At 43.8% G+C, this 237,178-nt stretch overlaps 2 protein-coding genes across 8 annotated transcripts; both read left to right on the top strand.

The window, feature by feature from the left end:
- Positions 1-24,181: 24,181 nt before the first annotated feature.
- Positions 24,182-213,812, top strand: PHF20 (PHD finger protein 20). 7 transcript variants are annotated; one of them, XM_084646317.1, is made up of 19 exons: positions 24,182-24,299; positions 53,704-53,818; positions 68,958-69,129; positions 69,569-69,653; positions 71,568-71,647; positions 85,310-85,697; positions 92,206-92,313; positions 105,206-105,385; positions 106,669-106,797; positions 117,048-117,323; positions 129,644-129,832; positions 154,868-154,957; positions 169,786-169,950; positions 177,377-177,552; positions 187,214-187,313; positions 190,455-190,650; positions 200,399-200,798; positions 207,101-207,284; positions 211,011-213,812. In XM_084646317.1, the coding sequence occupies exons 2-19, from the start codon at positions 53,736-53,738 to the stop codon at positions 211,151-211,153; spliced, it is 3,144 nt and encodes a 1,047-aa protein (XP_084502443.1). In that variant the 5' UTR covers positions 24,182-24,299; positions 53,704-53,735; the 3' UTR covers positions 211,154-213,812. The 7 variants fall into 7 exon arrangements, with proteins under 7 accessions (XP_084502443.1, XP_084502442.1, XP_084502446.1 ...); XM_084646316.1 differs by having other exon boundaries at positions 106,669-106,845; XM_084646320.1 differs by lacking the exon at positions 117,048-117,323 and having other exon boundaries at positions 106,669-106,845.
- On the top strand, positions 93,379-95,160 carry LOC311529394 (uncharacterized protein; the record flags this gene model as incomplete). The annotated part of the gene is made up of 2 exons (XM_084645382.1): positions 93,379-94,053; positions 94,640-95,160. Exons 1-2 carry the CDS (start codon positions 93,471-93,473, stop codon positions 95,158-95,160), a joined length of 1,104 nt encoding a protein of 367 aa, XP_084501508.1. The 5' UTR covers positions 93,379-93,470.
- Positions 213,813-237,178: the final 23,366 nt, after the last annotated feature.

Genomic DNA, 237,178 nt, shown 5'->3' with positions numbered 1-237,178 from the left:
AATCTGGTGTAGTCTTTCAAGAATGTTATGCATGAGCTGGTTGTGAAGAGCTGCGTCTTCAGAGAAAATTATATTGTCAAGGTATATAATGACAAAGTGGTCTAGCATATCTCAGAATATATTGTTCATAAAGAGTTGAAAACTTGCTGGAGCATTGCATAGGCCAAATAGCATGACTAGACATCCATAGTGGCTGTATTGAGCGTGAAAGGTGGTCTTCCACTTGTCTCCCTCTTGCACGTGCACCAAGTTATAGGCCCACACAGATCTAACTTCATGAAAATGTCAGACCTGTGTAGCTGGTCTAGGAGCTTGTTGTTAAGGGGGAGTGGTTTCATATGGTCAGCTTGCCTGGGGCCTGATAGTCAATACATACTTACAAAGAGACATCCTTCTTCTTGACAAAACTGATCAGAACACCCCCTGAGCACATAGATGGGTGGATGAAACTCTTCTGAAGTTTCTCCTACAAGTACATGCGAGAACCCAAAGTTCAGGTTCAGAGAGTGCATATACCTGATCAAATGGGACCTCTGCTTCGGATTGGAGAGTGATCTGGCAATCATAAGTCCAAAGTGGGCCAAGATGTCTGCCTTCTCCTTTTCAAAAACATCAGCAAAGTCACAGGATTTGTGGGGGATCTTGGCCATGGCAGGTGCAGCTCCAGGGGACACTGAGGGCACTGGTGGTCTTGCTGCCTGAGGGTTGGGGTCTTCCAGAAGGTAATGTGAACCTCAGGGCATATCAGTCTGGTTCTTGAATGCTGGGAACTACAGTGTAGAGTACTGTGATGGGGTGTACCAATGCTGCACTGGTGAGGAGAGGGTTAAAGAGCTGCTTGGGCCCAACAGGACACACCCCCTCGCCTCTGTTGGGCATGCTGCTAGGGGGAGAGAGCATTTAAAAGGGAGTGACTAAACTCAGTCTGGGCTGACAGTGGAGGAGAGCAGTTGGGTGCTGCAGCCTGCTGCTGGGAAGTCACCAGGGATCCACACTGCCAGGACCAAGCCTCATAGCCAAGCTGCTGGAAGCCCGTCAATCATGGGAGCTGAAGCTGATGACTCCCCATTGACAGCGGAGGAGACTCAAGAGACAGATCAGCAGGAAACATAGGAGAGACCCCAAGATGCCGCCAGAGGAACTGGAACAATGGTAGGAAGTGACCCAGGGGGTGTGTTCAGGGGTATCAGGCCCTAGGCCCTGTATATGGGCTACTGGCTCGAAGGGCCCTGGATCAGAACCCAATGGAGTAGGGTGGGCCTGGGTTCCCCTAACTCGCCAGTGAGCAACACTACCCTGAGTTGTCACTGCTAGGCAAGGAAGTCTTTGGTTTCTCGCCAGTGGGCAACACTACCCTGAGCTATTCTTGCTAGGCAAGGTGGCCTCTGGACTCTCACCAGTGAGTGACACTACCCTGAGCCATAACTGCCGGGGAAACTGACATTTGGACACTCATCAATAGGTGATGCTGGCCTGGAGCACACAGCCAACCCCTCCCCCCCACCCTGCATCAGTTCCCCTTCTGCCAACAAATGTGGGGGTCATGAGTGTAAGAAAGGGCATTCCTTGGATTAATCTGGGGCTTCCATCATCCTAATTAGAGGGTTTCCTGATTCCCCCAGGGGGTGATAACCATTACTGGCAAGGTCCTGTAGGTTACTGGTCCTGAAGAGAGAGGACCAATCAGTAGTCTTGACTACAACTGGAGAGTCCTTGCATATGGTGGGAACCACATGGACCTTAGCTAAGTTCAAGACAATAAAGTTACCTGAGGCCACCACGTTGATTAGAGCCTCTATGTGAATTTCAGAGCTTCCTGGTAGTTGAATCAATAGAAGTATTTGGAGTTACAATAGAAACTGAAATGAGGGTCCTGCTGTGCTGATTGTGGCCTGTGGGTGCTAGGAAATACAGGAAGGGGTAGAAGACCAGCTCTGCCCAGACCTGCTCCTTAGCACTGGGGACATGGTGTTTCCCAGCCCCAGTTCCACCCAAGTCTTTGCTGGATATGTCAAGGCAAGATGGCTGGGTTCCCCACGACACAAGCACAAGCCTAACATAAAGTGTCAGTTCTTCTCCAAGTCGGAGAGATGTGAGTGAACCTGGCTGGCTTGCAAGAGCTCTTCTGCCAGGGAAGACCTGTGTGTTTGGTGTGTCATGGGCAGGGTGGCTAGTGACCTTCAGAGAATTCTGGTACTCTCGCGATGAAGCTTCATGAAACAATCGTTGATTCTAATGTACAAGTCAATCAGAATGTTCCGACTGGGTGAAGGCTCCATCTTGTCCTTTTTAGCCTTGTTTAACGCCAGGGGGAAATGGTAGCACTGTCTTGCCTTATTCCATCCAGTGTCAGAAGCCAAACAACAAAATTCATCAGCATATGTGGCAATGGGCTGGTGTCCCTGCTGTAAGGCCTGAAGGGTTGTCTCAGTGGTTCACATATGGTTGGGGTTGGGACGACGGATTCTTCCTAAACATGCGGGGGCCACGAGGTCCTTTCCCCTACATGGCCCTGCCCCTGCCTGTCCTATTCCCCCTAAGGCCCTGCACCCCAGCCAAGCCAGAAGCTGTAGCAAAGCCAGGGAACCTGGACCCCCCATTTGCTTGGGGTCGGGAGACCGCTGAGAGCAGCCCCCAGCCTGTGTCCCCACCTTCCCAGACCCTCTGCCCAGGGCAGGGGGAGGGTCTGTGGCTCCCCATAGCTGCCCACACGTCGCTTACCCCAACCCGGCTCCAGCTTCCTGCCTGGCTGGAGGGGGGCCTCGGGGGCTGAAGAGCCACAACTGGGCAGCTCTGGGAAGCTGCAGACCCTTCATCTGCCCTGGGCGGGGCTGACATGGGCTGGGGGCTGCTCTCAGGCCTTCACACACTCAGGGTAGGTGGAGGGTCTCTGGCTTTCCACAGCTGCCTGGGTGGCTCTTACCTGGGCTGGGCTCCAGCTTTCAGCCTGGCCGGGGTGGCGGGGCCTTGGGGGAAGAGGAGGGGCAGAGAACTGGGCCTATGGTGAAAAGTGGGAGGGCCGTTTGGTTCCCCCTGTTCTGGTGTCCCTGGTTGGGGTCATCAAAGATAATGAACATAGCTTGAATGAATTCCTCTAACACAGGAGCAATCATTGTGGTGGACATGAGCACTGAGCAGTCAGTGAGCTGCTGCTGCTGGCTTAAGAGCTGGCCTGCTGGTCCCTTCAGGCAATCAACTGGTGTGGCCAACCAGGCAGCACGCTGCAGGCCAGCTGTAGTGATGAGGCTGCCTGGAGACTGGGTCTGCTGTAAACCCTGATTGCTGACAATCTTGGAGCTTTGATCAGTGCCTTGCTCAAGGCCATGAGGCTCTAACCCTGGGAGCTTTAATCACCCCAGGTGTTTGATGTCTGAGTGGTTAATCGCTCCCTGGTGGTGAGGGGCTGAGATGAGCTAAGTATGGCAGACTTGGTTAAAAAAAGAAAAAAAAGTTCCTTGCAAGGTGAATTCGAGAGCTGTAAACAGAGGCAGCTAAACAGGAGAGTTTCAGAGGGAGTTGAGAGAGAGAGGGAGTGAGTGAGAGTGGCTTTCCTTCCAGGTTCAATACTATGTATGATATCCAGATGCCCAGCAATAGAACAGTAGTGGTGACCTGCAACAGATGTGCCATGTTCTCTTTCCTGCCTGAAGCCAGAAACATTTCCTGTGCATGAAGTGCAAATTGGTGGCTGTGCTGAAAGAAGATTCTTGGACTGGAAAGGCATGTAGAGATGCTACTGAGAATCACAGAAGCTGAAGAGTTCCTAGACAGCCAGGTTTGGGAAACACCAGTACCCCAGGTTCAAAGAAGAATTAGGAGAAGCAGGCAACTGCCACCAGATGGAAGAGGACAGGGAAGAATTCCACACAGCTAGAAGTTTCAAATCGATACCATGTCCTCAGTGTGGAAACCATGGAAGATACCTCTCCAGAACCAGCAGGTCCAAGAAAATGGAGGGATATACACAGAGGTGAAAGTAAGCCGGTACGCCCTGGTATGGCATACCGGCAAGAGCCAGTGCATCATACTGGGGCAGCCCAGCTTCCCCAGGGGGCAATTTAAAGGGTCTGGGACTCCCAGCAGTGGCTGAAGCCCCAAGCCCTTTAAATTGTCTCCAGAGCCCTGCTGCTGTAGCCCTGGGGTAGTGGCTGCAGGGCTCCGGCTGCTGTTTAAAGGGCCCGGGACTCCCCTGCTTCTACCGCTCCGGCCCTTTAAATAGCCGCCGGAGCCCCACCGCTGCTGCTCCAGGGGCTATTTAAAGGACCAGGGAGGTAGAAGCAGGGCAGCTGCAGGCCCTTTAAATAGCCCCCAGAGGCCTGGGGTAGAGGGGCCTCCGGGGGCTATTTAAAGGGCTGGGGCTCCAGGTGCCTCTGATGCCCTGGTCCTTTAAATAGCCACTGGAACCCAGCTGTTTCCCCAGGGCTCCAGCAGCTAATTAAAGGACCGGGGCAGTAGAAGCAAGGAAGCCCTGGGCCCTTTAAAAAGCCCCCAGAGCCCCAGGCTGCTGCTGCTACCCCAGTTGGGAGGGGGGGAGGACGAGAAGGGGGGCACTTACCTTACAGGGTGGGCTGGGGCTGGCTCTGACCCCCCTCAGCCCCGCCCCTTCCACCCTAGGCCCTGCCCCTTCCGGGGGCTAGAGCTGGCCCCAGCGTACTGGTAAGTCACTCGACTTACTATCACCCCTGGATATACAGGACACACACATGGATGGAAGCTCAGCCCAACCTGTAAGAAAAAATCAGCAAAGAGTTGTCCTACCATCCAAGGAATTCTTGTTGGAGATTCAATACTCAGAAGAGTTGAAAGAACATTCTGCAAGGGGCAGGCAGACAACAGAACATAAGAATGGTCATACTGGGTGTGACATTCTGTACATCGTGGGAACACCCTACACCCCCATGTTCATCCTTATAATATGATTGTGTGGTATCCAATGCAAAGTTATCATGTCAGGTGTCTTCGGAAGGCTCATGATGCACTGAGCATTGTTGTTATAGTGATGCTATTGTAATTGTTGTTATAGTAATGTTGTAGATTGTAATTTCATGTATATAGTTATGAGGCTGAAAATGTGTCTTCATGGCTTCAAATAAGCCCAGGCAAAAACTCTCCAAGAACAGAGGGACAGTTCACACCTCATCAGGGCATGTATGGGACAAACTCAGCCCAGCCTCACAGGAACAAAGGACGCTGGCCTAGGCAGCAACAAAAGTATCTGTTGGATTCTCGAGTTACTCACCCCCCTTCCTTTGCTCAGTTTGGGACTGCGATGAGGTAATGATCACCTGACTTTGAAGGGGGAAGGGGACGAACCCAAGAGGGAAGAAAGAACATGATAAAAGGGAGAGACGTTTGCCATGCTCCCTCTCTCTTCCACCTACATCTACAGACACCACACCAAGCGACTGAAGCACTGATCAAAGGGGAGAGCCTGGCTGAAAAGCAACCAGCCAGCCTGTGGTGAGACGCATCGAAGTTTGTAACAGCATTGAAAGTGTTAAGATCACCTTAGAATGCGTTTTGCTTTTATTTTATTTTATTTGACCAAATCTGACTTGTTATGCTTTGACTTATGATCACTTAAAATTTATCTTTGTAGTTAATAAATCTGTTTATTCTACCTGAAGCAGTGTGTTTGGTTTGAAGCATGTCAGAGACTCCCCTTGGGATAACAAGCCTGGTACATATAAATTTATTTGTTAAATTGACGAACTCATATAAGCTTGGAGCATCTAGCGGGCATAACTGGACATTGCAAGAAGGAGGTTCCTAGTATTGCATCTGGGACTGGAAATATTGGGTAGTGTTATTCGGTTGCACAATCCAAGGAGCAGCTTACATGCTAAAGGCTGTGCATGAATAGCCCAGGAGTGAGGGTTCTCACAGCAGAGCAGGTAAGGCTGACTCCCATAGTCAAGGATTGGAGTGACCTAGCAGATCACCGGTCCAGATAACACCAGGGGAACATCACACTGGGTCAGACCAAAGGTCCATCTATCCCAGTATCCTGTCTCCCAACAGTGGCCGATGCCAGGTGCCCCAGAAGGAATGAACAGAACAGGTAATCATCAAGTGAGCCACCCCCTGTCACCTATTCCCAGCTTCTGGCAAACAGAGGCTAGGGACACTGTCCCTGCCCATCCTGGCTAATAGCCATTGATGGACCTATCCTCCAGGAACTAGTCTAGTTCTTTTTTAAACCTTGTTATAGTCTTGGCCTTCACAACATCCTCTGACAAAGAGTTCCACAGACTGACTGTGCATTGTGTGAATAAATAATTCCTTTTGTTTGTTTTAAACCTGATGCCTATTAATTTCATTTGGTGACCCCTAGTTTGTGTGTTATGAGAAGAAGTAAATAACACTTCCTTATTTACTTTCTCCACACCAGTCATGATTTTATAGACCTCAATCATATTCCCCCTTAGTTGTCTCTTTTCCAAGCTGAAAAGTCCCAGTCTCATTAATCTCTCCTCATATGGCAGCCATTCCATACCCCTAATAATTTTTGTTGCTTTTTTCTGAACCTTTTCCAATATATCTTTTTTGAGATGGGGCAATCATATCTACATGGAGTATTCAAAATGTGGGCATGCCATGGTTTTATATAGAGGCAATATGATATTTTCTGTCTTATTATCTATCCCTTTCTTAATTATTCCCAACATTCTGTTCCCTTTTTTGACTGCCACTGCACACTGAGTGGATGTTTTCAGAGAACTAGCCACAATGACTCCAAGATCTTTCTTGAGTGGTAACAGCTAATTTAGACCCAGGACAAGTATACTGACTTCCCAGAGGCAAGACACAAGATGTTACTCTAAGACTGGATGGGCTTCTGAAAAAGATCCACGGGTGATGTTTCATATTGGCACTAATGGCACTGCATCACCGCATGTCTTGCAGATCGTAGATGAGGTCAGGGAACTTTGAAAGACAGAAGATTCTGGAATTGAACCATTGGCTAGGTAAAAAAAAACCAAGGAGGACTTGTGGCACCTTAGAGACTAACACATTTATTTGGGCATAAGCTTTCGTGGGCTAAAACCCACTTCATCGGATGCATACAATGGAAAATACAGTAGGAAAATATATATACACAGAGAACATGAAAAAATGGGTGTCACCATACCAACTGTAACGAGACTAAATAGCCCACCTTAATTGATTAGTCTCATTACAGTTGGTATGGCAACACCCATTTTTTCATGTTCTCTGTGTATATATATCTTCCTCCCTTATTTTCCACCGCATGCATCCGATGAAGTGGGTTTTAGCCCATGGAAGCTTATGCCCAAATAAATGTTAGTCTCTAAGGTGCCACAAGTATTCCTGGGTTTTTTTTTTGCTGATACAGACTAACAGGGCTACCACTCTGAAACCTGTCACCTGGCTAGATAAGTGGAGTATGGTTGAGTATGGTTGAGTGTTTGGGTTCTCCAACCTTCAATGGAGAAAGAGGGCTGTGTAGTTTGGATGGCCTCCACCTCAGTAGAATAGGGACCAATCTTCTCAGGGACAGGATGGCAAAAGTAGTCAGGAGGGGGTTAAACTAATAACAAACGAGGGAAGATATGAGCACAAAATCAACATGTGGAGAACACAATCAAGGAACCAAAGGACATGAAGAGAAGAAATTCTTGAATTGCGGCTGCACCAATATTAGGAGCCTGAGTAATGAACAAGAGGAACTGGATTTGCTCATTTATGAGCATAAATATGATCTAGTTGATATTACTGAAAACTAGTTTGATGATTTGCACTATCGGAATGTTAAAATCAATGGTTATAAGCTATTTAGGAAGGATTGAGTGAGCAAAAGGGTAGGGGAGTGGTGGCCCCCCATGTTAAAAATGGCATTACCTATTTCCAAGTCATTGATAATTTTCTTCCAATTTATCTTGAATGCTTATGGATCAAAGTCCTAACAGATAAAGCACAAGATGGGGTATTAGTTGGTGTCTGCTACAGACCTGAAGTCACACTGGGGAACAGAATGATTGGTCCTTATATACCTGTCTGCAATGTGTAGGGAAAAAAGCTGTGTGATCATGGGGAACTTCAATCTGAGTGATGTATGCTGGAGGTCTCAGGCTATCAGTACTAAAACATCCTTGGAATATCTTAACATTAGAGATGACAATTTCCTAATTCAAAAAGTATTGCAGCAAACAAGGGGGAATTTTTTATTACACCTTGTCCTAATAGACAGAGGAACTGCTTGCAGATCTAAAAATCAATTGTAGCTTACGCATAAGTGCTTATTACTTGATAACATTTATAAAGTGCAAGCAGAATAAAGTCCAGACCTGTGATATATATATACTTGGTGCTTTAATAGGACCAATTTCACAAAGCTGAAAAGAATTACAAGACAAATCAACTGGGGGAAATAATTTGATCAGAAATGTATGATAATAGGGAACCATTTAAGAACACCTTACTAGAAGTCCAAAAAGCCACAATTGAGGAAGAAGGCTGTGACGGTTTAAAAAAAAAAAAAAAAAAAAAAAAGACTTGGTTTAGAAAAGTGAAGGCAGCTATAAAAAAAAGGAAGAAAAAAAATCTAACACAAATGGAAGAAAGGGGAAGTTGATAGTAATGGATATAAATCAGTGTGACAAGGAGAAAACAGGGGGTCTGAATCCCCAAAGAATAAACAATCAACTGCTTGTATATAATGTTACTGTGTATGAAAATATGTCAGGCAAGGTCTTTTATGAAAGCTTGTAATATTCTAAGCTTGATGGTCATTCTGAGATATTTATACAGACTGTGGTTATGAATTTATGTATTTGTGTCGATACAAAAATGTGCTCATCCTTTGTGCTGAAACAATCAGGAATTTTTGACAGAATGCCACTGCTCCTCCATTTTTGCCCACTCAATCCTTCCCAAATAGGTTATAACTATTGATTTTAACATTCCAATCACAGGAATCATCTCTTCAAGACCAGGGTGTGGATGATCATGCCTAGTGGTCACAGTACTGGGCAGTCCATCCTCGTGGTCAGAGCCAGCATCAGAGGCCAGGACCAGCTCTGAGTGTCAGAGCTAGAAACCAGGAGTCAGAGTCAGGAACCAGGAGTCAGAGCCAAGGGTCAGCCCTGGGTCCTGGGTGGCCTTTGGCCATGGAGTGCTCAGTATTGGGGCCAAAGGTCAGAGATCAATCTGGGGCCAGGCCAGGTCAAAATCTCAAAATCAGAGTCCATTACCAAATAGAGCTTGAGGTGAGAATTGGTGTCAGTCTAGGCCAGAGTCTTTCATCTGGGTCAGCAATAGTCTTACACCAAAGCCAGTAAACCAGAATCAGGGTTGGGAGCTGAGCATAAGTCAAAAGTTGGGAGTCTGGGATCAAGGTGAGTTGCAGTGAGCAGGGTTTAAGGCAGAAGGACACCAAAGGCCTGTATTGCTCAGAGAACTCCCAGAAATGGCATCCTAGTTTATATGAGGAGTGCCAGGTAATCAATCACAAAAGGCTATCCTTTATGCCCCTGTCAAAGTTTGACTCAGACTCACAATTTATCAGACCACTCTGTTTTATTAGCAAAGCTGCTCTGCTAATACATTTAGAAGTGAGCCGCCCGAGTGGGGCTTGTGTCTCTTAATTTATACAGTTTTTGGAGAACAAGTTACAGAGAAGTTACAGACAAAAGAAAAAAAAAGATTTTAGTCACCACCCTTCGAGATCCCTGAGACCAGTCACGTATCTTCAAGTACCTGCCACCCTTAACAATCTCCTTTAACAGCTTCCAGTTAACTTAACTAATTGCCCTTCACACCTTCCATTCTGATGCCTGCTTCTTAGACGTGCTGGCTCTATCTTAATTGCTTCTCCATTCAAAAGCTAACTGTCCCTACGTGTGCTCCCTCAGATACTTTGTAACATGTTTTGGCATGCCCTCTCATATACAATGTACCCAGCATGTCCCCTTATACAACGCTATACTTAGACAATGTTATACTTCCAAACCCCTTAGAGAGGGATTTCCTTCAGAGCTTAGCCTTTCATTTGCTCTTGGTGGCAATGAGGAAGCAGCACCTCCCTCACATCCTGGTTCTAGGCCCCTGGGTTCTTACACCAAGGGCCAGGGCCAAGGGCAGGAGCAAGGAGGGGAACAAGGCAGGTACAGGAGCAATCGCAGCTGTGGGTGTAAGTGTTCGGCAGCTGGCAACCTGCTAATGCTGCTGGGCTTAAGAGCACATCTGCGGGCTCCCTTCAACCAACCAGGCAGGTCAGCCAGTCAGGCAGTTTTGCTATAGCCCATTTGGGCTCATTAGTCTGCTTGGAGACTAAACCAGCTAGTCCAGGTGCTCATCCCTGACAATTTCCACCAGGTTTCAGCAACACCAACTAAAACAAATTTATGTTAATACAGGAGCAATTCAGTTCCTCTTGTTTGTTATCCAAGCTCCTAGCACTGGTGTACAAGCAATTCAGGAATTTCTTCTGTTCATGTCCTCTGGTTCCTCTTCCCCCAGAGGCCGTGGCCCTGGCCAAGCAGGCACAGGGCTGGGGAACCTGCCCTCCCCCCCCCCCCCCGCCCAGGGGCCAAAAGCAGTCCACTGCCAGTGTCCCAGGTGGAGGGACCCAGGCTCCCCACAGCTGCTCACACAGCACCGCTCTCACCCCTACCTGGCTCCGTCCAGGGGACAGTGCCTCAGAGCTGCAGCTCAGCCATGGTAAGAGCCGCGCAGGCAGTTGTAGGGAGTTGTGGCAGGGACCCTCCATCTGCCCTGGGTGAGGAGTCCAGGAGGCTGGCTGGGGTCATGGGGGGGAAAGAGGAGGGGAGGGGGTGGGGTTGCCATGGCAAAAAATGGATGGGCCATGGCCCTCCGGCTTCCCTGTTTGGGTGCCACTGCACTAGACAGTCCCCACTCAAGTCCAGCTCCTGGTTTTCAGGGCTGGCGTCCTTGCTTTTCCCCAGGTGTGACAAAAAGTCCATGTTAGTGTAACCCACATGCTTTCTGGGTGTGGTGGTCTGTCCCATCTAGTGGCACCGAGACCACTTAGAGAGAGATTAATGAGTCTTCTGTACAGACTTAGCTAATAGCCATATGGCTTTTAGCTCATATAGTAGAGGCTCATGCATTTAGCTCCAGAGGTCCCAGGTTCGATCACACCCAACGCCGACTGGGGTCTGTTGGTGTGACATTAGCATTGGCCTTACCCGGTCGGTGTCTGAGGGTGAATGTGGGTGGTTGGAGACTGAGGTACCACCGCATCAACTTGGGATTGGTGTTCTTCATAGTGTTCAGCTATTTTAAGAGGGCATGGGGGCACCGAGGAGATAGTACCTGAGGCATCCACCGCCCATTTGACAGTGAGGGCGTCTTTCTCAATGACGGAATAGTTCCACTCTCTCCGGAACAGCTTCCTACTGATGTATACGACAGGTGCTCGTCCCTTTCTACCACCTGTGAAAGGATGGCCACGAGTCCCACCTCTGAAGCATCCATCTAGACAATAAATTCCTGGTTGAAGTCAGGGCTGAAGAGTACCGGTTCCCAGCACAGGTGCTCCTTCTGGGTCTGGAAGGTGTTTTCACATTCTGCTGACCAGCATACTCAGTGGGGACTGTCCTTAGGAGCTTGGTCAAGGGGGTAGAAATCACCTATAACATCTGGCCAGCCCCAGGAACTGTCGCACCTGCTGCTTTGTGGTCGGGGCCTTCCCTATGAGAAGGCATATCTGAGCTTGCCCCAGGGTGTATCCCAGGTATGTGGTTTCTTGCCACCCAATCAGGCATTTCTTCGGGTTTGCTGTCAACCCAGTGACTCACAGTGCCCGAAGGACAGTTGCTTCCTCCCAGCTCCGGCTATACACCACCATATCATCTAAGTAGCGTGCGACATACATAGTGTGGGGCTGCAGGAGGTGGTCCATTAACCACAAGCAGGTTGCCAGAGCTCCATGTAGGCTGAAGGGCATTTGTGTAAAATGATAGAGCCCAATCAGGATGGCAAATGCCATCTTCTCCCTCGAGCTCAGGTCCAGGTGGATTTGCCAATATCCCTTCATGAGGTCAAGGGTCATAAAGTATTGGGCCTCCCCGAGCCAGTCAAGGAGTTTGTTAATCCAGGGCATTGGGTAGACATTGAACTTAGAGATTGCATTCACCTTTCGGAAGTCATAGAATCATAGAATATCAGCGTTAGAAGGGACCTCAGGAGGTCATCTAGTCCAACCCCCTGCTCAAAGCAGGACCAATCCCCAATTTTTTGCCGCAGATCCCTAAATGGCCCCCTTGAGGATTGAACTCACAACCCTGGGTTTAGCAGGCCAATGCTCAAACCACTGAGCTATCCCTCCCCCCGTCGATGGTGGCCTTCACCTGTCCATAGACCTGGGCTTCGTAGTCTGGTAGCCCTTGGTAAGCAGTTTGCCCTGACTCATAAGATATGCGGCCAGGAAGGTGGCCCACTGTCCAGGTGGCCACTCAGCTGCTGAGGCGACCGCTCAAAGATCATGAGGAAGGCATCTTTGACTGCCGTACTGGTACTGTGGGGATAGAGGTGGTCATAGTCTCTGCCTGGTGGGGCCCACCAGAACTGGACAGCAGGGCTTCCAGCTGCTGCAGGCACGACTGCTGCTCTTCAGGATGTTGGGCTTCCAACTCCCAGAGGAGCTGCTGCTTATAGGTCCCTAGCTGTTGCACCAGCTGCTGCTGGTGGCTCTTAGCCAAGTACTTGATGAGCTTTGTGGCAAGGCACCTCCTTTGTCTTGTCAGACCAAGCACCTCCCCCTCTGATGGTGGTGGGCCTGGGGTAAATCAGCCCATGCTGGGCAGCGTTTGTCCTACCCCCTTCTGTGCTCCTTTGGCCGTATTTCCTGGGTAGGCCTACGGGGTGATCCTCCACCAAATAAAAGGGGAATAGTCTCATAAACACAAAAACAAAGGGTGATACCTTCCCCTGCCTTCTCCCTGGCGCTGGGTGTCACCCTGTAGTCTGCCCCTGGATGTCTGTCCTTCCCCTAGCAGGCACTCAGGCTTGTCTGCTTCCCGTATGGGGAAGCTTACTTCCCTGCTGCCACTAGCTTTGTAGCGGCTTGTCTCTCTCTCTCTCCCTCTCCCTCTCCCTCCTGGTTTTAAAAGGTCTTAGGCAGCCCTTAACTGGATCCAGGTATTCCTAATTGACCTGAGGTAACCCCTTCTCAGCTTATAGGGAAGAGGACCTTTAACATTCTAGGGCTAACATATTTGCCTTTCCACACCCTCTTGTAGCCATCCGGCCTGACTTTGTCACATATCCCCCCTCCCTGCTCAACACCATGGGGTTGGTCTACTTGGGTCAAAAAATAGTGTACCCATGATAGGCCATCAGCATTGCCATGCCTGACCCCTGACCTGTGCTGCACCCTGAAGTGGAAGGGTTGTAACGACAGGAACCATCTTGTTACCCTTGCATTTCTTCCTTTGTTCCGATGCATCCATTTCAGGGGGAACATGGTCAGTGACAAGGGTAAACCTCCATCTGAGTAAGTAATATCGGAGGGTTTCCATGGCCCATTTTACAGCAAGGCATTCCTTCTCCACTACAGCATACTTTTGTTCTCTGGGCAGGAGGTTCCTACTAAGGAATGTGATTGGGTGTCCTTCCTCTCCTACCATTTGCGAAAGTACAGTTCCCAACCCAACCTTGGAGGCATCTATTTGCAGCAAGAACTCCTTCTCAAAGTCCAGGGCTACTAGCAATGGGTTACTACAGGGGGAGGTTCTCAGATTTGCAAAAGCTTCTTCAGCTGCGCTGGTCCATTTCCCTATGTCTGGGCCTCTGGCTTTTATCAAATACGTCAATGGGTATGCTCTGGTAGCAAAGTGGGGAATGAATCATCTGTAGTACCCAACTATCCCCAGGAATGCTCAGACCTGTTTCTTCCAGATTGGTCGAGGCCAACATTGTATTGCCTCTAATTTGTTCAGTTGGGCTTGACAACGCCCCTTCCCATGATGTACCCAAAGTACTTGGCTTCTGCTGGCCCTAATGCACATTTGCAGGGATTTGCAGTGAGACCCGCCTTCCTTAGGGTGTCCAATACCACTTCCACCTTTCCTAGGTGCGTCTCCCAGTCTGGGCTATGTGAGCTGTAGCTCACGAAAGCTTATGCTCAAATAAATTGGTTAGTCTCTAAGGTGCCACAAGTACTCCTTTTCTTATCGTCAAGGTAAGCGGCTGTATAATTGCCATGTGGATGTAACAGCTTATCTGTGAGCAGCTCGAAGGTTGCAGGAGCACCATATAGCCCAAAAGGGAGGACAGTGTACTGGTACAATCCCTCCAGTGTCAAAAAGGCAGTCTTCTCTTTGGCCTCCTTGGCCAGAGAGATTTGCCAATAACCTTTGGTTAAGTCAAGGGTGGACAAGAATTGTGCTTTTCCCAGTTGGTCGATTAGCTCATCTATCTGTGGCATGGGGTAGGCATCAAACTGGGACACCTCGTTTAATTTCAGAAGTCATTGCAGAATCTCCTGCTGCCATCTGGCTTAGGTACCAGGACAATTGGACTGGACCATTGACTATGGGACTCCTCAATGACTCCTAGCTCCAACATTTTCCTAACTTGGGTCTTAATCTCCTCTCTTTTTGTCTCGGGGATCAGATATGGCTTAACATTCACCTTTATTCCAGGATCCATGATGATCTGATGGTGAACTTCTGTGGTCCTGCCTGGCCTTTCTGAGAACACATTGTGGTTTCGTTCAATCATACTGATGACTTTGGCTTGTTCAGGGGTTTGGGGGGTGGTCATCCCGCCATGCCTCGAAGGGCTTAAAACAGCCCTAAGAGAGGGCTGTAGCTGGAGGAAAGCTAGGCTGATTGGGGAAAGTAGCCACAGGTGGGGTCACACCCCAATTAGGCCACAGCTGGTCCTATAAGAGGGCTGGTAGCTAGGAGCTAAGAGAGACACTCTCTCTAGCTACATGGAGAGAGGAGGACCTGGCTGCCTGGGAAGCTGAGGAGGGTACCTAGGGCAGAGCAGTGCTGAGGAAGGGCAGAGGGAGCTGGGGAGCTCCAGCCTAGCAGAGCTGCAGGCCGAGGTAAAGGCCCACAGAGGGGTACTAAGGCTGCAGAAGAGCAGCCCAGACCTAGACAGAGGCAGCTGGTCCGACCACCCCTTGTCGATGATGAGTGGTACAGACTGCAGTCTGCCCCAGGGAGCGGGGACTAGACAATGACTGACGGTAGCCACAGAGGCAAGGGAGGGATAGGGGGTTGGGGGTTCCACTGGGAGGGGAGACCCAGACTGATGGGGTACTGCCAGGGGGCAGAACCCTAATCTAGAAGGGCACCAGTGTCCGAGAAGGGCATGGGGCCAGTGACAGTCGAGACACCAACTGGCAGAGGGCACTCCTGGCTGAAAAGAGCTAATTCTCTGGACAACTAGCAGGAGGCACTGCGGCTGTGAGACATTACCCCACGACAAGGTGTCAATTCAGGGGATATTCTCACCTGCCCCTGAGGTTTGCTTCCTTGGGGTGGTGTCTCTAGAGTGACCAGATTAACCTCTGTTTTGCCATGGTTTCAACAGGTTGATATGGTAGATCTGTTCCGGTTTCTGATGATCAGGCTGTCGAACTTTATAGTCGACCTCCCCAATGGCTTCTATCACTTCATATAGCCCCTGCCATCTGGTCAGGAGTTTGTTCTCTGCTGTGGGCACCAGCACCATTATCCGATCTCCCACTTGGAATTTCCGGGCCATCACTTGGGGAGGGATAGCTTAGTGGTTTGAGCATTGGCCTGCTAAACCCAGGGTTGTGAGTTCTTGAGGGGGCCATTTAGGGATCTGGGGCAAAAATTGGGGATTGGTCCTGCTTTGAGAAGGGGGTTAGACTAGATGATCTCCTGAGTTCCCTTCCAACCCTGATATTCGATGATTCTATGATTGTAATAGATCTGTTTGGCCTCTTGTGCCTTCTCCATGTGTTCCCGCACTATGGGGGTGACTTGGGCTATCCTGTATCAGAGGGGTAGCTGTGTTAGTCTGGATCTGTAAAAGCAGCAAAGAGTCCTGTGGCACTTTATAGACTAACAGATGTATTGGAGCATAAGCTTTCTTGGGTGAATACCCACTTTGTCAGATGCATGTAAATGGACACAAATCAGATATTAGGAATGGCAATATACAAAAACCAGTAGGAGAAGGCTTCAACCTCCCTGGACGCACAATAGCAGATTTAAAGGTAGCCATCCTGCAGCAAGAAAACTTCAGGACCAGACTTCAAAGAGAAACTGCTGAGCTTCAGTTCATTTTCAAATTTGACACCATCAGCTCAGGATTAAACAAAGACTGTGACTGGCTCGCCAACTACAAAAGCAGTTTCTCCTCCCTTAGTGTTCACACCTCTACTGCTAGAAGAGGGCCTCATCCTCCCTGATTGAACTAACTTCATTATCCATAGCCTGATTCTTGCTTGCAGATTTATACCTGCCTCTGGAAATTTCTACTACATGCATCCGACAAAGTGGGTATTCACCCACGAAAGCTTATAGACTAACAGATGTATTGGAGTATAAGGTGCCACAGGACTTTTTGGGCTATCCTGTCCTTCATTTGCAGCACATGCCCAATGATGCTTTTTTCCTGGTTAGGCTGTTCTTCCCAGCCTTCCTTGGAAATGTCCAGTATGCCGCGGGGGTGACAACCGTATAATAGTTCAAAAGGGGAAAACCCAGTTGACGTTTGGGGGACCTCCCTTATAGCAAACATCAGGTAAGGTAGTAAGATATCCCAATTTTTCTCATCCTGACTCACCACTTTCCGTATCATGGTCTTCAGTGTCCTATTAAAGCGTTTGACGAGGCCATCAGTCTGTGGATGGTAGACTGACGTTCTTAGGGCCTGTATGTGGAGCATTGCACACAAGCCTTTCATCAGCTTGGACACGAAGGGGGTCCCTTGCTCTGTCAAGATTTCCTTGGGTTTCCCCACCCTAGAGAAAATTTGGATTAAAATTCCTTAGCTATCGTCTTGGTCATTGTGTTTCGTAAGGGTATAGCTTCTGGGTATCAGGTGGCATAATCCAGTATATCGAGCACACTGTGATGGTCCTGGGGTGACTTCTCCAGTGGACCTATCAGGTACATGGCTATCTTCTCGAATGGGACTTCTATAATTCACAGAGGCACTAAAAGGGCCCTTAAGTGTGGTCAGGGGCCATGTAATTGGCATTCTGGACAGGAAGTGTAATATTGTCGGACCTCCATATAAACTTCTGGTCAAAAGAACCTCCGACGGATTCGGCTGAGGATTTCATCCACTCCTAAATGTCCTCCGAACAAATGACTGTGAGGTCCAAAACTGCCCTCTGGTGTCTTCGAGCTACCAAGAACTGCTCTACTTCTCACTCTTGCATTTGGACTACCCTGTATAGTCCCTTTTTATCATGAAGTATGGCTCTGGGCCTTTGGTTTTCCCCTCCACCGGGACCCCACTCACCTCAACTACCTCTTTCCTAACGTTATCATATAGCGGATCATTGGCCTGATCCTGTCCAAAATTCTCAAAGGAGGGTCCAATATACCCAAACTCAAGGAGACCTATTTTTGTTTCCTTCCTGGGGGGAGCCTCCATGGAATTGGGTCCAGCTTCCGACTCGTCAGTCATTTGCGTTGCCCCCACTGTCAGCTGGACCAGACTTCTTCCCTACAAGCGCAGCCTTTTGGTTCTGGGTCAAGATTCTGGTTCCCAACCTTTTATCTGCCCTCCTTTCTCGCCTAATCTTCCGGGGCTTCCCACCTGTAGAGAATAGATCCTGGGCAAATTCACGGAAGACTGGGGGAGGGTTAGCTACTGGGGCCATCGTATTGATCCCAGGGTCACTACCCTCCTCTGACTCATCAATAAGGAGTAGGCCTCCAAACCCTGGGAAGTCTAGTCCTATGAGGACCATGTATGGGAGCTTCAGGACCACCCCTGCCATCATTCTTGTGGTATTCCCCTGGACCTCAATTTGTACAGGGATGGTCGGATAATGCATAGTGTGCATAGGTTATTCCTGTGCGCTTAGCCCAAGACAGCTGGTCCTGGTCCAATAATTTCCCTGAGAAAAGTGTGACAGCACTCCCAGAGTCCACTAAGGCAATGGTCTCTATGCCATTCATCTTAACTGGCTGCATGTACCTATGGGGGGCCATCACAACTCCCATGAGGTTTATCAAGCCACATGGATCTTCAGGATCCCTCAGATTACATTGCATGGTCTCTTCCACATTAGGACACTGGCTGCTATATGTCCTACTTCCCCACATGCATAACACCTATATCCTGCTTGGGGTATTCCCCTATTCTTTGGGTTATTGGGCCTTACCCCATGACCCTCTCTCCCCAGTTCCCCAAGTCTCTTTGCGGCCTCTGGCCGCTCTTTAGCATCCTTCCTTCCCATCATAGTTCTGCCTGGTGCTTTGGAAGCCAGGGCCCTTAGGGCGGGGACTGGCCTCTTGACCTGGCGCATCTCTTCCCTGATAGTCAAAGAAAGTTCTTTGGCCATTAAGCGTCTCTCTACATGGGCGACTAACCCATTATAGGAGGAGGAGTCATTTTGGCTCACCCATCCCCTTAGGTCAGGCGGTAGTCCCCTCATGAACTTGTCCAACACTATGATTTCCATAATTTTCTCTGGACCGTGGGTCTCAGGGCACAGCCACTTCCACATTAGATGGATCAGGTCGAATAACTGGGACCTCGGTGCTTTGCCGTCCCAGTACTGCCACTCTTGGAATTTCTGGGCCCTTATAGCTATTGTCACCCTGGATCTCCCCAGGACCTCCGCCTTCAACTGGGGGTTATCTGTAGCTGCTTCCACTGCCATGTTGTAATAGGCCTTCTGGGCCTCCCCACACAAAAAGGGGGTGAGGATGCTGACCGACTGGTCTTGGGGCCAAGCCTCACATAGGCTGTTCTCTCGAAGGTAAGGAGGTATGCCTCGACATCATCTTTCTTTTGTAGGTGACTACTGGCCCGAAGGGACCAGGTCCCATCGTGGCCATGCATCAGAGCGGTCAGGGCCTTCAGCTGGTTCATGACCTCCTGCAGAGTGGCTCGGTCCTGGGCTGCCTGGGTCATCAGCAGTTGATTCGTTTTACTGCTGTAGCCGCACCAATTCCTGTTGTGCAGACATCTGGACCATGGTAGCCTCTTGTAGGGCTGTCATGGCCTATACCAGAGCCCTTATTACATCATCCATTGGGTGTGTGTGTGTGATTTACCTTCCCCTGGGACGGTTCCATCAAAGTCAGATCCTACCTCCTGTGTGACAAGGCACCTCCTTCGTCTCAGTGGACCAAGCACTTCCCCCTCTAGTGATGGCAGGCCTGGATTAAATTAGCCCCACCTCCCTCTGGGCAGTGTTCGTCCTATCCCCTTCTGTGCTCCTTCGGCCGTATTTCCAGGGTAGGCCTATAGGATGATTCCCTACCAAACAAAAGGGGAATAAGTCCCATAAACACAAAAACAAAGGGTGATATCTTCCCCTGCCTCCTTGCTGGGGCTGGGTGTTGCCCTGTAGTCTGCCCCCGGGTGTCTGTCCTTCCCCTAGCAGGCACTCAGGCTAGTCTGCTTCCCCTATGGAGAAGCTTACTTCCCTGCTGCCACTAGCCTGGTAGCGGCTTGTCTCTCTCTCCCTCTCCTTTTCCCTCTCCCTCCTGGTTTTAAAAGGTCTCAGGCAGCCCTTAACTGGATCCAGAGGTTCCTAATTGACCTGAGGTAACTCCTCCTCATCTTATAGGGAAGAGGACCTTTAACATTCTAGGGTTAACGTATCTGCCTTCCCACATTCTCTTGCAGCAGTCTGGCTTGACTTTGTCACAGTTTGTCCAGCTCTATGGTAACAGCAAGGATGTGTGGGGTGTGACTTGCTCTGGACCCCTTATTACAGGGGCCGGGCCAATGCCCGCATTCTTCACCAAGTGTAGTGGGTTAGCAATGGTCCCTCCCCGTCCAGCTCAGTGGGAGGCCACTGTGCCTGACTATGTCTCTGGGGTGAGCCCCTTCTCAGGAATTAGAGCTCCAGCTCTTAGGCAAGGCAGGGCCATGAAACAGTGTGGTTCTCACATTTTTTTTTTCCCAGACCACTTGAAAATTGCTGAGGGTCTTGACGGACCACTCAATGATCTTTCCAAATGATGTTTGTACAGTTAGCTAACTAGTGTAAAGCGCTTTGGATAAAAGCACTATACTAAAAAAAACCCCTTAATAATAATTAACATTTTTTGTTCTACAAATAAAAGCACACAACTCATATTTTAATATCAGTAGTCTCACCTTTCTAATGCAATGGATGTACCCTTTCTCCCCCAGCACAGCAGCCCCTGAGCTGAGGCTGGGAAGGAGGGCTGTCTCTCCCCAGCAGCTGCAGCCCTGGAGCTGGGGAAAGTCACCTCTTTCTCTCGCCGCCGCAGCCCTGCACATCCCAAATTCCCCCTACCCCTCTTCTCACCACATTGCCCCCTCCCACTAACCCCTTATTCCCTGCAAGGCCACCACCTCATCTTGTATATGTGTTTTCTCCAGGGTCCAGGCATCTAATTAATGGAGCCATGCCTGTGCAGCTTCACTGATTAGGTAGGTGGCCCTTCATACTCTTGTGTGCAGCCACTCAGGCACGCACCATAGAGGGAACTATCCGCGGACCACCTGAATGGAGCTCGCAGACCACTGGTGGTCCACAGACCACAGTTTGAGAACCTCTGCTCTAAGCGCTTCAACCAAAACCAGAGTGTTTTAGGTAAAATATAAAACAGATTTATTAACTACAGAAAGATAGATTTTAAATGATTATAAGTAGCAGGCATAGAGATCAAAGTTGGTTACACAAGAAATAAAAAATAAACTTTCAGTCTGAATTCTACAGACTAAGTAAGGTTTGAATCAGTCTCTCACCCCAATGAATGTTTCAGGCAGTTTACAGTTTTTATTACACAGACTGAATTCCCTTTCAGCATGGGACTAATCTCCCCAGTTCAAAGTCTTTGTCTTCCACAAGTTGAGATGGGAGAGTAGAGAGGCCATCTGGTGATGTCGCTGTCCCTTTTTTAAACTTTCCTCCAGCTGCTAGAAAGATCCTTGCTATGTCACATGAGTTAGATCACCTCCACAGTATACGTGCCCTCTGAGATGGGCATTGGGAGTCTCTGGGATGGACCATCAACATATATCTGGGTGGTCCTGATGTAAATCTGTTTCATTAGGTGCTCCTTTGTTGCCACTGAAAGACTGGCTGTGGGCGCCTCTCAACCTCATGACATATTTCAATAACACACACAGCAATAGTTCACAACTTCAGATACAATGGTAACAATACAATTCAACAGGGTAGTAATGTTCAATAGATCATGACTTCTCAAATGATACCTCACAGGCATACTTTGTACAAAACATATCATAATCATATCAAAGTGGTGAATATGAGGGTTTCAGGGTGCTATTTTGAGGTACAGAATGTCACAGTAGCCCCTCAGAAGTTCCAACTAGTGCCAGGGCTCAGTGATGCAGAATCAAGGACCCTCACCCGACTCCCTGATGGCACCCTGCACCATATCCAAGCAAGGGAGAAGCAAATCTTGAAAGTCTCTGGAAGAAGTCCTGCAATGATGCTGGACTCCACTAGATTTATTTTGTTCTCCTTCACTTCTGTCATTTTTTTAACCAAGGAAGTCCACCTCTTCACTATAATTGAACCCCACACCTACAATCCCAGTCAGCAATTTGACACCTTTGTCTCCCTCCTTAAACCATCTCCCTCCCCTCTCCCACTTCTCTCACTGCTTAGGAATTTGATGACTTTTGCACAAGATCTGACATGAGCTCTCCACAGGAGTGTTGGAACAATTTGTCTAGTGGGGGTACTGAGAGCCATTGAACCAAACTGTAAACCCTATATATACTGGAAACCAGTTCAAGCTGGGGGGTGCAGCAGCACCCCTAGTTCCCTCACCCATGACTCTCCATTCCCTTACCTCTTAACACACTCTCCTCCTCCTTCCCAAGCACTGACACCATTTCTCATTTTTTCTCCTCCTCTAAGCCCTCCATCTACTCCTGTGTGACCCTATCCCAAGCGTACCTTCCCAGCCCCCATTCTCACACCTTTTTCTTCAGCACCTTGGATCCTTCCCTTTGTAATAGAAGCATGCTTCAGTCTTCCTCATCATGGAATAATTCACCTCTGACCACATCTGCCTCTGCAGCTATCACACCATCTCCCTTACACCTTCAATCTTATTGAACATGCTTCTACAACCACTACCTTGAGTTCCTCTTCTCACACCTTTTCCCTCTCAATCCAGTTTCTGCCCCCTGAACTCCACTGAAATGGATCCCAATATAATCTCAACTGACCTCTTCTTGGCCAAACCCCAGGGTTTCTGCTCCATTCTCATTCTCTTTGACTGCTCAGTGACCAGTGACACCATCAACGACTCCCTACTTTAAAAGTTCTATCTGTTGCCATTTGAGGCATTGTTCTCTGATTGTTCTCTTCTTTCTTCTCTGATCAGATCTTCAGTATCTTGTTTGGTAGGTTCTCCTCCTGCCGCCTTATTTTAGCACTGGACATCCCCAAGGCTCTTTCTTTAGTCCCCTGCCTTCTTTCTCCACACCCTATCTCTAGGTGCTTTCATCTACAACCATGGGTTTTGAATGCCATCTTCATGCTGAAAACTCATAAATCTACCTTTCCACTAAAAAAACCTGTCTTCAACCATCTGATTCTGCATCTTAGCTTATCTTTCAGATGTTTCCTTGTGGATGTCCAGCTTAAACTCAACATGGCCCAAACTGAGCTTCTGATCTTCTCCCACCCAAATGTTCTCTGTCATCATGAGTAACACCACTATTCTCCTAATCACTGAAGCCTGCAATATGAGCATTATATTAAACTTGACCCTTTCTCTTGATGCACACATCTAGGCCATGTCCAGTTCTTGTTGTTTCTTTCTACATAACATTTCTAAAATTCTGCCTTTTCTGTCTGTTCAGCCAACCAAAGCTCTTATTCAGGCCTCATTATCTAATGTCTTGATTATTGTAATCTCTTCCTGGCTGAAGACTATTCAAAAAACTGCTGATGGGATTATGTTCCTTGCTCCATGAGCCGACCATATCATCCCCCTCTTAATGTGTTCCACTGGCTTTGCCTCCTCCACTACTTCAAACTTAAGCACCTTGTCTTTACCTTTAAGGCCTTTCACCATTTAGTGTGGCCCTATCTCACAGATCAACTAACTTATTGAGCCGTTGCCCCTTTGCTCTGCTAATTAGAGCCTTAGCAATATTTCTTGCTCATTTTCCCCTCAAGTACCTTTGTCTCTAATGCCGCAACCTTAATACATGGGGGAAACGCCCTGTCAACCTCTATAAAATGAACACCTTTAAATCCTCCTCAAACCTACCTGTGCTGTGATTCCTACACATCATCACCATCTGGCATTAGCTAGACAAGTGGCAAGCTGTGACTTCTGCTTTTCTGCTAAACCTTGTTTGTTGTAGCTGTCTTCGTCCAACCTACCCTCACTTTGTCTTTTTTTGTCCATTTGCTGTGCCCTAACACCTAGATTGTGAAATAATAAGTGTATGAGTGGGAATTTATCTACAACAGGAAAAGCCCAAAGGACGGTGGATGGAAGCAGTCTTTTGGGTCAGTGCCTTTATGGTGCAGGTGGGGACGCTGGGGCCTGTGTCTCATGCAGTTAGAAGTCCCAGGGGCTGTGGGGCTTGTGTCTTCAGGGAAGGTGGGGTGCTGGTGTGTTGGGCCCATGTGTTTGGGGTACAAGGTAGCTCTTGGGCCAATCTCTTTGGGGTGACAAGCAAGGGAAACAGGATTTTCAGGCTTGAGGCATCAGCAGGTGGGAGTGTTTTGGGCTGCTGATGCTGGTACTGGCTTGGACCAGGCCAGCTGCCTCTCTGGCTGCACCAGTACCTCTGGGAGCAGCAGGAACCCCACAGAAGGGCAGGACCCTGCCTGACACGTGCCCGAAAGGGAGGGAAAGGGAGAGGGCGTGAGAGTTCGGCCCCGCCCCTTCCGGCCCGCAACGCAGGCCCCGCCCCTTCACCTGCTCCTCCCCAAGTCCCCGCCCCTTTCTCGGGACCACTCTCTCTACCCCGCCCCATCCCTTTGCCTACTGGCTCCTCCCCCTCCCCTGAGATCCCGCGCCGGCCCCCTCCTCCCTCGCGGCGGCGCGTCAGCCGCGGCGGCCATTTTGTGGCGCTGCTCGGTCGGTGGCGCTGGGCTCGCGCGGGGAGCGGGGCCCGGGCGGCGATTAGCTCCTTTCTAACCCTTTTTCCGTACAGATTCCTCGGTAAGAAACCGGCAGCGTCGGGGCCAGCTCCGCCCCTCAGCCGCCCCCTCCCCGCGCGGCAGGGCCCTGTCTCGGCGGGAGGCCGGGTCCGGCCCGGAACGTGTCCTCCCAGCCGCACAAAGGGGGGAGGGGCAGGGACTGGGCGGGGGAGGCCCCGAGGTCTGGGCGGCTCCTGCCCCTGCCCGGGGCGCGGGCCCCAGCGTGCCCGTGTCTCTGCCCGCGCTCGCAGGGCTCCGTTGTCGCCCGGGGCCCTAGGGGCAGAGCCTGGCCCCTGCGCCGCTGAGCTGCGCGGCTCGGAGCGGCCCATGCGGGTTGCGCGGCCCCTGCGCGGCGTAGGTGAGTATTGGCGGCGCCCGCAGCGCAGGCGCTGGCCGGGCCCGGGCGGGTCTCCGGGGCGCCCCCGGCTTAGCCTGCGGAGACGCCCAGCGCCGCTGGTGGGGCAGCCGCAATCCGCCAGACCTTGTGGCCGCCGCGGGCCCAGGCGCCGCGCTCGGGCGGGCGTGGAGTGCCCTGGCCGCGGAGCCGTGTTTTCTTCTCGCAGACAGCCAGGCGGCTTCCGCCCGTCTGTGCGCTGGGCTGTTGAGCGTGAGCCCCGTCCCGGCGCGGGGCTTTGGCTCCAGGGGCCTCGGAGCGGAGGATGGGAAACAGGAGTGAGCTGGATACTGACTCGCCTTTAGCGTGCCCGCGTCTCGGGGCGCTCGTGGGTGATGGCTCCCTCAGTGCGTGCAAGGAGTGCTCTGCCGTGACCGTGACAACAAATTGACGTGAAGCTTGTATGCCTTTGGGAAGGGGCAGAAATAAAAGCAATGGCACTATTAGGTTGTGATGGTGATGTTTGTTTCCTCATAGGCCAGCTGGATACAAGGTGTAAGCACAACACTTCTTATTTGTTAGGTTTCAGAGTAACAGCCGTGTTAGTCTGTATTTGCAAAAAGAAAAGGAGTACTTGTGGCACCTTAGAGACTAACCAATTTATTTGAGCATGAGCTTTCCTGAGCTAAAGCTCACTTCAAATAAATTGGTTAGTCTCTAAGGTGCCACAAGTACTCTTTTTTTTTTACACTTCTTGGTGAGCTGACTATGCATTTGTGGCAATCGAATTCTGCTTTTTTGTGGTTCACATTGTTTTACTGGTTGGTGTGTGTCAGAGGATCCTGGCATGCCTTAGCTCTAATTCATTCTGTTTTGAATAGACCCACTTCTCAATAATAGCAAATACAGCGAACAGTCTCTTTTAGACTGGGAGTACTTCTAACACCTTAGAGACTAACCAATTTATTTGAGCATAAGCTTTCGTGAGCTACAGCTCACTTCAGCTGTAGCTCACGAAAGCTTATGCTCAAATAAATTGGTTAGTCTCAAGGTGCCACAAATACTCCTTTTCTTTTTGCGAATACAGACTAACACGGTTGTTACTCTGAAACCTGTCTTTTAGACTGGTTACCCGAGATTGTTAGTGGATATGGAACAGTTGTGGGTATATTTCAGTGAGGGTGCCTGTAGGCTGTCTCTCTCTACTGTACTTTTCTTAGCGTTGTTAGCTTTACATGAAACCTTTTGCTCTGTTCCTCTTTGAGGTGAGACATCAAAGTGAGTGTGTGGTCTTGGTGAAACAGGAAGCTGTTCTGGAAAGGTTTATAAAATGCCTATCTGTTCTTAAGGAGAAGGTGGCAAAAAAAGACTAATAGGAAATTTATTGTTTATCACAAAAATCAGGAATATGACTTTTTGAAAGATTTTTATAAAAATAAAAAAATAAAAATAAAGAAAATAGGCTTCAACATGAGTCCACAGAAAAATGCATTTAGTTATGTTTAAAGGGAGGAAAGCTCAGACATTTTTGTTGCACAGTATTATTTACTGTTCCTGTAATTGAGTATTCTTCCACCTCCTACTTCAGACAAATAGGTAAAGTGCATCTGTACAGAGTTCTCAGTGCTACAGAACCTGGGTTCAAATCATTGCTTATATCTCCACCAAAAAGAAGTTGGATTACAAACTTACTGGGACATCTGGCAGAACTGAATCTGTTCAAGGAAGACTAGAAACACAGGTTGTTAGGTCAGAATTGAAGTTTATTGGTAATTCTGTATGGGAAAGCAGTATGTTTGTTTTTTCTTCATTTCACTATGGGCAGTTAATTCCCTCACTTTTGAGAACCAGCTTGACCATGGAAAAATAGCTCTATGCCCCCAAATTAGAAGGTGCAGCATTAAATGTTATGCAGACCCTAAAATTTGTATATAGAAATCACAACACTGATCCAAAGTAAAGGGATACATGAGACTGGGTAGATTCAAACAGGATCTTTGAAAAATCCGTATTCTAGATGGTTTGGGATGATATGTGAAGTTTTTCAGTCTCTGTCACGCCAGAGGTATTACCTCAAATATTTTTATTAGTCTGTTAGTTTCTAGATAATTGTATAGAAGTTCACAACTAGAAAGTTTTTGAGAAATGCTTTGGGTGACATGGGATTCTTTTAGTGAAATGTTGTGTGCGCACAAAAGATCTGTTCTAAATCTGCACTTAAATAGCTGTGTGTTGGTGCAAAAGTGGTAAAGTTGTTGCATCTTTGTGTGTGTGTTGTACATAGCTGTTTGAAACTGGCTAGTTTGGAAGCACAGAACAAAGTCCTCCTGATTTGGGGTTGTCGGGTGTTAAAAGAACTTTCATTTAAAAAAAAAAAACACCCAAGTGTTTCTGTTCTGGAGATGGGTGTATTGGTCAATTTAATCCAAAATCTAATTTTTGGGAGTTCAGTTTACATTCCCTCTACCCTACCGTCTTCTAAATTCTGTTGTTCATCATGCCCTGTTTCCTGAAGGGCCTTTTGACTGTCTTTATCTTAATCTTAGTATGACAGTGTATTGTTCTGGATTATAAGCAATTGGTTTTCTTTATAAACCAGTTTGTGGATGAATGTAGACAGTATTTGTTCATAATAGGCACAGCCTGTGTTGAAACATCATAAGAAATTAACAAACTCTTGTCACATGTTCACTTTTTTTCTTAACAAACCTTCTCCGAGAGAGACCATTTCTCACACTATACAGTACTTCGGGCTAGCAAATAAATAGTTGCTGATGAATAGTTACTTGGAGATCTTTAAGCCTAGATATTGACAAAAGTTCTGTCAAATCTTCCAGTTTTCTTGGTCACTTGTGATTCCTCCAGAATAGAACTTCAATAATCTTGAGTTTAAAGCAATATGACATGGACCTGAATTTTATATTGGATTGTAATTAGATTTGTAGGGCTGTAGCCTTCATTCTAGGAAATATGGGTTCACAAGAGATTGTTCCAGTTTTGTGTTCCAGCAAGCGTGTTGCAAAGTGATGAGTCTCTAGTGTGTGGGTTTATTTTTAATGTCAACTGTTCTTCGTGGCCCTTCTAAGGATGTTGATATATGTAATTTTTGAAGGGAATGCTCAGCAAAAGGTACTGTTTGCACTCAAGGTCATCACAAGAACTGTATACTATAAGCGAAAGGGTAATATTTTACAAGTAGAATTTGAGGAATTGAAACTTCCATTGAGAAAGTAATACCCGGCAAAGTAAAAGCAAATTGGATATGTTAAAGTCTGTGTAACATTAATTCTGCCCGTTAATCTGTATTCTTAGGGCATAATTATGACTTGAAGACTTAGTTGTTGATTGCTCTTGAAGGGATCACATTTTGCACACTTATGGATACTGTATGCTTCAGTGTAGTATATGGTCTCAGAATTGAGCTTTAATACATAGTTCATTGTAGACTGCTGCTGTTTGTATGGCATCTATTTATTTTTACCTCCTTTATTCCTCGTAATCTAAAAGTTTGTTTTGCTTGGTTGCCTATAGGACTTCCGCTGCCTACTTGCAAAAAAAGATGTTTTTCTTTAAGAGATTTTGATTTGAAGATTTCATTGTATCTGTCTACACATCAGTAGTTGTATTGCACACCTGTAAAATCATTTGAATGGTGTTGATAACTGCTCCACAAATAAAGGTTGCTTCAGGATTTTCCTTTTAATGGGAAACATGCAGTTTTCTAGTTCTGTTCTGATCCAAGACATTTTTAGGAACAATAAGTATGAATAATAAGACCAACACATGTCTTATAATACAAATGTGTAGGAACAAAATCAGAAGGACTAAGGCACAAAATGAGTTACACTTAGCAAGGGACATAAAAGGTAATAAGAAGAGGTTCTTTAAATACATTTGGAGCAAGAGGAAGAAGACAAAGTAGATAAAGGAAGGAATGAGAGCTAATAATGGATGACGTCAAGGAAGTTCTGAGGTGTTTAATGCCTATTTTGCTTAAGTTTTCGCTAAAAAGGTTAATAGTGACCAGATACTCAACATAATTAATAACAAGGGGGAAGGAACACAAGGCAAAATAGGGACATAACAGGTTAAAGAATATTTAGAAGTTAGATATATTCAAGTCAGCAGGGCCTGATGAAATTCATCCTAGGGTACTCAAGGAACTAGCTAAAGGAATCTTGGAGCTGTTAGTAATTTTCTTTGCGAACTCCTGAAGGACAGGTGAGGTCCCAGAAGACTAAAGAAGGGCAGATATAGTACCAATCTTTAAAAGGAACAAAGAAGACCTGTGGAATTATAGACAAGTCAGCCTAACTTTGATATCTGGAAAGATACTGGAACAAATTATTAAACAGCCAGTTTGTAAGCACCTGCAGGTTTGTAAGGAATAGCCAGCATGGATTTGTCAAGAAAAAAATCATGGCAAACCAAACTAGTTTCCATCTTTGATGGGTTACTGGCCTAGTGGATAAAGGAGAAAGCTGTAGATATGAGATCTTGATTTTAGTAAGGTATTTAACAGTCCTGCATGATATTCTCATTAGCAAACTAGGGAAATGTGGTCTAGATGAAATTACTATAAGGTGGATGCATAACTGATTGAAAGACTATTCAAAGAGTAGTTATCAATGATTTGCTGTCAAACTGGGAGGGCTTATCTAGTGGGGTCCTGCAGTGGTCAGTACTAGGTTTGGTACTATTCAGTATTTACATTAATGACTTGGATAATGGATTAGAGAATATGCTTTAAAAGCTTGTAGGTGACACCAAAGTGGGAAGGGTTGCAAGCACTTTGGAGGGCAGGATCAGAATTCAAAATGTCCTTGACAAATTTGAGAATGTGTAAAATCAAGATGAAATTCAATAAAGACAAGTGCAGAGTTCTTCACTTAAGAAAATGCAAATACACAGCTACAAAATGGGGAATAACTTGCTAAGTGGCAGCACTGTAGAAAGGGATCTAGGAGTTATAGTGGATCACAAATTGAATGAGACAACGACGTGATGCAGTTGTGAAAAAGGCTAATTTAATTCTGAAGTATATTAATAGGAGTGTCATATGTTAGACACAGGTGGTAATTGTCCCACTCTACTCGGTGCTGGTGAAGCCTTAGCTGTAGTACTGTGTCCAGTTGTGGGTGTCACATTTTAGGAAAGATATGGACAAATTGGAGGGAGTTTTGAGGAGAGCAAAAAAATTATAAAAGGTTTAGAAAACCTAACCTATGAGGAAAGGTGAAAAAACTGGCCATGTTTAGTCTTGAAAAAAGACTGAGGGGAGACCTGATAAATCTTCAGATATGTTAAAGGCTATTACAAAGAGGATGGGGATCAGTTGTTCTCCATGTCTGCAGAAGGTAGGACAAGCAGTAATAGGCTTAATCTGCAATAAGAGAAACTTAGTTTTTCCTAATATCTAACCTTTCTAACAATAAGGATAGTTAAGCTCTGGAATAGGCTTCCAAGGGAGGTTATGGAGTCCCCATCGTTGGATAAATATCTGTCAGGGATGAACTAGGTTTATTTGGTCCTGCCACAATGTGGGGGGCTGGACTTGATGGCTTTTCAAGGTCCCCTTCCAGCCCTCATTTCTATTATTTTTATCAGATATTTATAATCAATAAAAATAGCATCCGTGTGCAGTTTGTCTTGGTAAATCTAATTCCTATTGGTGATGGTGGTTTCTGTGCCAATGTTATCTTAGTGTGTAGTAATTTAGGATACTAAGTGTAAGTGACAGTGGCAGCTAATAGTCCTGCACGTCCTTAACAGCTACAGCTCTGAGTGTAATACGGCTGCTCCTGTGTGCATCCCTGTGTTCACAGGTTTGAAACATTTTGCTGGTGTTGTCTGATGAGTCTGTACATGCACCATATATGCCTTTGCATCCCTCCCCACCTGAGGGCATATAGGGGTGTGCAGCCTCCCTACTACTGCTCTGTTTCTTTACCACTCATGGCAGTGAATTGGAATTCAGCAGCGTCTTTCCCTTCTCCTTGTAGCAAATTTACCTCACAGATTTCCCGCCCCCCCTTTTTAAAACACAAAACAAAACACTATCTCACTTTGTATTCCTTTAGCTAGTTTTTCTGTATATTTAAAAGAAAAAATATCTACCCTGTAGGTAGTTTTTACTCTGTTGGTCATTTGATTGCTTGGTGAGCACCACAACTTGTTTTCTCACTTTGTGGCTGGTGTTAAAACCTTGGGTTGCAAACCCTGTTGCTCCTGCAATTGCAACAGTCAGTTCTTGTTCCGCAAGAGAAGGGAATGTGCCTAATTGATATTCGCTCTGGTGGTCCTTCTGTAATAGGATCCTCTGGGCCAGGGACAGACTTATCAATGGTCAGCAAAGATGGCATCAAATTCCGAGCATCAGACCACTTCCCCTAAGGGGTCTTGCTTCTTTAGTGCTCCCGCAAGCCAGAACTCTACATATTTGGTCCTGTGTCACTGGGATGGGTGTGGTGGGGTTAGTTCCATTTCTGATCTGCCCATGGTCCCTGAAGCCAAGCACATTAGTATCTGTGGACTCTGAACTGGCTCTCAGTGCCACATTGACCTTGGCACTGAGCTCTTTAGGCAGAACAGAAAGTTGCTTGGAAGGTGACTCAGTGCCAGTCATCTTCCTCTTTTCCAGGGAAGAAGAAAAAGGAGTTATGACTGTCCTTGGGCAGCACATCTCTGGACTGGATATAGAATTGGCTTATGGAGGCACGGGCCATAATTGGCTTATGGAGGCATGTCCATGGAGGCACGGGCTTCCCAGGCACCATTTGCCTCAGTGCCATCATCTCTTGCATTGGAGACATCACCAGGCTTTTACCAGTGTCATCTGTCTAGGTGCTGATACCCTTTATACCAGTACTGACCACATTGTTGCCTTTGGTGCTGAGAAGCTCTGCTCGTGCCACCCGAATGTTCCCTAATCCGGGGAGATCTGCATCACATTTGACTTCATTTATACTTCCTCTGTGGCATTCTTGGAACCCCTGTACGTACAACCCCACTCAAGGGGTTGCGGTCATTCTTGCTGCCATCCAGAATTGACATTTGAAGCCCACTGTACAGTTCCCCCTTTTAGATAATCTGATGGTCCTCTTGACTCTTCCCAGGTCCTACAACCACACCAGGGGCATCCCCAGAGGGTGGCATCGTGGCAATACCAGGCAATTTGTGCTCCACCTACCTTTCCTGAAAGGGTGCCTCACTATTAGGTCTCCTCAGAGATTACTTAGAGCTTCCTCCTGCGTCAGATCTACTAGTGGACTGGCCAGAGTTTTCATTAGGAAGAGTGGAAGGACCTTAACCCAGATTCAAGGCCATCTTGCCTATCATTGTTTCCTTATGAAACATTACTCCTAACTGGTGTCCTTGAAGTGATTACAGGGCATTCCAAGACTACACAGAATTACTGAACACCAGTTATTGAGCAGTCAGTGGAAGAAAAGATACAAACTACTTGAAATATTGCAGTTAAAGTAGCTAGGTAGGGTAGCTATGCTGATTGATGAGGATGTCCTTGAGCGCTTGCTAGGCTTCATCTGCACCCTTTCCAACATTCGCTGAAGTCAGTATTCCAGTCCTCAGTCCCATATGGACAAGGATCTCTTTGTTCTTTCCACCATCCTTTCCTCTATAAGGTGATGGATAAACCTGGAGACAGTCTGCAAAGGGGTGCCCTTTCACTTTCCTTTTTTTTTCAGCGATACAGGTAACAGATGTTACCACATAAGGATGGGGATTACACTTTGATCATTTTGCGCACACAAGGTTCGGGGTCTCGAGTCAGCTCTTCACATAAATATATTAAAGCACAGGGCAGTCTTGCCTACAAATTTTTCTTTCCTTTACTGAAGTGTCAGTCTTCAGATACAATACATAGATCTTGATCTTCCCTCCCCTCTGTGTCAGAAACCAATCAAATTTTGAAGCTGATGGCATTATTTGATGCTAAACATGACAGCTCTTCACAGATGTAGGAGTGAGCAATAGCCTAGCACCGTGCTTCTCAAGCTTTCTGATGTGGGGGACCAGCAATCTTTTTTTTTTTTCCAATGTGCATGCAGACCAGCAGCCGATGGCTCGCGGACCAGTGCTCCACTTTGAATAGCACTGGCCTAGCAGATTACTGCATCAGGCAGTACAGCGCTCATCATGTGTGGTCCCTGGAGGATTCTCTGAATTCCTTTTCTGTGGATGAGGTTCTCTTTAGGTAGTCTTATTCTGATTGGTGGCAAAATTCTGCCTCAGAGGAAGGGGGAAGAAACCTAGGTTCTCTCCCAAATGCCTTTCTTGGTCAGGTCTTGTGTGACTTCCCCACTGGCTCCTCTCATCCTTGGTTATCAGAAAGATGAGACAAATTGCAGCCACAGTGACTTTCACGGCTGCTTCTTCGGTGAGACAGTTCTGGGTCACTACATCTAGCTTGCTGTATGACCTGTCCCACTCATGTTCAGGTCTCAAAATCAGGGGAGGCTCCATCACCCCAGGTCCCTGTATCTGACCAATAGAAGTTGACTGGCTGAGCATAATACTGAGAAAAGGTGCTCTGCAGAAGTACAGAACGTTCTCCTACAAGTAGGAAACCACTTACTAGATCTCTCTCTAGGATGATGTGGAAAGATCTTCTATCTTGGCCAATTAACAAGGGCTTGATTCACTGAATTCTGGACTCTCAGATTTTCAGAAGTGACTAAGTGACTTATGCTCCTGAATATCTGTCACTTTTGAACATGGAACTTGGTGTAAAATTTTCAGAAGTGCCTATCTCCTACCCCTCAAACAAATGCACCTTTATTGTCAGGTCAGTGAGTCTGTCTAGCTGCCATATCTGTCTGTCATCAATTTATAGAAGCCCAAACAGCGACACTGCAGATGTAATCTTTAATTGGTGATCGCTTTAGCAGATGAGATCTATGAGGCAGTGGGAGTGAAGTATGTGGGGACAAGGACTGAAATAGGGAGTTGCTGTAGGAAGGGAAAAGTAGAATTGCTTTAGGAAGAATTAACAGCTGTTGAACAAGTTCTCTTTACATGAACTGTAACACTAGAAGATTTAAACACCTATTTAGAATCCAGAGTATGTTAGAACAAATTAGATTAAAGGGGTATCAAACTCATTGTGGGGAAAGAGCCAAATTCCATACTTTTAAAATTGATTAGGGTATAAGTTTAAGACCCTACACTCCTGTTTAGTGCACAGCAGAATTTTAACTAGCAACAATGGGAGGGTTGCACAAAGATCAAGCAAGGGTGGAAGATAGGTATTCTGTAGTAATTAAGCTTTTAGTTAACTCTTCCCAAAGCTCTTCTGAGGTGGTTGGCTCACCAACTGAGAGGCCGTGTGGACAAAACTTCTGTTTAGGAAAGGATAAAGTAATTAGTGTAAGATTTCTGATATTTAAAGGCATACAAATAAAAAATAAATGTCTATACATAAGAATGGCCATACTGGGTCAGACTAAAGGTCCATCCAGCCCAATATCCTGTCTGCTGACAGTGGCCAATGCCAGGTGCCCCAGAGTGAACCTAACAGGTAATGATCAAGTGATCTCTCTCCTGCCATCCATCTCCACCCTCTTGACAAACAGAGGCTAGGGACACCCTTCCTTACGCGTCCTGGCTAATAGCCATTAATGGACTTAACCTCCATGAATTTATCTAGTTCTCTTTTAAACCCTGTTATAGTCATAGCCTTCACAACCTCCTCAGGCAAGGAGTTCCATGAGTTGACTGTGCATGGTATGCCTTTTAACAAGGATCGCACTAAACAGTTACTAAGCCTCAATATTTATAGTGCTTTAACGTTTAAAAGTTGGGAGTTTCTGAAGGTGTTAGCTGTATTATTTGGGGACCGAAAGTTACTCCTTTAGGTAACTGTTCTTCAGAACTTTAAAATAACTTTGTAGTACTGACATGACTTCCCCCCCCCCCCCTTCCTGTAGTCATAGGTTAAACATTTGGAATGTTTTCAACTATATAAGCAGGTCTTTTCTAGGTGAGCAGTATAATCATATAAGTTCAGCTCTTTTATAACAATTCAGTAGTACTGCTCTTCTTAAATTTCAGAATTATTATAAATACCTAGTTTGACTCTTTTTATAGTCTTCCCATAAAAGATCCATCAGTTAATATTTCTCCCAAATCAAACAAATAATGTTGGTATGCTTAAAACAAAGTATACATATGTTTCAGATGCAGATTTGCTTTTGTAGACATCATGGCAGTTTGAATAATACAGAAGTAGCAGTTAACTTATTCATAGCATGTTCTAATGCTTCTATTTAGAAAAAAAAATTCACCTAGCTCATATTATTCTGGTAAAATTGAACAAGCAAGCTTGACTTTAAGGATTTTTGCTTTGCATTTTTAATTCACATTCACATTCACATTGTGGGACTTCTAGAAAGTACTGACATAAAATTAGAGCAAGTATCTTTTAATTTAATCAATCATTTTTAATATATCTCTGACTGAAGAGATTTTAAAACAAAATTCCATAAATGGTGATGAGTACACCTTCCTTTTAAATCACTCTTCGCAATTCAAGGAGAGGAGGATTTCTTTTATTTTTGAATTCCTGTTGTTTGATGGATTATACCTCCTGTTGCTTAGTCTTCACTTCCAGATTGGTCCCAGTCCCTGCATTCATAGTTCACAAGTGTCCTTCCCTCCCCCATCAGGGTAAGAGGCAGAGAGGGGAAGGAAGAGGCTGACTTCCCCACAAATATCCTGTAGTTTAGGGAAGGTGCACTGACCTGGGAGCCAGGGGACCATGAATTCTAGTCTCACCTGGTTTCTGTACATATTTCTGGAAACTGGAGTCCTTTATTGAGCAGGTGTTCATACTTTGTTCTAGAAGGACTGGCCAGATACACAATCATTTTTCCTCATTACACAAGTAGGTTAACTGAGAGAGTTCACATTGTCTGTGTTAAACAGGATAGTAAGCGGATTTCAAATACAGTAGATCCAAATCTTACTAACTGAGACTCACTGCGTCTCAGAATGAATGTGCCGAATCTATGGATTTAGCTATCCTGTCTATAACCACTAGATAACCTCTTCCTTCCAGATCCTGGAATAGATGCCCAGGATTAATGATATCAACATCCTACTGCTGTTTAGCGAATAATTGTGCAACTCCCAGGCAAAGTATGTGGCATCCTGTTCTAGTGGCTAGTTCACATAGCGGATAACAGTAGATTAATGGTTTTTTAAAGCCGTTAGCGACTATTGTGATCATCTAGTCTGACTTCTTGCATAGGACAGGTGAGAAAATTTCACCAAGCTATTACTGCGTCAAGCCAATACTTGTGTTTGGACAGAGTTCATCTTTTTGAGATGAACTGATGGGGAGTCCATTGTATGCTTGGTAGTTTATTCGGATAGTTAATTATCCTTATTACTGATTTTGAGTTTTTCTTGTTACTGCTTTAGCTCAAGTGGTAGAGGTCTTGACTGTGGATCTGAAGATACAGGGTTCAAACCTCACTGATAACCGTATTCATTTTCTTCAAAAACAAAAACCCACTGGTTTAATAAATTGCATGGTGACAAAACATCCTTCAGTTTATGGCACAGCGTGCATTAAGAGGTGTGCTTCATGCCGGCAGGGACAAGGTATACAGTTGGCAAAATCTCGCTGCTGGAGCACAGGCACGCATCCAGCTGTTGCAGATACCCCTGGGGGTAGTGACAGGTTTCAGAGTAACAGCCAATTTAGTCTGTATTCGGTTAGTCTCTAAGGTGCCACAAGTACTCCCTTTCTTCATGGGTGTAGTGCATTTCAAGAAGATCGCAAGAAGCTGTGGAGTATTTTGGGATGCGAGTGACATTGCAGACTTCCCTTACTGTGATTACCTACCACAATTCCTTCCATGGTGCCTTTCTTGAAGATTATTTCCATCTCTAAGCCTGATGTGACCAAAGTACATAAGTGTGTGCCTATTCATTTCTGACAAGTGTCAGCTTCTCTCCAGTAATACTTCAACACAATTGTTTGTCTTTTCCGTCCAGAAGATAAGATACTCAAGTCTTTGCTAGCACCACAACTCAGATGTCAGTTTTTCTCTTGTCAGCAGCATTAGTTTCCCAGGATTCACATCCATAAGTTGCTATGGAAAAAATTAAGATTTTCACCAGTCAAATGTTCATATGTTTTGAAATGCCACACTTTTGCAAGGGAGGCAATGGCTGAGTGAGCCATCCCTCGACATCTTCTGATGCAACCTTAACTGTCACTAAATAAAGGTTTGGTTTTGTTAATAAACTGCTCTAGAGTTGCCAAGTGCATTTGGAGGCATAATATTAGATATACTTTAACGTAACATTTTCACAAGCACCAATGTGATTTAGGAGCTTAAGTTCAGTTGGCTTTCAACAAGTGTCTAAATCACTCTTGATAATGGAACTAGGGAGCCTGTGTTGCTTAGACCCATGTGAAAATTTGACACTTAATTGTCACGAGATCGTTAGGATTGTAAATATTAGGTGGTGTCGGTAAATACATTGTCATAAATCGTTGTCTGATATAGACATTGCCTTTTCTTATCTGCAGGTGTGTATTTCAGCACAGCGTGGCTGTGGTTATCCATTTGCACAGTCTTCTTATTGTGGTGGGGGACCATGGACATTCACCACTTCTCTGGATTGACCATTCCTGATGGGGGCTTGCATATTGTAGGGGGTGAATTGGGTGAGGCTTTCTTCATTTTTTGCCACTGAAGAAGGTGCAAGATGTGTTTATGATGGGTGCAGGGGGTACCATTAAAGAGTCAAAAGTAACTCTTGCTGAGCACTATGGAAAATGCAAAACATGATAGAACTGCCAGTTCAGATATGCCTCCAGCAGGTCTGACCACCACCTAGTTCTGTGTTCAGTGCTAGGGTAAACTTACCTACTGTAGTATCAAATTCTAACAGTCCTTGGTGTAGCAACTACAGCTACTTTTGTACATGAAGGCAACCAAAACATAACTTGCGTTCTCTATGGCCAGTATGGGAAATGCATTCCAAATCCTGGTGCTGCCTTTGCTAGCCCAGAATTTAACTCAACTATACTTAGTACAGTATCCTCAGTGAACACAGTACCACCTTCACCAGTGCTTGGTATGCCATCTTAGCCACTAATGCCTTCTATTCCCCATAACCTGTCCCATGGCCTGTACTTTCCCTGCTTCCTGTTCCTCCATTTCCCCTGGTGCCTTCTGTACCATCAGTAATACCAGGAATGTCTCCTGTGAAACCTCCAGCCATAGCACCTTTTACGTACTTGAATAAATGGGCCTGGAATATCAGTGAATATGAACAACCATTTGAATCCAGTGATTGTGTCTCAGTAATCCTATAAATCCTCAGATGAATTCTCAAAAGTAGTGTAAAAAGAAAAGGAGTACTTGTGGCACCTTAGAGACTAACCAGTTTATTTGAGCATAAGCTTTCGTGAGCTACAGCTCACTTCATTGGATGCAAGTAGTGTGAAACCCTTTCCTATTACCCCCTTTTTTTATGTCAGTGTCCATGGAATGCTCCTTTTCTGCAATGAAATCTGATATGAAAAGATTCTTTTCATGGGCTCTGAGATGATGAGGTACATATGCAGATGCAGTACATAGACTGAAATAGTGGAAATGGATCAGATGAAGGGCTTCTTAACACAAATCTTTAGTTTGTGGCAAACTGGGGTCTGACTACTCCGCACTAGCCTGCCCGCAGACTAACTGTACATGTGAACCCTACTCATGCACATTAGCAGCTAGTTCTGAGTACTTATTTGCAGACCAAATTGGAAGTAGTAGTTATCCTCATTCAGGTATTGGTCTTCCAGGGTTAGGAAGTGGTCCTAGTAGTCGGAGTGGAATGTGAAGTGTTGGAGGTGGATCTCAGAACTCTGGGAATGGCCTAGTTAAGTGACCTCCTTGCTTTGATAGTGGTCTTGAGCATTTAAGTGGGCCTCTGGGCATTTACTGTGTCAGCAGATGAAATTCTTGATTTCTTTTATGATTGCAAAATGACCCCGAGCTTGGTCTTTTTAAAATACCATGAAAAAAGCATGCCTGTGGGAATAGCAGTAGTTGCATTTGAGGCTTATAGTGAAGTAATGACAGCTGTTGTAAGTGAAGGGCCTATAGGCTTAAAAGTAAATCTTATTTTAGAGACGCTGTCCACGTAAAGTGTCATGTTGCTATTCATAGTGATGTGATTAATGCATTCAGATTGGTTTTTATTGTATTTCCAGGTTAGAATCTGTGAATTTTTTAAATCATAAATGTTTGTTTTGATAACTGAGGCCACTGGTTGGGCTTAGGACAGAGCGATGCTTTTAGTGATAACCAAGAAGTAACCTGGATTGGGCCTTGCAAGTGAAGCAGGTCAAACCTTGGTTTTGCACACTCACTGGCTGGATCTTTGTGCTGCCTTGGGGCCTTTGTGTGAGGAGATAGTACCATGATTGCTCCCAGACTCAGTATGCACAAGGGAGCTGGAGCCATATCAGAGTACCACTTCCACCATCCCACCAGGTGTGTCCATGTTTGTCCTCCACATACGTTCCGCAGGGCCATGCACCAGAATATGGATTCCCCCAGTGGGCAGATTGGGGATGCTGCTCACCACCAAGAGCAGTCCAGAGATCTACTCAGTCTTCTGTTTGCTTAGTGCAGCTGAGGACAGTGACCAGCTTGGGGAATACTCTGTAGGCATTGACAGTGACCAGCAAGAGACATGGGGCTTCCTCCACGCTGAGGATGGGGGCAGTGAGTGGTTGGTGGCATGTTGCAAACGGGGCTTCTGCCTATATCATTGCACTGCATGTTGGGGGGCTGGGTGGGAGTGGTTCTCTTTTATATTAGTATAAAACTTTTCTTGAAATGCCCAAACCTGTTAAAGGGCAAAGAGTCCAGTGGCACCTTGTAGACTAACAGACGTATTGGAGCATAAGCTTTCGTGGGTGAATACACACTTCGTCAGATGCACCAAACCTGGTTGTGCGCCTGATGACTCCCTCATCTGAGGGACTCCAGGGAACACCACTCTTGTTAATTGCAGCCCTGTAAATTGCTGTAAATGTGTGTAGTTGTAATACGCATACATGGTTATTCAGATGTGCGGCTGCTCTGACACAGTAATTCCGAGCAACTGAAATGTAAACATGAAGTTAGGAATTTATAATAAAAGCATTTGAGGTTATTAAACCTTACAGACTCTGCATGCTAAATGTGTGCAGGTCTAAAATTCTAATGCAGGGCATTAAAGAGCTTTGGCTGCTTATAAGCACACTCACCTGAGTTTTAAAATAGAGCAGTGTTTAGCTATACCAGATATTCTCATTGTAGATGTGTCTTTTACTGTTAACCCTCATAGCATAGTATAGCCTTTTGTGCATGGAGGAAAACGTCTGGCAATTGTTTGCTTAGTATTGCTTGACATAATAACAAATCCAGCAGTATTGGGGTAGTCTCCAAAAGGAAGTGATGAAACAACCATAGATAAGTTAATGCTGTATGTGGTATGTACTTATTAGGTTAGGTGGAATGGGAAATAGTACAGAAGGAAGATCATACAGGAACTCCTCACTTAACATTGTAGTTATATTCCTGAAAAATGCGACTTTAAGTGAAACGATGTTAAGCGAATCCAATTTCCCCATAAGAATTAATGTAAATAAGGGGGATTAGGTTCCAGGGAAATTTTTTTTGCCAGACAAAAGGCATTATACACTTTTTAAACAAGCAGTTTAATACTGCTGTCCTTGTCGAGTATGAAGCTTGGTTGAAGTGGAGGAGTCCGAGTGGAAGAGAGTGGATTGTCCGGTTGCTCCTCTTTCTGAACTTTCTGAACTCGAAAAAACACATCTAGAGATTGTTGTTTTGCTTTCCTTTTTTTTCCTTAGTAAATTTCTTTATAGCAAGTCATTAGATGATCAACTCCCCTAATCACTTTGGAGTGGCATTCCCTGTCAGGATCGTCATGACTCAGGGTTTGCAAGCCAGCTTCAATCATTTGGAACGCTTCAGAAAGACGTTTGGTAGTTAATTTCGATGGGTTGGTGGTTCTTCTACTTCTTGGCCCTCTTCTTCAATTGCTCTCGTCACCTGTAGTTGCATCAGATCTTCATTGGTTCGCTCTTCTCCGTGTGATTGCAGAAGTTGTGTAATGTTGGCTTCTTCCACCTCATCAAAACTTGCTGAGGCCGCCCACTCCACTCCTTCCCCCAAGCTCCCACCCGTGACTCGCCTCTTCTTCCCCCCCCACCTCATCCCCTTTTACTGTACTTCGCAGGCTGCTTACTCCCTCCTAGGAGGCAGGAGAGGGAGGAGGAGCCTGCGCGCTGAGTCCTCGTTCTTGCCTCCTAAACGCAGCAAGCCAGCTGATTGCCGCAGGCAGGAAGTTGTGGGTGGGAAACGCTCGGGGGAGCTCAGGGAGGCTGCCTGCTGTGGAGAAAGCAGGCAGCTAAGCAATGTAAGAGTAGAGCATTGCTCAAGTTTAAACGATCATGTTCCCTAATTGATCATCAAGGTAACAACAAAACAATGTTAACCAGGGTGACTTTAAGCGAGGAGCTCCTGTACTTTGGGCCTATCTATGAAATCTTGATATTTGCATTTGTTACTGTTACAAAGTGTAGGTTATAATCTAAACCAGGGGTCGGCAACCTTTCAGAAGTGGTGTGCTGAGTCTTCATTTATTCTCTCTATTTAAGGTTTTGTGTGCTAGTAATACATTTTAATGTTTTTAGAAGGTCTCTTTGTATAAGTCTATAATATATAACTAAACTATTGTTGTATGTAAAGTAAATGAGGTTTTTTAAATGTTTCAGAAGCTTAATTTAAAATTAAAATGCAGAGCCCCCCTAGACCAGTGGCCAGGACCCAGGCAGTGTGAGTGCCACTGGAAATCGGCTTGTGTGCTCTCTTTGGCATGCGTGTCATAGGTTGCGTACCCCGATCTAAACCCATGTAAACTACTCTGTGATGTTTCTTGCACATATATCTCTCTTGGGAATGCTTTGTCCTATTTGATGGTGTTGGACTTTTTCTGGTGTGCTACTCTTTTTTTCTCCTGAGTAGAATCATAGGGTTAGAAGGGACCGCAAGGTTCGTCTAGTCTAACCCCCTGCCAAGGTGCAGGATGTGTTGCATCTAAAGACAGATCGCTATCCAGCCTCCTTTTGAAAACTTTCAATGAAAGAGCTTCTACAGCCTCCCTATGAAGTCCGTTGCATTGTCCTACTGTTCTTCTAGTTAGGAGATTTAATCTAACAAAATGGAAGTAAACGTTTTACAAGTTATTGAATTATACCTGAATATAAAAAAAATTAATCTCTTTCTGTAGGAGAGAGTTTAATCTCATTTGTATGTAATTTTTTTCCCCTCTGTCCTCCAACACTGTAATAGCTACATGAAACTTTATAGACTTAAAGCCCTAATTGCTGAGCCACCTACCCACTATCAAGCCACTTTAAGTTGTCTGAAGTTAGGAACACAAAATCACCACTTTTGAATATGTAGACCCACACAGTAAAATTTCTTCTTTCTCTAGCCTTTATTCCTAATAGTTGCCTATAGAGCACTGCCAATCACTATTTACATAGGCAATATGCAGCTCAGCATCTTGATTGCTTTTTCTTCACAAGTTCGGCCAAGTCCTCTTTGAGGAATGATTGGCTAAGATGGCTGTCCATTATAAACCTCAGTCTACCAGCTCATCCTAATTCCAGGATCAGTTCCAGTGTTCTTAAGAGTGATAGGTGTGGCAAATATCACCTCACAGAATGACAGGTGGCCTGGTTGCCCATTTCCTGCCTTGGACCTAGGAGGGGATAGGACTTTCTGCTGCCTCCACCTCACTTCTGGAGCTCTTTAGTGCTATCACCACCATATTCCTATGCGAGTACCTACCTGGAAAGTAGGACAGAGGCAGGTAGCTATTAAGTTATTTGTATTCTGGTAGTGCTAGGGTCTGTTAGACTAGGCAGTGTGTAGAATACAGCTCCTGGCTCAAAGAGCTTACAACCTAAAAGATAAAATGGACAAACCTATAGATATAGGTGTTACTAGGAGCTACTTACTTATTGTTATGGGACATTTAATCTGTGGAATTTTTTTTTTATTCTGTGGAATGTATTTTTATTTCTAGTCTTGTGCCTCTCTGGGCCTGGTGCTGTTGTCCTAGGTCAGGGTGGATTTGATTTAAATTATGATTTAAATCACTAGTCAGGAAGTCTTGATTTAATCAGGGATTTCTACGTAAAAGTGCATTCTTGTTGGTTGTTATAACCTTAATACGTATTCTTCACAACTCAGAGAGAGATGTAGGTTTCATTTTTAGACATACACACTATACATTTTTAAAGTTATTTATTTTGAAAACTTTTCAGATTAGTTTGACAGATATATCCGAAAATGAATGATTGGTTATTTCATTTAACTAAGATAATTGAAGCCAGTATTTATGAAGTCATTGGGAGGTGAACTATCTCCAGTTCAACAGGTTAATCATTAATATTTGGAGGATTTTCTTGCCATGCTGTATTAGGAGGAGAACATCACCAGACAGACCAGAACATCATCAAAACAAACCAAATTGTTTGTTTTTAACTAGAACAACAACATTATGTATTCTGGATTTTTTTCTTCAACAGCAACCATATAATATTTTAACAAAACAAGGATATGAATTTTTGAATTTAAACATTCACGTTTTTAAAAATCAGGTTTGTTTTTGTTAAAATTGTTTTTAACTGAAATATTTAAATAGTCGATTAAAATAGTTTTATTATGATGTCAGCCAGCTCAACACGAGAAACTTAAAATATTGGCTTCTGCAGCTAACTCAGTCATCTTCACCTTCATTTTCCTGTTTGTTCATAATCTGGAAAAGAAAAACAAGCTTTCCTGCTTTTTCAGGTCCCAAATGATTTCTCAGTTTGGAATTAATTAGTCCAAAGGAAGAAAATATTCTTTCTATACTGGCAGAAGAAGCTACTGCTGTTAAGTGAGATGAGCACTTCAACAGTCTCTGAATCCAAGTGCTTAAGCGACTTCCACCAGTTCATTGGTGTGACTTTCTTTAAAACATCAGCAAACATATATTTCTTGAGCGGTTCACCCTTCGCTCTGAAGTTGGTGTTATGGAGGGGTGATTGCTGGATGTCCATGTCATAACCAACTTGTCGTCTTCAGCAGTTAAGGTTTGACCCTGGTACCGAGTATTGAGAATATTTGCAAGAAAATGAGCTGGAGATAGTGCTTGTCCCATTTGTTTTTTTAATGCTTGTAATTGAACTCTGTCATTGCATATTTCTCTTTTTAAGATCTCACTCAGTTCCTTCCTAATTTCAACAGTGTCAGCAATAAAACAGCTATTTCCCTGCATTTTGTTCAAGGCTACGGAAATAGGCTTCAGGGTACTCAGCATGTGTTCAACATTTCTCTTAAGCCCAATGTTGAGAACTTTGGCTGTGACAGTGCCATCTATTTTTTCACGATTTTGTTCAAAAACTGTCATCCGATTAGGCCAGTTCTTGATACAGGGCTCAGAACAGTCCACTACTGAGTTCCATCGCACGCCTTGTGGGAGTGTTAGCTTTGTTCCTCCCACTTTTTTCAGAGCAGCTGCTGCAAAGTGGTGGTTACGGAAGTATTTTGCAATTTCAACAGCATTAGCCTTTTATTTCTGGAACACTGAAGTCTTTGACTAGGAGGTGCATCAGATGAGAACTGCAGTCGTATGTTGTTAGCTTGGGACTGTCTGCACTCTCTTCTAAATTTCTTCTCATTTTGGATACATTTGCAGCATAGCATTGTCTGTGACCAAGCTGCGTACAAGACATTTGAATTTTTTTTCAGTTTGTTATAGCTTTTACTGCTGCTACTTGTAAGTATTCTGCAGTGTGTGCATTTCCTGATGTATCAGTAGTTTCTGTAAGGAAGACATTCCCTTCTGTTGTCACACAAGCACATACAAGAGGATCATTGTGGACATTGCTCCACCCATCAAGACTCAGGTTAACAATTTTACCCTCTAGACCTTTTGCACGCTGCTCAGTTTCTCTTTCATACACTTGATCCAGCAATTTGCCTGCGACAGCTGCTCTGTTGGGTGGACTCTATCCTGGTCTTAATGACTGAACCATGTTAATGAAGTGTGGGTTCTCAGTCATACGGAAAGGAGAGTTTGTTGCGTAAACAAACTGGGTAATTTTTTCATCAGTTACCTCTTTTTGTAATCTGCTGGTTCTTATCACAAATTTATCTCTGGTTGTTTCTGGAAGAGGGAGTTTTTTTTTCTTTTTGTTACAGGTGGTATACTGTGGCTATGTGACATACATGATGTGACTGAAATGCTGTCATTGGCCGATAACTCTGAAACTATTCAAAATGATGGTGATCTTGAAGGTGGATAGTCTTCAGAATCCTGTATGTTGAGGATGGATTCTCCTAAACAAAATAAGTCAATGCAGTTATTTAATTATTATTACCATACTGCTCATTTAATATTAGTCATTGCAGTCACTGACACTCCATGCTGCTTTAAAGTGAAATTGTGAAAGGAAGAGCTGCCTATTTCAGCTATTTATTTTTCATCACAACTGCATCTAAAATGATAGTACCATAAAGTAACTATATTTTTGGCTCAAACATGAGAATTCAAGAATAGTTCAGAAGGAAGACAGGCAGTCCTTAAGAAAGAAGTATGAAATAAAAAAGTTTACCAACCTGAAGATCCTGTATCTTCAGACACATTCCTTTCATCATCTTCAACGTAGCTTCCTCCTGAGAAGGGATACTTCTCATGATGTTGTTTCATTTGGGCAACCAGGCCTTGTATTTTTTTGTTGCACTGTTTGCATTTTGCGCACATGCCTGTCTTACCCCCAAGTAGAGCAACTTCGTTAAAATATTTCCAAACTGGGTCTCTTCTACGGCCTGCTTCCATTATAGGTTTTCCCTTCTAATGAGAGAATGGTATGGTAGATCTCAAATCAATGAAGGCTACACTCAGAAAGACCTCAAGACTTCTGGAATATGCTGCTCAAGCAGTTTCACTGTTGTTTCTACTGCCTGTCCCACTCGTCTCACATTTATTTCCAGACTCCTCCTTGTCCAGATTTATTCCACACCCAACAATCTTCTATTCATTGAACTTTTTGAGACTTTGCACTTTTAGAGAGAGGTAAGGGATATTGACTCTGTGTACGCAAATTTGCAGTGGGACAATAGAGTTGAGGTCTGTTATTTTTCCCCTTTATATATTTATTTTAAAACATTTTTGCTGTTAACAAACATGTTATCTCTGGAGACGCAAATCTGCAGTTTGGGAACTGCAAAACTAAGCATCTCTGATGGTATCTTCTAGACTGATCATTGAGTCCCATTGGGTAGATAGGAAGATTAATCTAAATAATCTATACAGAAGCCCCTGGGACTCCATAAGAATGGGTCCCTAATCCATGAACTATTGGAACTCATTTACAAAATTTTTCTTAAACATTACATAAATATATTGTCTCATACTATAGAATGAGATATCTTTGAGCTATAATGTATCTTAGTTTTAACTATCTTTAGATAGGTTTTTTCCCTCGAAAAGCATTTTATAAAAAAAAAAAAAAACTATTTAACAAATTTTTGTTTTTGTTTAAAAAAATCAATCATTTATTTTTATCCACCCTGGTTTTCCTCTAGAGCTTGGCAAAACAATGCAGATCAGGCGTTCGGTATGAAAGCACTATACAGATTCATAGCACAACATTATATATTTGGTTACATTCATAACTATAGGGTACTGGAAACCTTTTCATTTTTAGAGAAAGCTTAAAAATATTCCTGGCATTGAACTTAGACCTCTGGTCTCTCCATAGAAAGCCTCTTATTTGCTGCTGGCATTTGAATTGATCAAGTCTTGATGTAGAATTAAAAACTGAAAATAAAAATACTTGAATCTCAATCACCTCTTTACTTGTTAAATTCCAGGTTCTTTGTTACCTTAGTATGATTGATGACCTCAGACATCTAAAGCAGACGGATGGATTATATCTTTTGCCTGAATGTAGTGGGCTTAGGGGAGAGAAATCTGAGCTTTTAATTGTGGTCTTTGTGAATGAAGCTGGACACATCTGACATATTAGAATCCAAAAGATGAAGTATTAGTGATTATGAAACAAGCTTGAGGCTTCTGAATCAAAAATCATTATGTAGTTTGGATTCCTAATAATGGAAATTAGAGAGAGACCCTATTATCTAGTCCAGCCCTTTGTCAGTGCAGGATTGTTCCTTGCAGTATGTTCTTTATTTTTTTGTGTACATCACTAGGTTGCATGGCAAAATTTCCGTTCTGATACATTTTATTTAAGTAGCAGTGGATGAAGAAGAATAAAATATAATCTTTTTTAAGTTCCAGTGGAATCATTTCATTGAAAAGGTGCCAAATGTAGAGAGACTGAGGTCTGTTACAATTAATGGCCACCTTGCATTTTTATTGAACAGACTTTTTGAAGATTTAAATTAAGAATCCTTGGACTGATATTTGTCATTGAATGTTAACTTTTCTCAGTCAGATTTTAGGAGATACTTTTATTGTCAGTCTTTAGTTAAATGCTATTCTTTATTTTTTAGTCCTTTAAAAATTGTATACAGTAAACTTTTATACACTTCATGTATTAAAAACTCCCTCTTCATAGTCTGTCAAGCTTGTCTGGAAGGAGTAGTTGTAAGGCAGATGGCATTGCTTGCCCACACTGAGAGGAAATAAACTATTTAGAGGTCGGAGAGGTTAAAAACACAAGAGTTTAGGACAGCAGTTCGCAGACTTCCTCCATCCAGCACACCTACAGATTTTGTGTGTGTGTAAAAAACGATTCCATACATCTTTGGGATCATGACAAGAAAAAACTGTGGCTCCTTTTGTTAGTGCATGCTGTCTGCTGGGTGTACTTTCTCTTCCGGTTTGCACTGAGCTCCGCTTCAAGGAATTGCTTATCAGTTGAGTCCTACAATTCAAGGTCCATTTTGGTCAATTTCACGGTCATAGGGTTTTAACAACATAAATTTCATGATTTCAGCTATTTAAATCTGAAATTTCACGGTGTTGTAATTGTAGGGATCCTGACCCAAAAAGGAGTTGTGGTAGGGTCGCAAGGTTATTATGGGGGGTGTGTGTGTTGCGGTACTGCTACCCTCACATCTGTGCTGTTGGCTGTGCTGCCTTCAGAGCTTGACAGCTAGAGAGCAGTGGCTGCTGGCTGGGAACCTGGCTCTGAAGGCAGAGCAGTGCAAAAGTAAGGATGGCATGGTGTGGTATTGCCACCTTTACTTCTGTGCTGCTGCCTGCAGAGCTGGGCCCTCAGTCAGCAGCTGCCACTCTCCTGGGTCTCTTCCAATCTGCCCTGGAGGAAAATTCCTTCACAACCCCAAATATGGTGATAAGCTAAACCCTGAGCAAATGGGCAAGATTCACCAGCCACATAACCAGGAAAGAATTCTCTGTAGTAACTCAGATCCCACCCCATCTAACATAAAGAGCTTCTGCTACAGAGTTAACTACTGAGGACAGCAAGGGGAGGCGGGAAAAGAAAACACCAATCCTTAGGAGAAAGGGGACCCAGCTCTGCCTTCAAGAAATCACCTTTCTCTGGATGAGTTGGGCCCTTTTTCTACTGCACCTTTGTCTTTTCTCTTTGCTCCTGTTGATCTCAGTGGGCTAGACTGCAGATTGAGCATGAAAGAGCCCCCAAACAGATCACCTCTCTTCTGCACTGTCATCCTTATCTCAGCAAAATTGATAGGTCCCTAGATCATATGCATGTCCCTCAGATTTTCTCTGGGCATCACCCCCCCCAATCTCCCCCACCCCCCCCAAACCAAACCAACCACCACCAATCCAGAAACAAAAACCCCCCACGCTTTGGTGGAACATTTATATTTTACTTTTTTAGTAGTGATTTTTCTGCAAAGTTTTTTTTGGTATCAGGATTTTTATAGGCACTTTCTCTTTGTGCACAGCTCTTTCATAGACTTCTTGAAGGACACTTCATTAATATGAATAACTGTTAGCTGCAGTGTGCACATTTTCAGTCTTTTAATAATTTGACTACATTAGGAAAATACTATTGAATGTGGTATAGTTAATACATTTTAATAGGAGCAAAAGGTTCACATTTTTGAAGAAAATCATTTCAGCTCATTGTCATCTCCATGTATTTGTGCTGTTCTGGGAATCCTGGTCTTATGATAGTCCTTGTCGTCTGCTTAGATGTGTTGAAATTTTATCTTGCTGAGATTCTGGCATATTTAATGTGTTACTGGTAGCATTGCTACCTACTAGTTTTGAGAGAGAGAATTAAATATATGACCTTGGGTTTTGCGGGATGGAAAGTGTTTAATTTTTCTGCCCCAACATAGTCTAGAACTGGGACAGTGAAAACATTTCTCTATCTATGATGGGGTGAATGCTTTTGAGATCAACCAGTTGCAGACTCAGAAGAGGGAGGAGGGAAAAGAAAACATCAGTGAAGAGAACAAATAGATCCTGTCTGAACTATTGATAATAGCAAGCCAGTGGCTTCAGATAAGTAACAGAGAATGTTCATCAGAATAGCGAAGTCAGTCCCCCAGCTCTAGCTCAGAACATATCTATTTTAAAAATAAAATAAAATCTATTCTTAAAAGCTTTTGACTTTAGCTTAAGTCAAAAGAGCTTGTAATCAGCACAATGGCCCTCATTCTGCACTGTCTCCTAGCATACTAGTTCCTGCTCCTGGTGTCCTGTTGTGCTAGCAGTAGGCGTATGATGTAGAAGTATGATGCTTCCCATGATTGTGTGTTGGGAAGGGACGGGCACCGCTCAGTGTTAATTAGCCAATTTTAAAGAGTTGTGTTAATGGGATTGGAAAGGAGCCCCAATTAACTTTTTTTGATTAGAAGGAGCAGTGGCCACAATATACCTGTAGTGCAGGACTTCTCAAACTGGGGGTTAGGACCCCTTAGGGGATAGTGAGGTTATTACATGGGGGGGGGGTCACAAGCTGTGAGCCTCCACCCTGAACCCTGCTTTGCCTCCAGCATTTATAATGTTAAATATACAAAAAAGTGTTTTTAATTTATAAGGGGGTCACACTCAGAGGCTTTCTGTGTGAAAGGGGTCACCAGTACAAAAGTTTGAGAACCACTGCTATAGTGGGATAAAATTAAGGGTTTATAGGGCTCAGACAGGGACACAGAAGAAGCCTGGGAGAGTAGGGAAAGCAGGGATACCAAAAGTCTTTCATAGAAGATCACACCAGTGTTGGCTGAGCCAATGAAGTATTAAAAATATATTCATCATTGGTCCCATAGCCGCATTGATCGTTGGGGCACCATCATTGATGAACAATCAACCAATTGTCTCCACCCTGATGATTGTGCGTCAATACTTGAATCTCCCCGAAGTCCATTCCTGTACACTCTTTATGTGGTCAGTCCATCTCTTCTCTTCCCCTGTACTGTCCCTGGGATAGGCCAGATGATCTTGTTACATGGCTGTACCATTCGTCAAGAGGTCTTCATATGACCCAGCGTATTGGGTGACGATGTTGTGGACCTCTTCGTTAGTGACGTGGTTGAAGTCTGAGATGCCCAGGATTTTACGGAAGTATCTCATCTCTACTACCTGTGTTTTCTGTTCAAGTTCTGCCATAAGGGTCCATGTCTTGCACTCATACAGAAAAATGGAGGTGACCAGTGTGTGTAGCAGTTTGTCTGGATTCCAGAAAGATGTTCTTGGTCCTCCAAATTGGCTTTAGCTTTGCCACTGTTGCTGTTGTTTGCGCAATTCTTGACAGAATGTCTGTCTTTGATCCTTAATCAGTGATTGCCCCAAATATATTAGTTGATGTGTTATGGAGAAAGCAGGCTTTCCACTGAGTCTTTGGCATAAGGAGTCATTGACTAAAAAAGGACAAATGTTACATGGGGTGATAGAGTTGTAAATAGAATAAAACCATATGAACAGAAAATCAATAAAAAACAAAGCAAAAACCTAGGACAAATGCAGGTTGAATAGAGCTTAGATTATCACAAATTTATCTTATTAGGAACTTTGCAAATATAGTTGGAATGTTTCTAATTTTTTAACCCTTTGTTATACTTTTCAGGCTGAAACTAAGTATTCTGCTCTGCATGGACAGAGTTGATATGGTGTCATTGGGAGGGAGTTTCATTTGTTTTCATTGGCAATCACCTTGTACGGGAGTGCCTCCAAAACAGGGAAAAGACACCTTTGCTATGCCATTTGTTCACGAGTACTGGCATTTTGCCAGTATTTTTATTAGCTCCATTATGAAAAAAACTGAATGGAAATAATGAATGGCAAAAACAGCAGCTGTAACTATACTGTGGCTCCTTTTAAAAACTGGCATTTCAAAGAACAAATATTGAAAGATTGTGCAGGTTCATTGAATCTATACCACATCCAGAAGAGGGGCCTTTACTAGTCCTTGGATCTCAATTGTTCTTCTTTCCCTCTTGGTTCCTGATCCTACCCTCACCTGCTGGTTGACTTTCTTGTGCCATCTGGGCCCAGCACCAACTCTTGCCACTTATTTGACTCTTCTGCCCCTCTACTTCATTAAGATTCTCATTCACTATGGGTCTGACCCAGTGGAAATCTTTCTGTTGGCTTCACTACGAATTGGATCAAATACTACTTGCTGAGATTTGAGTCTGTCTATTGTTGTCATGCATGTTCCAAAGGATGCAAGCAATGTTGCAGTGCATTTGGGAGGCTTTTTACTGTCATGTCTCAACAGACTCTAGTAAAGACAGCCAGGATGGCTGCTTGTACAGGTCTTTTCCTGGCGCTCTCTTCTGAATGAGGAGCCTGGCCACCATAGAAGTACCTGGAACTGAGGAAGAAAGCTAGCCAACACAAGGTGACATGCCGGCTCTGTATAGAACACCAGCAAGTGTTTCATGGACCACAGTTTAAGAGCCACTGATCCAGTCCATTCCGTATGGAGGCCCTTGCTTGGGGCTTTCCCTGCAGTATATTTTCTAGTGTTTTCTTCTGGTTTGTTTTAAATATCACAAACAGGGTGGCTTCCATCACTTCCCTAGGAGACTATTCAACAGTTTAACAGATTTCACAGTTAGGAAGAGTTTCCTAAACTGTTTTATTCCAGGCTACATTTTTTTCTTTTCGTAATTTCATTCTGTTAGTTCTAGTTAGGGCTTGCAGTGAGCCACCCCAGAAAAGGGGCAGGTTGGGGAGGCGGGCAGAGAACCACGAGGGTCAATGGGAGGTATGGAGGCACAGCTGCCACCAAAGACAGGGCAATAGGGAGTGTGGTGGGGGGGTATTAATAGACTTATACTCTTTTGTTCCCACTTTAACTTCTGGTTAAATACTTTTTTATTTTTGTCTAGTTTTAACTAGCTTTGCAGGTCTGGGACCTGATTAGCCTCACTTAATGTTACTTAGGAATAAATCCAGTAAATGGGGGAACATTGGTGTAAAACTGATGCAAGTGAGGAGAATAATTGGTATTTGCATAGTTAAGAACCTATTGGTGTTTCCATCATACATGTTTTTGAGATTTAAATGGGTTTTGCTATGAAAACTAACTTTGAGATTAAGTACTTGCTATATGGATTAGAGAAAATATGGGTGAGGTGATATCTTTTATTGGACCAACTTCTGTTGGTGAGAGGATGGTGGCGTGTCTCACCAACGGAAGTTGGTCCATTAAAGATATTACCTCGCCTGCCTTGTGTCTCTAATATCCTGGGACCAATACAACTATGACAACACTGGATGCTATATGTATTGTCAGATGACAATTTTTCTGATTACTACTTTCCATGCGTTGGAGGACCGTGGTTTCTGTTTTTTGTGTTCTGGTAAAAACAGTCTTTTACTTTTTAAAATACCTTTTCCTCAAACTGTTAATTTGGGACTAGACTTTCAGAAGGGCTCAACTCTCGTTTAGGAACATAGCAGTTGCCGGAGTCGATCACACCACTTGTTCATCTCATCCAGCATCCTGTCTCGGACAGTGGCCAGAACCATATGTTTCAGAGGAAGAATCCCTATAGTAGGCAGTTATGGGATAATCTTCCCCCCCCAGAGAAAGCTTCTTTGTAAGCCTCTGTAGTCTGTATCGAATTCTTAGGTTAAAATTCTGAGGTACAGATTTTGGGAAAAGTTGCTGTTGAACAGGACTTTGCAATTAAGTGGACCCTGAAATTAATGAGCTACTAAGGCAAGACTTCCTTAGTGTGTTTTAAGTAGTACTGAAGGCATTCACAACAATTGGCTATTTTTAAAAATAGTTTCCAATAAAATACAGAAGACTAAAAGAATAAATAGATAACACAGGAAAGGGAAATATCATACTAGGTGATATCGTAGCTCTGAAGTGACAAATATAAATCATAACTGTAGTAATTCTTAAATTCAGTCTTTATTGTATCAGTGATGATGTCATAGTAAAGTACACTGCAGTGTGCAGAGAAAGGATGAGCTAATTCAGTGTTTTCAGGAAGCTCATTAAAATGGCAGTTTAGTTCTGTACATAATTAACTCTTGAAAAGATTCCTCACTAGTTTTACTGTTTGTTAGATCCTTTGGTCCTTTTTTGTTTTGTTTTTCGGGTTCTGAAATTTAACATCGGAAGACTCAACACTCAGGCAATAGGGAAAGGCCATGTTTCACTACATTAAGTGTTCCATATTCTTTCATTCCTTTGTATATTCTTGAAAACTGTTCCTTTTCTGAAACTGATTTTTGTTTTACACCATATTTTCCATGAACACAGTAAAAGTGCACCATGGATAGATAACTTTTTAGCATTAAACTCCCCCGCCCCCCTCCACTCTAAAAGATATTAGCAGTCCACCGAGAATACCTCAAAAATTTGGTTGTAAAGAATTTAATATTGATTTGAATCTCAGAAAATCACTTTCACTAGATTATTCCTTGTAAATAGGAAACATTGAGCAATGAATTATTTAAGAATACTTTTAACATTTAGATGTTTTGGATTTACAGTGCATAGATTTATTTTTGTATGTGTCTTTATTAGTGATTGATATTCAATTGCATTTTTCAGGGGAATAAAAACAGCGGTGTTGATATTACAAAATGACAAAACATCCACCGAATAGAAGAGGGATCAACTTTGAGGTGGGAGCCCAGTTGGAAGCCCGTGACAGATTAAAAAACTGGTATTTTTTTTAAAACTTAATATTATATTAACTATCACAAAAAGTTTTAGAATGTTACAAAGATTTGGTGATATTACAGTTTTATTCTTATCACAAATGTTCATGGAACCTGTTCACTGGTTTGTGGAAAATTAGTTTATTTGTTTTTAACAGGCTTATCTGTGTACAATATACAAATTATAAAGTGGAGAGTCTTTTTCAGCCCAAAATATCCAACACAGAACCTCACCTTGCTCCCATCCAGCAGTATTTAATCTTCAGATAGATTATAAGACCTGCTATCTTGTACTGATTTCTAAAGGTGGCCAAATACTGGATTGAAGGGCTGTCCGCCCTTTGGCGTTGAACTTTGAGGAAGAATATTTGTTGACTATAAATTCTATGATGGTGCAGAGAGAGAGAGAGAGAGAGAGTATATTCTGGAGTATTTTTAGGCTTTATAGATACTTCTCAGCATCTTGAATTGTACTTAAATCAAGCTAGTTTAGAGCCCAGGTGTTCTCTACTGGGCCTGCTCATTAAGCAGGAGGCTGCATTCTGTTTGCACTATCTGAAGGTTCTGAGTGATCTTCAAGAGTAGTTCCAGATACCTGTGGTGCCCTATGCTAGCGAAATTTGTAGGTGATAAGCATGGAGAGATCCATGTCAGAGAAGAGCCATCTGAAGATAGCATGAAATGCCTTTTACCATCACTGTCATATAGGAATCTAAGAATAGCAATAAGGGGTCAAATATTGCCCCTGAAATTGAAAATCACTGGAACCAGAGATTTACCTTCTGAATGCAAAGATCAGTCAGTATTCACTAGTGACTGTATTTTTTCCTTCTGGCTGCCTGCATCAACTCCATGTTATATGGATTGAGCCTTGCTTTCCTCCAAGAAGCAATCTTGGTTTGGCACAGGCAATTAAGGTTACTGTTTTAATTACAGAGATAGTACTCAGCTCTTTGCCTGTGTCAGCCTACAGATAGTACTGCAACCCAAATGTCTGTCCATCTCCCTCATCAGTCTTGCTTCTTCTGATTTGTCAGCAGGACGAAAACAAATTAGATTTTTCCCCTGAGGCCCCTCTAGGAGGATGAAGTGCTTATTGACACTCTTTACAGCACTTGTCCAAAAACAGGCTGTTGCATCTGAAATGTAACATTGTTAGTTAAAAGATAGAGGAAATTAAAGACATCAGATCTTAAATCCTGCTTGGCTGAGTTTGAGGTATGAAAGAATGTAGGTTGCCATGATAGTTTTACAGCTACAAATATTTAAGAGAATTTACGTCCTATCTTAACATGTTAGCTTTTGCTCAGATTAGGACGACTGTTTTGATTATGGTTCTGTCCTGAATCTTTGTGCATCTGTGGTTTTCTTCCCTCTCTGGTTTTTTCTTCACTAGAGAAATTTGGCATCCTGACACTATGTAATTCCCAAGACTGCCTGTAACACACCTTGTGTATGTGAAGTACTCCCCAGATGTATACTCCATTACAGCTACTATAGGGTTTATATTTTATGTGGTCCTCCACCATGCCAGTCTTCAACATTCCAAAAATACTCTTGAGAACATAAGAAAGGCATAATAGGCCAAACCAACGGTGCATCTAGCCAAGTAACCTGTCGTCTGACAGTGCCAGTGCCAGATGCTTCAGAGGGAATGAACAGAACAGTACAATTATCACGTGATCCAGTCCCGGCTTCTGGCAGTCAGGTTTAGGGACACTCAGAGAACGGGGTCGCATCCCTAACCATCTTGGCTGATAGCCCCTGATATACCCATCCTCCATGAACTTCTCATTCTTTTTTGAACCCAGTTATACTTCTGACCTTCACAACATCCCCTGGCAATGAAGTCCACAGACTAACTGTGCATTGTGTGAGGAAGTGCTTCCTTAGGTTAGTTTTAAACTTGCTGCCTATTAATTTCATTGAGTGAACCCTAGTTATTGTTCTTCGTATGCTTGCTCATGTCGATTCCATTCTAGGTGTTCATGCGCCCATGTGCGCAGATGGAGATTTTTGCCTTAGTGGTATCTTTAGGGTCGATTGTGGTGCCCGTTAGTGCTGTGCTCATGTGTCAGTATATCAGGCACCGTCGGCCCTATGCCTGATGGGATCCTGAAAATTGCCAAGGCCCTCTGGTAAACCCTGTTTTCCATCCCTCCTACCACCAAAAGGGCTGAAAAGTAGTACTTTTGTCCCAGCCAAAGGGTTTGAGTACCTATATACCCAGCCATCTCTGGGATTGCTGGTCATCTCTGTGGCCAACTAGAGGGACAAGCAGGGGCACACCACTTCCAACTCTCAAAAACAAAGAGGCCAAATAATGGGACCTTTTCGGGAGGAAAACTTATTCGACAGCCAGCCTGCAGTTCTGGGTGGTGAACCACCAGGCTCTCTTGGGTAGGTACAGTTTTAACTTCCTCTCTAAGTTCAAGGAGCCTCTGCCCCAAGATTTGGCCTAGGAATTCGGCACCCTGGTAGAGGAGGGTACCACGATGGCCAGGTGCTCTCTCCAAATGGTGTGGGATGTGGTGGACTTGGCGGCTAGGGTGGTCACATCGGTGGTGGTCATGAGGTGCAGCTGCTGGCCTGTCCCAAGAAATGCAGACCTCCATTCAGGACCTCCCATTCAATGGGAATGGACTCTTAGGCTGCATGGGTTGAAGGACGCTCAGTGGGTATTCATACGCCGCAGTCTGCAAGGAAGCAGTTCTGGCCACCCCCACCACCAAGACCATGGCAGACTTGACGGGTCTGCAAGGAGAAGGTATTAGAGACATGAGCTTTAGTAGTCGTCGCCCCTCCTCCTCCTGCTCACCCATGCAGCCTGGCCTGGCAAAGTATCCTGGGGGCCAGAAGTACCTCATTTTGAAGGTGCGCTCGAGAGTGATGCCCCAGTCAACTCCCCGGATCCACCTTGTTCTTTCCTCGACAGTCTTCATCCCCACCGTTTGGCCTGGTTGCGGGTCACCTTGGACCGCTTGGTGCTAGAAATAACATCTTGGGGCTATACCCTGCAATTCTCAGCTGCCGCCCCTTTTTCCAACCCCCATTCTTCCCCATCCCTCTTCAGGGACCCTTCTCACAAGGAACTCCTTGTTCAAGAGGTCAAGAACTTCCTGCACCTGGGGGCAATAGAGGAGGTCCCTCGGGACATGAAAGGAAAGGGGTTCTATTCCTGCTCCTTCCTAATCCTGAAAACAGAAGGGGGCCTCAGACCTATTCTGGACCTGCGTTGCCTCAACAAGTCTCTCAGAAAGTTGAAGTTTCTCATGGTCTCCCTGGCCTCCATCACTCCCTTCCTGGATCTGGGAGACTGGTATACTGCCCTTGACTTGAAGGACGCGTATTTCCATATTCCAAGGTCACAGACATTTCCTCAGTTTCATAGTGGGCCAATGCCATTTTCAATTCACGGCGCTGCCCTTTGGCCTCTCATCAGCCTCAAGGGTGTTCACAAAATGTATGGCGTCAGTGGCTGCTTACCTGAGACGTTGAGGGGGTCCAGGTTTTCCCATATCTTGACGACTGGCTCATCAAGGGCAGGTCTGTGGAACAAGTGCAGAGGAGCCTCGAAATGGTGTGTTCCACCTGCCGTGATCTGGGCCTGTTAATAAACGAGAAAAAATCTACCTTTAGGCCAGTCCAGCGAATAGAGTTCATTGGGATGTTTTTCGACCTGGAAGTGTGTTTTTTAGGCCATGTCAGACCTGATCTCCCATGTGAAGAACGACCCACTCACCACAGCTCACACATGCCTGTGGTTCTTGGGCCACATGTACATTTGTGGTCAGTCATGCCCGGCTCCATCTCCGGCTTCTGTAAGCATGGCTGGCGTTGATCTACATCACCAAAAGGAACGACCCTAGGTTAGGTAGTCAGGGTACTGGATCGCATCTGTTCATCCCTGGATTGGTTGTTGGACCCTGGGTGGTTGTTGGAGGAAGTTCTTTCGCGGCCCTGTCACTGACCCTGGTCTTTGATGCTTCGGACCTGGGCGGGGGAGCCCATCTGGTTGCGGGATGATCTGGCCCTCCATTTCAATGTCAGGGAGCTCAGAGAAGTGTGCGTGGCCTGCCAGGCTTTCTTGCCCCACCTGAAGGGCAAGGTGGTGCAAGTCCTGACAGACGATACCGCTGCAATGTATTACATCAATAGGCAGGGCGGAGCCAGGTCATCGGTCCTCTGCCAAGAAGCTCTCTGCCTTTGGGGCTTTTGTGTGCGGCACACCATTCATATGGTAGCTGCCTGCCTGCCTGGGACCAGGAACATATTAGCAGATCACCTCAGCAGGACCTTCTCGTTTCACCATGAGTGGTCACTCCATCCAGAGGTGGTTAGTATAATCTTCCAGAGGTGGGGGGCCTCTCCGGTTGTTCGTGTCCAGGCAGAACAGGAAGTGCCACGCGTTCTGTTTGATATGGGGGAGGACAGGGACTCTCTGTCAGACGTATTTCTCATCCCGCGGTCAGGGGCTTGGATGTATGCCTTTCCACCAGTGCCATTGAGTCACAGCGTCCTTGTGAAAATCAAGCAGGACAGCTTGAAGATTATCCTAATAGCCCATGCATGGCCTTGCCAGCACTGGTTCGGCATGCTGCTGAACCTTTCAGTACCCGCCCCGCTGCAACTGCTTCTCCTGGTTGGATCTTCTGTCCCAGAACCAAGGCAGCCTTCCGCACCTGAAGCGTGGCAGCACTACACTTGACAGTATGGCTACTGCATGGCTAAACATAGACAAACGGGAACGCTCAGCCCCGGTTCAGCAGGTCTCGTCGGGTAGCAGGAAACTCCACCAGAGCTGCTTACCTGGCCAATGGAAAAAGTTCACGTGCTGGTCCTTGGAACGGCCTATTCAGTCTTCGCTGCAGGAGATCCTGATTATCTTCTGCACCTCAAACTTCAAGGTTTGTCCCTGTCATCAGTCAGGGTCCACGTGGCTGCTATTTTGGCTCCACTCTCCATTCCAAGACAGGTCTGTCTTCGCTCACGATATGACGACCCGATTTTTGGAAGGTCTGGAGCATCTCTACCCCCATGTCTGGGATCCTGTCCCTTCCTAGGACCTGAACCTTGTGCTGTTGAGACTCATGGACACCCCCCCCCCCTTTGTGCCCCTGGCTTCCTGCTTCTCTCCTGGAAGGTATCTTTCCTGGTTGTGATAATGTCAGCCCGCAGGGTGTCTGAGATCAGGGCACTTACTTCAGAACCAGCCTATACAGTATCCTTCAAGGATAAGGTTCAGCTGCGACCACACCCTGTGTTTCTGCCCAAGGTCGTTTCCCAGTTTCATACTGGCCAGGACACATACTTACCTGTCTTCATTCCAAAGCCTCATACATCAGATGAAGAACACAGGCTGTACGCTCTGGACGTCAGGAGGGCGCTGGCCTTCCACATAGACAGGACAAAGCCGTTCCGTAAGTCGACACAGCTGTTCGTTGTGGTGGCAGACAGAATGAAGGGTCGCCCAGTGTCTGCTCAAAGGACTTTGTCCTGGATCACTGCCTGCATCTGCTACTGCTATGAGCTGGCAAATGTGCCTCCGCCGGCAATCATCAGGGCACAGGTGTCATTAGTGGCCTTCCTGGTGCAGGTTCCAATCCAAGAGACGTGTAGAGCCGCCTCCTGGTCTTCTGTGCACACATTCGTGTCTCATTATGCACTTAGTCAGCAAGCTCGAGACGATGCTAGTTGTGGCAGAGCAGTGCTGCAAGCTGCACAACTGTGAACTCCGAGCATACCTTCATGGACACTGCTTGTGAGCCACCTAGAAAGGAATTGACGTGAGTAAGCACTTGAAGAGGGAAAAGCGGTTACCCACCTTTTTGTAACTGTTGTTCTTTGAGCTGTGTTGCTCATGTCCATTCCATTACCCACCCTCCTGCCCCTCTGTCTGGAGTTGCCGGCAAGAAGGAACTGAGAGGGCGTAGCACTGGAGGTGCCTGATATAGTGACGCATGAGCGTGGCACTCAAGGGGGCACCACAGCTGACCCTACAGATACTGCTAAGGCAATAATCTCTGACGACCATGCTAGTGGGTGCGCACACGCCTAGAATGGAATGGACATGAGCACCACATCTCAAACAGTTACAAATAGGTGGATAACTGTTTTTTATGTGAACAGGTAAATATTTCCTTATTCACTTTCTCCACACGATTCATGATTTTATAGACATCTATCGTATCTCCCCTTAGTTGTCTCTTTTCCAAGATAAACAGTCTGTTTCCTCATGTGGAAACTGTACCATACCCCTAATTTTTTTCTCTCTCCCTTTTCTGTACCTTTTCCAGTTCTAATATATCTGTTTTGAGATAGGGCAACCAGAACTGCATGCAGTTTTCAAGATGTGGGCATACCATTGATTTATATTTTCATATTTTTGTTTTATCTATCCTTTTCCTATTGGTTCCTAATATTCTGTTAGCTTTTTTGACTGCTGTTGCACATTGAGCAGATGTTTGCAGAGAACTATAAGAACGGCCATACTGAGTCAGACCAAAGGTTCATCTAGCTCAGTATCCTGTCTTCTGACAGTGGCCAATGTCATGTGCCCCAGAGGGAATGAACAGAACAGGTAATCATCAAGTGATCCATTCCCCTGCCGCCCATTCCCAGCTTCTGGCAAAGACTTTCTGAAAGTCCAAGGACAATATATGGACTGGATCACCCTCGTCTATGTGCTTGTTGACTCCATCAAAGAATTCTAATAGATTGGTGAGGCACAATTTCCCTTTACAAAGGCCACATAGACTCTTCCCCACCGTATTGTGTTAATCTGTGTGTCTGATAATTCTCTTTATTATAGTTTCATCCGGTTTGCCTGGTACTGAAGTTAGGCTTACCAGCCTGTAATTGCCAGGATTTGCCTCTGGAGCCTTTTTTTTTTTTAAATAGGCATTACATTAGCTACCCTCCACTCATCTGGTACAGAGGCTGGCTTAAGCAATAGGTTACATACCGCAGTTAGTAGTCCTGCAATTTCATATGAGTGCCTAGAGAACCCTTACGTGAATACCATCTGGTCCTAGTGACTTTCTACTGTTTAATTTATAGATTTGTTCCAAAAGCTACTCTATTGACACCTCAATCTGGGATAGTTCCTGAGATTTGTTACCTAAAATGAATGGTTTAGGTGTGGGAGTCTCCCTCACATCATGTGCAGGGGAGACCAATGCAAAGAATTCATGTAGCTTCTCTGCAATGGACTTGTATTCCCTGCATGCTCCTTTAGCACCAATGTCATCCAGTGATCCCACTGACTGGCAAGCTTCCTGCTTCTGATGGACCAAAAAAAAAAAAAAAATGCTGTTAGGTTTTGTCTTTTGCTGGTTGCTCTTCAAATTATTTTTGGCCTGCCTAATTATACTTGACTTGCCAAAATTTATGCTCCTTTCTTTTTTCTTCAGTAACTGCTGTAACTGCTTCTGTTTGCTGCATGCCTCTTGGCTCAATTTTGCAATTCCACGTGGCATATTCTCTGCTCAATACAGGTAGCTCTGGAATGTAATTCTGGAAGCTGAGATTCTTTCCCCCCTTTGGAATGAACCTCTGAAATGGAGCATGCAAGGTCTGTCTTCCATCATTTTGGGAGAGCAAAATATTTGTTTTATGTTGTATTTGAGTTTTGCTGTTGGTCTAGCTGGAGCTGCTCTACTCTGCTTCCTGTTCAGCTGACTCCAGGGTTCATCCCATCATGATGTTGTGTGTTGAACAAAGTTGCCATTGCGTGGCTGGTGCATTGTGAACTGGACCTTTATGTTCCTCATTCTACTTTAAAAATACTTTCAAAGTGTAATTATTAGATCATATATTCAATAAAAAATATTGGACTTCGGAGGGTTTGTGCTCAGGAATGCCGTGGGGCCTAAAGTCTGCATAATTTAAATGAGTGACTGGGGAACACTTTCCTCTTGGCTGCAGGATTGTCCAGGCATCCCTTTTGGGTGATATTCATTCTGGTTAGAGGAGTTCATGAAGCCAGTCCCAGGTCCTCTTTATTCCAGTGGGGAGTAGGTTACCAGTCTATTCCTAACTGATTTTATAGAGGCAGTTATAGAGAGATGCCTCCCTCAATTGCTCATTCCTGGAATTGGACAAAATTAATGATGCACTTGAAAGAATATGTATTTAATAGAGGTCCCATGTGATAATTAGAAAGAAATGTACTAATGCCTCTTGGATTTGTATATTGATTGTTACCCCCACCCTGCACATCAACCCATTCGTCTCGTATTTCTTTAAAAATCCTAGGATGCAATATTAAAAGTGCACATTAAAAGTTAAAATAGTCAGGAAATGTAAGTGCATTTCCAACAGCAATGTTAACATACATCCACCACAAAATATATTAAACGTGTCAACTTTATTGTCAGCTTTTCTGTGCAGATCATAACTGTCTTCTGCAAGAGTTGCAGATGCTTAGCACCAGTAAAGATTTGGCTTTGAGATTTTTTTTGTATATAATTACTCTTTCCTTCTAAGCTGTGTATTTTTAACAAAATTATCAGCATTCAATTGAAGGATTTACGAGGTTGTTTTTTTTTCTATTGCACGTAGATACAGTAACTTTGTTAGTGTTTCACAAGCTTTTGCATTGTACATGTATGATTGACTGTTTTAAGTAGAAGTGTAACTGTTTTGTAATTCGTATTCATTTGAGCTATCCTCTAGGACCTTAAGAATCTTAAAATATTAGGTTTGCTGAGAACTGGATGTACTTGTGATTAGATTCGAATAAAATATCCCTAGAGTACATGCTTCGTGTTTATGTTTAGTAGTACCTTGTAGTCAGTTATGGCAGATTCATAATACTGTTAAATTTAATAAATGAGAATTTGTGTAGACACTTTTCACTTCTGTGCAACTGATTAGAAAGTTTTCAACATAGTTCTGATTGGACAAGTACAGGTAAGTTGAACACTTTTTTTTGCATAAAACAAAAATCTGATTCAGAGGCAAAAGTCTTCGTATTAAGCTGTAAGTGTATTTAAAGTAAGAGATGTATTAATGAAACACCCACTTATAGTACTATAGCTATTGAAAGAGTTAATGTACAATTTCACTTAAGTGCTTATATATGCTACTGTATATGTTCATTGTGTAGCGTGTTTTATTGCATTTTTATTTCAATTGACTTTCATGATTCTAGATTGTCCGCTTATATAGAATAGTACACCTTACCGCAGGATGCTGTGTATCCATCTAAAGTTGTAGTGGAAAAATTGTTTGACATTATAATGTAGTATTTGAGAAGTATGTGGTCATGTAATTTAGACTGTTATAATGCTTGTGCACAAGGAGCAGAGTAAAGGTTGTGTTAACTTGAAATTTGTGGTGATTATAGCTTTGCTTGCCTAATCATGCAACCATAATAAAGGTAAGTAATAAAGGTAGCTCAGTAGACTAAATTTTTTTGTTTAAACACCTTAACTTTTGTTGTTTTTAATGTGCAATTCATTTATCTGTGTGTCTGTCTTCAGCCAGCCTTTACTAGGCGGCCCTCTGATCCTGCTGCCTTGTGCAGGAAATACATGAGCTTATGTTTAATGGATGATACTGGTATGCCTGCCTCCTCAAAATGTCTGAGCTTTGTTGCTACGAGTACTAGTGCCAAATGGAAGAGAGTGGCAGAAAGAGCACCAAACAAGGCCACCCCTTTCTCCAAGCAAAGGCAGATGACTTAAGTATGTTGTAGTTATAGACACAGGTTTATTATACATTGTCGCCAACTATTTGATAGAAAAATTTGGTACAGAGTTAATTTTAAGAGCTATTCAACCTTACTGAAACGCTTTTGGCATTCTCAGCTAGTAGGAAGGTCTCTTGTGTATATCTGGACACGACCGATGAAGGGATTGATTTTCAAATTCTTGTCAGAGGTCGTTCCACCTTTCATGAGTCCTGCTTGATTGAGATGGAGGATGATAGGTAAAATATGATTGTTTGATAATGTGTGTTGACTTTGAAGTCTGTCTTTTAAGAGTCTTCAGGCAGAGCAAGATAGGACATCTTTATTCTTTTTGGGGGGGTAGGAGTAATTGTGTATCTCTAGAGTACACACCTTTTATGAATGTCTGTTGTGGTCTACTGCCAAATAGATCATAGTGATTGAGATCTTATAGAATTTAGAGGGAGCCATGCAGGCGGTATGATCGAGCTGTTGGCAGTGTTTTTAGATTGGGTTTCAGTACATCTTTCATGGATGCTCCCTGTAGGTGAGAGATCCTGGAGCACTGGGCCTGGCACATGACCTGAGGCCTGAACCAGAGGCTATGAACCAAAGTTAGGCCATGTATTAAAGTAGATGTTTGCAAGTTCACTGTTCAACATATGAGTTTGGCAAAAGTATTGCTAGTGTTGCTAAAACATAGGCATTCCTAAGATGTAACACTTACTGGGTGTATGTGAGAACACACTCCAAAAGATAGCCCAAGAACATCCTGACCTAACACCAAATAAGAGGATGTTTTGCCCGAGACACCTGGAGCATGATACAAGGGGAGTAACAAGCAGATGTCATGAAATGCATAAGGTGATAGGTAAGTTGTTTGTTCTATAAATGTTGGGGTACCTTGCTGTAACCTTTTGTGTGGCCAATGGGACAGCAGAGACTCCTGCTGTGGACTGAGCTCCTCCTTGCCTCAAGGCACTCATATTGTGTACCTATAACCATGGAGCCAGGGTGCTAGGACTGTGTCTTGAGGGAAATAAACCTGGCTGAGTGCCTTCGTTGCCAAACTTGAGTCTGTGGTCTTTCTGGGTAGTACTGTCGAGGTCTGCTGAACCAACTATCTGGGCTGGGGTGGGACAGCACACGGAGAAAGCGCACTTGCACCTAACTGACCACACTTCCTAATCTAACATCTCTCTCTATTTGAGAAAATTGTAGAAGGTGAATGTCCTAAAGTGTTAGGTAGCATTGTGACTTCCATCTCTTTCTGCAGCGTATAATGACTTGTAAAAAGTTTCCAATAATTTGAAGATATCTTCTGGTTCTTCTTTGAGTAGATGCAGATGTGTATTCCACTTAAGTGTATGCACGTGCCGGAGCCTTTTCCCTAGCAGTACCCGTAGGGGGTCAGCTCTTGCACCTCATGGCTGTGCCCCCTCCCCGGCTATATGAGGGTGCCACCCTGACCCCCCTCAGTTCCTTATCACCCATGGCGATGAGAGTCAGAGTTCTTTGTGGCTGTAGTCTCTCAAACTCTCATTTGGTCTTAGCCTAGTTTATTGTTGTATATCACTAACTTAGTGTTAGTGGGTAGTTAGTGTTCCCTGGTGCTGCCCTTACCAGGGTTCAGACATGCCTTTTTGTGCAGGGAAGATCTCCAAGAGTGACTCGCACACATGGTGCTTGCTTTATCTAAGTAAGGCCCACCTTAAGAAATGCTGTTTAATTTTAAAATTGTTTAAAAAGTGGAATCGGGTGGCGCAGGACCTTCGCCTCAAGCAGCACCTGCTTGAACAAGCCATGGGGCCTTATCTGGTACAGAGGCCCCCCTTGGGCTGAAGATCGCCCTTGGGCTCGGAGAGCACTGCCAGCTCTTATTCTGTGTGTGTGGGGTGGGGGGGTTGTGGTACTGCTACCCTTATTTCTGCCCTGCTGCTGGCAGCAGAGCTGCCTGAGAGCTGGGCAGATGGAGAGCGGCAGCTGCTGGCTGGGAGCCCAGCTCTGAAGGCAAAGTCGCTGCCAGCAGCAGCACGGAAGTAAGGATGGCATGGTATGGGATTGTCACCCTTCTCTGTTGTAATTGAAATCGGTGTGTATTTTTTATTACAAATATTTGCACTGTAAAAATGATAAGAGATGGTATTTTTCAGTTCATCACATACAAGTATTGTAGTGAAATCTCTTTGTTGTGAAAGTGCAGCTTACAAATGTAGTGTTTTTTACATAACTGCACTCAAACAAAACAGTGCAAAACTTCAGAGCCTACAAGTCCACTCAATCCTCCTTCAGCCAATGGCTAAGACAAACAAGCTTGTTTACATTTACAGAAGGTAATGCTGCCCTCTTTTTTTAATTACAATGTCACCAGAAAGTGAGAACAGGTATGTGCATGGCACTTTTGTAGCCAGCATTGCAAGGTATTTACGTACCACATATGCTAAACCAGTGGTTTTCAAACTTTTTTACTGGTGACACCTTTCACATAGTAAGCCACTGAGCGTTACCTTCCCCCCTTCATAAATTAACAACACTTTTAAATATATTTAACACCATTATAAATGCTGGAGGCAAAGCGGGGTTGCGGTGGAGGTTAACAGCTCACGACCCCCCATGTAATAACCTCGTCCCGACCCCCAGTTTGAGAATCCCTGTGCTAAACATTCGTATGCTCCTTCATGCTTCGGCCACCATTCCAGAGGCCGTGCTTCCATGCTGAAGTTGCTCATTTAAAAAAAAATGCGTTAATTAAATTTGTGACTGAACTCCTTGGGGGAGAATTTTGTCCCCTGCTCTGTTTTACCTGCCTTCTGCCATATATTTCATGTTATTGTAGTCTTGGAGTATGACCCAGCACATGTTGTTCATTTTAAGAACACTTTCACTGCAGATTTGACAAAACGCAAAGATGATTTTTTTGAGATTTCTAAAGATAGCTACAGCACTTGACCCAAGGTTTAAGAATCTTCCAAAATCTGAGAGGGATGAGGTGTGGAGCATGCTTTCAGAAGTCTGAAAAGAGCAACTACTCTGATGCAGAACCTGCAGAACCCAAACCACCAAAAAAGAAAATCAGCCTTCTACAGGTGGCATCTGACTCAGATAATGAAAATGAACATGTGTTGGTTTGCATTGTTTTGGACTTTTACCGAGCAGAACCGGTCATCAAAATGGACACACGTCCTCTAGAATGGTGATTGAAGCAAGAAAGGACATGTGAACCTTTAGCGCATCTGGAACATAACTATCTTGCAACACTGGTCAGTGCCATGAGAACAGTGCCCTGAGAACACCTGTTCTCACATTCAGGTGACATTGTAAACAAGAAGCGGGCAGCATTATCTCCCTCAAATGTAAACAAACTTGTTTGTCTGAACAATTGGCTGAACAAGAAGTAGGACTGAATGGAGTTGCAGGTTCTAAAATTTTACACTGTTTTATTTTTGATGCAGGTTTTTTGTATATAATTCTACATTTGTAAGTTCAACTTTCATGATAAAGAGATTGCACTACAGTACTTTGATTGAAAAATACTATTTCTTTTGTTTTTACATTGCAAATACTAGTAATCAAAAGTAAATATAAAGTGAGCACTGTACATTTTGTTTGTGTTGTAATATCAATCTATTTGAAAATGTACAAAAAAATCCACAAATATTTAAATAATGGTATTTTATTATTGTCAGTGCGATTAATCACAATAAATTTTTTTAATCACGTGATTAATTGCGATTAATTTTTTTAATTGCTTGACAGCACTACTTAAATCCTAATAAACTGCAGTTTTTTAGATGAGCATGCTTACTTCCATTACTCCTTGATCAGACAGAATCACTGAGTTCCTGTTTGATTTTATACCTTACACTAGCTGGAGTAAAAGAGTTAAGTTGCCCATGTTGGGGGTTCTGAAGACCCTGTGTAACGGCTTTGGATGCTCCTGAAACTCTAATATGGTCTTGGAGAGATTTAAAACTGGAGTATCTTTTTAACTATGTCAATGAAATTTAGCCTTCAAAGATGTTGGTGTATAATCTCAGTGTTGAGATTTTGGATGTGTTCTCTTGTTACTGGCATGTGGTCAAATATAGTTATTGGATAGAAAGGGTATTGTGGCAACCAGGGACCAGTTTGAGAAATTATGTATTTTATCCTTGGGTGGGAAAAATAGGAGTAGTGTCTATATCCATGAGGTTCCTGTCTGCACATGTGGCAGGCTGTTAAATGGTAGCTGCAGTGAGAGGTCTCCCTAAAGTTAATGTGTTACTGATAAGTCCTTGATAGGTTCAGTCACTACTACTAATTGTTGGGTGGTCCCACTTGCAGTCCACTATTTCTTCTATCTTCTGAAATAGATCCCTCAATTGATGAGGAGTTGTGTACTGAACCCAGAATGATACTTCACCACTTACGCTATCATTATTGGAGAACAGAGGCATGAGAGATGTGGAGGTTGAGCAAAGTTATTGGGTTTAAACAATGCATAAACATTAAGGAGAACATAAAGCAATTTATAATGAAATGACATTGATAATATGCTGGTTATGACATCCATACTGGGCAAAGTAGTGGAACTGCTGATGGCAAACTTTACCAATCAAAATTAATTGTAATTGGAAATAGGTTCTTCTCAAAGTACAATATCAGATTGGTTGGCAAGATTACAGGTTTGAATGGTAAGGGTAACTTGTGTAATATACTTTTTCTGTTAGATAATTGATTTATTACTACATTATATCCTGACTTAAAAAAATGTACAAAATCAATATTCCCATTAAGTGATAAATCTCAAAACTTGTTGAGGGTTTGAGTAAGGTGTATCTAGAGGGATGTATCAGAGGGATTAGCTCTTATCCCAGTGTTGTTCAATATTGATCAGTAACCTGAAAGGAAATATAAAATTATTGCTGGTTAACTAGGCAGATGACACAAATTGGTGGGTTGGTAAATGATGATGACAGGTCATATATACTGAGCAATCTGGATCACTAGGCACAATCAGATATGTATTTTAATACAGTTAAATCTTGTGTACTTACGAAGATAGATATTGCCATGCTAGATCAGATGCATGATCTACTTTAGTCCAGTATGCTGTCTCTGAGTACTAGCCCTGTTGATTGAAGAGGCATCCCAAAATTGTGTGTTTGAGTCTTGCTACCTTTGTTGGAAAGACAGTGAGATAAAACATAGAAGTTTATGTGGATAGAAGAGATGTTTTATTTTACTGTTTGTAGAAGCTATACATAAAACAAATAAAACAAAAATAGAGAAACTATGGGAAAAAGCTGTTCCCATATCTTCAGGTCTCGGTACCACTGTAGACTGCTTAAGCATCATTCTTTTCATTTTTGCTAGTGTCAGCAGAACCACTAGATATATGTATGGCCTTATTGTAATAATCCTACTAATTTTTGAGGCATCTCATTTTATTCTTCACCAGAGTTATTTTAGTGAACTCTTTATTTCCATAGGTATCCAGCTCATATTGAAGAAATTGACTATGAAGAAGGAAAAGTGCTTATCCATTTCAAACGCTGGAATCACCGATATGATGAATGGTTTTGTTGGGACAGTCCTTATCTGCGTCCCTTAGAGAAGATACAGCTACGGAAAGAGGGGTTACATGAGGAAGATGGATGTGGTGTAAGTTGAAAACAGTGTATTCAATGAATTCCCATTATTCAGCTAGTTACGTACAAAGTCTTCATCCAAACCCATTAAGGTCCCTGAATACGTGGTCAGATATAATTTGTGATTATTATTATAGCTGAGTGCTGACAATGTCATTGGTGTGGTACAGATGGAGGAAGAAACAGTCCCTGCCTGAAGGAGCTTACAGTCTCAATAGAATGGTGTGAACTTCTCTTTTTTACATATCTAGCCCAAAGTAAGTTCGTTCTTGTGCACAAGTGCTGCTGCAGTGGCTGCCTGTTGAAGGATATGGGGTGTTCTTTTCATTTTTGCTTTTTTACTTTTAACAAATAAATAGTTCTAGTGTTTTTATGAAGCAGTATATTTTAAATCTTCCTAATTTTGTTTCTCTAATTCAGGAAGTATAAATTGTTTTATTTTCTCTTTGTAGGGATTTCGTATAAACGATCAGGTATTGGCTTGCTGGTCTGATTGTCGTTTTTATCCCGCCAGAGTCACTTCTGTTAACAAGGATGGTAAGTCACAGCTATTCATTTTGTTGTACTTAATAACTGGGTAACTTCCATTGTGTTCAGAATTTCCTCATGCTTCCAGAGAACATGGCACATCTCTTGAAAGAAAAGTCATTACACTACAGTGTGTTAATTTTATGAAAAAGTTAGTTCTGTTCTATAACTTCTCATTAAATATGGTTGATACGTAAAGTGGGTATGTTGTGCGGTTATTTTTGTTTTGTTTTTTTCCTCCAGTGGCTAGCACGAGCTGCCAAATGACCTAACTTGTGGGGAGGGGGGGGGAGGAGAAGCAATTACGTTTTTTTTTTAAAGCTACTTCACATAATTGCTAAAGAAGTGCTGGCAGCAGAGAACAGGCACAACATAATCTTTTTGTCTTAAATGAGAGGATCCAATTCGATGAAAGAAATTATTTCTCTAAGATTCACATTAATGCTTTCACCCTTAATGTATTTTTTCTATATTTGGAAGACACAGGCTAAATAAATAAAATACAAAGGTCTTTTTAAATATCTGGGACCATATTATGTATTGCTGAATTCATCTTCCTTGAAATGCAGCGGTCTGAGGTTTATTTTCTTTTTCAGACATGCACAAAGCATTCTTCTACCAAAACTATCTCTGTATTCTTGATGAGTGTGTCAGGCCCACTATTAAATACATAAAAGTGGGAAAGAGCGTAGACATGTATTTTCTGTTGAAACTTAAATTATTCTACATTTAAATCAGGTATGCTTTACTTTCAGCAGAATGCGTTATTTTCCTCATCATAGAAGTTGGAATTCAAATTTTTTACCTTTACAGTATGCTTTCTGGAAAATATACTATAGGGAACGCTGCTTGGGAGTTGTAGGCTGGATCAGCTAATAGAATATGGTCCAGTATCAGTTTTAAAGAGTCAAACAATGAAGCTTGTGTCAGTTTCTTTTGGAGATTATTCCACAATTTAATACAGCTCTCTCAAGATTATTTGCTGTGGATATCACTAAGAGATTATAGAGAGTTACAGAATAATTTTCAGCCTAATGATTCTTAATATAGGTCACTAAAATATGAGAGAAATGGGTAGAAATGTGAAACACTTGAGTCTGACACACTGCTATGCAGGAGCAGAGTTTAGATGTATTTGGCATCATAATTTCTCGGCTCTTCTCTTGTTCAGCAGGATGTAAGGCATTTATAAATGTGTTTGCAACTTGGTCATTGCAACAAGGTCACATGGGGGTACATTTTTTTTTTTTAAATTTTAAATTTCTTTTAATCTATAGGAATATTTTCATAATTTAGGAGAGATGCAAAATAGTACAAAACATCTCAGTTGCAGAAAGCTTAAGCAAAATCAGTCAATCACCAATTGCAAAAACTCCAGGAACACCTACAAAATACACTTAATTATTGCAGAACCTACAGGTTAAACACACAGGGCCAGTTCCTACTTCCTGCACGCCCTGCCTTCATTGGCACTACCAGTGTGAGTACTGTAAACGGGAAGGAATTGCTCATGTTCTTTAATTTGACTTTGATTCCCTTTCGATCGGTTAGTCTCAAAATTAATTCTTTTGTTTTATTTTTTTAGTTGAAAGCATGGAGTCTGAGAAATAATTTCATCAGTCCCAACATGCATGCGTTCGTGTGTACTGACAAATTGTTTTACTCATGATTTTTATTAATAAACTAATTCTTACGTTAATAGACAAAACTAGAAGAAATAGACTGTATTCTCCCTTCATACATGTATATCCTTAAACTTTAGACATCTTTAATGAAACATTTTCGTAACCCTAAAAAAGTGAATTTTTACTTAGAACCAGATGTGTATCTCTAGAACTGGAATGCTCAGTGTTTATTCTTTGAATAGTTATCAAAATGCAAGTTAAATTACACTCTTAATCAGGATGTGTTCTCAAATTTTAGGTACTTACACTGTGAAATTTTATGATGGAGTAGTTCAGACTGTCAAAAATATTCACGTCAAAGCTTTTTCCAAAGATCAGGTGAGAAATGTTGTGTTTTCTCCAATTTAATTCTAAAAGACTAGCTATTGCTGAAATCTGACAATTCAATTGATTTGTTCATGTTGGTGTCAGTAAAAAATCCATCAAGTGAACACTTATCTGTCACTAAATATGATACCCACTGGGTAAAGAAAACCTAGTAAATGAAAAAAGACAATTTATGGTATGGCTCATGAATATTAAAGTTTGCTGCTGCTTGTTCTCAGAAGAAATAGGTCTTGAAACAAAGATGTTGTATATCTCTGGTTAAGGCTCCTTTCTTCGATTCATGGATGATTCAAAATGGACACATTCTAGGTTTATAGGGGGTCATTTCAAACGTAGCACAAGTGTCTTACTTATTTTAAAGAGTAATATATCAGTAGAAACAAAACTGCTAAAATTGCCCAATTTTTTTTTTAAAAAGGGGGGGTGGGCGTGGGCATGTGTCAAGAATAATTCTTTTCCTATCCCATATAATACTTGCCCAGAATTCACCTAGTTATAGTCTGACTACCCTTCAGTGTCGACTACCCTTCAGGACCCCTCCATGAGGGAGGATTCAGGGCCTCCTACATTAAGTGGTGTAAGCTTTCACTTCATAGATGCATTAGGGAGATACATTTTTTTTTTTCTCTTCACCCACATTCTTCTTCCATGGAGGATCTCTTTTGTCTGATAAGGCACGTTACTCCCCCTCGCCATTCACAGTGATATCCTTTAGCCAAGGGCAGAAACAAGAATTGGGTCACTTCTAAAGACCTCCCCTCCCCCCCCCCCACTTCACCCCCTGCATGATAGCAGAATGAAGCACTTCCTCTTTTCCTCATTGTAATTTGTAAATTTAAAGTAATAGGATGTGTAACTTTTTAGTGTAGGCTTATAGTAAAAGTTCTGTAATACTGTTTTTATCGAGACTCTTAACCAGTAAATGATTTTAAATAAATATTAGAAATTTATCACTACAGGATTGTGATTTAAGTTTGTATCATATCTGTCATGTATTGTCAATACTTTAATCAGCTCTGCCCTAATAATATCCTGTGATAACTTTTTTGTTTTTTAAACGTATACCCATCACACAGTTGTTCCTGACCACGTTTATCGTTTTATTTGACTAGCTGATCACTGTCAAATAAAATGTCAGACTCCAGCTCTAGGTTGTAAACATAATCCACAGTCATGTCCTTAGGCAAAAGCTGTGCACCAAAACTTGAAGGCCAGTAGGCTGGGCATCTGTCAGACTTGTGGAGGAAGTGAATTCTAGATTTGATGGTTCTTCATTCAGATGTCATGCCAACAGAAATTGTCAGGCGAGAGTCTGTTGGCTAATCTCTTCTGTTGTCAACGCAGGAGGAGATCCTGGAAGAATCTTCATTGCAATGACAAGTGGATTAATTTTATTTAAAATGTGTATCTTATTTCACTGAATGATCTTTTTATGAAATGTTCTGCATAATTTTTTATTTGATTACATACGTCCATTCCTCTGAAGGCATGCATGTGTGTCTCGTGCACTGGTGCTGGAGATTTTTCCCTATCAGTAACCATGGGGGTGGCCTCTGATGCTGGATGATACCATTCTTTTGTAGTTGTAAGGGAGATGCTGTGCTGGACAAATTTTCTGGTTATGTTCTAGTGTATCATAATTAGGGAGAAAGGGTAAAATTTTCAGAAGAACCTGAATGACTTAGCTCAAGTCGCAGTAAAAGGGGAATTAGGTTCCTAAGTCATTTAAGTCCTTCTGCATATGTTAACTAACATCCCCAGTTGGAATTAAGTATGATTCCATTAAATTTACTTAATCCTCCAGTAAAGGAAAAGGCATTTGAATTACAATAACTAAAAGACTGATAAAGAGAAAATCAAGCAAACGTTTTGGATTGCTATTTTTTTCTACGTAGAGGAAAAATCCTGTTGCTAGTCATAGAATCATAGAATATCAGGGCTGGAAGGGACCTCAGGAGGTCATCTAGTCCAACCCCCTGCTCAAAGCAGGACCAATCCCCAATTTTGGCCCAGATCCTGAAATGGCCCCCTCAAGGATTGAACTCACAACCCTGGGTTTAGCAGGCCAATGCTCAAACCACTGAGCTATCCCTCCCCCGAAGTCTTTCAGGATTCAGACTTGGAGTGGCCATAAAGCATTTGTGTATTGGATTCTTCAGATTTTTTAAACTTCCGCTATACAAATACCTCCCACTGCTTTTTTGCTTGAAAAAAACTGATTGCAGAAGGGAACAAAATTGTGTAGGTGTATGAAAGGTTTTTCCTCTTATGACACTGCCTCAGCACATCCCTGTGGTAGGAATCAAATAACTTGCAAAGTAAGCCAGGAGACCCTTTTCAGAGTTCACCCCATGTGTGGCAGTGATGGCACCTTTTTATCATCACAGCATGCAAGAATCTAGATGTTGGTAAACAGTCCAGTCACATTCAAAGCTCTTGAAATCATCTGTTTCCCATTCGGTGTCTCAGGGTTGAGTAACGTAGGGAAGTTGGTCTTGGAGTCCAAAGACCAAAAATACTCTTCTAATATTTTATTCACAGACAAAAGAACTGTGTGAAGATAGACTTAAGGTTAAACATATGTAACGGTAATTTAATACTACAGGGATGTTGTAATTAAGGAAAAACCAAGCATAAAAAACCCATGAAATTCTGTTAACGTTACACTTAAAAGAAATCCAAATATGTTAAGGTAAGAAATGTATAAATGTATAACCCAAACAATCTTAACTGTGCTCTCTAGTAATACCATGTAATAATCATATTATATTATTATTAAGGCATTTTAGTTTATGGTTGAACTGATTTTTAAAGGCAGATTTTTTTTGTAGATTTTTATCCTTGTGGCATCGCTACTGGGTAGAATTCATTTATTTGGGTGTATTTCTTATAAGTATAACCTTTACTCTGAATTTCCTGACTTCATAATGCTTGGTTTGGGATGATTACAATATCCTTGTAATATGTAATTTTTTTAACCCTTAAATTAGATACATAATCTCAATATTAACTGAATTTTAATGGAGTATTTTTGGTCTGGCAATTTCCTGAATTTTTAAAATTAGCAGATTTCATACACAAACCGGAAGTAGCAAACCGCAAAAGAATCTGCTATGCAGTGTTTCTGATGTTTTAAAGATATCAACCATAAATTTTTAAATTAATTTTTTTCTTACCATGTAAGAGCAGATTTGTTGGCACACCAAAGCAGCCATAGTTGCTGGCCAGTTAAGCTAGATTTATAGCTGTTTGCATTGCCAGAGCAGGGCACAACAGCCAGAGTTAAGTGGTTAATCTGACTGTTAATTTGTAATTGCCTTGTTGGTTTAGAGGGTTGTATTAGGGTGTCTGTGTGGGCGGGAGGGCAGAACCCTGGATCCCAATGTCTGTGCTTTAAAGGCTTACTGTGCATTCCTCTGTCTGTTCCCCCTGCCCTGTGCCATGCCATGAGGAGCCTTTCAAACACCAATGTCCAAGCTATCAGGAAGCCATGGAATCATTGAAGAGCAATGACAGTTGGGCCTAGTAATCTGCTGCTGAGAATTTTTGACATGTGTTTAGTTTTCCTCATGCCAGGGTGATTACAATCATGAGAATTGTTACATACAAAGTAGTGGTAGCATAAGGGGTGCTGGTTAGTTTAGTTACTATGATGTCACAGTGTCATTTAAGACTTAGTTGAGCTGTTACTTTGAGCCTCTCTGTAGCCTATATAATCATAGTCATCAGATACAACAATCAGTAATTTAGCTTAATTCCAACCTAATTTCTGCACATGTAGCTTGTGCACAAGATTACAATAAATGTTGTTGGTAGTCCATCGCTGAGTATGGCGATACTGTCGCAGTTCTCATCTATTGCTACATATATGACTCTGAAGTCAGAGTCTGTTACGCTAAGGGCATGCGAAGGCTGTATTTATGATATTTGATGATACAGCTCTGTGGCACCTTTCACTTGCAGCCCGAAGATGAATTTGTTGATCGTGCTCAAACCTGTTACATGCTAATGTTGTCAGACCACCAGTGAGTCCTGTTCTGAGCCATTTGCTCAGGTTCTTCGGGATTGATGCCAGCCCACTGGAGACTGCTCTTCAGATTATTTTTGAAGTGCTTATATGGACAACGCTTCTTTCTTTTGCCCTGACTCAGCTCCCCATATAAGATTTCTTTTGGGAGATGGTGGTCTGTTCTGATGACATGTTCCGTCCATCTAAGTTGTGCTTTCAGTAACGTTTCCTCAACACTGGTCTTGTTTGCTCTTTCAGGGACCTTAATATTGGTCACTCTGTCCTTCCAGAGAATGCTCATTATTGAGTGGAGGGAGCACATGTGAAATTGCTCAAGCTGTTTAATTTGATGTCTATAAAGAGTCCACGTCTCAGATGCATACAGGAGAGACGTTAGAGCCACTGCACTAGAGAGAGTCAATTTGTTGGAGACACAAATGTTGTCTTGGTTAAGGACTTTTGTTCACAGTCAGCCAAGGACCTGGTTGCCTTTATTAATTCTGGAGGAAATTTCCTCATCAGGGAAACTGTCAGTTGAGATGGTGCTGCCCATATACTTGAACTGATCCACATTTTTCAGCTGTGTGCCTTGGATGGAGATGGCTGGCACTGGGCCGTTGGAATGAGGTGCTGGTTAGAACAAGACCTCTGTCTTCCTGAGACTGATGGTGAGGTCAGAGAGCTGGGATGCTTCAGAAAATCTATCCATGACCTGAAGGTCATGTCTATGCGCCATCAAGGCACAGTCATCTGCAAAAAGTGCTTCGATGAGAAGTCTCTCCAGCATCTTGGTCTCGGCATTGAGGCTTTAAAGATCAAAGAGGGAGCCATTGAGTCGGTAGTGGATTTATATCCCCTGATCCAAATCCCTTGTGGCATGGCTGAGGACACAGGCAAACAACAAGTTGAACAGCACTGGAGCAAGTACGCAGGCTTGCCTTACTTTATTAGAGATTTCAAATGAGTGTGAAAAGTCACCACTGGTGAGCACTTGTACTGTCATGTGGTCATGGAACAGATGATGGTTTGTATGAACCTTCTTGGGCAGCCCAGTTTATGCAGAATAGCCCATGGACCCCCTCTATTGATAGTATCAAAAGCTTTGGTTAAATCAATGAAAACTGCATACAGGTCCATGTCCTGCTCTAAACATTTTTCCTGGACCTGCCTTAGGACAAAGATCATGTCCATAGTACTATGACCTGATCTGAAACCACACTCTGCTTCTGGCAGATTCTCCTCAGATATGTTTGCAATAAATCTGTTCAATAGAATGCAAGCTAGCATTTTCCCTACTGTACAGAGTTGAGCAATGCCTCTGTAGTTTTCACAGTCCGCTTCGCTGCCTTTGTTTTTGAACAGTGTTACAATAATAGCATCTTTTAAGTTTTGTGGCATTTTTTCTTCCTCCCAAATGCTACTCAAGATGTCATGGAATGCCTTGGGGCCTGCTACTTTATACAGTTCTGCTAGAATACCATCCTTTCCAGACTCTCCCCTCCCTCCCCCCCAGAGGCCAGCTGCAGGGCCCCCCTCCTTCCCAGGCCAGATGCTCACACCCTCTACCGCCCAGGGATCCAGAGGGGAAAAACAGCCTGATGCTGGGTCCCAGGCTTCCACGGAGTTTCCGGCCCGCTGTTGCCTCCTTCCTCCAGTGTATGCTTGGAACTGCAGCTGCTGGGAACCCTCCAGTTCTCTTTCTCTCTTCCCCTACCCACCCCCTTGTCTTTTATTTGTAAGCTGAGCTCTGCCAGGTCCAGCGGCCCTTAGTGGCCATCAACAACTCTGCAGCCCATTTCGAGGAGTGGGGGGGAAGGAAGTTGTGCGTGCGCAACATGAATTTCTGCAAAATTCTGCATTATGCACTGGCGCAGAATTTCCCCAGGGGTAAAAGTGTGTGACCCATACTAGGTCTCCCACAGGTGCTGTTAAAGGGTCAAGATGGATAATCAGCTGAACATGCGCTCCGAATATGATGCTGTGACCAAAAAGCTAATGTGATCCTGGGATTCATAAGTAGGGGGATATTGCGCAGGCATAGAGAGGCTGTACCTTTGTTTGGCCCTGGAATATTGTGTCCAGTTCTGATGCCCACGGTTCAAGAGTGTGTTGATAAATTGGAGAGGATTCAGAGAAGAGTCAAGAGAATGATTAAAAGATTAGAAAACATGCCTTCTATAGACTCTAAGAGCTCAATCTATTTAATTTAAGAGAAGATCGGGATGACTTGAGTACAGTGTATAAGTACCCACATAGGGAATAAATATTTAATAATGGGTTCTTCAGTCTAGCAGAGAAAGGTATAACATGATCCAGTGGTTGGAAGTTGAGGCTAGATAAATTCAGACTGGAAATAAGGATACGTTTTTAATGGTGAGAGTAAGTAAGCATTGGAACAGTTGACGAAGCGTTGTGGTGGGTTCTTCATAAGTCACAATTTTAAAATGAAGATTGGATGTTTTTCTAAAATCTGTTCAGGGAATTGTTTTGGGGAAGTTTTCTGGTCTGTGTTATACGGATTAGACTGATCACATTGATCCTTCTGGCCTTGGAATCTTACTCCTGAGGGAATTCTGTGCCAAAAAATTAAATTCTGTGCACAATATTTTAAAATTCTGCACATTTTATTTGTCAAAATAACACAATATAATCACACTAGTTTCAATTATTTTGGTAATTTATTTCAAAATACTGTCAGCAAGTATGTCTGTAACGGTACTGACAAAAAGTTTCCCCAAAGAGTAGGGAGTTAGAAACCCCTACAACAGTCCAGTTCCTGTTTCTCTGTTATGCTTTTGTTGGGTTTCTTGGTCTGGGTTTGTCACATGTGCCAGCTGGGCACATGTTGAGGGAAAACTCCACCCCTCCAGTTTGACACTTGACCCCCTACTCCCCAGAGCCCAGCAGCGGAGCGCCGCCCAGCCGAGACACCCGCATCCCCTACCTCCCAGAGCCCAGGAATCCAGAGAGAGAGAGAAACCGCCTGATGGTGGGTTCTGATGGATGGTTCAGTTTCCTGCCCACTGCCTCCTTCCTTCATGACGTGCGGGGGACTGAAGCTGCCTGGAACGCTCCAGCTCCCCCTCCTCCTAGTCATGTCCTGTATTGGAGAGCTGGGCTCTGCTGGATCCAACAGTACCTGGTAGCGGCCAGCAACTCTGTAGCAGCCATTCTGTGGGGGAAAATGAAATTCTGCGCAGAACATTAATTCTTTGCAAATTCTGCATTGTGCAGTGGCACAGAACTCCCCCAGGAGTAATCTATGAACTGTATGGTTAAATCAGTTTTTATCAAGGGTTACTGGATTTGGTGGCAAGAAAGTCACATTCATCTGTTTCGTGAGACTGCAGACTCATTGTCTGCAAGGTTGGAAAAACAGTTTGACTCTGTTTTTGACCCTTCTCTGTATGTTCCTTTGGCTAGGGAACAGGCTGTGCAGATTCTCACACAGATCATTGGTTATTTGTTGCTGAAAGGGGAAGCTAGGATTCCAGATTTTCTTGTTATGTCATGAAGCAGTGTAGGCAGTGGGCATTCAGAACAAAGTAATTCCTTCAGCTCTATGTCTGTAAAGAGTGAAACATGCCTTAGCAGGCTACATAAATAACAGATGTTTGAATCTGAAGGACTTGGTGTGTGGTGGTGAATCCTTTACATTTTTTTTTTTGGCCATCAGTCTGCTTTTGGAACAACTGAAAAGACCATGCAGTATCCAAAGATGGGGTTCCAAGTTCTTATCTGAGACTTAATGGGTTGGATTTTCTCTTATCCTTGATAGGTTTTGGATTACCAATAGTGCAAGTATATTTGCTATAACAGCTATTTCTGTTTACTGTATCCCCGTTTGGGGGGGGAGGGTGAAGGGTTCAGGTTTTTTAATCTTTGAACAAGATTTCTCAAAGATGTGAATGTTTATCGTCCAACTTATTGATCAGTGAAATCATGAGACTGAAATTTGGTCCCTACTTTGGTAGCCTGTATTTATTGTGGAAAGTTTTTCCTAGTGGCTAAATGATATCAGCAGTTTCAAGGGTTGGAAGATATACATTATACAATTTCATTATGCAGTTTGAAATAGTTTTGACATGTCATCCATATTTGATTTTACAATTCCATTTATTGTTTTCAGTGTTTTTCTGAAACATTACAGTCTTCCAAGTACAGCTTAGTTACATATCTTAGATATTAAAAGGGATATTGGCAGTTTGTATTCTTTCTGATAGGAAGGTAATAAAGTGAAAACACTGTCAGGCCAGTGGCTTTTGAACTGGATCAAATAGCATATTCAGACATGCTGTAGCCTAGCTGGGGTTACTGTATCAGAAAGACTTGGAGACCATTATACTGGGGGTTGGTGAAGTTTACGTTTTAATGTGCTTGTACTTGCAACTTGTAAATCTGTTACTTGAAGCTCAGTTCATAGAATTGAATAGCATGATGTAATCTTTGTGGCAGGTGACCATATCAAGTAGAAAATTAAAACACACTGATAGTACTAGTAGCATTTTTGCAGATGATTTGGTTTAAGTCTGGAATTATCCTTTAAAAAATATTTGAATAGTATTTGAGTTTTGATGTGTGGTAATGAATTATGCTGATAACCTATTGCTCAGTGAGTATCGGAATACAGTAAAACCTGCCTTAGTGACCACCTCTGAAGAGGGGCCACCTGTCATGAGCGACTACTTGCAGAGACCACGGAACATTTTCACCTATAACAGTGTTTCTCAAACTGGGGTCTGCGGATCCCTGGGCATCCCTGAGGGTACTCAAGGCGGTCCATGGCCCCTGCTGATCAACTCCTCCCTCTCTTTCCGTCAACTCCTCCCCCTCCCTCTATCTCCTGGAGGCTACTAAAGCTAAACCAGTAGATACTAGGTGCTAAAAGTCCAGTGGCACAATGGGGCTAAGGCACTCTCCCTTCCTAACCTGCTCCGTGCGCTGCCCCTGCACTGAGTGCCAACTCATATTAAGGTCAGAAGGGACCATTATGATCGTCTGACCTCCTGTACAATGCAGGCCACAAATCTCCCCCACTGACTCCTGCAGTCAACCTCTCACCTATGTCTGAGCTATTGAAGTCCTCAAATCATGGTTTAAAGACTTCAAGGTGCAGAGAATCCTCCAGCAAGTGACCTGTGCCCCATCCTACAGAGGAAGGCGAAAAACCTGCAGGGCCTTTTCCAATCTGCCCTGGAGGAAAATTCCTTCCCGACCCCAAATATAGCGATAAGCTGAACCCTGAGCATGTGGGCAAGATTCACCAGCCAGATACACAGGAAAGAATTCTCTGTAGTAACTCAGATCCCACCCCATCTAACATTCCATCACAGGCCATTGGGCCTATTTACCATGAATCGTTAAAGATCAATTAATTGCCAAAATCATGTTATCCCATCATACCATCTTCTCCATAAATTTATCGAGTTTAATCTTGAAGCCAGATAGGTCTTTTGCCCCCACTGCTTCCCTTGGAAGGCTATTTCAGAACTTCACTCCTTTGATAGTTAGAAACCTTCATCTAATTTCAAGTCTAAACTTCCGATGGCCAGTTTATATCCATTTGTTCTTGTGCCCACATTGGTACTGAGCTTAAGTAATTCCTCTCCCTCTCCGGTATTTATCCCTATGATATATTTATAGAGAGCAATCATAACTCCACAGATCCCGGGAATTGCGGGGGTGGTGCCTGTGGGCATGTAGCATGTGGAGGCCCCCTGGCGCCCCTGCCTAGGAACTGCTTCCAGAAAGATCACGCCAGTCGCTTTCGGGAGCCGCCCGAGGTAAGCGCAGCCTAGCCAGAGCCTGCACCCCAAGCATGCTGCCCCAGCCAAGAGCCCTCACCCTGCACCCAAAATTCCTCCCAGAGTCTGTACCTCTTCTTGCACCCCAACCCTCTGTCCCAGCCTAGTGAAAGTGAGTGATGGTCAGGAAGAGCAAGCAACAGAGAGAGGGTGGATGGAGGAGTGGGGCCTTGGGAGAAGGGGTGGAGTGGGGCACGGCCTGGGGCTCAGTGGGGTGGCTTGGGGGTCCCTGAAAAATGTAAATTAAAATGGGGGTCCTCAGCTCGCTAAAATTTGAAAACCACTGCCCTATAATTTAACTGTGAAGAGCAACGACCAGTCAGCTGCGACCAGTGATGACATTTTCTTACTCTCATTCATAAAAACAAACCTGTAGGAGAAACTGATCTTCGCTTATTAGTCTGTTTCTTTAAAGTTTCCAGCAAAAGATATTTTTTCTTTTTTACATTACGATTTCTGCAACATACGGCCTCATACTCGACATGAACCAGAAGTTGAACTTGAACAGACAGGAACTTTAAAGGAAGATATGAATGTATACACTATTGTATGTTACAGTTTAAAGCTAAAAGAATTCACCATGGAAGAGAAAAAGAAAAAATGCAAATCCAAAGTGTTTCTTACACTGGAGCAACATGTTAAAGCGGTATCACAGCTAGAAGCTTGTACCAGTTGCCGTGAAATTGCCAAACAGTTTGGAGTTGGAAAAACACAAATCCAAAACCTACTACAATGGAAGGCACAAATTCTCACTGATTGTGTCAAATGCAAATTCTTCAATGAAAATTAAATGTGCTAAAACTGGAAACGAAGTCAGTTTTCTCACTTACCAGTGGTTTAAATCCACTGTCGCTCATCATGTAAATGTCTCTGGTTCAATGTTAAAGGCGCAAGACACGAAATTTGCAGCGGAGTTGGAAAACGGGAGTTTAAAGCCAGCAATGACTGACTTGAATCGTTTAAGAAGAGGCACAGCCTTGCCTTTGGTACAGCATGCAGTAAATGTGGAGACATTAACCAAGAAGTGGCTTCAGATTAGAAGCAAAAGATAGCTGAAGTTATACAGGATTATGAACCCTCTGAAATCTATAATATGGATGAAACTGGACTGTTTTTTAAAAGACAGCAGCATTAGCAAAACCCTCCATGTCAAATGTTCAAATGGGAAACATTCAAAAGAGAGAATCACTGTTGAATTATGCATCAACATGAATGGAGATAAAGAAAAGCCTATACTGATTGGTAAATCCCAATGCCCACGGGGCTTTGGCAAGGTGAATATCAAGGAGTTGCCTGTGGAATATGAATTCAACAAAAAAGCATGGATGAACTCAGAGCTTTTTGAAAAATGGTTACTAAGATTTGATTGCAGACTGCTACTACAGTGACATAAAATTCAGTTTGTGGAAAATGCCCCATGCCGCCTCCCTGTTCAACTCACAAACATTAAACTTTGTTTCTTTCCCCCCAAACACATCTGTGTAACAGCCTATGGATGCTGGTGTTATTCAAAACTGAAATTTTGGAACAGGCAAATGCAATTTATTCTTCATCAAATGGAATCTGACGTAACTTCATCGGGTCCAGTGCATTTGAAAAGGGTTTCACTCTTGCGTGAATACACTGGGTTCATTGAGCGTGGAGTGAGACTGAGCCAAGCACCATCAAAAAATGCTTCGCTAAATGCGGACTCGCCAAATGCAGATCATCATTTAGAAGATGAACATGAGCTTCCTCTTGCAGTAGTTAACATGTTGCAAAGTCTTTTTGGCGTGCTGATTGAGAGGATGTACCAGATCGATGAGAACCTTGCAACAACTGATGAGGTCACTGACAGGTCAATGCCTGCTACAAACCTAAAAAATGTCAAACCATAGACTCATAGATATGTGACAACTCTCACAGTGACACAAAAACTGATGATGGAGGGGATAGCAACGGTGTCTCTGAACACCAGGAAGAATAATTTTTATGATTGAAGCCAAGAATATGATTAAAAACATGAAAGCAATTGCCATTCAAAAGGGCAATAACCAACTTTTAGAGCTATTCAACGATGCAGAAAAAAATGGTAAACAAGTTCCTATTGCAGAGGCAGACAAGAATAAGTGACGTTTTCAAATAAATACAAGCTACTGTAGACTGAAACCAAGACTTTTTGATAACACAGATAATTGTAAAAATTGTCTTTTGTTTCAGTCTAGAAAATATGCACTTTAATTAGTGTACTGAATTTCCTCTTTTGATTAACATACTGTGCTACTGAATTAATAAACCCACCAAGAGATTTTAAATAAAAGCAGTGGATGTATTGTTTCTTGACTTTAGCAAAGCTTTTGACACGGTCTCCCACAGTATTCTTGTCAGCAAGTTAAGGAAGTATGGGCTGGATGAATGCACTATAAGGTGGGTAGAAAGCTGGCTAGATTGTCGGGCTCAACGGGTAGTGATCAATGGCTCCGTGTCTAGTTGGCAGCCGGTATCAAGTGGAGTGCCCCAAGGGTCGGTCCTGGGGCCGGTTTTGTTCAATATCTTCATAAATGATCTGGAGGATGGTGTGGATTGCACTCTCAGCAAATTTGCAGATGATACTAAACTGGGAGGAGTGGTAGATACGCTGGAGGGGAGGGACAGGATACAGAAGGACCTAGACAAATTGGAGGATTGGGCCAAAAGAAATCTGATGAGGTTCAATAAGGATAAGTGCAGGGTCCTGCACTTAGGATGGAAGAATCCAATGCACCGATACAGACTAGGGACCGAATGGCTAGGCAGCAGTTCTGCGGAAAAGGACCTAGGGGTGACAGTGGACGAGAAGCTGGATCTGAGTCAGCAGTTTGCCCTTGTTGCCAAGAAGGCCAATGGCATTTTGGGATGTATAAGTAGGGGCATAGCGAGCAGATCGAGGGACGTGATCGTTCCCCTCTATTCGACATTGGTGAGGCCTCATCTGGAGTAGTGTGTCCAGTTTTGGGCCCCACACTTCAAGAAGGATGTGGATAAATTGGAGAGAGTCCAGCGAAGGGCAACAAAAATGATTAGGGGTCTGGAACACATGAGTTATGAGGAGAGGCTGAGGGAGCTGGGATTGTTTAGTCTGCAGAAGAGAAGAATGAGGGGGGATTTGATAGCTGCTTTCAACTACCTGAAAGGGGGTTCCAAAGAGGATGGCTCCAGACTGTTCTCAATGGTAGCAGATGACAGAACGAGGAGTAATGGTCTCAAGTTGCAGTGGGGGAGGTTTAGATTGGATATTAGGAAAAACTTTTTCACTAAGAGGGTGGTGAAACACTGGAATGCGTTACCTAGGGAGGTGGTAGAATCTCCTTCCTTAGAGGTTTTTAAGGTCAGGCTTGACAAAGCCTTGGCTGGGATGATTTAACTGGGAATTGGTCCTGCTTCGAGCAGGGGGTTCGACTAGATGACCTTCAGGGGTCCCTTCCAACCCTGATATTCTATGATTCTATGAAATACAGTACTGTTTTGTATACTGTATCTAATGTTCATTTAATAGGTAATTAAAATTAAACACGAAACGTTGGTAACACTAGTAGCCTTTCTGTACCTTGTAAGAGTGCCCATTTTACATCAAGCCTTTGAAGAGAGACCACCTCTTACAAACGACTACTTTTGCTAGCCCCCATGAGTGGTCACTCTTGGCAGGTTTTACTGTAGTTCTCTGCCTATAATCTTAAATTTTTAATTTATGGGTTATACTGACATGACACCTGGACCCCTGTTCCTTTGCTTTTGTTTTGTTTTTTTAATTATGTTAAATGTACACAAATTTCAAAATGCAAAGAATCATGCATTTTTCACTTCCTGTTTTTTCTATTTTAGAATATTGTGGGTAATGCTAGGCCTAAAGAGAGAGGTAATGAAATCCCTTCATCTCCTGAAAAACGGGAGAAGTTTAAAGAACAGAGGAAAGCAACAGAGAATGCTAAGAAGGACAAGGATGAAAAGGTATTAAAGACAGAAAAAAGATCAAAACAACCTGATAAAGAAGGAAAAATAATAGTCATCTCAGAAAAAGGCAAAGTTTCTGAAAAAAATATACCTAAGAATGGGAAAGAAGACAAAGAGAATATATCAGAACATGATATGGAATATTCAGTAGATACTCAAATTGAGAAGAAATCTGAAAATGACAATGTGAAGAGTCCACCAGAAAACCTAAAGGAAACTAAAAGAAAACGTGGTAGACCACCTATAACACCCCCAACAGGTTAGTACTTAAAAGATTTGTATTTAGGCAGTATTGTATAAAATCTTGTAGGGAATGGGAGATGCTGAGCAGCTCAGTACTGCATTCTTTTCTGATTTGTGGTGTGGGGATCTTTGTACTAAGTAAATGGAAATAAATGGTGCTCTTACAGCACTTATTTTAGCTCAGGTTTCAGAGTAACAGCCGTGTTAGTCTGTATTCGCAAAAAGAAAAGGAGTACTTGTGGCACCTTAGAGACTAGACCCTTGGATCTTAAGAACAATGAACAATCCTCCCAACACTTGCACCCCCCCTTTCCTGGGAAATGTTGGATAAAAAGCCTCACCAATTTGCATAGGTGACCACAGACCCAAACCCTTGGATCTGAGAACAATGAAAAAGCATTCAGTGTTTTACAAGAAGACTTTTAATAAAAAATAGAAGTAAATAGAAATAAAGAAATCCCCCCTGTAAAATCAGGATGGTAGATATCTTACAGGGTAATTAGATTCAAAAACATAGAGAACCCCTCTAGGCAAAACCTTAAGTTACAAAAAAGATACACAGACAGAAATAGTTATTCTATTCAGCACAATTCTTTTCTCAGCCATTTAAAGAAATCATAATCTAACACATACCTAGCTAGATTACTTACTAAAAGTTCTAAGACTCCATTCCTGGTCTATCCCTGGCAAGACGCAGCATACAGACAGACCCAGACCCTTTGTTTCTCTCCCTCCTCCCAGCTTTTGAAAGTATCTTGTCTCCTCATTGGTCATTTTGGTCAGGTGCCAGCGAGGTTACCTTTAGCTTCTTAACCCTTTACAGGTGAGAGGAGCTTTCCCCTGGCCAGGAGGGATTTCAAAGGGGTTTACCCTTCCCTTTATATTTATGACACGCCCCCCAAATCTCAGCTAGGGTGAAACACTGGCTGGGATTTCTTCCTGGAGCTCTAGGAAAAACAGAGTTAAGACACATGCATCTCTAAATATACTACCAAGTACATAAAGACTAACAATATTTTCCCATCTCAAGGACGATTTTAACCAGTTGATTCTGGGAAACTTTCACGGGAGAGTGCATCAGCCACTTCGTTAGAAGCTCCTGAGATGTGTTGGATGTCGAAATCAAAATCTTGGAGAGCTAAACTCCACCGAAGAAGTTTTTTGTTAGTTTCCTTGATGGTGTGAAGCCACTTTAGTGCAGCATGGTCGGTTTGCAGGTGGAAACGCCGTCCCCAAACATATGGGCGTAGCTTTTCCAGAGCGTAGACAATGGCATAACATTCTTTTTCAGTGACTGACCAGTTGCTTTCCCTCTCAGACAGTTTTTTGCTGAGAAACACTACAGGGTGGAATTCTTGATCAGGTCCTTTCTGCATTAAAACTGCTCCCACACCACGCTCGGATGCATCTGTGGTTACTAGGAACGGTTTGTCAAAGTCTGGGGCCCTTAGTACAGGGTCAGACATGAGTGTCGCTTTAAGCTTGTTAAAGGCCTTCTGACACTTTCCGGTCCACTGAACAGCATTTGGCTGTTTCTTTTTGGTTAGGTCTGTCAGTGGGGCAGCGATTTGGCTGTAGTGCGGTACAAATCGTCTGTAATAACCGGCCAAGCCTAAGAAGGATTGAACCTGTTTCTTTGACTTTGGGACAGGCCACTTTTGGATAGCATCCACTTTGGCCTGTAGGGGGCTGATAGTTCCTTGACCCACCTGGTGTCCAAGGTAAGTCACTCTGTTTAGGCCTATTTGACACTTCTTAGCCTTAACAGTTAGTCCTGCCTCCCTTATGCGCTCAAGGACTTTTTGTAGATGTTCCAGGTGGTCTGCCCAGGAATCTGAAAATATGGCCACATCGTCAAGTTAGGCGACTGCATATTCTCCTAATCCCGCTAGGAGACCATCTACAAGTCTTTGGAAAGTGGCGGGTGCATTTCGCAGCCCGAAAGGGAATACGTTAAATTCATACAGCCCGAGATGTGTGATGAAGGCTGACCTTTCCTTGGCAGATTCATCTAGCGGTACCTGCCAGTACCCCTTGGTTAAGTCCAAGGTAGAGATGAACTGGGCCCGTCCCAGTTTCTCTAATAGTTCATCTGTGCGTGGCATTGGATAGTTGTCTGGGCGAGTTACAGCATTTAGCTTACGGTAGTCCACGCAAAAACGTATTTCCCCATCTGGTTTGGGAACTAGAACCACTGGAGATGCCCATGCACTTTCAGAGGGGCGGATTACACCCATCTGTAACATATCCTGGATCTCCCGTTCTATAGCAGTTTTAGCTTGAGGAGACACCCGGTAAGGTTGGACCCTAATTGGGTGAGCATTACCTGTGTCAATGGAGTGGTATGCCCGTTCAGTCAGTCCTGGGGTGGCTGAGAACGTTGGCGCATAGCTAGTGCACAGCTCCTGGATCTGCTGTCGCTGCATACGCCCAAGGGTTATGGAGAGGTTCACCTCTTCCACACCACCAGCACATTTCCCTTCGTAGTAAACACCTTCAGGCCACTCAGCGTCGTCTCCTCCCTGGGCTGTAAACTGACAAACCTTTAATTCTCTGGAATAAAAGGGCTTTAGAGAATTAATATGGTACACCTTAGGCTTTCGGTTGGAGGTGGGGAATGCTATGAGATAATTAACAGCTCCCAGGCGCTCCTGGACCATGAATGGCCCTTCCCACGATGCTTCCATTTTATGGGCCTGGAGCGCCTTTAAGACCATGACCTGGTCTCCTACTTTGAAGGAACGCTCTCTGGCATGTTTATCATACCAGGCTTTTTGCTGTTTTTGAGCATCCTGTAAGTTTTCTCTAGCAAGGGCTAAAGAGGTTCGGAGGGTGTTTTGTAGGTTGGTTACAAAGTCCAGAATGTTAGTTCCTGGAGAAGGTGTAAATCCCTCCCATTGCTGCTTCACCAACTGCAATGGCCCCTTAACCTCACGGCCATATACAAGTTCAAATGGGGAAAACCCTAAACTGGGGTGTGGTACAGCTCTGTAGGCAAAGAGCAACTGCTGCAACACTAGGTCCCAATCATTGGAGTGCTCATTTACGAATTTACGTATCATGGCCCCCAAAGTTCCATTAAACTTCTCCACCATGCCATTTGTTTGATGGTGGTAAGGAGTGGCAACCAAGTGATTTACCCCATGAGCTTCCCAAAGGTTTTTCATAGTTCCTGCCAGGAAATTAGTCCCTGCATCTGTGAGGATGTCGGAGGGCCAACCTACCCTGGCAAAAATGTCTGCTAGTGCCTGGCACACACTTTTAGCCCTGGTGTTGCTTAGAGCTACTGCTTCCGGCCATCGGGTGGCAAAATCCATGAAAGTCAGTATGTACTGCTTTCCTCTGGGTGTCTTTTTCGGAAAAGGACCCAGAATATCCACAGCTACTCGCTGAAATGGAACTTCAATGATGGGGAGTGGCTGGAGAGGGGCTTTGACCTGGTCTTGGGGTTTTCCCACTCTTTGGCACACCTCACAAGACTGGACATAGGTAGAAACATCCTTGCCCATTCCCTCCCAGTGGAATGACCCCCCCAAACGGTCTTTGGTCCTGTTCACCCCAGCATGGCCACTAGGGTGATCGTGGGCTAAGCTCAAGAGCTTGGCCTGGTATTTAGTTGGAACTACCAACTGTCTCTGAGGATGCCAGTCTTCCTGGTGTCCCCCAGAAAGAGTTTCCTTGTATAAAAGTCCTCTTTCTACAACAAACCTGGATCGATTAGAAGAGCTGAGAGGCGGTGGGTTGCTCCGTGCTGCCGTCCAAGCTCTCTGGAGGCTTTCATCTGCTTCCTGTTCGGTCTGGAACTGTTCCCTTGATGCTGGAGACATCAGTTCCTCATGGGATTGTGGACCTAGGCTTGGTCCCTCTGGAAGCGATATAGGGGATGGAGCTGTTTCTGTTGACTGTGAACCGCTCTCCGCTGGTGCACTATATTGGGATTCAGGCTCCGGCTGAGCCTCTTGTGTAGGGTTATCGGCTGCTGCCAGTTCAGGTTCTGTGGGGCCCTCTGGTGTTGAGGTTGCAAGTACTGGATTCAGTGCTGGCACGGGGTCTGGTGTTGGTTGTTTGGCTGGTTCCGGTTCTGGGACTGGATCCACTATTGCTGTTGCAGACATTGGCCTGGGGTCCGGGTCCATCACCTCTGACTGGGTCCTGATAGAAGTTTCCGGAACAGAGCTAGGCCTCACGGCTTGTTTAGCCTGGCTGCGGGTGACTGTTCCCACCCTCTTGGCCTGCTTCACATGATTGGCCAAGTCTTCCCCCAACAGCATGGGGATGGGATAATCATCATAGACTGCAAAAGTCCACATTCCTGACCAGCCCTTATACTGGACAGGCAACTTGGCTGTAGGCAAATCGAAAGAGTTGGACTTGAAGGGTTGAATAGTCACTTGGATCTCTGGGTTGATTAAATTGGGGTCCACTAAGGAAGCATGGATAGCTGACACTTGTGCTCCGGTGTCCTTCCACGCGGTGACCTTCTTCCCGCCCACACTCACAGTTTCCCTCTGCTCCAAGGGTATCTGGGAGGTATCTGGGCCTGTGGACCTCTGGTGTGATTCCGGTGCAATGAACTGTAATCTGTTGGGGTTCTTGGGGCAGTTGGCCTTTACATGCCCCAGCTCGTTACATTTAAAACATCGTCCAGCTGACGGGTCACTGGGGCGAGGAGGGTTGCTGGAGAACGGGGTGGTGGGACGATAAGGGGTCTGGAGGGTTCTTTGGGAGGTAGGTGGGGCTTTGGGCGGCCCCCGGGAATCGGGTGTGGTCTGGGGTGGTCCCTTCTGGTCTCCGCTCCAACTGCGACCAGTTTTCTTCTTCTCTGCCACCTCCACCCATCTGGCTCCAATCTCTCCTGCCTCAATTACAGTTTTGGGTTTCCCATCTAGGATGTATCTTTCTATTTCCTCAGGAACACCCTCTAAGAATTGTTCCATTTGCATTAGGAAGGGCAAATTTACTGGAGATTCAACACTTGCTCCTGATATCCAGGCATCCCAATGTTTCACAATGTGGTAGGCATGTCGGGTAAATGACATGTCTGGTTTCCACCTTAGGGCTCTGAACCTCCGACGAGACTGCTCGGGTGTTATCCCCATTCTGACTCTCGCCTTGGATTTAAACAGTTCATACTTGTTCATGTGTTCTTTAGGCATTTCAGCTGCCACCTCAGCTAAGGGTCCACTGAGCTGCGGCCTCAGCTCTACCATGTATTGGTCAGTAGAGATGTTGTACCCAAGGCAGGCCCTTTCGAAGTTTTCTAAGAAGGCCTCAGTATCATCACCTGCCTTGTAGGTGGGGAACTTTCTGGGATGGGAAGTGGTACCTGGAGAAGGATTGCGAGGGTTTGTTGGTATATTCTGCTGGGCCTTTATCCTCTCCATCTCCTCCACATGCTTCCTCTCTTTTTCCTTCTCCTCCTCCACATGCTTCCTCTCTTTTTCCTTCTCCTCCTCCACATGCTTCCTTGCCTCCATTTCCCTCTTGTGGGCAGCCTCCTGTACCTCCTTCTCCAGCCGCATGAGTTCTATCTGTCTTTCATGTTCCCTTTGTTTTTCCTCAGCCTGAAATTTGGCTAATTCCAGCTGTAGTCGAGCCGAGGATTTGGCCATTCTAACCTCTCTGTTTTTAACTAACTTTACACCCGAGGTTTAGAAATAAACAAACAAAACTTGGCTGTAAAATTTTGCTGTGCTGGAATAGAATACCTATTCTCTGATAGTGATTGTCAGCCTACAGAAAAAGACAATTCCCTTATCTCTGCTCTGGGCCCAAATTAAAGCAAAAAACCTCCAACTACTTGGAAACCTGCTTACCCAGCCCAAAGAAAAAAAAAATTTCTTTTCAAACCTGTGCTCCTTGTAAAACAAAAAAAAATCAAAATCCTAAAAAAAACCCTGCCACTTTTGTCTCCAGGCAAATGGGTAGAGCACACCCCCCCCCCCATTTACTTTTAGGAAGAAAAGAAAAAAAAAACTCTGGGTTGGAAGACTGTGAATTTCCCTGCAGGAGTTAAGTACCCTGCCTCCAGGCAAAGAAAACCTGTAGCTCACGAAAGCTTATGCTCTAATAAATTGGTTAGTCTCTAAGGTGCCACAAGTACTCCTTTTATTTTAGCTCATTCATTACAACCTCGGGTCATGACAACCAGCAACATATTTGGTTGTGTTTAAATAACATTGGTAGAGAGGTCTAAAAATTTAGTAATAGAGACATGGTTTTTAAGGAGAGAATTGCAGAACTGATGTGTCGACACTAACATGACAATATGTGATGATATAAATGGGATTATATGGTAAATGAATATCTTTACTAAAGAGTCAGTCATGATGTACCAAAATAGCTAATAATAGGAAAGGAAATAAAGAAAATTGCAGAATTATGGAGAGATACTAATAGTTTTTTTTATAAAGCTCTGAAAAAGTGAGTTTGTATTTTTTTAATATAAAAATTTGAGTATTTTAAGTAACTTTAATGTTATATTTAGTCAACTCTCATTCCTCTGGTTTTATGTAAATTTGTAGAGCAAAGTTCTCAAACATTGCAGCCAATAACATTGGAATTAAGAAGGCGGAAAATACCTAAAGGAGGGGAAGTCCCATCAAAACGCACCAGGGTTGAAAAAAACTTGTGTGAGTATTTTTAGTACTTCAACATTTGTAACTTAGGGCATTTTATAACATTGTTCTTTCTATAATATTGTCTTTGCATTTTAATTTTAGATGGTCTAAAGGCTATATGTGTTATATAGGGAATCTGTTGCAATGATTTACGTCGGGTATTAAAATGTATCAATATTGTAAGTAGTCCCCACAAAAGTCTTGAAAGAAAGATTTCATAGATTTTTAAGGCTAGAAGGGATCATTGTGTCCAATTCTGACTTCCTTAAGTAGTCGAGGCCCTATAATTTCACCCAGTGATTCCTGAGTTAATCCCAATAAATTGTGGTTTAACTATAGGATATCTTTTCTAAAGACCTCCAGTGCTGATTTAAAGATGTCAAGTATGGAGTATCCATCACATCCCTTGCTAGATTGTTCGACTGGGTAATTTATCTTCACTATTAAAAAATATTTTCACCTTATTTCTAACTGTATTTATGTAGGTTCAACATCTAGCCCTTGGATCTTGTTATGCCTTTGAATACTAGATTAATGAGCCTTCTGCTAATACCTCGGTAATAATGTTCCCTCTGGACCTTAACATGCCCTACGAGATTTAAGGAGCTCAATTTCTTTTTAGCTTATTTGTATGATTGTCCATATGCACATTCCACTGATGATGGTACACATTTTCCTCATGTACTCAAGTTTGGAGTCTTTTGGTGAGCAGTATATGATGCACATGTGCTCCAAGAGTCCTCTTGTTCTGCATCAAGGGCATAGAAAGGTGGCGTGTACCAAATGCCACTTAGTTCTACTCACCAGCTCTTAGCCCTGGTCTACACTAGGACTTTAGGTCGAATTTAGCAGCATTAAATCGATGTAAACCTGCACCCGTCCACACGATGAAGCCCTTTATTTCGACTTAAAGGGCTCTTAAAATCGATTTCCTTACTCCACCCCTGACAAGTGGATTAGCGCTTAAATCGACGTTGCTGGCTCGAATTTGGGGTACTGTGGACACAATTCGATGGTATTGGCCTCCGGGAGCTATCCCAGAGTGCTCCATTCTGACCGCTCTGGACAACACTCTCAACTCAGATGCACTGGCCAGGTAGACAGGAAAAGAACCGCGAACTTTTGAATCTCATTTCCTGTTTGGCCAGCGTGGCAAGCTGCAGGTGACCATGCAGAGCTCATCAGCACAGGTGACCATGATGGAGTCCCAGAATCGCAAAAGAGCTCCAGCATGGACGGAACGGGAGGTACGGGATCTGATCGCTGTTTGGGGAGAGGAATCCGTGCTATCAGAACTCCGTTCCAGTTTTCGAAATGCCAAAACCTTTGTGAAAATCTCCCAGGGCATGAAGGACAGAGGCCCTAACAGGGACCCGAAGCAGTGCCGCATGAAACTGAAGGAGCTGAGGCAAGCCTACCGGAAAACCAGAGAGGCGAACAGCCGCTCTGGGTCAGAGCCCCAAACATGCTGCTTCTATGATGAGCTGCATGCCATTTTAGGGGGTTCAGCCAGCACTACCCCAGCCGTGTTGTCTGACTCCTTCAATGGAGATGGAGGCAATACGGAAGTAGGTTTTGGGGACGAAGAAGATGATGAGGAGGAGGAGGTTGTAGATAGCTCACAGCAAGCAAGCGGAGAAACCGGTTTTCCCGACAGCCAGGAACTGTTTCTCACCCTAGACCTGGAGCCAGTACCCCCCGAACCCACCCAAGGCTGCCTCCTGGACCCAGCAGGCGGAGAAGGGACCTCTGGTGAGTGTACCTTTTAAAATGCTATACATGGTTTAAAAGCAAGCATGTGAAAGGATTACTTTGCCCTGGCATTTGCGGTTCTCCTAGATGTAGTCCTAAAGCCTTTGCAAAAGGTTTCTGGGGAGGGCAGCCTTATTTCGTCCTTCATGGTAGGACACTTTACCACTCCAGGCCAGTAACACGTACTCGGGAATCACTGTAGAACAAAGCATTGCAGTGTATGTTTGCTGGCATTCAACTAAAATCCGTTCTTTATCTCTCTGTGTTATCCTCAGGAGAGTGAGATATAATTCATGGTCACCTGGTTGAAATAGAGTGCTTTTCTTCAGGGGACACTCAGAGGAGCCCATTCCTGCTGGGCTGTTTGCCTGTGGCTGAACAGAAATGTTCCCCGCTGTTAGCCACAGGGAGGGGGGAAGGTTGAGGGGGTAGTCACGCGGTGGGAGGAGGCAAAATGCGACCTTGTAACGAAAGCACATGTGCTATGTATGTAATGTTAACAGCAAGGTTTACCCTGAAAGAGTGTAGCGACTGTTTTATAAAATGTGTCTTTTTAAATACCGCTGTCCCTTTTTTTCTCCACCAGCTGCATGTGTTTCAATGATCACAGGATCTTCTCCTTCCCAGAGGCTAGTGAAGCTTAGAAAGAAAAAAAAACGCACTCGCGATGAAATGTTCTCCGAGCTCATGCTGTCCTCCCACACTGACAGAGCACAGACGAATGCGTGGAGGCAAATAATGTCAGAGTGCAGGAAAGCAGAAAATGACCGGGAGGAGAGGTGGCGGGCTGAAGAGAGTAAGTGGCGGGCTGAAGACAGGGCTGAAGCTCAAATGTGGCGGCAGCGTGATGAGAGGAGGCAGGATTCAATGCTGAGGCTGCTGCAGGACCAAACCAGTATGCTCCAGTGTATGGTTGAGCTGCAGCAAAGGCAGCTGGAGCACAGACTGCCACTGCTGCCCGTCTGTAACCAACCGCCCTCCTCCCCAAGTTCCATAGCCTCCACACCCAGACGCCCAAGAATGCGGTGCAGGGGCCTCCGGCCAACCAGCCACTCCGCCACAGAGGATTGCCCAAAAAAAAGAAGGCTGTCATTCAATAAATTTTAAAGTTGTAAACTTTTAAAGTGCTGTGCTTAAAGTGCTGTGTGGCATTTTCCTTCCCTCCTCCACCACCCCTCCTGGGATACCTTGGTAGTCATCTCCCTATTTGTGTGATGAATGAATAACGAATGCATGACTGTGAAGCAGCAATGACTTTATTGCCTCTGCAAGCAATGATTAAAGGGAGGAGGGGAGGGTGGTTAGCTTACAGGGAAGTAGAGTGAACCAAGGGGCGGGGGGTTTCATCAAGGAGAAACAAACAGAACTTTCACACTGTAGCCTGGCCAGTCATGAAACTGGTTTTCAAAGCTTCTCTGATGCGTACCGCGCCCTCCTGTGCTCTTCTAACCGCCCTGGTGTCTGGCTGCGCGTAACCAGCAGCTAGGCGATTTGCCTCAGCCTCCCACCCCGCCATAAACGTCTCCCCCTTACTCTCACAGATATTGTGGAGCACACAGCAAGCAGTAATAACAGTGGGAATATTGGTTTTGCTGAGGTCTAAGCGAGTCAGTAAACTGCGCCAGCGCGCCTTTAAACGTCCAAATGCACATTCTACCACCATTCTGCACTTGCTCAGCCTGTAGTTGAACAGCTCCTGACTACTGTCCAGGCTGCCTGTGTACGGCTTCATGAGCCATGGCATTAAGGGGTAGGCTGGGTCCCCAAGGATACATATAGGCATTTCAACATCCCCAACAGTTATTTTCTGGTCTGGGAAGAAAGTCCCTTCCTGCAGCTTTTGAAACAGACCAGAGTTCCTGAAGATGCGAGCATCATGCACCTTTCCCGGCCATCCCACGTTGATGTTGGTGAAACGTCCTTTGTGATCCACCAGAGCTTGCAGCACTATCGAAAAGTACCCCTTGCGGTTTATGTACTCGGCGGCTTGGTGCTCCGGTGCCAAGATAGGGATATGGGTTCCATCTATAGCCCCACCACAGTTAGGGAATCCCATTGCAGCAAAGCCATCCACTATGACCTGCACATTTCCCAGGGTCACTACCCTTGATATCAGCAGATCTTTGATTGCGTGAGCTACTTGCATCACAGCAGCCCCCACAGTAGATTTGCCCACTCCAAATTGATTCCCAACTGACCGGTAGCTGTCTGGCGTTGCAAGCTTCCCCAGGGCTATCGCCACTCGCTTCTCAACTGTGAGGGCTGCTCTCATCTTGGTATTCATGCGCTTCAGGGTAGGGGAAAGCAAGTCACAAAGTTCCATGAAAGTGCCCCTACGCATGCGAAAGTTTCGCAGCCACTGGGAATCGTCCCAGACCCGCAACACTATGCGGTCCCACCAGTCTGTGCTTGTTTCCCGAGCCCAGAATCGGCATTCCACAGCATGAACCTGCCCCATTAGCACCATGATGCATGCACTGGTAGGGCCCATGCTTTCAGAGAAATCTGTGTCCATGTCCTGATCACTCACGGGACCGCGCTGACGTCGCCTCCTCGCCCGGTATCGCGTTGCCATGTTCTGGTGCTGCATATACTGCTGGATAATGCGTGTGGTGGTTAATGTGCTCCTAATTGCCAAAATGAGCTGAGCGGCCTCCATGCTTGCCTTGGTATGGCGTCCGCACAGAAAAAAGGCGCGGAACGATTGTCTGCCGTTGCTCTGACGGAGGGAGGGGCGACTGACGACACGGCTTACAGGGTTGGCTTCAGGGAGCTAAAATCAACAAAGGGTGTGCCTGTACATCAAGGAGTATTTCAGGCAGGACTGCATGGAGGGTTCCAATAAGAAATGGTGCACCTAAGTTATCGTTGTTATTGGAACAAGGAGGTTAGCCTGGCCTCTGATTGATACATGGCTAGATTTACCTCGCTGCACCTTCTCTGTGAGTGACTGCAGTGTGATCTAGACAGGGGAGGAGGCAAATGAGTACAAAACAAATCTGGTCTATTTCTTGTTCTGACCCACTCCATCTATCTTTTACATCTTTGGCTGGCAGCAGACGGTGCAGAAGGACTGCATGCCATCCACATCTCATGGCTGCTCGGCAGAAGATGGTACAGTACGACTTCTAGCCATCTTCATCTCTTGCCTGCCTGGCAAAAGATGGTACAATACGACTGCTAGCAATCCTCATCTCTTGCCTGCCTGGCAGAAGATGGTACAGTACGACTGCTAGCAGTCCGTATCGCCTGCCCGCTCACCATAAGACGGTTCAATAGGACTGCAGGGGTAAAGAGAATGACCTGGTCAAGTCACTCCAAATTTAGTCCCTGCGCCCATGTCTGCCCAGGCGCTCCCAGCCGACGTGGCCAGGAGCACCTCGGACACGACGAGGACGACTACCAATCGTATTGCACCATCTGCTGCCAGAAGGCAATGGGTTGCTGCTACTGTGCAGCAAAGCTGTACCGCGTCTGCCAGCACCCAGGAGACATAGGGTGACGGTTACCTGAGCTGGCTCCATGCTTGCCGTGGTATGGCGTCTGCACAGGTAACTCATGAAAAAAGGCGCAAAATGATTGTCTGCCCTTGCTTTCATGGAGGGAGGGAGGGAGGGAACGGGGGCCTGACGACACGTACCCAGAACCACCCGCGACAATGTTTTAACCCCATCAGAGTGCTCCATTGTGAGTGTCCTGGGCAGCACTCTCAGATGCCCGATTGTTTGCCATTGCTCTGACGCTGGGAGGGGTGCTTACAGGGTTGGCTTCAGGGAGCTAAAATCAACAAAGGGGGTGGCTTTACATCAAGGAGTATTTCAGGCAGGACTTCACGGAGGGTTCCAATAAGAAATGGTATACCTAAGTTATTGTCCTTATTGGAACAAGAAGGTTAGCCTGGCCTCTGATTGATACATGGCTAGATTTACCTCGCTGCACCTTCTCTGTAAGTGACTGCAGTGTGATCTAGAAGAATGAGTCCCCTAGACAGGGGAGGGGGGGAAGCAAATGAGTACAAAACAAATCTGGTCTATTTCTTGTTTTGATCCACTCCATCTATCTTTTACATCTTTGGCTGGCAGCAGACAGTGCAGAAGGACTGCATGCCATCCACATCTCATGGCTGCTCGGCAGAAGATGGTACAGTACGACTGCTAGCAGTCCGTATCGCCTGCCCGCTCACCATAAGATGGTTCAATAGGACTGACTGCAGGACTAAAGAGATTGACCTGCTCAAGTCACTCCAAATTTAGTCCCTGCGCCCATGTCTGCCCAGGCGCTCCTGATCGACCTCACAGAGGCGACCAGGAGCACCTCAGACATGACGATGACGGCTACCAGTCGTACTGTACCGTCTGCTGCCACAAGGCAAGGGGTTGCTGCTACTGTGTAGCAATGCCGTACCGCGTCTGCCAGCACCCAGGAGACATAGGGTGACGGTTACCTGAGCGGGCTCCATGCTTGCCGTGGTATGGCGTCTGCACAGGTAACTCAGGAAAAAAGGCGCGAAATGATTGTCTGCCCTTGCTTTCACGGGGGGAGGGAGGGAACGGGGGCCTGACGATATGTACCCAGAACCACCCGCGACAATGTTTTAGCCCCATCACGCATTGGGATCTCAACCCAGAATTCCAATGGGCAGCGGAGACTGCGGGAACTGTGGGATAGCTACCCACAGTGCAACGCTCCGGAAGTCGACTCTAGCCTCGGTACTGTGGAAGCGCTCCGCCGAGTTAATGCACTTAGAGCATTTTCTGTGGGGACACACACACTCGAATATATAAAACCGATTTCTAAAAAACCGACTTCTATAAATTCGACCTAATTTCGTAGTGTAGACATACCCTTAGCTTCGAAGTGAAGCGGCTTGCTGACCCTGTGACTGTCAGCAACTTTTTGCTAGTCTTATGTTTAGTTGTTAGCTATATGTTAGCTTTAGATCAGGGGTGGGGAACCTATAGCTCGTGGGCTGGATCTGGCCCGCTGCTTCATTTCATCTGGCCCATGGCAAGTCTCTGCACTGCGGGCTGGAAACCCCGAGGTGTGTGCTGATTCCCCCTCTCCCCCCCAGGGCTGGAGCCGCAAGCTGGGCTTGCCAGGTTGTTAAAATTCCAGTTGGGTCAGCGCAGTTTCTGGAAGCAACGGGCATGTCCCTGCAGCCGCAAGGAGCAGAGGCGATCAGGGAAGCCCTGTGCGCTGCCCCAGTGCCAGCTCCAGAGCTCCCATTGGCCAGAAACCATGGCCAGTGGGAGATGCAGGGGCGGTGCCTGCGGACACTGCACAGAGTCACCCGGCCTCTCCACCTAGGTGCTGGACATTGAGGCCGCTTCTGGCAGCAGCAGGTGCCACTGCCCGGGAGCTGCCTAAGGTAAGCACTGCCTGGCCGGAGCCCAAGCCTCCTACCCCAGGTCAGAACCCCCTCCCGCACCCCTGCCCCAGCCCTGATCCCACTACTGCACTCCAAATCTCTTGGCCCCAGTGCGAAGCCCCCTCCTGCACCCAAACCCCTCATCCCCAGCCCCACTCCAGAGCCTGCACCCCCAGATGGAGCCCTCACCCCCTCCCACATCCCAGCCCAGAGCCCCTTCCTGCAACCTGAACCCCTCATTTCTGGCCCCATCCTGGAGCCTAGGGGAAGCTCTGCGCCTCCCCTGCCTGCGGGGCTGAGTGTCACCCGCAACTGATATTTTTTTTCTGTGGGTCAGTGGTCCCTGGTAGAAAAGGTTTCCCCACCCTTGCTTTAGATAATGTGCCCATTGGCACTTTTCTCTAATTTTAGTAGTTTTAAGTAATGTTAGCCGATAAGTATCCAAGTTACAGGGTGGCCTCATGAGGTCTCTTGGCTTTGTTCTGTCTAGCATACAATAAAGCACTGCCTATTTACGATGGTCACATTAAGTACCTTTATTCATAGATTCATAGATATTAAGGTCTGAAGGGACCATTATGATCATCTAGTCTGACGTCCTGCACAATGCAGGCCACAGAATCTCACCCACCCACTCCTGCAAAAAACCTCTCACCTATGTCTGAGCTATTGAAGTCCTCAAATCCTGGTTTAAAGACTTCAAGGAGCAGAGAATCCTCCAGTAAGTGACAGGTTTCAGAGTAACAGCCGTGTTAGTCTGTATTCGCAAAAAGAAAAGGAGCACTTGTGGCACCTTAGAGACTAACCAATTTATTTGAGCATAAGCTTTCGTGAGCTACAGCTCACTTCATCGGATGCATACTGTGGAAACTGCAGAAGACATTATATACACAGAGACCATGAAACAATACCTCCTCCCACCCCACTCTCCTGCTGGTAATAGCTTATCTAAAGCGATCACTCTCCTTACAATGTGTATGATAATCAAGTTGGGCCATTTCCAGCACAAATCCAGGTTTTCTCACCAGCAAGAGAGTGAGTTTGTGTGTGTGGTTTTTGGAAAAAAAAAAAGGGGGGGGGGTGAGACAACCTGGATTTGTGCTGGAAATGGCTCACCTTGATTATCAGACACATTGTAAAGAGAGTGGTCACTTTGGATGGGCTATTACCAGCAGGAGAGTGGGGTGGGAGGAGGTATTGTTTCATGGTTTCTGTGTATATAATGTCTTCTGCAGTTTCCAGAGTATGCATCCAATGAAGTGAGCTGTAGCTCACGAAAGCGTATGCTCAAATAAATTGGTTAGTCTCTAAGGTGCAACAAGTACTCCTTTTCTTTTTTCTCCAGTAAGTGATCCGTGCCCCATGCTACAGAGGAAGGCGAAAAACCTTCAGGGACTCTTCCAATCTGCCCTGGAGGAAAATTCCTTCCTGACCCGAAATATGGCGATCAGGTAAACCTTGAGCATATGGGCAAGATTCACCAGCCAGATACCCAGGAAAGAATTCTCTGTAGTAACTCAGATCCCACCCCATCTAACATCCCATCAGGCCTATTTACCATGAATATTTAAAGATCAATTAATTGCCAAAATCATGTTATTCCTCATACCATTATTGCCTAAGAGAATTGCATATATCTGAGAAATTATTGTTTTAAAAGTCATTTAGTGTCTGGACAGAGAAAAGACAGAAATGTACTTGTATGACTAAGTCCCTGAGACCGGCTTCCGATCCTAGCTCTTGAGGTGCCCCTCACCCCTCTGTCAGAGCCAAAGACTGAAAGTGCAGGCTCCTTATCCCTAGGGGGACCCTTTCTTCATCCAAATCCACCCAGAAATTGGCGGGCAAGACTCAGAGTGCGGGTAGCCCTACAGGGAGATCTCCCACCTATTCTTACTCCCATCAGCACTATTCCCTCTCAGACTTCACCGTTCCATGTAGTCCTTGTGTAAGCTCAGTTCCATATTGGTCCATAGGAACTGGTAGTGAGCTGACACTAAGCAAAATCAGAACCTCTGAAACCTCACTTCTCGAGAGACTCAGCACAGATAGCAATCCTTGACATGATTGTGGCGTCATCAAAGACCTTTGCGTTGAAAGATGCCAGCCGTGGCACCACGGTTAGTGTTCGTAACCCAGTGGCACTTCTGGCCACACCACTGCATCAGCTGGCACTGGAGTTTATGGCAGAGACTTGCTGATTGTGCAGGAGCCAGGGTCACCTCTTTTATCTGCTTTGCTGCCATTTGCTGCACTAAAACAATGTTGATAACTTCTCTCCCGCTACCCTGCTAGCCTTACGCTTTGCTCCATGAGCAATAGCTTTTTCCCATGGATGTGGAGTATTCTCATCAACCTCATGTGAGGCTTCAGGTGATAAGAGAGAATCTGGATGGGACCTAAACTCTTATTATAGGGGATTTGGACATTCCTCCAGGGAAGGATACTAGGAGACTCCTCCACAAGGTCCCTGGCTTCCCACACCATGGCTGCTGGGAGAGTGCCTGTGGGTTCCAATTTGGCCATATTGGGACCCGTGGTTCTCCTACAGTAGGGCAGAGCCTCAGTATAGACTCCAGCAATCTGCAAGGTTACTTCCACCAACCATGGCATCATAAGGTGTGCCAGAGCCAGCACCTCCCCAACCTTCACCAGGATAAGAAGAGGACTTGGATTAGGTCTCATTACCAGGTGATATATTGGCTCTGGTGGTACCGTCATCATCATCCCCAGTGAAGCTATTGTCCAGCAGACGCTCTATTAAAGCGTCTGTCTATTAAATTGATGACTTTTGGGAATTCCAAACAACAACTTAAGAGGATTGTGCAGACTCTGCAAATCCCCATGGAAGAAGTTCAGGAGCAGACCCACAAATTGGTGTATATACCCCGGTCCTTCACACCAGGAAAAATTGCCATTCTGGTGATTGTACCCAGTGAAAGTATTGTCAGAAACACCCATACACAGTAGCTCCTGCCTTTTGTAAAATGGACAAAAATATCAGGTTCCACCCAAAGGGCCTCAGTTCTCTCATGTACTTCCAATGCCACCTTCGTTGTTGGTATTGAAGGCCAATGAAAAATCCCATCAGTATAAATCAAGACCCAGAGACAAGGATCCAGAGAAACTAGATTTATTGAGTTGAAAAGTGTACTCATTGATGAGCCTTCAGTTGAGGGTTACCATTTACCAAGTCCTGCTGGCTTGCTGTAACTTCAGGAATTATGAAAGAATATAGGCCTTTGTGACAAACTTCTCTCAGACCTGAAAGGGAGAATTTGGGAAGAGTCTCAGAATATGATTTTGTGGCTAAGGTGAGCCTACAAGCTGCTCTGGATTCAGCAGATACTGCTACCATATCAGTGGCAATGATCATGATGTATGCCTGTCTCCTAATTCCCATGGTCCCCAGAGTGCTCTGCAAGATCAAACAGGATTCAGCTAAGCTGATCCCTGTAGACCCAGGATGTATGTGGCAGCTTTGGTTCCTGGACATTCTGAACCTGTCAGCCTCCCAGCCCAAAACCTTACCTTTGTTTCCCGATCTTGATATCACAAAACAAGGGGGAAATCCTACATGTGGATCGGAGATATCTTTATCTCAGGGCATGGAGGTTGGCTGGTTGTCGATGGTAAAGTATGCCTGCTTCTGTTCAGTCAGGAACATCCTCATGTGGCAGTTTCTTGGGTGCCCAGGATTGTGGGTCCCTTGTCTCCAGTGTGAGGGAGTTCATCCTGTGTTAGCTTTTTGTCAGCTCCTGTACACCGCCAGCCTTTCAACTACTCAAACACACTCCTCAAGACTCTGCCAGCTCAGTTTTGCTTCGCAGGTGTACCTCAGTCCCCAAACCCCCTTTGAAGAGTGTTCTTCGTAGCATCCAGACCCTGTCACTGGACCCTCTCAGTGATTACCAGGTAAGCTGTTCCCCAAGAGACAGTGTGTACACAGCTGGAAGGTTACAGCTCAGGATCAGGTCCTTTAATACAGCACTGTAATCTATTTATGGGGTCATCAAATGAAATTAATAGGCAGCAGGTTTAAAACAAACGAGAGGAAGTATTTTTTCACACAACACAACCTGTGGAACTCCTTGTCTCAGGATGTTGTGAAGGTCAAGACTAGAACAGCTTAAAAAAAAACTAGATAAGTTCATTGGCTAGGGGATAATTGGAATGGGCAGTGGGGATGGTGTCTCTAGCATCTGTTTTCCAGAAACTTGGAATGGGCAACGGGATGGATCACTTGATGATTAGTGGTTCTGTTCATTCCCTCTGGGCCACCTGGCATTGGCCGCTGTCAGAAGACAGGATACGGGGCTAGATGGACCTTTGGTCTGACCCAGTATGGCCACTCCTATGTTCTTATGGTGAAAACAAATGTATAAAGTTCAGAGATGCACAGATTCAAGTGAGTATAGAGTAAAAATAAAACTGTTATAAATAAAACTAAAGTAAAACCCCATTTCTTGAGACTAAAATGTCACATGCCCCAACCCTTGTCTAAAGCAGTTTCTTGCCCTCAGTCTTTCTGCAGAGCTTGCTGGTTTTCAGTGAATCCAGGATTCATTCCTTCAGAAGTCATCCCCCTCTGCCAAAGGTGTTCCTCAGTGAACTGAATAATGAAGTGTTGTCCTGGCACCCCCTGTTATAGTTCAGTAGATGTTTGGTTTGGTTTGGTTGGTTTGGTCGTTCGTTCGGTGTGCTGGCGCCATATTGAATTCACACACGCTTGCCAACCTCTGTTTCTGGTTGACTTGACATGCAGATATCGCTCCCATTGTTTTTGGCTTGCTGTGCTTAATTTACATTTGACAGAGAGACAACTCTGCCTGCCTGCTTGCCTGACTGGAAGAAACCTGTTTCTTCCTTTGGTTACAGACTTCAAAGTTTAATATTAGTAGGTATACATAATTTCTGTTGTAGTGTTAATACATACCCTTCACAATTATATTAATGATCAGTGTGTCATCAGCTTTCATTTGATACCTTACATGACTTTTTTTATAGATAAATACTATGACTACAGTGTGGTCAGTGTTATGAATTTGGCCTGACAGGAGTTGCTGGTAGAACATTGAACATTGGCTCTTAGGCTCATCCCTCATAAATAGCAGGAAGGGACATTATGAGGGAAACTTACCTGGAGAAATGGACCAGGTTTTCTCACTTGTGCTAGTGGAAGTCCATCACCCCTCATCACTGCTTGATATCCTGAATTCTGAATTACTCACAGGAGATAAAACAAAGTAATTTATCCTTGAATTCAGTCAAAGTACACTTGGTGGCGATCTCAGTCCATCATGCACCTATAGACAGCCGTACAACCTTCTCCTAACCACCTGTGATCAAGTTCCTCAAAGGCCTGATTAAAATGTTATCAGTCAAGGACCCTGTCACTCCGTTGGCTCTGAGTCTAGCTTTGAACAGTTACCGAAAGGTTCGCTCTTTCATATGTAAATGAAAACTGTTTCTAGTCACCATCACTTCATTGAGGAGAGTGCTGCAATCTTTATTTTCCAAAAGACTTCAGACTCCCACCTCCATTACATAAAATCACTGCTTAGGAGTCGCCAGCAGTGGATTATGCATATGGACAATCACTCAAAGGAGAATGGGAAGTTACTTACCTGTTCATAATCAGAACTCCAGTTATTGGGGGTAGAGGCATAAGTGATCTACAGGTGTTAACCACATAGCCAGTAGTACCTCATTGTCGAACTTCAATGTTTTTCATGATTGACAACCTATTTGCACAATGAAATTAAATTTTATTATGCTTTTTAGCTCAGGAAAAGTTGAAAAACTCTCCAGGCATCAATGAAAGAGACCAAATTAGGAGACGATCGTCAAGGCTGTCATCCAATGGTAGTCCTGAGATAATAAATACAGATATTGTTACAACAACTTTTGCTGAAATTGGACCTTTGAAAGATCCAGCGTCTAGTCCAAAGGAACCAGAGGAATGTAAGTACTTTGTTGTAATGGTATGCTCTTGGGTCATTATGAAGGAGAGTTGTTTAGTCATGTGTTATAACTAATTACTAAGATGAAGTTTAAATGACTTTAACTTGTAAAGAAGATTGATAAAACTGGTTTTATGTTTAGCTTTTATGTGCAGTTAATACATTAGAATCCACTTGAACTGGGGACAGATTGCCCAGATAATCCAGAGTAAAAGTTTCTCTAAGGTTTAAGGGATCCCTGTTGGAACTAGTTGAACCATATAGAATATCCATTCATTTATTCACTTCCTAATTACTATTTCAGCCTAGGAGCCCCCCATCATAGACTAGCACCCCATTGTTAGGCACTGAACTAACCACAAATAAAATGACAGTACCTGCCTTATAGTGCTTACATCTGTTTGGATGGATGCTTTTTTTCCCTTTTACAACCTTTCTCCCCCCACACTAGAACAATCTCCAACTATTGTATTTCACTCTCTCCTTTGTAGAACCTCCACCAGGTACTTAAGATATCATGGTGTAGTGAGAACTGTACTGTTTAAATCAGGGCTATCAAGCCATTAAAAAAATTAATTGTGATTAATCACACTGTTAAGCAACAAAAGAATACCATTTATTTTAAATATTTTTGGATGTTCACTACATTTTCAAATGTATTAATTTCAGAGTGTATAGGGCTCACTTTTTATTTATTTTTTATTACAAATATTTGCACTGTAAAAAAACAAGAAATTGTATTTTTCAATTCACCTCATACAAGTACTGTAGTGCAATCTCTTTATCATGCAAGTTAAATGCGATTGACAGCCCTAGTTTAAATACCTTGATTGAGCCACTCCATTCTCTCCCCGACTTTCTCAGGAAATCCGATCTATTAAACCCAATCGGACTGTGTGGTCTATTGGAATCACTGGATTTGATGGGGGGCATGGAATGGCGTTAATGTCACGCTCCCCATCAGTACCTACCCTGGGCCGGGGAAGCTAATTATCCAACCAGTGGACCAGATTCAGTGATGAATACTGGTCATGTGCCACGTTGCTCATATGCTGAAAAGAAGACTGGATGTGATATTCAAACGCTAAGAGGGAAGGGAGTGGAGGTTTTGTTTCACACATTTCTGTTATCCACCTAAAACAGAATATGGTGAGACAAACACATCTGCTTTTGCCTTAAGTCTTCAGCATCTTGTGATGTAGAGCTGTATTTTCCAGTACTTTGGCTATCTGATGTTTTTGTGTATTTTGCTCCCACAAACTCCTTTTTTTCTTTTTCTTCTAGTTCAGTTAGAAATTCCTGTTGAGTCTGACCAAAACTCCTGTGAACAAGCACATCAATCTTCTGGAGATGTATCACAGACCACACCGCTTGATGTGAACAGCAGTTTAAAGGAAGAAAAAGTTGATGACCGTGAGCTCTCCTTTAAATCTACTGAAACCCAAGAGCCTTCTGTTACAGGTTCAAATTTAGATTTAACAAATTTAAAATGTGATGCCTTTGTATTTTTGTGTATTTATGATAGAACACTGGCACTAGGCACCTTTTTTCTTTTCAAACATTTCTCTATTACATGATTATTTACAAATTAAAAAAGGGGGGGGAGCATTTCTATGAATGCTGTATAAAGGAAAAATACATGCTTTGGGTTTTGATGCTCTGAGTTTTGCTATTATAGGTTAACTTTGGGGTAATTATGAACAATTTTTTGTAAACATAGTGGTAATTTTGCATTTCAAATTATTAGGTTTTAGCTATGTGAAAGGTAGGGTAACTCTACAGTCTCATATATGCAATAACCATACAATCATGATTAATATATTTGTGTTTTGTGGTCCAAAATAAGATTAAACTGATGTTTAAAGTGATATTAATTTCTTTAGTATATTTCCCCCCTTTTTATCATCACTGCAGGAGAGAGTTAAGGTTGTTGGGGTATCCTAACTGTGCATTTCCAAATTGTAACATGTATGGATTTCCTTAAATTAACCTTAACTTTGAATTTTCTGGAGTTATAATTCTTCTTTGTGGGGATGATTAACATCTCTTTAATGTTTCTTTACCCTAAACATCATAATACGTACTTTCGATCTTCACTCCATTTTAACATAGTTGTTGTGTGGGAGTTTTATGTATTTTATAATTAGAATTTTCATACATAAACAACAAATTAGAAGCCCCAAGAGAGTGTCATGCTGTGAAAATTCCAGTTATTTGAAGATAAGTTTTAAAAATTAACTTTTAAGGCTTGATTCATCAATTCTTGCCTGTGTATGCCATTCTGAACTAGTGCAAAGCAGCGAGAGCATCTTGAGCGATTATACTGGATTTACAGCTGCCTGACATTGTTAGAGTACTAGATTATACACACTTGATTCCTTCTATGTCCCTGTGTACACATACCTCACAGTCCCTTTCCCTCCATCTCCCATCTCTGTTAAGTAGATCTGATGCAAAAATAGATTTTTTTTTTAAAAGAAATTTTGGGGATTAAGGGTCATCTTTTGCTGCTGTTCTTCATAACCAAAAGTTTCTTCAGGAGTAGCTTTGGCACAAAATCTCCTTCAGAGAAATTCCTTAAGTTCCCTCTTTCAAAATGACTGCCATTTTCCACTGTTCTCAATGGGACTGAGATACAATCTACCCTCAGCTAGGATGGGCCCTGTTTCCCATTGTTCCCGGTGGCAATGAAGCCAAACAACCTTCAGGGAAGATGCCCCTAGGAACACTGTTAAGAACTGGTGAATTAGGTGGTGGCCATCTTTACTAAGGGTATCCTGTGGCCTCAGTCCTGTTCAAAACAATGGTTGATCATGACCATTTTGAAAGAGGAGAATTTTTGTGTATCCCTGAAGGAGATTACTAATCTTCAGCCTTTGACAAACTTTGTTATAAAAATAACGGAAGGGAAAAATCCTACCTGTCACATCAGCTCCACTCAATCTTTACCTCTCTGCCAATGTCTGCTGATAGACAATACGTTAGAATTTGTAAATTCTGAATGATCTTCTTTGACACAGAGTATTCAGTTTCTTAAAGGACTCATTTTTAAATTAATTTTTATAAATTAGTTAATAGATTTACATGTAAATTCTTAGAACATTAATTCTGCAAGTGCTGTGATTTCAGTGGGTACAATATGCTCTATTCATACATAAAGTGGTTGAACTTCAAATGCAAACTCAGCCTTAACTATGGAGCTGCAGTTGATGCCTCCATATAATATGATTTTGGATTATGACGTTCTCATATGTATGGTACTTAATTTATATTCTATAATTTAATAGAACTAGTGACTATTGGAAAAGGGTTAAAGGCATGGTAATGTAATTCATGCAAATCAACTTAGGTTTATGAAAAACACATCCTATCACATTAACTGGATAGCTTTTTTTTGATTGCAAGTTTGGTTGATAAAGGTAATGTTGATATTTGACTTGGTAACACATGGCGTTTTGATTAAAAAAACTGGTATTATATAAAATTAACATGGCACACTTTGGGTTAAAAACAGGCTAACGTATCGGTATCAAGATGTAATTATAAATAGGGAATTGTCATTGAGCAGGTGTGTTTGCAGTCCTGTTGGAATTGGTTCTTGGCCTTATGCTATTTAATTTTTTTTTAATCAATGACCTGGGAGAAAATATAAAATGATCACTGATAAAGGATGCAGATGACACACATGTTGGGGGACTGGTAAAAAATGAACAGGGAAAGTCACTGATACAGAATAATCTGGGTCACTTGGTAAACTGTACTCAAGTAAATCACGTGTTTTAATATGGCAAAATTTAAATGTATATGCCAAGGAACAAAGAAAGTAGGCCATACTTACAGGTTGGGGGACTCAATCTTGGGAAGCAGTGACTCTGAAAAAGATTTGGTGATTGTGGTGGATAATCGGCATAAGATTCCAGTGTGATGCTGTGGCCAAATAGAGCGAGTGTGATCCTGGGATGCATAAACAGGGGGATCTTGAGTAGGTGTAGAGAGCTTATTTTGCCTCTGTATTTGGCACAGGTGCAACCACTGCTGGAATATTGTATCCCTTTCTTGTGTCCATAGTTCAAGAAGGATGCTGATAAATTAGAGAGGTTTCAGAGAAGAGCCACGAGAATGATTCAAGGATTAGAAAACATGCCTTATCGCAGTAGATTCAAGGAGCTCAGTCTCCTTAGTTTAATAAAGAGACAGTTACAGGGTGACTTGATTAGTCTATAAATATCTACATGGGGAACAAATATTTAACAGTGGACTCTTCAGTCTAGCAGAGAAAGGTAAAACATGATCCAGTGGTTGGAAGTTGAGGCTAGACAAATTCAGACTGGAAATGAGATGTTAATTTTTAACAGTGAGAGTAATTAATCATTGGAACAATTTATCCAGGTTTTGTGGTGGATTATCCATTATTGACCATTTTTAACCCAAGATTGGATGTTTTGGGGGAAGTTCTTTGCCCTGTGTTATACAGTAGGCCAGATTAGATGATCACAACGGTCCCATTTGGCGTTGGGAATCTATAACAGGGAAAGGTTGTAAAACATTTGGATTAACAGTTAACTTTAATAAAAAGCTAGAAAAGGGAAAGCTACCATGATACCTTTATATATTCATTTAGAATGCAAAGTTTTTAAGTAGTTTCAAAAATGTTTGATTCCAAATAATTATAAACTGAAATGCTGAAAGTAGCTGAAAATTGGTTTTTCCTTTAGTTACCTCTCAAGATCTGAATTCAGAGTTCTGTTTCCTTTACAAGAGTTGAAGGCATCACTAACTATAGCAGTATAAAGAATACTTTTTCTTGTAATATCAAATATTACAGTAGAAACAGACAACCCAGAGCAATCTTAACTCGGGTTCTGACACCTTTTAAAATGTGTTTATTTGTGATCTGTACATCCACATGTTTTGTAATGATTTGGGATCTCAAACAGTATGTTCTATTAGTTTTAGAAAAAATTCAAGTAATCCTTTGAATTAAAAATTAAAACAATTGCAAATCTTTTCCTCCTTCACTTGCCTCCCAGGTCTTGAGTTCAGGATTCCACATGTTCCCTACAGTAGTCTGGATCCTGACGTCTTTTCCCTCTTAGAACCCTCCTCCTGCTGAGGTGAGAAGGTGTTTGAGCTGGGATTGTATGGGGCTGGAGGAGGAAAAGGACAAAACAGGAGCTTTAGTTGAATGTCTGTTGGAATTCCAAGAGGGAGTTTCTCAGGTTTCTAGTGCAGAGCTCTGTGAAGCACACCTGCAGCTGCTGTCAGATGGAAGCTCTGCTTACTACAGGGCACAGTAGAAGAGGATAATGCTGGTGTGCAATCAAATATTCATGAATTCAAGGAACACTAATCCCCCTCACTTGCCCTTTTTCTTACATTCACAAACCTGTTTGGTCCCTTGCCTAGGAGAAGGGAAATCTGCAGTTAGCTCATGACCCTGGAGCGTGTGTAGTTTTGTTTTTGCCCATGTAGAGATGAGCTTTGACTGTGCATACATCTCTGAGAATTCTGTAGAAAACTGGCAGTGCCTTAATCATTTCAAGAGTCGTAAGATAACTTGATTGACTTTGATTGCCAGACTGCAAATGGGAGAGCTTGCTCAGGCCATGGCTGTTCTAAAGAAACATAGAAGTTGATTTAGGGTATGAGACTGAATGAACTATTGAAACTCTAAAGGCACAATAAATACGGTATATAATGGTGCATGGTGTACTTGTCCCTACCTCAAAAATTCTGGTCTTTTCTTTGTGGTTTCTTTTCCTCTGACTCTGGTTTGGGGTCATTAAACGTAGGCTGCTGGAAATCAGAGGTGATTTTCTGGATTTGACATTTCATTTTCCACTTCTTCTAGTAAAATATACATAATATAAAAATGTCAAGTATTTATAGATGGACATACACAAGATATGCTGAATGTAACTACACTGAGTTTGTTTTGCTGACATTTCATTGGAAAGATTTTAAGAATAGGAATCATTCACTTATTTTTTCAAAGAGTAAGTGCTGTCAGAAAGTAAAAGTAAAACATTAATTTGATAGCATATTCAGTTATCATAGAAATGTAGGGCTGGAAGGGATCTCAAGTGGTAATGAAATCCAGCCCCCTGTGCTGAAGCAGGACTAATTAAACCTAGCCCATCCCTGACAGTTCACGAAAGCTTATGCTCAAATAAATTTGTTAGTCGCTAAGGTGCTACAAGTACTCCTTTTCTTTTTGCGAATACAGACTAACACGGCTGCTACTCTGAAACCTATCCAACCCATTGTTAACCATGGAAGCCTTTAAGTGGTTATACTTATCAGAGAACCAGTCTCTGTTGATTTGACCAAAATAGATTTTCTGTGATTAAAAGTGTTAGTATTATTGATTACTATCAGTGAATGCAGCCATATCTGTAGCGTAACTGTCTTGCATCCCATCGCAGACTTGACTTGATCTTCTCAGGAGAAATTATCAATATATTCACTTTAAATGAGAAGCACATCAGCAGTAGGCAGTCATGGGAGATATCACTGAGATCCATCTTTTTCCCATCTATCCTGGGTTCCAGGGTGCACATCCATCCCTCGCAGACCATTGACCCCAAACTGTTATCTGATGAACAAAAAAAGTTCTATCATTCCATAAACATACAGGTAGCCTACGTTGGGATGCAGTAAAACTAAGATTGTGACATTGGGGAGTGGCCAACTTACTTTGGTGTGTCTGCACTTGACTCTCCGTGTCCCTTTTTATTTCCTTAGAAACTGACAACTTCGTCAACCAGTCTCAGAATAACTTTGTTCTTCTGCAGATTTAAGGCAGGCCTATTCTAGCAAGTTTTGGTAACATAACTATGTTGGTGAGGGGTGTGATTTTTGCCAACATCGCTGTGCTGCTAAAAGCTCTAGTTACTTGTTATAAAAGTGCTTATACCGATGTAGCTGATGCCAGTCAGGGATCTGAAATATGCTATATCAGTGTAAGCACTTGTATCAATATAAAACTGTTTCTTCACTAGGAACATTTGCTGCTTTAACCATATTGATATAATTAAACTGGCAGAACTATCTAGTGGAGACTAGTCCTTAGGAATCAGCTCCTTTTGCTTGTAAAACTTGCACTCCAGGTAGTAACCAGGTTCCACTCTAACTCTCCTCTTCATCCCTCATTTGTCTTTAAAAAGGATAATGAAAACTCTTGGTTTTAAATATGCATTGTTCTAGCTGTATGCCTGGTTTATCTTGTGCTGACTCTGTGTCTGTGTATTCTTGTCTCTCAAAGAGGGGTTGTATCTGTGGAGATGAAAGCAAAAAAAGGTGCTTTGTGTGGTTTTAAAGCTGAATTGATTCATTCCATGAATGAATCATCCAAATATCTTAAATGACCAAACAGGAAAGTTGCTTCAGCTATTTGTTTTTGAGAGTTCAGCTTGGATACCTTGTTGAGCAACCATATCCGCAGACTGCCTTTACTGTTGTGTGCATGCTCTTAAATTGGCAATGTAAGATCCTGGAAATCGGAGATGGAAATGACCTACCATCTCAGGAAAATGGAGCATTCTTCCCTAATATTTTCATCTGTTGTTTGTACAGCTTAGTTCTAATGTCACAAGGAATAGAATTTCCATCTCTTCCTTTTGGGAGAATATTCCAAAGTCAAGTAAAATGACTAGCCTTCATTTTTAATCCTTGGCTGTGTGTGGTATTGGTGCTGCATGTTTAGCTGTGAGATGGTTGTGTAATTTGCATGCAGCGCGCACACAATCTGTATGTGTGGGAACATTAACAATAACTTTTTAAACATAAAACTGCTTAAAAATTGGTGTCTTCTCTGTTACCTGCTGAGAGTTGAGTTCAGGGTTCGGTTTGTGCAGCCACATCCATCTCAAAACATGACACACTGCACTGTTTAGCATTGCTAACCAATTCAAAATGTGCATCTATTATACTTTTCATTGCTTGTTAGGCTTTTAATGTATACCTTCATGTATAGTATACTTAACATAGGCAAAATATTGCTTTATGCAACTTAAATTTTAAATTTCCTGAAGTTTTGATATAATTTTCAACAATAGTGTTGCATGTGACTGATACATACATACATTTTATAAAAATATATATATAAAAATTAGTTAAAATTTTAAAGGATAATGGTCATATTCTGCTACTGTATTTGAATTGTTAAAAAATGATGAGGAAAAAAGATTACTGGTACAGTAGATTTCCATCTTGTGGATCTCCTGCTTCTGAGGGGTGACTGGTTGATGGGAATTAACTCAGTCAAGAGGCATTCCAACTAATAGGATGTGAGCCAGAGTGCTCATCAGCTGTTCTGACAGCTAGTACGAGTTTTCTCTTCTGTCTGCGAACAGGCTCAAAATCACTCCACAGATATTCTTGGTGCTAGGCTCTTCATGGGCATGCTTGATACTCAGAGGTTGGTTTCTGATTTTAAAAATGCCTTCTATGCTTTCCGTGATTCTGCTGAGAAGTTCCTAGTGTTGTTTTCTAAGATTATGCTTGAAGTGTGTTAGTTTGGACATGCATCAAAGATTCAGTCTACATAGGTTTTTAGTCACAAACTTTTTAGTCATTTTGGCCTTGGTGTTCAGGTAAGGAGAAGCAGTCTAGTCCCTTCAAATGCAGAAAATGTTTGCCTCCAGTTGACAGGACTGTTGCATATCCTGCAGCAGCATGGGTCATGATTCCTCCCAAGGTACCATAAAAGTTATCAACTCAAGCCAGTGAATATGGGCAAGCATCATGCCACCTGGCTGCTCTAGAAAAGAGTAGAGTCAAAGTTTTTGCCTCAGCCAGCGGCTCTGCACTGGAGACTGGCATTTTGACAAGTCATTAGATATAGGTTCAAGAGAACCATTTCAGTGTTTTCAACGTTCCACTTTATCACACTGAATAAAGTTGAAGGGCTGAATCCACCTCTTGATCTGAAGGGGGAGGCTTTAAATTGCCTCATCTCCCCAGCTCTGAAGCATGTGCTGAAGTTTGCACTGGTTGTGCACTCTGTGCTTGCATGTCCAATCTTTTAGTGTGTTCTTTGTATTCCAGTTCCTCTATCCTTTTAACGCTGGCACAGGTGAAGCAAATGGTCTCCCCCCATATTCCACAATGCCCATCATGACTGCTCTGCTCACTATTTTGAACTTGGCTTCCCTGCAGGCATGCACCCCTGCCCTTTCAAAGCTCTGGGAAGCTTTGACATTGCTCAGTGTGAAGAGCTCTGTGAGCTGTACCTGCCCTCATGAGACATTTTCAAAGCCTTCCCAAAGCATCCTGCAGCCAGTTGTGCAGTGGGATAGCTACCCACAGTGCACTGCTTTGTGTCAATGGAAGAGCTGCTAGTGTGGATGTGGTCTGCGGACATAGTGTGGACATGCAACAGTGGTTTAATTGGCATAACTTTTGTTGACAAAACTCTAGTGTAGACGTGGCCTTAGTTTCGAAAATGGGGAAGTTCCAGAGGAGTAGAAGAAAGCCGTGTTTTAAAAGAATAAACAGAAAACAGAATAACCCATGTAACTGAAGATTTTGTCCTCTGAAGATACATGAAGCAGTAGATTGAGTGGTCAGTGGGTAGGTGAGAGGTAGAGTTCAGAAGAGTTCCTATTTGTATGAAAAGCAATTTAAGGATAAGCAGTTACTGACTCTCAGAAAGTCTGCATGCTTTAGCTTGTGCCCTCTACTGGTTATTACCCAACAGCTTAGATGAAAATTCTAAATCCAGATAGGATCCCTCACAAGCCAGAGGTTTAAGATATATATGATTTATGGATTGGTGATCTGTGGCAGAAGGCCAGAATTATGGTAAGTCATTTTCTCTTTCAGCATTCTAGGTTATAAGGACCCCAAAATAAATGGTGGGATACATAGAGGGCTCACACTGATCGACATCAATATTCACTGGAAATTGCTTGTTTGCAATATTGAGTTCATTTCCCCCTGTCCCGTCCCCCCCAGAAAAAGTGCTCCAGAAAAAGATGGAACCTCTGAAAGTTCATTGCTAGTATGTCCTCAGTAAAAAGTACCTTACTGTCCCCAAATTGGATAATTCCTGTTAATATCTAGTGCATGTGACCAAGAATCACAGTAATCAAGGTCCAGTTTTTCCTGGGCTGTTGTGGGAGAGGAGGAGCTTCCCCCTTCCACCTCTGCACACTTTTTCCTTTCCTACTGTCAATCTTGGGAGAGATTGTACTTCCTTGGGGTACAATTTTTTTCCCAAAGTCTCCCTGGGTAGAACAGTTGCACACCAACTTTATATTAATTCCCATGAGCAGAGAATTCCAGGTGGGCATTATTGTATGAAGGGGGGGAAAATGCCTGTATGTGATGATAATCTGAACTTTGTAGTTCGAAATTCAGGCATGTCTGTGTATTTCGTATTGTTGCCCTAGAGTTTGAATAGATTCCTTTGTGCCCATTGCAGTAAGTTCTCCCTTCCTTTCTCTCTCCTTCCAGCCCATCCTCAATTCCTCTGTTGCCTCCTCTTCTCCAAACTTCAGTTTATCAGATCAGTTAGAAGCTATTCTCTGTACCTTTGCAACCTGTGGAAGAAAGATGCACCAAGCTTGGATACAGGACTCTCAACAGGGTCTAATCATGACAATTGTACAATAGTTTCCCATGTCATCTTTAGAATATTTCTTTTATTGAAGCCTGAGATCCTCTTGGTCCTCTTTGCTGCAATTGAACAATATTTTCCCAACTTCATGTTACTTGTAAATTGAATCAGATTTCCTTCCACTTCCGTTATATGTTTTGTTCTTTATGAATACAATATTTTAGGTTTTGATGTTGGCAAATTTTGCTAACCCACTTGCATGGCCCTGTTTAGGTTTGTTGAAATTAACAAAATAATTTGAAATCCCTCATTGACAGGAAGTTCTTACTGATCCCAGGCCTAAATTTTTTGCCTTTCTTAATTTTTTCTTCCCCCTTCTCCTTTATTTTCCCCCATGCACAACCCTAAAAAAATGTCTTTGTTCTCGTTGTTCGCTCCCAGTAAATAACTGTAGATTGTTAAATCTCTCCATTTTTCTCTTCGGCAACCTGCTGTGTGTGTATGAAGCTGTCCTACTTTCCCCAGGAGTCAGTCTGTCTTGCACTATTGAGTACTTCTGTTGCTTTTCTCTCTTTGAACTCTTCCAGGTTTGTCAGTTACTTTCAGACAATGTAGTACCCAAAACTGAATGCATTTCAGATGCAGTTGCTCCAGAACAATTTACTTTCCTGCTCCATGTTGCCTCTGTGTATTTAGCCCTAAATGTAGCATTCATGCTGCTTCCATAGAGGACAGCATCACTGGTACTACTGTTGTACTGCAGGCTTCAGTGATACGTACCATTGGCCCAAGTAAGCTCAGTTAAGCAAAGTCTCTCTAATATATTGTGTTCCCTATTACAATAGCAGTTGGTTAATGAACATTTTTATGGAGATTTCAGTAGTAGTTCATCAAAGGACAATAAGGAAAACAGTCTCAGGTTAGTCCCTATCTAGGCTGTTGATCTCAAAAGCAGGTAATAGCAACAATACTTTTTGTTCATAGCTAATATAGTATTTTATGTTTAAATACATGTTAGTTTCTTAATTTTTTTTAAGTTTAGCAAATCATTTGATAAATATAGCAAAAGCATGGGGGAATCTTATTTGTTTTGTCCTTACAGTAACAAAAACTTTTAAGAGAACAGATGATTTTATTGCTTCAAAAGCTGCAACTGTTGACCAAGATCACAAGTTTAGATGCAAGCTCTTGGACTGTTCAAAATCATTCCGCAAAGCGAAGTTGCTACATTATCATATGAAATATTTTCATGGAGTGGAGAAAGAACCAGAACCACAGCAGAGTCCAGTACAAAGAAATATTCAAACAAGAGGTTTTTTGGCTTCTGAAAAAGCCAAACGAAGTTTAAACAGAAGGCGGACTACGTCTGGTTCATTGTGTAAGTATGTTGGCTATATCTTCATTTCTAAGGAGCATTCTAGTATCTAGAATGGAAAGGAAAATTAGTGGAAAACATTTCAATTACATGATAGATATTAGGCAAAGAAGGGTCATAGAATCATAGAATATCAGGGTCCTTTGGGTTCATCTTCTTTTTCTTCTTTTAAATATCTACCTGAATTGAGACACATTATTTAGAAACATAAATACAAATGGTATAATGTAACAATATCATTTAGAGGTTAGAGAAGATGATGCCCTCCAGAAAGTGGCCAAGTTACTTCATGAACTGATTTATCCTAGCAGCTTCTTTTCCTCCCCTTCAGCAATTTATTCCACTATTAAACCTTTGTGTGTTTAACTAAAAAAGAAAAAATACACCTGAAATACTGGAATCCTTTCATTTTATTTTTGCTTGGCAATGTCCTTCTTCCCCAAACAATACTCTCAGAAGAGGAAAGGACAAGAGAAGTTCTTTCATCAACCAATCTAAATATCTAACTCATTTCTTTCTCAATCTTTCACTCTCCTCATTCAGAAGAAGGGATAAAAGTAACTAAAAGTCCAATCTCACTTGTGATTTCTGTGGTAATTACGGTTGCTTGCTTTTAAGCTGCTGGTGGAACTCTGACAAGAATCCTGTTCTGCATGACTACAGGTGTAGGAGTTGAGTTCTTGTGAAATAATTTTGTATAATTTACTTGAGTAGAAGAGGGGAAAAATCAGAAGGACATGGGAAAATGCAGGATTCTCATTAGGTGACACCCACCTGTACCCTTCAAAATGGAATCTTATTGGTTGTGTTCTGCTTTATATTTTTGTTTGCTGTGCTCAACACTGTGCTCACTAGAATTATGCATGATATTTCAGATAAACTCTGGGCTAGGTTTGTTGTTTTTTTGTATTGTAGTTCCATTTAAATAGGAGTTTTTATGGATTTTCTTCTGCTCTTAGCCCATATTTGTAAAATATTTTTTTCGAAATATATCTTCTTGTGCCACATTATAGTGCATAGGGATAAAAACAAGACTACAGTGTTTACCTAAATTCTCAATTTCTGGGCTTTTCTTAGTTTAAAATCTCAAGCGTTAATGTTGCATTAACATTTTGTAAAATTAATTATTTTATACAGTTAAATAATGTAACTTGCAAAATTTTTGTGTTTAATTAAAAAGAAGCAGCTAGTTATTTTAAACCAGAATTAAAGCAAGATGCATATAGCTTTAAACACACCCCCTATCATGATCTTTAGTTTATCTTCATGTATATCCTTGCAAAGACAATGGTTCCTCATTTGAGAGGCTGCCTTTCCTGTTCATATACCACTTACATATCTGAAAGTAGTTTTTAGCATCCTACAAAACTAAAAATCCTACATTCCAAGTAGTTTTACAGTTTGCGCAAAAAAAAAAGCAAAATTAAAAAAATTGGACTAAAAGCGTAGGCAGAATTTTTCTTAAATGAGTTAGAGGGGAATGCTTTTAACGGTAACTACCCTTTATAGTTTTACTATACATAACATTTAAAACAAGCTAAATAAGTAGTGGTGGAAAAAATACTGTGGAGAACTGCTAATGCTTAAGAGAATGATTGAGATGGGCTTCTTCTGCTTCCTGTCTCGTCTGTGTCTGTGATGGTTCCTACTTTATAGGATCTGATTCTGAGCTGCATTTCTAGTTCTTTTAATAATTTGATCTATAGAAATTCTAGTCTTTTTGTAATAGACTAAGGTTCCACCACCTCCCTGGGTAACGCATTCCAGTGTTTCACCACCTTCCTAGTGAAAAAGTTTTTCCTAATATCCAACTTAAACCTCCCCCACTGCAACTTGAGACCATTACTCCTTGTTCTGTCATCTGCTACCACTGAGAACAGTCTAGAGCCATCCTCTTTGGAACCCCCTTTCAGGTAGTTGAAAGCAGCTATCAAATCCCCCCCTCATCCTTCTCTTCCGTAGACTAAACAATCCCAGTTCCCTCAGCCTCTCCTCATAAGTCATGTGTTCCAGTCCCCTCATCATTTTTGTTGCCCTCTGCTGGACTCTTTCCTGCTCCATGATTTTTCCAGGGACTGAGGTGAGGCTGTCTGGTCTGCAGTTCCGGGATCCTCCTTCTTCTCTTTTTTAAAGATGGGCACTACATTAGCCTTTTTCCACTCATCCAGGACTTCCCTGGATCGCCGTGAGTTTTCAAAGATAATGGCCAATGGCTCTGCAATCACATCCGCCAACTTCTTTAGCAGTCTCGGGTGCAACGCATCCGGCCCCGTGGACTTGTGTTCATCCAGCTTTTCTAAATAGTCCCGAACCACTTCTTTCTCTACAGAGGGCTGGTCACCTCCTCCCCATACTGTGCTGCCCAGTGCAGTAGTCTGGGAGCTGACCTTGTTCGTGAAGACGGAGGCAAAGGAAAAACATTGAATACATTAGCTTTTTCCACACCCTCTGTCACTAGGTTGCCTCCCTCATTCAGTAAGGGGCCCACACTTTCCTTGACTTTCTTCTTGTTGCTAACATACCTGAAGAAACCCTTCTTGTTATTCTTAACATCTCTTGCTAGCTGCAACTTCAGGTGTGATTTGGCCTTCCTCATTTCACTCCTGCATGCCCGAGCAATATTTTTATACTCATCCCTGGTCATTTGTCCAATCTTCACTTTTTGTAAGCTGCTTTTTTGTGTTTAAGATCAGCAAGGATTTCACTGTTAAGCCAAGCTGGTCGCCTGCCATATTTACTATTCTTTCTACACATGGGGATAGTTTGTCCCTGTAACCGCAATAAGGATTCTTTAAACTTCAGTGTTGTCAAATGCAAAGTAATGCACATTGGAAAACATCCCCACTATACACATAAAATGATGGGGTCTAAATTAGCTGTTACCACTCAAGAAAGAGATCTTGGAATCACTGGGGATGGTTCTCTGAAAACATCCACTCAGTGTGCAGCGGCAGTCAAAAAAGATAACAATGTTGGGAATCATTACAAAAGGGATAGATCATAAGACAGAAAATATCATATTGCTGCTATATAAATCTATAGTATGCCCACATCTTGAATACTGCATACAGATATGGTCACCCCATCTCAAAAAAGATATATTGGAGTTAGAAAGGTACAGAAAAAGGCAACAAAAATTATTAGGGATACAGAATAGCTTCCATATGAGGAGAGATTAATAAGATTAGAATTTTCATCTTAGAAAAGAGATCACAAAGGGGATATGATAGACATCTACACAATCTGATGTGGAAAAAGTAGATAAGGAAGTATGTTATACTTGTTCACATAGCACTGGGCCTGATAGTGGATGCATATTTACCATCGTCCCAAAAGACACACTTTTGCAAGATTATAGATACAGCCTTTACAAGGATTAGTCGCTCACATTTTGGATTTATTGATAATCTCTCCCATCTGTCGAAAGCTAGTTGAAAACTTTCTACTATGGTTAATGCTGCTAGAGAGGGAGATCTGCTTTTCACACCCTTATACTAAAATAATGATAGGCATGGATGCCTACAATCTGGGGGTTGGGACAACATATCTGGGAAATTTTCACTGTCTGTGATCTTTGGAGACCTCAGGAAAAGAGACTCCATGTAAACTAGCTAGAACTGAGGCTCATTAGGCTGGTTCTCACATTTGTTCTTTCACACATCAGAGGGCAGACAATGGAAATGTTCGGATAGTGTGTTTGCAATGTATTACCTGAACAAATAAGGGGAATTCGGTTACCTCTGTGTAACTGATAATCCATCTGTGGAAATGATGCATTATTAATGTAGGTAGGTGAGGTAATTTTTATTAAACCAACTTCTGTTGATAGAGACTTATACAGAGCTCTACTTCGGATCTGGGAAATGTATTTAGAGTACATTTCTAATATCGATGTCTCTCCAATATCCTGTGACCAACAGGGCTACAACAACATTGCATACAACTTGAGATGAGACTCAGCAATCCTTCTGATATTTGACTTTCTTTGCTACAAATCAGAAAGTGTTCAAGGTTCGGCTCAAAAATAGGATACAGAGGGAAAGAACTCCTTCATGCCTTTTCTTCATTTCCCTTCTTTCCAGAGTACTAACAAAGATTCAGTAAGACAGAGAAGTGGTGATTCTAGTGGCACCAACCTGGTTGTGAGAGACCTGATTCTCAGACCTTCTAGCCCTGACAAAGATTGTCCAATCAGTCTTCCTTGAGTCAAGTCTTGTCACAGTAGAACACCAGGGTGGACCATCAAGGATGTCAGTCCCTGCACCTTTTACCATGGCTGCTAGGTTTCTAGAGCAGAGGGTTTTGTGCTTTTCTGTGGAGATCAAGGCAGGTCTGAGATAACTTTTGTGCTGCCAGATGGAACCAGTTTGAAATGCATGCTCAAGCCAGAGTCCTTGACTCAGGTTTTTTTTTGTGGTTCCTGCTGTCTTGGACTTCCTTTCTCATGTTTCTGATGTCTTCACAGATATCTCTGGCTACAGAATGTTCATTTACTGTTTGTTTAGCTACTATTTCTGTTGTCCATGTGAAGAGTCATGGAGTTTGTTCATCTCCTAGTGTAACAATTTTTAAAGACTTTAAACTTCTACCTCCTTCTCAGTGGCCTAATGATCCTTTAGAGTTGAGTTTATTATTAACCAAGCATATAGATGGTCCATTTGTGCCACAGCGATTTTAGATCTCTGTGAAAGGTTGTTATTCTTGGCTGCCAACTTGTCCAGGAGGGTCTTGGTGTTGCAGGCTCTGCTGTCCAGCCTACTTGACACCACAGTCCAAAATTACCAGGTGGTACTTAGTCTGTCAGTATTTCTCCTGGTCTCTTTCCCAAAGCCCCAAAATAATACTAGGAGAAGAGCTGGTTATCTGTTAAACATGACTAAGCCATTCAGAAAATTAAGCAGACTATTTGTGGCATTTATAATTAAAACAAAAAACAGCTAGACAGCTAAAGGATGGCTAGTGGATAAGACTATGCATCATGTCATGTTATGAATTAGAGAGCTTTGAGACACTTAGGTATTATAAATGCAAACTCACCTAGGCGCACAGCAGCTTCAGTGGCATATATCTGCAATAAGAACATTGTAACAACTGCTATACTGGGTCTGACCACTAGCCTAGTATCCTGTCTTCGACAGTGGCCAATAGCAGAATTTCTGGGAGAGTGAACAGAGCAGGGCAATTTTCCTCTCCTGGCTTCTGGCAATGAGAAGTTTAGGGTCACCCCAAGCATGGGGTTGCATCCTTGACTGTCTTGGTTAAAGTTCATGGAGGATATCTTGTTCTCTTTTGAATACAGTACCTCTAGCCGTCACATCCCTGGCAATGAAATCCACAGGTTAATTGTGTTTATTGTGGAAAAAATACTTCTTGTTTCTCTTAAATCTGCTGCCTATTAATTTCATCACATGACCCTTGGTTTTGCATTGTGGGAAAGAGTAAATAAAACTTCTCAAGCGGTGTCCCTATGGGCTCCCCACTTCAGGTGTACTCACACCTCTTATGCCTTTAATCTGAGATTTTTGGTGGTAGTGTCTGTTCAATCTGTGCATATGGCTTCCTCGTGCCCTGCTTCAAGGCCCTATAAGGCTGCGTGGGTGAACTGCCTGCAGTTCCCTCTCAACTACCTTGGCCTGAGACAAGCATTAGTGTGCTGTACTATTTTAAGTTGACAATTTAGTCTAGTTACCTTTCTTCATTCTATTTATTTTATTTGCTGTATTTTATTTAGGTGTTTAGGGGAAGCCTTGCTCAATCCCTTTCTCCCTTAAGGGAGGTGGGAACTTTGCCCTTCTAGCTACTGTTACCTTGGAATATGCCAGGCTCTCTGGGCTTTCGGGAGGTTCTTGGGAGACTTTCCTGGTCAGTGATGGGTATTCCCGTTTATCTGTAGCTTGGGGTAATCTTATCCTGTATATCCATTTGCTGTGCTTTTAAAGGCAGGGCAAGGAAAAATTGGATTTTAAAACTGAGATGTTTAATGACGGAGCATTCCCTCCAGCCACCCTCAGTTCCCAGACAGGAGATCTCTTCCCCCACTCTCGCCCCCCAACATAGGTCTTTCTGTGAACATGTCATTCTTGGCACATTCACCTGAGTCTACCTGAGGTAAATTCACAGAGGAGATGCATAGAAAGAGGAGCCATTCTCTGCAGAAGAAGTCTACCTCAAAAAAACCTGTGACCTTGCAAAGCAAGACTGCTGTGGCGTCATCTTATCCCGCTTTGGGTACGGCTGAGGCTCCAGATGCTCTTAGTATTAATCCTGTGTCCATGGCTCCGGACTCATCTGAGAAAAAGGGAAACAAGCATGACTCAGTACCAAGACCTTCTGTACTGCAGAAACAGGACATTGCATAAATGAAGCATTCTCACCTCCTGACAGAAGGGTACCCACAACTCCTTCGGTAACGTCTTCATCAGAGTTGACCACAAAGACTGCTTCAGTACAGGGAAGACACCACATTTCATATAGGGTCTTGACCCCTCCCAAGGCATCATCATCAGTACCAACTACTTGGGCCAGAAGGGACTTGCTGGAATAACATTTACCCTTGGTACTAACTACAGAACGGGGCCCCATTCTTCAAATCCACCCTGTACTGCAGGAGTTCAGATTCCTTAAGGACTTACTTGTTTTGGAGGAACCAGAGTCAGCCTTATTAGTGGGTACTGAAAGGTTATTGGTAAGAAAACATGCAGAGTCTCCAAGTTAGGGCCTTTCCCCAGTACTGCTTGACCCTCAACCACTGTCAGAGTGCTGAAGCTGCCCTTGCTGAGGAGGAGGAATTCTCCTCTTATTTGAATGTCTCAGTCCAAGATTCCCCTACTCTTCAGACAAGGGTTTTCCCTTCTGATGCTTTCGAAAAGAGGGGTGGAGTGGGGAAGGGGAGTTGCATCAAAGATGGGCCTGTGTTCACCCTATCTGGTTCAAGCCCTTTGGACACCCCCAATCCCTAGTGACCATATGGGGATCCTTGAGCTGCATATTGACAGCAGTTTTTCCATGCCCCTAATGTTTCTTGTGGGGAATAGTTGGAGTAGAGGAGTGTCTCCCCTCTCCTCTACCTCAAGTGCAAGAATCATTTGAGGAGCCAGGGCAGATAAAGAGGCTACTCCGCAAACAAATATTTCTTTGTCTTCCCCAGATGAAGTTGTAATGTTTACCTAACCAACTATGGCTGATGACTTCAGACACTTCCACAAGTTAATTAAGCATAATGCAGATTCCCTGCAGCTCCCTCTGAAGAGCTCAGTTAGTTTCAGCATAAGCTCCTGGATATCCTTCAATGGACTCCCTTTCCCTGAGCCGCCCTGCCTATTAATGAGGCCCTGTTGGATCCTGCCAAACCCATGTGGCAGACCTCTGCAATGATACTGCCAACATGTAAACAGGCCGATAAGAAATATTGCTTCCCAGCAAATGACTCTGAACTTTTGCAGATCCATCCAGCACCAAACTCCCTGGTTGACGCCTCAATTTAGGATTATAAATTATCAAGCTGTCATGTTGAAGTACAATCACTCAAATTATGCCAATTTCAACACCTGGATTCAGTATCTGCCGGTTGATCAGTGTGAGCTGTTTCAAGCTGTTAGCAATGATGCTAGAACTTTGCTACAAGCCTCCTTGGATGCAGTCCCCACTGCAGCTTGATCTATCTCTACGGCGGCAGGCATGCGGAGGGCATCCTGGCTGTCTGAATTCCCAAAGGAGGTCCAAAACATGGTTGAGGACCTTTCCTTTGAATGGCCTCAAGCTCTTCGCTGAATCCACTGATGAATCCCCGCATACCCTTAAGAATCCCAGAGCCATGTTGAGATCTTTTGGGATTTATATGCTTACAAACAAACAAATTTAGTAGTTCCCAAACGGCTCAAAGATCCCACCCTGCTTCATTCCCAGAATTCAAGAACTTATGCGTCACCCAGGAAGAAGTCAAGGTTCTAGAGGAAAAGACTGCCTACTCCCTGTGCATCCGCTGCTGAGCCTTCATCATCATCATCATCTAAGCATCAGTTTTGATAGGCTGGTCAAGGACCCGGTACAACCTCACAAAATCAAACTGTGTCCACACCGTTCTACCCACCATGCACCTGTTGGAGACAGTCTCTTCCACTTTCTGTCCATGTGGGAGAGGATCGTATCAGACAATTGAGTGCTGGAGGATATAAGATTGGAGTACGCTATCCATTTTACCTCCCTCCCTTATGCCACTGCTCCCCCCCACCCTTTTCTGTTCCTCCTCAGGGACCCCTCTCATGAATAACTCTTAAAGCAAGAAGTCAATTCCCTTCTGTGAATAAGTGCTATAGAACCAGTTCCAGTTCAGCATGGAGGGAGGGAAGATCAGAGAGTGGAGGCTGATGGGAATCTGGGAGGCAGTGACTATGAGTTGGTTGAGTTCAGGATCCTGACACAGGGAAGAAAGGTAAGCAGCAGATTACGGACCCTGGACTTCAGGAAAGCAGACTTCGACTCCCTCAGGGAACGGATGGCTAGGATCCCTTGCGGGACTAACATGAAGGGGAAAGGAGTCCAGGAGAGCTGGCTGTATTTCAAGGAATCCCTGTTGAGGTTACAGGGACAAACCATCCCGATGAGTCGAAAGAATAGTAAATATGGCAGGCGACCAGCTTGGCTTAACGGTGAAATCCTAGCAGATCTTAAACATAAAAAAGAAGCTCACAAGAAGTGGAAGGTTGGACATATGACCAGGGATGAGTATAAAAATATTGCTCGGGCATGTAGGAATGAAATCAGGAGGGCCAAATTGCACCTGGAGCTGCAGCTAGCGAGAGATGTCAAGAGTAACAAGAGGGGTTTCTTCAGGTATGTTGGCAACAAGAAGAAAACCAAGGGAAGTGTGGGCCCCTTACTGAATGAGGGAGGCAATCTAGTGACAGAGGATGTGGAAAAAGCTAATGTACTCAATGCTTTTTTTTGCCTCTGTCTTCACTAACAAGGTCAGCTCCCAGACTGCTGTGCTGGGCATCACACCATGGGGAGTAGATGGCCAGCCCTCTGTGGAGAAAGAGGTGGCTAGGGACTATTTAGAAAAGCTGGATGTACACAAGTCCATGGGGCCGGACGAGTTGCATCCGAGAGTGCTAAAGGAATTGGCGGCTGTGATTTCAGAGCCATTGGCCATTATCTTTGAAAACTCGTGGCGAACGGGGGAAGTCCCAGATGACTGGAAAAAGGCTAATGTAGTGCCAATCTTTAAAAAAGGGAAGAAGGAAGATCCTGGGAACTACAGGCCAGTCAGCCTCACCTCAGTCCCCGGAAAAATCATGGAGCAGGTCCTCAAAGAATCAATCCTGAAGCACTTAGAGGAGAGGAAAGTGATCAGGAACAGTCAGCATGGATTCACCAAGGGAAGGTCATGCCTGACTAATCTAATCACCTTCTATGATGAGATTACTGGTTCTGTGGATGAAGGGAAAGCAGTGGATGTATTGTTTCTTGACTTTAGCAAAGCTTTTGACACGGTCTCCCACAGTATTCTTGTCAGCAAGTTAAAGTAGTATGGGCTGGATGAATGCACTACAAGGTGGGTAGAAAGTTGGCTAGATTGTCGGGCTCAACGGGTAGTGATCAATGGCTCCATGTCTAGTTGGCAGCCGGTGTCAAGTGGAGTCCCCAGTGGTCAGTCCTGGGGCCGGTTTTGTTCAATATCTTCATAAATGATCTGGAGGATGGTGTGGATTGCACTCTCAGCAAATTTGCGGATGATACTAAACTGGGAGGAGTGGTAGATACTCTGGAGGGCAGGGATAGGATACAGAGGGACCTAGACAAATTGGAGGATTGGGCCAAAAGAAATCTGATGGGGTTCAATAAGGATAAGTGCAGGGTCCTGCACTTAGGACGGAAGAACCCAATGCACAGCTACAGACTAGGGACCGAATGGCTAGGCAGCAGTTCTGCGGAAAAGGACCTAGGGGTGACGGTGGACGAGAAGCTGGATATGAGTCAGCAGTGTGCCCTTGTTGCCAAGAAGGCCAATGGCATTTTGGGATGTATAAGTAGGGGCATAGCGAGCAGATCGAGGGACGTGATCGTCCCCCTCTATTCGACATTGGTGAGGCCTCATCTGGAGTACTGTGTCCAGTTTTGGGCCCCACACCACAAGAAGGATGTGGATAAACTGGAGAGAGTCCAGCGAAGGGCAACAAAAATGATTAGGGGTCTGGAACACATGAGTTATGAGGAGAGGCTGAGGGAACTGGGATTGTTTAGTCTGCAGAAGAGAAGAATGAGGGGGGATTTGATAGCTGCTTTCAATTACCTGAGAGGTGGTTCCAGAGAGCATGGTTCTAGACTATTCTCAGTGGTAGAAGAGGACAGGAGAAGGGGTAATGGTCTCAAGTTGCAGTGGGGGATGTTTAGGTTGGATATTAGGAAAAACTTTTTCACTAGGAGGGTGGTGAAACACTGGAATGCGTTACCTAGGGAGGTGGTAGAATCTCCTTCCTTAGAAGTTTTTAAGGTCAGGCTTGACAAAGCCCTAGCTGGGATGATTTAATTGGGGATTGGTCCTGCTTTGAGCAGGGGGTTGGACTAGATGACCTCCTGAGGTCCCTTCCAACCCTGATATTCTATGATTCTATGATTTTTAGATCTAAGATTCCTAAACAGTTTTGTGAAATCACAAAAATTCAGGATGGTATCTCTCTCAGCTGTAATTCTGTCATTAGAACGGAGGAGAGGGTTGGTTTTCGGCCCTTGCACTTCAGGATTTTTTTTCTTTTTGTATTGCAGTTCACCCATCTCAGTTGTTTCCTGTTTTTTCAGCTGCGCCATTGTAAGGTGTGTAGTGTAGACATAGCCTAAGTCTTTTAGGAAATAACCATGACGGTTCATGACTATTGCGGATACGTCTGACAGTTTGGCGATTTCCACCCAGAGGCTCTCCAGGTGGATTTCTGATTGTATTGTATTATGTTATGATAGAATGAGGTTGTGTCTGTTGATTCATGCTGGCCCATTCCACGACAGCTCTTTCTATAACAGTGACATTACTCAAGAATTCTTCCTATTCTGGATGTTTGTAAGGCTGACACTTGGACCTCCATACATACCTTTTCCAAGCATTACTCTGTGGTCCAGACTGCTAGATCAGATGCTGTGTTGGAAATGTAGTATTGTCTTCAGTCTTGGACTTGACTCCAAAGCCCCCCCTGCTCCAGCTCAGGGTGCTGGTCAGTAGTCACCGGAAGTGGAACACCCATAGACGCAGTACTCTGAGAACGAGAGGTTACTCACCTTGTGCAGTAACTGACATTCTTCAAAATGTGTGTCCCTATGAGTGCTCCTTTGCTTGCGTGCTTCCTCTGCTTCAGGGTTTCCTCTGTGCCCTTGCAGCAGAGAGGGAACTGAGGGTAGTTTGCCCATGTAACCCTTTTTAGCCTCAGAGCGGGGCACAAGGAAGTATAGGGTGCATGAATGGGCCAAAGGGGTTTAAACAACCTGAAGTGTAGCCACTCATCTCAAAGAACTCCAGTTACTGCCCAAGGTGAGTAAGGCTCTTCTTCTAAATTCACTTTTTTCACAGAGTTCATGACTTTATAGACCCCTATCATATCCCCCATCAGTCATCTTTTTTCTGACCTGAACAACCCTAATCTTTTTAGTCTCCCCTCGTATGGAAGCCATTCCGTACCTTTCATAATCTTTGTTGCTCTTTGTTGAACCTTTTCCAGTTCCACTATGCCCTTTTTGAGATGTATCCTTTGAAATTTGTAGGGCTACTATATGCAGCTTTGGTTCACATCTTTGTGAATCAGTATTCTCTTCGATGCTTTATTGAGGGCAGAGGGTGGTTTTTGGAGAGCAGTGCTTCAGATACTATTAAACTAAAAGAACCCCTCAGCCTTGTCATTGTTAGGTTGCTACAGTGGCACTTTGTGGAAGAAGTGTTACAAGAATTCTTATTGATAAAGAGTTTATCTGAATCAGTTGCCTCCATAGAGCCGTATTCACCTCCCTTCTCCTTTCTGCTTCAAAGTCTGGATACTTCTGGAGGTAGAATTTCTGATGAAAGACTGGTGGGAAAGTATTTATACCCTCTGTATATGGAAAGCTGTGATTGATTTTTTTTTTTTTTTTTTATGTACACCCTCCAGCAGCTGTTAACTGCTGCTTATAAGCAGATCCGTGGTCACTCAGCTAGGCATATAAATCCTACAGTGTAGCTCTAGGGAGGCAATACATTCAGACAACCAGAATTATTGCTGGCAAGTACCTCTTTTTCATGGTTCTAGGTGGAGTTTTGAAACAAAAATATTAACGCATGCAACTCATTTTTATTCTCTTTATAGATGCTCCTCTTCACATAGCCCTAAGGACTACACCACATAGAGATGAGAAAATAGAAAAGAGAAGAACTTCAGCTCCTTCCTCAGTAAATTCATTAAAGGCTCACCGGTCTTCCCTTAGAGAGCAAAGCAAAGAGAACCATATAGACAGATCACATGAGAAACATCAAGAAAGGGAAAGAACTGAAAATGGTATGGCTTCTTAACTGGTCTAACATGGGATTATGTTGGGGAACTTCAGTGCAGTATAAGAAATTGTTATAAATGTTGGTACATGATTCTTTGGCCTACCTTTGTCCCCTCTCAGATACTTTTGTAATCGTGAAGAGAACATTAAGCAGTATTTTTCAGTGTTTTAGTTGTTTCAAATATTCTTAAATAGGAGCTCTTTGTCACAAAGCAGTTTCCTCTGCTGAATTCTGCCTGAAAATCCTAATAATTTGCTCATGAAACTCCATTCCTTTCCCAAAAAAAAAATCATTTGTGGTATCCCAAATTGTCAGTCACTTCAAGATCTAATAGGCAGTTAAGATAAGCTGTGAGAGAACACTTAACCTCAAACACCGATGTATTTGTTAATTAGCACGTGTCAGGAATACATGTGAATGATAAATTATGGTTTGTCAGATTTAATGGATAAAGGTTATAGTTCCCCAGCATATAGTCTGTATATCCCTCAATGTGAAACTTCCTCTTTCACTGTGTAGCTGTGTGAAAATGTTAAGACCAACACCCTATCACGTATGGGTGAACACTTAAGCGATCACTCTTTCTGACCCATCAATCCTCATCCTCAAAGGGAACCTGCACAACACATTAAAAAGACAAGCCTTGAAGCTTAAACTCCTAACTGTTTCTCCTATCGACATAGCTACCACATCTCTGAGGGAGAAGGTCTCCCATCAACTTAGTAGCATCTTCCCTAAAACGCTACAGCAGTGTGCTTGCACTGATGCTGCTGCACCACTGTAGCACTGTGTGTGAAGATGAGCCCTTAGACGTGAAGAAGAGCTCTGCATGGCTTGAAAGCTTGTCCCTCTGACCATCAGAAATTGGTCCAATAAAAGATATTACCTCACCCTCCTGTGGTCTAAATTAGCTGTTACCACTCAAAAGAGAGTCCTTGGAGTCATTGTGGAGAGTTCTCTGAAAATATTCATTCATTGTGCAGCAGCAGTCAAAAAAGCTAACAATGTTAGGAACTATTAGGAAAAGGATAGGTGATAGAGACAGAAAATATCATTATGCCACTATGGAAATCCATGGTACCTTGAATACTGCATTCAGATCTGGTCACCCTATCTCAAAAAGAGATATATTAGAATTGGAAAAGGTACAGAGAAGGGCAACAAAATTATTAGGGGTATGGGACAGCTTCCGTATGAGGGGAGATTAAAAAGACTGGGGCTGGTCATCTTAGAAAAGAGATGACAGAGAGGGATATAATAAAGGTCTAAAAAGTCATGAGCGGAGAAAGTGAATAGGGTAGTGCCAGTTACCTTTTCACACAACAAAACTAGTAGTCACCCAATGAAATTAATAGGCAGCAGGTTTAAAACAAACTAAAGCAAGTACTTCATGCCATGTACAGTCAACCTATGGAATTCATTGAAGGTCAAAAGCATAACTGGATTCAAAAAAAGAGAAATTCCTGAAGGATAGGTCCATCAATGGCCATTAGCCAGGATGGTCAGGGACACAGCCCCATGGTCTGGGTGTCCCTAAACCTCCAACTGCCAAAAGTATCTGGCTCTGGCCACTGTCAGACAGGATACTGGATGAGATGGACCACTGATCTGACCCAGTATGATGATGATATGTAAAAAATATAAAGGAAATGATGAATTCTGCTTTTTTTTTTTAAATCAGAGAAGTCCAGATAGTCAAGTCTGGTCCTCCTTGGCCTAATTTGGAGGTATCAGAATTGTGGATTGTGAACTTTCTCAGCTCGTAGTTGGTGGAATGGGGATGTTGAATCATTTCTCCCAGTTGTTTCTCAGGTATTTGAGGTAGATAGGTTTAAAAGATTTTAAAAAACGTGTATAAAAAAATTGTATCCCTTCTCAGTGAAATTTTACTTGCATGTTGTCTGTCATAATCCCATTAGTTCTCCAGCTGTCCATAGTCTTCCAGAATAAAAAAAATTTAACAAATCCTGAATTTCTTCTCTATAAAAAAGAAAAAAAAATCAGATCTCCTTTATATCTTGTAAGGAAGCAAAAAACAATGTCAGCTAATTTTTGTATTTGCAGGGCATTTTAAAGTGAATATTGCTGACCTCATCTTAAATATTTTACTGTGTCCCTACGATTTATGACTTTTTAAAGAAATAATATTCTCACTCGTAAATATCTTTTTGGTGACGGGACTGTCCTATTTCATGTACGCACAGTGCCCATCACAATGGGGCCCCCTCTCCACACTAGTGCCCAGAGCCCCCTTGTAATATAAATTCACTGACAACAAATACTCAACCACACAAAACACACAGATATAAAAAAATTACAGTCAGTCTTGTTTTCCCCACCACAACCTTTACACTGCCTGTTTTTGTTCACAGTGGCCTAAAGGAGGGATCCTTCAGGGGCAGCATGTTTGGAGGTCAACTGTGGTGGTGAAGAACAGTGACAGGGAAACTAAAATGTTAAATGTTTAAAAGATTCTGATTCTTATTCTAAAGAATCCCTCAGGACGATCATATTACATCTCACTTAGTCTTAAGTCAGGTCTACACTACAGACTTACATAGGTATAAGTACGTCACTCATGGGTGTGAAAAATCTGCACCCTCTGAGCAATGTAGTTATATTGACCTAATCCTCTGGTGTAGACAGTGTTATGTCGACAGGAGCACTTTCACCTCGTGCAGGTGAATTAACTATGTCAATGGGAGGAAGCTTTCCCGCCAACATAGTAGTGTCTTCACAAAAGGGCTACAGCAGTGCAGCTGCAGCGCTGTAAGTGAAGAGAAACCCGTATTATCCAGGGTGCTGTCTAGTGACCCTTTGTTTGTACTTTCTGGGTAGATGATGTTGCATTGAACACAGCAAGGATCCATGGGAGTGTATGAATAGGAGAACATATCTGGTAGGTGAGAGGGATGGGCACAAAGAAAACGGCAGATTTTCTTTGAGAGTTGTAAGATTGTTATATTCCCAATGCCGATTGCCAACTCCACAGGGGCAGAGTTAAGGTTGGGGAGATTGAGATTCTTCCCCCCCCGGCCCCGTTCCATGGCATGGCAGAATCGAAGAAGCAGAAGATAAGGTTTCAAGTTTGTGAAATTTGCCTCTACTGCTTGGGAGAAGCTCACATCGCATGCAGGTGCAGTATTTGCCACACCTGAAACCTATGGGTTTCAGAACCCAAAGCAGTGGTAACATCACTGTTTCTCTCCAGGTGGTGTCAGGAACAAATCAATAGGGACACAGCTCCTGTGTCTGATGAAATGATTGATACAAACCAGAAAGCTTTTACCTAAAACTACCTTTTTAAATTAGGTCTTAAGCATACATACATATAAAATACTATACCCCAAATTTGTGAGGGCCAAGGTCCTACAATGTCAAGCAAGTAAAAAATTCTCTACATTGGTGAACTCAAACACACAACGTTTGCACTGAAGTTCCTCCGATTCCCCCATTGATGATACTCACAATGGATACCTAGCTGCTAGGTTGGGGCCTATGAAAATCAACATTACATGTGAACTTATTGGAGCAGCGGGCAGTCCGCAGTGCATGTTCATGCTTCCTGCATCTCCTGTCCGGGAGCGTGTGAGCTGCTTGCACACACTAGCATGACCAGGGACAGCTGCCAGTGAGACTGGTGCCTGCCCCAGTGGGCAGGGCTGGATGCGAGCTGGAGGAGCTCCCCGGCTTGGGTGCTGGCTCCCGCAAGTGGTAGCATAACATGTCACTGCTTTTTCCACTATGGTTCCTGGCTTGGTTGCTGGCCCTGGCCTTGCTGGTCTCGCTTGTTGTCGCTAAAGTTCTGCAACTCCATGGATATCCACATTTGCATATACCAATTTTGTATCCATGCCAGGGCTCTGTCCGTGGTTCAGAGACAATGAAATGACTTGTTCAGAGGAGGTAAGAGATATTAACAACAGAAGGTCTACTACAAGGCATACCTACCGTCACAAATGGAAGAAATTCCATACATGTTGCCAGAATAGGCAAACAGTAACTACCTCTCCTTTTCCAATGGCATTGGATTACATACTGGAACTCAAGAAATCGGGTGTCTCAATGAGCTCCATCAGAATACACCTTGCAGCAATCATGGCATTTCCACCACAAAGTGGACAAGTTCTCGATCTTCACTCACTCTACCACTGAAAGTTTTCTCAAGAGTCTTTGTAACCTCTACGTGGAAATACGTGCCTGCGTGCCATCATGGGACCTCAGTCTGGTGCTACGATGTCTTACGGGGCTCCCTTTTGAACCATTAGCGACATGCTCACTTCTCCTTCTTGATAAAGGTAGCCTTCCTCATTGCTGTCACATCCGCTTGACAAGTGGGATAACTGGGGGCCCTCATGGCACATCTCCCATACACAGTAATTTTCAAAAAATTGTTATCCTATGACCACTTCCCACTTTTCTACCTTAATAGTTTCATTGTCCATTTGTATCAACCCATCCATGGGAACAAACAAGAAGCAACACTTTATATCCTAGATGTCCATAGGGTGCTAGCTTTTTACATTGAAAAAGACAATCTTTCTGAAAGTCTCCAAGTTATTACTTTCCATCATGGAGCTATCTAAGGGAGGCACCATATTCAAACAAAGGCTGTCAAAATGGATCTCTGGCTGCATTAACTTTTGCTATAGCCATCACCGGATACAACCCCCACCAGGGACCTGCACTCACTCCATCATAGCGCATGCTACATCGATAGCCTTCCTCAACAATGTGCCTGTTCTGGACATCTGCAACGCAGCAAACTGGGTGTCAGCCCCTACGTTCACACAACACTGCCATAGAGCAACACTCTGCATCAAACACTCTACTTGGCCTTGCAGTTGTGGCAGATGACAAAACGCTAACTCCGAAGCTCCTCCCTTCAACAGAAGGGGCACTGCTCTGCAGTCACCTAAAGTGGAGCATTCACAAGGACACTCCTTGAAGAGGAGGTTACTCACTCTGTGCAGTAACTGAAGTTCTTTGAGATGGCTGTCCCTATGAGTGCTCCACTACCCTCCCTCCTCCCCCCTACGTCCACATTTTTTTCACGCTAAAGACTGTGGTAGAGAAGGAACGGAGGAAGCGGTTGGCCACACAGCACTATGTAACCACTAGAATCGGCACAAGATGGGAACAGTGCATGTGGTAAGTCAAAAACCTGGAAACCTGGGAGAAGGCTAGGAATCTGGGGAGAGCATGGGTCATTATAGCAGGGATAGGGTAGAGGAAAGAGAACATGGGGGGGGAATCAAATCGGTATTGTAGAGGTCTGAATACTAATCTGAGAAGTATGGGGAATAAGCAGGAAGAATTTGAAATACTAGTTAAACTATGACATAGTTGGCATCACAGAAACTTTGTTGGATAATACACGACTAGAAAATTGGTATAGAAGTGTGCAGCTTGTTCAGGAAGGACAGGCAGAGAACAAGGGAGAAGGTGTTGCCTCATATATTAAATATATATGCACTGGGACTGAGTTTGAGAGATGGAAATAGTAGACAGACTTGTTGAAAGTCTCTGGATAAGGATAAAGGGGGTAAAAAAACAAGGGTGATGTCATTGTACAGGTCTACTACAGATTGCCTAACCAGGAAGAAGAGGTGGCTGAGGCTTTTTTAAAACAACTAAAAATCATCCAAAGCACAGGACATAGTGATAATGATGGACTTCAGCTACCCAGACATCTGTTGGGGGGAAAAAGCAAGGGGCAGATTTTCAACAAATTCTTGGAATGTATTGGAGACAATTTTTTATTTCAGAAAGTAGAGAAAGCTACTAGGGGAGAGGCTGTTCTAGATTTCATTTTGATCAAATAGGTGTTTCATTTTGACAACTGGTTAAGAATTTGAAAGTGGAAGGCAGCTTAGGTGAAAGTGATCATGAAATGACAGGTATCCACAACTGTCAGGGTAGTTAAGCACTGGAATAAATTGCCTAGGGTCTGATTAGATGTCAGACCAGGGCCCAGGTGGAGGTAGAGGTAAGGTTAATATTGTCAACCTTGCAGAAGCTAGGCATATTGATAAACATGCAGAAGTTGACACTTTCCCCTGTCCAAAGGATAGAAATCATAGGGGCCATTCTTCCAGAAGCCCAGTTCCAGGTCCTGGGCTCAATCATAGAAAGCATCAGAAACCAGCCTATCACCACAGCAAGAAACTGCCTGAAACTTTGGGGCACATGGCATCATGTACTTACATGGTGAAACATGTGAGATTGCAACTCAGACCCTTTCAATCCTGGGTAGCATCAGTGTACTGAAGAGCCAGGATTGCTTGGACATGGTTGTCACACTTAACCATTCAGTGGTCACTACCCTCCTTCGGTGGCTGGATCCAGAGACAGTGTATGCAGGTGTCCCATTCTTGAAACTTCAGCCGTACATGTCTCTAGTCACCGATGCTTATGCGCTTGCCTGGGGGGCTCCTTTGGGGGTCCTCAGAACCCAGGGCCTCTGGTCCCAGGCAGAGCTCTCACTACACATCAGCGTGAGAGAACTCAGAGCAGCGTGCCTTGCCTGCCAGACATTCCAATTCCATCTAAAAGGCAAATGCATATTGATGCTTACAGACAACACGACAGCAATGTTCTGTATAAACAGGCAGGGTGGAGTGCGCTCCTGTCACCTATGCAAGGAAGCTGTCCACCTTTGTGAATTCTGCGTATCCCACTCAGTCCATCTTGAAGCCTCCTGTCTCCTGGGGGCACAGAATGAGGTAGTGGATTGCCTCAACAGATCCTTCTCCAGTCACGAATGGTCCATCCGCCCAGACTTTTAACTCCCCAAATAGGACCTGTTTTGCATCAAGACACAACAAAGTGCCTACAATTTTGCTCCTTCCTGAGTCACATCCTGGTCTCACTGACCTGTATTTTCCCTCTCGTGGAAACGCCATCTCTTCTGTGAGCCCTCCTCTTCCTCCCTCCCTCCCCCCCCCCCCCCCATACACAAGGTCCTGTTGAAGGTCAGAGAGGAAGGAACGAACCTGATCCTGATAGCCTGGCCTGGCCTCGTCAGCACTGGTTTACCACCATTCTGAACCTCTCAGTGGAAACGTCATCTCCCAAGACCACGGACGCTTACATCACCTGATCCCTTTGTGATGTTATATGATTAAAATGATTAAAATAACCATGTAGATCATTGTTGCTACCACTGATATATATAATTGCAACAAATCTTGTACAAAGTATGTTATGTAAGTTGTCAATGGAAAGGTTATGATTTGCTGATGTAATTATCTTATTTGTATGCATATATCATGTTTGTATCTGAAATTATAAATATTGGCTGTATACCAGTATATTTCAAATTTGTTTGCTCCTGGGTAACATCCACATGACATTTAGCAAGCACATTGTTTAGCCAGCACATTGTATTCAAGTTGAATGGCCCATCAAAGAACACTTAACTCACAATGGACCATGAAAGAAGCCTATCCACACCTGATGAACCTTCCTGAGGACATTTTAGATAGTGTGTGGGTAATGGCTAACCTGACTCATCAAAGCATGCAAGGGCATGTGCCTAAACCAGGTGACACTAAACTCCATCTTGTGTGCCTGCACTTTTCCACACACTATACTAAGGGTTTTGTTTGGGACAATGAGGTTTTCCCTCCACATGGCAGAAACTGTAAAAGGCTCCATTTTGCCTCTTTTCTGCTCTGGACTATGGACTTATACTAATGGGAGCATTCTAACCAAGAGACCACTGAGGACCTTACAATAAATTGGGAGCAATCAGAGATGTAACCACTTAGCAGTTTATGCCGTCATTGCTTCAAACCTGATTAACAGAAAAGCTTCAAAAACAGACTCCAACGAGAAACTGCTAAGCTTGAATTAATATGCAAACTAGATACTATTAACTTGGATTTGAATAGAGACTGGGAGTGGCTGGGTCATTACACATATTGAATCTATTTCCCCATGTTAAGTATCCTCACACCTTCTTGTCAACTGTCTAAATAGGCCATCTTGATTATCACTACAAAAGTTTTTTCTCCTGCTGATAATAGCTCATCTTAATTAATTAACCTCTTACCGTTGGTATGGCTACTTCCACCTCTTCATGTTGTCTGTCTCTCTCTCTCTCTCTCTCTGTGTGTGTGTGCCATTCTATGCATCCGATGAAGTGGGCTGTAGACCATGAAAGCTTATGCTCAAATAAATTTGTTAGTCTAAGGTGCCACAAGTACTCCTGTTCTTTTTGCGGATACAGACTAACACGGCTGCTACTCTGAAACCTTTACAATTATTGTATGTATATGATTCCTTTAACCAATTTTAACTCACCTGTTTCTTTTTATAAATAAATCTTTAGATATTAGATACCAAAGAATTGGATGTAAGCATGTATTTGGGTAAGATCTGAAATATTCATTAACTTGGTTGGTAATGTGTCCAGTCCTTTGGGATTGGTAGAACTTTTCATTTGATGAACAAGATTTTCAGTAATCCCCATCATATTTGACTTGGCTCTCTGGGGAGGAAGCTGAAGGCTGGGTTGCTTTATGGAAACTGTTTTGGCTAAAGCTGTGTAACCAGTAAAGTATTTTAGAAGCTGATTTGTTACTAGCTTGGTGGATCTCAGTATTGTCTGCCCCATTCTTTGCAGTTTGACCTAATTGAACAACCTCAGCATTGCCCCCGGGACCCCAGTCACACCCTTCATCTCACAGCCTGGAAGCTCCGTGGCTGAACGTCCTTGGAGCTAGCATGCTCCAGTACAGTTCAGGAAGATTTTAGTGAGCAGAAAGCTGTCCACTAGGACTATATACCTGGCAAAGTGGAAAAGGTTCTTGATCTGGTCACAACAGTTAGGGGTCTCACCCACACGATCATCAGTATCATGTGTCCTGGACTAATTGGTACCCCTGAAGCAAAAAGGGTTGTTGGTGTCTTCGATCAGAGTCCACCTGGCTGTGATTTCAGCTTGTCACCCATGGGTGAATTGCTGAATCATCTTTGCAAGCCTGATCTGTAGCCTTTTTCTTAAGGGGCTGGACAGAACGTACCCACAGGTGAGAGAGCCTATCCCACTGAAGGGCCTTAACCTGGTGCTATCAAGGCTTATGGGTCCTCCATTCAAGCCTTTGGCTATGTGTTCTATACTTGTCTTTGATAGCCATTACCTTGGCCAGTAGGGTCTCGGAGATTAGGCCCTTACTTCAGAACCTCCATACACAGTTTTCGTCAAGGACTATGTCCAATTGCGCCCTCACCCAGCCTTTCTTCCACAGGTAGTGTCACAATTCCATAATAACCAGGACGCATTTCTCCCGGTGTTCTACCCAAAGCCGCCTGACAACAACCAGGAACAGAGACTCCATTCGCTAGATGTCTGACGGGCACTTGCCTCCTACATAGAAAGGACTAAATCACTTCAGAAAACTACTCAGCTTTTCATGGTGGTGGCAGACAGGCTCGTCTTTCAGTTTCAGCCCAGAGAATTTCATCATGGATCACTTACTGTATCTGCATGTGCTACGACATGGTGAAAGTCCCTGCTCCTGACGGCACATTCCACAAGGTCACAAGCGTCTTCAGTGGCATTTGTGGCACAGTTCCCATCTACGATATCTGTAGAGCAACAACGTGGTTTTCAGTCCACACTTTTGCAACTAACTAGAGACAATGCTGCGTTCAGCAGGGTAGTGCTTCAGTCTGCTGGTCAGTGAACTCCAAATCTTTCTCCTATACCTGCTTTGGGAGTCACTTATGTTGGAATGCACATGAGGAAGCAGTCGAGGAAAAAACAGTTACTAACCTTCTATAGCTGCTACTCTTTGAAATGTGTTGCTCATGTCCATCCAAACCCCTACCCCCTGCCACCACCCCTCTGTTGGAGTTAGCTGGCAAGAATGAACTGAGGGGGTGGCAGGGCTCTGTATACCGGTGCTATGAGGGCATGACTCCAGGGGGCACGATGGATACCACTGAGGGGAAAAACTTTGTGGCTGTGGTGCGCACACACCTATATTGGAATGGTCATGAGTAACACATCTCGAAGAGCAACAGTTGTGGAATGTTAGTAACTCTTTTTGTCCTGCCATGAGTGCAGGGGACTGGACTAGATGACCTCTCGAGGTCTCTTCTAGTCCTGCGATTCTGTGTGCAACCCAACCAGGCACTGCTACTAAAAATCTTTTGATTACAAGCGCCGTGCTGCATATGAACCTAAAGTGGAGCACTCACAGGGACAATCATCTTGAAGAACCTCAGTTACTCACCCTGTGCAGTAACTTTCTCTTCAGAGCACCCAAACATAGTTACCCAAAGTCTGAGATGGTTTTGAGTGATCATCAGATGGGCTTTCGGGGACCCTCCTTCCGTCCAGCTGATGAGTTCGGGAGTCAGCTCTTTGCCCAAAGAAAAGTTCCTTCAGGACTGCTTCCAGGTGCTTACTTTTTCTTAACCTTTTATAGCTAACTCTCACAAAACACACAACCCGTAGTTGCTGGATTCGGCAGAACCAAATTGCTGCAGTTGCAGTGGGTTACCATAGTAACCCCGATTTCGTCTGCAATTCTCCTAGCTTTAACAAATTACTCATCTCTTATCAACAAACCATTTTTAGTATTTCTTGCCATAATAAACTTGTATGTCTGGGGCACCCAAATCTGATGTCTCTGTCCACTTACTTTCTTCCATTCTTATGGTCTGTTAACTCCTTTCAGCTCCTCCCATTCTGATAAGCAAAGCTGCAACTGCAGCAATCTCGCCTTGCCTATGTGAGCCATGCAATTGTTCCTAGTTATGTCATGTTCTGCTTTTAATCAGTGGTGGCTAAATACAACCAAAATGTCTGCGGTTTAGTTTGGTCAAATTCTGGTATTACATCACCGCTAGAGAGATTATTTCTCTGCCATGGGATATGCCCCCAGTATGGGACCTCTTACCATCTGCTCCAATAACCTATACCCTTGTACCACCTCCGGTACCACCATTTGAACTGGAGTCCACCTTCTCCTCCTCCGATGAATCAAGTGGCAGAGGAACTGACCGTGTCTTATCACCCCTACATGCCTTCATGGAGACATCCAGGGCAGCATCCACCGCTTTCACCACCTCAGAACCATTGGTACCCCATGCTGCGGGAACCACTACAACCTCCTTCACATGCAGCCTGTTGGTTATACTGGGCAGGCACCATGGTCCCAAAACCCTTTCTCGGAACCATCTTGGTCCATGAGAGACTGTTCGCCTGCCTTCTCCCTATGGGATCCTTCTAACAGGTACTCAAATCAGCTGTTGGAGGAGCCCTTTAGTCCGGTCCCAGCAGTCCGTCTTCTACTCTGGATGAAGTGGTGACCGCAGCATCCCCTTTTCCTCTGGATGACTTCAAGCAATTTCAAGAACTGTTATGGAAAGTCATGGGGAAACTCCAAATTCCCCTGGAAGAAATCCAGGACACCCAGCATAAGCTGCTTGATGTTCTCCACACCCTAGGAACAGCCAGAATTGCCCAGCTAATTAATAACGCTTTTCTGGAGCCTGACACACAAGCCTGGCACTCCTCTGCCACCTGCACGGCTACCCCCAAAGGGTCTGAAAAGCGTTATGTTCCTGTCAAGGGGTCTGAGATAATTTCACCCTTCTTCCTTCATAGTCCACATCAACATTGAGAAGTTGATCCTAGACCCCATGGAGTCTCTGGACTTCATAGGAGCGATCATCAGTTCAGTCACAGCATGAGCCTACTTACCAAAAGTCAGGTTCTAGGCAATGAGTGACAACATAACTAACGTTGTGAGCAATCCTTATATCCCAGCCAGGACTTGCCTGTCTTTCCTGGGCCTGTGGCTTCATGTATGAGAGTGACCCCTGTTGCAAGATTCCACTTTCGCTGTGTGATGTCTTTTGCTGTCTTCAGATGTGGTGCCAGTCAGTTTACTCAACAAACCATCACTCCATGGATTTCATGCTGACAGTTCCCGCCAAGTTACTGTCATCCCTCCAGTGGTGGGCAGACCCATGTCACATATGCGTGGGGATTCCCTTCCTTCCCTCCTCCCCGACACATCCCTGGTAGGCTGGGTAGCCAACATGGACAATCACATGACATAGGGAATGTGGTCTCCCAAGAATCCAGGATGCACATAAATATCCTGGAACTTCAAGCTGTAAGAAAGGCATGCCAATCCTTTCTTCAGTTTTTGTTCCTGTCATGTTCATCATGTTAGACAGCATCACCATTTTTTTCTATATCAACAAACGGGAGAATGAGATCAGCTGCTCTGTGCTCAGAAGTGCTCAGTCTTTGGAATTGGTGCCTCAATGACCAGATCCTCTTGTCCGCATTTTATCTTCTGGGGACACAGAATGTATAAAAGAGTATAAAAGTAGAGTATAAAAATATTGCTCGGGCATGTAGGAATGATATCAGGAGGGCCAAATCGCACCTGGAGCTGCAGCTAGCCAGAGATGTCAAGAGTAACTAGAAGGGTTTCTTCAGGTATGTTGGCAACAAGAAGAAAGCCAAGGAATGTGTGGGCCCCTTACTGAATGAGAGAGGCAACCTAGTGACAGAGGATGTGGAAAAAGCTAATGTACTCAATGCTTTTTTTGCCTCTGTTTTCACTAACAAGGTCAGCTCCCAGACTGCTGCGCTGGGCATCACAAAATGGGGAAGAGATGGCCAGCCCTCTGTGGAGATAGAGGTGGCTAGGGACTATTTAGAAAAGCTGGACGTGCACAAGTCCATGGGGCCGGACGAGTTGCATCCGAGAGTGCTGAAGGAATTGGTGGCTGTGATTGCAGAGCCATTGGCCATTATCTTTGAAAACTCGTGGCGAACGGGGGAAGTCCCGGATGACTGGAAAAAGGCGAATGTAGTGCCAATCTTTAAAAAAGGGAAGGAGGAGGATCCTGGGAACTACAGGCCAGTCAGCCTCACCTCAGTCCCTGGAAAAATCATGGAGCAGGCCCTCAAAGAATCAATCCTGAAGCACTTGCATGAGAGGAAAGTGATCAGGAACAGCCAGCATGGATTCACCAAGGGAAGGTCATGCCTGACTAATCTAATCACCTTCTATGATGAGATTACTGGTTCTGTGGATGAAGGGAAAGCAGTGGATGTATTGTTTCTTGACTTTAGCAAAGCTTTTGACACGGTCTCCCACAGTATTCTTGTCAGCAAGTTAAGGAAGTATGGGCTGGATGAATGCACTATAAGGTGGGTAGAAAGCTGGCTAGATTGTCGGGCTCAACGGGTAGTGATCAATGGCTCCATGTCTAGTTGGCAGCCGGTATCAAGTGGAGTGCCCCAAGGGTCGGTCCTGGGGCCGGTTTTGTTCAATATCTTCATAAATGATCTGGAGGATGGTGTGGATTGCACTCTCAGCAAATTTGCGGATGATACTAAACTGGGAGGAGTGGTAGATATGCTGGAGGGGAGGGACAGGATACAGAAGGACCTAGACAAATTGGAGGATTGGGCCAAAAGAAATCTGATGAGGTTCAATAAGGATAAGTGCAGGGTCCTGCACTTAGGACGGAAGAACCCAATGCACAGCTACAGACTAGGGACCGAATGGCTAGGCAGCAGTTCTGCGGAAAAGGACCTAGGGGTGACAGTGGACGAGAAGCTGGATATGAGTCAGCAGTGTGCCCTTGTTGCCAAGAAGGCCAATGGCATTTTGGGATGTATAAGTAGGGGCATAGCGAGCAGATCGAGGGACGTGATCATCCCCCTCTATTCGACATTGGTGAGGCCTCATCTGGAGTACTGTGTCCAGTTTTGGGCCCCACACTTCAAGAAGGATGTGGATAAATTGGAGAGAGTCCAGCGAAGGGCAACAAAAATGATTAGGGGTCTGGAACACATGAGTTATGAGGAGAGGCTGAGGGAGCTGGGATTGTTTAGCCTGCAGAAGAGAAGAATGAGGGGGGATTTGATAGCTGCTTTCAGCTACCTGAAAGGGGGTTCCAAAGAGGATGGTTCTAGACTATTCTCAGTGGTAGAAGAGGACAGGAGAAGGGGTAATGGTGTCAAGTTGCAGTGGGGGATGTTTAGGTTGGATATTAGGAAAAACTTTTTCACTAAGAGGGTGGTGAAACACTGGAATGCGTTACCTAGGGAGGTGGTAGAATCTCCTTCCTTAGAGGTTTTTAAGGTCAGGCTTGACAAAGCCCTGGCTGGGATGATTTAACTGGGAATTGGTCCTGCTTCGAGCAGGGGGTTGGACTAGATGACCTTCTGGGGTCCCTTCCAACCCTGATATTCTATGATTCTACTCACGGACTTGCTCAGCAGACATTTTGCAATCGACCACAAGTGGAAACTTCACAATTCTGTAGTATGTGGTATCTTCACCTGATGGGGGACTCCAACCAGAGACCTATTCGCTTCACAAATGAACAGCAAATGCAACACATACTGCTCCAGGGAAGCCTCAGTTACTGCTCTCAGGGCGATGCTCTCAGGGCGTAGGTGACCAAATCAGCTACGTCGTCTTGCCTTGAATACTGCACAAGATCCAGCAAGACAGAGCAATGGTCGTTCTGATCGTCTTCTGCTGGCCCAGACAGTTCTGGTTTCGTAATCTCTTCTGCATGCCATCCCATCCACTGATTCTCATCCCCATCTTCCCCTATCTTCTGACCACGTACAATGGCGAGATCAGACAGCCCAGTCCACGTGTGCGCCACCTCAGAGTGTGGTACTTGGATGGGCTTCTGCTTTAGAACAGACATGCTCTTCAGCCATGCAAGACATCCTCTCCAGCAGCCGGAAGAACTCCACTAGGCAGTGTTATCAAGCTAAGTTCAAACGTTTCTTATCTTGGTTGCAACAAAAAGGAGTTTTACTTGAATCAGCAAGTATCCCCCTCATTCTGGACTACGTTCTATTCTTAGTCATTGGGTCTTTCCCTCAACTCCTTGAGAGTCCACCTGGTGGCTATTAGCGTATTGGTGTATCCAGTGGAGAGTTGAATCATCTTTACACATCCGCTAACCCCTAGGTTTTGGAAAGGCCTCATCAGAACCTTCTCACTTGTCCAAACGATCGCATCCCAGTGGGACCTAATCTAGTTCTCTGTATGCTAATGAAACCACCCTTTGAACCATTAGCATCGTGCTCCATGTCCCTCCTTTCCGTTGCTATCACTTCCGCAAGAAGGGTCAGGGAACTCAGAGCTACGATGGCAGACCCATGTTTCACGCTCTTCCACAAGGATAGTCTCCTTACGTCTACACCCCAAATTTATACCAAAGATTGTGTTTGTTTCATATCAGTCAATCCATTCTCTTACCTGTTTTCTTCCAAAAACCACACTCCTCTGCAGAGGAACATTGACTCCATTCCCTAGGTGTCTGACGAGTTCTGGCCTTCTACCTATAGAGAATGAAACCTATCAGGAAGTCCCCTAGGCTATTTGTTGCAATAGCAGAAAGACTTGAGGGGCAGGCCATCTCCACCCAGAGAATCTCTAAATGGATTTTGGGTTGCATTCAACTCTGCTACTAAACTTTAGGCCTATCCCCCCCCCCCGACCCCCCACTCCATGAGAGCTCAGGCTTCAGCCTCCCTTCAGGATGTGCCACTTATGGGCATATGTAGGGTAGCCATGTGGAATTCTGTGCACACCTTTTGTGCAGCACACTATGCCTCACAGAGGACTTGGTAGTGGATAACTCCTTTGGCATGGCAGTTCTCCACATCCTCTTCTGACTTAGGTACTGCTTGTTAATCACCGTTAGTGGAATCGCTCAAAGAGGGGGTTACTTACCTATAACTGGAGGCTCTTTGAGATATGTGGTCTCTATTTGTATTCCACTTCCTGCCCTCCTTCCCCTCTTCTCCGGATCTGTGTGGTTCGTGGTGGAAAAGGAACTGGAGAAGCAGTTGTTCTGTCCTACCCTTTATCACCTCAGACGGAAGTATGAGGCGAGCCAAGGTGCATGTGCGGCCCAATGGACGCTACTTTCAAATTCTGCGGCTCTGGACACATGGTACGCATGTGTAACTCTTAGTGGAATACAGATAGGGACCACACATTTCCAAGAACCTCCAGTTACAGGCAAGTAACCGCATCTTAATTAAGAGAATGTCTTTTCAGAGGAAAAGAAGGTTAGTTACTGAAAAAACTCAAATGCATGAGATCGCTGGCTTGTTCTCTGTGCTTGACTTCCTCTGTAAGAATGAGGCCCTCCACTGTCACTTTCCAATTCCAGAGGCAGTTCCCCTGGACTTTTGTTTTATTTTACATTAAGCCAAATATGTCTGCAATACCTGCAGCCTCCCAGAGTCACTATAAGAGGACAGATTTCTTAAAATGAGTCAGTGTATGTTAAAGATTCCTTGTATGTTACAGATATGTGAAATTCTTTTTGGATCTCATGGGCCTTATGGCAGCCACTACATTTGTGCATCTGAGAATGAGATCTATGCAGCACTGGTTATCACAGACCAAACTGGGACAGCCTTCGGATGTTGATCATGATGCCTAAGAGTACTATAACTTCTCTAAAATGGTTGTCAGTCAGGGCGAATGTTCTTGGGGTGTAGAGTTCAGTCCTCTGGATCCATCCCTGACAGTAACTTCAGATACATCAAACAAGGGTTGGGGGCTGTATCTGAATCATTTGACAATTCTAGGGCACTGATTTTTTTCTCAGGAGGGAGCCCTGTACATCAGTGTGTTAGGGCTGTTCGTTTGGCCTTCAGGTTGTTTCTCTCCCACCTTCAGGGGATGGTCATGCAGATGATAGACAATAGATCAGTGTTGTATTACATCATCAAGCAGAGGAGTGCTCACTCTGTTCTCCTATGCACAGAGGCTGTAGGTTTATGGGATTAGTGTATTCACTGTGAAATTTATTTTTTAGCCCCACACTTGGCAGGAGAAAGTGTAGTTGTGAATCATCTCAGCAGACAGAGTTCCCAAATTCAGTTAGTTCAGACCATATTCTCCATCTAGCGGGAGCTGACCAGATGTGGATCTGTTCACAGCAAGGATCAACAAAGTGTCATCTCTTCTGATCCAGAGCGGGCAGAGACAGTCAATCCCTGTCTGATGCCTTTCTTCTACACTGTGGGAGTGGCTTCATGTTCGCTTTGTGTGCCCCCTTCTATTGATCCAGACGGTTGTAAGACATTTCAGGACAGGACCAGGATGAATACTCGTCGTCCCAGCTTGACCACATTAGCGGTGGTTTATTGATCATCTTCAGCTGTCTTTAATGCATCTTCCTCTGTCCCCAGATCTCCTGTACCAGCAGGAGAGCAGGATCTTTCATCCAGACTCAGTCTCTTCACCTGATGGTGTGAGTGGTTGTACTTTCACTCTGTGCTTGACCAGTGTTCTTTGTGCAGCATATGCTAGTTAATTCTCAAAACAGTCTACTAGAACCATTTAAAGTTGACCAGATTTCAGACGTGGGTGAGGGAAAGCTCTGATTTCCCCTGTATTTGCTTTCATTCCTTGTGTTCTGGAATACTTAGCTTCTGATTCTTTAAGTACATTATCTAACTCTTCATTAAAAGTGCATTTGGCAGCCATCTCTGCATATCATACTCTAGTTGATAGCAGGTCACCGGTTGGTGGTGGTTTGGTTAAAAGATTTGACGGGTTTGTCAAACATGTATTCCCTATTAGCAGTCCTGTCCCTTTTTGGGATCTCAGCTTGGTGTTGCCATGCTGGTAAAATAGCCCTCTGAACCCTTGGCTAAATGTTGATTCTTCAGTTTATCTATCAAAACGTCTTTCATTATTGCCATCACATTGACCAGGAGAGTAAGTGAGTTGAATGCCCTTATGGCTGATCCACCTTTCGCTTCTTTTTCATCAGGACAAGGTAGTTCTCAGACCTGATCCCAGATTCTTACCTAAGTGCTGTCTGATTTTTACATCTATCAGACCATTAATTAATAATCACTCTAATAAGTGAGGATCTATCCCGGGGTGGCCAACCTGAGGGTGAGAAGGAGCCAAAATTCACCAGGGTACATTGCCAAAGAGCCACAGTAATACATCAGGAGCCCCCCATCAGCTCCCGCTCCCAGCACCTCCTGCCCACTGGTAGCCCTGCCGATCAGCACCTCCTCTTCCCTCTCCATAGCTCGCATTCAGCTGTTTCGTGGCGTGCAGGAGGCTGGGGGGTAGAGGGAGGAGTAAGGGCTCGGCAGGCTCGGGGAGGGGGCGGGGTGGGGACAGGACCTGTGGTAGAACCAGGGGTTGAGCAGTGAGCACCTCCTGGCACCTTGGAAAGTTGGTGCCTGTAGCTCCAGCCCCGGAGCCTATACAAGGAGCCACATATTAACTTCTGAAGAGCTGCATGTGGCTCCGGAGCCACAGGTTGGCCAACCTGATCTGTCCTATATAATTCATGTGTCAGAAGGGCCCTCACCTTTTACCTGGGCAGAACTCAAAGCTTTTGGAAATTTGTCTAGATTGTTTGCGTCTTATGCTGAGAACCACATGGCATGTATAGTGTCTTCCCGGACCATTTCTCTGTGGATTAAACGGTATATTACTGAATGCGATGCACTGGTAAAAGTTCCTGCACCTGCTGTGATTTGACCACATTCCACGAGCTGTGACAACTTACTTTGCTTGCCTGTGGCAGATCCCAGTTGCTGAAATTTGCAAAAGCTGCAACCTGGACTTCAGTGCATGCTTTCACTAAGCCTGATGCTCTATACTTGGCATCTAGGGTGGAGGCTGGATTTGGCAAAGCACTGTTTTCAACTAGAACTCAGCTCCCACCTCCTGGTTGGTTGTCAGAACTGCTTATCAGTCTACCCCCATACATGGGAATGTGCACTCAAAGAAGAAATAAAGGTTACCTACTTGTAACTGGAGTTCTTTGAGATGTTTCTGCATATTCACACTTCCCACCCAGCTTCTCCTGTGAGTCCTTGTTTGTTCTCAGAGTAACAGCCGTGTTAGTCTGTATTCGCAAAAAGAAAAGGAGTACTTCTGGCACCTTAGAGACTAACCAATTTATTTGAGCATTAGCTTTTGTGAGCTACAGCTCACTTCATCAGAAGCATACTGTGGAAAGTGTAGAAGATCTTTTTATATACACACAAAGCATGAAAAAATACCTCCCCCCACCCCACTCTCCTGCTGGTAATAGCTTATCTAAAGTGACCACTCTCCTTACAATGTGTGTGATAATCAAGGTGGGCCATTTCCAGCACAAATCCAGGGTTTAACAAGAACATCTGAAGGGGGGGGGGTAGGAAAAAAACAAGGGGAAATAGGTTACCTTGCATAATGACTTAGCCACTCCCAGTCTCTATTCAAGCCTAAATTAATTGTATCAAATTTGCAAATGAATTCCAATTCAACAGTTTCTCGCTGGAGTCTGGATTTGAAGTTTTTTTGTTGTAATATCACAACTTTCATATCTGCAATCGTGTGACGAAAAGATTGAAGTGTTCTCCGACTGGTTTATGAATGTTATAATTCTTGACATCTGATTTGTGTCCGTTTATTCTTTTACGGAGAGACTGTCCAGGTTGACCAATGTACATGGCAGAGGGGCATTGCTGGCACATGATGGCATATATCACATTGGTGGATGTGCAGGTGAACGAGCCTCTGATAGTGTGGCTGATGTGATTAGGCCCTGTGATGGTGTCCCCTGAATAGATATGTGGGCACAGTTGGCAACGGGCTTTGTTGCAAGGATAGGTTCCTGGGTTAGTGGTTCTGTTGTGTGGTATGTGGTTGCTGGTGAGTATTTGCTTCAGGTTGGGAGGCTGTCTGTAGGCAAGGACTGGCCTGTCTCCCAAGATTTGTGAGAGTGTTGGGTCATCCTTCAGGATAGGTTGTAGATCCTTAATAATGCGTTGGAGGGGTTTTAGTTGGGGGCTGAAGGTGGACAGCTAGTGGCGTTCTGTTATTTTCTTTGTTAGGTCTGTCCTGTAGTAGGAGACTTCTGGGAACTCTTCTGGCTCTATCAAACTGTTTCTTCACTTCCGCAGGTGGGTATTGTAGTTGCAAGAATGCTTGATAGAGATCTTGTAGGTGTTTGTCCTTGTCTGAGGGGTTGGAGCAAATGCGGTTGTATCGCAGAGCTTGGCTGTAGACGATGGATCGTGTGGTGTGGTTTGGGTGAAAGCTGGAGGCATGTAGGTAGGAATAGCGGTCAGTAGGTTTCCGGTATAGGGTGGTGTTTATGTGACCATTGTTTGTTAGCACTGTAGTGTCCAGGAAGTGGATCTCTTGTGTGGACTGGACCAGGCTGAGGTTGATGGTGGGATGGAAATTGTTGAAATCATGGTGGAATTCCTCAAGGGCTTCTTTTCCATGGGTCCAGATGATGATGATGTCATCAATAACAGCGCAAGTAGAGTAGGGGCGTTAGGGGACGAGAGCTGAGGAAGCGTTGTTCTAAGTCAGCCATAAAAATGTTGGCATACTGTGGGGCCATGCGGGTACCATAGCAGTGCCGCTAATCTGAAGGTATACATTGTCCCCAAATGTAAAATAGTTATGGGTAAGGAGAAAGTCACAAAGTTCAGCCACCAGGTTAGCCGTGACGTTATCGGGGATAGTGTTCTAGACGGCTTGTAATCCATCTTTGTGTGTAATGTTGGTGTAGAGGGCTTCTACATCCATAGGGGCCAGGATGGTGTTATCAGGAAGATCACCGATGGATTGTAGTTTCCTCAGGAAGTCAGTGGTGTCTCGAAGGTAGCTGGGAGTGCTGGTAGCGTAGGGCCTGAGGAGGGAGTCTACATAGCCAGACAATCCTGCTGTCAGGGTGCCAATGCCTGAGATGATGGGGCGCCCAGGATTTCCAGGTTTATGGATCTTGGGTAGTAGATAGAATATCCCAGGTCGGGGTTCCAGGGGAGTGTGTGTGCGGATTTGATCTTGTGCTTTTTCAGGGAGTTTCTTGAGCAAATGCTGTAGTTTCTTTTGGTAACTCTCAGTGGGATCAGAGAGTAATGGCTTGTAGAAAGTGGTGTTGGAGAGCTGCCGAGCAGCCTCTTGTTCATATTCCGACCTATTCGTGATGACAGCAGCACCTCCTTTGTCAGCCTTTTTGATTATGATATCAGAGTTGTTTCTGAGGCTGTGGATGGCATTGTGTTCCACACGGCTGAGGTTATGGGGCAAGTGATGCTGCTTTTCCACTCTATGTAGAAGTCCAGTCTGCTGTCTCGACCTTCAGGAGGAGTCCACCTAGAATCCTTCTTTTTGTAGTGTTGGTAGGGAGGTCTCTGTGGATTAGTATGTTGTTCAGAGGTATGTTGGAAATATTCCTTGAGTTGGAGACGTTGAAAATAGGATTCTAGGTCACCACAGAACTGTATCGTGTTCGTGGGGGTGGAGGGACAGAAGGAACCATAGTATGTATCCGATGAAGTGAGCTGTAGCTCACGAAAGCTTATGCTCAAATAAATTGGTTAGTCTCTAAGGTGCCACAAGTCCTCCTTTTCTTGTTTGTTCTGTGTCTCGGGCTTTGCAGTGGAAGGAACTGAGGTGATGAGGGCACTCCGCCCGCTTCATAATCTTGCTGTCAGTGTCTGCTGACCCTGGGGGAAGGGGAGTGCAAGAGTGCTCTGAAACTGCTAGAAAGAAGTTTTTACCATAAGGCACCACAAGGCGGCGTAGAATCCATAAGTGTGAATCTGCAGAGCCATTTCAAAGTTTTACAAGTTTTAAGTCTCAGGTCACAAGTTAATATTCATTTTTTGTTGTGGGCAAAAAATGTTTTAAAATTTGGTATTTTATATTAGCCTTTTTTGGGGGGGGGATTTCAGGAACCTCTTGACCAAATAAACCCAAATATTCATATTGACTCTATCCCCTATCTCAATTGGTATAGCAGTTTTTATTTTAGTTTGAGTATTCATATGCGCTTTAGAGACCTTTGAAAATTAACTCTAAACAAAAAGTTCTGCTAACCTGAACTATGGTGCTCCCATGATAACACTTTCTTCGCTGGCTTAGACAGATTGCATCTGGTTCCAAAAAATGATTCCTGATTTCACTGCAATCACACGATACGACTCAATCTAAATATAAGTGCTTTTAAAAAAAAAAGTCTTTGTGCTTTCCTCTAAGTAATTTCTAGGTGCTGGGAGTAGCTCCATAAGTTAAAATTGCACCAAATTTGGCTTAGTCAGGTATTTAAAACCTCTGTCGTTTTGCCCAATTGCCTTCTTTAGAAACCTCAGAATGGAAAAACGGACATGTCTGAGGTTTTTGAAGATATTGCAAGCACTGGTGAGGGTGCCTGGACTAAGATATAAACATTAAAAAAACACTGTTATGAAACTTAGGTTAGGGTTCTCTCTCCTTTATTTTTTTTCCAGGTTTCTCTTGCTAAATACCCACAGTCCCTGCAAACCACAAACTTTACATACACACTAGTCACCTGTGTCTGCCAATGCAAGTTGAAAATCTTTACATTTTACATTGAACATTTAAAAAGTTGTTCCCCCTAATTTATCATGACAGTAAGCAGTTTCACCAAGAATAAATGGCAGAGCTCACTATCTGACCAGGGAGGAAGAATTGGCAGCTGGAGCACCTGGGAGATAGTGGCTGTCTGAAGGAGGAAAGGAAATGGGGTGGGAATGCACCATTTGTTGGGAGGGGGTCGAAAGAGGTGGGCGTGAGTGTGTGTGTAGGTATATATGAGGTTGGGATTGCCATCCATGTCTCCCTTAACACACTCCTGTTGTCCCTGCATTAAGGCTTCCTGGCTGAGGTAAATGTATTTTCTGTCCATATACTGGTAGTCCCAGTCTGAGGAACTTCTTGTGGCTTGTCAGATTGACACTTGCCAACCAGTGAGCTATAGATGGCTAGCTGGCTGGGGCAGCTGCTGGAAGAGGAGACCTTGTAGCTGACAGAAGTTCAGTATGTCTCCCCCTCTTGCACCTTTCCAAAATAGCGGGGGACACTGAAGAAGCCGGGAGAGGGGAAGACAGTGTGAAAGCTGTGTAGGGACAGAGCTAAGAGTCCCATTCCTGTGGCAGCTGCCAAATCACTGTTGCTAAACTGAGAGTTTCAATTTGATGAACCAGACTGATTATAGATGTGCATTTGCTGTGGAGTGTTTTTTAAATTAGGTGTGATATGTGCTGCATATGGTGGATGGGTTACTAGAGATCTATGTGTAGGATGTGTTTGGATCTATTGGCATCACTATTTATTTCCTGCACTTTGTGGTTTTGCATTATTGATGAAATCATTTGAGGAACATAAACTGTTAGTCTCTGAGGTGCCACTAGCATTCCTTTTTCTTTTTGCAAATACAGACTAACACGGCTGCTACTCTGAAACCTGTCTTCTAATAGTGTTTTGTGTGTAGAAAGGCATTTATGATGTGACACACTCCATGATCTTTGGCCTTAATCATTTTGATTACTAATAATCAGAAACTGAAATAATCTTCTTAAAAATTTGGTTGTGAATGGTATATACCAAAGGGTTACTCAGATTATATAGTTCTCCTTTCCTTTATACTATGGTTGCACCTAGAGCGGTCAACCAGGTCAGGGCCCCATTGTTCTAGACACTATTCAAGCATACATAAAATGATGGTTCCTTTCCCGGAGATCTTACTATCTAAAATATGACATAACAGATGGTTTAGACCAAAACGGAGACAGGCTGACAGCAGAGATATGGGTTCATAGAATCCTAAAATATCAGGGTTGGAAGGGACCTCAGGAGGTCATCTAGTCCAACCCCCTGCTCAAAGCAGGACCTAATCCCCAACTAAATAATCCCAGCCAGGGCTTTGTCAAGCCTGACCTTAAAAACCTCTAAGGAAGGAGATTCCACCACCTCCCTAGGTAACGCATTCCAGTGTTTCACCACCCTCCTAGTGAAAAAGTTTTTCTTAATATCCAACCTAAACCTCCCCCACTGCAACTTGAGACCATTACATGTTCTGTCATCTGGTACTGCTGAAAACACTCTAGATCCATCCTCTTTGGAACCCCCTTTCAGGTAGTTGAAAGCAGCTATCAAATCCCCCCTCATTCTTCTCTTCTGCAGACTAAATAATCCCAGTTCCCTCAGCCTCTACTCATAAGTCATGTGCTCCAGCCCCCTAATCATTTTTGTTGCCCTCCGCTGGACTCTTTTCCACTTTTCCACATCCTTCTTGTAGTGTGGGGCCCAAAACTGGATCCCACTCCAAATGAGGCCTCACCAATGCCGAATAGAGGGGAATGATCACGTCCCTCAATCTACTCCTACTTATACAGCTCAAAATGCCGTTAGCCTTCTTGGCAACAAGGGCACACTGTTGACTCATATCCAGCTTCTCGTCCACCGTAACCCCTAGGTCCTTTTCTGCAGGACTGCTGCCTAGCCTCTCAGTCCCTAGTCCTTAGCAGTGCATGGGAGTCTTCCTTCCTAAGTGCAGGACTCCGCACTTACCCTTGTTGAACCTCATCAGATTTCTTTTGGGCTCAATCCTCTAATTTGTCAAAGTCCCTCTGTGTCCTATCCCTTCCCTCCTGCGTATCTGCCACTCCTCCCAGTTTAGTGTCATCTGCAGACTTGCTGAGGGTGCAATCCATGCCATCCTCCAGATAATTAATAAAAGATACTGAACAAAACCAGCCCCAGAATTAGTAAACAATAGAATGTGCGCGTTTCTTTGTCAACAGTAAAGTAAATTCCTTGCTGTGCCATGTAGGACCTTGAGAAAATGGCTTAATCTTTGTTTCTCTCACGTATAAAATGGAAATACCTTCTTTTTTTCTACCCTTTGTCTTGTCTAAGCTCTTCTGGGCAGGGACTTTCTTTTACTATATATGTACAGCACAACTGCAATCTTGGTTGGCATTATGTGCTACTATAATACAAATAAATACTGTAATTTGTATTGATTTGGCACGCTTAACTTTAGTGCTGCTGAAAAATACTCGAGCACATAGTGATAGGAAATTGCAACAACCAGCAGAAGACTGTTTATCTTTTCTGTCCATAGTTGCATAAAGTAACATAGACCTAAGTTAAAATGTGTATGACGCAGAATGGGAGACTAATTGTGAGCTGTCCTTTCTAAAATAAACTGCAATTTTATCCAATTTCAGCTGTTAATGACAAAGAGAAGAATAAAGAGAAGAAATCCAAAAACGCTGTAAGGTCAAAGTCGAAGAAGAAGAAAAAGAAATTTAAGTCTGGTAAAATACACTTTTTTTTTCCCCTGTAGAAAGTGGCCTTAGTTTTTTGGTTTGACACTCTCTTGACCCCAGTTCAAAGTTTTCCATGACCAGTGACCGTATATAGGAGAGATTGTACTGTTTTGTCTTTAATCGCCACCAGTTCTGATGTAATAATCCATTAAAGGTGAAGTGTGAATAGCATGGCATTTTCTTGCTGATTGAAGGGCACAGCCATTGAGGTAGATGGCTGATAAAAACCAATGAATCAGTAAATAAATGGATGTGCCCAAGGACAACTTCTCCAAAACATCCCTCTCCCCAAAAAGTGTACAAATCAGTGCTCCTTGAAGTAGTGATGTGACAATATTTTTTTCTTTTCTGTCACTGTTCTCAGTAGGAGCTGCTGAATGCTGACCACTTTTAAAAATCTGGCCACTTTGTTTAGTTGCTTTATTGGGAGCTGAGCTCTTCTGAAAATGTAGCCTTAGTTGAGGATTTTGAAAATCTCACCCCAACTTATCATTGTCCTTCATAGCTATTGTTCTTCTTTGACTTGTGTGTCAGTGTGGGTCCCACGGTATGTGTGCATGCTCTCATGTGCTCATGATTGGATTCTTTGGAATAGCATTGTCCTTCGGGTCTGCGCCTGTGCCACTCTGTGCTTCCACGTGAGACTCTGCAGAAAGGGCAGAGGAGTCTTCAGTGTCCCTCAGTTCCCTCTGAACTGTCAATGACAGTAAGACAGAACCCAGAGTGTTTCTGACGCAGTACTTCTACAGAGCTTCAAATTTGATCCCTTTTTGACTAGATTCGTGAAGAAAATTTATGTTCACCCCTCTTCTTGCTTTTTTTCTTTTATTTGGGCTTTCAAAAAAAAAAAGAGAGAAGAGACCACCCTTGAACAGCAGGGTGAAGCATTTTGCACCAACATGGTGGGCTCTAAACAGTCAGGGTTCAAACCCTACTCATCCTGTGATGGTCTCATCCCTCTTACTGATGGACACATCTATATTCTAAGCTCAATAACTCTGTCCAGGATTGTCCTCCCCATCAGTGAGGGCATACTGGAGCCAGCTAAGGGACTCTGGCAAACCTGGGCCACTCTTCCATTTCTAAAAGACATCAGGTGACCCCAAAGGGCTCTGAATGTTTTTATGCTCACCCAAACATAGGCTATTTGGGGGGGGATGTCCACAGTTCAGGACAAATTTAGTCCTTAAAAGGTACTCCCAAATACAAAGATCCAAAGAAGTTGGTCCTGTTTTTATGTAAAGCATACTTCTCAGCACTACTTCAACTCCAGAGGCAAAGTGCCATGATTTCTTTGAAAAATAACTGCCTCACCTGGGAGAAGGTCATTTGCTTTTGTAATCCAGTTACTGAGAAGTTAAAAAGAGTGGAGGTTGGAAACAAAGAAAAGTCTATATTTTCTTTTCTGTTTATTTCGGGAAGGGGAATAAAGCTGCAGAAAAGGCAAGATGAGCAAATAAATGTATGCAAAGCACACTAGGAAGCAGAAGTGTTGTGTGCAGAACGCTGCTTATTCACTGCAGAAAAAAATACGGATGGGTTGAAAGTCCTCCTCATGGCATATGACAATTAACGTGTGCCTGAAGACTCGGAGAATCTGCCTGATACCACCACTAGCATGATCACAAAGGAGCTGGAGTTGGCCATGATAGAGCTCTGCAAGCTGGAACTAACAGAAGAAGAGTGTGTGAGTGCCAGCAGAGGGTGGCAGAAATTGAAGCCCAGAAAAGAAAGAGATTGCATGCACTGAACATACTGGCCTTACAAAAGCCCATGGGTAATACTCCCCCAGGGGCCTCCAGCAGGGACAAGCTTTGCCCTGTATACACAGAGAGATTAAAAAGTATCTCTCCATTTTTGAAAGGATATGTGCATTGCAAAAGATTCCAGAGGAATAAAGAGTATCCACACTGATCTCCAAGTCGTCTGATAAAGTACTGCGAGTGTTTAATGAGGTGGACATGGAGGAGGCATTGAAATATGTTGAATTTTAAAAAGCTTTGTTGCAAAGGTTTCAGATCATCCCTGAGGTGTATCGTTTAAGGTTGTTTAGGAACCTCTAAAAGCATGACAAGAGAAGTCAGAGCAGCAGTTTGGGATAAAACCCCTCCCACTGTATAGGAAGCAGCTGATACTGCTGACTCTCACGTACAAGCCAGACACTTCAGTGAGCACAGATACAAGAGGGAACGGCAGAAGCCCAGTTGAAAGTGGGTGCTCCATTTTATCTCTAGGAAAAGGGGGGGCGGTGGCGAGTGAAAGCACACCCCACCCCAGAACCCATCCCCTCCTGATAATCGTAATTACAGGCCTCTAACACAGGAGAATAGCCCAAGAAAGTGTTACTCATGTGGTTCCACTGAGCACGTGAAAAGAGATTGCCTAAGCAAGGGGAATCCAAATAAAAACCCTGTTCAGCCCTGGTTAATGCATCTACCTTGGACTTAAGACCCCAGGAGGTGGTTTAGGTGATCCTAGTGAATTTTGTAAGATCTGACCTGTTGGAGGTTGGCAAAACATTTATCAAAGATGCACGGGAACAGCAAGGTATGCCAAAGTTGGAGGGACACTGGTGCCCAGATTTCTTTGGTCGGAAGATAAATGGCTATGAATTCTGAGATGCTCCCAAGGCAAAATTTAAAACTCCTTGCATTGGGAAAATTTTAAATGAACTCCAGTAGAGCTGGACTGGTAACACTTAAATGTTGGTATACTGGAAAGCATTCCAGCAGATGTACTAATTTGTAATGATACCATGCCTGTGTGTAAAGCTATTAATATTATAACTCCTAGTAAGAAAGAGCATAACACCAAGGCCTATCTGCACTAGAAAATTAGGTTGGTTTAACTATGTCAGTCAGGGGCGTGGAACTATGCTCTGAGCGGCATAGTTAAGCCAAGCTGAGTAGCCTTGTAGACTTTACATCAACCTAGCTATCTCCTCTCGTAGGTGGATTACCTACGCTGATGAAAGAATCCCTCCCATTGGCATAGGTTGTGTCTACTCTACACCCAAGTGCTACAGCTGTGGAGCTGTGGCACTTTAAGGGTAGACAACACTGTCCCCAAACATGGACCCTGTAGAGGGAGGTGAGATCACTGCACCTTTAGCAGCTGGTAATAACAGCATGTCTTCAGAGCAGGGACTTGAGAAATCATAGAAGCACAGAAGTGTAGGACTGGAAGGGACCTCAATAGGTCATCTAGAATAAAAATTTATGGAAGCCAGCGACCTCTCCCTGACTTACCTTAAATATAACCTGGGGTGGGGGGCAAACAGAGCGCTGCCAGGACTTGCAGCTGCTCCTGGGGTGGGGGCTAACTGCTTCTGCTCCAGTCCCAGGGGGCTGACACAACCCCAGCTGCTGCTCCAGCGGGTGGGATGCTGGTTAGCTGTTCTGGCAGGACGCCCCCTGTCCACTCTTCTGCCAGCCCAAGACTAGGCAATAATGCCCCTTCCAGCATCCATGGCAGATGATTTCAAGACCTTGCAAAGAGAGTGGCAGATACATTGCAGATCCCTCATGAGGAGGTGAAGGACACCCACCATAAGTTGTTGGACATACTGCATAGGTCCTCCTCAAGGATCGCCCTCCCAATTAATGCACTTTTGGATCCAGCTAAAGTTATATGGAAACACCAGCCTTGGTCACGGCAACATGCAAACGGCCAATAAAAAGTACTATGTACCCCACAGAGATACAGAATTCCTTTTTTCTGCATCTAGTTCCATCGTGGTAGATGCGGTGAATGCCCATGGCCGCCAACATCACACAAAATCCACTGTTTATGACAGGGATGGGAAAATACTTGACTTGTCTGGAAGGAAAGACTACTCTTTAGCAACTTTTCAAATCAGAATTGCAAATTACCAGGCCTTAACTTCGAAACTCGACCACGTGAACTATGCCAAGCTTAATGCTTTTATTGACCATGTGCCGGAATCACAACGAGAAGACTTTTTCAGGCCATCGTACATGAGGGTAAGTAAGTGTCTAGAACAGCACTCCTGACTGCACTAGATGCTACAGACACAGCAGTCTGCTCAGTATTAACAATGGTGGTGATGCGATGGGCACTGTGCCCTATTCTTTCAGGGCGCCAAAGGAGATATAGATGGTTGTAGAGGACCTCCTTTTCAAAGGCACATATTTCATGCCAGACTACACATGAGGTATCTACAGGCATGGTTCAGATCTATTTACAGACCAAAGAAAGACAGGTTAGATAAACCTCTCTCGAGTTCCTCCAGGGTCAAACACTCTCTGGATTCTTGGAAAGACCCAACAAATGTCTGTATGGGGGGTCCCGTTCACACAACCTCCCTCTCATCTCCTTCTCTACCCCTCCCCTCCCTCCCCCCCCCAGACATTGCTTCTAACTACAGACTCGTCCCTCATTGGCTGCAGAGTACAGCTCAACAACTTTAAGACTCATGTCAAGTGGTCACCCATGGAGATGACTCTCTACATCAACCTCCTTGAACTCAGAGTGGTCAGAAATACTCACACACAAAGTACGACAGACAACATAGTTCATCCTCCCTGTGCATGGAAGTGCTAAAGCTATGGAACTGCAAACAACAAGGATGCTGGAGACTTGAGACTCCAACTGAGGGAACTGGCCCAGATTTCAAAGGTGAAATCTGTATACAATGGACTGCAGTATCCAGTGGGGTGAGAAAAACTACTTTATCTAGATGTTGCCCAGTCTAATAGGGTTGAGAGTTTAGACTGCATGCTTATATTTTATTTCTTTTGGTAACTAGCTCTGACTTTTTGCCTATCACTTAAAATCCACCCTTTATAGTCAATAAATTTGTTTTACTGTTTAACTTTACAAGTGAGTTTGTATTAAGTGTGAGGTAAATCTGCTCAGGGTACAAAGGCTAGTGTATATCCTCTTTCATCTTGAGCAGTGCAAGACTGTATATTCCTGTGGTACAATGCTGGGAGCTGGGGGGATTTGGCTCCGGTGCCTTTCTCTGTGTGATTCATGACTGGCTCTGGAGGTATTCATGCAATCTAGCTGAGTGTGGGGTCTCCTCAAGTGGTTGTGCTGAGTGATAACAGCACCTGGAGGGGTTGCTGCTGATCACTAGCAAGGCATTGTGAGAGACTGCCCAGGCAGGAGAGAGTTAAGGGGGCACAGCAGTCCCACGATTCCAGGCTGCACCCTGGGTGGATCCCATCACAACCCCCTTCACAGTATTCTTTAAAAACCAGGCCACATCCAAAGTTCATCCCCAAGGTGACCTTGTCTTTTCACATAAACCAACTGATTCATCTTCCAACTTTTTATGCTACACCTCACCATAACAGGAAGGCTATACTGCATATGCTAGATGTTAGGAGAGCCTTAGCCTTTTATCTGGATGGAATGAAGGCCTTTAGGAAACTTCCTAAGCATTTCCTCTATATTGTGGAAAGGTCAAAAGGGGCAGAAATATCAGCCCAAAAACATTCCTAATGGGTCTTGAACTGTATTAACCAATACTATCATGTTCACAGTGTATTATCTCCATCTGGAATCTACACACACTCAAAGTAGTCCGTTTCCACCTCTGTTGCCTACCTCAAGAATGTCCCTATCTTGGAAAGACTTGGGCATCTGCTCGTGCCTTTGAAGAACACTATGCTATTATTGGAGACTCTGCTTACAGTGCTATCTTGGGCTCCACAATGTTGTCATCCATAACGGCCTCCACTCCGAAGCCCCAACCTCCCATTGGGGATATTGCTTTGGAGTCTCTTACAGTGGAGGACCCCCTAGAGAGACTACTCAAAAAGACGGAGTTACCTTGTTCAGTAACTATGGTTCTTTGAGATGTGGGTCCCTGTGGGTGGTCCACAACCTATCTTCCTCCCATCTACTTCAGAGTTCTCAATAGAGGCTTCGTGGTAGAGAAGGAACTGAGAGTGGTTCACCCATGCAATGCTAATTAGCTTTGAGACACAATACAAGGGAGGGAAAGAGCATGTGCAGTCTGAATGGACACTGCTACCAAAGATCTCCTATCAGAAGCTCAGGGACACAGACACACTTATAGTGGAGCGCTCAATGGGGGGGGGACATCTTGAAGAACCATCATTATTGCACAAGGTGAGTAACTTACTTTTCACCCTCTTCCTCTCCATAAAACAACCTTTTATGTACTTGAAAACTATTATTCTTTTCCTCTCTCTTTTCTTGTGCAGACTAAACAAACACCATTTTTTCAATTGTTCCTCATAAATCATGTGTTTTAGACCTTTAATAATTTTTGTTGCTCTTCTCTAGACATTCTCTAGTTTATCCACATCTTTCCTGAAATGTAGTGCCCAGAACTGGACACACTACTCCAGTTGAGGCCTTATCAGCGTGGAGTAGAATGGAAGAATTACTACTTCTCTTGTTTACAACACTCCTGCTAAATCAGCTTCCTTGTCTAAGACAGCTTTGAGTATAAACCAGAGGTGGGCACACTACGGCTCGCAGGCCACATCTGGCCCGCGGGACCGTCCTGCCCGGCCCCGGAACTTCTGGCCCGGGAGGCTGTCCTCCCTCCCATGCCGCCACGCAGCGCAATGCTCTGGGCTGCAAAGCTCGGCCTGACCCGGTGCTCTGTGCTGCGCGGCTGCCTGTCCTGGTGCAGCCATGCTGCCAGCCGCTGGTGCTCCAGGCAACCCAGTAAGGGGTTTTTTTTGTTGTTTTTGGGGGGGGGGCGGATAGAGGGCAGGGGAGTTCACGGGGTGGTTAGGGGCATGGATAGGGGTCAGGGCGGTCAGAGGGTGGGGAACAGGGATTGAATGGGGGCAGGGATTCCTAGGGAGCAGTCAGGAAGGATAGGAGGGGTTGGATGGGGGGCAGTTAGGGGTGAGAGGTCCAGGGGCGGGGAGGGAGAAGGGATGGTTGGATGGGGTAGGGGTCCCTGGGGGGGTAGTTGGGGTGAGAAGCGGGGGGGTTGAATGGGGGCGGGGTCCGGGCCATGCCTGGCTGTTTGGGGAGGCACAGCTTCCCCTAACCGACCCTCCATACAATTTCAGAAACCCAGTGTGGCACTCAGGCCAGAAAGTTTGCCCACCCCGGTATAAACACAAGTACAGCAAAGTTTGCCACAGAACAAGGTGTTGACCCTTCTCTAGAAGGTAATAGGGAGGCTATCTGCTGTAATGTCCCAGTAGGGAAATAGGGGTAAGTTCTTTATGCAAGAGGGTAAAATATACAAGGAAGCCCAGCTGAGTAAGAACAACAAGCCCTACAGGCACCTTGTAGTGCCCAAAAAATATCGTGCAGAGCTATTTGTTGGTCACTTGAAGAGGGAAAGGACTTTAGAGATGCTTAAGAAAATCTTTAATTGTCCCCATGTTCAGGATGAGGTAAAGGAATATTGTAGGACATGTGACTTATGTCCGAAGCAGAAGAAATCTGTTGGTCTCTGTTCTTTTATCTGAGACTAAAGAAGCATTCCATAGGTTTGCCATGGAATCCAAGGACCATTTCCCAAGCCATTCAAATATGGAAAAAGATACGTAGTAGTAGTGGTGGTTGATTTTCCACCAGATATCCAGAGGCAGTCACCCTGGCAAATGTGGAAGCTGCAATGGTTGCACATACACTGTTTCACTATATTAAGCAGAGTAGGTTTTCTAAAAGAAATTACCATCTAGAGGGTCAAATTTTATGTGCCCAATATTTAGTAAAATAGTTAATCTGCTTTTATCACCCAGAAACAAAGGTTCAAAGGGAACTTTTAAGTCCATGCTAAGAATGCATGTGTACAGAAAAGCGGGAGATTGGGATGTCTTATTGCCCTATTATTTGCTTGTAGGGAAGTATCTCAAAAGTCCATGGTGTCTTCCCTGTCTGACCTCCTTTATAGAAGAAAGGTCTGAGGTCCTCTCAGTCTTATTAGAGATTCTTGGGAGGAGGACTCTGAACCAGACGGGAGCCCATAACTTGAATATGTAACCAAATTTAGAGCGGATATAAAATCCATGATGAATTTAGTTCAGCAAAGTCTTCTGAAGAGTCACGCTGCATAGAAAGAGTGGAACAACAGAAATACCTGTGAAAGATAATTTGATGTGGGACACTTGCTATTAATGTTACTCCCAGTAAAGAAGTGCAAGATGCTCCGTGGCCCTGAGGATGTTCACAAAGGTTCTCTTAATGGTAGCAGCTTGTCTCCACTGGCGGGGAATATCAGTATTTCCATGTTTAATGACTGGCTTCTCAGAGGCCAGTCAGCTCAAGAAGCCCACTCAACAATGTCCAGGATATAACTATTCCAATTTCTGGGCATTCATATTGACCACAAAAAGTCCAGGCTGACCCCAGTACAGAGAATAGAATCATAGAATATCAGGGTTGGAAGGGACCTCAGGAGGTCAGCTAGTCCAACCCCCTGCTCAAAGCAGGACCAATCCCCAATTAAATCATCCCAGCCAGGGCTTTGTCAAGCCTGACCTTAAAAACTTCTAAGGAAGGAGATTCCACCACCTCCCTAGGTAACGCATTCCAGTGTTTCACCACCCTCCTAGTGAAAAAGTTTTTCCTAATATCCAACCTAAACATCCCCCACTGCAACTTGAGACCATTACTCCTTGTCCTGTCCTCTTCCACCACTGAAAATAGTCTAGAACCATCCTATCTGGAACCACCTCTCAGGTAGTTGAAAGCAGCTATCAAATCCCCCCTCATTCTTCTCTTCTGCAGACTAAACAATCCCAGTTCCCTCAGCCTCTCCTCATAAGTCATGTGTTCCAGACCCCTAATCATTTTTGTTGCCCTTCGCTGGACTCTTTCCAATTTATCCACATCCTTCTTGTAGTGTGGGGCCCAAAACTGGACACAGTACTTCAGATGAGGCCTCACCAATGTCGAATAGAGGGGGACGATCACGTCCCTCGATCTGCTGGCAATGCCCCTACTTCTACATCCCAAAATGCTATTGGCCTTCTTGGCAACAAGGGCACACTGCTGACTCATATCCAGCTTCTCGTCCACTGTCACCTCTAGGTCCTTTTCCGCAGAACTGCTGCCTAGCCATTCGGTCCCTAGTCTGTAGCTGTGCATTGGGTTCTTCCGTCCTAAGTGCAGGACCCTGCACTTATTGAACCTCATCAGATTTCTTTTGGCCCAATCCTCCAATTTGTCTAGGTCCCTCTGTATCCTATCCCTGCTCTCCAGCATATCTGCCACTCCTCCCAGTTTAGTATCATCCACAAATTTGCTGAGAGTGCAATCCACACCATCATCCAGATCATTTATGAATAGACCTCACAGGAACTACACTAGACTCAAGTGCAAGAACGTACCCACTCTAGGAGAGATTATCCACCCTGTCCAACCTAATATCAACATTACACTTCAGTCCGCAAACTACTGTAAAAACTTACCTTCAGATCTTGGGCCACATGTCAGCCTCCACTTATGTGACTCCCGCACACAAGGATGCACGTCAGATGCCTTCAGCCATGGCTAAGAGCAGCGTATACCCCAAATACACAGCTTCTGTAGATGAATCTTAGTGTCTCGGAAGGAGTTGACTCTCTTACATGATAGGAAAGTGTGCCTGAGCTGGAACCCCATTTTTGCATCCAGAACCTTCAAATACACTTACAACAGATGTGCCTCTGTTATGATGAGGAGCCCACCTACGGGAGGAGACAGCACAGGGCAAATGGTCCGCACAGGCATCAATGCTCCATATCAATATCCTGGAACAAAGAGCAGTACAATATGCTTGCCAACACTTCCTTCATATCCTAGGGCATCTCTCGGAGTAATGTTGGACAACAGGACAACGATGTATTAGGTTAACCAACAGGGCGGAGCAAGATCCCCAGTCCTTATGTGCAGTCGCTAAGGATAGACATATCAGCAGACGATCTACCAGGCCTCCAGAACACAATTGCACACTCCCTGAGCAGACACTTCTGACAAGATCATGACTGGGACCTCAAAGACTGTCTTCTGCAGCATCTTCCAGACCCTGGGTCAACCAGGAGTAACTCCAGTACATCACCCTAACCAACATGAAATATCTGTTCTGCTCCAAAGAGGGTTACAGACACAACTTTGTCAAGGTTGCCCTGGTAATGCTATGGTCCCATACCCTTTACGCTTATCCACCTATACTGCTAATCCTTCTTATGCTGCGCCAGGAATGAACAAGAGCTATCCACCTAGCACCTGCTTCGCCAAGACAGGTGTGGTATTCAAATCTTATCCACCTCTTGAAGGTAATATTTCTCAGGCTTCCTGTCATGAAGCACTTCTTGACACCACTCGGGGGCTGTCATCCATGCAAACCCCTTCTTTCTGAATCTGAGAGCATGGCTCCTCAATGGCCCTCAAGCATGGAGCTAACCTTTTCAGATAAAGTTCAGTCAGTTCTCTTATCTAGTAGAAAGTCCAGCACTCAAAAGACTGACCTCTAAAAGTGGAAATGCATCCTATCCTGGTGCTCCCTCCCATCTTTTCAAGCATTGGACGTTGAACTTGAACTACTTATTAGAACTAAAAACATGGATTGTCTCAATAAGCTTTATCAGAGTACTTCTGGCTGTCATCAAAGTCTCCACTCACCTACCTTGGGGCTTCTCAGTCTTTGCCCACCCTATCAGTCAGATTCCTCAAGGAATTACCCCACTTGGTTCCTCCAGTTTGACATCCAGCTCCCCAATAGGACCTCAATCTGGCTCTAAATGCCCTAAAGAAACCCCGCTTCCAACCAGTGGCTACTTGCTCTTCCTCAAGACTTTGTTCCTAATTGCCATCACCTCAGCAAGATGAATGGGGCATCTGGGAGCTCTCATGGCTGACCCACCATACACCACCTTTTATAAGGACAAAGTCATGCTATCCAAAGGTTTCACTGAAATATAACATTAACTAGGAGATACACCTTCTAGTCTTCTACGTAAAACCTCATGCATGCCAAGAGGAATCAAACCTTAATTTACTGGATGTCAGAAAGGTCCTTGTCTACATAGACAGGACTAAAACCTTCGGGCCTTTCCCATGCTTTTTATATCATTTGCAGAAAAGCTGAAGTGCTAATCGATTTCCGTACAAAGGCTGCTTAAATGGATTTTGGGTTGCATGTGGACCAGCTAGGAAAATGTTGGGATGCAGGCTCCTCACAGAAAAACGGCACATTCCACTCGAGCTCAGTCCACGTCTGTAGCGCTACTGAAGGATATTCCCATAGCAGAAATCTACAGGACTGCTTCATGGATCTTCTATACATGCCTTTGCCAAGCATTGTGCCATCTTATCTACTTCCAGACATGACACCTCTTCGATGCCCTCGTTTGAAGCATGACGTGCTACTCTGCACAGGTGTGGGCCTGTGGACAGTATTTTTCAGTTTCCAATTGAGAGCTCCTGAGCATGTGCACATCCTGTGGTGGAGCACCCATAGGGACAAGACATCTTGAACACAAAAAGGCCATGCTGGTCAGACCAAAGGTCCATCTAGCCCAGTATCCTGTTTTCTGACAGTAGCCAATGCCAGGTGCCCCAGAGGGAATGAACAGAATAGATCATCATCAAGTGATCCATCCCCTGTCGCCCATTCCCAATTTCTGGCAAACAGGCTAGGGACACCATCCCTATCCATCCTGAAGAACTCAAGTTATTGTAAGGTGAGTAACATATTCTTGTTATGGTCCTCCAAAAAGGAGGGTTCTATAAGATTGTGTTGGCTATAGAAAATAGTGTCTCAGTACTTGATCCTTATTTTATGTTCAGGACTGATGACGTGCTGGCAGTTGCTAAATTCCTGAGCACTTTACATCTTACCAGAGGATACTGGCAAATCCCATAGACAATGAGGCACAGGAAAAACCTGCCTTCATAATTGATTTGGGTTTTTATGAATTCAAAGTGTTACTGTTTGGACTAATCACTTCAGAAGACGCAGTTCAGAGACGCTTGTTAACCAGGTGTTACATAGGCTACAAGATTTTGCATGTGCTTATATTGATGTTATCACCATTTTTAGCAGCACTTGGCAAGACCGCAAAAATCATGTGGGGTATTATGTTGTGAAGACTCAAAGATGCAGCTTTGACTGTGAAGGTGTCAAAATGAAAAAAAAGAAATAGCTGATGGCCATTATCTAGTCATTGGGTGGGGCAAAGTCAAATTTGTCCTGACCCTCTTAAACTGGAATTTATTATAAAATGGCATGTACTCTGAATTAAGAATTTATGGCTGACCCTCCTTACATGATATTTCAGAGGGACATGGTAGTGCTGAAACTTATCACCCCACGTTCATCTCAGGGTGGTTGGTCTGGAATTCCACTTGAATTGGTCCACCTGTCTGTTTTCCAAAAAACCCCACTTCATCAGGAGAGATGAAGGGGCATACATTGGACATTTCCAAAGGCCAGTCCAGCTCATCACAAAGAATATCTAAATGGATAAGTGTGTCTCACTGTGATACCAATTAGCTGATGTACCTCTCCCACTAAACATCTGTGCTCACTCTTTCAGAAATGAGCCAATTTCTGAAATATAGAAGGCATATAGAATATAGATATGGAGGAACCCACAAACTTTTGTCAAGCATTATCCATTGGATGTAGCTGCCAGGGCAGATGCTAAATTCAGGATAGCAGTACTGCAGTCCTTGTGGGACTGATGCAGCTTATACTCACTATCCCACCATCCAGAAAGGATATGCCTTGCCAGTCACATATAATGGAATCCACAGTGACACATACTCAAAGAAGAAAGATTATTTACTCAGCAGTAACTTTGGTTCTTCAAGATGATGATGTCAGTGTGGATCCCGGGACCTTCCCTTTCAGAATACTCTGTTAGTAGGGCTTCATGTTGTGCGGGAACTAAGGGGGAGTTGCATATTTTTCGCCTGTTCGTCCATCACACAGGAGCATGAGGAGAAACAGGTGCATGCACCGCCCCAGTGAGCACTGCTTTTCAAAAGAATCTGATTGTGCATGCCTGAGGCACATGTGCAATGGTGGGATCCATGCTGTTTACAACATATTCAAGAACCAGTTACTGTAGGGTAAGTAACCAGTCTTTTCAGGCTGTCTTCAGTCTCAGGCAGATGTCACTGCATTAGTTTATATCCAGTTGACATTTTGAATGTTTTCTTCACAACCATAAGGGCTAGTAACTTTTTATTAATAAAAAGCTTTGATTCTGAAGCTCAAACATATCCACTTGGGAGAAGTACTGGCTTGCTGAACCACCCTAAACTGACCCCTGATATTATGTTTATTCTGGATATATTCTCTCATATGCAGCTTTCTTTCTCTCCTTCATTCATGACTGTCTTAATTAAATAGCGCATAGACTTTCTTTAAACAGCACAAACTGTATGGAAGCAATCAAAGATAACAGTGATCTCTAATCACAAAACCATCTTATCACAAATATTCAGAATAAATTTTTGCAGGAACACAGTCAACCACCGAAATCACACTTGCCTTAATGTTTTTTTTACCTTCCTTTGTTCCCAGTAATCTCAAATTCTTGGGGGGGCAGTGTTTTTTTGTTTTTGTTTTTTCATTTCTTCTTCAACATTCCTACAAAGAAGTCTACTGTAGGACTCACAGCCTAGTCATGCAGTCGCAGATCATCTTTTTGAGCGATAGCTGTCAGTTGGAATGTGTGCGCAGTCTCCCCAACATTCCGTGGATTGAGTGTATAAACCCATCACTACTCTGTTCCTGTCTGTCCAGCCACAGAACTTCTCCTTCTCTATATTGCTTTCGTTTTCATATAATACATAGTGTGTATATGTACTATAGCATATAGCATGGTCTGGTGGTTAGAGCAGGTCTTGTCTATTTAGACCTGTAAGCTCTTGCAGGGTCAGGGATTGTCTCTATGGGTACATCTGCACTGCAGTAAAAGACCCGCAGCACAGCCATGGCTGGCTTGGGTCAGCTGACTTGAGCTCATGGGGCTCGGGTTGTGGGGTTTTAAAATTGCGGTGTGAATTTGCGGCTGAAGCCTGGACTCTGAGACCCTCCCCGTTCATGGGATCTCATAGCCCGAGCTTTATCCTGAGCCCAAACAAACATCTGTCCTGAAATTTTATAGCCCTGCAGCCTGAGCCCTGCACACCTGAGTTAGCTAACCCAGACTTGCTGCCGTGGGTTTTTTATCACAGTGTACACGTACCTAATGTGTCTGTACAATGCCTAGCACAGTGGTGGTCTTATCTCAGTTGGGACCTCTAGGCATACCATAACACAAGTAAAAATTAAGTGGTTTAGATAGCTGAACGTAGTATTGATTTAACTTTTGTAGCCTTGGGCTATTTTCTGTCAGTTATTTGCTGGGTTTTGGGTTTCCTCAGGTCTTGTTTGTTTTTACAGACCCGCAATGACCCTTCTTCTCCTCTGCTTTGGAGCCCAGCTTAAAAAAGAGGTTTCTGGAGGCAGAGAGGAACTGAAGGATTGTTATAAAGGGTGTGTGTAAGATGTTAATTATTAAAACCAGAAAAGGATCAAAAAGTCTGTGTAGTTGTAGTATCTGAAACTAGTTTTCACTCATTTTTTAAATAACTACGTGTAAAGTGTCCAGTGTCCCTTTAATCTTTAGTTGGCATCAGAGCCCATGCAATAACATCTTTAAGTAGTCTCCCCTCCTATACATCAGGCAGAGTCCAAAGGCTACCTCTCCACCCCCCTTTTGCCTGCCCTCCACCCTGGAAGCCACCATTGTTCCACTCCAGGAGGACAGGACAGTAATGCTGTTAGTATTTCTAAATGCCCAACTTATAGATCCCAACGTTAGTGTTTTTTGTTTTTTTTCCCCAGTACTAACATATTTATAATTTTACAGAATACCCTGGCAGTGGAGAAAACATTGACATTTCCCAGGAGCTTTCCCCCCCAAAATCACTCATCACCACAAGATATAATTCTTCAAATAGATCTTATCCCCACCTAAGTACACCGTTAAATGTCTCTGATTCTGGGCACCATAGAGACAGAGTGAAAGTAAATGGTAAGATGGATATCATTTGTGGCTTGATAGCTTCGTGTGTAAGTAGTAGTAAATGTAAGTAAAAGGGAAATGTGTAGTGTGTCATGGCAGATGGATTTAAGCAGCATTAGTGGTGCAAATTCATTTATACAGTTCAGGTGTGTTTTGTTTACACATCCCTGCCATCCTGAAGAAGCTAAACCCAATTTACTTGCCTAGGTTACACGCTGCTGCTTGGCTTTTTTTCAGTTTCACTCCATAATGGTTCTTTTAAAGTACAGTAGACGCTTGTCTGCAGCAACCCCTTCTAAGAGCAGTCGCCGCATATGAGCAGCATTTCCCCTGGGAACACTTTTCCTATTGTGAATGGTTGACGCTACCCTTAACAGCAGCAGCCACTTAGCAGCAACATAGCAAAGTATGTTGCTACTATTGAGTGTATACTCAGCTGTCTCTCAATCTCTCCTGGTCACCTTTTGTTTTTTTTCATAACACAGTATGTGGTTTACAGCAGAAGTAGCCTTTGGTAAATACATTCTATTAAGTTTCTATTTATACGTAGCTCATAAAGCTAATAAATGATTGATAGATGTTTATAAATATGTGGTATACAGAGTCGTATGTGCTATAAGTACATCAGTAGAAGGTGTTCATAGATGGTTGTAAATCATGGTGGTTCTTCAAGTACTTGTCCCTATGCGTATTCCTCAACTGGTATACACATGCATTTCATGTGCCTGAGACTGGAGATTTCTAGAAAATAGTGTCCGCTATATCTCATAAGGGGAGCAAAATTTTAAATTAATAATAAATAGTCATTTGCTAAGTTTCTTAGAACATGTACCAGCAGGTGATTGCAAAGTTTTCCTTTTTAATTTAAATGCTTGTGTCCTCGTGTTTGATATCTGAAGATTAATCCCGTGATATTAAAGGGAGCTATTAGTGTGTGTTGATGTCTTTCACAAAGTGTCATGAGGCCTAGTTAGTAATAGAATTGACTGAATTGAGTTCTTTTGATGAATTAAAATGTTGTCTTAATGAGTCGAGTGCAGCATTAATGCCTTACTCAGCTTTCCATGTGTTCTTGGTCTAGAATCAAATGCCCAGTTCCACCAACTAAAATATTCACTGCCAGTTGTTCCTCTATGAAAGTACTGCCTTCACTTTGATTCAGGGCTTGCCTATGCTTGACATGCTGCAGCAGCGCTTCAGTGGAGGCGGTACCTACACTGATGGGAGAGTTCTCCTGTGGGTGTAAGTAATCCCTCTCCCTGGGGGAGGTGGTAGCTAGGTTGAGGGAAGAATTCTTCTATCAGGCTAGAACTGTCTACACCAAGGATTAGGTTGGCTTAACTGTGTTGCTCAGGTGTGTGTGATTTCGGCTCTGGCTACACTAGAGATCTTACAACAGCACAGCTGCTCCACTATAATCTCTCGGTGTAGCCACTCTAAACAAATGGGGGAGAGAGCTGTCCCTTCGACTTAATTGATCCACTCCCAGTGAGCAGCGGTAGCTGTGTCAGTGTGAGAAGCTCTCCTGCTGACATAGCACCATCCACACCAGCGCTAGTTGCATAAGTTAGGTTGCTTGGGAGTGGCTAATTCACACCCCTGAGCAACATAACGTACGCCGACTTAAGCTGTAGTGTAGCCATAGCCTTCATTCCTTATTCTAAATATAACTGTCTACCTAGACAAGCACTAGACAAAGTATAGAATACTAACCATCAAACAAAAAATGGAGTTGAAGCATTTTCTTCTCTCTAGCCTCAAAAACAGCCACAAAGTTTTGGCTTTCACAAGTTCTTAGGAAGAGCTGGAAGTAAAAAAGATAAATATATAAAGAGTGATGAATCTGGGAGTGGGTTGAGAATAACTCCAGATACACCACTCTACATATGTGTGTCTGACAAAAATCAGTTAGGAGGATAACTCAAAGTAATTAGCAAGGTAATAGCTTGCTGATATATCAGGAAATAACAGAGCAGCAGTGGCCACTTTATTAAGGTTGTGTAACAGTTTACTCATTAAATCTCATTTCGATAACTCGTATCTTTCCAGAACTTTGAAGTTTCAGGCTGAAGGCCAGATTTGGTTTCTGCTCAAAAGCAACTCTTCGTTTTTGGAAATTTTGAGCAAAAACATTTCAATCATTTTTGAATATGAGGAGAGGTAGTAAAATAAACATCCCCAATATTTGAAATCAGTGGTAGCCATGTCCCTAAATTCCTTTAAAAACCTTGTTTTAGGTTCCTTGCTTAGCTTCCTAACTCCTGATGAGTGCGGAAGGGAACCCCTCATCTGCAGTATTCCCAAGGGGTGTGTGTGTGTGATACATGGCATTCTGTTGCTGTCTTGGGTACTGCTCACATGCTTAAAATTGAGCACTTGCTGAAGTCCTTTGCTAGATTGGGGACAAAGTGCACAATATTATGTAGGTCTGAGTCCTTGCCAGAGATTTCCATATCGTAGAATTTATACAAGCTATTTACAATTTTTTGCCAGCCAGCACAATTCAGAAGTCCTGAAGAGTGAAGCTCCTTCAGTTTTCCATCTTTTTTTCCCATTAAAAAAAAAAAATACCCCACCTAGCCCTTCTCCCCGCCCCCCCCCCCCAAAAAAAAAAGTCCAGGAAATTCATGTTGTAAACATAAAGGATGTGTGATTAATTACTTTAAAAAAGGGGGGGGGTGAATTATAAAGATTAGATGCACAATTCTGACTCTGCCCTTTTGTGTTTGTCTTCAGTTGCCTGATGACCTACTGTTTCTCAAACAATATGATGCATTATACTTTCTTTGCAACTGTAGATGCACAAGTATAGCAGCTTATGATAATACATGCTCTTCATATGTGCCAGACAGTCCATAAAAGTCATACTTACACAACCTACAATTTATTTAGAAAAACACATGAAGGAATAGTGACAATTTGGTGACAGAATCATAGAATATCAGGGTTGGAAGGGACCCCAGTAGGTCATCTAGTCCAACCCCCTGCTCAAAGCAGGACCAATTCCCAGTTAAATCATCCCAGCTAGGGCTTTGTCAAGCCTGACCTTAAAAACCTCTAAGGAAGGAAATTCTACCACCTCCCTAGGTAACGCATTCCAGTGTTTCACCACCCTCTTAGTGAAAAAGTTTTTCCTAATATCCAATCTAAACCTCCCCCACTGCAACTTGAGACCATTACTCCTCGTTCTGTCATCTGCTACCATTGAGAACAGTCTAGAGCCATCCTCTTTGGAACCCCCTTTCAGGTAGTTGAAAGCAGCTATCAAATCCCCCCTCATTCTTCTCTTCTGCAGGCTAAACAATCCCAGCTCCCTCAGCCTCTCCTCATAACTCATGTGTTCCAGTCCCCTAATCACTTTTGTTGCCCTTCGCTGGACTCTCTCCAATTTATCCACATCCTTCTTGAAGTGTGGGGCCCAAAACTGGACACAGTACTCCAGATGAGTTGGACTAGATGACCTTCTGGGGTCGCTTCCAACCCTGATATTCTATGATTCTATGAGGCCTCACCAATGTCGAATAGAGGGGAACGATCACGTCCCTCGATCTGCTCGCTATGCCCCTACTTATACATCCCAAAATGCCATTGGCCTTCTTGGCAACAAGGGCACACTGCTGACTCATATCCAGCTTCTCGTCCACTGTCACCCCTAGGTCCTTTTCCGCAGAACTGCTGCCTAGCCATTCGGTCCCTAGTCTGTAGCTGTGCATTGGGTTCTTCCGTCCTAAGTGCAGGACCCTGCACTTATCCTTACTGAACATGTATAGGCTTCCTGAATTGGCAGTTATCTTTTATAGTTAACTGCCTCAGTCCCAAGTTGTATCTAAAAGTTTGTGCTGATGGTTGAATAGAAAAATGTATACTACACAAAAGTTACTCGAATACTTAAATGAGAGAAGAAACAAATCAATGTCAATTAAAGATGTTGGACCATTCTGACAAACATTTTAGTGTAAGTAAAATAGTAGGGCTGTCAAATGATTAAAGAAATTAATTGCAATTAATCGAGTGATTAATTGTGCTGTTAATAATGCAATACCATTTATTTAAATATTTTTGGATTTTTCTACCTTTTCAAATATATTGATTTCAATTTCAACACAATACTAAGTGTACACTGCTCACTTTATATTTTTATTACAAATATTTGCACTGTAAAAAACAAAAGAAATAGTATTTTCAGTACAAGTACTGTAGTGCAATCTCTTTGTTGTGAAAGTGCAATTTACAAATGTAGATTGTTTTGTTTTTTGTTACATATCTGCACTCAAACAAAACAATATGCCTACAAGTACACTCAGTCTTACTACTTGTTCAGGCAATCACTAAGACAAACAAGTTTGTTTACATTTACAGGAGATAATGCTGCCGCCTTCTTATACAAGTACTGTAGTGCAATCTCTTTATCGTGACAGTTGAACGTATAAATGTACAATTATGTACCAAAAAAAACTCCATTAAAAAATAAAACAATGTAAAACTTCACAGCCTACAAGTCAAATCAGTCCTACTTCTTGTTCAGCCAATTGTTCAGACAGACAAGTTTGTTTACATTTGCAGAAGATAATGCTGCCCGTTTCTTGTTTACAATGTCACCAGAAAGTGAGAACAGGTGTTTGTATGGCACTGTTGTAGCTGATGTTGCAAGATATTTATGTGCCAGATACGCTAAAGATTCATGTGTCCCTTCATGCTTCAACCACCATTCCAGAGGACATGAGTCCATGCTGATGACGGGTTCTGCTCATTAATGATCCAAAGCCTTGCGGACAGACGCATGTTCATTTTCATCATCTGAGTTAGATGCCACCAGCAAAAGGTTGATTTTCTTTTTTGGTGGTTCAGGCTCTGTAGTTTCCGCATCGGAGTGTTGCTTTTTTAAGACTTCTGAAAGCATGCTCCACATGTCTTCCCTCTCCGATTTTGGAAGGCACTTCAGATTCTTAAACCTTGGGTCAAGTGCTGCAGCTATCTTTAGAAATATCACATTGGTACCTTCTTTGCATTTAGTCAAATCTGAAATGAAAGTGTTCTTAAAACAAACAACGTGTGCTGGCTCATCATCTGAGCCTGCTAAACATGAAATATGTAATAGAACGCGGGTAGAACAGAGCAGGAGACATACAGTTCTCCCCCAAGGAGTTCAATCACAAATTTAATTAACACATTTAGCATCATCAGAATGGAAGCATGTCCTCTGGAATGGTGGCCAAAGCATGAAGGGGCATATGAAAGGCATATCTGGTACGCATATACCCTGCAATGCCTGCCTCAAAAATGCCATGCAAACGCCTGTTCTCACTTTCAGGTGACATTGTAAATAAGAAGGCATCATTATCTCCTGTAAATGTAAACAAACTTGTTTGTATTAGTGATTGTATGAACAAGAAGTAGGACTGAGTGGACTTGTAGGCACATTGTTTTGTTTGAATGCAGATATGTAACAAAAAAAAATCTACATCTGTACTTTGCACTGTCTCAACAAAGAGATTGCACTACAGTACTTGTATGAGGTGAATTGAAAAATCTGTTTAATTTTTTTTACATATAAAGTGAACACTGTACACTTTGTATTCTGTTGTAATTGAAAACAATATATTTTAAAATGTAGAAATACATCCAAAAATATTTAATAAATTTCAGTTTGTATTCTGTTTAACAGTGCGATTAAAACTGCGATTTGATTAATTTTTTTTAGTTATTCGCATGAGCTAACTGATTAATTGACAGCCCTATAAAATAAATGAAGAAATTACAACATGTCATATATCTGGGGCTGTACAGTATTGGTTTCATTGTATTTGTTTAAATAGTATGTTTTAATGTAATTATAAACTATATGCAAAAGAGGGCAGAGTTAAGTTTGCTTGGGCAGCCTTAAACCTAGCATTTTTTTAATTCATTATAAACTTAAAACAAATCAACATTGTTTCTGATATTGAATATGTATGAAGAGCTCGGTTTGTTCCCAACTTAACATAAGAATGGCCATACTGGGTCAGACCAAAGGTCCATCCAGCCCAGTATCCTGTCTACCAACAGTGGCCAATGCCAGGTGCCCCAGAGGGAGTGAACCTAACAGATAACAATCAAGTGATTTCCCCTCCTGCCATCCATCTCCACCTTCTGACAAACTTGTATTGATGCACAAGAAAGAGCGAGTTCAAAGCTTTCCTTCCACTCCTTGATTCCCTGTGTGGGGACTGGGACTAGGTCTGCACTACAGACCTATATCTGTATAACTATGTAACTCAGGGATGTGAAAAATCTATCCCTCTGAGCAACGTAGTTATACCATACCTTAACTATGTTGACAGGAGAAGCTTTCCTATCAGTGTAGGAGTATCTTCACTAAAGCGATACAGCAGCGCAACTGCATGGTAGGGATGCATGCTGTATGTACCCCGTCACTGTGCAGTACAGTGACCGTTCTTGGGAGACGTGTCTTTTGGGCAGGTAGTGGCTCCCAGTGGTGCAATGTTCTACAGCACTGTCTCCTTCTACAGGGTGTGGCTTTGAAATGTGTAACTGATCTCCTATTATCAAAGCAGTTACAACTCTGTAAATATTGAGTTATTGATAAAGAGCTTATTAAATTTTTAGGTGTTGCCACAGGAACTTCAGTGGATTTTAAAACAACACGTGACAGGGAAAAAAAATCTTTGGCCTCAAAGAAGATAAATTTTTGTTCCTCTAGATACTCCTACATCTAGCTGGGAATAGCATCACAAAATCCGTCCCGGTTTCAATAAATTCAGACCTTGAAGACACAAACTTTTGTTAGTTGTCTGGATGGAATTGGCCATCTCAGAGATGTGAACTCCTCATTCCAGAAACAAATATACTTTTCTTCCAGATTGTGGTTCTCACTTCTGCTTTTTCTACAGAAGTAGGAACAGGTCTCACTTAGTGGGAAAGGAATCTTGTGACTTTGTTTTTGTTTTGAGACACTTTCAGATATATTTTGGGAACTAAAATCTTAACGAATTCTGAAGGTTTTGATAAGGCAAAAGGTATTTTGGAGTAGCTATTAATTAGCAGATATGATTTTGCTAACTAATAATATACAAATTCAACACGTTCTAAGCCTACTACTCATAGAATATCAGGGTTGGAGGGGACCTCAGGAGGTCATCTAGTCTAACCCCCTGCTCAAAGCAGGGGCAATCCCCCAATTTTTGCCCCAGATCCCTAAATGGCCCCCTCGAGGACTGAACTCACAACCCTTGGCTAAGCAGGCTAATACTCAAACCACTGAGCTATCCCTCACCCCTGCATACTGTACTGTTACTTTAAACACAGATGCTTTGACATATTTTATATTGCCTGCAGTGCGTATCCCCAGATATACAGTAATTTAGAATGGCCACCCCATTTGGCTTTTTCCTGTAATCACTCTGACAGATTTATTCAATTTAACTTTTTGACACAGAGGAAGATACCTTGAGTGAGTCATCTACAGATAGTTTGCTTTGGAGTGATGATGACTGCAGTCAGGACATTGACGTAACCACTAACCCCGATGAGGAATTCGATGAAGAAGACAGTGACTTTGGGATTGTTCGGTGCATTTGTGAAGTGGAAGAAGAAAATGACTTTATGATTCAGGTATATGATTGTAGACTGTGGATGTGCAGTGAAGTAAATGTAAATACAGGAAAGGATGTCATCTGAAGCCCAACGGTGGAAGAATCTACGTAGGAATATGTGAGAGTGGATCCCTTACAAAATGTATCATTGCTCTGCCCTGACATCTCAAAAAAGAAAAAGAAAAAAAAAAAGATTAGTTTAGCAGGGGCAAGCAACTGTTCCATGGTAGCAGGTGAACAAATTATATTTTGGTAGCTCACCTCAGAAATTCATGTTCCATGTAAGTTCATTAGGACCATCACCATTAATGTTGCCTTTTTGAAAGTTTGAGTAAAATCTTCAGTTACTTTTGAATTAAGGGTGAATGGGAGGGGGGAAACATTGTTCCTACTTCTTTACAAAAACACTTTAAAAAAAAAAAAAACAGAGCTACAGCAAAAATGGTTGAAGTTTTTAACTTGTCATGGACATAGTTCTCTTTGAAGATAGTGTCTTTGCTAGGTTAATATATTAAAATGAAAATGTTGAAACTGGTTTGAAACCTTCCTCAAGCTTCTGAGCATGCTCAGAAGCTATTTATCTGCTCATTTTAAAAGCCCTGCCTCATCACAATATACATTCACCATACTTGGCCCAGTCAAAAGGATGAACAAGTACAGCGAGTTAGTGCTTGACTCAGTTTACATGAGGGATATTATTAAATGCCTTAGTAAAATCCTCTAAAAATATTTTTTAACATTGGGGCAGGAAAAAATCTGATGGTGGTCTATTTTAAAAAATTAAACCTGCTCTTTTGGGTGCAGGTGGGTCCTGAAATTCTTGATGCATTATGTAATAATCTGCACATTCTAAGTTTTAACTTTTTTGAAGATCCATCCATTCAATCTGGATATACTACTCTCCTTTCAACCTAGTTTGTAAAAATACCTGTTTCCAGCCCCACAATAGCAGCAGCAAATGTGGGACTTTCCCTTTCTCTATAAATATCCGCACAAGATTCCACACTTGGGGCTTCAGGGAGCTCCCCTAGCTCTTAAGTGCTTTGATGCTCTGAGGCATATGTATGTTGTTAGGAGAGATCTACCTACTGAATGTGCACCAACTACAGACCATTGGAGCCAGTTCCATACTAACTTCAATCAGCAAAAAAGCACCTGGCAGCCAATGTTTTGATTTTAACTGTTGTTGCTCCAGCTCTGTTCACCACTGCTCTTTTGGCAAGTTGCCTGGTATCTTTTGATCATTTCTCTGAATTTTGGCCAGTGGTGAAAATAATTGAATCAGTTCTGTGGAGTGGTTTGGGTTGCTGATACTTTGTGCCTGGAGTACCAGTTGTTAATGGGCTCTTGGCTCCCTTTTTGGGAAATGGTCAGTTTTAGGAATGTTTTTGAAGCTCCCTGGCTCACTTTTGAATCCCCAAACCCCTTTAGTTAGTTTGGCTTGGTTGCAAGACTTCAAGTCAAGTCTGTACTACCTTTTGGCTCATAAATGCACCCAATATAGTCTTTTATCTCATATTATATTTTTTAGTGCTTTGTTGATTGGTCATTATCTCTGACTGCTACTTTGTAATTCTGTTGCATGCAAAAAGGAGAATGTAAAGAAGCTCAACAATTTGAGAAAGTGTTAGTGGCTGGAATATCTCAATGGTAGGCATGGCTGGTGTGCTCTGCATCTGGGAGAGGAACTTGGCGTCAATGTGACTAGATATATGGGTTGTATATGCTTTGAAAGGATCATCTGGAATCAGTCCTGGCGGCTGCCATCAGATGCCCATAATTCTGGCCTGTTGCCGTTTCTGTTGACACAGACCTAGCAGATCTGCTTTACTAGGTGTATCAAAGCAATCTGAACCATCCATTTTGAAGCAGAGGTCTCCAAAGTAGTGATGATTTGATACCCTTGGTGCATTCGTGTGCCAAGTCAGTGGCTGAGCTCCAACTCATCTAATGAAAAATGCAGTTCAGGAAGCTCTGAGAGAGAGCTAGCTCTCCTTTGGTGCATCACCTTTGACTCCAAGCTTCCCAACTCAAAGGCTCCAGATACCCCAATCCAAGTAGGGAGCAGCATTTGGAGAAACTTGATGGCAGCAGTGCATGTTGGTGGAAATACTCAAGTGTTTCAGGTTAGTCATATAGTGTCATAATGGCACCATATTCAACGCCTAAATCTGTCAGAGCACTTGGTGGTATGGGACCACCGTTTATTCCAGCATCAATATATGTGCCCTAGAAGTAGGATTCATCTGTGCAAGGCAAGCTGGTCTAACACTCTGAAATAACCTTGTATGAAATATCTTGGTTCAGCTGACATTACTTGCAAAGCAGTGACAAATCTTGCATTACCCTCATCAATGCAAGAGGTTGAGTGGGGATAAGTATTTGCTGGGGAGAATTTTTCAGAGGCAGGATACATATCTGCAGCAGAGGAACAGAAAGACAGTTACTGTGCTCCGGAGGATCCAGTATCCCTCTGTTGCCTCAGATGTATAAAGCAGCTGGCTAAAACAGTTGGGTTTGAATCAGTTTCTGTCCTCAACAATCAAGCTTGACTGGTAACTTGACTGGAAGCCCTTTCTTTGCCCTTGCATCTTATTTCAGACCCAATTGCCTGAGAAAGTATGGAAGACACTGCAGACTTTTCTCCCCAAGTTCAAAGTGGCAGAAAAGAAATACACCTCACCCTGTTATGCCATCAGCTGTTTCTCTGGGATAGGTCTTGCATGGGGTGTGGATTAGGAGTCCTTAAGAAGCTGGAATAGGCCATTTTATGTCATAGGACATGAGGATTAGTGAGCAGGGTTTAAAAGTAGCTGAGTCTCATTAACCTTGCAGGAAACCAGTCTGGGACATAGGAGGAAAAAGAAGAAATCAGATGCTGTCTGTTGGAAGCTTTGAGGGGAACTGGCTGCCTGCCTTTTAAATATCCCTAGGTTGTGAATTTCTCGTGTCTTTACAATTAGAGACTGTTCTTAATCCTGAGGCAAAGGGATTTTAAATCTTTTGCTTACCTTAACCTCCGGAGCAGGGAGGATCAGAGATTGCTTTTGTTTGTTCCTGACTCAAGGGGTTGGGGACTTTTGTTTTCCTTGAGCCTAAAGAGCATTGAGAGTGGATATAAGTTGAGACATGACAAAAACTAGTGGTTTTATTTATCTTTTTGGTTGCCTGGATTCTTTGAGGATGAGTGACCCTTTGGCCAAAATCTTTCACACCACTAATGTGCACAAGCTTGGGGAGTCATGCTAATTGACTTAGCACTACCTGTATGCATATCTCTTCAGACTTGATGGGAGTTGCCATATCTCCTACCAGTGATATCAGACATCTTGACCCAGAAAGGCTTTTGCATGCTGCATCCTCACATCTTGAATGAGAGGATGCTGACTGACCTAACTTGTACTGTGGAAATGGGGAAAATCCTATTACAGTCTAGGAAACTACTTGTTAAATATTTTTCTCAGAAGCGGAAGAGGTTTCACCATGAGTAGCAGATTCTCTGCAATCTGTTTTCATATTATTCAACTTAGACTTCTTACTGTAGTTAACGTTTTTCAGTCTCTCCTTGTATTCAGCGGAAGTGTATTTGTCTGCCATCTCATCATATTACCCTTTTGTTGATTATAAATTACCATTATTTTTTAATCTCTGCTGTAAAATTAGGCACCACTAGAGGGTACTTGTGCAGTCCCAATAAGGGTTTCTTTCTAAAACGTTTCTAAGGCTCAGCAGTGCCAAGGCTGCGTCTCCCATAAACTGGAATATATAGAGACATAATGTACTTTAAAAATTATAGCTCCTGAGTTACCTTTCTGTTTTTACAAATGTAATATGAAATTGAATAATGCAATCAGTACAGTAGCATGTATTTTTATTTTAATATTGTCTTTTATGTTACCATATTTTCAGTCTTTGATTTGCAGCAGATTTTTATATGGATAACATGTTTTCCATGGTAGTAGTTATTGGGATGGGGGACTGGTGGTGTAGCAGCTGCATAGGCACAATTAGTACTTGAGAACATGCAGGAAGTTGTTGGGAGTGATATACACATAATTAGCTTTGGGGTTGTCCTAAAATGATCAGCAGTGAAATAGTAATGTTTACGATTATCAGGCGTAGATGTCAGACTTAATGCCCTATAGAGCTGAATTGGGAAAGTTCACATCTCTCTATGCTATTGTTTCAGGCTATCTGCAGACTCAGGAAAATATAATTTCTTCAGTTAAACTGCTCTCCTATTTCATAGATGTGAGGGCTAGAAGTATAACTTGATTAGAAATTAAAATTTAGATGCTGGAGTACAATTTTCTGGCAAGGGGTGGATTTCTATGGTAAATTCTATTATTGCAAAACACAGGGGACCACCCACATATGGTGGTAGCTCGGTGTCTGTCTGTCTTCATTTTGGATGTCTCTATTACAGGGTCTTCTGGAAGGTTTTTTGGGGGGGGGGAGGGGCCAAGAGCTTTTAGGGTTGAACTAATTTTGTTGGTTCACAAAAATAGTGATGGTGGATTGCTCTGGTTGGCTGTCGTGAGGAGGGGGCTGTCTGTCCAGGAGAGTGAAGCTGTCTATACTTCAGAGACGTGCCCAAAGGCATGGGTGAAGGGGTCTCGTGCATGGCTGGCTTTGTTATGGGAATTGCTGTAATTTGAAGAAGTCCATGGTGGTTGTGATATCTAGGTGGCGTTGGGTTATTTTCTTAGCTGCATTGCCTACATTGTAATTAAAATTGACTAGGACATCAAATCTTAGTTTGGTAGAAACGCTTAGTTATTTAAGTAATTGCCTAGACTCTCTATGCTTGTCTTGTCTGGGGAATTGTATAACAGAAGAATACATATGGATTTGTTTCACTGAATGCATCCGATGAAGTGAGCTGTAGCTCACGAAAGCTTATGCTCAAATAAATTTGTTAGTCTCTTAGGTGCCACAAGTACTCCTTTTCTTTATATGGATTTGTATTTCTCCATCTGTGTATTCACATACTGAGACTTCTCCTATTTGAGTCGGCCAGCTTTAGAAAGTTTCTGTTTTAGAAGGGTGCATCCTTGGATGCTGTTTATGTATGTTTTTCATTATCCTATTGAGGTATGAGGGGTGGGGGAAGAGGGGAGAGACGACTTCTTCTTTATTGGGTACCAGCCTCTTTTTGACACTGCTTCTTGGAGCGTTCTAATTATTTTTGAGTCATCCCCCAAGCCACTCTTGAAAGAGTGAAAATCCTGTGCAGTTGGTAATCTTAAAGAAGAAAAAACTACTTACTTGTAAATCTGCATTGTTGAAGATATTCCCTCCCCCCCCCACCCCCCCAGAAGATTCGCACTCAGACCTCTACCTTACCTCACAATTTGGAAGCTCAGATTTGAGGTGTCTCCTCTATCTGCCCTCAAAGCAGTTATTTGGAGATTTGCCCATTCCTGGAGGAATTGCTGACTTCTGGTTTTTTTAAATGTGAGCACTCTAAATGCCAGTTAGAATGGGACAAAATGCTGCCTTTTCTTACTGCTCTGAAAGAAACCGGCTAGAATTTTCTGGGACCTCTGAGGTGCTTGTTGGAGCATACACATTCCAGGGAGCCCTTGTGTCAACGCACAGGTGTCTTGAGGCATCAAAAACATAAGAGCTAGAGTAGTTTATGCATGACTGTCACTGGGGCTGCAAGACCTGTGAGTGGGACTCCTGTGAGATCTTATCTACAAAAAGGCAGAATTACAAGTGAGTAATATTCTCTTCCCCACTCTGGTCATCTCTAAGAAGTTCAGTGCCATTAGCCATGGAAAATATCTTTATTTTTCTTTATAAAAAGATTACATACAAAAATTGTATGCAATTCTAATATTGGCACAGTTCAAATAACAAAGGGTCTGGTGCAGCTCCCTTAAAAGCTGACAATAAACCTCCCACTGATTTCAGTTGGAGCAGGATTGGGCCCAGTAACAGGAAGTGCAGCATGTTAAAGTTTCAACTATACCATGTACAGTTTAATATATAGTATAAAATTTTTAACCATTTGTGTCTGAAAACAGTAGTTACAGAAAGGTATGTACATGTTTTTTGCATTGAAATAATATGTTTGTATAGCAAGAATTACTAAGTTAATAGTACTAGAACTGAAACAAAACCTTATTTAAATATGGACCTGTGTCAAATTGTCACCTAGGCTTCATCCTGGTCTCTGCTTAACTCTGGAGGGGCCATAGGGTTTTGCTATTAGAGCTATATAGGCAGCAATTCAGTTTTTACATTGATCACCCTTTTATTGGAGGGGAATGAGACTTTCTCCTGGGGCCAACATCCCCAAGGTAAGGTCTGGACAACAATTTGTCCCAAATAGAACAAGTCTGCATAATCTCTTCTGGGTTTAGTTCCTGATTTTTTTTTTTTTATTATTATTATTTTGTGGGGGTTGTGCGTCTTTCTTTTAGTTTAATTTTTTGTTTTAATTCTGGAAGATATGGAGCTGCTCCACATACCAGCTTGGGGAAATTCACGCCTCACCTTCTTTGTATATATAATTAATTTGTTTGGTTTGGTTTTTTAGCCCTTTTGTTCTCTTCCCCCCCCCCCTTGTCCACCTTTTCTCCTCCTTCAAAATCTCTAGCTCCTCATTTTAGCTCACTTTCCATTACTAATCTATACTCTGGCTCAGTCTGCTTCCTCTCACCTGTTACAGTGGGTCTGTAGCCAGGAAGCAAAAGTGGGAAGCACTAGACAGACAGTTAAAAAAGGGTGATGAGCATTGTGTCCTTCCATGGAATGCTCTGAAGTGTCTGGGGCAACTTTCCGCATTTTAGAAGACATTTCAAAACATTCACTTTAGTTAAAACAGCTGTCTTGAATTCTGTAGTTGGGTATTTTGCCTGTGTGGCAAATTATGCTTTGCGTATTTCTCATTTATCTCTGTTGCACACATGTATTTTCAAAATGTCAGGAGGTCAACATCTAAAACCAAAACAGGTTTTCCCTTGCCCCTTATACAGTGATAATGGGCTTATGAGAGTCTCCCCAGTCTTCCTCATTCCACAGTCCCATGCTTTGATATCTCCTGATTCAGTATAGTAACTCAAACTGAATGTCTGTGTGTTTTTTTGTTTCATTTCTATAAACTTGCTGTAAAACTTTGAAACAAAAGTAACAGACTTCTTTCCTTTTTATTTGTCCTGATCTTTCTAGTTTTCCGTGACTTTTCCTTCCTTTTGTACTCACTAATCTTTCTTTCTGCTTTTTCAGTGTCTGCTTTACATCCAGTTAAAGATGTATAAACTAAAAACCACTTCTATCTGAACATGTTTTGTGTGTGATTGCTACCAGTAATCCTTGAGATTACTAGAATTGAAAAATTGGAGGAAAATACTGTTCTGTCAGCTCGTTTGTTGCCCAGTGTAGTAGTGCCTTGGCACTATTTTTAAATCATGCTTTTAAGCAGAGTGGGTTTCAGTTTTACAACACCCTTTTACTTTTCTGCCCTTTCCCCTCTGGACCCAGTCTACACTAGCACATTCCCTAAAATCTCTCACTGGTGCAGCTCCGCTGTTGTGCAGCCACGGGGAATTTTACAGAAGTGCTAGTTTAGACAGGGCCTGGAGCTCTCCTCTTTGTTCTTGACACATCCTCGGCTGGCTTCCTTTTTCCTCTGCTTGCTTTCCCTCCTCCCATTAACCCATCCTTTCCCTTGGGTTTTCCTCTGGCCCCTCCCTTGGCAGGATTTCTCTGCCTCCTCTTCCCTTCCCTTATTGGGGAGACCTGTTTTGGAAGGAGTACCTGCCTTTTCTTTTTTTGGATGGAGAGTCTTTTCTTCTCAACTGATCTTGCTGTTGCCCATTTTACCACCATTGTCTTAGTGGTGAGAAGAGGGGCTACTTCCACCCCATCCTTCTTGACTGGCCTGTCTCCTTCCTATTTTTTGCACCACTCTTCCCCTCCAGTTCGTAGGGTGACGGAATGCCTCCTCTTTTCCTCTCCCCATTTTTTGGGAGAGGCTCTCCTTAATCCCAGCCTCCTCAGAGACTTGGTACATGGATCTTGCAGTCTATTTGTGGGGCAGGGGGTGAGAGTCTCTCTTCTTCCACATGTCCCTCTCCACCTTTCGTGTAGTGCTCTCCTCCCCCACCCCCTTTCCATGGTCTTCTCTGTCTCTGCCCCAAGGTCACTGGATCTAACCATGAACCTGGGTGTTCAGAATCTGTTGGTGCTTTCTAATGTACTTTGCAGTCATGTGTTCTCCCCATAGATGGAAGATATGTCCCAAAGGATATGTCTAGACTAGAGTTTACTGCAGGAGTTAACTACAGGCATTTGTGTAGTGTCTAAGTTTACATTTCTAAAAGGATAACTTCAGTTAATTGGAAATCAGTTCTCTCAAAACAGGGCCCAAACTCTAGTCTAAACAATCTCTGTGGCCGTAGGGACAATAAACATGTTTCTCAGTTGAGTTAGCCAATTCATGCCCCTGTAGGTACAGTTTAATACTTTTAAGGTTGTTTGAGCTGGCCATTTTGTAACTATTAGGTTGAGCTAATTCAGTTGAAAAACACCTTTGTTCCTGTCAGTACAGCCTGTGCAGAGAGCCACGCAGGGAATGAGGGAGAGTCAGGAAGGTTTTTTCCTCTCAGGCCTCTCTGTAACAGGTTTATGTAAAAGAAGATAGAGCCATAACACAGTCCTGTAAATAATGTTCCCTCGTGCAGTTTTGTCCCACTTCCACCATCTTTTTCATTATCAAACTTAGAAACGCCTTAGAGGAGAGATTTGGTTATCTTATTTATCTGTAAGGTTCTTTGTATCCTGTTTTAGACTGTGTAAATGGGACTAGTGGTAACTTCTAGGAGCTGTTTGGAAATTGCAATTGGGTACTTTTCATGGTTTAAAAAAAAAAAGAGAGAAACACAAAATGCAGCTACAACCTTATCTACACTAGAAAGTTGTACCTCTTTAATACTGACATAGTTTAATACTGGTTAACTTTAGACCAGGATTGTATGTCTCTGCCTTCAGGGTATCTTCACGTTCGATGATATACCTGGATTGTGATGCTCTGAATAAGGATTGAATAAAGGTGACTCAGCTATCCTCTCACTTCTGGAGTTTTTTAGGTACATTGATAGGGGAAGCTTGAATTTGTACTATGGCTACCCTTGCTCTGTGTGGATGAGGTAATATCTTTTATTGGATCAGCTTCTGTTGGTGAGAGGGAGAAGCTTTCGAGCTACACAGAGCTCTTCGGGTCTGGGAAAGCTTGTCTCTTTCATCAAAATAAGCTGGTCCAATGAAAGATATTATCTCACCCATCTTGTCTCTTTAACGTCCTGGGACAGATACGGCTGCAACGACGCTTGCTCTATGTGCTCATCTACTAGAGGATTTTGGTCTCAAGGGGTATCAGTTTGCTACTTTTTATGATCTCTGATTTCACTCGAAAATGGTTGTGATTTTTATGAAAAATGAGTGGGGAAGGTGGAACTACAATGAAATTTTCAATCTTTTAATTTAATTGCTGTTCTTAAAATAAGGAGGGATCCGGATGTTGTTTTCTAGGCCTATATTTCTCTTAAGTTTATTGGCTTTTTCGTTACACAGACACTATATACATACATACTCACACATATTAATCTTACTAATTAAGGTATTCGTATTGAGGTTTCATTTGTTGATGTGCAATTCTTGACTTCAAACAGTGTGAAGAGTGTCTGTGCTGGCAGCATGGAGTCTGTATGGGTTTACTGGAAGATAATGTACCTGAGAAATATACCTGCTATATTTGCCAAGATCCTCCAGGTACAAAGATTTCTAAGGTTACAGACCCTTCTAATACATGTAGTAATTTTATTAGCTTTTTATATCTATTAAAAAGTATATATGTATAGTTTTTGTTCTTATACCACTAATTTCTGCCCTGTTAGTTTGTCTGTCCTTTTTAGATTATTGGTTTTTTTTTTAAAAGTGAATTTAATTTGCTTTCATTTGTTATTGTTTAGTCAACATTGTTCAGATGCGTTACGTGAAACCATAACAGAAGTTGGAATTAAATGTGTATAATTGTAAAGATACTCCGCATAGACCGTATATTTTGCTGGTAACACAGATTTAAGTTGGGGTGTACTATTTGACTGGAAAATACAGATCAAGTTGTCTAATTTTTCAGTCTGTTTTATTTTTGAGCTCTCCTGAGAGTTTTAAATTTGTTAGAGACTAATGGTAAATTGTTGTTGACTAAGTGCTAGGAAGCTTTAGGTAATGCTATAGTTTGAACTTAGTTAGCGAAAGCAATTAATTGATGTAATATTGAACTAAGTAATGTTAAAGATGGTAAATAGACTAAAAATGGAATAATTTAATATTGCATCACTTTGGATATGTAATATTTATGACAGTGGTATTTTCCCACACAGGCCTCTCAGCATGTAGCAATGTGATGGAACCTGTGCCTGACTGTTGTTACAAACCACCACTTTTATTTTAAATATGCCTGTTTTGATGGCTGTGGCAGGCTCATCAACAGCAATCCTGTAGACTCCTTTAAGGTGGTGCCAGACCTACCTCATGAAATTAGCCAGCAGGAGGCTGTTTCCTAACAGTCATCACTATCTCTCCTCTCCCCTCCTCTCATCTCTGAAATGCACTTGTGATCCACTTTTTGTGTCAACATAGATACCGTAAGAAGCCATCAAAATTAATTCCTCTGTGTCATGCACAATCTAAATTTATTCAGATTACATCACCACATATCTTTTTTTATCCATTCTGGAAATAATATAAAATACATATTCTAGTTCATACAGGAATTAATTCAGGGAAATCCTATGACCTGTGTTATGATCACAGTGGTCCCTTCTGGACTTACACTCTATGATTTAGTAATTCCTTCAATTAATCACTCTTAACAAGTTTGCTGAATTTTTTTGGAGACGATTAAGAAGTCTGGGGCTTGTCTCTCCAGTTCTCTTAATTGTCAGAACTTGGGGCAACTGACAAACTGTCTTCTCCACTGTACCCAATATCTTCAAGGGTTTTTGTGTTTTATACTCTGATCTGTGCCCACTCTGGCTACTTAGAAAGCTGTTTGCTACCATTGTGTTGCTGTTGTTGAAGGGATATTATCAATACATCACTTAGTAAGTGGTGGATGCCAGTTGGTTATGGCAGTTCACCCCTCTTTAAGTCACAGGAGTGCTTGCTAGTACTCTCCCTGTCTGACCTTTCTTTTTAGGAGACAGTAAACCAGAAGGGTAATGGCCTTTTGGCTCCAGGTCCACCTCTAAATCAGTGACATCCTGGATAGGTTTAAGTCCAGATTCAGTCTATCTTAGGGAGTTGAGACTGCCAGTCAGGGTCCTAAATGATCTGTAGATTTTCGATTAGGATGAGTTGACGTTGTATTTGGCAGCTTTCCTACCATTGACCACATGTTGTTGCTTTATTTACTAAGGGATGTTGCTGGTGTGCCTGGAACTCCTTTGCAGTGGTTCTAGTCATACCTACAAGACCTCACATTGTTGCCAGCCAAGCCTAGTGATTGTTATGAGTGTGCTCTCTCCCCTTTCCCATCCCTGCTCATGGAGATGGCATGTTTGGAAATAATGAGCTTAGTTGACATTAATCTTTACATTATTTTCAACCACACCTTAGCCATGGAAATTCATACTGTGCATGGAATGAAAATATTTTGCCTTTATTTATCCCGTAATGACCATTGAACAGCAACACAAGGCTTTGTGACAGAGGTTCCATGATTACAGTTCCCTTAGTAGGGCTCTGAACAGGGGATCCTCCCTGCTGGTGCGGAATGCAGCAGCATAGGCAATGACTACACTGAGCAATGATGTTCGTAACATGCATCCACTCTGCATTCTTATGTACCTCCTGCCCGTAAAATTGTGCATTGATTTTAAGTTTGCCCTGTTAGCTGTCAAAACCCCCTAATGGATATTGACCTAGCTATATTTTAAAATTCTTCTGGGAGCCTCTTTCAGATAGGTCTGTGTTGTAAGTGTTTTGGGCCTTATATGAGCAGGTGACTTGTTCTTTGCTCTGATGTTCCCCAGGCTGTGGAACAAGCTCTTCTGGGGCAGCTGCAGAAGCCCAACTTCTGCTCTTCCAAAACAAGCACACTTCTATTGAATAGTCTACTTTTCAGAGAGACCCTCTGTTTTAATCAGTTAGCGCCCAGCCAGAATGCATTTCCAGGCCCATCCCACGATTTTTATTGATGCTCCTTGGCTTGGCTTCTTAATTTGTTTTTACTATTGTGTTTATCCCATCTATTTTATAATGTGATAACGCAGATGCATTTCAGCTGTTTCTGTGACACCCCAACCTCCTCAGCAAGGGGTATTCATATATTTGCAGGAGGCTTTGGTCAAAATTGTAAATTTCAATGACTGCATCTTGGTACATGCATTCTACTTATAAAACGTAACTGACTAGGCATCAAAGAAACTACTGGTGATGGGAAGTTCACAGCCCTGTCGTGTATTTGTTTGTCTGTCCACAGACTCTTTAAAATCATTTGCACTGAATTATATAATGTCTTCATGCCTGAAGATTTAGTTACTGGAATGTGCAGTATTGTGTTAATAAGAATACATCAAAAAGATGAAGATGTCCATCAGTTGCAACTGTCTGGCGTGGAAGTCCTCACTGAATACTGCTGCTTTACACTTGGGTAGAATTCCCTGGCTTGGAGCAAGGTGTCATATGTACTTCCCACTTCATATGTTCCTTCTGTCTTTGGGGTAGTGGAGTGTCCCATGTCAAATAGACTTTTACTAGTGCTATTGTTAAGAAGAGTTACTATTAATAAGCTGATGCAAGATTTATATTAGTCGATATCAAGCTAATGATAACTATTACCAGTAATGTTCACATACCAAAGTTATCTTAATGATTATTTTATTCCACTCATTACTGTTGCTTTAGGTCAGAGATCCAGCTTAAAATACTGGTATGAGAAGGAGTGGTTAAGTAATGGTCATATGCATGGCTTAGCATTTCTGGAAGAAAATTATTCCCACCAGAATGCCAAGAAGATTGTAGCCACTCACCAGCTTCTTGGGGATGTGCAGAAAGTGATAGAAGTACTGCATGGACTGCAGCTGAAGATGAGCATTCTACAGTAAGCAGTGTTTTGAAGTCTTAATTGGCATGTACTAGATGTGAAACAGATTTCAAAGAGTAGAAAAATAACTGATGATGCAGATTTATTTTGATTTCATATACTGTTCCATGGGTATATAGGAATGGAGTTTGGTTTGTTGAGTTGTGATTTGCCCAAAAAAAAAAAAAAAAAGCTGCTTGCTCCTTGGTGCAGTGAAACTAATTTATAAAATATAAAAAATAAAATATTGGTGTGGGGTGTAGATATACTGAAACAGAAGCCTGGAGAAAGAGAGAGCAAGCAAAGTATAGAAGAAAACTCTTCTAGAATATTTAAACAGAATACGGAAAAAAGCAGAATATGGATGACAGGTATACATCTATCTTTTCCATCTCAATGCTACTAAACCATAATTTTGCTACTGGGAACATTATTTTTTAGCCCATCTCTTATTTCTCTATTATATATAGTGGAATGAGAACATTAATATCTCAGCAGCCTTTCAGTGGCTTGCCCACCACTTTATAATCTATATGAACTTTATTTTGTGGTTACCAACGCAACCAGAAAAATTACAAAACGTTCCATTATACATGCATATATGTATTAGTAGATATGGACAGTCAATAACCAACTTTTTCTGCATTTTTATGAGTTGAGCAACATTTTTCCAGTTTCCTTAATGTTCTGGGGATGAAAAAAATTAATTATCCTAACGTCAAATCCATCAGTTTCAGAATGTGATTTCTTAAATGTTTCTCCATTCACTGATCAGTCGGTCACATAGCAGCAGCCATTTGGAAAGCAAAGCTCTTGGTGTCTTGGGCCTCTTTTAGAACTTCTTCTCCTTTCCCCTCAATCTGTTGTGTCTGCAATGTGATAATTGCAATACCTGTAAGCGTTTGAATAGTGGATTGCAAAAAAAAGATACAGGGTCATGCATCATGGAAATACTATGTATCCGTTCATCATGGGATTTCTTAATCACCTCTGTGGAATACTTTTCTACTTAGTAGGAAGGAGGTGAAACTTAAATATCTCAGGATCTTTAGGACCTTTCTTCCCAGTGTTGTACAACAAGGGGACATGAGAGTTTTAGATCTTTAGGATTCTTCAGCTATTGAACACAATATCTGTTTTGTGGCATTAAGGTACGGAACAATACACGAGTGTTTTGCTTATGGAATTTTTTTCCTTTTGGCTTCCATCTTATCTTGACCCGGCTGTAAGGTATTGTACTGCATTAACTCAGTTTCTCATAAAATGCATCATTAAAGAATCTTCAAGAGATTTCTAGATTTGAAGAAAGAGTAACTTGATGTTCTTCTTTGAGTGATGTCTCTGTGGGTGCTCCACTCCAGGTGATGGTGTGCCCCGCACCTCTAGTCAGAGAATTTTGACAGCAGTGCCTTATTGGGCAGCACATGTGCTATCCCCATCTCACGCCTATAGCAGCAGTTCTAGCACAGTGTGACCAGCCACCCCTCGGTTCCTTCTGAACTGCCCTTGGTCCGAGTCGGAGCTTCAGCAGTGCCTCTACAAGACTTACCTTAGATTTAGATTCAGGATTAGCTGCATAGTGTAGTAGATTGGTTAGTTAGAACTCGTTCCTATCCCTTTTCTTTTGTGCTGCTTGGGGGAGAGAGAGACGTGCTTCCACTGCTACAACCTTAGGACCCGCACGAGGAAAGTGAGGGACCTTAAACTCAAACTTATCTTTATGATGAAATCTCTCCTCCCGGAATCGCAAAGTCCTCCCAGTCACCTACCTCAGCTTCTGACAGACCTCCCTCACTGACTCTGCACAGGAGGGACCTGTCTCCTTAAAAAAAAAAAAAAAAAAAAAAGCCCTAGAATTTCTATTTTCACACCCTCAGCCAAACTCATTGGTGGTAGAGGCAGTCAACAAGTGGGGCAGGCAACACCATTCAAGGTCCAGCCCATATGATAGAGGGGAAAAGACTGGATCTTTTTGGTCATAAGGCCTATTCATCAGCGAGATTACAGTTCAGCATAGTAAAGTGTGAGGCCTTGATGGTGAAATACAACCATACACATTACTCCAAACTGTAAGAATGTATTGATTTTATCCTGGAAGAATAAAAGGTGCAATTTAGGTCAGTCATCTCAGAAGATCACCTCCTGGCTTGAACAGCTGTACAGGCTTCCTTAGAATCAGCAGACACATGGCAAGATCCATTGCAACCGCCTAGTCATGCTACAGGACTCTTGGCTCCATCTGTCTGGATTCCCAAGGGGGGAGATGCAATCTACTGTAGAGGATCTTCCCTTTGAAGGTCCATAAATATTTGCCACTAAGACTGAGTCCGTCCATACATTGAAAGACTCTAGAGCAACTCTTTGGTCTTTAGGCATCTACACACCTGCACAAAAACGATAACAAGGCAGATATTACTTATCGCAGTGCTCAAGGCCAGTGCCCTACACACAGCCACAGAGGCAGTACGATAACCCAGCGGCAGAGGCAAGGACCCACAAGGCATAAGCCACTTCCATCTCAGTCTACCACCTCCCAACAACCTGAATTGAAACATCAAATTTGAGGGTTTGGTCAAGGGCCCGAGAGACCTCCCCCAATTCCAGTTGCTGAAACCACTTTCTACCAAACATCCATTTACAGACATTTATTACATTCTACCCAGCAGTTATTTGCAATTATTACTTTGGACAAATGGGTACTGGAAATTATCACCACCGGTTGTTCCATCCAGTTCACCTCCACCCTCCCTCCCTGACCCTCTTCAGGGACCCCTCTCACGAATACCTTCTACGACGGGAAGTAGATCAGCTCCTGCAGTTGGGTGTGGTAGCGCTGGTACTGGGTAACCAAGGGAAGGGATTTTGTTCCCATTATTTTTTAAACCCAGAAAAAGACATGGGGTTGGAGGCCCATTCGCGACCTGAGAAACTGTCAAAATAAAACTGTTCAGAATGGTTACTTTAGCAACAGTAATTCCAGCACTGGAACAAGGGGACTGGTCTTCGGCCCTCGACCTGCAAGATGCATACTTTCATGTCGCCATACATCCATCGCACAGGCAGTTTCTCCAATTTGTTTTGGGACAAGATCACTGTTAGTACAGAGTTCTGCCTTTTGGCCTCTCCATGGCTCCCTGAGTTTTTTCCAAAGTTCTAGCAGTGGCGGTAGTCCACCTACGCAAGCAGAGACTCATGATATACCCAAATGTAGATGATTGTCTAATCAAGGACCCAACTCGGGAAGAAACTGTTGAAGCCACACAAGACAGTATCACTCTTTACAAAATTCGGTCTCCAAATAAACATTCAAAAGTCAATGTTGACACCTGTGCAAGAACTAGAATTCATTGAGGCTCACAGATTCCCCCTACAATGATAGTCACAACATAAATTCCCTCTAACCCGCGTGGCCGCCCAGCAGCCTATTAAGTGCTACACAGGCGCTCAGGGCTGCGGTGGGGAGAGATGACTCTCCCCCAGCCCCGGACCTGCCGCGGCCAGGGGAGAGGCACCTCTCCCCACTAGCCCAGGTACTGCTGTGGGGGGAGTCCTCTCTCCGTGCCGTAGCCCCAGGGCAGCCTGCATCCCAAACCCCTCATCCCTAGCCTTACCCCAGAGCCGGCACCCCTGGCTGGAGTCCACACACACCCCGCACCCTAACCCTGTGCCCCAGCCTTGAGCCCTCTCCCACACTCTGAACCCCTCGGCCCCAGCCCCCATCACATGAATTTTGTCTCACATCACGTCCATATTGATGCACATAACAAAATTCATTCCACACATGCCTGGGAAAAATTAGAGGGAACACTGATCACAATGGACACTTCCCTACTGGGCTGGGCTTCCCATTTAAGCAACTTAACAGCACAGAGCAGGTGGTCTCCTCCAGAACCAACACTGCACATAAACATTCTGGAACTGCGAGCAGTTTGCAACACATGCACATTTTCTTCCTATGATCAAAAACAAAATCATACAAATCCTGATGGATGTCGCTTGAATGTTCTATATAAAAAAACCAGGGAGGAGCAAGGTCACACTCCTTCTACACTGAGGCCTTAAGACTGGGGAACTGGTGCATCCAAAGTCAGAACAGCAAATGTCTAACATTTTGCTTCAGAGCAGGAGTAGGGCCAGGATCTAGGGGTAATGCCTTCCTCCTCAGATGGGACGCGCCTCTTCTTTACACTTTCTCTCCTACTCCGGTGTTGTCCAGGATCATACAAAAACTCAAGACTGATCAATCCAGAGTCATCTTGATAGCCCCCACATGGTCCAGGCAAGCTTGGTTTACCATACCTGCAGCAGATGTTGGCATGTCCACCGCACGTTCTCCCACTTCTTCCATGTTTCCTGTCACAAGATGCAGGCCAGATCTTGCACCCAAACCTGGAGATACTCCACCTGAGAGCATAGCTCCTCCACAGTACCAAGGCAACGAGATGACCTGTTCAGAAGAGGTGATGGATATCTTGCTAAACAGCAGATGGTTGATTACACATTCAGCCTACCTCCACAAATGGAAGTGTGTTCACACATTGCTAGAACAAACACATCAGAGCCACCACTTCCACTCCATCACTAGTCCTCTACTATATGCTTCAACTAAAATAATTAGGTCTTTCATTGAGCTCACTCAGAGTACACCTTGCAGCTATCACAACCTTCCACCATAAAATGGTTGGGTTCTCAGTCTTCGCCCATCCAGTTACAAAACAATTCCTACAAGGTGTCCGGAACCTCTATCCTGAACTCAGAGTCCCAATGCCTCCATGGGATCTTAATTTAGTACTTCATTCTCTTACCGGACATCTGTTAGAGCCCTTGGCTACATGTACACTATCATACCTTTCAATGAAAGTAGCCTTTCTTGTTGCCATCACATCTGTAAGACCCGTAGGAGAACTTGGGGCCCTCTTGGTATACCCCCCTCCGCATACACAATCTATTTCAAGAACAAAGTAACTCTAAGACCACATCCTAAATGTCTGTGTAAAGTACCCTTCTCATTCGACCTCAACCAACCCATCCAAGATTCCTGCATTCTTTCCTAAACCTCATAAGAACAGGCAAGATGTGGCACGCCATACTCTGGTTCAGGGGTCCTGAAACTTTATTGCACCATGACCCCCTTCTGACAACAATAATTACTACACAACCCCAGAAAGGGGGACAGAGGACTGAGGCCACTCAAACCCTGCCACCCTAGGTGGGGGTCCAAAGTCTGGGCAGTAGGGCTCAGGCGTTGGCCCTGGGCACCAGCAAGTCTAACGCCAGCCCTGGCGACCCCATTAAAATGGGTTAGTGACCCACTTTGGGGTCCCAACCCACAGTTTGAGAACCGCTGCTCTAGATGTCAGAAGGGCACTAGCCTTTTATCTCAAATGGACTAAATCATTCAGGAAGGCACCAAAACTATTTCTCTCAACTACAGAGAGATCTAAAGGAGGGGATCTATCTAAGCAAAGACTCTCCAAATGAATTTCAGAGTGCTTCCACCATCTCTGCTTCCACCAACACTAAGTACAACCCCCACCAGGGGCTAGAACACATTCCAGCAGGTAGCTCTCTACATCAGTAGCCTTGCTTAATAATGTACCTGTTACAGACCTATGTAAAGCAGCCACTTGGGCATCAGCCCATACGTTAATTCAGCACTACACAATAAGGAGAGATTCAACATCTGATACTTTACTCGGACTCATGGTCCTATCATCAATCATAGACCCAACTTCGAAGCCCCTCCTATCCACCGACAGGCACTGCTCTACAGTCACCTGAAGTGGAGCACCCACAAGTACATCACTTGAAGAAGAAGAAGAAGAGACGATTACTCACCTTATGTAGTAACTGAGATTCTTTGAAATGTGTCCCACTGTGGGTGCTCCAGTACCCACCCTCCTCCCCAATACTTCAGAGTTCTCGCAAGATCTTCTGTGGTAGAGAAGGAACCGAGGGGGGTTGGTCGCACAGCGTTAGTTAACTGCCACTATAGGCGCAAGAGGGAGACAGTGCATGTGTGGCCTAACCAGGCACTGCTGTCAAAATTCTCCGACTTGAAGTTTAGGGGCACACAATCACCTGAGCATCTTGAAGAATCTCAGTAACTGCACAAGGTGAGTAAGTGTCTCATACTGATGTACAGTTGAGAAAAACCTCTTTATATCCTTTTGGAAAATATTTGGAGAGTGTTCTTCAGCACTCCTGAAGGAAAAAGGTGAAAAGATCAGTATTGGCATTGACAGAATCAGTGTAGTGAGAGCCAGCTTTCACAGGCTGTTAGTGAACAGTGCCTGGGGTCAGTGTTAGTTTGTTCCTTGGCCAGCGCCTGGGATCAGTGTTCCTTGGGTGCTTCACTTTCAGATGTTCCTCCTGTCTGCAATAGGCCAATCTATCCTAGACTGACTTGTGTTGCTTCTCTTGTGAAGCTAACCAACACATTGGTGACCCTGACAAACCCTTAGTGTAATACTGATAGAAATACAAGCCATAACAGTAATTGCACTAATGGGACTGTATTGCTACATGCAATATCAAACCAAAAAGGCTAAATTACAACACCAGGTTAAGAAGGTGTAGTTGTGTTTCTAGAACTGGATTGGAAAAGACTTATCTATGTAAGCCTCCTAAATTGGTGAATAAACCTGTACTTGAAGGCACTTCTAGAGAGGTGGACACTGTCACATGTTGAAATCCTTATTTTTATTGGGGAATTCTAGCCCTTTACTGACCAGATTTGCCCTTTTAAGAAGATTTGTTTTATTAAAGCAGCACTTGTCAGTTTTGGAGTAACTGCCATTCCATGGTCTGTTCAAGGAGTTTCTCTTTAGGTCTCAGGCCTCCAACTGTCAATTCTCACTGAGCCAGGAGCTGCCTCCCTCTCCCTCAGAGCAGTGTTTTAGGCTTTTAGCTCCCCCGCAATTCACTGTGATTATCCCAGCAGGTCTGACTTATGGCTTACTTAGCACCTGCAGTTTCACCTTCTTCAGGGACAATGACAGTGGTTCATCAGTGACCACGCAGTCCTCACCAGGTAAACTACTTTTATTTAAGACAAAAGCACTACAGAAAACATCATAAAACAATAACATTTAAATACGTGCTTAAACTTATAGAGGTCCCCCATCTTGTATGTGGAAACCCTGGCAGGTTCCAGTCGTTCAGACTCTTTAGCAGGTAACCACCACTTGCTGTCGGTTGGCTCAAAATCAGGCCCCTGAATCAATTTAAATGCAGCCATTATATCCCAAAAGACTTTGTTCCCAGGACTCCTGAAACGGCTAAAACCAGTCACTGTCCCTTTGCCAAGGGGGCAGTACTTCAAAGTCTGGGTGTCTCCATAATCAGCATTGGGATTCTGCATAAATCACCGCTTAGTGATCTCAGATCCCCCAAGCAATCCACACAGTGAGCCAGGAGTACACAAATACATATAACATGTATTGGTACAAAGGTCTCTGGGCCCATATTGTCTGGACCACTTCAGACCGTCTCTCTGAAGTTCTCATGCTTTCAAGGTTTGGCTTAACGTCCAGATAGCATTGAATGCATCCGATGAAGTGAGCTGCAGCTCAGGAAAGCTTATGCTCAAATTGGTTAGTCTCTAAGGTGCCACAAGTCCTCCTTTTCTTTTTGCGAATACAGACTAACACGGCTGCTACTCTGAAACCATTTATAAAGTTGAAACATTAGTCTCCGAAGATGCTGCATATGTTAGCAATATCTGTCACAGGTACCAACAATAGTCTCCTACAACATGTAGAAAGGAAACTTTAGCCACTCTAGCATGGATTTGATTGGACTGTTTCAGTTGTGCAATTGTGATATGTTGCCTATAAGATGAATATAGCAGACAGCTCAGTTGCAAACATCTTTAGCCCAGTATTATCCATTTATCATGTCTTCAGAGAGCTGTTTGAATATGTTTTTTTGTCTCTGGCTCTTTATTCTGTGAAGACAAGTCTTGATAGACTGTTCAGTGGCATGGGGATTTCAATTTCAATTACTTTGGATTTCAAATTAGATGAATACTTCTCCAGGATCTTCTCCAATATTCTTTCAGGAGTTAGCCCAGGCTGTCATTTCTTCTCGTTTGAGCCTGGTTCTAGTCTATGTGGGTATAATTTGTGCAGACATTCCGAAGATGCTAAATACTTTGCTTTCCTTTTTGTTGCTGTTGACCCCTAATGGATAAGTGAAGGACCTCAATGAAAATTACAGAAACCTAGTATTCATATTTATCTAAAATTCTTGGTTCCTCCTTACACTATTTATAAATATACCCAGTCCCCCTGCTGCTGAAATAAATTCTTGCAGGGTTATTCTGTACTGTTCAACCTGATAGAAACTGAAGTAAACTAAAAAATTTCTAGAAAATAGTTTAGTGGGAAAGGTATGGGGTTCTGGTGTACACAAAGATAGGCTTGGCTAGGTATGAGACTGCTCAAACAGTTTACTTAAGTAATGGAATAATTTTCAAAGGAAGGGTCATTGAGGAACCAGTACAGACATGTATTATTAGATTTATGGATTTAGTTTGAAGGACAATTCTGTACAGGTTGCTAGGAATGAATTAAAATGACCCAGAAGGACCTTTCCAGTGCTGTGATCTGAAAGTTCATTTGACTTAAGAAGCTTGCATTTGAAGTGCCTTGCTTCCTGTTCCTTTATTACAGCTTGTTTATTAACAGTAAATTAGTTTCATATAAATGACATGTATATAAGAACACAAAGCAAATATCAACTATTTTTCCAGTTTTTATTAAGTAATGGATTATTGCTTTCCATGGTAAAATCAGAACATTTTTTTAGAATAATAGAGAAAAGAATACTTAATTGTCAAACAAATCACAATGCACAAGTAATTCCTGGCATACTCATCAAAGAAATATACTTCCTGCTGGGAAAATTTCTTGATCTCAGAGTTTGTTTGAATTCATTTTCACAAGTTTTTCTTCAGCTATTAATACATTAGAGAATTATTGTTAAAGCCAAATACTGGGCGTGTTTGCCGTCTTTATATGTGTGAGAGGCTGGGGGTGGGAGTGTTGGGATTTTTTTGTTTTGATTTATGGGCTTGTAATCTGTTATTGGCCATACTTTCTAGAGGTTCATTCCTACTACTCTAATGAAATTTGTATTTATGTTTGTAGGCATAGAGGACTGTTTCAGCTCTGTATACACATAAACTAATCACCTGTTTTAGAGCAAACAGTTTCTCAGTTCTAATGTTTTTAAATATTTCTTTCTTACAATCAAAATAAAAACATGAAAACAAATTTCTGCTTTCATAAAGAAAATTCATAGATGATTCAGGGGATGTACCAATAACTGAAAATATTTTCTCTGAATTTAGTTAACACAATTTTATAATTGAAATTTAACAAAAGTATTTGCATCGCAAAAAATGGTGATATGAGCATGCCAAATTTGAAGTAGTTCCAAATTGCACTATGCCTGCTATACCTAAACATTGTGGGATAGAGGGTAACTAATGCCATGGCATTAAGCAGAAAGCATTATTAAAAAGAGTGACTCTAATGAAAAAAGATTCTTTTGAAAGATACTGAACAGAGATCACTGGAAAGTGAAATCTCACCCCAGAATATTTAGGGAAGCTTACTTGTGAGGAAGTTCATCAGTTCTGATGTGTTTAAATAGAATGTTCTCATTTCACTTCTTTGTAAAATAAGGTAATAAAGAAACTCTGTCATTTTAAAAAGTTTAAATTTAAAAAGTGATTTTTACTTGTTTTATCTGTAAACAGAAATAAAGAGCATCCAGACTTAAAACTTTGGTGTCATCCTTGGAAGCATTTTACAGTGGATGAAAAAATTCATACGAAACACATCATTCATATTGAAGAAAACTGCTGCAAAGAAGAGACCGTAAGTTACAGAACTTTCAATGGGACAGCTGAGAAACCTTCAACCATTCCTTCTATGGAGGAATCCTATATTACTAGTGAACACTGTTACCAGAAACCTCGGGCCTACTACCCTGCTATAGAGCAGAGACTAGTTGTGGAAACCAGAGGTTCAGCCATGGACGATGGAGTGAACAGAATAAGGGAGAATGGAGATGATGCCCTGTCAGAGAGATTTGGATGGAATCTGGACAGAGAATTATACAAGTTGGAGAATGAGTCCAAGCATAATTACTCTAAGGTATGTTATATTGGTATAGCCCTGTTTCTCTAGGGCATTTGTTTTTACCAGGCTAATCCAATATGCTTTCTAAAAATCCTTGACTGCTTTGAGTATTATCTGTGTTGATCCCCACTGCTGATGCATGTTTACTTCATGCTCCAGGGTCTAGAATTTTCTGGTCAGCAGTGTCCATTGGGGTTGCACGTGCTCTCCCCCCAATCTGAGGGCATGTTGCAAAGTGTTGTTCCACCCACCCTTCTTACCACATGTGGCTTCAGGGGAATAATCACTTCTCTCAATCTGCTGGTGACGCTCCTACTAATGCAGCTCAATATGCCATTAGCCTTCTTGGCAACAAGGGCACGCTATTGACTCATATCCAGTTTCTCGTCCACTGTAATCCACCGATCCTTTTCTGCAGAACTGCCACTTAGCCAGTCAGTCTCCAGCCTGTAGCAGTGCATGGGATTCTTCCATCCTACGTGCCGGACTCTGCACTTTTGCTTGTTGAACCTCATCAGATTTCTTTTGGCCCAATCCTACAATTTGTCCAGGTCACTCTCGACCCTATCCCTACCCTCCAGCATATCTACCTCTCCCCCCAGTTTAATGTCATCCACGAACTTGCTGAGGGTACAATCCATCCCATCATCCAGATCATTAATGAAGATGTTGAAGAAAACCCGGCCCCAGGACCGCTCCCTGGGGCACTCCGCTTGATACCGGCTGCCAACTGGACATTGAGCCATTGATTACTACCCTTTGAGCCCGATGATCTAGCCAGCTTTCTATCCACCTTATAGTCCATTCATCCAATCCATACTACTTTAACTTGCTGGCAAGAATACGGTGGGAGACCATATTATTCTCCAATTGAACATTTGGCTGTGCTACCTTAATCTGTTTATGCAAGAACTCTTCTGCCTCTCTGATGCCACTCAGGGTCAGTAGTTGCCTTTGAAGATCATAAAACTTTTCCTTTTATACAGCCATCAACTTGTACTTCCTGCATAAGAAGTCTGTCTGTTCCAATAACTAGTCCTTTGCTGGTGGTCAGTATTGGTAATGTACTGGGGGAAAAATATTCCTTCTCTCTCTGCTGCAAACTCTGTCAGAAACTCTGTTAGCCTGCTCAGGTGGTTTTTGTTTTTTTCAAATTCCATTATTTTTGTTGGTCAGTACTACACCCTTGCTATTAGGGAGGGATTAACCACTCAGACTTCAAACACCTGGCCTGATCAAAGGTCACATAGCCCCAGTCACATGGTCATTAGAGACACAAGGAAACCAACCGCTCACTGGGCCTTTTCAGAGGCCCAAAAGTTCAACTATATGACCCTCACAGAGACCATCAAACCAAATATGCAACTCACCAAGTCATCAGGACCTACAGATACATCCCAGAAACTTTCCTGTTAGCATTGCCTGTTCACCTGCTCATGTGTTCGCTTTAAGTGCGTTATACCTAGCCTTTCTGGACGGCATCATGAAAGCATCTGAGGCAAAAAGTGTGTTAGCTACCACAAAGGAAACCTATAAAACTGCCACCTAGTCATCCAGCAACATGTTTGTAAAATGCTAGTCTTGAACTTCATTCTGTGGAGAAGCATCATTTAGCAGGAAGGTGCTCCCAAGATGTGTCCCCAAAATAAGTAAATATTTCTGATGTGAGGGAAAGGAGCATATTCTTCTCCTATTTAGCACTCTCTTCCTTCTAATACCTCCTTCATTGAGTAGTGTCCCTATGGGTGCTCCACTTCAGGTGCAAACGTGTCTTGAGCTCTTGATCGGAGATTTTCCAGTAGCAATGACCGTTCAGCCCCCACATGCATCTAGTACTTCCTTATGCCACGTACCAAGGCTATATAGGGATGTGCGGGCAAACTACCATCAGTTCCTTCTCAACTGCCTTGACCTGAGGCAGAGCCTTAGCATGTCGGGCCTCAGGTGTCTTGTGTTTACAGTTTCCTGTAGTAGTTTGTTTAGGATTAGTTAGTTGTTAGTGATAGCTATTTAGTTAGAGATAAGTGGTGATTGGATTGTCTTGTTCCTCTCTCCCCCCTCCGGAGTCTTTTATTCTCCTGGCAGGGCGTGCCTGGATCACCTGCAGAGAGGCTATACTTGTTAGCAACAGCCACTCTTGTGTCTTGGTTGCTTGAGGGAGTCCCATGTCTCCCAGAAGTGCAGCTTCTACCTGACCCTCAAATCCAGGGCAAGGAATAACAGAGAGATTAAACTGAGACTGTTGACTGCTCCTCAACCTTAGGGCTTTTGGAGGCTTCAGGGCAGGTTTCCAAAAAGAGGAGTGTGGACTTTCATCTTAAGGAGCCAGCTCTTAAAGGGCCCCGATTCCCGTTGTGAGATCTACGATCTCGGAAGCCTTGACCCTCAGCATCTGTGCAGGCGTTCCTTTCTGTCTGCCAGCTCCATTAGTAACTATGACAGCAGGTGCATCATTGTTGGGATGGAGAGCTCACCTCAATGCCCTCACAACTCAAGGCAGATGGACAAATCAGGAAACCTGTCTCCACACCAATCTGCTGGAACTCAAGGTGGTCAGAAATGCCTGCTTTCATTTCCTGCCACTCATTGCGGCAAATCAGAGTCATGACGGACAACCTATGCCCTTCATGTTCTGTATCAACAAGCCGTGAGGGACAAGATCCCCCTCTCTGTGTGCCAAAGCTATGAAACTATGCAACTGGTGTATAATCCATCAGCTCCAAGTTTCAGTTATCTCCCATATATTCAGAACTATAGCTGATATTCTCAGCAGACTGTTATCCCGGCACTACAAATGAGAGCTAGACTCTCATATACTCCACACTTTATTCCAAAGGTGGAGACTACCAGAAGTGGATCTCTTCACCACCTTCAGGAACAAAAAGTGTTCTCCATTCTGCTCAAGAAGAGGTCTGGGCCGCCACTCTTTGGGAGATGCCTTTCTTCTATCTTGGCAGCGGGATCTGCTTTTTACATTTTCTAAAACACCACTGCTTTTAAGGGTGATGAACAAGATCAGACAGAACAAAGACAGAGTTATCCTTATAATATTGATCTGGCTGAGACAAGCTTGGTACCCTGACCTGCTTCACCTATGCATCCAACTGTTGTTCATATTTCTGACCATTCCTCATTTCCTCTCCCAGGCTGAGAGTCATGTGCTTCATCCTAGCCTAGGGTTCTCCGCCTCCGGGTGTGATTCCTTGATGGTTTGTGGGGTTAGAATCTTCCTGCTCTGCAGAAGTGCCACAGGTGTTACTGAACATCAGGAGTCAACCCATATTACTTACCTGCAGAAGTGCAAGAGATTCTTCCTTTGCTGTTGTCGCCACATTTTTGTGTCTGAATCTGTGCCGCTCTGTCACCTTGGATAACTGTTAGATCTAAAGAAATCGGGGTTATCAGTTCAGTTAAGGTCCATTTGTAATATCAGCCTTTCATCCTCCAGTAGCAGGATTCTCCATATTTGCTGACCCTGTGTTGTCTAGGTTAGTAGTTCACAAACTTTTTCAGTCATATCTCCCCACCCCCACCACATTTATCATTCACAGAATTTGTTGTGCCTCACCCTCCATTACTTGTAATCGCAAACTGTTTCAGTTTTTTTCCAAGGGCTCTACCCTGAGATCCTGCTGTCGTAATAGCTGGAGCAGGATAAAAATTCAACAGATAATGCAGGAGTAGGTATTGTGGGGTGGGATGGGAGCAGGATTTAAAAAATAGTTTTCCTGCAGCACAAGCAACGTGAATGCTCTGGCCAGCATCTGCTGCTCTCCAGCCGCCCAGCTCTAAAGGCAGCACCAACAACCGTGCAGAAGTAAGGGTGGCAGTGCCCTCTCTTCTGCACTGCTGTTGGCGGTGGTGCTGACTTCAGAGCTGGGCAGCTGGAGAGCAGCAGCTGCTGGCTGGGGTATTCGTGTTTGCTGTGTGGGAGAACTATTTTTTTATCCCATTTCCGTCCTGCCCCGCAGTACCCACTTTATTTTTATCCTGCTCCCACTATTATGGTAGCAGATCCTGTGGGACCCACAGGATCCCAGTTTCTTTGTGCCCCACAAAGAACCTCTGGTGTGCGTCCCAATTTGTGCACTACTGGTCTAGGTTTATAATGGGTTTAGGGAATCTCTACCCCACTCCAACTGGGACCTTAACATGGTCATTTAATTACTTCATGAGAGTCTGATTTGATACAATGGCAACCAGTTCTCTGCTCTCCTTATCTGTGAAGATTGCCTTTTTAGCGGCTATCTCATCAGCATGTAGGATTGGAGAGATTGAAGCTTTGATGGCGGATCTCCCCCTCCCTCCAGTATTCTGAAAGGACAAAGTCTCTGTGCCCAAACCTTAAATTCTTACTTAAGATACTATCAGTGTTTCATCTTAACCAGTCCATTCATCCGCCAGTTTTTTCCAAAACCTCGCAAGTTTCTGCAGGAGACATACGATCATACCTTGGTTATTCGAAGAGCATTGGCTTTCTACTTATATAGAATCAAACAATTACAATAGTTACCTAGGCTGTTCATCTCCATCACAGATTGATCCCATGGGTCCTCAATCTCTGTTCAGAGGCTGTCAATGTGGATCTCTGGGTGTATTATCACTTATGAGGCAACTAGCATTCATCCCCCCTCCAAAGGGTGATACCACACTCTACCAGAACATAAGCAACAGCCCCAGCAGTATCCAAGAATGTGCAAGTATCTGAAATATGCACGACCACTACATGGGCTTCACTACATACGTTTTCTAATCATTATGCCTTGATCCACGCCTTCAGATCCAATGTGGCGGTTTGTAAATGCAATATACTTCCTTCAGTTCTGGACTCAGTCCCAAACCTCACACCTCCCTGTGGGGATACTGCTTGGGAGTCACCTGAAGTGGAGCACTCTAAGGGACGCTACTCAGAGAAGAAGAGGTTACTCACCTTGTGCAGTCATTGCAGTTCTTCGACGTGTCCCCCTATGGATGTTCAACTACCCGCCCTCCTGCTTCAGATTAGTCTATATGGAATATTTGGATGGATAAGAAACTGAGGACCATTGACCGCGCATCTCTGGATAGCCTCGGTGTGTGGCACAAGGAGGTAGAGGATGAATCACAGTTGAATGGACACTGCTAATGGAAAATCTCCAATCAAGGGCTCAAGAGGTTCATGTGCATCTGAAGCAGAGCACCCAGAGGGGGACACATCTCAAAGAACTGCAGTTACAGCACAAAGTGAGTAACCACTTTTTACTGCTTGCTGTAGCCCAGACATCTCGGACTGGGGAAGTGGTCAGGATCCAGAATGGAAAGCTTCTTACCAGATGATTTCCTTGCTGGAACTGAGCTGCTTTATGTCAGATAAGTCCTTTCGGTATCTTAACAATTGGCTTTCTCCGAGGACCATATGCACATTAAACACAAGCTAATTAGGTGTTTCTGTTCAATTACATTTAATCTGCTAATAAAGATTTAGTGTTTCCATACAGTTTTTTAAAATGGTAGTCTGGGGGCGAGAGGAAAAGGAAGGGGTGTTGCTAACCCTGGAACTTTGTGAATTAGTCTAAACTTCCTCCGTTACTAGCCAGAACGGTAGTGCAGCCCAAATATTTTTGACTGGGGAAGAGGGCAGTCCTAGACAGGAAATCAAGAAACAAATCTTCTGTTTAAACAGTCTGTTTCTTCAGTGTCAGACTCACATTCTTTTGCTTTTGAGTATTTTGTTTTTCGTTTTAAATGTTGGTATTTTTGTGCCTCATCCAACAGTGTGAAGCTGAGGCAGCATCTTCGTTGCTGGTAAAGAGTTTTTTTAAATTCTTATTAGTAGACAACTGGAGTATAGAGACTTTTTAATATTCATGTTTCATATTAGTGAACTATCTCTGCATTTTGATGGGCTAGCAACAGCTGTCAGACAATAAGGATTCTCAGACTAGTTATTGAGAAATAATTCTGCAAATCATGAGTACAGCAAAAAAAAAAAAAAAATGAATGTAGGGAACTGGATAACTGGGGGGAAACTCTACCATTAGTTTCAGGAACTCTAAAGATCCGCAAAAAGAAAAGGAGAACTTGTGTTACCTTAGAGACGAACAAATTTATTTGAGCATAAGCTTTCGTGAGCTACAGCTCACTTCAGCGGATGCTTATGCTCAAATAAATGTGTTAGTTTCTAAGGTGCCGCAAGTCCTCCTTTTCTTTTTGCGGATACAGACTAACACGGCTGCTACTCTGAACCTGTCATTTTCTAAAGATCCATGCAGCCTGATTGGCTGGCTGACATATTTCCATTTAACTATGATAAATACTAATTTATGTACCTTTGTCAGGTAAGAGAATGTGTGTCTAAGAAAATCCCTTCAGAGGAAGCTATTGAAATGAAACTGCTGGAAAAAGAAAAGGAAGGAGTTGTGAACTCACAGCTGCAGTGGCAACTTAACCTTCTAGCCCATGTTGAATCTCTACAAGATGAAGTTACACACAGGATGGATTTCATTGAGAAGGAACTGGATGGTAAATTAAATGTATTTTCTTTCACAGATTAAACAGAATGTATATTTTTGTACCATTCAGATTATGTTGTTTCTATCCAAAATGCATTGTCTTGAGATCCGTGTCCTATTTCTGCAGATCTACAAAGATACCAGCATCATTTTTATCACACTAGCCAGCTGTAATAATCGAAAGTTGTGTTTTTAGGAGTAAATTTGGTTTTGATATAGTCACTATATAATATATATATAGTTATAGTTAGTCTTTTGATATAGTTCAATAGTCTTTTTAATCTCTCCTTAAACAGAAACTGTTCCTTACCCCTAATCATTTTTGTTGCCTTTCTCTGGACCTTTTCCAATTCTAATATATCTTTTTTGAGATAGGGTGACCAGATCTGCACTCAGTATTGAAGGTTTGGATTTACATAGTGGCATTATGATGATTTCTGTCTCCTTATCTATCCTTTTCCTAATGGTTGCTAACATTGTTTGCTTTTTTGATTGCCACTGCACATCGAGTGGATGTTGTCAGAGAACTTTCCACACTGATTCCAAGATCTTTTTCCTGAGTGGTCCCCTTCCTTTCCTTTCCCTCCCTTTCTATTTCTTTACTTTGTATTTTCATCTTTTTTATTCTCACTTTAGTTTTGGGGAAAATATTCATTACAATAGAAATGTTTAATAGGGCGAGGAGCTGGTTGTGGATCCATTAAGGCTTGCACATGTGTATAAAATTGTATAATCCTATACAGACATACGTCTTTTAAACATTTAATCAGTCTGAGTTTTAATGCAAAATGGCTTTTATACATAAAAATATTGTGATTTTGAAGTCTGATATCTTGGGTTCTACAAGGATTAAAAGCAAGTGCACCATGTCCCACCAGAAAGCTGGGAATCTTCCCTATCAAGTTACATAAAGCCCTCATTTCTAGCTCAGTAGAGGGGTAAGGTGTCACTCTTACCACTAGTCCTGGATTGCCTCCCCACACCCAGCCATCTGTGGTTTAGAATCATAGAAGATTAGGGGTGGAAGAGACCTCAGGAGGTATCTAGTCCAACCCCCTGCTCAAAGCAGGACCAACCCCAACTAAATCATCCCAGCTATGACTTTGTCAAGCCAGCCCTTAAAAATCTCTAAGGATGGAGATTCCACCACCTTCCTAGGTAACCCATTCCAGTGTTTCACCCACTGCAGCTTGAGACCATTGCTCCTTGTTCTGTCATCTGCCACCACTGAGAACAGCCTTTTTGTTGCCCTCTGTTGGACTCTCTCCAATTTGTCCACATCCTTTCTGTAGCTGGGGGCCCAAAACTGGACGCAGTACTCCAGATGTGGTCTCACCAGTGAAGGAAGAAGTGGTTCGGGACTATTTAGAAAAACTGGACGTGCACAAGTCCATGGAGCCGGATGCGTTGCATCTGAGAGTGCTAAAGGAATTGGCGGATGTGATTGCAGAGCCGTTGGCCGTTATCTTTGAAAACTCATGGCGATTGGGGGAGGTCCCAGATGACTGGAAAAAGGCTAATGTAGTCCCCATCTTTAAAAAAGGGAAGGAGGAGGATCCTGGGAACTACAGGCCAGTCAGCCTCACCTCAGTCCCTGGAAAAATCATGGAGCATGTCCTCAAGGAATCAATTCTGAAGTGCTTAAACGAGAGGAAAGTGATCAGGAACAGTCAGCCTGGATTCGCTAAGAGCAAGTCATGCCTGACTAATCTAATTGCCTTCTATGATGAGATAACTGGTTCTGTGGATGAAGGGAAAGCAATGGACGTGTTATTCCTCAACTTTAGCAAAGCTTTTGACACTGTCTCCCACAGTATTCTTGTCAGCAAGTTAAAGTAGTATGGGCTGGATGGATGCACTACAAAGTGGGTAGAAAGTTGGCTAGATTGTTGGGCTCAACGGGTAGTGATCAATGGCTCCATGTCTAGTTGGCAGCTGGTATCTAGCGGAGTGCCTCAAGGGTCGGTCCTGGGGCCGGTTTTGTTCAATATCTTCATTAATGATCTGGAGGATGGTGTGGATTGCACCCTCACAAGTTTGCGGATGACACTAAACTGGGAGGAGTGGTAGATACGCTGGAGAGTAGGGATAGGATACAGAGGGACCTAGACAAATTGGAGGATTGGGCCAAAAGAAATCTGATGCGGTTCAACAAGGACAAGTGCAGAGTCCTGCACTTAGAACGGAAGAATCCAATGAACCACTACAGACTAGGGACCGAATGGCTCGGCAGCAGTTCTGCAGAGAAGGACCTAGGGGTGACAGTGGACGAGAAGCTGGATATGAGTCAACAGGGTGCCCTTGTTGCCAAGAAGGCCAGTGGCATTTTGTGGTGTATAAGTAGGGGCATTGCCAGCAGATCGAGGGACGTGATCGTTCCCCTCTATTCGACACTGGTGAGGCCTCATCTGGAGTACTGTGTCCGGTTTTGGGCCCCACACTACAAGAAGGATGTGGAGAAATTGGAGAAAGTCCAGCGAAGGGCAACAAAAATGATTAGGGGTCTGGAACACATGACTTATGAGGAGAGGCTGAGGGAACTGGGATTGTTTAGTCTATGGAAGAGAAGAATGAGGGGGAATTTGATAGCTGCTTTTAACTACCTGAAAGGTGAATCCAAAGTGGATGGATCTAGACTATTCTCAGTGATAGCAGATGACAGGACAAGGAGTAATGGTCTCAAGTTGCAGTGGGGGAGGTTTAGGTTGGATATTAGGAAAAACTTTTTCACTAGGAGGGTGGTGAAACACTGGAATGCGTTACCTAAGGAGGTGGTGCAATCCCCTTCCTTTAGAAATTTTTAAGGTCAGGCTTGACAAAGCCCTGGCTGGGATGATTTAGTTGGGATTGATCCTGCTCTGGGCAGGGGGTTGGACTAGATGGCCTCCAGAGGTCCCTTCCAACTCTGTTATTCTGTGAAATACAGGGGAGTAATCACTTCCTGCGATCTGCTGGCAATGCTCCTACTAATTCAGCCCAATATGCTGTTAGCCTTCTTGGCAACAAGGGCACACTGTTGACTCATATCCAGCTTCTCGTCCTCTAATCCCCAGGTCCTTTTCAGTTGAACTTCCGCTTAGCCAGTCAGTCCCCAGCCTGTAGCAGTGCATGGGATTCTTCCATCCTAAATGCAGGACTCTGCACTTGTCCTTGTTGAACCTCATCAGATTTCTTTTGGCCCAATCCTACAATTTGTCTAGATCACTCTGGACCCTATCCCTACCCTCCAGCATATCTACCTCTCCCCCCAGCTTAGTGTCGTCTGCGAACTTGCTGAGTGTACAATTCAGATCATTAATGAAGATGTTGAAGAAAACCAGCCCCAGGACCGCTTCCTGAGGCACTCCACTTGATACCAGCTGCCAACTGGACATTGAGCCATTGATTACTACCCTTTGAGCCCAATGATCTAGCCAACTTTCTGTCCACTTTATAGTCCATTTATCCAATCCATACTTCTTTAACTTGCCTTGCAGAGATGTTTTTTGCCTTGCAGATATGAACACATTGATATAAGCACATGGTAGCTCTGTAAATTACCAAACACTATTTGGGAAGTTTTTGTTTTCTCTGATTTCTAAAATATTGTATATGTTAAAAGTACTGTAGTTTGTCTTTCAAAATACATTTATTTCAAGAACTCTTCTTAGTTTTATTGCTTTGGAAATATATATGTATATATTTGCCAGCTAATAAGAATAGTGAATAGTATTAACTTTTTCTATTTCTTTTGCAGTTCTAGAGAGTTGGTTGGATTACACAGGAGAGCTGGAACCACCAGAACCACTAGCTAGACTTCCACAACTCAAACATTGTATAAAACAGCTTATTACGGACCTAGGCAAGGTGCAACAAATTGCTCTTTGCTGCTCAACATGAGATTAGAGAGCTCTTGAAATTGCTGTTGAATATGAACGCGGAGTGTTTGACACAAACAGCTCTATATATTTAAATGAAATTAGCATGCTGATTGCATGTGATGCAGACTGACTTCAGGGATTGTGGAGAAGTATGACTGTTCTGAAAGCAGTAACAAGGTTATCCTTATCTTTTGATCTTTTGGGATTTACTAGGCAATTTTAACAATATGGAAGGGGATTTTACTCTTGTATTCAAGGGTAGGAGCAGGCTGACAAAATATACTCTTAGATTTTCATTCCTTACAACAAGTTGTTGAATGAAATAAACTTTTTGCATAATTAAACTGACTTAAAATTGTGCCACTGAAGATAAGAGTTCTAAGAGCCAAAAATGTTTAGTTGACGAAGGTTGTAAATTATGTTCTACAGAGTTTATTTAAGCGACTTGTATACCAGGTCGGGTCATGCTTTATTCCTACTGGTTTATGCACAGCACAGTATTTAATCAATAGGCAATGTTATAACAATTTTCAAGCATAGCAAATATGAATGTCCATCTTTAATTGTAAACTCTTACATGGAGGTTTTCAAGTAATACTGGCCTAAAACCCCACTTCTGTTGATTTAAATAGAGGTAGCAGGTGGTCACAGTTGCGTTGCACTTAGTTTCATAGTAAATGATTGTTTTCCATATTTATCATGTCACTATCACATGACTCTACGGTACTGGGGAAATCCATTTACATTGTGCTTCTTGTGCATTCTTGAACTTTTAAATTTGGCCGTACTGTGCCTCCTTGAACTAGTGCTACTGGTTCACCTTTGTGACAGTACACAGTGCTATGTCTAAAAGATGGGAGATGTACCAGAAGTTCCAAACTTAAGGTGTGTAGTTTTCTGCCCATTTGTTAATTTCCATTCCTGTTATATTTTGAAATGTAGACTTTTTTCAATACTCTAAACATGCACATTGTAAAGACTTATTATGAATGTGTGGTTTTGGGAATCAGTTTATTTTATGTTTGTTTAAATGAAGCCTCAAAAGCTATGCATGAGGTACTGTCCTCACAGTGAGGTATTATGTTAAATAGTATATGTTCTCAGTCTCTTTTTATACTTTGTTTTAATTTTCTAGTTTGTATTATTTTGTGAGATCAAGATGAAAATGCTGCTTAAGTTGAAGATACATTATATAGTACCTTTTGAAATGTTAGTGTATTGTATTTGGTATGTTACAAGCCTTTTACGTGCGGCTCATATCTCCATAAATAATGGTTGTGATTTTTTTTAATTCCCAAATATTGATGAGTGTAACTTCACCGTGGAAAAGGGTAAATTGTTTTTGCGTTGAGAGGGTGTCCTGAAAAAGCAGGATTTTTCTGTTATCTTGATCTTTCTTATAGTTCTATTTGTGATGGTACCACCAAAGGGTTAAAATTAAAGCACAGTTGTAATCAAAAGACCCAGAAGTGTACAAATTGTTAATTATGGATATATGAATCTGTAAAGTTTATATGCTGCAAAGAATAATGATTTACTATGTAAACTTGAAATATCCACTATCATTATAGGAATAACAATATCTACAATGAATATTTTGATCAGTTTAGTTCCTTCAGAAAATGGAATAACTAGGCTACTCAAGGTAGTAGTTAAGGCTTTTATGCCAAGACTCATTTCAGGGAATAATTTATGTCTCATCATTTTATGGCACTAGTTGGTATATAATGAATTTGACATATGTACAGCAGGAGAATAAACTTATTTTGCTGTAACACAGTTGGAATAAAGCTTACATGATCTTAAATGTCACTTTGCTTTCTAAAGGTAAAAACAAATGGTTAAATGATGTCATTCCTCTTAATGACATCTGAATTATGAGTAACACGCTGTGCAGTTCTATATCAGACAGCAGTAACCAAATGATAAGGCGGCTATCCAAACAAGGGTTTTAAACAACAGCTGTGAAGTTTTTATCAGATTACTGTTTTACCAGTAAATTATTCCCTGTTTGAAATCTGTATAACGAGCACTCAGACTGGAAAATAATTAAATACAAGTACATTCACAAATCAACTTCGTTACAGTTTAAAGCAATGGAGTAGTTAATCCCCAAGTTTGAGTTTTCTCTCCAGAAATGGAAATTTTCACTTTGCAAGTAACTGGTTTTGGAGTGTTCATGTTAAGTTTGCTTTGCCAGTTTATTTTTGCTCATGGCAAAGAAAATTCCACTTGGTAAATAGCAATACTGAAGGTTTTGTTTTCCGTTAGCAGAATGATTATACAATAGGGAACCCCTTGCTGATGAAACAGATCTGGATGACTGAAAATATTTATTTGAAATAGGTTAGTGCTTTTCACGTTCAGGAAAGGTTCTGTATTGTACTCTGCCTGAATTGTTTTGTCCCTATTTTTATAAGTTTCCACATTTGTAGCTCTCCTTATAGTTGACCAACACTATTTTGGTCTGGCAAATCACTTTTTGTTGTTTCTTTAAATCACTGGTAAGTGAATGCAACATGGAGCCTTGATAAAATGAGCAAACATTGCACTGTGGATACATAAGTATATATGTCTTTGTTTATGCACTATTAGAACTGAGGGCGTTGTATATAGAATTTTGCTTTGGAGCAATATTTGCAAAACTTGAAAACTTCTGTATCTTGGTGTTTGGAATAAATAAATAGGTTTTTGTTGGTTAAGTCTTAGTAAAGTCTATTTCTGTTTCAGTGTAACGATTATTCAAACTAGTTATACATTAAAAAGGTCATTTTCGGACTTTAGAGAGATGAGGTTGGTGAATTAATATTTTGGACCAATAATATTATTGGACCAGTTTCTGTTAGTGAGAGAGACAAGCTCTGAAGCTTACATAGAGCTCTTCTAAGTTAGATACTGTAGTTTAGCAGGAGTAATACTGACCCAACACTCACTAGATTGATCATTAAAACAGAGGTGAGCAAACTACAGCCTCCGGGCACATCCGGCCCGTGGGATGGTCCTGCCTGGCCCTTGACCTCCCAGCCAGGGAGGCTAGCCCCCAGCCCCTCCCCCACAGCCTCAGCTCGCTGTGCTGCCTGCGCTCTGGGCAGTGGGGCTGTGAGCTCCTGCCAAGCAGGAGTGTAGTTTATTAAATTGCTCCCTGTAGGAATGTACTACTTACGGCTGCCAGTCCTGGTGCTATGAGCGGCATGGTAAGGGGGCAGGGAGTGGGGAGGTTGGATAAAGGGCAGGGGAGCCTGGGGGGCAGTCAAGGAGCAGGGAGTGGTTGGATAGGCATGGGAGTCCTGGGGGGGTCTGTCAGGGGGCAGGGGTGTGGATAGGGGGCAGGGCAGTCAGGGGATAGGGAGCGGGGGGTGGGGTGGTTAGGGGCAGCGGGTTGGGGGGGCAGTCAGGGGGCAGGAGGTGTTGGATGGGGCAGGGGTTTTTGAGGGGGCAGATAGGGGGTGTGGGCCAGGCTGTTTGGGGAGGCACAGCCTTCCCTATCCTGCCCTCCATACAGTTTCGGAATCTCGATGTAGCCCTCAAGCCAAAAAGTTTGCCCGCCCAGCATTAAAACCTGTTGATTTGCAGCTAGAAATACAGCCTTTACAGTACTGGGCTTATTTATTCTGCAGAAGAGAAGAGTGAGGGGGGGTTTTGATAGCAGCCTTGAACTACCTGAAGGGAGGTTCCAAAGAGGATGGAGCTAGGCTGTTCTCAGTGGTGGCAGATGACAAAACAAGGAGCAATGGTCTCAAGTTGTAGTGGGGGAGGTCTAGATTGGATATTAGGAAACACTATTTCACTAGGAGGGTGGTGAAGCACTGGAATGGGTTACCTAGGGAGGTGGTGGAATCTCCATCCTTAGAGCTTTTTAAAGCCTGGCTTGACAAAGCCCTGGCTGGGATGGTTTAGTTGGGGTTGGTCCTGCTTTGAGCAGGGGGTTGGGCTAGTTGACCTCCTGAGGTCTCTTCCAACCCTAATCTTCTGTGATTCTAAATTTGGTACAATTTTGCTAAACCAGAGGTTATACTGTGTCTATATATGTTTTATTTAAGCAGCTATATATAGCTTAATACATATTTATTTCGAGTCTTAATCTTAACATTTTTATGGTTAGAAAATGGTAAATGATGCATTTTTCATTTACCAGATGAATAAATTTTTTTACTCGTGATTTGTTTCAAGCTGCATTTGGATGGAAATTGCTGCTGTTGTGCTTTTTTAATTAAATTCCATTTTTTTATTAGTGTTCTAAACCTACCTCTTAAATGTGTGGGATACTTTTTTTAAGTTTATCAAACATGTTTTGCATTTAAAACTGACTGGTTTAACAAACAAAAGAAGCATTATCTGCTCTTAGTGAATTGAACTGATTATCTCTGTTCATGCCCTTCAAGATTTTAGAATTGGTAGTTCTCATCTTCTTGCACCTAGTTTTTATTCCTAGATTAGAAGAGGAAAACAAGCTTACCTGCTTTTGCAATTCCCAGTTAGTTTCTTAACTTCAAATGAATTAGGCATTGAACTGAACTAGCTGAATAAATTGAAATGAAGGAAATATTCTCTCTGCACCCAAAGAGGCTAGTGTTGTCAAAAGCTGGTGTAGCATTTCAGCAAACTCTGATTCCAGCTGCTTAGCCAGTGATATCACCAGTTCATTGTAGTCTGACTTTCTTTAAAACTTCAGCAAATATGTAATATTTGGATACATGTAAAACATGCAGTATTTAATATTTTTATTTAATTTACATGTTTTAGTAGATTATAGTAGGTTTAGGCCTTGACATAGGTTGTCATAATTTCAAATTTAAGTTTAAATAGGCTTATTTTTTTTAAAAAAAGTATTTAATTTACATTTTAAAATCTAATTTCAATAGGTTTTTATCCATCCCAAGAAGTCTTTCAGTTCAGTTATCAAGGGGTGGTAGGTTGGCACTGTTGTTAGCCTTCATACAGAGATATGGAGAGTGAGATGCAGTTGCCCTGGTTCTCCCTTGGCCTGGGAATGCTCCAGGAAAGAGAGAAACACCTTCCTGGCCCAACGTTCTTAAAAAGCAGCAGCTCTGCTACTGTTAACAACCCAATCATTGTGTCTGGAAGTGAGCAAGTGTGCATGTGAGCGTCCTGTCCTACCCAAAGCAGGTGTCCCCTTCCCCACCCCCACTCCCAAAAGTAGGGCTTGGGGAAGAGTGTACAGAAGAGCTTCCCCTAAAGCAACACGTGAAGTGAAGCTGACTCTACACACAGTGCTGCCATATGTACCAAACCATTTTCTGTCTCTGTAACAGAATTTTTTGGCACGCTTGTAATGAGCAAGTACATCATTTTCAGATGGAAATATAGTTTGATGGTTAACTGGGTCTAAATGAGATAAAGGAGTTAGTTGCTAAGTGTTAAATAAGTTTGGAAAGGCTGCACTGGGTGAGGAGACAGTTTATAGAATAAGATTCCAGGATTGTCACACGCTGTCACTCTGAAACCTAGAATGTCTGAGTCAATGTGAAGCCATGGAGCTGGTCTACGATGCACGGTGATCGGTGCATTGGTGGTCGATTTTAGAGGGTCTAGTGAAGAGTGAAGACTCCACCAGTTTGAGAAGGGTAAGGGGAGTTGATGGGAGAGAGTCAAATTGCGTAACTTAGATTGACTTTTCCCTGTAGACAAGGCCATGGAAATGGCTATATGGGTGAGTGAGAGCTCATTTCATTTAGAATGTTACCAGATTCAATCATCACTGGATTTTGTAGTCCGTTACTGTCCAATTTTTAAGTTCTCGTCCATTTTCACTTTATGAATTATAGTTGTGTGACAGCATGGGCTACTGGAGGACATGTTATGCCAAGAGTTCCAGACCATTGTGATATAAGAGTTAACTCACCCAATTACCACCCTCACTCAGCAGCTAATTTGCATGCAGCAGTTCATTGGTTGTATGAGGGAAACTGCACAGATGGTGGATTACTTGATGCATCTGCCACAATTCTTCAAAACCACAACAACACAAGCAGCACACATAATTACCCCAAAGGTGCACAGCCCTTCATTGCAGCACACCCCCCTCATTTGCTACCCACACAAAACACCTGTCTCCCAGTACACACACCAACCCCAAACTAGGGTGACCAGATGTCCCATTTTTAAGCCCTCCTGCAGGTGTCCCAACTTTTTCTTAAAAACAGGGAAATTGTTCCAAATTTTCTCTTTCCCCCATCACTACTGGTGGGTCCTCCTGCTGGCCAGATCCCCACTTGCCAGCTGCCCACCAGCAGTGAGTGTGGGGGGGCCAGTGGCTGACAATGGGGGTGGGTGTACAAGGCTGGTGATGGGGCAAAGTTGCAGCAGGCATAGCCAGCGGTTCCCCCTGCTGATCCGTCAGCACAGCCCCCCGCTGCGTGCTGGCTCTCGGACAGCAGGGCCCTACCCCCTCGTCCCATTTCCGGCTGGCACTGGTTGCAAGTTGTGGCTGGTGAGTGTGCGCAGGTGCCAGGCAGCAGCCGGTTACATTTTGCTTCTGCTGCCCACCCACTGGCCCTTTATTTGCTCCCCCTTTCACTGTCTTCTCCCTGCTTTCCCCTTTGTGCCCAACTTCCCCCCTGCCTCAGCCGGGCTGGCGCCCTGGGAAAGCCCAAGACCCTCTGGCCAGGAGGAGCCGAGCCCTGCATGTGCGAAAGTCCCGAACAGTGCTGGCACAGGGAATCCTCTCTGCCCCTCAGCTAAGCTCTGGTGTGGTGGTGGGGAAGGGATTTCCAGCCTGTTCACGTCCCAAACTTGCAGACTCCACAGCAGCCGGCCGGGGGCAGGGACTTAGCTCCCTCTTTACCTCTTCTATCCTCCTCCTCCCCCCCCCCCCGCCCGGGTCCTGCCCCCAGGGAGCATGGGGCTGCTCTGTCCCATAGGCACTCTCCCCTGCAGTCAGGTTCCATGGGCCCTGGTGCACAATGCAGCCTTAGAGCTTAACCCCTTCCTGCCCGGGTGCTGCAGCCAGGGGACAGGAGGCAGCTGGTTTGTCAGTGGCCAGCAGCAGCCTGGAGGTGTTAGCTGCCTTTGGACACTGCGGTCAGGAAGGGACAAGCTGCTTCCAGCCATGGGGGGCGGGGAAGAGGACCTCTGCAAAGACACAGGCCAGGTCATCCCTCCCCTCTCCACACCCCCTTTCCTTCCCTCCCGCACAGTGCCAAAAGGCTGCTGCTGGCTGCATTCTGGTGTGAACCTTGGCAGAAATCTGGGGGGAGGGGAAGACGCGGTACCAGGAGAGGCAGGCCCTGGGAACCAGAATACACAACCCCAAACACACAGCCCCTGACTGCAGCACATTCCCATCATTTGCCACTCATAGAAGTCAATGCACACGTTGGCCCATCCTTATACTGACCAAGAAACCATAGTTTCAGGTCATCACTAGTGTTTTGATAAGTTTTATTGCACTTGATGCTGCACACACAATTTTTTCCTCTTTGATCAGCATTTTGCTCTCCATTCTTATGTGGCATACTTCTCCAAGCAGTTGTGGGAAAGCAGAATTCCCACAACAGGAAAGCCCTCCTGGGCCACTATGATTTTAACATGTGGTAAGCCATGGCCAAGTTCAAGGTCTCTCTTCCTGAGCCTTCTTGTAAAGAGTTCTGGCCTATTATGGAAGAGGGCACGACTGTTGCCAGGTTGTCGCAGTCACCGAGCAATGCTCTGGAACTACTCCATACAAAGCCAGTCAGGACTCTGGGGCAGCCTGCCTCCTCTCTCTGAGCATACTGTTGCCAGGGCAAGAAGTTTACACAGCTTCGACCTTCCTGAGTGTGACCTCGGAGCATTCAGCATCCCCTTCCTCACTGTGTGCTTCCCATAGCGAGTCTGCCCAGACAGGGCTCCTGGGGAAGCCAGAGGATCCTACCCAACTCCACAGTCAGACGTGACTCTCAGCCATCATGTAGAACAGAAGGGTTTATTAGTTGACAGGAACACAGCGTAGAACAGAGCTTGCTATCACAGAAATCAGTGACTTTCAGCCAAGTCCATCTTGGGGAGTACTGGGCCAGGTGGCCTGGACTCCCCCTCTTCCAGCCCCCCCCACCTCCGGCAGGCTTCCAGTGACCTGACCTTAGACACCCCCGTTGCTGCTCCTCCTTGTCTTTGTCTCGCTTCCCAGGCAAAGAATCACCTGGTCATCCCTCCTGGGTCTCAGGTTACGAAGAACACCCCTCACCTGCTGTAGAGTCTCAGCCGAAGTCACATACCCCTATTCCCACCACTGAGGTATTGGTGTAGCACACAGGGAACTGAGGCATACACAGTATTCATGCAAAACAGCAAGACTCTCATACAACCTAACAAGGGAAAATCCCCGCTTCGTCACACAGGGTGATACTCCAAGTGCCGTCGGCTGTGGCGGACACCCCCGCCAGAACCACGGCCTCAGCCATCGCCATGTGCTGGGCATCCTGGCTGCTCCTCTGGCTTGTCCATGGAGGCTCAGCAGTTGATGCAAGACCTTCCCTTCAATGGGCAAGCCCTGTTTGCAGAACAGATGGACAATAAGCTCCGCGGCCTAAAGGACTCCTGCATGACCCTTAAGATGCTGGGCCTGTATGTTCCCAGCCCTGCCTGCAAGCGGTTTAAGCCACAGCAGCATCAGGGCCAGGGGAACCACCCTTGCCAGGAGCCTCCCCGTAAGAAATCCAGAGGCTTTCTAGCCAACAGCCTTCGCAGACCTCTCAGTCGAGCTCGACCCTCAATAAGCAGGTGCCAAGCACTCATTTTAAGGGTACGCCTGAGGGCGACCTACCGGACTGTTCCCAGGATCCTCTCTCCCTTATTTTGCCAGCCGTCTTTCTTCTTTCCTCCCTTTGTGGGCTTCTGTAACATCAGACCAATGAGTCCTCAGTCCAGTGGCGCAGGGTTAAACCCTTCTGTTACTTTCTACCCCTCCTTCCCACTCTCCCTCCCTGTCTCTCTTCAGGGAACCTTCTCAAGAGAGTCTCCTCGCACAGGAGGTAGAGAGGTTACTGCAGCTAGGTTCGGTGGAGGTCGTTCCTCTGGAGTACAGGAACAAGGGGTTCTATTCCTGCTACTTTTTAATCCCAAAGGCGAAGGGTGGTGTGCGGCCTATCCTGGACCTGTGAGACCTGAACAGTTTCCAAGTGAAGCTGAAGTTCTGTGTGGTCTCCCTGGCCTCCATCATCCCCTCCCCGGATCCAGGTGAATGGTATGCCGCCCTCAAACTGAAAGATGTGTACTTTCATATTGCCATCTTTAAGAGACACAGATGCTTCCTCCAGTTTACAGTAGGTCCCAACCACTGTCAGTTTGCACTCCTCCTATTTGGCCTAGCGACAGCACCATGGGTATTTACCAAGTGCATATCAGTGGTGGCTGCTTACCTCAGACATCAGGGTATCCAGTTTTACCCGTACCTCAACGACTGGCTAGTCAGGGGCAGCTCCAGGACCCAGGTCCAAAGGCATGCTGCGATGTTGTTAGCCACCTGTCATCGCCTCGGCCTGTTGGTAAACGACAAAATAAATCCACGTTAGTTCCAGTACAGAGGATAGAGTTCTTCAGAGCAGTGCTTGACTCGATCTGTGCCAGGGCTTTCCTGCACCTACTAGGTCACCTGGTAACGTGTACATATGTGGTGCATCACAGCAGGCTCCAGATGCGACCCCTGTAGCAATGGCTGGCAACTGTCTACTCCCAGTCCAGGGACCACATGGAAAAAGTCTTTACCATCCCCGCGACTGTACTTATCTCGCTGTGATAGTGGACCAACACTGAGAAAGTTCTGGAAGGAGTCCCCTTCGACAGCACTCCTCACTCAGTTGAGTCGGTTTCGGACGCCTCGGCTGGGGGGCACAGCTCGGCACCCTCCAGAACCGAGGTATGTGGTCCCCAGAAGAAACGACGCTACACATAAACATCTAAGAGCTCAGGGCAATGCACAGAGCATGTGCGGTCTTCCTACCTCACCTGTCAGGCAAAGTGGTCAGAGTCTTGATGGACAGCACAGCCTCCATGCCCTACTTCAACAGACAAGGGGGAATGCAATCCTCTGCCAAGAGGCACTCCATCTTTGGGACTTTTGCATCGACCATGGAATCGACCTAGAAGCGTGTCACCTTCCAGGTGCCAAGAACATGCTATCGGATCGCCTAAGCAGGGACTTCTTTCACCGTGAGTGGGTGCTTCACCCGGAGGTAGCTGGCATGATCTTCCAGAAGTGGGGAACTCCCCAAGTGGATCTGTTCGCCACCAGGCAGAACAGGAGATGCCACAGGTTTTGCTCCCGACAGGGTCTGGGCAAGGGTTCCCTCTCCAACGGCTTCCTCCTGCTGTGGACAGGAAGCATGATGTACACATTCCCTCCGATTCCGCTCATCAGCAAGGTCATAGTGAACATTAAGAGAGACAAGTCTCAGGTTACCATGATTGCCCCAGCGTGGTCTTGCCAGCACTGGTTTGGGACGCTTTCGAGCCTGTCAGCAATTCCTCCATGGCCCTTGCCGAACCGACTGGACCTGCTGTCACAGGATCACAGTAGACTCTTGCACCCCAACCTCGCGTCCTTCCACCTCACGGTGTGAATGTTGCCTGGCTGAACCCGGATGAATGGGCCTGTTCGGAAGAGGTCCAGAAGGTCCTCCTAGAGAGTAGAAACCCCTTGACTAGACAGACTTACCTGTCAAAATGGACGAGGTTCTCCCGCTGGGCAGCCAAACAGGGCATCTCCCTTTCGCGTTCTTTGGTGCAGTCAATCTTGGACTATCTGCTTCATTTGAGGAACCAGGGCCTGGCACACCCCTCTATCAGGGTACACGTGGTGGCCATTTCCGCCTTTCTTCCAGCCATCCGGGGCAGACAGTGTTCTCCCATGACATGGCGATCAGGTTCCTCAGAGGTTTCGAGAGACTTTTTCTGCAAGTCCGGTCCCCGGCCCCTCAGTGGGATCTCAGCTTGGTTCTGTCCAGGCTCATGGGCCCGCCCTTTGAGCCTTTGGCCTCTTGCTCCCTGTCTCACCTATTGTGGAAGGCAGCTTTCCTGGTGGCGGTGATGTTGGCGGGGCGAGGCTGCGAGCCCTGACCTCAGAACCGCCGTACATGGTATTCTATAAGGACAAGGTCCAGCTCCAGCCCCACCTGGCCTTCCTTCCCAAAGTAGTGTCTACTTTCCACATGAGCCAGGACATCTTCCTTCCAGTCTTCTGCCCTAAGCCCCATGAGACGAGTGAAGAGAGGCGCCTTCATGCTTTAGACATGGGAAGGGCTCTGGCTTTCTACCTAGATGGGACAAAGCCTTTCTGTAAGTCAGCTCAGCTTTTCATCTCCACAGCTGACTGGATGAAGGACCTCCTGGTGTCCATGCAGAGGATTTCTAACTGGATCACTTCTTGCATTCAGACCTGCTACGAGTTAGTGGGAGTCCCTCTGCCGCCGAACATCGGAGCCCACTCGACCGAAGCGCAGACATCTTCAGCGGCCTTCCTGACACACTTCCCGATCCAGGACATCTGTCAAGCCGGGACATGGTCCTTAGTGCACATGTTCATGGCTCACTATGCCGTCACTCAGCAGAGCAGGGACGATGCTGGGTTCGGCAGAGCGGTGATGCAATCTACGTGTCCATGAACACCTCTGAGGGGTACTGCTTGGGAGTCACCTAAGTGGAATGGACATGAGCAATCACTCGAAGAAGAAAAGACAGTTACCTTTTTCCATAACTGGTGTTCTTTGAGATGTGTTGCTCATGCCCATTCCACAACCTGCCCTCTGTTGGAGTTTCTGGCAAGAAGGAGGGTGGGGGGAACCGGCGGCACCCCTTATTCCACAGTATGTGCGTGCCACTCCAGGGGGCACTGGAGCCAGTCCCCTACGGATACTGCCCAGGGAAAAACTTCCGGCACCCGTACATGTGGTGAGGACACACACCTAAGTTGAATGGACATGAGCAACACATGTCGAAGAACGCCAGTTACGGATAAAGGTATCTGTCTCTTATGATGTAGTCTAATCTGCATAGAATTTCACCCAGTTGTTCCTGAATCAAGCCTATAACGTCTGATTGAGTAGAACATCTCTAGAAAGAGGCCTCCAGTCTTGATTTAAATGTTTCAAATTATGGGTAATAATCCACTATATCCCTATGTAAATTGTTCCAGTGGTTAATCACCATCACTATTAAAAATCTGTGGCTTCTTTCTAGTGGAATTTGTCTTGCTTCCGATTTCAGTCATTGGGTGTCGTTTGCATTTTTTCTGCTAAATGACAAAGCTATCGACTATCAGAAATCTCTTCTTCATGTGAGTGCTTGTAGATTGATAAAATCACCTTCTGACCTTGGGTAACCAAAATATAGTGAGCTGCTTATGTTTCTTGCTGTAATGCAAGTTTACCAAACCTCAGATCGTTCTTGTCGCTCTGTTCAGAACTTTTTCCAGTTTGTCAGCCTCCTTTTTGAAATGCGGGCGTTAGAACAGCACACGCTATTCCACTCATGGGGTCACCAATGCCATTTACAAAGGTAATGCCACCTCCCTGTTCCTACTCTGTATTATCCCCCTGCTGAGGATTGTGTTAGCCCTCTTAGCCTCAGCATCACACTTGGTAGCTCCTGTTCAGTGTATTCACGTTAACTCCCGAGGTTATGTCTACACAGCAGCTGGGAGCGTCTCTCTCGATCTGCGTAGACAGACTCTCACGAGCTCTGCTCAAGCTAGCACACTAAGAATAACAATGTGGATGTTGCAGCATGAACAACGATTTGGGCTAGCTGCCTGAATCCAAGCCTGCCAGACCACCGAGCTCCAAGCTCAGGTGGCTGTCCCAAGCCACTGTGTGCTGCAAGGGCCATGCGTGCTGCTGTTTTTAGCATGCTAGTTCAAGCAGAGCTAGTGCGTGTCTGTCTAGCCAGGCTGGGAGGCATGCTTCCAGCTGCAGTATAGACATCCCCTGAGTCCTTTTCAGTGCCATTGCTTTCCACAAGACAGGCCCCCATCTGGCAAATGTTCCATTGCAGGCTTTTGCTGCTGGATCCTATAGGGCTTCCCTAGCTCCTGTTTAACTCAGTGGGTCTGTAGCCTCAGCACTTCCTCTGAATGCTCCAATATTACTTTTCTAGATGCATTGTCATGGTTCAGGGCCATGGTTTTGTCCTGCTTGAAAATTGCATAATGGTATTAAATGCAAGAGAAACCTCCATGTCCGGGAGCAATTGCTCTGCTCGGTGAAATGTGCCACTTGGGTCAGAGTTTGCAAGTGCATTAAAAACCTTTGCCTGATACCCAGGTCTTTTTGGGTTTTGTACATACTGAAAGAGTTTTCTAATGCCATTTCAATCTTTTACTCATGAGCAGAGCAATTGTTTAGAGGGATGATCTTAATAACTGTCTACAGTATATGGACTGATTGACCCTCCTGCAGCAGAATTACTTGAACAGCTGACTATATAATGTCACTTTGTACACTTACTTTTGTGCGAAAGCCTTCTGAGGTAACAACTGATGCAGCTGGCAAAGAAAAGGACATTTTGACAGTGCTCTCCTGCATTTAGGCAGGAGCAGAACTTAAATCTGTGTAAACTGACATTTTGCTGGGTGGCTATGAGAACAGCCACACTGGCTCAGCATGAGAACAGCCACACGGGGTCAGACCAAAGGTCCACTGAGACCAGTATCCTGTCTTCCAACAGTGGGTGATGTCAGGTGCACCCGAGGGAATGAACAGAGCAGTTAATCATCAGGTGATCCATTATAACACATCTGCAAATAGCTACACTATAAGGTTGATATTAATCTTTACAGATGAGTAAATTAATTCTTAGATACAGTCCATGGAAGTCTTAAAAACCCTACACCATTCCAGATCATTGCTCATGAACTCAGGCACTATGATCCCACCTGACTACATCTTGATTTAATTCAACCCATCAGACTGAGTTCAGATGCTTCCTCTATGTTTCCCCCTCTAGGTCTTATGAAAAGGGCACTCTGGAGGGGATTTGTTTTTGATGGAAAAAGTAAAAATGTTCTGCAGAATGCAAATGCTTATCCTGAAAAATGTTTAGTCAAAACCCAATTGGCCAAGAAATGTAGTGCCAGGGGGGATCTCTAGAGGTAGTCTAGGCCATTGCCCATGCAGAGGCAGGACCAAGTATGCCTGGATGATCCTGGAAAGTTATCTAGCCTGTTCTTAAAAACCTCCTAGGGTGGAGATTCCACAGCCCCCTTGGTAACCTAGTGCAGTGCTTAACTAGCCACAGTTAGAAACATGACAGCAGATGACATTGGTGTCAGCTGAGTCCCACTAAACGGCTTTTATAAATCCTGAGTTGGAATCCTTAGAGGCTAATGAAGTTGGATGGGAAGGGGTGGCAGCAACCTGCATATGTAAGGATTTGTCTGCTTATCCTCTGCTTCATCACCGTGGCAAGCCTATGACGTTACTGCGCTGCTCATCTCGCCCGTACCGCTCCCTGGCACCATCTGGCTCTGCTTCCCCCCGCGGTCGGACACAGACTACTCGTCCGAGTCAGACGCTGAGTCTTCTGGCTCTAGATGCAGCCACTACTGCTCCCAGTCCTGGCACCACAGACCAGTGGAACCATCAGGGTCAGGGCTCCAGGCCGGCATCACTGGCATCTTTCTCCTCCCCCCCACCCCCACCCCAAACATCGCTGGCTCGCTACACCCCCAGGGCTCCCACACTCAGACGCAGCACCCGAACCGAGCAATCAGTGACACTAGAGCCACCTCCATTCACCAGAGGCTCTGAGGTACCTGACTCGGCCTCCAGAAGGGCACCCTGTCCCTCTGGCCTTCTTGCCCTACGAGGCAGTAGTGGGCACCACCACCACCCTAAGGGACACTAGAACCTCCTTAGGAGGGTGGCCATAAACCTCAAACTCCAGGCAGAAGAGGTCATAGAGAATTCTGACCCGATGGTGAACATCCTTGCCCCTGAAGGTCCTTCTAGGGTGGCCTTGCCCCTCATAAGTATGATCCAAAACAGCACTAAGGTGCTCTGGCAGACTCCGGCCTCTATCCCACCCACCGCTAAAGTGGTGGAAGGACACTATTTTGTGCCACAGAATGAGTACAAACACCTTTTCACCCACCCGCAACCGGCGACTCTGGTAGTTGATGTGGCAAACCACAAAAAGAGGCAAGGACAGCCGGGTCCCACACCTAAGTCACTTGATGCTGAGAAGCTGGACCTTTTCGGCTGGAAGGTCTACTCGAGCCGGGGGGCTCCAGCTTTGAGTGGCCAACCACTTCAAGCGGAGCTCAGCTGCTATGCTTTCAACTCTTGGAGGTCGTTGGCAATGTTCCAGGAGTCACTCCTGGCTGACTCTTGTGCAAGGAGTTTAGCATACTCCTTGAGGAGTGCAGGGTGGTCTCCAGAACCTCCCTCCAGGCCGCGTTAGATGCAACGGACTCGGCAGCTCAGACCATGGCCACCACCATCACAATGAGGTGCAGTGCGTGGCTCCAGGTCTTGGGGATACCACCTCAGGGCCAGAACACAATCCAGGACCTCCCCTTTGGTCCTGTTCACCTAAAATACGGAGTCTTGCCTGCACAGCCTTAAAGACTCGCGAGCAACTTTGAAGTCTTTGGGGATCCACACCCCAAGGAAAGCCATTTAAGCCTCAGCCCTGTCTCACTTCTACTCTGGGCCTCCTAGGCAGGACTCATCAAGGACATGGGGCAGAAATAATAGGAGGCACCTGCCCTAGTCCTCCTCAGGCCAAGGCCAGAGTTCGGCAAAACAGCCCCCAGGCCCGAAGCCAAACTTTTGAAGATGCGCCTGAGGACAGAGTATCAGTTTCAGTCTCGGATCCTTCCCTCCCCTTTGTGAATCAACTCTCCCGCTTCTACAGTGCTTAGTCCCAGATCACGTCAGATCATTGGGTCCTCAGCATGGTAGGGATAGGATATTCTGTTCCCACCCCCCTTTCCCATTGCTCTTCAGGGACCCTTCTCACAAACAACTCCTCTTACCAGTCTGTCAGCGCTCGAGTCAATCTAATGGCCAGTTAGATTGAGCATGAGTGAGGAGCTGTGTTCTGTCTCTCCTGATCTTAGGCTTTGCAGCACTGAACCCAGAACACATACTCCATTGTTATCCTTTATCCTTCATTCTAGTCATACAAAATACAAACATCAAATCCTACTACTCCATGTTCCCCTTTTGAACTCTCAAGAACAATTCTTGAGTGGGTCATATCTTATGCAGCTGTTTCAAAGCAATGCACTGAGAGGCAATTTGAGCTTGTGGTTTTAGCTTCAAGTACTTTTTTTTTTTAATTTAACAATACATACAACACATTGCAATGATCATGAGTTTAATAAGCACCATAATAACAATTATAGGGTGAAATGCAGTATTTAAGATGGAGGTCCAGGTAGGTGACCATCCCCTAAAAATACTATAACAGTGATGAATACTTGTTTAGCTTGATCTGAAATTTCAGACCCTTAATGTAAAATTGCCAAACTGTGTGTTTGAATTTGAACATGAGTGGCATTAGCTAGTTGGCTAATTTGTTTATTTTTATAAATTTAATGATATAGCTCTCTCCAATTAACTTCTAATGATAATCAAAATGAATAACATTACAGTTTTAGCCATTACATTCATATTTTTATCTTCATGCACCAAGAAATAGTACATCAGCTCAGGGGTGCAGCGTGCGGTTACATTACACATACGTTGTTGCACAGGGGGTTTTAGGGTATACCATTCTTGGCATACAACTTCTTTTGGCCCAATAGCACCGACACAGCTCCTTCCATCATAGTATACTTTGGTGGTGCTGTTATTCAATTTATCTCAGTAGCATGTTGCTAGCTTTTTGTTTTGCACGGAGCAAGGCTCCTCTAGGATTGGTAAGCTGGGGCTTACCCATTGTTGGGAAGTCCAGTTTTTACATTCTTACCAACAAATAAGCCTCATGTCCCATGCATATTTTGCCTTTAAATGTGCCTGCACCACCTGGGGATGTTTCCCTGTTAACATACTGGCATTCCTTGACCTCTGATCATTTGCATCTGTAAATACGGTTTAAATGCTTATTAATCCTTTTCTGCCTCATGCAGTATAATTTTTGTTGTGACAGTAGATTCATGGCATTCTGGGTTGCTCTTCAGCTGGTACCAGATTTTCCTGAAATTCTGAAAGACAAAATGAACATTTTTCTACCCCTTTTGGGGTGGCAGATTATTGCTTAAAATATCCCTTTCTTTTACAAATATCCTTGCTGATTGCAGGCAAAATCGAGTATTACCTCCCTACTTTCCTGTGTTTTTGTTCCATAGGCAGGCCAGGTTTTAATAGTTTCTTTGCTGTTCTAAGCTTTCAGTTTATTCACAGGTGATAGCTGAGAAGCATTATTACTACAGTGCTTCCTCTCCCCTCCCCCCCTCCCGAGAAATCATGCACACTATACATTGTTATAGGGGTAACATTAACTCATTAACATTAAACTTATCGCAATGTTTAATATTAACATTAGCATCACATTTGTTAAAGGTATTTTGTTATAAAAATGTACTAAGAAAAGCCAAAAAAGAGTTTGAAGAACAGCTAGCCAAAAAGTCAAAAGGTAATAACAAAATGTTTTTTAAGTACATCAGAAGCAGGAAGCCTGCTAAACAACGAGTGGGGCCCCGGGCGATTGAGGTACAAAAGGACCATTTAAAGACGATAAAGTCATTGTAGAGAAACTAAATGAATTCTTTGCTTCAGTCTTCACGGCTGAGGATGTTAGGGAGATGCCCAAACCTGAGCTATCTTTTGCAGGTGACAGATCTGAGGAATTGTCACAGACTGAAGTGTCACTAGAGGAGGTTTTGGAATCAATTGAAAAACTGAACAGTAACAAGTCACGGGGACCAGATGGCATTCACCCAAGAGTTCTGAAAGAACTCAAATGTGAGATTGCGGAACAATTAACTATGGTTTGTAACCTGTCCTTTAAATCAGCTTCTGTACCCAATGACTGGAAGATAGCTAATGTAACACCAATATTTAAGAAGGGCTCTCTAGAGATGATCCCGGCAATTACAGACCGGTAAGTCTAACGTCAGTACTGGGCAAATGAGTTGAAACAATAGTAAAGAATAAAATTGTCAAACACATAGAAGAACATAAATTGCTGGACAAAACTCAACATGGTTTCTGTAAAGGGAAATCCTGTCTTACTAATCTATTAGAGTTCTTTGAAGGGGTCAACAAACATATGGACAAGGGGGATCCAGTGGACATAGTATACTTAGATTTCCAGAAAGCCTTTGACAAGGTCCCTCACCAAAGGCTCTTATGTAAATTAAGTTGTCATGGGATCAGAGGAAAGATCCTTTCATGGATTGAGAACTGGTTAAAAGACAGAACAAAGGGTAGGAATAAATGGTAAATTTTCAGAATGGAGAGGGGTACTAGTGGTGTTCCCCAAGGGTCAGTCCTAGGACCAATCCTATTCAACTTATTCATAAGTGATCTGGAGAAAGGGGTAAACAGGGCAGTAGCAAAGTTTGCAAACGATAATAAACTGCTCAAGATAGTTAAGACCAAAGCAGACTGAAGAAGTTCAAAAAGATCTCACAAAACTAAGTGATTGGGCAACAAAATGGCAAATGAAATTTAATGTGGATAAATGTAAAGTAATGCACATTGGAAAAAATAACCCCAACTATACATACAATATGATGGGGGCTAATTTAGCTACAACTAATCAGGAAAGAGATCTTGGAGTCATCATGGATAGTTCTCTGAAGACATCCATGCAGTGTGCAGTGGCAGTCAAAAAAGCAAACAGGATGATAGGAATCATTTAAAAAGGGATAGAGAATAAGACGGAGAATATCTTATTGCCTTTTTATAAATCCATGGTACCCCCACATCTTGAATACTGCATGCAGATGTGGTCTCATCACAAAAAAGATATACTGGCATTAGAAAAGGTTCAGAGAAGGGCAACTAAAATGATTAGGGGTTTGGAACGGGTCCCATATGAGGAGACTTTGGTCTTTATTTAAAAACATATTAAACTTTGTAAAGCATCAGGGTACCCCTTCACGGTTAAATGCTAAACTCCAAAGCCAACAACACTAATTACCTGTGTTTGGCAAAAAGGTCTGTCGGTTCTGCAACTTTGAATTAAAGATTCAAATGGATTTTTAGTGGCATTATTAAAACCAAAAGCAATTTATCTTAAACCTATAAAACAAGAGTTTTTACAAACCAGGTGTTGGTTTAGGTCCTTAGAACCTCACATATTTACACAATATGTTTACACACAGAGATAGAAACATATATATTCATGCAAATTGGATACAATTAACTTAGGCTTGAATAGAGACTGGGAGTGGCTAAGTCATTATGCAAGGTAACCTATTTCCCCTTGTTTTTTCCTACCCCCTTCCCTCCGTTCCTCAGACGTTCTTGTTAAACCCTGGATTTGTGCTGGAAATGGCCCACCTTGATTATCACACACATTGTAAGGAGAAAAAAGAAAAGGAGTACTTGTGGCACCTTAGAGACTAACCAATTTATTTGAGAATAAGCTTTTGTGAGCTACAGCTCACTTCATCAGATGCATAGAATACAGATCAACATGGCTGTTACTCTGAAACCTGTCATTGTAAGGAGAGTGATCACTTTAGATAAGCTATTACCAACAGGAGAGTGGGTTTGTTGGGGAGGGTGGGGAGAAAACCTGGATTTGTGCCGGAAATGGCCCACCTTGATTATCATACACATTGTAAGGAGAGTGATCACTTTAGATAAGCTATTACCAGCAGGAGAGTGGGGTGGGGGGAGAGAAAACCTTTTGTAGTGATAAACACCCATTTTTTCATGGTTTGTGTGTATAAAAACATCTTCCGTATTTTGCACAGTATGCATCCGATGAAGTGAGCTGTAGCTCACGAAAGCTTATGCTCAAATAAATTGGTTAGTCTCTAAGGTGCCACAAGTACTCCTTTTCTTTTTGTGAATACAGACTAACACGGCTGTTACTCTGATACATATCTATATACATACACATACACACATTCTTTTTTCCACAACATCCCTTACACTGCTCTATGTTTACATAGCTGTACATAGATTAAATTCCCTTTATACATTTGGGGCAGTTAAGTTCCAACAGAAACCCCTTATGTTCTTTTAGCAAATTTAACTAAATTGTCCATAGTCAAATTATTTCAATCAGATTGTCTCTCTGCCTGAATTATTTACAGACATTCCTTTGGAAAAGGGCCCATTTTTCCTTCAGAATGGCTGCAATGAAACTAAGAATTGTTTTCCTATAACACTTTTCCTTTTTAACAGTTTCACAATGTTAACTCTGCAGAGGCTGGAGGGAATTGAGCAGTTGAACTTCTCACTCTCTTTCCTTAAATAACTGGCATATCTCCCAAAATGATACCTTCATTAGCTCAGATTTCACCATTGCAAGTATTGTCCCAGCGATCTGAAATTCCCATGCGTGTACTTACTTTTTTTTCTTACTCTTGCCACTATGCCCTCAGGGCTTCCAACCTGTTTTCCAATTTTTTTTTATCTGTTGCCTGCCTGCTTGTCTGGGCCTGATCCTGCTTTCCTCACTGAACCGTCCCTTTTCATGGACACAGGCTTTGTTCCACTACCAATTTAGCAAGGAGGGTGGGCTCCTCAACTAGCCACCACCCCTCCTGGTCCCTTTCCTTAAACATTTCTTTCAAAATTGTGAAATCACCACAGTATCACTCACAAAAAATACTACACTGCCCAAACTCCTATATCCTTCAGAGTTTGGTTTAACAGAGCAAGATCTGTTTTAAAGGAGTAATCTCTTGAACAAAGTATCGTCTTTGGATTGCTTCCTTTTAAACGTTTCTTACACGGGTGCTACCACTATTTGCCTACACTCCTATGTCCTTCAGAGTTGGGTCTCACATAGAAAATACTGTCTGAACATATTACTTTATTAATCTCTTTTACCTTTATAACTCTTCCATGCCCACGTGCATGTTGGGACTTACACAACACAAAAGTTTATACCCACTAAAAATAACTCTGCCTGACAGAGCAGGAGGGGGAAACGCTAAGCCCCCCACCTTTGGGCTTGATCCTGCTATGACCAAGGGTATATTCACCTATGCAGTTTTTCCCCAACAGACGGATTGGAGCGAGGACTCTAACCCTCCCCCTATTGCCCAGCACTTCTATGGCCGGGGGTGTGCACACCTGAATGATCAATCGCTTTACACATATGGTATACCTTTTAGCAATATTTAAAAGCATTTTCAACGATCACAGTGCATGTCTTCCCCCTTTCGCAATTCTCCACCAAAAATGTTACACTTATAAGAAACACATGGGATCTTTTTCAGGGAAAAGGCAATACGCTGTGTTTATTGAAAATACAACAGTTAGCATATGCATTCAATCACACACACACACACAAGTCTCTCACTTCTTCTTGACCATCTGGACATTTGTGATGTCTTTCACACTCCTCCTTAACCATGCACACATCCTTTACTCACACCAAACAAGTTTACAGAGAATTTCAGACAGGATTACATTTTAGAAAGCGTTATATGGTTACTAAAGGGTTTACAAAAGAATCTTGCACAACTTTATTTGCAAGGCAGATAAGAAACAAGACCTTATAGTGAATACTATCATGAAAACTTATCCTAAAACAAAAGGTGACCATAATCAGCAATAAGGACTGTTCTGCTCTGTTCCTGCCTTAACATCAGATCAGAAACAGGCAGCCTGGCTGATGTGTTTTTTCCAGTGACCCAGGGTCTGTCCTTCCTGCTATTCAGTCAGGGTGGCTGGCAGAATACAATCAAATCATATCAGACATCAATACATTTAATGCATGCTACATTATTATCCTTCATTCTAAGTCACACAAAGATAAAATCCTACTACTACCGGCGGCCCCCCCGGGTGTTCACCAAGTGTATGGCAGTCTTCCTCTGCAAACGTTAGGTGCAAGCGTTCGTGTACCTAGACAACTGTCTCATCAAGGCCGAGTCCCAAGTACAGGCTGCAAAGCATGTGTTCCTGGCCAGGGCCACATTCCACAGTCTGGGACGCATATTGAATGTGCCCAAATCCACACCGTTCCCGACACAGAGAATAGAATTCATAGGGGCTCTCTTGGGCTCCACGCAAGCCAGGGCGTTCCTGCCCAAGCCATGCTTCCAAGCACTCACGGACATTATCGAAAACCTTCGCCAGTTTCCCACAATGATGGCCAGAAATTGCATGGAACTATTGGGGCATATGGCAGCCTGCAAATACATGGTCCAGCACGCCAGGTTACAGCTTCGGCCCCTCCAGGTGTGGTTCAAGCAGGTGCACAAGCCAGGCAGTGATAGTTACCTTCCTACCTCGCAGTCTCGAGTCTTTCCGCTGGTGGCTGCTGCCACAAGTGATTTGTGCAAGAGTACCCTTTGCCAACCTGCATCCTATGCTATTGCTGGTCATGGATGCCTTGATGCTTGGTTGGGAGGGCGCACCTGGGCAATATCAGAACCCAGGGCCTATGGTCCCATGCAGAACTATCACTGCATAGCAACGTAAGGGAGCTGAGGGTTTGTCTGGCAGGCCAAGCTTTCCAGGCCCACCTGCAGGCCACATGCGTATCGGTGCTGACGGACAATACTGCAGCGATGTTCTATATAAACGGGGTGGTGCTCGCTCCTCTTCCCTGTGCCAGGAAGCCCTCAAACTTGGGATTTTTGCATCACCCACTCGATACACCTAGAGGCGTCGCACCTTCCGGGAGCACAACATGAGCTAGCTGACCACCTCAGCTGCTCATTTCACGGTCACGAATGGTCCCTCAGGCCAGACATCACGGTCTTGCTTTTCCAGAGGTGGGGCTCTCCCCACATAGACCTGTTTGCGAGGCAGAGCTACAGGAAGTGACAGCGGTTTTGCTCTTTCCTGAACCACAGCCTTTCACCTTTCGTAGCTGGGTCGCCTGCTGTATGCATTTCTGCCCTTCCCTCTCATACACCGAGTCCTCCTTAAGACTCGCTGGGATGGGGCTTCCTTGAGCCTCATAGTGCCAGCATGGCCCCGGCAGCACTGGTTCACCGTGATGTTGAACCTCTCCGTGGACAGAGCAGTGGCACTTCCTGTGTGCCTGACCCTCATCACACAGGACCACAGCCGTCTGCAACACCCCAGCCTGGAGTCCCTCCACCTCATGGTGTGGAAATTCAGTGGCTGAACCCTCTTGAGCTTCAGTGTTCAGATCCAGTGAGGGAGGTCCTGCCGGGAAGTAGGAAACCCTCCACTCATGCCACATACCTGGCAAAGTGGAAGCATTTTTCCATCTGGTCTCGGCAAAGGGGAACCGAACCGCAGCTAGCATCAATTCCCCTTATTTTGGACTACCTGTTATACCATAAGCAGCAGGGGTTGGCAATATCAATGCCAGGAGGAATCTTGCCATTTAGGCAGAATGGCTTAAATCACCTCTTGAAGCCAAACAGAAATCCTTCAAAAACTGGAAATCTGACCCTTGTGAAGCCAATAAGCAGAAGCACAAATTACAGCAGGTGATAGGTCAGAGTGAGATAAGATGACTAAGATGGATTTTTGAAAAGCAAACAGTGAAAAATTCACGTGTATCAAAAGAAGAATGCCTACAAAAGAATAGGTGGGTGTCTGGGATATCTAAGTTTAAAAGTGCAATTAAGAAAGAGAAGGATGTTTCTGAGAAATGAAATATTTGCATCAGTCTTCACCACAGAGGATGTTCACAAGATGCTTTCCCCAGGGCTGCTTTTTCTGGTAATAAGCATGAAGCAGTAGCAGAAACTGAGGTGAAGTATTAGTGCTGGAATAAACTGGTAATTTAAAAAACCTGAAATCATCACGCCCTGATGGTTACATCTGAGAGTTCTGAAGGAGCCTATCAGAGCTACTTGCAAAACCATATAATCTCACTAAAAAGAGTTACGAGACCAGAGGATTGGTGAGCAACATGAAAAGGCAGATGTGGGATGCAATCATAAAGAATTAATGGATGGCAGCATTATTAATGTTAGTCAACGTGGTTTCATGGAAAATAGCTCTTATCAAACAAATGGGGTTTTTGTTAGCTGGTGGATAGTCCAATACTTAGATTTACCAAGCCAGCATAAAACAGCTTCTCTAATATTTCCTTGGTTACCTAGAAGCCAACAACACAGTTCCCTTAAAGTGATCCAGCCTCAGGTCTCCATCCAGGTACCTAAGTCAAATATAACAAGGAGTCCGGTGGCACTTAAAGACTAACAGATTTATTTGAGCATAAGTTTTAATGGGTAAAAACCTCACTTCTTCAGCTGCATGGAGTGAAAGTTACAGATGCAGACACAAATATACTGACAGATGAAGAGAAGAGAGTTACCTCACAAGTGGAGGGCCAGTTCGATCAGGGTGGATGTAGATGAGGAGATGCCAATTCCAGGAGGGGGTCATCTCCCCAGGGGAGGGAAGGGGCCAGAAAGGGGCGGGGTCAGCTCCATGGGGGAGGGTGGGAAGCTGCGCCATGTGGGGGGGGCACAACTCTTCCCGGGAGGGAGGGAGCAGGAGAGGGGTTGTGGGGGGGGGGGTCATCTCCACACGGGAGGGAGGGACAAAGACAGAGGCTGGGGGGGGGCAGCTCCATGTGGGAGGGAGACAGGGAGATTGGGGAGGAGGGAGGGTGCAGGAGAGGGGTTGGGGGGGCAACTCCGTGCAGGAAGGAGATGTGCTAGGGGAGCGGGTTCCACACCGGGGCAATATGCTCAGTGCTCTCCTGCCTCTGGCTTTGCCGGGGGTGGGGGTATCAGAGGGAAGAGGAAGGGCAGGGCGGGTCCAGAGTTCCTGCCTTTGGGGAGGCAGCCCAATTAGCCAGGGTCCCGTGGGCCCATACTGTGAACACACGCTCTGACTGGTCTGAATTTCACCTAGGGTTGCCAAGTGTCTAATTGCTCAAACCCAAACACCCTTGCCCTGCCCTACCTCTGCCCTGCCCCTTCTCTGAGGCCCCGCCCCCACTCACGCCATCTTCCCTCCCACCATCACTGGCTCACCCCCACCCTCACTCACTTTCACCAGGCTGGGGCAGGGGGTTGGGGGGTTCAGAGTGTGGGGGTGGGCTCCAAGCTAAGCCTGGGGGTTGGGGTGCAGGAGGGGGTGCCAGGTGTGAGCTCTGGGAGGGAGTTTGGGTGCAGGAGGGGGCCCACCCCTGGGGTGCGGGAGGGTTTGAGGAGTGCGGGCTCTGGCCAGGTGGTGCTTACTTTGAGTGGCTCCCAGATGCGGCCAGCCTGTCCGGCTGTGTGTGGAGAACCCCTGGCCACCCCTGCGCCTAGAAGCCAGACGTGCCAGCCACTTCTGGGAACTGTGTGGAGCCGGGGTAGACAGGGAGCCTGCCTTAGCCCCACTGCACTGCTGGCTGGACTTTTAGCGGCCTATTAAAATCTCACGGATTGGTTGCAGTAGCCACTAGGAGAGTGATTCTGGGAGATGCCCGGCCAAGCCAGGATGGTTGGCAGCCCTAATTGCCCCCAAGAACGTGACCTGGCTCAGCGTCCAGCTCGAAGAGAGCTCCGTAATCCCCAGTATGGGAAACGGCAGCACTGGCTGAGGTCAGCAGGGACCAGACTGCACCGAGCCTGACTAAGAGCGGGACCAGAAAGCTGGAGGCATACCTGGCTTAAGGGAGCACTTGTGACCTGCCTGATATGGGTTTCTCAATTCTTGACTCTAATGGTTAATGTCAAAACTCTGTCGGATTTTTCTTTTGTCCCAGCCTGGTAGGAAAAGCCCAGGAGCCTGAGGGCTCTGTGGAAGAGAGAGCAACTCCCCGACAACCATAAGGCGAAGGCCTTGGGCTCGCCCTTGCCAGGATCCAGGAGAGAGCGCTTTACGCAGCCCCTAGCCCAAACCTCAGCCAGTTTTTCACATGCTGATTTTGCATGAAATCAGGAAATGCAGCCTCTACACAGCGTATTGGATACATTTCATGAGCTAAACTGCGTGAATGTCCTGCCCTGAGGCCATTACCTGCCAGGGGGTGGGGGTGGAGTGTG

Source organism: Lepidochelys olivacea, assembly GCF_965140295.1.
Source record: "Lepidochelys olivacea isolate rLepOli2 genome assembly, chromosome: 13".
NCBI classification, from domain to species: domain Eukaryota; kingdom Metazoa; phylum Chordata; order Testudines; family Cheloniidae; genus Lepidochelys; species Lepidochelys olivacea.
Note: the sequence above shows the minus strand (reverse complement) of the source record. Positions and strands in the feature narration are given on the sequence as shown.

Excerpts from the sequence above, each read along its gene's own strand:
- PHF20 (XM_084646316.1), top strand. The coding sequence starts at position 53,736 with ATGACAAAACATCCACCGAATAGAAGAGGGATCAACTTTGAGGTGGGA. Across the intron at positions 187,314-190,454 it reads TATTTGCCAAGATCCTCCAG|GTCAGAGATCCAGCTTAAAA; the intron begins GTACAAAGATTT and ends CTGTTGCTTTAG. Across the intron at positions 190,651-200,398 it reads CTGAAGATGAGCATTCTACA|AAATAAAGAGCATCCAGACT; the intron begins GTAAGCAGTGTT and ends ATCTGTAAACAG.